This window comes from Lichenostomus cassidix, chromosome 26 (genome assembly GCF_008360975.1).
Source record: "Lichenostomus cassidix isolate B80296 chromosome 26, HeHo_3.0, whole genome shotgun sequence".
Classification (NCBI taxonomy): Eukaryota; Metazoa; Chordata; class Aves; order Passeriformes; family Meliphagidae; genus Lichenostomus; species Lichenostomus cassidix.
Window position 1 is genome coordinate 1,583,208 of NC_139506.1, and position 269,412 is coordinate 1,852,619.

Here is a 269,412-nt window from a genome sequence, read left to right on the forward strand (position 1 = left end):
CATTTCTGATGGGGTATCCAACAAAATATGCTTATACATGCACCACAGTCTTACACAACTGAAAAAAGGACCAAAAAGCCAGGTGGAAACCCAAGTCCTTGGCCTTAAGTGGGTAAGAGTTGTCACTTCTGCCTATCTGCTTAGTAACTCCAGCTTCTGCTTGGAAAACAGTCATGTGCTGACACTGAATTTTGTTATTAGAAGAAAACTCTCCTGCCTATTGAAAAAACCAAGTTTCAAATATAGGAACATAACAGTGACAGAGAGAAATGGCAACTGAGGCCCCAAGGCAGTTTTATAAATATTGCTGCTGTGCCTCTTATGGATGGAAGACTCGTAATGAGTCTTCACTTGACCCTCCGCTGTATTTTGGGTCAGGCTGACTATGGAGCAACAGGCTCCATGCCCTGTGGATCTGTGAGCTGGAAAGTTCCTGGCTGAGGTACAGGGGAGTGAATATGATCACACCATGTGCTGGACCTGTGAGCTGGAAAGCACCTGGCTCGTGTACAAGGAAGTGAAGGTGCCTTGGAAAAATATTTTGAAAGGTGGTTTCAAAACCCAAAAATGCAAGATAATTAAAGTACAGAACAAGATAAGTGAGCTACAACAAAGACATTTATCTTCTCTATACTATTGACTAGCAGGCAACTACTTCACTCTGTAAATATTGCCACCAGGATAAGCCAAATTTGAGCTGCCCCTGAGTGGCAGCTGGACTATATACCAGTGACTCTCCCCTTGAACTGGGGCACCATTCAAGGTTTGAGATCCCTCACTTGAAACTGAGAGGTCCTTCCATGCCCAAGGCAGAGAGATCTCTTAGTTGCAACAGATCCTCAGTAACTGCCTGATAGCATGCTGAATTAATTAAAACAAAAATCTAACTGTTCAGTATTAACTATTATAAACTTTGTATAGATAATTCCATTAAACATAAACCATTGTCAAAGTCTAAGATTAAACCAAGGTGAATCTAGGCTTTGTAAGGAGGTTAGAAAGCAAGGGGACTCCACTCTGAACCTCATTGCAAGGGTCTTCCTTAGCCTCACAAAGCCTCTTTAGGGAGCTGGTCTCTTGTGCTTCCCTTTCTTCTTCCCCTTCCTCAGCTTTGGCCAGCTGAAGAACACACACTAGAACCCCAGAATGGTTTGAGTTGGAAGATACCTGGTCGATCATCCAGTTCCACCCCTGCCATGGCAGGGACACCTTCCACTATCCCAGGCTGCTCCAAGTCCTGTCCAGCCTGGCCTTGGACACTTCCAGCAATGGGGCAGCCACAGCTTCTCTGGGAAACCTGTGCCAGGGCTTACCACCCTCACAGGGAGGAATTTCTTACTAATATCCCATCTAAATCTACCATCTTTCAGCTTAAAGCTATTTCCCTTTGTCCAATCACTCCAGGTCCTTGTCCAAAGTCCATCTCCAGCTCTCTTCCAGGCCTCCTTCTCCTAACAATTTTCTTGGTCACCTCAACTTTCTGCCTTTCAAGTAGCTTGTGTTAACAGGATAAGCACAGCACCGCTTCTACCTCAAGTAAGCAAACATTTAAACTGTAATTTTAAAGATAAGAATTAAGAGAGAGGAAAATGACAGCTCAATGGAAAGTAAAGCTTTAATTTAGTGCTTAAACAACTAGAGTCATGCTGCAGCTGTAGCAGAGGGCTGACACACATACCTGATCATGATAAACCCAAAAATCCTTCCACTGAGCCTTGAAATCTGAAGGAAGACAAAATCTATATGTGCAAACATAGCCATATGTTTATATCACATTCTCAGCATGAAGTTTCTTTCTCCTAATATTCTCTATCTTGACTGCTAGGTTCTTGAGCTGCCAGCATTTAATATTGTCTGTATTTCTAGGTCTTGATTGCAGCCGTTCTGCTAATTGTGGATATCAGTGAGAGATTATCTGACTTCCTCCAGGCCAGGTGCTCCACCTACACTTAGGCACAGATTTGTTTTGCTTTTTTTTTTTAATGTTTCAAAGGTTAGAATCCACCCCTCCAAGGTATAATGGGCTAAAGAGCACATTTTAAGTTAAATTGAATCACGCTTCTCTCAATTTAAATACAAAAAGTTAGCTCCACTGGTACATTCCTCTACAAGAATGTGAGCACCTGCAACTTCATAGACATCCATAAAATATTTTTGTAAATATCAAATTGCCAAACATAGTACAACATCCATCAACATTTTCCTCTTTTATTAAAAAAATTACATCTCGTAAACCTGAGCTAATAATCAATCAAATCTGGAGCCCAGATGGTGGTCCCAGGGCAGTGGTCACAGCCCCAAGGTTGCCAGGGCTCAGGGAGCATTTGGACAATGTTTTCAGACACAGGGTGGGATAGTTGGGGGTGTCCTGTGCAGGGCCAGGAGTTACACTCGATGATCCTTGTGGCTCTCTTCCAGCTCAGGAGATTCTATGATTTTATTATTTCCTTCTCAAGCTATCAGCTGGCACTTGCCACCTAGCATGAATAAGAACAATTCTATTCACAAGAAGCACAGCACTGTGTGAATCTTCTCTGTGAAGTCCTGTATTCATAGAAACAGCTGTAGATAATAAAAATCTGCAGGGCCTGCTGCCCTACAGATGTGCTGTTTTCTGCACAGGGCTTATGGATGAAATCTGCAAACTAAGGACTGCAACTCCTTTCTTGCCCCTGTTCCCTTTCCCTCAGTTTGCTGTAGCAGCTCGTTTCACCAGAAAAGGTGAACTACAAAAGTAGCCTCACACTAGAAAAGGCAGAGGAGAGGATAAGGGAAGAGGTGAAAAGCAAACAAAAAGAGCAGCAGCTTTGCCTTCAATTGTGAAAGCTGCAACCCACTTGAAAATCACATTTCCAGCCTTCAGAGTGAAAGCACAGAATCACCAGCAGTAAATCACAGAATCACAGACTGATTGGGGTTGGAAGGCACCACAAACATCATCTCATTCCATCCCCTGCCATGAGCAGGGACCCACTATCCCAGGTTGCTCCAAGCCCTGTCCAACCCACCATTTGACACTTCCAGAGATCCAGGAGCAGCCACAACTCTGGGCAACCTCTGCCAGTACCTCACCACTCTCCTGGGGAAGAATTCCTTCCCAATATCCCATCTAACCCTGCCCTCTCTCAGTGGGAAGCCAATCTCCCCTTGTCCTGTCACTCCAAACCTTTATCCAAAGTCTCTCTCCAGCTTTCTTGTCAGCTCCCTTTAGACACTGGAAGGGCCTCTAAGGTCTCTCCAGAGCTTTTTCTTCTCCAGGCTGAACAGCCCCATCTCTCTCAGCCCAACTCCAGAGCAGAGGGGTTTCAGCCCTGTGATCATTCCAACAGTTCAACGTCCTTTGTGTGTTGGGGGCCCCAGAGCTGGACACAGAATCCCAGGTGGGAAGTATGCCAGCTCTTCATACCAGCATCACTGCTTTGGGTAAATTTGGGTTCTAGAGAGTAATTTGACAAACCAACAGGCTGCCAATGCAACAAGAACCAGATGGCCACTTGCAAGACCATGCAGCAGGAAGCTTTTCATTGGTTTCCAACAAGTGCAGTGCAAGTCTGGTGGTGCGTTAATGAAATTTCTCCTATGTAAAGACAAGAAGTAAACATTAACCATTCCCCACCAAGGAGGGAGTAAACTGAGGGAGGACAACCCATTGGCCTCTTTCAGGGTCTCAACACTCAAGATTAATGCATGGGAGGGAAATGAAGTAAATTTAAACAGTGGCCAGAGGCAGTTTTAAAAAATGCATATAGAGCCCTGAGCCAAACCTCAAAAATACTTTCAATATTGATATTCATATCAATCGGTGCATTTCGTTCATTTGCAAGTGGACAGCGGCATCATGTGGTTGTTTCCATGAGCCCTGAGAGTGCCCAGGGAAAAGCCAAGTGCTTTTCTGGCCCTGCCCCATTCGTGTGGGAGCAGTTAGTGTAAGAGTTCCTCTGTGATCCTGGCTCTGGAGACAGAATTTGATTGTGCACGTAGTTGGAAAGGAAGATGAATGGTTTCATTGTTGGCTGTCCAGCTTATAGCTGCAAAAGAACAGTGAATTCCAGGATTGTCCCTTTCTTCTCAAATCTTTTCTTTGGACAAGCTGTTGAACAATCTTAAGTTTGTAATTGGGCTTTTTAAGCCTGAAAGTGCATGTGGGTACATAGAGCTGAGCACACAGACCTCTGTGCAATGCACTTTACATGCTGTAAGGGGAAAGTGAAGGTCAGCACTTATGGTCACTTTTATGTTCTAGGACCTTTTGATTGGGAGTAATTGCTGGATGTGTTCAGATTTGAAGCTGGACTCTGGGAGACTGAAAGAATATGATGTACATTTAGTTTGAAAACAGATGCACATAACGCCAGGGGGTGTGTTGCTTTTCACAGGATACTAGTTAAAATGGGGAGAGAGAAATAGCTTGCTGAATGGGTACCTTTGTGACCAATATTTACAGTTAAAACAGTTAGTTTAGGTTCAGGAGCTCTGTGACTGAAAGAATGTGAAAGTACATTTAGTTCTAAAAGAAAGCTCATAACCCCAGTTTGTATGGTGTTGATATCCTTTGAAGTGAATATCAAACATATTTTCTCCTTTTTGTTTCCAGATTAAAATTATGGAGCAGGACTCAGTGAGAGGCTGAAAATGTAGAAGTGCATGCAACTGAAATAAAAAAGCATAATACCCATATGAGTTTAAAGCTGCATAAGAAAAGTGATGCCCTGCACTGCCTCTTTTATTCTAGGGCCTTTTTTTACTGCAGTGGATCTTGAGGGTCTCTGTGAGAGACTGAAAGAGAGGATTCAACATGCAACTTCGGCTTTCATTTGAAACTCTTAATTTGCACCACAGTGAAGAGGCATGATGAATTCATGTGCCAGGAAAGAAACACTTGCTGGATTACTCCTTGTCCTTTCAGCTTGTCAACTAAGCACCACAGCATCAGCCTATGCACATTCATTCTCAGCTGTTTGTACAATCACATTCAAAACCCAGGGACAGAACTGCAACAGTCCAGCAAAAAGCTCATTCACAATCAGTGTCTGCTGAGAACACTCTTGCTGTCTCAACACATAACTTGCATCTGTTGAACTGCATCAAACTTTCTGGAGCTATGCACCTTCCCTCAAACTCTATTGTACCATCCTAGTCTTTTACTCTTGCAGATTCCAAACACTTTCAAAACATCCAGCAGTTTCTCCTACATGAAAAGTCACAGAACAAAAAGACAGTGCTGGACTTCACTTCTACTTACAGACTATAAACTAGTTTAAACACAATGGGGATTCACAATTTCTTTCCCAACTCTAAAAAGCATCATGTAAGCTGCCATTATATAAAGTAGCAGAATCCATTGCTAAAGCAAAGAGTTTCCAGCTGCACTTTCATCTGGTAAATGTACTGGGAATGCATTTGCTGACCTTCCCACTTACCTGTGAAACTGGTATTTGTAGAGCAAACTCTTTCACACACCTTCAGTGTGGCAGAGTCCAACTTGTCTACACCTATATGTGACAGAAGAGTAAATCTCAGGACAGAAGGCTTTCCTTAATTACTTCCTTCTCCTAGCAGCCATTGAACTGCCCACAACACACTTTGGCTTTGCATCTTCCTTCCACATGTATCTTCCATCACATTTTTCCACTGTCACAGGTCTCTCTCAAATGTCCAGCAGCTGCTCCCATAAAAAAGGCTCTAGAAGAAAAGCCAGTGCTGTTCTGCACCTTCCCCTAGCTGCATGTAAGCCACATCAAATTCACCAGTGCATTCTGTACTTTCCCTGTCAGCTACATGGACCATGAAGTTCTCTGAATCCCAGAGTCTAAACAGAATTGTTTCCACACAGGGCTTGTATAGGAAAATGCACCAGAGCAGGTAGCTTTCTCTGACTCTCCCTGTTGCCATTGATACCTTGGATTCAGAAGGCATTCAAGTGGCTGTCACACTTCTCCTGCAGTCTGTGCACTGTACACTCAACCACAGTGCTCTGCAGGTGCATTCTGAACCTTATGCAGCATCACACCCTCTCATTCTCTCAGATCCAACATGTACATGTATTTCTCCCACAGAACACTGTTGCCACCACAGCAGCAGTCTGTGCTTTGGTCAGAACACACCAGTGCCATGCACTGTCCTTCTCAGCTCTGAGCACCATCACATTCTGTCACTCTTGTAGTGTAAAAAAGTTCCCAGCTGCCTCTCACACAGATAACTCTGCCAGGACAAGAAGCCTTCTCAGACCTTGCCCCTTACACGTGGAAATTTGTATTTGCACCACAATCAAGTAGCAATCCTCTTTCCTTTGCAGCCAATGAATCACTTTCCCATTATGGTGCTTTGCACACTCCTCAGCTATGAGCATCACCACACACCATACAGCTTTGCAGTGACCAACGATCCTGACACTTCATTGTTGGAGCAGAGCATCCCACTCCCCACAAGAGCTTAACTATTTGTTAACCAGTCAGATCACCCAAACAGGACCAGCTGTCTTGTAGGGAGTAATTCTGGAGCCATGGGGTTAACACTGGGCTGGCATCTCCCAAATGCCAACAAAAAATCTCACTGTCAAAGTGAGATCTGGCAAGATAAACTGGATTTATCTGACAGACACTCACTTTACAACTGTGAAATCCACAGCAAACTTTCACGAAGCAGAAATCTTCTATACATTTTCCCAGAAATGTGTGGAGTTGCTCCCGTGAGTGGGCTTGTCAATTCACAGTTACTCCGCAGGGATTAAGAGAAAAAAATCTGTGTGCTTTATTGTCATTTTGGTGGTAAATTACATTCATCTCCTAATCAATCCTATTCCTTTTGCCAGCTTTAGTACAGGTACCTCGATACAGTGCCCTGTTTATGTTGTGCTGTAATCTACTTGTAGTTCATTAGTTTTATACTGTGTAGTAATTCTGATTAAGATCTTTCATCTGTTATCTTTGCCCATTTAATAAATTATTCATTTTTATAAATCTGATTTGCCATCAGTAGAACTTGTGGATCAACTTCACTGTTGCCAAAATTTGAGGCTAAGGCAGGGCTTGTCTGAAGCTTTCACTCTTCTGTGACAACACCCCTAAACTGTCTCATAAAGTCCCCAAACCCCAGCTTGGGGCGGGAAGTCACCAACATGAGTCCCCCAGACTGGAGAAGCTGAACTCGATGGTCCTTATGGATCCTTCCCAATTCAGGATATTCTGTGATTCCAAGTAATTTAGAAGTGCCTGGGCATTCCGTGCCTGCTTGGAACACAATGCTGCCTGTGATTTGCCTTTATTTTAGGAGAGTGGTGCCAGAAAAGTCCAGAGACGTCCGTCTGTCCGTCCGTACTAGGAGATGCAGGGGAGGATGTCCGTCTGTCTGTCCATCCATCTCAGGGGATGCAGAGGGGATGTCTGTCTGTCTGTGTGTCCGTTCCGGGGAATGCAGGGAGGGGTATCTGTCTGTCTGTCCGTCCCACAGGATGCAAGTAGGGATGTCTTTCTGTCCGTCCGTCCGTCCGTCCGCCTCCACCTGCTGGCGCCGGGCACTGGGAGGGCAGGTGGCGGGGACCTACCTGTCGATCTGTCTATCGCGTTTTCTGTCCGTCCGTCCATCTGTTTATCGTTCTGTTTATGGGCCTGTCCGTCTGTCCATCCCGCTACCCCTCTGTCCGTCTGTCGGTCGGACCGTGCCGCAGTGGCGATTGGCTGTAGGAGATGTCACTCAAAATTCAGCCACGCCTCCCCACTGGCACAGCCTCGCCAGCTCTGATTAGGTCATTCCTCTGTCAATCATCTCCCACCTCCTCCCGTGATTGGCCAGCAGTGCTTGCACTGCGGGCGTGAGCCCTCCCCCTCCCCACTGCCCGGTGTCTAATCTGCCCAGCGACAGCCCCTGATTGGTGGGGAGCGCCGGAGCGATTTTTTGATTGGCCGAAGCCATAGGCAGCCCCCATTCCCCCAGGCGGGCGGGGCGCGGGAGGAGCCGGGAGGGATGTGAGTCCCGGGGAGGGACGGGACGGGATGAGCACGGCCGGGGGACACCGAGGGGCTGCACGGGGAGGGGACAGCGGCGTGTCCCCCCGGGAGTGGCCCCGTGACAGAACAGGGCACGAGGGGCTGTTTCTGCGCAAGTGCCATCGTGGGAAGAAGCAGGTTTTGTTGTTCCCTGCGACACAAAGCCATGCGGAGCATTCCATCCTGGAGCCACCGCCGGGACAGCCCTGGGGAAAGGAACATGGCTGAGTTCAATTGGGATGAAGGGTGAGAGGTCCGAGCCCCAGTTTGCCTTGGGCCAATGTCCTGCTGCTCGTTCCTGGTGTGTCATTATGCCAGGTGCCATTCCAGAGCCACCCCAGACTGGCTGTGGGACAAGGAGTGGCACAGCACTCCACAGAGCCACAGCCAGGCTGACTCACCACAGCCAGGCTCGAAGGAATGTCTTCCCAAAGGGGAAAAGTCCATCCACTAATAATTGGATCTACCTGCAGGGACAGATGTTGGATCCAACCCCTTCCAGGGCCCCAGGCAGGAGCACCTGATGATCCAATCTGCTCCCTTTAAAGTGCCCTGGAAGAGGAGACACTCAGGAATTCCAGGAGGAGGGCACTGGGCTATGCTGAAACTTAGGTTATCTAAGGACTCATTTTCCAGACTTTGCTTCCCTTCCTGAATCCATCTGGCAATGGCAAGAGAGGGGAAAACTAACAGGATTGGCATTTTTCCTTCTGGAAAAGGCAGAAGCTGGAGGTGAGGGGAAATTTGGATTTGCCAGCTGATGAAACATGAGGAAAATTCCTCATTTCCAGCATTATGTTGGGCTTATACCTTATTTCCCAGGATAACCCCCATGCCTGCTATATCCAGCTCTTCCCACACCAGCCAACACTGTTTGGTTCAAGGTGAAATCATCATTTACCCTGAAATTATAATTTAAAATTGTAATTTATCCTGGAATTTGATTTCCAGGCCTCTGCCCTTCCAAGGGCAGCACAGAGCCAGCTGCCAAGATTGAGGCAGAGTTGGCTTTCCCCACAACCATGATTTTATAGGAAAATACTTTTTTTGTTTATTCCTCTATCAGACCCATCTTCAATTCCCAGACACTGTTTTGAGGACATGGAGATTTTCACTGGAGAACAAAAACAAGTGGGATAAGCAGGATCTTCTGGTGAAAAATAGGGTTAACTGTCAATATTCAGTAGTACCTGCAGGATTTTAGAGGTGAGGAGCTGTCCCAGCCCATTATCCTCGTTTCTGCTTGGTGGGCTCTGATCTATCAGGTTTTATTTATTTTTTTTTCAAGCCTTACTAGAAGGAAACACAAACTCCCCAAGGCTAATGGTAGATTTCTTCACAGGGAAAGAGATGGAGCTCCAGGGATGCTTTTACAGATAAAAAACACTGGAGAAGGAGGGAGGAATGCACTAAACACATTAAAAAAATCTCATTTTTTAAAAGGAAGCGTGGAATGACACCTGGATTTCCCAAAGGACAGCACCACGAGAGGGAGACTCGCTGCTACAGCAGACCTGGCAGTGCCCTTGGCACCCAATCCACCCCCAATTTTAGCTCCAAATCCCCACCCCTTCCCACCTTTTCCCCCCGTGCTGAGGGGCCCAAAGAGAGTAACAAAATGATTTATTTCATTCCCTCCTCAGGCAAAGCTCAGTTCTGTCCAGAAACGGTAAAAAACCTGTGGAGTTGGCTGGAGCAGCAGATAGAGGTGCTGTGGGAGGGGAAGTCCCAGGAACTGGTTGAACTGGACCAGTTCCTTTGGTCAGGGGAGAGGTTTGAGCTTTTGGGGGTCTCTCCCTCTTTTTCAAATATCCTTGATGACCTCCTCGAGCTCCTCTTTCGTGTACATGTGGAATTTCATCCCAGGCTCCACCGTGGCAAGCTGGAAGAGAAGGAACAAGGGGTTAAGTGTGGCTGAGGAAAGCAGGGAGCAGCTGTTCCTTCTTCTGATCTGCCAGCCCAGCAGGATCATTCCAGCCCGGAATATGCTCTGTGATTCCCTAAAATAGCTGCCTGCTGCACAAATAGCTTTGAATTGACTCAGTCTCCTCAGAGGAGCAGCAGCAGGGAATTTTAGTGGGAACAGGCAGGCACTGCTCCCACTTGATGGGGGAAAAGCCATCAAAAACTCCCAGGAGAGAATTCCTGCCTCTCTAAAGGCTTCTTGTCCCCCAGGAATTGACCAAGGGGACAAATCCTGGCTTGTCTGGGAGCTGAGGAGACTCAGGGTTGGCTCAGGGAAACTGAGGCAGAGATCTCTAAGGAAAACAGGGACAGGGACAGTGTCAGGGCAGACAGCCTAAACATTCCAGAGACATGTGATGACTGACAAGCCTGGAATAGAAATGTAAGCAGAAATGTTCACACCTGGCTCAGGGATGAGAGCCCAAAACAGGGACAGCTGTGTCAGTGGAAACGACAAGGGCTCCAGAGAAAGCTGGGATGCCCTGGAATGAGCTGGGGTATCCCATAACAAGCTGGGATGGGGCAAAATGAGCCAGGATGCTCCTGAACTCACAGGCACTGAGCACGTGGTTTGACTCTTCAGGGATCAAAGTGTATGGATGCAACCAATAAGCTGAAGGAAGCTCTGGAGCATCCCAGTAGATCCCAGAGCTCTCCCGAGGTGACTGCTCACAAACCCCCTTCACCAGCACAGGGGGAGGGACCAGATCTGGGGGTGGGAAGGTAGCATGAGGTGTTGCCAAGTAGAAATGTCCCAATGCTCAGCCTGAAAGCTCCTGCCAGCCCAGGTTTTACCTGGAATTCTCAGATAAGGCAGAGAGACCTGGAGAGGCCACTTTAGGCCCCTCAAACCATGAAACAGTTTGGGTTGGAAGGGATCTTAAAGCTCATCCAGTCCCACTTCCACTTCCCAACCTTCCACTATCCCAGGTTGCTCCAAGCCCTGTCCAGCCTGGTGTTGGACACTTCCAGGGATCCAGGGGCAGCCACAGCTTCTCTGGGCACCAAACCACCTGTGCAGGGACTGGACTGATCCTGGACCCAACCAGACTCAACAAGATACAGATTTATGCACCAAAACCACCTCTAGTTACAAAAAAACCCTTTATGTACACCCAAAACCAGCCCTCAGAGACACCAATTCCTTTGCTTTTCCACACCTTCTCCCTCCAAAAGCTTCACTCCACCATTCCTTCACAGGTTTCACAGGGAAGTCATTAATCTAAAAGCGTGAAGTCCTTTCAGGGTCCTGACCTTAACCATCAATGGATTTAACTCTTCCACAACCACACTTTCCCTCTTCCCTTTGTTCCTAGATGGAAAATGCCACAGGAGAGTGGCTGGAGCCACGAAATGGGAGAGGCACATACTTCTAGGAAGCAAAGAGCTCTTCAGGTGGCAGATTTTCAGCCGTGGGGTGACTTGAGTCAATAGAAACCTTTTAATCCTCAGCACATTCCTGCCGTCCTTCCCCCCAGCACGATTCCACCCCACTCCAGGGCCGTGCCAAGCACAGTTAAGCCCTGTTAAACAGGGACATGACATCAGGATACTGTACACATTCCTCTGCCTGCACTGTACCAGGAAAAAATGTATGGCTACGGGCTGGAAGAGCATCTGGGAAGGAGATCCCAGCCGCATGGCATGGTTTTGGGACAGAGTATCCAAGTTTTCATGTGCTGTTGGCCTTCCCCTCCAAAGGAAGTTGGTTAATCCCACCAGGAATGATCTCCCCACAGCAAGATTTAATACAAAAATGGGGTGAATACCTCGAGGCTGTCTGGGGAGAGGTTTCCCAGCACTCAGAGAGAAGGAATGGGAGGAGAGAGCAGCTTGGGAGCTGGAATGCCACACTTTGGAAAGGTCTGGTGTCTCATAACCCACCCGAAATAGAAGCAAACTCTATACACCAGCCTGGCTTCTCATCTCCCAGTTACCCCACCCAATCCAGAGGGTTTGTTCCTTTCCCACCCAAAAAGGAGCCTATGGAGCAGGTTTGGGGGGCTCAGCATCTCCAGGTCTGTGGGTACTGCCTGCTCCCAGGGCTCCAGGGGCACAGCCATTCCTGGAGGATCCTCCTTGCTCCCACCATCCAAGGGATTTTTGGCACTGCCCCAGGACTGATATAGCAGCCCAGGAGCTGGGTAATTTTCATTCCTTCTAATATTACAAGCAGCAAGGCAAAAAAGAATGGCTAGATCCAGGGGAAGAACAAGCAATCTGGGTGGTGTGTTGGGTTCTGCTGACTGGAGAAGGTCAGGGAATTCCTTCTGCTCATTATGGATTAGCCATGAAAACAGACCAAGCTCTGTACCTCTGGAAGGGAAAAGCTTCAACTTTTCCAAAATGCCCCACAGGATATGATGAAAAGGGCAGGAACATCTGCAGCAGTTGGCTCAGGAAGCCCTGAGCTGCCCCATTCCTCGCTCCAGGGGCAATCCTGACTCCAGGAGGACTTACCTCAATGTTGGTGGCATTTAGTTTCTCCTCCATGACTTGTTTCAGGATGACCAGGGAAGATTTGATGGCTTCCTTTAGCGTCATGGACTGGAAAACAAATGGCTCATGGATTAGATGGTGGAGGATCAGGTCATGGCCTCTCTCCCTCCCCTCTCCCAAATCCCTTGAGCCAGGCAGCCAACGGAGCAGCTTATCAAGGGATCTGCAGCATCCCTGGGAGACTGGAACAGGCAGGGCAGGGATATCCACAGGACACTGAAATCCTGCCTTTCTGAGATTTAAAATGGTTAATTTGGGCACATAAATCTGATGGGATTGGGACAGGCTGTTTCTCTTCAGCAATTTCCTCCCAAAAAGCCAGATTCCCTCTTGGCAGAAGCCTCCATGCTGCATTTAATCCGATAAATCCCATCCGTCCCTAGAGCCAGAGGGATGTGCAGCACAGCTGTGCTTCACTAACTTGGCACTTGAAAAAGGGTTGACAACCCAGGGAGTCCAGAATTTGGGTACTTTGGAGAATTCTAGTGAACAAATGAGTCTTCCCAGCCTCCACCACTAACTGTACTTTTCATTAATTGTGCTTTTCATTAGGGTTTGGTTTCTCACCACCCAAACCAAGCAACTCCCTCCTTGTGGGGGAAAAAAATCCTATTTAACATCAAACATGACCAGAACTTCCAGCACAAAAGCTGTTCCCTTCCCTGGTGAGGTGAAGGTGCTGGTGTGAGCTCACAACACTTCCAGCTGCATCTACAGAGCCTGATGCTGACAGCAGCACTCGGAGCTCAGTTTTTATTTATAGAGAACTTCCTGACATGGCCTTAATTATCTCACAGGCAGAGCAGCCTGTCAGGGAGCAGCTGCTGGGAGTTGCTCTACTCCTCATTGGAGAGATCCTCAGCACTTACTCACAGGATCCACTGCTAAGGAGTGATCCTGCCCTGAGCAGCTCAGGCACCTCCTCTTCCAGCCCAGTCCTAAATCCTCACTGGGAAGGCAATGAGGGGATCCTGGGAGGTGGTGAAGTACCCCAGATCCATGAGATGTGACCCCCAGTCCCAAATCCAGCCCTTACCTTGTGGTAAACCTCTTGCAGGGAGCTCTGGGCTCCCTCTGAGGCGGAGCCGATGGCTCTGGCATCACACTGCACGAACGTTCCTGAGGGATCCATGTGGAACCTGCGGGGACAGGGGGTGACTAGCTGCACCCCAGCTCACCCCAGGGCATCCCAAGGACTCTCTCCCCAGCCCCTCAGAGCTCCCTGCACAGCTGGAGCTCAGATTCATCCCCAGGAGCTCCTGGGCTGGCAGCTTCCACACTCTGACACTGCCCTACTTCCTCAGAAAACCATTTTCCTTTGGATTTCCCAGCTTATCCTATTTTTTTTTTAATAAATCCAGCAAGTTTTCCCTGCTGAAAGGCAGACCTGACTGGGCTGGCTCTGCCAAGCCTTTCCCACTACCAGTGGGGCCATTTGAAGCCCAGAGTTCAGGTTACAGCTGCCCCAACACCTCCCCAAGGAATGTCACATGGATTATGTTACTGGTGGCTCTGCTGGTCCTTTAGGGAAAGGTAAGAACACACTCAGGACGAGGAGAGCTTTAACACTTCCCTCCTCCCCAGGAAACCACTTTTTTAATAAAGAAAAGCAAGGGTTTGGGGAAGATAGGATGTTTCTTCCATGCCAACCAGGCAGGCAGGGCTCTGGAAAGGGTTTAACAGGATTAACAAATATATCAGGGACATAATGGGATAAACCCCAAGGGTTTGGCTTAAGGAAAACCCCAGAATCGAGTCGTTAAAACAGCCTGGGAATTTTGCAGTGGAGGTTTGGGCTTTTCCCTGGATTAAGAGAGCAGAACTCACAGCTGGGGTCCCTTCTCATCCACTCCTCCGAAGAGCAGAGCAACACCGAACGGGCGAGACTGCGGGAGAAAGGAGGGAATGGGTTGGACAAGGCCAAGGAATTGGATTGGATTCCCCAGCACCCCCAGATCCCCCCCAGATTCCCACCATGGCTCCTGGATCGGCATCTTCCTCCCCAAACTGCAGGGCCAGGTTGGACACAGCCTGTGTCACACTCTCCACCGTCATCGTCTCGTTGTAGGTGAACCAGTGATTCTGCGGGAAAATCCAAATCAAGATTCCCATTATCGCCACATTCCCAAAATCTGACACTCCTGCATGGCTGAGGTGGAGTTACCCTGTGTGGACACAAGGATAACTTCCCTGTGGAACTCAGGGCACAGCCAATTCTCTCTTGGAAGCATCAGGGAGAGTGGGATGTACAAAAATCCTCAGAAAATTTTGGGATACTAAGGCCTTGGGATGCCAAAAGGGAAATGCAAGGCTGAAGGGCTTTATCCCAGTATCTGTTTTGGAAGTAATGGGCTATCCAGCTCTCCAGAAGGTGAAAAAGTGCTGATATGCAGGAGAAAACCCCAGGAAAATCCTTTGCTGCAGCACAGATTTGTACCTGGGACCTCCAAACACCTGAGCATCCAGAAAATTTAAGGGGATAAAAATAAAACCAATATATCCAGTACAGTCAGACAGCTACACTTCCAGCAAGCCTCCCGCGTCCCACCAGCTTCTTTGATGGAATGATCTTCCCTTTCCCAGGACTTTCAAGGAGTTCTTGGGATTTGTGCTGCTAATTTAAGAACAGAAATGTCAGATCTTACCTGAGTCTCCACTCTGGCCTTGTCAATTAAAGTCTTTGCATCAGCTATTAGGCCACTCATGGCACACCCTGGAATGGGAAAGGGGAAACAGGAGTCATTCCACCCATTATTTGGGATGTGCTTTCCCCCAGACTGCCCAAAGCCCACATAAAACAAACAGCTGCAGGGAGAAGTTGGTCCCTGAGTGGGAACATGGGAAAGAGATTTGTCCCACTGTGCTGGGCACTGCTGAGGCCACACCTGGAGTCCTGGGAATAGTTTTGGGTTTCTCACAAGGACAGTGAGGAGCTGGAACATGTCCAGAGAGGGGAACAGAGCTGAGGAAGGGTCTGGAGTGCTAGGAGTGGTTGAGGGGCTCAGCATAGAGTAAAGGAGGCTCAGGGGGACCTTGTGGCTCTGCACAACTCCTGACAGGGTGGGACAGATAGGGTGGGGTCAGGCTCTGCTCTCAAGGAACAAAGGACAGAAGAAATGTCCTCAAGCTGTGCCAGGGGAGGTTTAGGTCAGGTATTAGGTAAATTTTTGTTTCATGGAAAGCATGGTCAGGCACTGGCACAGCTGCCCAGCACAGTGGTGAAGTCCCCATCCCTGGGGACACAAAAAATGTGTGGATGTGGCACTTGGGGACATGGATTAGTGGTGAATTTGGTATGGTTGGACTGGATGATCTTAGAGAGCTTTTCCAACCTCCAACCTCAAGGACTCCATGGGATTGAAACAGATTTGCTCCAGAAAAACCTGCTGGGAAGGGGCCCTGGCTGCCCCACAGCACAGATTCTGCTCTGGGAAGAGGGGGCTGCATCACAAGCCCCTGGGAGGAGGAAATCAGACTCCTGGAGTTCTTCCCATGCCAATGGAGCAGCAACACAGGAATTCTGGAGGTTTCCTGCCTTTCAGGGTGATATATTTGGTCATGAGCCCACTGTGGGTCCCTCAGGGCATGGATGGCTCCAGGCTGGCATCAGTGATCCTGGAGAAGCTGGCCCAGAACCAAGCCCACCATCATTCCCTGCCCTCCCAGAGCTAAATTTGGGATAAGCTTTCACAAGGGAGGTCGCTGAGGCAGGAGCAGTGCTTCAGCTGCCTCTTCCTGGTTCCTGGAGCTATGCTCTGCTGGCTTGGAGCCTGGAAAACCAGGGACCAGGAGCTGGTGTGCACTGGGAGGGAAGAGCATTCCTGCTCCAGGCAGAGCTGCCTGCAGGGAGGCTCATCCCAAAACACAACTTCTCCAATTCCCAGGGGACAGCCTCTTATTATAAAGAATTCCCAATTTTAGGGGTGCTCCCAGAGCTGATCCAGAGGGACCCCTAAGGCCCAATCCCTTCTCCATACCAATGTGGGAGTCGATCTCAACAATCTTCTCAATGCTGCTGGGCTCCATGAGGGGAGATGTGATCCTCTTTTCCACAGCCAGGCAAACTCCCTCTGAGGTTTGGATCCCAATGGCTGTGGAGCCAAGCTGGAAAACACCAACACAAGGTCCAGCTCACATAAATATCCAGCTCAATGCTAATTCTGACTTATTTGCAGCTGTGTTGGTTTGGATTCAGTTGCATCACCCACTCAGACCCACTCTGGCTTTGCACGGTGGGTTTTAAAGCTTATTCCCTGAAGTAGGAAATGGGAAAGGTGAAATCCATGTGATTCCCATGAGAACCCAGTGGGGCTGCTGCACATCCTTCATCTTTCATGCAACAGCAGCTTGTGGAGCCTGGTGAGTGTAAAAGGCCCTGGGAATTCTCCTCTGCCAGAGGGGAAAAAATGTTTAAAGGGTGAGAGGATTTCCCACATCAGTACAAATCCTGCTGCAGCTGCACCCCTGGCTTGGGCACTTTGCTTTCTGTAAGCTCCTGTTCTCCTCAGAGTCCCAGGCAGCCAGTTCCACCCTGGCATTGCAGGACACCTCAGTGTCACCACGGCCACCAGCACAGGGACAGATCTCAGGGGCTGCTGGCAGCCCTTGTCTGGATCCCACTGTGATCCCACCAATGCTTATCTGGATCTCACCAGCCCTTAACCTTGATCCCATCAGCCCCTGCCTGGATCCATCTCAATCACAGCTCTCACCTTGATTCTGCCTTGAGCCCACAAATCCCTGCCTTGATCCCAACAGCTCCTACTTTGATCCTGTCTTGGTCACACCAACACCTGCCTTGATCCCACCTTCATCCCACCAGCCCCTGCCTTGGTCACACCCCAAGCCTGCTTTGGTCCCCCCAACCCTTACCTTGAGCCTATTTCATCCCACCAACCCCCACACTGGTCCTACCTTAATCCCACCAACTCCTGAACTCTCCAGCCTTGATCCCACCACCAATTACCTTCATCCCACCTTGCTCCCACCTTGCTCCCAGCACTCACAGCTTTTCCACACCATGGAATTTCCTGGCCTGTCTCACTGCAGTGTGGAATGCTAACTCCCAACATCCACATCAGGACATGGGATTTAATTTAACCCCAAAATTCCCTGGAAAGCTGCACCTACTGGCACAGGTATGGCAGGAAATCTCCCTGCTCCAGGAGATCTGTTTTAATTTATGAAGTCAGCATGGTCACCAACATCCTCCTGGGAGCTTTAATTCCCCATTCCTTGATAATTTTATTACTTGTTCTGTTGCATTATTACTTTTTTATGGGGCTCCAAGGAGCTAAAGCAGCCCAGGGAAGATGAAGCCAGACCCATCTCCCCAGTTCAAACACCTCAGAGCTTTTTCCCTTCATTACTTCACCTGTTTCTTCCAAATTTAAACTTATTTCCAATCAAATCCCACATTCTACAAATATAATAAAGAAGAATATTTATCAAATGAGGACATTTATCAGTTCAGGATATTTAATCCTCAAAGGCCATTTGGCCCTGCAAAGGTGGGTTTGCTTGTAACAACCTTCACCTTCACATTTTAAACCCACCCAAGAAGCCTTTTAGGTTTGATTTGGGAATAAACAGCTTCAGATTTGGTTTGGTTTGGAGATAAATCACTTGGTAGGACAGGAGAGGGGACAATTCCCCTGAATTTCAGGGAAAATTGATGTGCTTTGGTTCTTAATGAGCCATAAAAGAGCAGAGCTGTGGGATGTTTGGCTGGAGCAAACAGACACAGCCTGGATCAGTCCTGACCAACCCATATTTGGGGTCTGAAGGAACCCCAAATGTCACAGTTTGGAAACTTTTTGAAGTACCTTTATGGCCTCGATGGCATATTCCACCTGGAAGAGCCTCCCCTCTGGAGAGAACGTGTTCACACCCCTGCAAGGACAACACAGACACAGTGAGAAGGGCAGGAAACCAAAGGAATGCATGGCCTTGCTCAAGGGGGAAGCCACCTGGGCCCAGGTGACACAGCTGGGGCAGCAGGGACGTGTCCCCCTTGGCACAGAACACCCACAGGGTCTGGATTCAGGATGCTCACAGAAGGGAACACAGGGAAAGCTGGCAGGTCGAGGGGCAGGTGAGGAGCAGGTGGGATGTCATGGCACACTGAGTGCTGGAAGCCTGTGGAATCCAAAGGGTGCACCAGCAGGGTTTTGTTCACCATGGAATCATGGGATCCTGGAGGTTGGGAAAGTCCTCTGAGATCATGGAGTCCAACTGCTCCCCCAGCACTGCCAAGGCCACCACCAACCCATGTCCCCAAGTGCCACACCCACGTGGTTTTTGAGCCCTTCCAGGGATAAGGACTCCACCACTGCCCTGGGCAGCCTGTGTCAGGGCTGGATAGCCCTTTCCACGAAAAAAAACCTCCCAATATCCAAACTAAACCTCTGTGGCTCAGCTTGAGGCCGTTTCCTCTCACGCTGTTCCTTGTTCCCTGGGAGCAGAGCCTGACCCCAGCTGGCTGCACCGCCAGGGAGTTGTGCAGAGCCAGAAGGTGCCCTCTGAGCCTCCTGTTCTCCAGGCTGGGCTCCCTCAGCTGCTCCTGGTGATCCAGACTCACCCTTCACAGCTCCGCTGCTCCTCACTGGACACACTCTTTTCTCTGGATACCCAATCCCATTATCCCATCCCATTATCCCATTATCCCATCCCATTATCCCATCTCATCCCATCCCCACACACCAACCAAGGGCTCACGAGCTCCCCTCGCCCTCAGCTCAGTCCCATCCCGGCAGCCCCCGGTCCCGTGGCAGGGCACAGCACCGCTGCGGGCTCCTGGCAGCTCCCGGTGCCATCCCAGCGCGGGAGGCGCCCCGGGCCGGTCGGGCCGCGCCGGGCGCAGGCCCGTGACTCAGCCGCGGGCGCGGGCGGGCACTCACCGGTCGTACTCGGAGCGCGTGAGGAACATGGCGGCGGCGGGGCCGTGCGGCTGCGGGGATCCCGGGGGCTCGGGAGGCGCCGGGGGGCGGCAGCGGTTCAGGGGCACCGGCAGCGCCGCGGCCTCACCGGGGGTGCAACGCCGCTTCCGGCCCCGAGCACCACTTCCGCCCGCGCCGCCCGCCCATTGGCCAGCGGCCCTGCGAGCCGACCAATGAGAGGGAGGGGAAGGCGGGAACAGCGCAGAGGAGAGGGGCGGGGCGGAAGTTGGGGAGAGGGCGGTGGGCGTGGTCTGGGGTTGGGGCGGGGCTATGTCGAGGGGGCGTGGCTGTAGAGTAGGGGACGTGGCTATAGAGTAGGGGGCGTGGTCAGAACTCGATACTCTGGGCGATGGGGCGGGGCATAGCCCTGGGGGCGGGGCATGGCGATAGGGCGGTGCACAGCGCTGGGGGCGGGGCAGAAAGGGATGGGAGGGCGCGCTGAGGGGCGTGGCTAGCCATGGGGCGTGACTAGAGCGCCGGGGGCGGTACCAAAGCTGTGGGGCGGAGCCTGCGGGCGGGCACGGCGTGGGGCAGGGAGGGTTCCCAGGAATGGGGTCTCCGGAGGGGTACCGGGAAGAGGGTGTCGGGCAGGCGGTACCGGGGAGGGGATACCGGGAAGGAGCTACGGGAGGCGGCGTCGGGAAGGGGCTACGGGACGGGGTGCAGAGAAGGGAGTACGGGGAGGAGATACCTGGAGGGGTTACATGCCCCTGGGTCTCCCGGGGCAATAACGGCACCCCAACGCCCGGCACACGGTGCGACGCCGTCAGCCCCTTGCCGGCCCGGTTACCGGCCCCCGGAGGGCTTCCCGCCCCATCCGGCGCTCCCGACTAACGGGGGATCGCAGGAGCCGATGGACAGACGGATCCCCCCCGGGGGGCGCTGCGCACCCCGCGCCGGCCGGAGAGCCTGGGGGCGGACCGGGGCGGGGAGCTGTCCCGGGGGGCTCGGGGCCGGCCCAGGGGCGCTGTCGGGGGCGGGGCAGTGCTGCCCGCCCCGGGGGCGGTGGGGTGCCTGGTGGCGGCTCCGCCAGCGGAGCCGTCCCAGCGGGCGGCGGAGGCAGCACCGACCGCCCCCGGCCCGGCCATGTCGGAGCCCGGCGCCCCCGCGGCCGGTGACAAAGCGCCCCGGCTCCAGGTAGGGCTCCGGTGCGTCCCCCTCCCGCTTATCGGGGCAGGCTCCCGGCGCAGCCCCTTGGTGTCCCGGCACAGTTGCACGGAGCACCCCCCGGTGTTCCCCCGGTGTCCCGGTGCCGATCCCCGGAACAGTCCATGCTGTTCCAGTGCCGACCTCCGGAGTAGCCCACAGTGTCCCGTTGTAGCCGCCCGGTGCGACCTCCGGTGCAGCCTCGCGGCGCAGCCCTCCGCTGTTCTGGTGCCGCGGCCGATGCCGTTCCCCGGTTCCCCGGGGCAGCCCCTTGCCCGGGGCAACCCCGTTGCAGCCCCCACATTTCCCCGGGGCAGCCCCCCGGTCCCCCCTGCGGCCCCTCCGGTTCTCCGTGCAGTCCCGGCAGTTTCCCGGAGTAGACCCCTCTCCACCGAGGTAACCCCCAGCCCGGAGCAGGCCCCATTGCAGCCCCCCGATCCCCCTTTGCAGCCCCCTCCCCGGAGCAATCCCGTTGAGGCAACCCGGGGTAGCCCACGGTGCAGCGCCCCCGACCCCCGGGTAGCCCACCGCTCCACCCCCACAGCCCCCCGCTCCCCCGGTGCAGCCCCCCGGTTCCCTGAAGTGGTCCCCCCGTCCCCCCGTGCAAGTCCCGGTGCCGCCCCGGTGCTCTCTGGCTCCCGCCACTCTCTCCCGCAGGACCGTATCCTTGGCGGGCTGCGCTGGGTTCGCCTCCAGGAGCCTCTGGGCTTCATCAAGGTGCTGGAATGGGTGAGTGACCCCCGGAGTGTCCCCCTGTGCCGGGCCTGATCTCGGGACCGGGACCCCCCGTCACAGCCCCTTCCCCAGCACTGCTCCCCAAGGACTTGGTGGCCCCAGATTTGGGGTTTTCCATTGCTTTCCTGAAGCCCCCCCAGAACGAAGGAATTCCAGAGCCCTCCGTCCCTCCGGAGCTTCCTGCACCCCATCAGCACTGGGAGTGGAGACCTCATTTTGGGGGCTCCAGGGGGCCAGCAGGGCCACATGGACGCCTCGGTTCAGGCCACGAGCCCCCACCCCCCCACCCCTCCCCGGTGACCTTGAGCAGGTGGCTCTGCCCGGCCATGCCAAAGGGGACAGTGACATCAGGGTGTCAGGTCCCCACCATTCCCACGGGCTCAGGGGGCACTGGGTGGGTGGGTGGGGAGAGGGATTGAGGGTCAGTGAGCCCCAGGAAGGGGGACCCTGAGGACAGGGAGAGGGGAGCCAAGCGCCCGCGGCTCTGTCCTGTCCTGGCCATGCCATGAATGGCTCCCTGTCAGATTGGATTTCAGGGTGGCATTTCTGCAGCTCAGCCTTGCTAGGGCCAGGGGGCTCCCAGGGGAAACTGAGGCACTGGGGGGATTCAGCCTTCTTTAAGCATTTCCCACCCAGAGGAGCCAGATTGAGGGGCTTTCCTCCAATCCTACAGTTCTTTGGTCTGCATAATCCAACCCATGGAGGCCCTGGGCTTCCCCTGCCATTGAGGCCACCATGTGGGATCAGACCCCATGTGCCAAGACCCCCCAAAAACAAAAACGAGGGGAAAATCCCTGGAGGATCCACCAACACTCCTGCTTAAACCCTTAGTGCCACACATGGCACACATGCCCATCCCTCCAGCATCAGGCCTGGCAGCTTAGATTCCCCATTTCGCCCGGGAAGCTGGGAGCTCAGCCAGGAGGAGTTGCAGGAAAACACTTTGAGAATGGTGTTTTCCCAGCATCCTCATCCAAGAGATGAGGGCAGTGTGGCTCCAAGGGCAAGGGAGGGCAGTGCTGCCTCCCAAGGAGGGGACAACCCCAAGGGTCCCACCATCAGGATGCTCCCAGCTGTCTAGAAACCCACACTGGTGCTCAGTACCCTGCCCAAAATTAAGGGGGGGTTGGGGTGGGTTTGACCTTGGTGTCCCCACCCCAAACATGACCCCCATCCTCAAATCCCAGGGCCAGTAGAGCCCCACTGTTGGAGAGAGGCACCCGAGGCCAACAGCTGGGGGTTGGCAGCTTGCCCATGACTCAGCACCAGGGGATGCAATTTGCCCCCCAAGGATGAAAGGGGTCCCCCCAGGGCCTCAACCCCCCCAGACCTGTTGCTCCTCTCCTGTAGCTGTTTGCCATCTTCGCCTTCGGCTCCTGCGGCTCCTTCAGCGGCGAGACTGGAGCCACAGTGAAATGTGACAGCGGAGCGATGACAGCCATCACCATCCAGTTCGGGTATCCCTTCAGGTGAGGGGGTGCTGAGCCCTGACACCCCCCCAGCACTGCCCCCACACAAGCTGGGGGGTGCTGGGTTGGGGTTAGGCTCCCTTCCTGCTGCCAGGACCTCCATGGGACCACAGGCATGGTCTCTGCAGTGCCATGTTTGGCTGGGGACCATCCACACCCTGACACCATGGGACATCCCCTGGCTTCAGTTCCTGATAGCATCCAGGGGGATTCTTGTTAATCAGGGAAGACCGGTGGGGAAGGAGGGGAATTCTCATTAACCAGGGAAAACCAGGGGAATCCTGATGTATCTGGAAAGGGGATGATGGAGTTGGTCCAGATGAGAGCCACGGTTCTAACCCCTTTCCTCTGCCACCAGCCCCATGCCAGGGCACCAGACCTTGGAAAAGAATCCAGATTCAGGCAGGACAGCCACACCCTCCATCCCAGGGGACCACCACAGCCTGGTTATTCTAACCATCCCCATCAAACCTTCCATTCCCAGGGGACCATCCCAGCACTCACTCCATCCATCCCCGGAGACCACCCCAACCTGGTTATTCTAGCCATCCCTGTCATCACCTCCATTCCCAGGGGACCATTCCAGCGTGATTATTCCACCTACCCCCACCACCCTCTCCATTCCCGGCCCCCTGACACCCCCCTCCCTCTATCCCAGGTTATACCAGATTCCCTTTGGGATGCCGAATTGCGAGGATGAGTCAGAAGCCCGCACCCTGTACCTTGTCGGTGATTTCTCCGCTCCTGCCGAGTTTTTCGTGACCCTGGGGGTCTTCTGCTTCCTCTACTCCATGGCTGCTCTGGTGCTCTACCTCCGCTTCCATTCCCTGTACACTGAAAACACGAAGCTCCCCTTCGCAGTAAGGCAGGCTCATCCCTCGGGATGCATGGATGCAGCACCATGCCAGGATGGCAGCTGATCCCAGTCTCTCATCCTGGCAGGATTTCTGTGTCACCGTCTGCTTTGCCTTCTTCTGGCTGGTGGCAGCGGCGGCCTGGGGCAAGGGGCTGAGCGATGTGAAGGCAGCCACACGCCCCAGCACCCTCATCTCTGCCATGGTGGTCTGCCAGGGCGATGGGGTGGTCTGCAGCACCGGCACCACGCCGGCCATGGGGCTGGCCAACATCTCTGTGGTGAGGGCCACACACGTGGGCACACATGGCCACATATGTGTAATTGTTTCCTTGGGAGGAGAGTTTATGGGGTTCATGCAGAGCTGAGCAGCACACGTGCACACACATGCACATCCACAGGCTGCAGACCTGTGCATGTGAAGGCACACCAGTGTACACACGTGTTCATGGACAGCACATGTGGACACATGAACATGCCACATGTGCACAGTGCACATGTGTATGCTCGCACACACATCCTTGTGTGTGCACACATGTGCCAGATTCCTCAGCTCAGCCAGGAGAGGGAAGTGGGAATGTGGGCACACTCATGGAAATGTGGGTGACGACATTCCACGGCCACCTGCCTCGGTCCCAAGGGACACAGGATCCACCCTGCAACCCCCCCAGCCATCAGGGACTCCCAGGATAGGGTGGGTGGGAGTGATGCAGTCCCTGGCATTGGTGTTTGGGATGGGTGGGGTGTAGGATGTGCCCAGGAGCATAGGGCATGTGGGGTGTAGGAGGCATATGGAGCATGTGGGGTGAATTGGGGTGCATGAGGTGCATCTGGCATGGGGGTTGCATGGTGTACATGAGGTGCACGAGGCACATGGTGCACACAGGGTCCACGGGGTGCACAGATTGCATGGCATACGTGGGGCACATAGGGTGCATAAGGTGCCTGGGGTGCGTGGAGTATATGGGGAGTATGGGGTGCATGGGGCACATGGGGCATTTGGATTAGATGAGGCACACAGGGTGCACGGGGTGCCTGGAGTGTGGTGGAGTGCATGGAGCGCAGAGTGGTGCATGGGATATATGGGGTGTATGGGATATATGAGATGCATAGGACACACACGATGCACAGGGTGCATGGAGTGTACGGAATGTATGGGAAGTATGGGGTGCATGGGGTGTGTGGGGTGTATGGGGTGCTTGGAGCTCTTGGGGTGCACAGGGTGTGTGTGGTGCTGGTGCTGTGCTCCCCCAAGGATACCTCGTGGGACCCTCTCCCTTCTTGTCTGTCCTCTCCCTTCTCTCCTTTCCTCTCCTGCAGCTCTTTGGGTTCCTCAACTTCCTGCTGTGGGCCGGGAACTGCTGGTTCGTGCTGCGGGAGACTCCGTGGCTGCGGACACCCGCGCCCCGCGACAGCGCGGCCGAGCAAGGCGCCATCGACAAGCAGTAGCCCTCGGGGGTCACCCAGCCCGGGGGTCCCACCCGGCCCCTGCGACCTCGCGCCAGCCGCCAGCCCGGGGACGGGGAGTCTCTGGCCCCGGGGATGGAGCCGCCGAGGGTTCAGACACGGAAAGGGGAACACGGAACGCCGGGGGTCCCCCTTGTTGTTGGGGGTTCTGTGTGTCACCCCAGGGGGGTCCATGTCTGTATGGGGGCGCATAAAGTCCTGGGTACCAGCTCTGGATTAGGGGTCCTGCTGTCTGCCTCACTATGGGGGTGCACAGACCCCTGGGTGGGGTACACACGCCCCTGGGCATCCTGGTCCCTATAAGGATCAACTGGTCCCCATCTCTGGTGTAGGGATAACTGTGGACCTCAGATCAGTACTGGGCTAATGCGGGGTCCCAGACAGGTAACAGGGGACCCCAGACCAGTAAAAGGATAAGCAGGAACCGCAGTGCGGCATTGGGATAACAGGGAACGCCACTCCAGTGCAGGGATCACCTGGGACCCCAGCCGGGAACGGGAATAATGGTGGGAAGTCCCAGGTCCATATAGGGATAATAGGGAACCCCAGACCACTATAAGGATAATGGGGAGCCCCAGGCTGGTACTGGCATAACGGGGGGCCCCAGCCCCGTATAGGAATAACCTGGGATCTCAACCTTTTATGGCAACACCCTGGGACCACAGCCCAGTATAGGAATAACTATACCAGACCCCAGCCCGGTATGGGGATAACTGGGGTTCCGGGTCCGGTATAGGGATAACAGGGAACCCCAATCGAGTATAGGATACCGAGTGCCCCTAACCTGTTGTATGGATCCCGAGTAGCCCCATCCCAGTCCAGGAATAACAGGAGACCCCAGCCTGGTGTAGGGATCACTTGGGACCCCCAGCCCAGTGCGAGATAACGAGTGCCCCCGGCTCAGCATGGGGCTATCGGGTGCCCCATCCCGCTCCAGGGCCAGCCGGTACCGATGCGGTGCGGGGTGCCCGGGTCGGCCGGGCGGGGGTCGCGCCGGGACTACCGTGCCCGTGGTGCCGCGGGGCGGGCGGGGCGCGCGGCGCATGCGCGGGGCGGGGGCGGCGCGGGGGGGCGGCGGTGCCGCGGCGGCGGCGGCGGCGATGGCGGCGGAGCGGCGGCCGGTGCCCGGCCTGGACGAGTTCGCGGGGCAGAGCTGGAGCGCCTGGGTGGAGCGGGCCGGGCCGCCCGCCGACACCGGTGAGGGCGGAGGCGGCGGGGGGGCTTGGCGAGCGGGGCCGCGCCCGCCGACCCCCGGTCCGAGCGCCGCCGCGCGGCGGGCGGGCAGCGGCACCGGGAGAGGGGAGTCCGGCACCGGGAACCGGCAGCGGGGCATCCTGCACCGGGCGCTGGGAACGGGGCATCCTGCGCTGGGAACAGGGAACGGAGCATCCTGCAGCGGCCACTGGGAACCGGGAACTGGGGATCCTCCACCGGCTGCTGGGAACCGAGAGCAGGGCGTTCTGCACCGGGCAGCAGGAACGGTTGATCCTGCCCTGGGAACTGGGCACCGGGAACGGGGCATCCTGCACTGGGCACTGGGAAACAGGGCACTGGGAGCCCTGTGCTGGGCATCCTGACCTGGCATCCAGCAGTGGGACCTGGGCAGCCAGCAGTGGGTGCCGACTCTGGATGCCCAGTGCAAGGTTCCCAGTGCCCAGTTTCTGGTGCCAGGTGCCCGGAGCAGGATGTCCTAGCATGTCCTAGGATGTTCCCTGGCACTGGGAACTGGACACCAGGAATGAAGCATTCTGTACTAGCACCTGGCACTGGGAACAGGGCAGCCAGAGCTGGCACCATGCACTGGGAACCAGACATTGGGAATGGGGCATCCTGCAGTGGGCACCTGGTACTGGGAATGAGGCATCCTGCACCGGGAACCAGACACTGGGAAAGGGGCATCCTGCAGTGGGCACTTGGAATCTGGCCCTGGGCATCCAAATCTGGCAACCAGTACTGGGAATTGGGCACTCAGTTCCAGTGACATGCACTAGGAATGTGGCATCCTGCACTGGAACATCTGGAAACAGGAATGGGGCACCAGACAATGGAAATAGGACACCCTGCAGTGGGTACCTGGCACCAGGAACTGGGCACTGGGAACCTTACACTGGGCATCCAGACCTGGCTCTCAGTACTGAGAACTGGGCACCCGGCACTGAGCACTGGGAAGCAGGAATGGGCACTTCCTGCACTGGGAATGTGGCATCCAGCACTGGAATCAGGACTGGGAACCTGGCACTGGGCACCCAGCACTGGGCATTTGGCAATGGGAACAGGGCATCCTGTACTGGACACCTGGCACTGGGAACTGGGAATGGAGCATCCTGCAAAAGGTGCCCAATACCAGGAACCAAACACCAGGAATCCTGCACTGGACACTGGGCACCAGGAACTGGGCACCTGGAACCAGCCACCCTGTGCTTGCACTGGGAGCTGGGCACTAGGCAGCCAGACTGGGCACTGGAACCAGGAACTGGGCAGCAGGATCTCTGCTCTAGGAATTGGGCACTCACTGCTGGGCACTGATTTGGCACCAGGCACCCAGTCTGCCCACTGGAAACCCTGTGCCTGTTACTGGGAGCCAGTTACTGTGTGCCCCATCCCAGATTCCAGATATCCCGGGTGCAGTGGGCACTGGTGGGAACAGAGCAGTAACTGGGGAGCCTGGACTGGGAACTGGTTGCCACCATCACCCCAGACCTGGCAGTGGGTATTGGGTGGGGGACCGGGCACTGGGATACCCTGCACTGGGAACTGGGCAGGGTGAACTGGGAGCCAGGTGCCCCTTACTGGGAGCTTGGCAGTGTCCCAGTGGGCTGTCAGCACTGGGACTGGCTACCCCAGACTGGGCACCAGTGCCCTGTGATGCATCTGAATAGGTCTGAGTGCCCAGTGTGGCACAGCTAGATGGCACTGGGCACCCAGTATGGCATGGCCAGGCAGGACTAGGAGTGGATGCCCAATATGGCACAGCTGGGTGGCACTGGTTGCCCAGTATAGCACAGATGTGACTAAGTGCTCAGTATGGCATGGCCAGGCAGGTAGGACTCGTTGCCCAGTATAGCACAGCTGGACAGAACTGGGTGCCCAGTATGGCATGGCCAGGCAGGACCAGGGATGGACTGGGCACCCAGTATGGCACAGTTGGCCAGGTCACCATCACCACTGGCTCAGTGGCCACCAGCCCCCCACAACAGAGCCCAGGACACCAGCCAGGCATGGCCAGCGGAGCCACGACTGCATCCCGGGACCAGGATGTTCCCAGGGGTGTCATGTGCCAAGACTGGGGTGTCCCAGGGGTGTCTCATCCCGTGATCAGGGTGTCCTCAGGGCTGTGTACATCACAGCCAGGACGGGGCTGTCCCCAGGGGTGTCCCATCCCAGGACCAGGGTATTCTCAGGGATGTTCCATCCCAGGGCAAATATGTCCATGGGGTGTCACATCCCAGGAATAGGGTTTTCCCAGGGGTGTTACATCCCATACTGGGGTGTCCCTGTCCCCAGGAACATCCTGCTGGCACTGGGCCATCAGGATGGGAGTCCTGGAGGTGGTGACACACCACAGGGTGACCCTACTCACAGAATGGATCTGTCTCTCTGGTCTAATTTGGTCTGGTTTAATTGTTCCAGGAGCAGGAATGCTGGGACCATCCCTGTGTGGGAGCACCGGGACCATCCCTGTGCCAGCCACTGACAGGATTTTGTCTCTGCCAGGATCAGGGTCAGAGCTGGAGGAGAATGGGAAGAGTGGCAGCAAGAAACTGGACACCATGACCCTGATTAAGGAAGGTGAGCTCCTCTCTGGGGTGAAACCCAGCGTTTTGGGGCTGTGGGAGCCTTCAAGCTGGGGTTGTTGTCTGCAGTGCTCCCAGTGGCACCAGGTCTGTGCCACCTTACTGAGCTCTCCCCACAGACATGGACATCTTCGGCCACTGCCCTGCGCACGACGAGTTCTACCTGGTGGTCTGCAACCACTGCAGCCAGGTGGTGAAGCCCCAGGCCTTCCAAAAGCACTGTGGTGAGCCAGGGAATTCTGGGAATGGCTATTCCACCCCGCGGTGCTGGGAACAGCACCGGGAATGCCAGCGGGGCTGGCTGTGGGGGCACAGCCTGCGGGGTTTGGGGGGCTCACAGTGGTGGGAGCCCTGTTGAGGGCTAACAGTGGGCTTATCCCATCCCGTCCTGTCCCTTCCCATCCTATCCCATCCCAACCCTGCTGGCAGAACGCCGGCATGGCCCGCTCAGCAAGCTCTACACCCGTGCCACCACGTGCCACGTCGCTGTGAATGGGCAGCTGGTGCCAGGCGGGACCCCCGGAGCGGCCAAAGCGCTGCAGGAGAAGCATCCTGGTGCCCGCGGGAGAGCCCAGCCCCTTCCCGAGCACACGGACAAGGATAACAACCTCTGGTGAGCGCTGGGATAGGTGACACTGATGCTGTTGTGGAGTCACTTCCATCCCACCCATCCTCCCCAAAATTCTCTTCGCAGCTTGTTTGTGCCCGTGGTGAACCTGGAGAAGATTCCCAGCATACCCAAACCGGACGGGCACGGGATCAAGGTGCCCCCCAAAGCCGTCCCCACCAACTCCAAGGAATCCCTGGGGAAACCCGCGGCTGCCGCGGTGCCCAAAGAGCCCCCGGTGCCGGCCGGGGTCGGGGGGGATTCGGCCATGCCGGAGAGCATCCCCGCTCCGGGGGACAAGGATGTGGGGGCCCCCAAAGCGCCCCCCAGGTCCCACAGGAAGCTGGCGCGTGAGTCCCCCCTTTCCTTGCCGGCCATGGGGGGGGGCGGATGATCCCAGCGGGACATCCTGGTGCTGGAATTCCGGTGGCCAGGTCTAGCAGTGGGGTAGGTACCAGGGGAGTGGCTCCCCCCTCTCCTCTGGCGGGTTGGGGGGTCCCTGCCCTCCCCCCAGTTCTGGGCACCCTGCAGGTTTAGGGTCTCCACTTGGCTGCTCCCGAGGAACGGCCACAGCAGGAGCTGAGTATGGATCCCCAAATTCATGTGTTCCTCCAAAAATGGGGGTCAAACATGTCCCCCATAAAAATATGGAGGTAGAATATGTGTCCCCCCACAATAAGGGGGTTGAACATGTGCCTCCAAAAAAATATGGGAACTGGATATGTGACCCCCCAATAATATGGAGATCAAACGTTCATCCCCCAAAATATGGGGGTTGAATACGTATCTCCCAAAAGAGAGGGGTTGAACATATGTCCCACCCAAAAATATGGGGTTTGGATGTGTATCCCTCCAAAATAAGGGGGTCAAACTTGTCACCCCAAAATATGGGTGTTGAATGCATGGTCCCCCAAGATATGGGGGTTGAATACATGTCCCTCCCAAAATACGAGGGTGAAACATGTGTCCCCCCAAAATACAGGAGTCAAATACATATCCTCTGAAAATGGTGGGGTTGAACATGTATCACTCCAAAAATAAGGGGGTTGGACATGTGTCACCCCAAAATATGGAGGCTGGACACATCCCCCTAAAATATGGGGACCAAATGTGTTGTCCCTCCTAAAATATGGGGGTATAACACGTGTCCCCCCAAAATATGGGGATCAAACATGTATCACCACAAAATATGGGATTTGAACATATAACCCCAAAATATATGTGTCACCCCAAAATATGGAGTTTGGATGCATGCCCTCCAAAATACAGCATTTGGACATATGTCACCCCAAAACATGGGTGTTGGACATGTATTCCACAAAATATGGGAGTCAAATGTGTGCCCCCCTGCCCCCAAAATATGGGAGCCAAATGCTGCTGTGCCCACAGCCACTCCCAGGTGATAGCAATGCCATTAGCAGGACCCAGACAAAAGTGGGGGGGTCACACCAAGGAAGGTGCGAAAAAGGGGGGGCTCACCATGTAGAGGGGCAAAAAGGGGAGGGAGCAGCACATGGTGATCCCCCCACCCCCTGGAAGCTTCTCAGGGCTGTGTCCCCCCTCAGAGCTGCTCCGAGGAGTGGGTGCTCCATGCCCAGCCCTAGTGGGGGGTGTTGGGGTGCCCCCCCACCCCCCCCAGCACCTGCTGCCTCCCTGTCCCCCCAGGTAAGGAGTGTGACCTGAACCGGCAGTGTGGGGTGCGGAACCCCGACACCAACAAGCTCTGCACCCGCCTGCTGACCTGCAAGGTAGTGGCAAACGGGGAGGGGATACCCCAATATCCCACCCTGGGTGTTTTGGGGGGTCCTGAGCCCCTCCCTGCTGTTGCCCAGATCCACTCGGTTCACCAGCGCCGGGAGGTGCAGGGTCGGGCCAAGGACTTTGATGTGCTGGTGGCCGAGCTCAAGGCCAGCACCCGCCGAGGGGACCCCCCGAAAGACAGGAGCCCCCCCGAGAAGGAGCCACTGCACCCTGCCCTGCAGGACACCCCCTCACTGCTGCAGCCCCCCAATACCTCTCCCTGCCGAGCCAGGCTGCCCCACTGCCTGCAACCCCCCAGGTGAGCACCCCACACATCTGGGGGGTCTCCTCTCACCTTTCCCCACCTGAACTGGGGGGGATGCACTGAGAGGGTAGGGATGGGAGCGGGGATTTGGGGAGGGTCCATCTAACCCCCTCCCCAGCTGAAATCAGGGGGGATGTGGTTTGGAGCAGGGATTTGGGGGGGTCACATCTCACCTTTTCCCACCTGACCTGGGGGGTGTGGCAGGGCAGCAGGAATGTGACTGGGGAATTGTGGGGTTCTGTCTCAGCCCCTCTGCACCTGCATTGGGAGGGGAAGTGGATGGAAGCTGGGGTTTGGGGGCAGTCCCATCTCACCTTTCCCCCCTGAATTGCGGGGGCACATTGTAGGGATTAGGAGTGGGGATTTGGGGGGTCTTGTCTCACAGGTGCCCCCTGGTATCGAGCACCCCAAAACTGCCTCTCCGATGCAGGGCCCAACTTTCCTCTGACAGTGACCCTGAGGATGCTCCAGCCACCTCAGGGGAGGGGGGCACAGGAAGCTTCCCCCTCCCCCTGCCCAAGGGGGGCAGCCGTGTGTCCAGCGAGGAGAGTGAAGAAGAGGGGGGCGAGGAGCCCCCCAGGACCCCAGTGCGCCCACCACGGCCCCAGGCGGTGAGTGAGGGGAGTCCAGGGTGGGGCAGCGACCCCCACCCAACCATGGGTCCTTTTCCCGGCTCCATGCCAGATGGGTGGTTGAGGTAGGGTTTTGGGGGGGCTGCAGTGACCCTGGCATGGTGTCCCCCCAGTTCTGCACCTTCGGGAGCCGCCTGGTCACCCCGGGCTGTTACGTGTTCGACCGGCGGCTGGACAGGTTCTGCGCCGCGCTGGGCTCCATGCTGGAGAGGCACCTCAGCGCACACAGGTGGAGGTGAGGGGCGGCCAGGGGTGCTGAGGGGTGGCCAGGGGACAAAGCCACCTGGACACAGAGGGTTTGTGCTCTGCCAGGTCCCAGTGTGGTGCTGGGATTGGGGAGAAGGAAGGGACTGGGGATTTGGGGTTTCTTGTTGCATCCTTTCCCCATTCAGACTGGGTGGATAAGGTGAGGATGCAGGGATGGGAGTGTGAAATTGGAGAGGGTCTCATTTCACCTCGTTCTGACCCCTGAGGATAAGGTGGGGATGGATGGATGGAAGTGGGGATTTGGGACCTCTCCCTACCTGAATCAGGAAGGATTGGGGGTACAAAGATGGGAGTGGGGGTTTGAGTGGTCCCATTTTACCCCCTCCCCACCCAAATTGGGATGGACAAGGTGGGGATGCAGGACTGAGAGCAGAGATTTGGAGGGGAGCAGGAGGGGGAGCTGTTTCACCTGAATTGGGGTGGAACAAGGCAGGGTGTGAATGGGGGATTCAAGGGGATGTCCTGTGTCACTTCCCATCCAGACTGGGGGGACAAGGTGGAGATGCAGGGCTGGGAGTGAGGATTTTTGGGGGCTCCCATCTCACCTTTCCCCCCCTGATCTGGGGAATGGAGTTGAGAGCAGGCGTTTTGGGAGTTCCCCATCTCACCCGCCCCCTCCCTTCCCACAGGAAGATCCCTCCAGCCGTCGTTCCCCCTCTTCACCTCCCCGCAGCCCCCCCCAGCCCCGCCGCCCCCCTTTACGGCCCTGCAACCCCTTCCCCACCCCTGCGGACCCTCTCGGCGGCGGGGGGCTGCCGGGTGCCCACCAGCCTCACCTGCACCGTGGGCTCTCCCCCCGCGGCGGCCGCCTGCAGCCAGCCCGAGTGCGGGGGAGGAGGCACCCAGTCCATCACCTCTCCCCTCCCCGCCAACACCCCCTCGCCCTCCTTCAGCAAACTGCCCCCCACCAAGGGCAGCAAATCCCCCCGGGCGCGGGAGGCGTCCGGCGGGATGGACACGGAGCCCCGGCCCTGGCAGCCCCCCCTCACCGCCGGCAGCCCCCCTTACAAACGGACCTGTCTGGGGGACAGCGCCAAGGGCAAAAATCAGGGCTTGGCTCCCCCTGGCAAGACGAAACTCACCCCGCCGGCTTCACCCTCCATCGCCATCCTCAACGGGACGCCGCGGGTGCGACGGCTGCCCCCCGCCCAAACCTGCCGCGGCCCCCCCGCCGCCCTGGACCCCCAAACGTCGCCGCTGCACGGGCTGGGGGGTCCCCCCCGGGGGCTGTCTGAGGATGAGGTGAAGAAGCGCAAGAACGCGGCTACGTATTGCCGACCCCTCAAGCCCAAAGCCGCGCCACCCCTGCCCGGCCCGCCGGCCCCTCCCGGCTCCGGCAGCTCCGGCTCGGGGGGCTCTGTCCGCAGGAAGAAGCCGGGGACACCCCTGGGTTTCGAGGAGAAGAGGAGCGTTCTGAAGGTAGGGCTTGGGGTGGGGGTTCCTGAGGAGGTGGGGGGATGGTGAAGTAGGGGGACACCCCTCAGGGTCACTGGGACCAGCAGGAGATGGGGTGGAACACTGCGATTGGGGTCACTGTGCCCTGGGAGATACCCTGTCCTGGGTGGGACACCATGGTCCAGAGGGAATACCACGGGGACACTACACGGACACCCTGGTGGGGAACTCCGTGAAGACCTTCCCAACCCTGGGGACACCCTGGGGCTCCCATAATCTGTGGGGAGTGCCCGGGGGTCCCCACCACGCCCTGCTCCCTGTGTCCCCCCTAGGCTTGACTCATCCCCTCTCCCCCCTGCAGTCCAAAGCCCATTAACAGAGGGGTCACCGGGGGCCCCCCTGTGTCCTCCCAACCAGGAAACGCCAGAAAACCGATGAAGGGGAAAAAAATCCCAAGGAAACATGAAGGAAAATCCCAAACTTCCAGAAAATACCTCAAAACTCTCAGTTCTGTTCTCTTGCTGCTAAACCAGCCCCGGGAGTGGGGGCGGCACTGGGGACCCACCCGGACCTCCCGGGGCCCCGTCGGCCGCGGATATTTATAAGAAACGGTTGTTGCTGTTTTTGTTCTTTTTGTAAAAAAAACAAAGAGGAAAAAAAAAAAAGAGTTGCGTGGTGGGGGATGGGGGAAAAAGGGGTGCTGGGCGTCCGTGGGTTTGGGGGATGTGGCAGAGGGGGGTGAGAGAGGGGCCAGGGGGTCTTTGGGGTCACTGGGAGACTGGGGAGCATGTGGAATTTTTAGGGTGCTGCGGGAGTGTCATTGGGGAACTGGAAGGGGGTCAGTGGAGTTGTCAGAATGTTGTGGGGCAGTGGGGTACTGGGGGGCTTGTTGGGGGGCTGTGGAGAGTTACTGGGGGTTACTGGAGACCAGAGGGGGTCTTTGGGGTGCTGGGGGGGATGTTGGGCTGGGCAGGGGTTCATAAAGGTCTTTGGGATGCCGAGGGGTCATTGGGGTGCTGGGGGGCTTACTGGAGGGTACTGGGGACTATAGGAGATCTGGGTGCTGCAGGGTGGGCAGGACCCCATAAGGGTCTTTGGAGGGCTGGTCAATGGGGTCATTGAGATTCTGCAAGTTCACTGGGGTGCTGGGTGGTGGTAAATAAGGTTTTTGGAGTGATGGGGAGGCTCTGAAGTCATTGGAGGAGGGGATGCTGGGGACCATAGGAGGTTTTTGGGGTGCACAGGTGGGGGCCTGTAAGGGTGAGTGAGGTCATTGGGGTGGTGGCAGGGGGTCAGTGGGGCTTTGGTGTGGTGGAGGGTTTAGTAGGGTGCTGGGGAGGGTTAGTGGGGAGTACTGGGAACCATAGGGGGTCATTGGGGTGCTAGTAGGGTACAGGGAACCATGGAGGGTCTTAGGAGACTGGGGGGGTGTTAGTGGGGTCATTAAGGTGCTGGGGAGGATCACTGAGTTTCTTGGGGGGCCTCAGTAGAGTGGGGAGTTCTTGGGACCGTGGGCTGTTATTAGGGTGCTGGGGGGGCCTATGGGGAAGGCAGGGGACTGTAAGGGTCATTGGGGTACTGGGGGGGTCAGAGGGGTACTGGGGGGGTCAGTGGAGTCTTTGGGTTGCTGTGGGTAGAGTTCAGTGGAATGGGGAGGTCCTGGGGACCCTAGGGAGTTACTGACTTGGTGCTGGGGGGGTTAATGGGGAGGTGCTGGGGACCATTGGGGGTCTTTGGGGTGCTGGGGGTGTCAGTCGGGTCATTGGGGTGCTGGGGGGGGTCGTTGGGGTGGGGGTGAGCACAGGGCTGGCCACAGGGGGGCTGCCCAGAACCCCTCTCCCAGCACGGCTCATCGGGGTCAGATGGACCCTTGGATGGACGCACTGGGGTGACCAGGGTGCCTCCCCCTCCTCCCCCCTCCTTGCACCCCAGATGGGGGCCAGGGAGGGCAGCAGGGCCCCCCACTCACCCCGGGGGGTCCCACAGCAATGCCACCCTGTCCCCACGCCACCCCCACCGCAGCAAGGGGTCCCATCTTGGGGACACCCCTTTGAGTCCCCCTAAACCGGGTGAGGGTTGCACAGGCATGAAGGAAAACACCTTTATTTTGGCCAAGGCATCAGTGGGCATTGCCCAGTGCACGGGAGAATGTCCGGGGGGGGCACAGGAGTCACAGGCTGGGCTGGCATGGGGGCTGGGGGGGACACCTTTTTGGAGTGCTGGAGCCCCGGGGTACCACCCCCTGCGGGGGAGGAGGCTCTGCTTGCAGCTGTGGGTTGCAGGGGAGGCAGGAGGGTGTTGGGGGCTCCCCAAGGGGTTGACACACCCCCGGTGTCCCCCTAGGGGTGGCACATGCTCCCCGGGGGACTCATGCTTGGCCATGCACATGCCAAGGGGGAAGGGGGTGGCAGGGCTGGACCACAGGGTGGGGTCTGCCTGGTGCTGCCATCCCTGGGGGCTCATGGCTGCCACTGTCACTGTTCCTCAGTCCTCCAGTGCCTGGTAGGGCTGATGCCCTGCAGCCAGTGGCCCCGTTGTCCCCATGGAGACTTGCCCCTGTGGTCCTGTGGTAACGTCAGCAGGGACCAGAGGCAATGCTCTGTCCTGAGGGGCGATGGTGGGACCCCCAAAAACTGGTGGGACTCCAATCATCCCTCCTGCCCAGGGACAGGTCACAGCAGGAGACTGTCCCCATGGTGTGTCCCCTCACACCCTTGTCCACTGCAGTCCCACAGTGACTTTGGCAGGGGCCAGGGATGATGCTCAGTCCTGAGGGGTGATGGTGGGATCCCCAAAAGCTGGGGACATCGTGGTTGGGGTCTAGCCACCCCTCCTGCCTGGGGACAGCTCACAGTAGCAGTGGGGACACAGGATGTCCCTGGAGGACCCCCTATGGTGTGTCCCCTCACACCCTTGTCCCTTGCAGTCCCTCAGTGATCTCAACAGGGGCCAGGCATGATGCTCAGTCCTGGGGGGTGATGGTGGGACCCCCAAAAGCTGCAGACATGGTGGTGGGGGTCTGGCCACCCTTCCTGCGTGGTGACAGGTCACAGTGAGGCCCATGGCGTGTCCCTTCACATCCTTGTCCCTTGTGGTTGCGCAGTGATGTTGGTGGGGGTCAGCAGTGATGCTCTGTCCTGGGGGTCAGTGGTGCTGCCCCCCAAGCTGGGGACATGGCAGTAGGGGTCCAGCCACCCCTTCTGCCCACAGCATGTCCATGGGGAACAGGTCACAGCAGCAGTAGGAACACACAGTGTCCCAGGGACTGTCCCCACGGTGTGTCCCTTCACACCTTTGTCCCTTACTGTCCCTCTGCGATCTCAGTGGGGGACAGGGACAATGCTCAGTCCTGGGGGGTGATGGTGGGACCTCCAAAAGCTGGGGACATGGTGGTGGGGGTCCGGCCACCTCTCCTGCCCAGGAACAATCACAGTAGGGGACTGTCCCCAAAGCGTGTGTCCCTTCACATCTTTGTCCCTCACTGTCCCATGGTGACAGTGACCTCGGTGGGGGTCAGCGGCAATGCTCAGTCCTGGGGTGTGATGGTGTGACCCTCAAGCTGGGGACACGACAGTGGGTGTCTGGCCACCTCTCCTGCCTAGGGACAGCTTGCAGTGATGATGGGGACATGGGGTGGTCTTGGGGACCGTCCCCACAGTGTCCCGTCCCCACAGTGTCCCGTCACACCACGATGGGTGTGTCGGAGAAGACGGAACTCACCGAGTCTGGATCCGACACCTTCCTCTGTGCCTTGGGGCCCTGCCGGGGGGGCACTGGGGGGGTCCCCCCACCCTTGAACCTGCCGTTCTGCCCTGCACCAGCACCAGAGGCGACGCGGGATCCACCGGGCTCCCCAGTGCCCGTGGCGTGGTTCGGGGTGGTGCTGAGAACCGAGGAGTTGATGCTGTCGTCGCGCGGCGCCGGTGGCTTCTCGGTGCCGCGGCAGCAGCAGCAGCGGCACGGGGTGAGGTACAGGTAGATGAGCACCAGCACCACACTCAGGATGCAGCCCACCAGCGTGGTGTAGGCTGTGTTCAGGGTGTCGTGGGGGCCATGCAGGGTGAAGTTGTGCACCAGCAGCTCCACGTAGAGGGTCTCGTTGAGGAGGGGTCCAGACACCCAGCAGGCGTAAGTGCCGGTGTCCTCGGGGCGCAGCGCGCGCAGCTGGAGGCTGCCATTGGCCAGCAGGACCACGCTGTCATTGCCCCCGACCCCCATTACCCGCTCCCCGCGTGGTGTCTCCCAGTGCCGGCTGCGCACACCCTGCCACCGGCTGTCACAGCCCAGCGTCACGCTGTCCCCGAGGTACGCCTCCAGCACGGCCTCCTGTGCCTCGCTGCAGTTGAGAGGCTGCCGGCCCGCCAGCATCAGGATCTTGATGGGAGTGGGAGTTCCGGGCAGGACGCAGTGTAGCTCATCCTGGAAATCCACCACGGCGCTGAGGTGGCGGCGGTGGCCGCGGGCCAGCAGCTGGAAGAGCGGGCAGTCGCAGGCCAGCGGGTTGTTGTGCAGGTAGAGGCGGTCGCGCAGCCAGGCAGGCAGCGCCTGCAGCTCACCCGCGGGCACGGCCCGCAGCCGGTTGGCCGACAGGTCCAGCAGCGCCAGCTGCGGCAGCCGGGTGCCCTCCCGGAGCAGCTCCAGCGGGAAGCGGGCGATGCGGTTCTGCCCCAGGTAGAGCTTGCGCAGCCGGCCCAGGTTCTCGAAGGCCGTGCGATCCACCGTGGTGATCTCGTTGTTGTACAGCAGCAGCACCTCCAGCTCGCCCAGGTCGCTGAACAGGTTCTCGTCCAGCGTCCGCAGGCGGTTGGAGGACAGGTCGAGGTGGCGCAGCCGCGGTACATTGGTGAAGGCCTCGGTGGACACGAAGGTCAGCCCGTTGTGGCTCAGCAGCAGCGCGTGCAGGTGTGGCAGCCGCGCCGGTGTCCAGTCTGCGCGCAGCCGCGTCACGTTGTTGTGACTCAAGTCCAGCACGGCGGTGAAGCGCGGCAGTGGCGTGGGCACCGCGCTCAGGTTGGCCTGTGAGCAGCTCAGCAGGTTGGAGGCGCAGACGCAGCGTGGGGGACAGCTTGCTCCCACAGACCCCTGTGGGGACACCAGGAACAGTGCCAGCAGCAGGGACAGCGGCCCCACGGGGACACGCATGGCCATGCACGGGTGACAGGATGGTGGCATGACTGGGACACGCGTAGGGGGCACAAAGAGGCTTCAGTCACACGGTGGAGTGGCTTGGTCACCCAATGTCACAACACAGGGTGGCTTCAGTCCCACAGTGTCACAGCAGGTGCAGGGCCCAGGGCTCACCCAGTGTTACAGTCCAAGGTGGCTTGGGTCACCCAGTATCACAGCGCATGCCAGGCTGATTGATCACAGTCAGGTGTCACAGTCCAGGGTGGCTTCAGTCACACGGTGTCATGGCAGGCACCAGGTTCAGGGCTCACCAGGTGTCATGGTGCAAAGTGGCTTGGTCACTTGGTATCACAGTCTGAGGTGGCTTTGGTCACCCAGTGGCAGGTGCCAGGCTGGTTGATCACTTGGTGTCACAGTCCAGGGTGGCTTTGGTCTGCAGGTATCGCAGCATGTGCCAGGCTCAGGGCTCACACAATGTCACACTCCAGGGTGGCTTCAGTCACATGGCGTCACCGTAGGTGCCGGGCTCCAGGCTCACCCAGTGTCATGGTGTGGGGTGGCTTTGGTCACTTGGTGTCACAGTCCTGGATGGCAGTGGTGCAGAAGGGGGTGGCTCTGTCACCCAGTATCACAGCATGTGCCAATCTGGCTGCTCACCTGGTGTCATGGTGCGAGGTGCTTGGTGATGGGTGTCACAGCGTTGAGGAGGGCTGTCCCCAAGTCACGTGGTGTGCACCCAGAGTCATTGCTTGGGATAGCTGAGCTCCTCCGGTGTCACGACACAGAGTGGCTTTGTGCCCCGATGGTCCCTCGGTGTCACGGCTTGCGGCGGTTCGGTCCCCTGGTGTCACAGCGTGTCCCTGGGTCACTGCCCACCCAGGTCACGGTGTGGGGCGGCTCTGTCCCCGCTGTCACGACATGTCCTCACTGTCACAGCCCACGGGGCACGTCTGGTCCGAGGGCTCCTGCCTGCTCCCCTCAGGCCCGGATTCCGCCGCCCCCCCGCTCCCGGCCGTGCTGCGGACGGAGCGGCGGAGGATGCTCCCCAACCCACCCCGCTTTCCTCCCGGGGCGTTACCGGGGCTGGGCTCGGGCCTGGACCGGGGATGGGGCCCGAGCGTTACCGGGCCCGGTGCGGCGGCGACCGGGCAGGGCCGGGCCCAGACGGACCGAACCGAACAGAGCCAAGCGGAGCCGGAACGAGAGGATCCCAGCGGAGCCGAACCGAGGCGAGCGAAGCCGAGCCGAGACGAAGGAAGCCGAATCGAGTCGAGCTGAACCGAGAGAAGCCGAAGGAAGCCGAGCGGGCTGAGCCGGGCCGGGCCGGGCCGAACCTCCTTGAGCCTCCCCAGCTCAGGCGAGCGGAGCCGAACCCAGCCGAACGCAGCCGAACGTAGCCGAATGGGTCCGACCCGGCCCGAATGCAGCCGAGCAGAGCCGAGCCCAGCCGAACGCAACCGAACGGTTCCGACCCGGCCCGAACAGAGCCGAACCTCCCCGATCCGCCCCGGGATGGGGTCTGGGGGCGGGCCCGGCGCGCACGGCCCGTTCTCATTGGCTGTCGCCGCGCCGCCCTCCGCCAATGGCGGCCGCGCGCGGCTTAACCCGCCGAGCGCCGCGGGCGCACCGAGCCCGGCCCTGTCCTCATCCCCCAGCCCAGCCCCAGCCCGTCCCTGCTCCCCTCTCCATCCCCATCCTCCTTCCTGTCCCCATCCCATCCTTATCCCCGTCTTCCTCTCCACCCCCATCCTCATGCCCCTCTTTATTCCCTTCCCTATCCTATACACCCATCCTCATCCTTATCCTCATCCCTATCCCCATCCCCATCTCCATCATCTCAACCCCATCCGCGCCCCTATCCCCCATCCCTGTCCTCACTTATGTTTCCCCTTTCCCCATCGTCGTTCCCATCTTTGTCCCCTGTCCCCATCATCCCCATTCCATCCCTGTCCTCATCCTTGTCCCCATCTCCCATTCCCATCCTCTCCCTATCCTCATTCTCATTCCTGTCCTCTGTTCCCATCTCCATCGTCCCCATCATCCCTATCATCCCCATCCCATCCCATCCCATCCCATCCCATCCCATCCCATCCCATCCCATCCCCTCCCAGTCAGCCCCAGCTTCACCTACATTCCCATCCCCACACCCAACGGCACAGCCCCACACTCCCCATTCCACCCAGAATTCCTGACCCCATCCCACATCCCCACCCACTACCCCTTGGACAGAGGGGACCCCCTGCCCTGGGTCCCCCCCCAAGCAGGGAGCCCCGCACAGCGGGAGCCCTGCACCCCCCACTGGAGGCTCTACTTCCCGAGAGTATTTTTAGATCCAAACATTCGTGCCGGATTTTGGGTCCAAAATTAGAGGGAAAAGAGCTGGAACAAACCAGGCTGGGATGATGCAGCTTTTTATTGCAAAGGGGGGCAGGGATTAAAAGGAACGCCTGGAACAGAGAACAGGGTGTCCTCAGCGTGCCCTCACCCTGCTCCCTCCTAACACCCCCCCGCCCCGGCTGGGTGCCCCCCTTGATCAGACAGGAAATTTTGTCCTTGGATCGTCCTCCTCTTCCCAGTTTTAATCCAGGAGTTAATCCCTGGCCAGCACCCCTCCCCAGCACCCGGCCCCTCCCACACCCCGACATCCCCAGCCCCACGTTGGGCGGCCCTGGGTGTGCCAGGGAGCAGCAGGATTGGTCCCGGGTGCATGTGATACATGGGAGCACACGTGTGTCAACGCACACACACACAGACACACACAAACACACACACACACACACACGTCTGTACAACCCACGTACGTGTGTGTCCCCCCTCACACATGTGCACACACAGATGTACCTGCCACATATGTGCCACCCCCAAGGCAGCCACACATGACACAAGCGTGTACCCAGGTGTGCAAACACACACACATGTGAACATGCTTAACCTGCGTGTCTGGCAAAGGCCCTGCAGACATGCCAGGGACAGGGGTACTGGGGTGCCAGGGGCTGGGGTATTGGGACACTAGTACCATGGCGAATTGGGGTACTAAGGTGTCTTGGTGATGGCATTTTAAGATATTGTGTACTGGGGTGCCAGGCTCCTGAAGTATTTGGGTACTGAGGTACTGGGGTTCTGTGGTACAGGGGGATGGCTAGCCTGGGGTATTGGGGTACTGGGGTGCCTGAATATTGAGGTACAGGGGAACTAGAGTACTGGGCTATTGGAGTGCCAGGATGCTGGGGTAGGGGGTGCTTGGGGACTGGGGCACTGGGGTAGCAGAATTTTAGGGTGTCAGTAGTCTTAGGGTGCCAGGGTGCTGATATCCTGGAATGCCAGGACACTGGGGTATTAGGGTGACAGGACACTGAGGTACTGGTTTCCACTGCCCTGGGGCTCTGGGATGTTGGGTTGTTGGGGTGCCAAGGTGCTGGTATGGGGGTACCAGGGTGATGGGGTGTGGGGCACTGGGATGCCAGGGTGCTGAGGCATTGAGGTACTGGGTTATTGGGGTACCAAGGTATTGGGTATACTGGGAAGCCAGGATGCTGAGGTATTGGGGTCCCAAGGTGCCAGGATAGGGAGGTGCTTGGGGACTAGGGTGCCAAGGTAATGGGTACTGGAATGCCAGGGACTGGGATAGTGGAGAACTTGGGAACTGGGGTGCTGGGGTGCCAGCAGTGCCAAGGATCTGGGGTACCAGAGCGGGATGTCCACCATGGCAGGGTGTGCTCAGGTGTTTGCTGCCCACACGAGCTCCCAGGAAAAGGGGAGTTCCGTGTGTTCCCCCACTCTGTGAACCCGGACCCACTCCCTTGCTCTGCTTCTGGCACAGGGGCTGAACCCCGGGCAGGATGGATCCCCGTGGATCCGCCGTATTCCTGCTCACCGGGAGCCCCCATGCCGCTATTCCCAGCGTTCCCGGTGCCCGGGATCCCACCGGGAGCCGCCCGCGGGCCCCGGAATGCCGGGGCTGGTTCATCCGAGGTCCCGCGTTTCTAATCTGGTTTGGGTGGATTTATTTTTGGGAGCCCGTAGCCTGGCAGTGGACATGTGACGCCCAGGGACACACGTCACCCGCGGACCACTTGTCACCCCCCCAGCCCGGGAATGGGATCTGGTGGCCACGCATCCCACCCGGGCACCCTTGGGATGGGGGCCAGGGCACTGCGGGGGGAAAGTTCGCAGCCCGAGCAGGATTTTGGAGGGATGGAAAAGATGGGCACCCCTTCCTGGAAGGGAATGGCTATATCCTGGGGAAACTGAGGCACGGGGCCTGGCGGGGGGGTGGAAGGGGACACTGACCCCCATCCCCTTTGCTTCATTGCTGAACTGGGAGCAAGGGAAGGGGCACTGGGGTGGGGATGGGCAGAGCTGGGGGGGCTCTGAGGCTCCTCTGAGCGCCTCCCCCCGCCACCGTCCGCACCCCATCTCCACCCTGTGCCTCCTCCGTGAATCTGTACCCCATCCTCCCTTCCCACCGCTCCCCACCTGAGAGCACGTCCGCGCTACACCCCCCGAACTCCCCTTTTCCCTTCCCCGAGGGGTTTCTCCCCCCCAGCGACAGCCCCATGCCCTCCCCATCGCTTTTGGGAGGGAAATGGGGAAACTGAGGCACGAAGCAATATGCGGGGCAGCACCGGGGGGCATCCCACCCTCCGTCCTCCACTCGGGGGAGCAAAGCCAGGCTTCAGGCGGCAGCGATCACCCCGTTGCGGAGTGCCCGCAGCTCCGGGGGCCCGAAGGGGCCGTTCCCGGGGTACCGTGGCGAGGCGGGCGGCACTAGGACCCAGCAGCCGGGCGGTGCGGAGCAACCTTCGCCGCAGTGGCTCCGGCCCCGAGCATCCCCCGCCACCCCGGGGACACCCCCCAGCCCCGACCCCTCCCCCAGCCGGACCGGGGACCCACGCCCTCAGGCCGGCTCCATGCACACCCCCAGGGTAGGTGCCGCGGCCGAGCAGCCCCGCCGGGCAATGGCCTGGGAAGATGGGGAGATGCTGGGGAGGTGGGGGAGACTCCCCCGGGGGTGGGAGGGGGGTCCCCAACCGGTGACATCGCTCCGGGGCGCTGGGCGAGGGAAGCGGGCAGTGAGAAGGGGAGGGGGGACCCGCGGCTGCACCCCCATTCCATCAGCATCCCTCCCTCGGGGTGCAGCAGGTGCAGGGGTGGGGACCCCCGCCCCGGTGGGGAACACCCGGGGGGTCCGGGGTAGCCCCCACATCCCCCTCATGGCCTCCCCATGTCCCCATGGAGAGGGGTGAGCTCGGAATGGGGGGGTCACACAAGGCCCTCAAAGCACAAGGGGTGAACCCAGGACTTGGGGGTGCTGGGCCCTTCCCTGCCTCATTCTCAGGACCCCCAACCCATCCCGGCTCCCCAGTGTGGTCCCCACACTCTGGGCAAAGGGCTCTACTGGGGTGGTTTGGATTGAAACATTGGAATTTGGGGGCTTTACCCCAGAATTGCTCATTTTGGGGGAACAAGGTTTTGGTTGCAGAAGTGGTTTGATGCAGGGGGTTGCGAAGATGGATACGGGGTGATGGGGACTGTGTGTGGGGGTCACAGCTGTGCTGTGTCACAGATGTGCACAGGTGTCCCTCAGAGCTCTTCGTCCCCTCTGGTGGCTCTACCTTCCCCCCAGGTGCCTGGGGGCTGTGGATGGGTGTCACAACTGAGCTGAGGGTCTCTCAGGGGTCCCCTCAGGGTCTCCCCCCTGTTCTGACAGCTCCACCTGTGGGATGCAGGTGGGGGTCCAGCTCAGCTCTCAGGGGTCTCCCCAGGGTTGTGCCCCTCCATGACAGCTCCACCTTCCCCCCAGCACAGCTGTGACCCCTGCCATGGCTATCAGAGGTCACCTGGGAGCCCCCCTGGGCCCTCAGGGTTCCTCCCAGGGTCTCCCCTCCATTACAGCTCCACCGTCTCTCCAGGTACTGGGGGGGCTGCAATTAGGGGTCCATCTTAGCTCTCAGGGGCCCCTTCAGAGTCTCCCCCCTTTTCTGACAGCTCCACCTCCCACCAGGTACCTGGGGGCTGCAATTGGGGGTCCATTTCAGCACTCAGGAATCCCCCAGCGTCCTGCTCCCCCCGGTGACAGCTCCACCTCCCCCAGGTACCCCCTCGCCGAGCAGCGGGGAGATGAGTGGGGCTGGGGGGCACCTTTGGGTACTCTGAGTGCCACCCCCACAGCAGCCCCCAGCCACCCTCGGACCACCAAGGATGTGACCCTCTGGCGATGCCCGGCTGTGCCGTACTCGCCGCCAGGCCGGCGGCACAGGATGGAGCCCTTCCTGCCCTCCCCGTGGGGCTGGAATGGCTCTAGAGGGGGGTCCCGGCCCCCCAACAGCACTGCCGAGGCCAAACCTAAGGACACGGCCTCCAAGTCTGTGGGGCTGTTCTTCATGGTGCTGCTGGACCTCACGGCCATTGTGGGCAACGCTGCCGTCATGACGGTCATCGCAAAGACGCCGGCGCTCCGCAAGTTTGTCTTCGTGTTCCACCTGTGCCTGGTGGATTTCCTGGCTGCCCTCACGCTGATGCCGCTGGAGATGCTGTCGGGCTCGGCTGTGTTTGAGAGCCCAGGGCTGGGCGAGGCCGTGTGCCGCGTGTACCTGTTCCTCAGCGTGTGCCTCACCTCCATGTGCATCCTCTCCATCTCAACCGTCAACGTGGAGCGCTACTACTACGTGGTGCACCCGCTGCGCTATGAGGTGCGCATGACCGCAGGGCTGGTGGCCGGAGTGCTGGCTGGCGTGTGGCTCAAGGCTGTGGCCACCTCGCTGGTGCCCGTGCTGGGCTGGTTGTCCCCCGACCGCCCACCGGCACCCGGCGCTCACGGCTGCTCCTTGCAGTGGAGCCGTGGGCCATCCTGCAAGGTCTTCGTGGTCTTCTTCGCCGCCTTCTACTTCGTCCTGCCCCTCCTCATCATCGTCGTGGTCTACTGCGGCATGTTCAAGGTGGCACGGGTGGCGGCCATGCACCACGGCCCGCCGCCCACCTGGATGGAGACGCCGCGCCGGCGCTCGGCCTCGCTCAGCAGCCGCTCCACCATGGTCACCACCTCGGGGGCTCCTCGGACCACCCCGCAGAGGATGTTTGGTGGGGGCAAGGCGGCCGCCGTGCTGCTGGCCGTGGGCGGCCAGTTCCTCTTCTGCTGGTTGCCCTACTTCTCCTTCCAGCTGTACACAGCGCTGAGCACTCGGCCCTTGGCTGGGCCGGCAGCCGAGACTGTGGTCACCTGGCTGGGGTTCTGCTGCTTCACCTCCAACCCCTTCTTCTATGGCTGCCTCAACCGTCAGATCCGCGGGGAGCTTGGCCGGCTCCTCACCTGCTTCTTCAAGCAGCCCCCCGAGGAGGACCTGCGGCTGCCCAGCCGTGAGGGCTCCATCGAGGAGAACTTTCTACAGTTCCTCCAGAGCACCGGGCACCCGCCAGAGCCGCCCAGCCCCGTGAGGGACATGCCCCCCGTGGATTTTCGCATCCCGGGGCAGATCGAGGAGGAGGCGGCGGAGGGGACGGAGTGGGGTGGGGGGAACGGGGGGTTCATGCCCACGGCGGGCTCTGCCAAAGCGGGGCTGTAGCGTTTGAGGGGGGTTGGGGTAAATGTGGCTGTAAGGGGAGAGATGGTCATGGTGACTTGTTGAGGGGGGATTTCGTTACCACCGTGGAGGGTTGGAGGTCCCACAGTACTAACTGGGCTAGGGGTGATGGGGGTACCACATCGCCATGGAGGGTTGGGGGTCCCACAACGCTCGTTGGGGTGTGGGGTGTCCTCACTGCAGCCACAGGGAATTGGGGGTCCCACGATGCCCACTGGGGTGATGGGGTGGGGGCTCCTCGCTGCAGCCATGGAGAGTTGGGGGTCTCCTGGTGCTGCCTGGAGTGGCAGTGATTGTCGCTGCTGTGGGGGATTGGGGGTCCCACAGCACTCACTGGGGTGTGGGAGGTCTCTGTCACCACAGCAGGAGATTGGGGGTCCCACGACTCTTGCTGATGTGTGGGGGGGTCCTTATTGCCGTGGGGGACTGCGGGTCCCATGACGCTCATCGGGGTGTGCGAGGGTCCTCACTGCTGCCATCACTGGTGACTGGGGGAGGTCCCGCCGCCCTCCGTGGGGTGATGCGGTGGGGGTCGCACTGCGGGGATCGGGGGTGCCGTGGCACCACCGGGGTTGGGGAGCAGCAGCTGGGGAGCACAAACCCACTGATGGGCCAGGGATAAGAGTGGGGGGGGTCATGTTTGGGGTCTCCCCAGGAGCGGTGTCTCCCCAGGATGGTGTCTCCGTGCCCACCACCCCTGTGTGGCCCAGGGAGGGGCAGGGAGGGATGGATCGCCTGAGGAGCAGGATTCCCTCCATCACCCCATCACCCTGAGACCCCTCCTCAGCCCCGGAGACCAGCTCCCATTCCCCCGAGGCCTAGTCCTCTGCGAGGTGCGGAGCCTGGACCCCCACCATGAGTGCGGGCTGGGGAGGGCAAGCGGGGCCCTGGGGGTCTGGGGAGGCCACGAACTCCACCGACCCCCGCGGAGACTACAACTCCCGTCATGCCCGCCAAACCGAGCCGGAAGTCGAGTATTTCCCATCATGCCTCGCTCTAACGAGGCAGAAGAAGATTTCTCCCATCATGCCTCACTATAGCGAGGCGGAAGTAAAGCGCTGTTTTTCCCATCATGCCCCGCTCTAACGTGGCGAAAGGTGATGTTTTTTCCCATCATGCCCCGCTTTACCGAGGCGGAAGTACCGCCCGCCTCACACGCTCGGCCCTCGGGACTTCATTTCCCGGCGTGCCCTGCGGCGCAGGACCGGAAATCCGGCGCCGCCTCAGGAGCCGCCCGGGCCGAGGCAGCTCCGGCCCCGATCCCAATCCCGATCCCGGTCCCGATCCCCGTCCCGGCTCCCCCGCCCCCGGCCGCCCGGCCGCCCCCGCCGCCGCCATGGGGTGCACGCTGAGCGCCGAGGATAAGGCGGCGGTGGAGAGGAGTAAAATGATCGACCGCAACCTGCGGGAAGACGGCGAGAAGGCGGCCAAGGAGGTGAAGCTGCTGCTGCTCGGTGAGGAGGGGCCGGGGGGGAGAGGGGAATGAGGGTTTCCGGTCTCAGGAGGGGTTTTGGGGGGGCAAAGGGGGGCCTCGGCCCTCAGGGAAGAGTTTGTGAATGGGGAAGTGAGGGTCCCTGGAGGGGAGGGATCCCTGTGAGGGCTGAGGAGAGCCCTGAGGGATCCCTGTGAGGGCTGAGGAGAGTCCTGAGGGATCCCTGGGAGGGCTGAGGAGAGCCCTGAGGGATCCCTGGGAGGGCTGAGGAGAGTCCTGAGGGATCCCTGGGAGGGCTGAGGAGAGCCCTGAGGGATCCCTGGGAGGGCTGAGGAGAGCCCTGAGGGATCCCTGGTCCCTTTGGAGGGGGAGGGCATGGCTTGTCCCATCCTTGCGGGGGGCTCGGGTGTTCTGAGCTGCCCTGGGATGCGGCTCTCGGCCTTTTCGCGATGGAATGCCTTCTCCGTGTCCCGGTGGATGTTCCCCGTGCTCCCTCCTGGCTGCTCCTGGGAGGGATTGGGCCGAGGCTGGGAGCGGCACGGCTCGTCCCGCGGGTCCGGGCAGGGAAAGGAGGGAATGCTGGGGCTGGAATGGAATTCCCAGTCAGGGAGTTGTGGGGAAAACAGCTCCGTGTGTCCGTGCAATTGGAACCAGCGGAGGTGGGGGATCCTGGGGGGATTCAGTGCATGGGAACAGGAGGTGTCAATTCTCTGCCTTTTTGGCTTTTTCTCAGGGTTTGGGAAGAGCGGGCTGGAGGATTTCCCTTTAGGAAGAGCAGCAGATTCCCTTTAGCAGAGTTTTGCTGTGTTTGATCTGTGTTTTGGAGTTCTTAAGTGATGACGAGAGCTCAGAGGCACAAATTGCCCTCCCTGAAGGCTGGGGGAGCAGATTGAGATAGGATACTGGGAAGAAATTGGATACTGGGGAGAAATCCTTCCCTGTGAGGGTGCTGAGGCCCAGGCCCAGGTTGCCAGAGAAACTGTGGCTGCCCCATCCCTGGAAGCATCCAAGGCCAGGCTGGACAGGACGTGGAGCAACCTGGTCTGGTGGAAGGTGTCCCTGCCTGTGGCAGGGGTGGAGCAAGATGAATTTTCAAGTCCCTTCTCCCCCAAACCATTCTGGGATTTTGTGATTCTGGAGCCCTCTGTTCTGGAGCCAGTCTGGGAGAGCTGGGAATCTTCAGCCTGGGGAGGAGAGGGCTCCAGGGGGATCTTACAGCCCTTTCTAGTGCATAAAGGGAGATCTGGAGAGGGACTTGGGGTAAGAGCCTGGAGTGCTAGGATGAGGGTGAATGGCTTCCCACTGCCAGAAATACAGGGTCAGATGGGATAATTGGCAGGAATTCCTCCCTGTGAGGGTGGGCAGGCCCTGGCACAGGGTGCCCAGAGAAGCTGTGGCTGCCCCTGGATCCCTGGAAATGTGTAAAGCCAGGTTGGATGGGGCTTGGAGCAACCTGGGATAGTGGGAGGTGTCTCTGCACATGACATGGGATGGAATGGGATAAGCTTCCAACCCAAACCACACTGGGATTCTGGAATTCTGTTCAAATCCTCACATTTTATAAGCACAACTCGGGGCTGATGAACCGTCTGCTCATGCTGGTCTCTCTTATCGAGGTCTTGGTGTATATTTTTGGTTATCCTGATTTTTCTGTCTCGGAGGAGACAGATGGAGTCTGTGAGGATCTGAACAGCAGCACTGAGTGGGTCCTGTTAGAGCAGGATGTGTTAAGGAGCCATCCTGCTCCAGGAATCCTTTTTTTTCCCATTTAACCCGTTTTCTTCACTCCCTGCTGGAGCTGCTCCAAGCTTTGTGCTTGCTGTGTCCGTGGCAAAGCTCTTGGCTGTGTGTCAGGAGAATCCTTTGTTCTCCAGGTGTTTGTTTTGGTGTTAATGAGCAGCACTTGCACATTCCCTGCCTGGAATAATTCTTTCCTCATATTTTTGTATGACATTTTTTCCAAGGCACTGAGGGCTTTGAGGCTGAGATTGGTTTTATCAGCAAACATGGAATGGGGGGAGTATCCCAGAAATCGTACAGTAATCAGTTGGAATGTGTTAAAAACCAGGTGAGGCTTTAAAATTCAGAGCAGCAGTTGATTTTGGGTTGGGTTTGGGATGGCAGGAAAATTCCTGCATTTCCTGGCCTGTGTTCAGGTGAGGAGCTTTTTAGGAGTAATTGGAATGTTGATCTGGACTTACCTCTGGATCTACCTGATCCCAGGCCAGGTTTGCACCTGGCTGTTACTTGCAAGTCTCTCTCAGATATTTCCTGATTTTGACACTGAGTATGGTGGTTCCTGGGAATACCAGGGAATGCTGGAATCTCCCCACACACATCCTTCTTGATGTGCAGGTAAAGCAGAACAGGGAATTCCAGGGTAAATTATCTGCAGTGGGAACATCCTTTCAATGAGGCGCTAGAAGCTGACAGAAAAGTCCATGAGGATTTTTCCACAGTTTGAGGAAGGGTTTTTTATCTCATATAAAATTGTCTGGATCTGCAGGGTCTTGTATCATTCCCTGAGTGGTTTCTGCCCCTGTGAGAGGGTTGGTGGGGGGAAAAAAAAAAAGGATTTTTCCTGAAGTTTGGAATCCACCCATCCTTCCCAGCTCTGTTAAAAGAGCTGCCCCAGTTTGAGATCTGCAGAGTTGTGAAGAGTGAGGAAAGGGAGAGGGAGCTGGATCCTTCCCAGCTGGGGTGTGAGGAGGCTGGGGAGGCAGGGATGGACCCAGAATCTGGAGGGTTGGGAGAGGAGAGGAGAGGAGAGGAGAGGAGAGGGAGAAGAAGGCAAATACAGTGAAATTTGGGAGAGGAGAAGTGAAATACAGCCCAAATAAGGAGATTTTGGAGAGGAATCAAATACACATTAAAATCAGGAGATATGTGGGAGAGGAAAGAAAGAGGAAGTAAAATATACCTGAAATCAGGAGGTTTAGGAAGAGAAGAGAGAGAGGAAGGTAAAAACATTGAAAATTGGGAGATTTGGGAAGAAAAGAGGAAGTAAAATACAGCTAAAATGAGAAGATCTGGGAGAGGAGAGCAAGAGTAAGGCAAATATACCCAAAATCATGAGATTAGGTAGAAGAGAGGAAAGCAAATACAGCTAAATTTGGGAGATTCAGGAGAAGAGAGGAAAAGGAAGTAAAATATACCTGAAATCAGGAGATTTGGGAAGAGAAGAGGAAGTCAAATACAGCCAAAATTGGAATATCTTAGGAGAGAAAAGGAAGTCAAATACCCCCAAAATCAGGATATTTGGGAAAGAACAGGAAGTCAGAAATTTCCAAATCAGGGTTTGGGTTTGTTTTCCTTTCTTTCCTCCATAACCCTGATCTTCTCTTGAGCAGGGGAGCCAGAAGAGAGAATTCCAGTTGTGTTCTCTTCTCCCAGGAGCTTTGGCTTGATTTTTTTCAGCACCTTCCACCCAGGATGCTGGAAAAAGTGGCCCCAGCATTGGGGTAACCACAGGATTGCTGGGATAATGTCAGTCCTGGAGCTGTTCCTGGCAGCTCCTCCACAGGGATTTAAAGTCCCTCTCTTCTGTTTCCCTTTCACAACTCCAAAGTTTGTTGAGCAATTCCAAGTTTTGGGGATATATTATCAAACAGATGAAGCCCGATTATTGAATAATGACTGCTCCTGGTTGTTACAACCCTGTGGGATGTAATTATTGTTCCAGGTGTGAATGCCACTGGCAGCTCTGCTGGCATCTGCAGTGGCACGGTTGGAGTGATGGCAACCATGGGTTTTCTCTCTGGAACAACACCTGAAGCTCCTGGGAGGCTGGGAATGGCTCAGGAGGCTGGGAACAAGCTGGGAATGGCCCAGAAACCCTCACTGCCATTTCTCTCCTCCCGTTTGCCCCCAGGAGAAGGCTCCTCAGCAGGCACATGCATGGTTCTGCTGACGTAGAGCCCTGGCAGATTTTTCCAGTTGGGATGAGCAGCCAAATGGAGGAGGGTGCTGGAGCTCTTCCTGGTTGGGTTGGGAGCTAACCCAGATCCTTCACTCCACTTCCAGTGCCTTTGCAAGGGTCTGGCATGGCGTTTTGGGCTGTGTCTCAGGGGTTTGTGTGACCCCAAGTGGTAAAGCTGGATTCCAGAGCTGTCCCATTCCTTGTGTAAATGACATTTTTGTGGCTCTGGCTCTGTAGATGCACCAACATTGGTCTGTTTATGCCCAAAACACCCTGTTATCCGGCCTGGACAGCATTCCTGGGTTTGGATACTCTGTGTAATTATGTTGAAGCGGTGCTGCTAATTAATGCAAAAATAATTAAAAGCATAAATTTCTTTTAAAATAACCTTAATTTGCATAATTCACCCTCCTCCACTGCTCCAGGAGCACTTGGCTTTTTCCCGACACTGATTTTTCCAACCTTTTTTCTTTCCTGAGTTCCCCAAAGCTTCCTCAGCACTGTTTTGGTTGAGTTTTGGTTTAAGGTAGGAAAGTGTTTTCTGGGGATGCAAATCAGGGCAGAGCTGGCGCTGCAGTTAATAATATTGTTAATTAAAGTGGTTTTTCTTGGAGCACAGCAGCTGTGCTGTGGATCCCTGTTCCAAAGGATCCCTCTGGGGGTTAGACCTGGCTGCTCCTCAGCTCTGGAGGTACTGAATACCCTGGGAATACTGATACGAAGATCTTTAGTGGGGTGTTGGTCTCCAGGTGTTGTCCCAGCAGTGGCTGCTGTTCCTTGTGGGATCTGATGTAGGAATCCTGCTGGGGAAGCTGCAGGGAGCTGTTGTTTCTCTGATCTTGTAGGTATCTGGGTCTCCTGGAGGTTCCTGGTGACTCATGGCCATGGGAAGATTCTTCTCACACAGCTCAGAAGGACCTGGCTCAGGTCAAATTGCACCAGGGAAGGTTTAGGTTGGATAGCAGGGAAAATGTCTTCATGGCAAAGGTTGTCCAGCCCTGGCACAAGCTGCCCAGGGCAGTGGTGGAGTCTCCATCCTGGAAATGTTAAAAAAACAAGTGGATGTGGCCCTTGGGACATAGATTAGGGGTAGACATGGCAGTGCTGGCATGCAGTTGGACTTGATGGTCTCAGAGGGCTTTTCCAACCATAACAATTCCATTATGATAATTAATTTGATAGCAGGTCAGATCTCTTTGAAGACACAGCTCTTCTCTGGGCTTTGAGCTCCATGGAGGTCTTCCTGCAGCTGCGCTGGAGACTGGAATTTTCCTGTCCTCAGGTGTTGGAGCTGCAGCTTCCACCCGTGTTTTTCCACCTTTCCATTGAGTCTCTGGGTACTTTCCCCTTGGTTTTCTGTTCTGCCCTTTTCCCACCAAAATCAGGTGCAGGGCAGGCAAAATGCTCCATATCTTCAGAATGAGCATTGTCCAGAGTGCCTGAACCCCTTGAGTTTTTCAGGAATCAGCCATGATTTATTTAATCTCATGGAAAAGAGATTTTGTTCCGCCAGGGTGAAGTACCCTTTTTTCCTCACAATGCCTTTGTCCAGCTGTGGGATGGGAATTCTTCTGTCTCCTGTGTTGTGTGTACACTTGCTTGTGTCAGGACACATGGGTGAGTGTCCATGTCCAGCACTGGGATTTGGGGTGGACAATTTCCAGCAGACAGCTCGGTTGAGGAATTGTGATTCCATCTATCCTCTAAGAGCCCTCTGGATATGGTTCAAGTTTCATTAAATTCTGAAGCAGAGCATTGAAATAACTTTTCTCAGAAGAGCAGAGGGAGTTGTAAAGAGGAATTTTTTAATTAGATCATGGATCTAATCTTCTGGAAGTCTGGAGTGAGCAGAAGTGTGCCCACACCTCCTGGGATGCATCGGGCACTTGTTCCCTGCAGAAGTGGGATTGCAAAAATGCTCTTTTAATGACTAAAATGGGGTCTGGAGCTGAAATGAGGGACAGATGCCGATTATTTTTCCAGCACGCTCTCTGTGGTGATCCCTGTGCTGTCTCTTTTGTTCCTGGGGATCCGATGCCCGGCTCTTGTTTCATGTTTTCCCAGTTGGTGTTTGGTCACTTCAGTGCCTCCTTTAACCTTCTCCGGTTACCGGGGTGGTACTGCCTGGGTCAGCTTTAGAAACAAACCCTGGGAATGCTGGGACACAAGGTTGGCCTCCTGGAGCTCGGTGGTTTGGGGTCTCCATCCCCCGCAAGCTCCTGGAGTTAGGGGAATGAGCTTTTCCCTCAGCAGGAGCTGCCAGGCAGGGAGAGCCCGGCTGCATATTTGGAACAGCTCAGGATTGTTGTCCCTGCGGGAAATTCAGTGGATGTTTGACTCTTAAAAACGGGCCCAGCACAAGATGACACTTGATAATCAGGAGAACTGACGAGTGTCAGGCTCGTCTCACTGTTCCCTCCCTTTCCAAGTTATCTGTTGCATTGTCATCTAACTCCCATTTTACAGGCCTTGCTTGGCTGTTTCTCTGCTGTCACCACCCAGACATGGATCCAAAGACACAGACTTGGCCTTTTTATCCCATATCTCCAAGCACATCCATTTATCATTAATGGTTTGAGTTGGAGCTTATCTCATTCCGTGGGCAGGGATACCTTCCACTATCCCAGGCTGCTCCAAGCCCCATCCAGCGTGGCCTTGATGCTTCCAGGGATCCAGGGGCAGCCACAGCTTCTCTGGGCACCCTGTGCCAGGGCCTGCCCACCCTCACAGGGAACAATTCCCTCCCAATATCCCATCTATCCCTTCTCTCTGGCAGTGGGAAGCCATTCCCTGTGTCCTGTCACTCCAACCCATGTTCAAAGTCCCTCTCCAGCTCTCCTGGAGCCCCTTTAGGCTCTCCATCCCTGGAAGTGTTCCAGGCCAGGATGGATGAAGTTTGGAGCAACCTGGTCTAGTGGAAGGTGTCCCTGCCCATGGCAGGGGGTGGAATGGGAAGAGCTTTACAGCCTCTCCCAACCCATTCCATGATTCTGTAATCCCCTAAGCATGGGGTGAGGAGCTGTGAGGATCAGGAGGTGCCCAGGAGGCCAGAGATGTTGGTTTGATGTTCAGCCAAGAGCCACACAAGGCCTCTCCATGGGGGTCTCCAGCCATGCTGCTTGACAACAGCCACAATTCCTTCAAAACACTCCTGGAGGAGATTAAAGAGCTGGAAAAACAAATGCAAATCTGAGGTCTGGGCTGGATCTGTGCTCATAGAATCCCAGGATGATTTGAGCTGGGAGGGATTTTAAAGCTTATCCCATTCCATCCCCTGCCATAGGCAGAGACACCTTCCACCTGACCAGGTTGCTCCAAGCCCCATCCTGAAACACTTTCAGGGACGCAGCAGAGGGGTGTTTGCTGCTGATTTGTGACTTTTTCAGCAACTCCTTGAGGGATTTCTGAGAGGTGTCAGTGGTCACTCAGGTCTGGGTGTAGGGGACAGGCACAGATTACCCCAGCCTGACATTTCCCAGGAATGGTGCAGAATTCCTGGAGGTATTTCAGCCTTCTGAATGGTCATAGGATGTTTCTAAGCTTTAAAGTAATTGTTACATGGTCAAAGCCTTTGATTAAAACAGAGTCAAGGCTCCAAGAGTTTCAAGACAAAAATGAAAATCCCTCTGTTGTGGAGCCAGTCTGGGGGAGATGGGAATGCTCAGCCTGGAGAAGGCTGCAGGGAGATCTTAAAGCTCCTTATTGTGCCTAAAGGGGCTCCAAGAGAGCTGGAGATGGACTTTGAACAAGGGTTGGAGTGCCAGGATGAGGGGGAATGGCTCCCCACTGCCAGAGGGCAGGGTTAGATGGGATATTAGGGAGGAATTCTTCCCTGTGAGGGTGGGGAGGCCCTGGCACAGGTTTTCCAGAGAAGCTGTGGCTGCCCCGTGATCCATGGAACTGTTCAAGGCCACGTTGGACACACTTGGAGCAGCCTGGGATAGTAGAAGGTGTCCCTGCCCAGGGCAGGTTGTGGAATGGGATGGGATTTAAGGTCTCTTCCAACCTAAACCATTCCAGGATTCTTTCTATGATTCTAAATCTTCCATCAGGGCTGCTGCTCTTCCTGTGCATCTTCCAGGTACCTTTTGGTGGGAAAAGCCATGTTGGCTTCAGCCCTTGTGCTCCAGCAGGCCCAGCAGTGCTTGGAATTTCACTGAAGTGATCCCAGGGCTGGTGTTGCTTCTGTTTTCAATATGCCATTCCTTACCCAAACCTCCATGTTTATGTCCTTCAGAGGCAGTGCCAGCCTCTAAAGGAAACATCTGTTTAACTATAGGAAACATCTGTTTAACAGGGAGATATCCATCAAAATTTAGAGTGATTTGAACAGCTCCAGCTCCACACTTCTAGTGGCTCTAAAGCCACTGGATATTTTTGGATCTGGATTCCTCCCAGCTTGGTTGTGCTGTTGTTTTGGCCCCTTTTAGCCTGTCTGAGGGGAGCTGGTTCCATTTGGGATTTGGGAGCTGTAACCACAGCCAGCTGATCCAGCTGTGCTTCCAACCTACTCCTCATATGGAGGGTCCTGTCACATTCCCAGGTCTGTAACTCACCCCTGGAGCTTCGAGTGAATACCTGGGGTGATTCCTGAGCTGTTTAACAGGGGATGTTGGAAGTGCTGAGAAATACCCCTGGATTTGGGAGCTCACCAAGAGTTGCAGCACCTCAGGAATGGGGTGGTGGAGTTCCTGCCAAATCCCTGCAGAGTTTCTGAGCTCGTTGTTGCTGGACATCCAAGCCACACACCCATGTCAGGCCTACAGTTTTATCTTCCTCATTTGTACTTTAATGGATTTTCCGGGTGCATCCCTGGAAGGATTTGTTTCAGCAGTGACCTGGTTTCTCTTCAGAAACTTGCAGATGTTCCAGGGCTTTTTCCCTTAATTGTGTGTGTGGAACTCCTTTCCTGAAGTGCAGTTTAATGCAGTTTTGATACAACTTCAGGAAAAAAAGCACTGAAAATAGGATTTTTAGGACCCTCTGGAGCAGGAATCTGGTTGCTTGTGTCTGGAAGATGTGTGGAGTCAGACCTACCTCCTTGGAGAATTTTAAAGCAGAAATGTAGGGTTGTGTGGAATTCCTTCCTTGGAATTCCCAGTCCAAACTGTGTTTTGTTGCTCTCTTCCCTGCAATCTCCAGTGCATGGCCATGCCAAGTTGCTTGGCTTTTCATCTCCTGCTCCAGGAAATCCTCCAACTTTCTTGGGGGAAGTGGTTGGATAATAATTTCCCCTCTTTGTATCCTTTGCTTTCCCAGGGCCAGTACTGATACAGCTGGAAAGTTGCTCCAATTCCCTCCTGCTCCAGATGGAGAAGGGATCTGGCTCTAGAAGCTTGTACAGGGATTGCCACCCCTGGAGATGGAATTCTAGCATTTATGTGCTGAGCTTTTCCCTAAGCACTTGGGATGTTACTGGGATGGTTTGGGATGTTATTGGGATGGTCTGTGGTGTTTCTGGGATGCCTTGGATGAGGTGTGGGGGTTTTCAGGAGCTGTTTTCAGAGGGCTTCCAGAGGGAATAGTTGAATGCTTGTGGAAGGATGCATTGAGGACAGGGACAGTGTGGAATTCTTGCCCAGTGTGTTCATTGAGTGGGACAATCTCTGCAACAGATGAGCTGCTCTTTGTGTCCAGGGTGGGATAAAGAGGTTCCTTGCTGCTATTTTGGGAAAAGAGAAGTTAAGGCTTCTGAAGCAGTTTTTCCATGGAGTTACGACATTCACACTGAGGTCAGCCCTGGTTTCTTGTGGCAGAATGTGATCCCTGTCTGGCTGTGCTAATGGGAGCAGAAGAAAAAGGTTTGCTTTTCCTTTGACAGGCAGAAATGTCCCAGGAACACACTGACTTCCATGGGTTTGAATCCAGTCCCACATCTCATGATCTTTGAGGTCTTCCTGGCTCCCCATCTAGTCCCTGCCTGAGATCCCAGAGTTGGAGGCTTTTCCTGAGGGATCTGTAAGAATTCCAGTGTAACTCTATCCATTCTTGGTTCGAATTTCTAGTGTGGAGCGTCAGTTTGCTGTAGGTTGAAACAGTGTTTCAGTAGCATTTAAATTCCTATTTTTTTATTCCCCTACTGAAGGATTCAGCCACACTGGCTGTAAACACTTCTCATCAGAGGCCCCAGAGGTGTGAACAAAGGGTGCAGGATAAAAGCTGTTTGCTGAGTTGATCCAATATGGATGTCTTCATGCAAACCTTTCCAGTGGGTTGGAAAAAGGGCAGTAGCAGCTTGTCCAGTGTGAACATCTGCAGGTGTTTGTAGAAGCATCTAAGGATAGAAGTGAGAGCTAGAGATGTTGAAATTGGGTCCGGAAAGGAAGAATAAAATGGGAATGATTGGCTGGAGTGGAGTTAGAGGACTTTCCACTCATCCCATTCCACATCCCTTGTCATGGGCAGGGATACCTTCCACTATCCCAGGTTTCTCCAAGCCCTGTCCAACCTGGGCTTGAACATTTCCAGGGATCCAGGGGCAGCCACAGCTTCTCTGGGCAATCTGTGTCAGGGCCTCCCCACCCTCACAGGGAACAATTTCTTCCCCATATCCCATCTATCCCAGCCCTCTGGCAGTGGGAAGCCATTCCCCCTTGTCCTGGCACTTCAGGCCCTTGTTCAAAGTCCCTCTCTAGCTCTCCTGGATCTCCTCTAGGCACGGTAAGGGACTCTAAGATATCCCTAGAGCCTTCTCCTCCCCAGGCTGAGCATTCCCATCTCTCCCAGCCTGGCTCCAGAGCAGAGAGGCTCCAGAATCACAAAATCCCAGAATGGTTTGGGTGAGAAGGGATCTTAAAGCTCATCTCATTCTACCCCCTGCCATGAGCAGAGACACCTTCCACTAAACTAGGTTGCTTCCAGAGATGGGGCAGCCACAGCTTCTCTGGGAAACCTGTGTCAGGGTCTCACCACCCTTATGGAATTTCTCCCCAATATCCCATCTAATCCTCCTTTTGTCAGTGGGAAGCTGTTCCTCTGTGTCAGACTAGACATGAGCATGCAAAGCAATGCATGCTTTCCCTGGCATTTCCCATCTCCTGGGCCATCCCAGCAGGAGCTCCAGCCTTCCATTCTGGAGCTGGAGCTGGAGGGCAGATGTTTTCAGTGAGTGTTAATGAGGTACCTTGTCTGGGTGGCTTTTGCCTGAGAGAGAAAGCGAGAATGTGGAACAACAGGAAAAACTTCTTTAGGAATAACAACTCACTGCTTGACCCGTGGCTGAGGAGCCAGTTTGGGGTTGTGTGTTGGTGAGGAGACAGTTTGGAGGATGTGGTTCCTACTTTCTCCCTCTGCTCATCCTTTTGAAGTAAGGTGTGAGTAACCTTGGAGAGGGGAATTTCTGCTCTAGCAAGCAGTGTTTGGGGTTGAGAGGGGAAGGGAAGGGGTTAAAGGAATCTTGTTGGAATTAGTGTTGTATTGGCAGGGTTGGATCTGCTGGCGTTGGTGACAGGTAGAACAGCTTGGCTGCAGCAGGAGATTATTTTGGGATAATCTAAGGGGGAAATGACAGTGAATATGATGCTGAGAAGGCAAAACCAGAGAGGTCATGTCAAAAGCCCCTTCTCAGTCTGGATTTGGGACTGTTTGGGGACACCGGAGATTTGAAATCACAGCACTTGGATCCTGGGAACGTGGAGGGTGGCCGTGGGAAATAAAAATGAGGATTTGTGTTCTCCCAGGGTGGAAGTGCTGAGTCCACAGAATGTTAATGTTTTCACACCTGACCACAAACACTGAGTTGCTCTGGGAGAGCTGGGAATGTTCAGCCTGGAGAAGGGAAGGATCCAGGGAGACCTGAGATCTAAAGGGGCTTCAGAAATGCTGGAGAGGAACTTTGGACAAGGGCCTGGAGTGACAGGACAAAAGGGAATATCTTCCCACTGCCAGAGGGCAGGGTTAGATGAGATGTAGGGAAGAAATTCTTGGCTGTGAGGGTGGGCAGGCCCTGGCACAGGCTGCCCAGAGCAGCTGTGGCTGCCCCTGCATCCCTGGAAATGTCCAAGGTCAGGTTGGACAGGGCTTGGAGCAATCTGGGATAGTGGGAGGTGTCCCTGCCTGTGGCAGAGGGTGGAACAGGATAGGAGTTAAGGTCCCTCCTAGCCCTAGCCAGCCTGGAATTCTATGGGTGTTTTAGTCCACCTGGGCTCACCTGAGTCATCTGTCCAAATCCAAGCAGGTCCAACATCATTCCTTGCCTACAGCCTGCCCAGTTGTGCAGCCTGGGGAGTCTTGAGGCTGAGGAGCCCCAAGGCAGTGGCCAAGCCATCTCCTTGGCGCTGAGTTCCTGTTGCCACATGAGGTGAAGTCCTGGAGTTCTGCTGACTTCAGGAACACTGTGCCTGCCTTTGGCCTGCTGCCAGCTAGGACAGGCATGTGGGCAGCTCATCTTAGCTCCATAAACCAGGATAACTGATGGTTTGGAATCCCAGGGCAGGCATCCACTGCCCTGAGCCATACAGGAGGACTTGGTTTGGGAGTGCTCTGGGATCTGGGACAAAACACTGGGAAAAACAGGGACCTTGCTCTTTTTTTGCAGATAGGAATAACTGACCCTCCTTCAAGGATAACTGGCCCTTCTTCAAGGGATAACTGACCCCCTCCAGGGGTAACTGACTTCCCTCTAGGGATAAGTGACCCCTCCCCCAGGGATAACTGGACCCCCCCAGAGGTAACTGGGCCCCTCAGCTCTGCAGAGGTTTGGAAGCCAGCTATTCTTGCCATTCCTTGAAGGAAGGCTGTTGGGATGCAGATGTGCCTTCAGCTCTGAGATTTCACCTGGAAATCATCCTGTGCCAGAGGGTCACTTCCCACCTGGTTGTCTAAGGCCTTTCCTGTCCAGCTCACTAACAGAGGGAGCATCTGGTGATGCTGATGCACTTTGGCTGTCTTGGCCTGGAGTGAGGGATGGGAGCTGCTCTGTTGGATAAATCCTCATCCCAGTTCTTCAGGCCTGCCTCCCAGTTGGCTGCCCTTGCTGACCTCTGGAAATTGAGAAATTCCAGGGTTTTTTAGCAGATGAGCTCATGGTGACTGTTGGCATCTGTAAATAAAATCCAGGAAGGATGTGCCAGGACAGTACGGTGGAACTCTACCACCAGCAGCAATGCACAAGGAATATCCTACTCCAGACCTCATCAACTTCCCTGTGGGAACTAGAAAAAGCACATCCCACTTTTCCTTTAGGTTTCATATAGTTAACTGAATGTTTTTTGTGCTTTTCAGGTGCTGGAGAGTCTGGGAAAAGCACCATTGTAAAGCAGATGAAGTAAGTGAGCGCAGGCTGGAGCTTTTGTTTTTGTGTGGATGGGATAAGAAATGTGTGGTGCCCTCCTGGTTTGGCTTGGAAATAATAGCCTGGTTTCCTTGCAGGATTATCCATGAGGATGGCTACTCAGAGGAGGAATGCAAACAGTATAAAGTGGTTGTGTACAGCAACACCATTCAATCCATCATCGCCATCATCAGAGCCATGGGGAGGCTAAAGATAGATTTTGGGGAAGTTGCCAGAGCAGTAAGTATTCCATTTATTTCCTTAGTCTGAATTGTGTTAATGAATCCTGGAATTTCAGTCTGAGGCAGAAGACATCTGTAACAAGATAAAATAGCAAAAAAACTTGTCATAACTTTAATGTATTGTCAGTACAAAACACCAGTATTTTACTTAGGTTCTGGGTAAGAAACTGTAGTCGTTTGAATGCTCAAAAAAAACAATTACCAAAATCTTTCTCTAATTTATTTGAATTTTTGGGAATTTTGAGTTAGAAATTTTGGGTGGTTTGAGGCCCTGCTTTTCCCCTCCCCTCTAACTCTGCTCATTCCCTGGCCTGTTTCTTGCATTTATGACCAGCACATTGAGCTGGAAGTCAGGAAGCCTTGATCCTTGTGGTGGTGGGAAAGGCACAGAGTGGGAACTAAGGGTTCCTGGAAATGTGCAGGAGAAAGGAATTGTGTCAGCAAAGGGCTGCATTGTGACTGTTCTGCCTTGTGCTACAGTTGATCCAGCCCTGGAGAGTTTGAATTTATGGTATTTATTTTGGATTTATGATACCAACTCCTGGCCAAAGGGCACATCTTCACTCACGTGTTCACCCAAGCTGTTGTTCAGCTGCTGCTCCAAACCCTCCTGGAGTTCTCTTCCACCTTTCCTGGTGCTTGTTGAAGCCAAGTTGGGATCTTGGAGCTGGAGCAGGGAAGATGCTGAATCCAAGTCCTTTCTCAGTTACCTGCACATGCTCAGGTGGCTTCACAAGAGCTGAATGCCGTGGATTTTCACCATCCTGAAGGGCAAAATCCTTGCCACGCTTTCCCAGGAAAAGGCCAAGGATGACCAAATGCATTACACCTACAGAGATCCAGAACTGGGGTCCCTCTGCGTTTTGGCTGTTGACACCTCAATAAAGTGGATTGGTGTTCAGCACCCTGAGCTTGGCACATGTCCAGAGGGGTTTGGGGCTCAGGGGAGAGGAGAATCCTAGGATAGTGGAAGGTCTCTCACAGCTCCCAGAAGGACCTGACAGGTCTGATCAGGGTAGGAATAAAAGCAGAGGGGACTGTAGGACAGTTTGGGGTTCCCTACCGTACTCCACTGGATAACTTGGACAAGAGTGAGGTCCTGCTTTGGCTTCTGAGAGGTATTTTTCATACTCAGATCCTGATCAGTCCATCCCACCTCCTGATGAAATGTTTTATTAAGGAATCAGTCTCCCTCACTTCTGACAGCTCTAGCAGCAAAAGGCCAATCCTCAAAGCTCCCACAACTTATTTTTTTTCCCTTTTCCCTCTGCTGTGCCATACCAACAGAGGTTTTCCAGTTCTCTTCATAGGTGTGTAGTAGCACATCAGCATTCCCACCTTTTCTCTGAAACATTGCACCAAATTACTGAAATCCCATGGTCTTGACGGGAGTGGTGCCTTTGGAGCTGTGATCCCCATTGAAGCACTGTGGCCATCCCTGATCAGGGCTTCTCGCCCCACAGCCTAGAGCTTCTTCCCCAAAATTTCCCTTTCTGGCTTCAGGAGGGAAAACAATTTATGACTTTTGGGAGAAAACAGGATGGACTGGACAGTGATTAATTAGAGCAGTGATTAATTAGATCCCAAGATGCTGAACCTTGCTGTTGGTTGGGAGGGTCTCCATGGACAGACATCCCCCATGATGTGTTTGCTGTCCTGCAGGACGATGCCCGGCAGCTGTTCGTGCTGGCAGGGAGCGCGGAGGAGGGAATGATGACGGCTGAGCTGGCTGGAGTCATCAAACGGCTCTGGAGAGACCCTGGAGTCCAGGCCTGCTTCAGCAGATCCAGGGAATACCAGCTGAACGACTCTGCATCCTAGTAAGAAACCATTCCCACCTCCTGGGCTCTTCCCAGCTGCCAGAATGGTCCAGAAGGAGCTGGTGTGACTGGAGTGGGGTGGGATGGGGTGGGAGGGTCCTGTCTGACACTGGTGTGACTGGGTGATACTGGGCTGGACTCACAGGGGGATGTAGATCTTCCTTCTACGGAGCATTGGGGAAAACCCCACATTCCATGCTTCGTGTCTTGGTGAATTTAATCCTGGAGTGGTTTGGGTTGGAAGGGACCTTAGAGATCTCATTCCACCCCTTGCCATGGGCAGGGACACCTTCCTCTATCCCAGGTTGCTCCAAGCCCCATCCAGCCTGGCCCTAAACACTTCCAGGGATGGGAAAGCCACAGCTTCTCTGGGCAACCTGTGCCAGGGCCTTACCACCCTCACAGGGAGAGATTTCATCTAATTTTGAAAAATGTGATTTTTGACAAATTTGCTGGTTTCATTGAAGAAACTTGGCATCTTGTGTTAAGGTGAACATGAGCCCAGGTGTGCCCAGGTGGGCATCAAGGCCAAGGGCACCTGGCTTGGATGAGGAGCAGTGAGTCCAGCAGGACCATCCAGTGCCCATCCCTGTACTGGGCACTGCTGAGGCCACACCTCCAGTCCTGGGGGCAGTTTTGAGTTTCTCATGACAAGAAGGACATTGAGGGGCTGGAGAGTGTCCAGGGAAGGGAACAGAGCTGGGGAAGGATCTGGAGCACCAGGAGAGGCTGAGGGAGCTGGGAAAGGAGCTCAGCCTGGAGCAAAGGAGGCTCAGGGGGACCTTGTGGCTCTGCACAGCTCCTGACAGGAGGGGACAGCCAGGGGGTCAGGCTGTGCTCCAGGGAACAGGGACAGGAGGAGAGGGAACAGCCTCAGGCTGTGCCAAGGGAAGCTCAGGTTGGAGACCAGGAGGAATTTCTTCATGGGAAATGCTGTCAGGCATTGGAATGGGCTACCAAGGGAGGTGGTGGAGTCCCCATCCCTAGAGGTGTCCAGGGAATGACTGGATGTGGCACTCAGTGCTCTGTTCTGGTCACAAGGTCAGTGGTTGGACTCGATGATCCTGGAGGTCTCTTCCAAGCTCACTGATTCTAGGATTCCGTGGAAGTGGCAGGTGCTCAGCTGAGTTACCTCCATTGTCACTGCAAAGGAGAGCAACACTTTAAACTGCCACTTTCCTGACATTCAGCAATTTCCAAAATGGAATCTCCTCACCTGGCAGGTCAATATTCCCAGTTTTCTCCTTACAGCTTTCCCTTTCCTCCTGTCCCTGTGCCTAGCACCTCACAGGCAATGCTGCCTCTGAACTGTTCTGATTCTAAAATCTTCTTGTCCTGGTCCTAAAATCAGTGCAGCTGCTGAACAACTGGAAGGTTCTGAGTAGATAAACAGGTTGCTAATGGAATTTTTGATGAAATGCCTCATTATTGTCCAAGGGCAGGTTAGTGCAGGAAGGGGAAACTGTTCCTTTAATGAACAAAACAGTTGTTGGGGTTTTTTACCTCTTTTTTTTTTTTTTAACTCACATTCTTGGTCTCTCTACAACAAATACTTGACACTCTGAAAGGTGATTTTGGGGTTCAGCATTTCCAGCTGAAAACTCATCTCAATTTAAGCTTTAAACCTTGGAAAACTGAGTTGGGAAGAGCTTTGTGGAGAAGCTTTAGCTGTGCCACAGCTCACTGCCTGCAGGGTTTTGCTGTTCCAAGCATATTTGAGCTTGAAAATAAGGCAGAATCCTTCTAAATTTGCAGCACCTTGGCAGGGGTTTGGATCAAAGGAAGGGCTGAGAGGAGTTTTCTTGGATTTGTGCATGCCTTTGCAGCAGGAAAGGAGGAAATTCAGGTTCCAAGGGAGGAAATAGATGGCTGAGGAGGGGAAAAGGAAGGAAAAATTTAATGGAAAGATGTGACGAACAGGAGGAAAGCTTAAGGACTTGGGCAGAGAGCAGGAATGGAACTGAAGGAGGAACCTTGGTGTGTGTCTGTATGGCTTTGGAAGAGGAGGAGGATGAAGGCAGCTGGAGAAATGGAGCAAACTGGGAGAAGGTGTTATCCTGCTTTTGTAGGTGCCTGCTTGCCCCAGCTGCCTTCCAGAGGTGGAATTTTGGAGGGTTCTTCCCCTTTGTGGATATTTGCCACCCACCCATGGCCAGGTCCAACTGCAGGTCTGGCTGCTGCGAGAAGCTGGCGTGGCCTGGGACAGGGACATTGCGCCCAGGGTGAGCCACCCGGGCATTTCCTGAGAAATACCCCAGAAAATTCTGCTTCCTGGCTCAAACCCACAGGAAGTTGCACCAAACCAGCATTGTTATGTATCTGTAGCTTGGCAACTCCGTGGTTGGGAAACACTGCCAGTGGGTTCATTTTTTCATGGCAAATTCGTGCTGTTAAAGGGCTGCTTGTTCCACAGGACTTGCAGAATTCCCAGGATTTTTCTCTCCATCAACACATGGCTCCTGACCTGCCTTATCTCTGGTGTTCCCCAATTAATTCCCTTGTCTATGCATAGAATCATGGAATAATCCTAAACTGCAAGGGACCCAGAGGGATTATCAAGTCCAACTCCTGGCCTTGCACTGGACATCCCAAAGTCCCACCCTGTGCTTGGGGGGATTTTTTTTCCTCAGATGAGAGCACTGTCCAAATGCTCCTTGAGCTCTGGCATCCTCAGGGCCATGGCCATTCCCTGGGAAGCTGTTCCAGTGCCTGACCACCAATTCCCAGTTCTCCTGGGAATTTCACTTCCCTGTTCCTTTCATTATCTCCTACAAACAGCACTGAAACTTCAGGGTGAGCAGCCATTAAATCTGTGCCCCATTTGCTGGTTTTGCAGCTGAAATCCAGTTTTGTGCTGTTTCTGGACCTGTTCTGGCTCCATGTCAGATTCTGGGGCTGAGACACAGTGGAATGGAGGAAGAGAGAAACAGACAAGTAACTGCTTGTGAAAATGAGGTGGCATCAAGAGCAAGGGTGCTGTGGCAGAGAGCCGAGGATTTCAGCATGGAATTGTTCCAGAAACTCCCCATGCTGCTGTTTTCTGTCTCATTGGACACTTTCCCTTGTGCAGGCAGAGATCCTGCCTGTCAGAGCACTGCCATGGCAGGCTGGAGATGGTGTGGGAGGAGAAGAGGTGGAGGATAACACTAATCCAGACAATCTCTCCTGGAATCGTAGTGTTTTCCGTGTTTCCTTCCTTTTTCTTTTTAAAGAACACTTGAGCAACCCCTGGTCCAAGCTGTTGATGTGGAAATGCTCAGTGCCTTTCCCAGCACCATCTGATAAAGCCCCCTGGAGCCATCCTGGGTTTTGTGGAATGCTGCAATCATTTATTTTTTTGCATCTTCCCATTTGTCTTTCCCTGTGGCGTGAGCAATGGCTCTGTGGCTCCCAGCTCCTGCCTCCAGCCTGTGCCATGGAGAAGCATTTGGGACCTCTGTGCATAACTGGGGAAGGGAACTTAAATCCCATCTCATTCCATTGGGCAGGGACATCTTCCACTATCCCAGGTTGCTCCAAACTCTGTCCAACCTGGCCTTGGACACTTCCAGGGATCCAGAGGCAGCCACAGCTTCTCTGGGCATTCCATTCCAGGGCTTCACCACACTCACAGGGAGGAATTCCTTCCCAATATCCCATCTAAACCCCTGTTTGGGGTGCAGCAGGGTGAATGTGATAGATATTCCCATCTCACACATCTCCAGATTTTCAACATACTTGGAAATATCACCAAGCACATACTGCTTTAAAGTGTTCTCGTTCCCGGTTTTGATACTTTTCCCAGATTTCAGGCAGATCCCAGCCTGTGGAAGCTCTAGGTTATAATTATCTGCAGTCTCATGGGCAATTAGCACAGTTCCTGATCAACCTTTCTCTAGTCCTGCAGGTCTCCTCGTGTTCCCAAATTCCAGTTCTGGCCTGAATTCCCTGACATGATGCTGGATAAAACCTAGATTATTTCTAAGTGGGGTTTTTCCTTCCCCTCCTTTTCCCCTCCTCCTCTTTTTCACCCTTCTCTTTTATCCCTCCCCTCATATTCCACCCCTTTTTTCCTCTCCCCTTTTTCCCTCCCCTCCCTTTTTCCTCCCCTCTTTTTCTCTCTCCTCGTTTTCCCACCTCCTCTTTTATCCCTCCCATCCTCTTCCACCCCATTTTTTCCTCTCCTCTTTTCCTCCTTTCCTCTTTTTCTCCTCCTCCTCTTCCTCCCTCTCTCTTAACGACTTTCAGAGCCATTTGTGGCCTTGAATTCCTTCTTCCCAGCACCAAAAGGAGTGAATTGTAAGGGAAATCACCATTTCAAGTTTGCTGTGAGCAGGACGAGGAGGGGAGCTCTGTTACCTTTCTTGTCCACTTCCCAGCATCCCTGTCCTGCCGTTGGTGCTTCCTGGAGCTGTCTGGGTGTGGGATGAGACAGCACTGGAGCTGGCACGTTTCCTGATCAGACTGGAATTCCCAATTCAGTGTGATCAGAGAGCTGGGAATGTACAGCCTGGAGAAGAGAAGGCTCCAGGGAGACCTTAGAGCCCCTTCCAGTACCTAAAGCTGCAGAGGGACTTTGGACCAGGACCTGGAGTGACAGGACAAGGGGGAATGGCTTCCCACTGCCAGGGGCAGGGTTAGATGGGATATTGGGAAGAAGCTCTTCCCTGTGAGGGTGGGGAGGCCCTGGCACAGGGTGCCCAGAGAAGCTGTGGCTGCCCCTGGATCCCTGGAAGTGTCCAAGGCCAGGTTGGACAGGGCTTGGAGCAATCTGGGATAGAGGAAGGTGTCCCTGCCCAGGGCAGGTTGTGAAACTGGATGAACTTTAAGGTCTCTTCCCACCCAAATCATCCTGGAATTCTGGGATTCTATGATCTTTGCACTCGCAGGCATTGTGCCAGCCTGGAATGCTTGGAGAGTCAGCGAGACAAACGAGTAACACTGTAGGTTTGATCAGCATTTTTTTGTACTCAGGGCCTCATTTTAAGCATGAAAAAAAGAAGGAAAACAAACCCAAACTAGCTTTTTGGAAGCTTTTGGTGTTGAAGGATGAGGAATAGCTGTCTCTGTAAACACAGGGATCCAAGGTGGGGAAGGAGGGTTGCAGCCTCAGCGTATGGAGAGAAGGACGTGGTGAGAAGGGATTGGAAGTGCGTGGGATGAGGAGAGACACAGCAAGGTCTGTGTTTGTTCTCAAAGCTGTTTGTGAGGAGCATCTCTGACTGGGAGCCAGACTGGCAGCTGGGGGCCAGGAGTCACTGGGAGCCAGCAGATTCAGACTCTGCTTTTCCAGCTTTTTGGGGTGTCTTTTTCAAGTTCTGCTTAATCTAGAATACAAGTGGCACTAGCTGGGCTCTGCAGCCTAGATTTTTGGGAGGGCACAGCTGCTTCCTCTGCCCACACTTGGCAGGGCTTCCAGGTTTTCCCAGAAATCCCCTTTGCTGGATTTTCCAACTGCTTGTATTTCCATGGGATTTGCCCTTTAGGTCTCCCTGGAATTAGTCTGGCAAAGTTTATTGTTTCAGGCAGCACCACTCAATTTGATATGTCTTATTCCCTGATCGAGTTTTGTGGGAGTTTGCCAGCTCCATTCCCTCCTCCCTGGCTGCTCTAAGAGCCTTAATCAGGAATTATACCACTTTCAATGCCCAAACTTCCAACTGGCTGTTGGGATAAGGTGCTTTATAGCTTCAGCTTCAGCTTGGCAGTGCTGGGAAAAGAGCTGGAATCTATCTTAAATGTCTTTTCCTACCCAGAGGATTCCATGATTTATCACATCAGTGGTGTGACCTGTATCAAAGCCAAGCTTTGAGGAGCTGCTGGGTCAGTTCTTAGCATTCCCATTGGCCTTTGATTCATCGTGTCTCAGCTAAGCTCATGCTGGTAGGAGAGAGAGGGGAGAAAAATCCAGGCATGTTACTTCCTCAGCAGAAATATTCCTTGGTAGAAGCTGAGGAAGGTAAATACCTTCCAAATCATGTTTTACTAAACTGGAACTAAAGCCAGGTCCAATCCTGGTCACAGAGCAGCTCACAAACTTGCCATCCCTCTGGAGTCGAGGGAGGGATAAGAGGACTGGCTCTTCTTGGGCTAAATCTACTCTTAGATCCTGGCTCTATGGGAAAAGCCCTGTGGCACTGGGCAGGTCCTGGCAGATCATTGGGATCTGGGGTTTGGAAACAGGGCAGGGCTCTGCAAATCCTGGCAGTCCTGGCCAGGGGGATGCTGGAGCTGTTGGAGGAGGGATATGTTGCTGGGGTTCCTAGCACAGCTTCCAGGCACATGGGAAGAAGCGATTCCTGGCTGACAATGGATCTGTGATAATAATGTGTGATTTGGGAGGGTTTATTACACCCATCAGAGCCCTCATGCTACTGAATCCTTCCAGTGACACAGGGCTGTGCTGATTAAAACCTACTCCTGATAAAGAATAAGGCCTGTCCCATCCCAGCAGAGCTGTAGGATCAGTGTCATCTTTGTGAAATCAGCAGGCTGAGCCTGGAGGGAAGATGAGTTCAGAGGTGTTGCTGGCTGGAGTGAGATTTCTCATCCTGCTGGGAATCATCTATACCTCATGCCGGTGTGCCTGAGAGCTGAACTCCAGAAGGAATGTGCTGTGGCTGGAATTCGTTGGGGTCTTGATAGGAAAATTGCTGCGAGGATGCAGCTTCCTTCAGGGCTGTATCCTCAGAGTGTTGTGTCAGCTTGTTGGGAAAGAAGGGATTGGATCTGCCCAGTTTGGGATGGTTTTTAAGGCTTCATCCCTTCCTGCCTGCTCCTTTGACGCATCCCTGGCCTTTAACAGCAAACCCTTGGATTTATTACCTTGTGCTTTGAAGCGAGAGACCTTGACTGTGGATTGCCCTGGGAGATCCAGCCCTGGCATGGCTCTGCATTCCCCCCCTCCCCTCCCCAGCCAGCTCAGCTCCACCAGCACCACCTGCAAGGTCATCCAGGGAGGGGTTAAAATCCCAAAACTCCCAAAACATCCCTCAGGACAGCCCCAGGCAGTTGTTTGCTTCAAGGGCTGTGCTATGTGGGGGAGATAAATAAATTCTGCGCTTTGTTCTGCAGTTTATAAAAGATTCATGGTGAGGCAGCCGACTAAAAAAAGCCTCTTGTGTTGTCTCTTCTGGTTTAGTTACCTAAATGACTTGGATAGAATATCCCAGCCGACCTACATTCCGACTCAGCAGGATGTGCTGCGGACCAGAGTGAAAACCACAGGAATCGTGGAGACTCACTTCACCTTCAAGGACCTGTATTTCAAGTGAGTGAAGGGCTCTGCCCATGCCCTGCACTGGGGGCACATCCCACACTTGCTCCTGGTTTAACTGTCCTCCTTCCCTCCGTTATCCCTCTCCGCTGGCATCGCTCACTGGAGAGACCGGTTTGACTTTGATTTGCCTTCTGTTCTTTTCAGCTGCTTTTATATTGGAATCGCAGACACAGGTACTGACTGCTCGTTTCCAGGATCCAATCCCAAAAACAATACTAAAAGGACACTGACTGGAGTTTGAGTTTGAGTTTAACCCTTTCCTCGGAGCAGAGGAACTGATCCGTGTCCGCAGCCAGGCTGATGCATGGTGTGCTCCATGTGTTCCTCTGGGAATTGCCAGCCTGTGCCTGGCACTGCAGGGGCTGCGACTTTCCTGTCCCCTCTGCTGATCCAGTCCCTGCCAGGCTGTGGATGCAGCCTGCTCCTGGCAGTGTCCCTTTACATGTCACTAACGAGCTCCCTCTAACCTCAGTGCAGCTCCCGCCACCTCCATACGCTGAGGCTGCATCCCTTGTTCCTCACCTTGGATCCCTGTAGCTCCTCTTCCTGCTGCTTAGGAATTCCTTGCTTCAGATCCCACGTGTGCTCCTGACAAACAGCTGGAGCCCCACGGCATTCCTGTGCCGCAGGGTGGGTGTAGGACAGTGCACTGCCTGTGGCTCAGCCCCATTCCCTCTGTCTGTGCCAATGGTTTGGAGTCTTTCCTGCTCACATTCCTGAAAAGCATTTGTTGGCTTATTTATAAATTGAGTGTGAAACATGTTGATGGAGTTGCAGCAAAATCCGAGTGGTGCTTCTAAAATCTGAGAATCCCAGACTGGTTTAGATTGGAAGGGACCTTAAATCCCATTCAGTCCCACCCCTCTGCCATGAGCAGGGACACCTTGCACTATCCCAAGCTGCTTCAGGCCCTATCCAGCCTGGACACTTGGACAGCCTTGGACACTTCCAGGGATCCAGGGGCAGCCACAGCTTCTCTGGGCACCCTGTGCCAGGGCCTCCCCACCCTCACAGGGAACAATTCCTTCCCAGTATCCCATCTATCCCTGCCCTCTGGAAGTGGGAAGCCACTGCCCATTGTCCTGTCACTCCAGATCCTTGTCCAAAGTCCCTCTCCAGCTCTCCTGGAGCCCCTTTAGGCCCTAGAAAGGATTCTTAGGTCTCCCTGGTGCCTTCTCTTTCCCAGTTCTTCCAGCCTGGCTCCAGAGCAGAGAGGCTCCAGCCCTTGGAGCATCTCTGTGGTCTCCTTTGGAGAAGGAAACTTCTGCAGTTTTTGGGAGAACAGCATTTTGGCTTCTGAACTGTGCAACTTAAGAACATTTTTAACAAAAATGCCAAAATACTCCGTATCACTGAGTTATTTATGCAGCTTCTGGTCCATCCAGGGAATAACTTGTCTTCCCATGATGATGGATCAGGGTTAGCATCTCCAGTGTGTTCCTTTAATCATCTCCACCCTCCTTCCCAATCCCGCCCAGAGCCATTGATCATGTGCAGAGCCCCAGACACACGAGGTGCTGTCCTGGAGGGATTTGCTCCACAAAGGGAAGCATTAATCCATTGGAAACCCTGGTGCTGCCAGCTCTGCCTTCATATTCCATCTCAGACATTAATAACGGGCCGGGAAAGCCTCAGTGACTGGAATTGGGATGAGCTGAGTTGTCAGGGATGCTCTTCCTTCATCGATCTCTCTGTGCTAATGGCAAATGATTCAAGCCATGTAAATATCCCACATCCTCACAGAGATTTCGATCTTTCTTTCTAGACCTCTATTCTTAAATAGAGGATAGGAGTTAGTTTGGCATCATTAAGTCCTCCCTGGACAGCTCCTTGTCTGCTCTGGGAACAAATCAATATCTATGACTTAATAACTCAGATATTAACTTGATTTAATTAAATCCCAGTCCTGGGCTCTCATCAAAATATTTGGATGAGCAGGGGGCTGGAACTACCTGTGACACAAATTTCTATTTAATTAGAAATTAATTTGATTTATACAGAAATTCCATAAGCAACTGCACAGCCTTTAACCTCCAGTACCTCAGATTATTTTTTAATACATGAAATTATTTCTTAACCCCAATAATTTCTTCCTGGGTCCCAGCAGGAGCTTGCAGGCAGCGTGTTCCCAATAATCCATTTCCCTGGAAGCACTGTGAGGAGGTGTTTGGAGTCCAGTCAAGCAAATGGGTTGTTGCTAAGGAAATAGGAGAGAGAGCAAAATCAGCAGAGCTCTGGATGGTGACTTTGAGTTCTTCCTGCTGAAAACCAGAATCATGGAATGGTTTGGCTCGGAAGGGATATTAAAGCTCAGCCAGGGACACCTGGAACCAGACAGGCAGGGACACATTCCACTAGCCCAGGTTGCTGCAAGCTCTATCCACCCTGGCTTGAAAGATAATAGACAATTCTGATTTAAAATCCCCTCTCCCAAGAAGGGAATTTTAAAAACCCCTCTCCCGAGGGAAGCTCCCAAAACCCTGCGTGTTCCTAACTCACTGCTGAGCCTCCCCCATCCTTGGGAACACCACGGGGGCCAGGCAGGAGGGGTGTGCACAGCTCCTGAACCATTTCTCCCTCCTCTCCCAGGATGTTCGACGTGGGAGGGCAGCGCTCAGAGCGGAAGAAGTGGATCCACTGCTTCGAGGGGGTGACAGCCATCATTTTCTGCGTGGCCCTGAGTGACTACGACCTCGTGTTGGCTGAGGACGAGGAGATGGTGCGTGATGTGGGATTTGTGGCTGCATGGAAGGCAGCTGGGAGCATCCCAGCTCCATCCTGCACCAGGCTGGAGTGTTCCTTCTGGTTAATTGTCTGAGAGCTGCAAGGACAAGCACTCCTTGGATCAGCTGGTGGAATCTTGCCCCACAAAGTGATAAATGCAACTCATCAATGAGGTTTTCCACCTTCCTGGTTGCTGGGAGGTGCCTGGAGTTGTTCTCATGGCTTGTTCCCTGCATGTGAGTCACTCCAGGAAGGAAAAGGAGGAGGTGACGTGTCCCCCTGTGCTCCTCCTGGGGCAGTGGCAGTGAGGATGTGGTGGTGACACCCCGGTTTTTGAGTCTGGCCTGTGCAGCAGAGCCTCTGTCCCCCATCCCACCCTTCCCTAACGTCTCTTCCATTGGATTTCTTTTTCCAGAACCGGATGCATGAGAGTATGAAACTCTTTGACAGTATCTGTAACAACAAATGGTTCACAGACACCTCCATCATCCTCTTCCTGAACAAGAAAGACCTGTTTGAGGAGAAGATTAAGAAGAGCCCACTAACGATCTGCTACCCAGAGTACACAGGTAGGCTGGGATCACTGGGATCATGGGATCATCTGTGTCACTGAGCCAGGAATGAATGAATCAGAGCCCAGAATCAGTTAAAAACTCGTTTCCCCCAGTTCCTTCCCTGTGTCTCCTGGACAGCATCTCTGACCCGTGCAGTTGGCTGGTAGCTTGATTTCTTGGAAGAGCTGTGGTTGGGAACAACCTTTGTCATTCTCTGGAACAGGAACCTGTTCTATTCCAGCAAATCAAGGTCACTCCTCCTTTTCCACACCTTACTAGGACAATAATTCCATTTAAATTCAATTTTAGAGGCTGTGGAACTTAACCACATCCTGCTCTGGTTCCTGTCCACCCTGGAGTGTCTGTGTTTGGTATGGATTGTTCCAGAGCCCATTCCTGCTGTGGTCCTACACAGGTGGAAAGCTTTACCTGAGCACTGCTTGAGGCAATTACATGTTTAAAAAATCCTTCAAATTTTTTTAAACCTGTTGATCTCTGATTCCCAGAGAAGCTGTGCATTCCCCATCCCTGGAAGTGCTTAAGGCTAGGCTGGACAGGGCTTGGAGCAACCTGGTGTAGTGCAAGGTGTGCACCCCTATTCATGGCAGGGGGTGGAATGAGATGTGATTGAAGGTTCCTTCCAGCCCACGATTCCCATGATTTGTCACTCTTCTGTGGAGCATGGCTGTCCCAGCACACAGCAATCCCTGGATCCCATGTCCAAGGTCACTGCCCAGGAGCTGGGAATAGACTTCAGGTCTCCCAGAAGGAGTTAATGGTGGATTTGGATTTGTAGCTGGATAAGGCAGATGGTTGCAAGCAGCTTAATATGCACTTAAAAGCTCCCGTGAGCCAGTGAGCAAAGCCAGGGATCTTCTCCTTTCCAGGCTCCAACACGTACGAGGAGGCAGCCGCCTACATCCAGTGCCAGTTCGAGGATCTGAACCGGAGGAAGGACACCAAGGAAATCTACACCCACTTCACCTGCGCCACCGACACCAAGAACGTGCAGTTCGTCTTCGACGCCGTCACCGACGTCATCATCAAAAACAACCTCAAGGAATGTGGGCTCTACTGAGAGGTAAATCCAGCTCCGGGTGTCCTGCTGGGAACAGCTCTCTCTGCTCCCTTCTACATTCCTGGTTTCCTTCCCAGTGTTTCTGCCTGGTGAGCCCCAGCCTCTTGCTGCCTCGTGGGGACAGCGACGAGCATGACCCAGGAGCGGGGAACACGTGGAATCCTGGAATTCTTTAGCACAATCTTCTGTCTTAGGGACCTTTTATTGCTGTGGGATGTGGAATTAGGGCACAGTGAAGCCACGTAGTGGGAGTAGATCCTCCTGGCATCGTTGGACGGCGCGATCTCCGGGCTGTGCGGTGGATTCCAGCTGGATTCCAGACCTTGGATATGTAGCTTTCTCTCTTCCTTTGGTTAACAAGCCACCACTAGTCTGTTTTTAAGGTTATTTTTTTTTTCCATTGAGAAAACTATAACTTTACTAAACTTTATTTCTTTATTTGCAAACCTTGTTTTAAAAATAATAATAATTTTAAAAAAGCAACAAAAAAAAATCACTTAACTATGCACATGTGAGCAGATCCTGCAGAAAATATTCCTCTTAGCAGGAATTCCTTGTTTTTAACACTTGCTATGGTCAGGATTTAATATTTCTGCAGCTTCTAAGGGATCCTTAGAGCTTCGGCTTTTTTTCCATGCGTGATTTGTTACCATCCTGCTCCCCCCAGGCTTTGGGAAAGGCTCCTGCAGCAGATGGAGGATATAGGTTCTGTTTGGGGGTTTGAGCCCAGTTTTATGCCAATATTGGAAGGGATTTGTGCTCAGCATAATCCTAGCTCGGTGGGGAGAGGAGCTGAGCCCACGCTGAGGGGGGAAACTGCTGCTTCCAAGCTCCCAAACCACTGATTCCTGTGCATTTTTTGGGATGAAAACGGTGGATTATTCTGTGCTGCCTTTCCCGTGGCCCTCCCTGCCCAGCCCTGTCCTGAGCATGCCTTTACTTTGTCTGTGTGGTGCCAAATCCCTGTTTTCCTATAGTGCCACCCCTAACCAGTCCTACATTCCTTTGCTGATCCATGATTGCATCCAGACTCTTCCCAGTTTGTCATGTGTACAGTTGGATCTGTTAGACTTGTTGGCAGTATTAAAATGGTGAGTAAAGATTGTAGCCTTTTCTCCACTTTATTCTTCCCTTTTCCAGGAGTGTTCCCAGCTTTTGTGCTTTGCTGGAGAAGGAAGGGAAGAGCTTTGATGGGAATTGGGTGGAATTACCTGGACAGGGAGGTTCCTTGTTCTTTATCAGCCACCACTGCTGGTGTTGTGTTCCTCCCAGAGACTTGAGTTGTGCTGGCACAATTGGAATGCCAGGAATCCCATTCCCTACGGGATTATTGGCAGATGGATAGTTACTGCTTATTTATAGCCCAAATCTCAGTGGCTGCATGAACCTGATGGGAATTCTGCTCTGGGTGCTTCTGCAGGATGGAGGTGGGACTGTTCTGAGAACACTTGTTTAGAAATCCTGGGTGAATTCCTCCAGGAGGCTGGTGGGTGCTGGCACGGGGAGCCCTGATGGAGATTCCCTGTTCTGGAATCTTTTCCAAGCTCTTGAGCTGTGTCTGCCTGACAATTCCCTTCCAGCCATCCTACATGGGATAACTCATCCTTTAAACTCATCCAGGAACTTCATCTCATCCAGGGGCTCTGGCCAGGAAGTTTTTTGGGATGATGACCCCCATCCCACCCACCAGGAGCACAGCAGTGGCCATGGGGTGATCCAGGTGGGATCCAGAGATCCATATACCCCGGAAAGGACACAAAGCATGTGGAATATCCCTTGATCCAAGTTCTGGGACATAGGAATGGAACGAAGTGAGAGAAAGGAAGAACATCCACGTCATGCGTATTCCTTTATTGTGTTTTCCTACAGTTAAATGAAGCTGAATGGGAGATGTCTGCAGGAAACAGGGAGAGGATTAATACAGGGCTCATCTATGGATTATTTACAAACAGAGAGAGCAAATGCAGCTCTAAGTAGCAGAACGAAAACCTTTCAAGTAACCATTTCCTCTTTATCCAGCCCATTCCTGGGCTGGACTTGGGATTCCCTCCCCCAGCCCCTCCTGACTGAGAAATTCCCTCCAGTTAGGGCCCAAAACAACCCCACAAACCCCTGATTTCTCCTGCCCAAGGGCCGAGGTTGGTTCCCAGGAGCGACTCAGAGGTAACTCAGCCTCCACCTTCCCCAGAAATTCCAGCCTGGATTAATCCAGCTTCAGTCCAAGGGCAGGGATGGGCAAGGGGGCAACGTCTATCCTACCTCCCAAATTCCCTCAATATTCCTATGCCTGGCTGTGCTCTCGAGTGTCAAACCTCCTGTAAAACGCTGAGAACAGGGGTTCTTCCTTGGAAAAGAAAGAGGAAATGGCCATGAAAGGGAGCAGGAAGTTGAGCTTCAGCCCCTTCCTAGTTTGGGTTTGGAAGGAGGCGGATTTGGGCAGGTCATAGAAAAAGTGGGAGCGAGTGACGTGTGGTGGGGGTTGATTCTTCCTTTGGCTCTGCGCAGCAGAACGGTGAGACGGGAATGTTTTCCTCTTCTGGGAGGGAGGGAGAGAGAACAGGGAATTAAACACAACCAGGGAAGGGCTTCGAGGAGTGATTTTATGGAAACAAGGGAAAAACTCAGCATGGGATACAGGGACATGTGGCACCTCATCCCTTTGCCTTCCTCTGTGGAGATGAGGATGGAGCATCTCCCCCCTTTCCAGGTGTCACCTCCTGGTGCCTCCTGCCTGCAGGGAACCTGCTTGAGGATTTTTTTTTTTTAGCTTTTTCCGGCTTTTCTGTTAATATTCAAGGATAAGGGAAGCACCAGATGTTCCCTGGAAAGCAAAGTGTCAGAGCCAGTGGCTGAGAAGTGCTTGGAAAGGGGGGGAGAGGGGATGGAATTCCTGCTGATGCTCAAACTAGTACAATAATTAGGATGATAAACCCTAATTAAGGTTTTAGGATGAGCTAAAAGGCTGGGAGCAGCAGAGTGTGCCTCAGGATATTCCCATCTGCTGGGCAGGTGGAATTGCAACAAGAGAGAAATCAAATGGTTCCCTTTAGCTCAGGTGGAGGATTTGGGCTGGAATTTCATCACTCCATGTGCAAGGGTGGAAATTGTCCTGCTGAGCCCACCCCAGTGTGGGATGGGACTGAATCCCATGGGAGCTCAGCACAGGGATGTGACCCTGAGCTAATGGGACCCCAAACTTCCCCCTCCTCACAGCTTCCAGTCCATCCTCCCTTCCCCTACTCCTAGGATTTCCAGGATTTAATGGCAGAATCAGGGGGGCCTACATCCCACCACCCCACAGAGCTGGATGAAGCAAGCTCTGATCATCCTCATCCCCATCCCTCTCCTCATCCCCAGATCTTCTTGTGATGGAGCTGACTCTGCTCATCCTTATCTCCAGCCCCTTCCCCAGTGTTTTTCTTTGGGGGGGGGGGATGGAGCTGGCTCTGCTCTTCTTCATTCCCTTCTCCCTTCCCGGCCCTTTTTTTGGGGATGGACCTGGTTCTGATTATCCTTATCCCCTACCCCAGCCCTTGATGGGATAGAGCTGGTTCTGATAATCCCCCTCCTCCTCCTTGTTCCCCAACCCTTTTTTTGGGGATGGAGCCAACTCTGCTCTTCCTCATCCCTGTCCCCCTTTCCCAGCCCTTTATGTGAGAAATCCAGCTCTGATCATCTTCATATCCCTCCCCTTCCCCAGCCCTTTTTTTGGAATGGAGCTGACTCTGCTTATCCTCATCCCCCTTCCCCAGCCCAATTTGGGATGGATGTGACTCTACTCATCCTAATTCCCCTCCCCTTCCCCAGCCCTTTATGGGATGGAGCCAAGTCTGTTCTTCCTTACCCCTTCCCCAGCCCCTTTTCTGGGATGGAGCTGGCTCTGCTCTTCCTCGTCTTCTTCTCCTTCCCCAGCCCTTTATGGGAAGGATCCAGCTCTAATCATCTTTATCCTCCTCTTTCCCAGCCCTTTTTGGGATGGACCTGATACCGATCATCCTCCTCTTCATCCCCCTCCCCCAGCCCTTTTTGGGATGGAGCCAGCTCTGACCATCCCTCCTCCCCTCTCCTGTCCCTATTTCCTGGCTCCTCTCTCCCGTACCTGCTGGTGTTCAGAAGAGGCCGCAGTCCTTGAGGTTCTCTTTGATGATCACGTCTGTGACGGCGTCGAACACGAACTTGACGTTCTGGGTGTCTGTGGCACAGGTCATGTGGCTGTAGATCTCCTTCACGTCCTTCCGCATGTTGAGATCCAGGAATTGGGTCTTGATGTAATTCCCTGCGTCCTCGAACGTGTTGGGACCTGTGGAGGGAGGGGATGCTGCCAAGCCGCTCCCAAGGGGGTGAGTGTTAGAGGAAGAGGCGGAGAAGGGTTGAGAGCCAACCATGCGTAGCACAAAACTCCTTTTCACCCCATTTCTATTCTTCCAAACACCTTCCTGAGGCCACATCTGTCCTCTCCTCAGCTCCAGCTTCCAATGATTTGACTCACCACTCCACAGAGCAGGATGGAGCTGGTTCTGCTCATCCCCTTCCCTTCCCCAGCCTTTTTTTTGGGATGGAGCCAGCTCTGATCCTCCTCATCCTCATCCTCATCCCATTCCCCAGCCCTATTTGGAATGGAGCTGACTCTGGTCATCCTCATCCCCTTCTCCTTCCTGTTTTTTGGATAAAACCAGCTCTGATCCTCCTCATTCTCACCCTCTTTCCCAGCCTTTTTTTATGATAGAGCCAATTCTCATCATCTCTCTCCCCTTCCTCTCTTCCCTGACTTTTTTTACGATAGAGGCAATTCTCATCATGCTCATCTCCCCTTCCCCAGCCCTATCACAACATATCCCAAAACCAAGTGACCACATCCACACTGGGACCACACAGCTCCACAGCCCCTGGTTGGGGGGTCTTGAGGAGGAGGGATAAGGCTGGGAAAGATCCAGACTCACCGTCGTACTCCGGAAAGCAGATGCTGAGATGGACTTTCTTGATCTTTTCCTCGAAAAGGTCCTTCTTGTTGAGGAAGAGGATGATGGAGGTGGCCGCAAAGAATTTGTGGTTGCATATACTGTTGAATAGGTGGAGGGATTCGTGCATCCGGTTCTGTGGGGAAGTGGATCGTCATGGATTGTCACCCCCTTTGGGGCCACTGCAGCCCACCAAGCCCCCATTCCCAAGAAAAGAGCTTTTCCCTGTTTGCTGCAGCAGCAGCTAGTCCTGTTGCCTGCCCAGACCCTCCTGCCCACCCAAAATCACAGATAAATCCAGGTGATGCTCAGGGTAGGGAGTGCCTCCAGTCCTTGAGATTGTCAGAAATGAGGGATTGTGATGATTTCACTGGGAAAATTATCCATGGAAACCTTGCAGCTTGTGAGGAATGTGCTCAGTGAGCACCATTCCAGTCACCAAGGGGATTCTCTGTGGTCAGCGCCACATCCTTGTTGGACTGTAGCATCTAGCCATTATCCACTGCTTTGGATAGGTGCTGGGAAAAGGAAAAACTCATTTTAGACCAGATGTTGAGTTCTTAGTTTGCTGCTGGGTCATCCTGAGGGGATGAGAATCCATCTAGGCAGAGCCAAATCCAGTGGGGCTTTTTTCCTGATGCAAGGGGGATCCCTCTGTCTTTGTGGGCAGCATGTGGGTTCTCCAGGGATGGTTTTTCCTCATCCAGCTTCCCATCGCAGCAGCTTTTCTGTATGCAGAGCACCACCTCTGCCCAAATCATGCCCTGTCCTGCACTGGGGGAGCATTCCAGCTTCTCCCAAGGGCTCCCATGGGAAGGATGCTCTTCGCACGTGGCTGAGGAAGGACTGCAAGCTCCTGCCGGGCCATGGCAGGGCCCAGGAATGGCAGATCCCAACCCTGACCCAGCTCCAGGAGAAGGTATTTGGATCCCAAGGAGCATACATAGGACCTGGAGGAGATGCCAGCGAAGAAGCTGCTCCTGCTCTCCTCATCTTCACCCCTTATCTCTTATTTCTTCAAAGAAAATCCCATTATGGAGCTTACGTGTTCCTCCTCTCCGGATCTGTGCCGTCCAAGATCTTTCCCAGGGCTCTGCTGGTGCATATCTCAGCGGACACACTTTGGATCTTGTCCTTGTGTCCCCACACTGGGAGGGTGGGAGCTGCCCCTCCTTACCCCCTCTGCTCACCTCGGAGAGCACAGTGAGGCACAAGGTACTGCAGGACCAGACTTGCCTTCATCCCAGCTAGTTCCTGGCTCTTCCTGCCTTTCCCTTTGGCTTTGCTCCAGTTGACTGGCTGTGTGGCCATTCTCTGGTGGCTCTCAGGATCTGCTCAGGAGCACTTGGGGGTTTCCTCATGGGCAGACCCATGGATTCGTGACCCAGGGAAAGTGCAAACACCTTTACTGGGCACAACTGGGTGTGAATCAGCACACACCTTTCCTGGATCACCCAGAGCACCTGACAGTACAGGGTGTTGTTTCTCCCTCCTCAGAGCCCCCTCAGCACTCCCTGTTCCTCTCCCCCTTAACTTCCAGCACCTCCAGGACCCCAACCCACCACTTCGTCATCCTCCACCAGCACCATGTCATAGGCGCTCAGGGCCCCACAGAAGATGATGCAGGTCACCCCCTCGAAGCAGTGGATCCACTTTTTCCGCTCTGAGCGCTGCCCTCCCACGTCGAACATCCTGGGGAGGGGACAAGGATGAGTGGGACATACTCACCTGGTCCTGACACCCTCCGGTCCCAGTGCCACATGCTCAGGAGGGGCAGGAATCACCATTGGAAGGAAGGCATTGGTGGTCCCTCGAGTGTCAAGGTCATCCCAAAATCCCTCCCTGCCATCAGGGCTGGGGGGAATCACAGAGGGGTGGTCAGGGAGGTGGGGGAGGCTCCCACTCACCTGAAATTCAGGTCTTTGACAGAGAACTTGGTCTCGATGATCCCTGTGGTCTTCACTCGGGATCGCAGCACATCCTGCTCATTGGGGAGGTAGTTGGGGGCCGTGATCCTGTCCAGTTGGTTCAGGTAACTGGGAGGACAGGAAGGGGCGTGACCTGCTGCCAAGGGGCTGCCCATGTCTCTGCCTTCCCCCGGATTTTTGGGGATGGTTGTGGGGCTGAGGTCTGCCAAACACTGGGACTCCAGGGCAGTGACATCCCTGGGGGAGCTGGGGGACACCAGCAGGCCAGCAGCACTTTTGGGATGAGGTGGTGAGATGGATGATGACACCAGTGGGATGGAGGATGTAGGACAGCACTGATGGAATGGAGGATGGTAGCTGTGGGATGGGGGATGATACTGCTGGCATGGAGGATGACACTGGTGGGATGAAGGATGGCAGGCTCAGGGTATTCCCAGGAGCAAGGAGGAGATGGATTTTGCCAGGCTGGGTTGGAACTGGCCATGAGCTGGCGGGGAGTTCCCAGCCTGTTGTCCCTGTTGTCCCTGCCATGTCCCCACTCACTATGCAGCTGAGTCGTTGAGCTGATACTCGGCAGCGCGGTCAAAACACGCCTGAACCCCTCCATCCTTCCACAGCTTCTTGATGCAGGCGACCAGCTCGGGGGGCATCGTGCCCTCCTCGATGGAGTCAGCCAGATTGAAGAGCAGCCGGCCTTCATCCTGTGAGAGGGACCTTCATCATCAACCCTCCCACTGTCCCCCCAAAGGGCCACTGTCCCCCAAAGTGCCCTCAGGACTGGGGGGACAACATGGGGCTCCTGTGCACCCTCATTCCAGGGGCTGTCCTGGCCCCATGTGATGGGGTTTGGGGGGATGGGGACACCACCCCGACTGACCGCACAGGCGGACTCGGCATAGTCGATGCCCAGCGTAGACATGGCGCGGATGATGGCCAGGATGGACTGCAGAATGTTCCCATAGATGATGGACTTGAACTCCATGCACTCCTCCTCCGTGTAACCGTCCTGGTGGATGATCCTGGCAGGCACAGTGGCCTCAGCCCCAAGCCAGGACATCCCCTCTGGGGTGGGAATCACCACCCCACACTGGGAACCACAGGTGCCACCACCAGGGTGACATGGAGTATTGCCACCCCGTGTCCAAGAGCTGGTGGCTCATCCTGGTGGCCTCCCCCTCCCCAGTGTGACTCAGGCCATACTCACTTCATCTGCTTCACGATGGTGCTCTTTCCTGACTCTCCAGCCCCTGGAAAAGGGTGGGAGGGACACCTTAGTGCCCATCAGGGCACTGATGCCACAGTGATGATGGGCACTCCACGGGACAAAAGCCACCGTTCCCCACCCATCCCCTGTCCAGACACCCAGCTTGCCCTCCTCTCACCACTGCCATTGTCCCCACACTCTTGTCACCCCTTGCACCCTGTGTGGGACAAAAGCTTGGGATCCCCCAGGGTGGTGGGGGACCTCCCAGGTGCAGGTCCCCAAGGTCCTACACCTCCCGCCCACCGTGGGCAGTGCTGGCGATGCCTTTGGGGCTGTAAGCGGCTTAGGACAGCACAGGAAGCCGCTTAGAATTAGGGTGTTAATCGCCTTGACCCCAGCCCCCCCACCTGGATAAGGCCCCACTGCTGGCCCCTGCCCCGTGGAGCCACCCCCCTGCCCCACAGAGTCACCCCCGTGCCCCATGGGGCACAGAGGGACCCCCAAGGGACTGTCCCCTCCTGCCTAGCATTCAGCAGCAGGTTTCAGGGTGCTGGTCACAGGAGCTCCCCAGGCTCTTGCTGATGCCCCTGAGATGTGGCGCATCCCCAGTGGGACCCACTGTCTTGGTCCCTTCCTCTGTCCCCACACTGTCCCCTTCATGCGTGCCATCCCCAAGAGTCAATGTCACCTCCAGCCCTTCCCAGGGATAACCCGGGGGATGTCCAGGTGGTGGGACAACCTCTCCAGGCTGATGGCAGCTTGTCCAAGGGGTAGTGGGGACAAGGCAGGAGGAGCCCAGGGGGTTATGGGCTCCCTGTCCCCTATCCCCATCCCCACATCCCCTCAGCCTCCACAGGGTGGAAACCCAGGGACATCTCCTGGGGACAGCCCCTCCAGCCTTACCAAGCAGCAGCAACTTGACCGTCTTGGCCTCCTTATCCGCATCCTCCTGGAGCTTCTTCTCCAGCTCCTTGGACCTCTTGGCCATCTCCTTGTCCTCGGCACTGGCCCCGCTCCCCATGGCTTCCTCCTTCTCCTTCTCCTCCTCCTCCAATAACGCCACAACCTCCTCTAGGTCCCCAGGCTTTTCCAGCTCTTCAAGGAGACAATACGCACACCCCGAGGACGAGGTGGGCGCTAGGGGGTGATGCAGAAATTCCAAAAATTCCAAGCCAGGTACCCCACACCCTGATGTTGGGGTGCCCCAAGCCGGCAGCACTCCTCGGTGGGTCCTCGCTGCTGGCTGCCCCCTGCTCTCTCCCTTAATTCCCCATGGATAACCTGTTTTTTTTTGACCGTGGGATTTGGGGACTTTTTATCTCGCCATGTGACCCAGGAAATCCAATTAGCCCAAGATGGCAAAGATTAGGGCTCAGGGTGAAAAAAAAGACGGAGCATCTCAGGGAGGTGGGCAGGGGGCTTTACATAAGGGGGGGCCCCAGTGTGACAACCCCTGCCTGTGGGGACAGGTCCCCTGGGGTGATTCAGGAAGCGGGAATAATTTTGGGGCTCTCTCATGTCTGTGGGCTGTGATCCCACATTTGGGGAGCATTGAGGATGGGATCAGCCCCCGGTTGTGTGTGTTCCCCACCCCTGGCTGCTCTGGAGCGGTGGCAGGGGACTGGGTGGTGACAAGGGGACAAGGTGCTGGCAGGGGGTGATGGCAGGGGGACGGTGGCACTGGGGGATTCCTCCTGCAGGGAAAAGGGAGCTAATTACCCCCAGGGGGGTAACGAGGCCCCCTAATCCTGCCCGCGCTGGGTGCCGCCCTCCCGCTGCCTAAGCTCTTTAATGGGATCGTGGCTCAGCCTTCCTCCTCCTCCTCCTCTTCCCAGGCTCAGCACCCCCCGTCGCAGCCCATCCCCCAGCCCAGCAGCCCCCCCAAACCCCCGGGGACGGGTGGGTGCTCCCCCCTTTCTCCTACGAGGCTGCTTTCGGGTGGGCACCGCAGGGGGAGCCCCCCGCCCCGGGGCGGGGTTTGGAACCCCCAAAAGTCCTGCAGGTCCCCGATGTTTGTGTCTAAGGTGCCCTAAATCCCTGCGCTTCACAGGGCCACTGGGGGCTCCACGTCCCCGCACCGCTGTCCCCACGTCTCACCGGGTGCATATCCCCTGCCAGCGCCGTGGCTTGGGGACACTCTGTTCCCGCTGTCCCCGTGGACACAAAGCCCCTTCTGAGCCTCTAATGAACTCGGCGCTAATGAAGGGGGTCCAATTAAAATACCAGACGCCACCCCCCCCCCTCCCCGCCTACCCCGTGGTGTGCGGACAGTGCTCGGGAGGGGACATGACTCAGGCTGAGGGTCCCCACTGTCCCCCATGGCTGTTCTGCCCTCCCAGCCCGGCACAGCGGTGGCCCTTGTGGGTGGTGTCACCTCACTGTCCCTTCACCCCCTCGACAAGGGGTGGGGGGCACAGACGGAGGGTGGGCGACATTCCCTCCGCACTGACAGCGGCTAAAAATACACCCCCGCGCCGCTGGCAGCTTAGGGGACACTCGGGGCGCTCGGAGGGGACACAGCCCGACAGCCAGCCAGAGCCACCCCGGCACCGGGACCCCCGGCCCAGGTAGGGACACGCGAGAAAGTGGTGAGAGCAAAGGTGACACCCCCGGCATCCCCACAGCCAGGCTCTGCTTCTGAGGTGTCCCCCAGTTTGGCTGGAGGGTGAGTTGGGGGACTTGGGGGGGCAGGGCCTCCATGGGGACATTCCCGGGGGGGGCTCAGGGCAACCCCCCCCAGCCCGGGTCTGAGCCGGGGGAGCGCTGGTGACAGAGTGAGAGTCCCTTCTTTTGGGGTCCGGTACCATAGCTGGAGGGGGGGAATCATCGTGGAGGAGACGATGCCCCATTTTGTGGGGTACTCGGTGATTTTGGGGGTACTTGGTGTTTTGGGGATACAGTGTTTAATGGGGGGAGTGACCGTGTGTTTGGGGGCACAGGGGAGGAAATGCCCATCCTGGGGATGACGCTGCCTGCTGGGTGGGCACACGGATTCCCACTGGGATGGCGCCAGTCTGGATGGGGAAGAATGACACCCTGTATTTTTGGGGAGCAATGCCTGTCTGATAGGGAAAAAATGCATGTTCTGGGGGGGGCAAAATGTCCACCTCAGGGGGGTTACCCCGTTTTGGAAGCGTCGCTGTCACTTTGGGGAGCTCCAATACCACCTCTCTTGGGGGTATGATGGAGGGTACCCGACTGTCTGTGGGATCACGGCTGACCCCATAGAGGTATAGAGAGGTCCGCCGGGGGGGTGTCGCGTTTGTCCGGGGGGGTACAGGGCTGTCCCCATGGGATATACAACTGTCCCTTCGGGGGAATTAGGGCTGTCTCGGAGGGGTCATGGCTGTCCTGGGGGGGAACAGGGCTGTCCGGAGGGGGTGTGGGCGTGTCACAGCTGTCCTGGGGGTGTACAGGACTGTCGCGGGGAGGGTACAGGGCTGTCCGGAGGGGGGACACGGCTGTCGGTGGGGGGCATCACGTCTGGCCTGGGGGGAACAGGGCTGTCCGTGCGGGGGGTCACGGCTGTCCCGGGAGTGTCTCAGCGCCGCACCCCCGCAGCTCACAGCCCCATCCCGGGTCTCGCCCCCCCACCCTCCAGCGCCGCAGCCACCTCCTTCCTCCTCCTTCCTCCTCCTCCTCCTCCTCGCCACATCCTCCGCCCGCCCCATCCTCTTCCTCGTCCCGGTTTCCGGCCGGGCCCCGCCGGGGACTTTGGTCCATTCCCGGGTTCCTGCATCAATCATCAACCAGGGGAGGGAGCGGCCGCTGCGGCCCCGCCGCCGTAAGAGTCCCCCGGGCCCCCCACCGCCCCCCGCCCCCATCACCATCATCACCATCACCATCATCATCAACCCCTCCGCCCCTCCCCGGCCCCCCCGGAGCCGCCATGTCCTCTGTCCCCCCGGCCAAGTTTCCCTTCAAGAAGCGGGGTAGCCTGCAGACCCCCAACCCCGCAGGTGAGACCTCCCCCCAAATACCTCACATCCCCCCGGCAGCCCACGGGGACACCCAGGTCACGCCCAGCGCGGGGGAAACACGATGCTGCGAGTAGGGGGGGGTCAGTTTGGGGGGGAAGTGCCGGCTTACTGCTTAGAGGGTTTTTTGGGGGGGAAGCCCACCACCATGTCCCGACACCGGGAGGGGTGGCAGCAGGGCTGGGGGTCCTGCTTGTGTCACCTCCCGGCAGCGCCTCGGTGGCGCAGAGTGGAGGAAGAGGAGGAGAGGGAGGAAGGAGGGGGAGCGCTGGGGGATGCGGGGGGGGGCGGACCCTGCAGGGGGAGCGGGACTGGTTTGGAGGGGGGGTGGCTTCATGTGACACCGCGGGGGTGGTCTCGGGTGGCACATGGGGGGCTGCTGGCACGGGGTGGTGGTGGCACGGGGTGGACGACGTGGCACTCTGGGGTTCGCACCCGGCTGGCACCACTGCTGGGGCTTCTCAGGATGTCACCGGGGCTGTTCCCGGACGTGAATGTTCTGGGTGGGTGGGAAAAGGTGATGGTGGCACAGGGTGATGGTGGTGGCACGGGGTGATTGTGACACAGAGTGGGCGAGGTAACACTTACGGGTTTCACCTGGCTGGCACTGGTGTGGGGGATGGTCTCTGGGTGTCACCGGGGCTGCTTCCAGCTCTGGGTGACCCTCATGTGTCCCGGGTGGGTGGCACAGGGTGATGATGGTGACGCAGGGTGATGGTGGCACAGGGTGGGCAAGGTGGCACTTTGGGGTTGGCACCTGGCGCTGTTGAGAGAGGGTCTCGGGGTGTCACTGGGGCATACGCATGTTCTGGGTGTTGTCACCTGTCTGGCACCCGTGCTGTGGGGGCTCTCAGAGTGCCACCAGGGCTGCCACCTGGTACACATGTGGGTGGCACAGGACATGTCCCAGCAGCACAGGGCACCCTGGGTGTCACCATGCCCCAGGTGAGGCACTGCCAGTGCATCCCGATGGCACCAGTGCCATCCCTGCCCTGGGTGACAGCAGTCCAGCTCCCCCATTCCCACAGGGGTGATGCAGGGAGCAGGTGGGGTGCAGGCTCCTTTTTGGGGGTCAGGAGACCTGGACCTTACCCCTGCGATGGAAAGGATGGGATGAGGGGGACAGGGAGGCAGCAGTGGTGGGGGGAGTGGAGCCCAGTGTTGTGCCTCCCATGCCAGGGGTGTCCTGCCCCCCAGCCCTGAGCCCCTCATTCACCGTTGGCTCCTTTCACCTCCCCACTGGAGCCAACAGCCCTCCCAGTGCCCCAGGGGGGTTACAGGGGGGGTCCCTCTTGCCCTTGAACTGCCTCAGTTTCCCCATCACCCCCATTGGGAAGAGCATCCCAGTTCCATGGTGGGGAGGGGGAGCTGTGGAGGGACTGATTAACCCCTTCCTGCCCGGGTGGGGGTCCAGACCCCCCTAGCTGACATTGTCCCACTCCCTGCAGAGCTGCGGGGGGGGCTAGGGGCCCGACCCCTGCAGTCGGCCCGGTCCCTGCCTGGGACCCCCCATTGCCTGAAGCATTTCCCGGTGGATCTGCGCACTTCCATGGATGGCAAATACAAGGAGATTGCTGAGGTGGGTGCTGGGCCAGGTTTGTCAGGTCTGGGAGGGTGAGTGAATGTTGGGTGGGGGTCTCCCCTCCATCCTTCCCACTCCTATCCTCCCCAAATCCTCCCCAAGCCTTCGTGCTTTTCCAGCTCTGAGTGTGGGAATCCCTGTGAGCCTTTCTCTCCCAGCCCAGCAGGCTGAGGCAAAGCAGAGGTCATAGCAGGACTGCTCTGGGCACAGCTCATGGCAGGGATGCTCCAGGCACAGCTCATGGCAGGGCTGAGGCCAGGCACAGCTCATGGCAGGGCTGAGGCCAGGCACAGCTCATGGCAGGGATGCTCCAGGCACAGCTCATGGCAGGGCTGAGGCCGGGCCCAGCTCGTGACAGGGATGCTCCGGACAGGAGCTGTTCTGCCGCTCGCTGGCTGAGAACGAGATGCGGACGGCTCCGTACGAATTCCCAGAGGAGAGCCCTATCGAGCAGCTGGAGGAGCGGCGCCAGCGCCTGGAGCGCCAGATCAGCCAGGATGTCAAGTAAGCCCAGAGGGGTCCCCTGTATCCCCCCAAATCGCTGGAAGGAAGCCCCACATGGGGCCAGGCCACCTCCCTACCCAGGAGGCTGTCGGTCCTCTGTGCCAGCTCTGTGTACCCTCTCCCGTGGGTGTCGCACTTGGTGTCCCCTTTGCAGTGAGTTTTTGGCTGGTTTCTGTCTGGTTTCTGTTGTTCTGGCATTAATAGGGTGTTTTCTCTCCCCGGCCCCCCCATTTCTCTCCCCCTCGTCCCCCCGGCTGTCCCCCCCCTCCACCGCCGCCTCCTTGTCCCCAGACTTGAGCCCGACATTTTGCTCAGAGCCAAACAGGACTTCCTGAAAATTGACAGTGCCGCGGACTTACAGTGAGTGTCCGGCTCGGTGTCACCGGCCGGGGACACGGGAGGGATCGGGGACCCACCCGGCCCTGCTCTGACCCAGCACCCCCAAGCATGGAGCCAAGAGGTCCCTCCCGGCCACTCTCGCTGGCACTGAAGGAGTCAACGCACCCAGGGAGGGGGGTTGGGGTGAGCTGGGGGTCCCAGCTCTGCTGGTGGCACAGGACCCCCGTCCTGGCCCTGTCTTTCCCTGGATGGGGGTTCAGATGCTGTGTGTCCCCCTCCCTCCTGTCTCCGCTTGGGAGTTGTCTCTGTCATGAGTTTTTTTGTTCTTTGTGCACCCCCCCCACTCCCCCCTTTTCACTGTGCTCATTTGGGCTGGGGGATGTTTTGGGAAGGGGGACAATGCCACCGCTGAAGGGGGTGGCACAGCTGCCACAACCTGGTGGTGGCATCCCTGGGGACAGTGTTACCCTCCTGCCACCCTGGGGCTGGACACAGTCCCTGGGGTGGGGCTCGTGCTGTTGGGGGGCACGGGGATGGGGACAGACCTGTCATTGTCCCACTGGTCACATCTGTCCCCACAGGCTCTTCAAGGAGCAGAATGATGACCTGGTGGACCATGTCCCCAAGGAGCGGGAGGCGCTGCTGGAGCGGGAATTCCAGCGGGTCACCATCTCCGGGGAGGAGAAGTGCGGGGTGAGCCTCCCCCTGATCCCCCTGGAACTTGGGTGAGGGTCTCCAGGCTGCCAACTCCAGCCTGGGGGGTGTTTTTTTGTTTGGTGTCCCCTCTCCAGGTGCCCTTCACCGACCTGCTGGATGCAGCCAAGAGCGTGGTGAAGGCGCTGTTTGTGCGGGAGAAGTACATGGGGCTGTCGCTCCAGAGCTTCTGCAAGACCACGGCTCGGTACCTGCAGGAGCTCTCCGAGAAGCCCCTGGAGACCCGCGGCTATGAAGAGGTGCCCGAGACCCCCGTGGCTGCTGGTGAGCACAGCGTGGGGGAGTCTCTGTGCTGGGCTGGGGTGCTGGAGGAACTTTTGGGGTGATGTTGGGTGTCTCCTGGCTGCAGATGCCCCCGTGCACCCCCCATTTGCTGAGCAGCACCCCTATGAGATGTGGGACCCCCAGAAAATGCCGGCAGATCTGGGCTTTGGGCTGAAGATGGTGGGCGGTGTTGTGCATGTCTACACCAAGCAGGATGTCACTGACAAGTGAGTTTTGTGAGGGGGAAGGTCCTGTTCACTAGGGTGATGAGTTTTTTGGGGGGGCTGTGTGACCTCCACATGTGTGCCTCCCCAGGAGCACGGAGCTGGACCTGCCATACCCCGACCTGCAGGAGTTTATTGCCGATATGAATTTCCTCATGGCTTTGATCATCAATGGACCCATGTAAGGGGAAGGGTCCCACCCTGGGGGGGATCCCATGATGGGGTGTGACACAACCCTGGGGACAGCCCTGAGGACACGGCAGTGGCTCTGACACGTGGTGCTATTGCAGCTCCCATGTCCACCCTTGACCGTGTCCAAGAGTCCACATTCCCATACCCCTGTGGGCACCAGCCTTTCAGGGCTGGATGTTCTCCCTCCTCACCCCCAAACTGAGCCCTCCTTCCCCGTTTTTGGCAGCAAATCCTTCTGCTACCGCCGGCTGCAGTACCTGAGCAACAAGTTCCAGATGCATGTGCTGCTCAACGAGATGAAGGAGTTGGCAGCCCAGAAGAAGGTGCCTCACCGCGACTTCTACAACATCCGCAAGGTACCTGTGGATCCTGGGCTAGTCCTGGATCTTGGAGGGATTGCTGGCTTGTCTGGGGAGCTCTTGGAGGGATTCAGGGCTGAGCATCACCTCACTGGTGCAGGTGGACACCCACATCCATGCCTCGTCCTGCATGAACCAGAAGCATCTCTTACGCTTCATCAAGCGGGCAATGAAGAAGCACCTGGATGAAATTGTCCACGTGGAGAAGGGGAAGGAGCAGACGCTCAAGGAGGTGTTTGAGACAATGAACCTCACAGCCTATGACCTGAGTGTGGACACTCTGGATGTCCATGCGGTACGGGAGGCATCCCAAACCCTGGGGATGAGTGGAGCCCCCAGCCTGTCCTTGGTTGGGGTGTGGGATCTTCTCCAGGGGTTCTCCCAGGGCAGGGGGTGTTGCTGGGGGCTGTTGATGGGGGTGTGGTGGGCGATGAGGAGTCTCAGCTCACACCTGTCCCACGCTCAGGACCGCAACACCTTCCACCGCTTCGACAAGTTCAACGCCAAGTACAACCCCATCGGGGAGTCCATCCTGCGGGAGATCTTCATCAAGACCGACAACCGCGTCTCGGGGAAGTACTTTGCCCACATCATCAAGGTGAGTCACCTCCCCTCCTCGTGGTGGCAGTGTGACCCACGGCCCCTTCCTGGTGGCTAAGCAGTGACAGTTGTCACTTGTTCCTTTCCATCAGGAGGTGATGGCAGACCTAGAGGAGAGCAAGTACCAGAATGCAGAGCTGCGTCTGTCCATCTATGGCCGCTCCAGGGACGAGTGGGACAAGCTGGCCCGCTGGGCTGTCAACCATCGCGTCCACTCCAACAACGTCCGCTGGCTCGTGCAGGTGCCCCGGCTCTTGTGAGTAAAGCGGGGACAGGAACCCTCAGCTGCCTTGGGGAGACCTAGGACACCCCACTGCTGGCTGGGGTGGGGTGGGGAGTGGGGAAAGCTGGCTCTGAGTGTGGTCCATTCCCTGCAGCGATGTCTACCGGACAAAGAAGCAGTTGGCCAACTTCCAGGAGATGCTGGAGAACATCTTTCTGCCGCTCTTTGAGGCCACAGTCCACCCTGCCCAGCACCCGGAGCTGCACCTCTTCCTCGAGCATGTGAGTGCTGCGTCCTGCTCCTGGGACACCCCAGCCTGAACCCAGCTGGAACAAGAGGTGACATCCCACCTGGGGATGTCTCTCCTCTAGGTGGATGGCTTTGACAGCGTGGATGATGAATCCAAACCGGAGCATCACATCTTCAACCTGGATAGCCCTTTGCCGGGCAACTGGGTGGAGGAGGACAACCCACCCTACTCCTACTACTTGTACTACATGTATGCCAACATGACAGTGCTCAACCACCTCCGGCGGTAAGGACAGCCCTGGCCCGGAGCCTACACCCCTCAGGGGGGTCTGGGAGGGTCAGAGGGTGATGGTGACAGTCAACTCCCCATTGCAGGAAGAGGGGCTTCCACACCTTCGTCCTGCGCCCACACTGTGGCGAGGCCGGTCCCATCCACCACCTCGTCTCAGGCTTCATGGTGTCAGAGAACATCTCTCATGGGTTGTTGCTGCGCAAAGTGAGTGGGGAGGGGGTGTCTGGGGGTGCTTGGGGGTGTGGTGGGACCCTCCTCACCCCGCTGTGCCCCTCAGGCCCCTGTCCTGCAGTACCTGTACTACCTGGCACAGATCGGCATTGCCATGTCCCCGCTGAGCAACAACAGCCTCTTCCTGAGCTACCACCGCAACCCTCTGCCCGAGTACCTCTCGCGGGGGCTCATGGTCTCCCTCTCCACTGATGACCCCCTCCAGTTCCACTTCACCAAGGTGAGCATTTGGGGGGGCACCAGCCAGTGAACCCGCAGGAACGGCTGTGGGGTGGGGATGGGCTTGGTGATGGGATGGGGTCGGTGGTGGGGTGGGATTGGTGGTGAGATGAGGCTGATGACAGCACCATGGACTCCAGAGGCTGCTGATGGTGTGGAGGGGATGGGAGGAGGTGGGGATCCATCCAGCCTGGGGGGGGGTGTCTATGGGGGCACTGAGGGGTCTCTGTCCCCAGGAGCCGCTGATGGAGGAATACAGCATCGCCACCCAGGTGTGGAAGCTCAGCTCCTGCGACATGTGTGAGCTGGCCCGGAACAGTGTCCTCATGAGCGGCTTCTCCCACAAGGTGAGGTGCATTCCCTCATTCCCAGTTCTGCAGTTTGCCCATTCTTACTTCATACTTGCCTCCATTTGCCCATTCCCATTCCCATCCCGAAGGCACACATTTGCCCTTCACCCCTTCACCAATTCAACCCTATTTGCCCATTCCCATTCTCATTCCCAGTTCCCTCATTCCCATTTGCCCATTCCCATTCCCCAGTTCCCCTATTCCCAATTCCCATTCACCCCTATTTGCCCATTCCCATTCCCATGCCCCCTCCCTGGGCACTGGCAGCACTTGGGAGTGCCAGGCAGCCCCAGGACTCTCTCCCAACTCGCACAGGTGAAGAGCTACTGGCTGGGTCCCAACTACCTGAAGGAAGGTCCGGAGGGGAACGACATCCGCCGGACCAACGTTCCCGACATCCGTGTGAGCTATCGCTTCGAGACGCTGTGCCAGGAGCTGACGCTCATCACGCAGGCGGTGCAGAGCGCCGAGCTGGAGCCCATCCAGGAGGAGGACGTGCTCACCATCACCCTGGGCACCCACTGACCGCCCGGATCCCCCCAGAGCCCCCCAGGGCTGTGCCGCCGTCCTCCCGCCCACTACCTCCTGCCCCAGGAAGGGGTGGCTCCTGCTGCTGTCCTGGTGCCACCAGTGCCACTGCAGGGGACGGAGTTTATTGGGTCCTCTCCGTTTCATCTTGTTTTGATCATTTTATGGGTGTTTTTTTGGTCTTTTTCTGTTGTTTTTAACTGGTGTCTCCTTGCGGGTTGAGCCCTGCTGGGCTTCATGGCAGTAGGAGGTGACGCGGGGGAAGCACAGCCAGGGGATCCTGAATTTACCTCCCAAGCTGGGGACATGGTGACAGGTTGGGGGTCCTGGATGCTGGGGTGGTGACAGTGTGGGAGTCCCAGCTGAGCCCCAGCCGGGGGCTGATGCTCTTTAACCCTCTCTCAGTCTGCTCTTCCACCCTGTGGGGACAATCCGAGGGACACAGAGCTGAGCTGAGGTCTCTGGTGTTGGGGGGGACACGGTGGGCCAGAGGACAGGGGGGATGGTGCCTGGTGGGGGATTCTCCATCCTCATCAGCACAGGGAGGAAGGCAAGGGGTGGGATGGGCAATGTGTCATCCTCACCAGCACAGGGATGAAGGGAAAGGGGAGCAGGTGACATGTGTCCCTGTCCCCAACACTCCCAGGAGATGTTTGTGGCCCAGAGCAGGCTGGACCAGGCTCCTCCCATCCCGGTGGGGCATTATCACCTCTATCCCTGCAGCTCCCCATCCCAGTCCTGTTCACCTGCATCCGGAGCCAGCATTCCCAGGAAAACCTGATGGCGATTATAAAAACAACAAACAAAAACGTTCTAAAAAAAACCACCTAACCGAGCATGAGAAATAAAAGTATTTAAGTAAAACACTGAAATTGGAATGGTGGGAGGGAGGGAGCGCGGCTCCTGAGGGAAACCGAGGCACAGAGGGGGTTGTATGTCCCTCATGGCTTGGGAGTCCCCAGGGGTGATATGGGAGCGTCGGGGACGGACTGCAATCGGTGGTGGCAGCAACAGCGCTGGCCAGACGCCCTGCCACTCTGCCCGCCAACTACTGACGCCAGGGGGAGGGGACAGGAGAGGGGAGGGTGCTGTCACAGTCCGTCCCAGTCTGTCCCAGTCCGTGTTCACGCAGAGCTTGAGCCGCGTCTCAGCATGGTGGTCATCCTGGGGTACTGGGACATCCGTGGGGTGAGTGGGATCGAGGGGTGGCAGTGGCTCGCTGGGGATGGGCGGGGGGGGGAGGAGGGCACGGGTGAGGGGGTGCTGGAGGTCTCAGGGTGGTGGTGAGGGGCTAGGGGTCCCGGCGTGTGGGGGAGAGGTCCGGGGGGGCTTTGGGGTGCCAAATGCGAGTGCTGTACCCCCAGCTGGCCCACGCTATCCGCCTGCTGCTGGAGTACACCGAGACACCTTACCAGGAGCGCGAGTACCGCCCTGGCCCAGGTGAGGGGGGGCACGTGGGGTGTGACCCCCAAACCCCTCTATCCCCTCCCCACGGTCCCCTCGTTCCTGCTGAGTCACAAACCGTGGGGAAGGGGGGGAGGATCGCCCCATTTACGCAGCCTGTTCCGCTCCCACCACCCCCACCCCTCCTGCCAGCTCTGGGGGGTCACTTTTGCCCCCACCACACGCTGGCATAAAAGGACCTTGACCCCTCTCTGGGCCAACGTCCTCTGCTATCTGCCAGGGTGTCTCGGGAAGTTTCACCGGGTGCCCCGGGGCGGAGCGGGGACCCCCCCAGTCCCCACACCCCCCATTGCTGTGGGTGCCAGCAGTGGGGCAGAGGGTCTGGAGGAGTCTCCCCTCATTCTCTCTGCCCTCCCCAGCCCCTGACTATGACCCGAGCGACTGGACCAACGAGAAGGAGAAACTGGGGCTCGACTTCCCCAATGTAGGTGATGGGCGGAGGGGAGGAGGGTGTGGGAAGAGGGTGTGGGCTCATCCCGGCTGACTGTCACCCCCATGTCCCCCTCGCCAGCTCCCGTATCTCATCGATGGCTCCACCAAGCTGACGCAGAGCAATGCCATCCTGCGCTACATCGCCCGCAAGCACAACATGTGTGAGTCAGGGTGGTCCCAACACCCGGGGCATCCTCGGGCTTTTGTTCATGGAGGGTTTGACACCTCCCCACCCCGCAGGCGGTGAGACAGAGGAGGAGAAGCAGCGTGTGGATCTGCTGGAAAACCAGCTCATGGATCTCAGGATGGACTTTGCCCGGATGTGCTACAGCCCTGACTTTGTGAGTGCCCTTTGGGGGCTATGGGGGATGGATCCCCTCCAGACCCTGGCATTATCCCTCCACATGGGACAAGGGGGCCAAGCCACCAGCAGCACAGGGGTGTGCGTTGGGGCACATGCCTTGCCTGGCTGCATTCAGGGGGTGATGCCCCTGTGTTCTGGGGGGAGCAGCCCCCCGACCTGTGCCCTCTTGCCATGTAGGAGAAGCTGAAGCCGGCGTACCTGGAGCAGCTGCCCAAGAAGCTGAAGGAGCTGTCCCGATTCCTGGGCTCCCGGCCCTGGTTTGCAGGGCAGAAGGTAGGTGGGGAATGCTGGGGAGTTGTGGGGAGTCCCTGAGGTCACTGACCCCCTGTGCCTCCCCCAGATCACCTTCGTGGACTTCCTGGCCTACGATGTGCTGGACCAGCAGCGAATGTTTGTGCCAAACTGTCCGGAGCTGCAGGGAAACCTGGCCCAGTTCCTGCAGCGCTTCGAGGTGAGCAGGGGCATGGGGCAGCCTGGGGCCATCCTGGTGTTCCCAGCAGCATCTCCATCCCTGACACCCTGGTGTCCCCATCCCCTGGCAGCCCAATGTGCCACTGCCATCCCTGACACCCCAGTGTTTGTGTCCTTGTCCCATCCCAATCCTCATTTTCGATTCCCCCAGTGTTTCCATCTCCATTCCCATTCCTGTCACCCTGTGACCCCATCCCTGACCCTCTTGTGTCCAAGTGCCTGTCTCTAACACCCTGGTGTCCCCATCATGGACATCCCAATATCCCCATCCCATCCCATTCCTGACACTCCAGTGTCCCTGTCCCAATTCCTGACACGCCAGGGTCGACCTCTCTGTCCCCACCCCTGATTCCTTCTGTTCCCATCCTTGTCCCAAACACCACGGTGTCCCTGTCCCCATCCCAGACATCCCTGTGTCCACATCCCTGACCCTGTGATATCTCAATCCATGTTCCCCCATGTCCCTGTTCCCCCAGGCTCTGGACAAGGTTGCTGCCTACATGCGCTCAGGACGCTTCATGAAAACTCCCATTTTCTGGCGCACAGCAAAGTGGTGCAACACCAAGGAATGAGGGGGTGGTGATCCCCCGTGCCCCCCAACTCACCCCCAGACCTCCCCAATAAATTTATGGTGGCTCCCCATTGTCTTGACGTGCATTGAGCTGCCAAGGGACTGTGGTGGGAGCTGTGGGAAGCCCTCATTTGTGGGGTAACCCCTGGGCGGTATGTTGGACCCTCCTGGATCCCGAGATGGGGGACGCCATTCCCTCCTGCATCCCCAGGATAAGGGGGACCCCCTATGGAGACTGTGGGGGCCAAGGTGGGGTTTGAATCCCCACCCAGGATAATGAGAACACCTCTGCAGCTTAGGGGGCTGAAAGGGGAGACCCTGATGCAGCACGGCTCAGGGTCACAGAGGGACCCATGGCCCCCAGGATAAGGGGACTTTCATGGAGGATGGGGGAGTCACAGAGCCTCCTGTTAAGGGGGACCTCAAGGAGTTTGGAGGCTCCCCGGAAAAAGGGGAACCCATGGAATTTAAGGGGCTGCAGAGCCCCAGAATAAGGGGGCCCCATGGATTTTGTGGGGTGTCAGTGTCTCCAGGATAAGGGGGTCCTGTGGGGATGGATGTGGTGTGTCATAGAACCCCCAGGATAAGTGGGATCCCATGGAACATAGGGGGTTGCAGAGCCACAGGGATGGGGAGGATCACAGAGCCCCCTGTTAAGGGTGACCCCAAGGATTTTGGGGTGGCCACAGAGCCCTCAAGACAAGGGGGATCCCATGGGGGTGGGAGGGTTGCAGGACCCCCGGGATATAGGGAACCCCATGGAGTTTGGGGGGGTCCCAGGGACTTTCAGGAGGGGGGGTTGCAGAAGCCCAAGATTGTGGGGTTCCCTGCAGTCGGCCCGATCCCTGCATGGGACCCCCCATTGCCTGAAGCATTTCCCGGTGGATCTGCACTCTTCCATGGATGGAAAATACAAGGAGATCGCTGAGGAGGGTGCTGGGCCAGGTTTGTCAGGTCTGGGAGGGTGAGTGTATGTCGGGTCGGATCTTCCATCCATCCTTGCCATTCCTATCCTCCCCAAATCCTCCCCATCCCTTCCCACTTTTCCAGCTCTGAGTGTGGGAATCCCTCTGAGCCTTTCTCTCCCAGCCCAGCAGGCTGAGGAAAAGCACAGCTTATGGCAGGACTGCTCTGGGCACAGCTCATGTTGATGTTGCAGGCAGGAGCTATTCTGGCACTGGCATGGCTGACGCTGGGCATAGCTCATGGTAGGGATGCTCTAGGCACAGCTAGTGAATGGGCTGAGGACAGGCACAGCTCACGTGCATTAGTTTGAAAACCAACCAGTGGGAGATGCAAGTCAGGATTAAAATTTAATAGGAAAATTGAAAAATAAGTGCAACAATAGAAGGAAAAGAATGACAAAGTCAGATACAACCTGACACCCTGTTTGGGTCATGGTAGCAGTCTAAAAGAAGTAGTTCAGTTCAAGCGGTGATCCTGTGGAAGGCCTGGTCTCCATCTGAAGGTCCAGTGGCAGCTCTTGTCCTCTGGGAACATAGTAGACAGGGCTGACTTGTGCAGTTCCAAGGCCAGGTTATATCCAGGTGGGAATGCTTGGCTCCTCCCTCCTGGGTGGAGCACCTCACAATAGGATGAGATAGGTCCATGAGTCATGTGGTGGTTTTTTGATGGCCCATTGTCTGTTACCTGGGGTGAGTCACAGCAGGAGGTAACAGCTAATACCCTACAGCTGGTGGTAATAGAATACTAAATACATCTATAGGACATTATCCACCCATTATTCTATTACCATCTACATCATTGCCTAATTTTTTACACAGTTCTCACTTAAGATTAGGTCTCTTTGTGGTACACAATGGGTACCACAGTCTCCATCTGCCTGCATCACCCCCCAAGTGTAACCAGGTCCTTGAGCAAAAACAACCCCACGGGTGGGTTTGCCTTTACCTGAAGTGGGACTAGTCCAAACACTCTTTCTTAAAATACCTGTCATGTGTACCACAGAGAGGTATTTATCTCCGTCCACTGTGTGCAAAGGTTCGGACTGGGCAGGACCAGCTCGATTGATGGAGCCTCTTGTGTTGACCATCCAGGTGGCCTTTGCTAAGTTCAGTTCCCAATTTTTGAAGGTCCCCTCACCAAATGCCTTCAAAGTTGTCTTAAGTAGTTCATTGCACCGTTCAACTTTCCCAGCAGCTGGTGCATGATAGGGGATATGGTATATCCATTCAATTCCATGTTCTCTAGCCCAGGTGCTTATGAGGCCATTCTTGAAATGGGTTCCATTGTCAGACTCGATTCTCTCTGGGGTACCATGTCTCCACAGGACTTGCTTCTCCAGACCCAAGATGGTGTTCCGGGCAGTAGCATGAGGCACAGGGTAGGTCTCTAACCATCCTGTGGTTGCTTCCACCATGGTCAACACGTAGCGCTCTCCTTGGCAGGTTTGGGGAAGTGTGATGTAGTCAACTTGCCATACTTCCCCATACCTGTACTTTGACCATCGTCCACCATACCACAGAGGCTTCACCCGCTTGGCCTGTTTGATTGCAGCGCAGGTCTCACAGCTGTGGATGACCTGTGAGATGTTGTCCATGGTCAAGTCCACCCCTCGGTCACGAGCCCACCTGTATGTCGCATCTCTCCCTTGATGACCAGAGGCATCATGGGCCCAACGAGCTAGAAATAACTCTCCTTTGTGCTGCCAGTCCAGATCCACCTGTGACACTTCCACCTTGGCAGCTCGGTCCACCTGCTCGTTGTTACGATGCTCTTCATTAGCCCGACTCTTGGGTACATGTGCATCCACGTGTCGAACTTTCACGGTCAGCTTTTCTGCCCGGGCGGCGATGTCCTGCCAAATCTCAGCAGCCCAGATGGGTTTTCCTCTGCTCTGCCAGTTGGCCTTTCTCCACCCATCTAACCGTCTTCATGGCACGTTGGCTACCATCCAGGAGTCAGTGTAGAGATAGAGCCTTGGCCATTTCTCACGTTTGGCAATATCCAAAGCCAGCTGGACGGCTTTAAGCTGTGCGACCGGACTCGATCCACCTTGTCCCTCGGTAGCCTGTACAGCTTGTCGTGTGGGGCTCCATACTGCAGCTTTCCATCTCCGATCTGCGCCTACAATTCGGCAGGACCCATCGGTGAAGAGGGCATAGCGTCTTTCACTCTCCGGCAGCTCGTTATACGGGGGTGCTTCCTCGGCACGTGCTACTTGCTCCTCTGAGACCTCTGAAGATCATTCCAAAGTCTCACCTTCAGACCAGTTTGTTATAATTTCCAGAATCCCAGGGCGATTCGGGTTTCCAATAGGGCACGATGTGTGATGAGGGTAATCCATTTGCTCCAGTTGGGCGCCAAAATATATATTAGCTGGAAAACAAAGCAGTGGGAGATCTCAAGTCAGGATTAAAATTTAATAGGAAAAATAAAAAGAAGTGCAATAATAGAAGGAAAAGCACTGACAAACCTGACACCCTGTTAGGGTCATGGTAGCAGTCCAAATGAAATAATTCAGTTGAAGCGGTGATCCTGAGGAAGGTGTGGTCTCCTCCCAAAGGTCCAGTGGTAACTCTTGTCCTCTGGGAACCCAGTAGACAGGGCTGACTTATGCAGTTCCAAGGCCAGGTTATATCCAGGTGGGAATGCTTGGCTCCTCCCTCCTGGGTGGAGCATCTCACTATAGGATGAGAGAAGTCCATGAGTCACGAGGTGGTTTTTTGATGGCCATTGTCTGTTATCCCGGGTGAGTCACAGCAGGAGGTAACAGCTAATGCCCTACAGCTTGTGGTAATGGAATACTAAATACATCTATATTGTAACCAAGGACAGTCCTCTCTCTTTCATCTTGTTTCAGTCATTTCATGGGTGTTTTTTTGGTCTTTTTTCTGTTGTTTTTAACTGGTGTCTCCTTGATGGGTTGGGCCCTGCTGGGCTTGAGGGCACTAGAAGATGACAGGGGGAGGGCATGGCCAGGGGATCCTGGATTTACCTCCCAAGCTGAGGACACGGTGACAGGTTGGGGGTCCTAGCCCAGCCCCAGCCAGGGGCTGATGCTCTTTAACCACCTCTCGGTCTGCTCTTCCACCCTGTGGGGACAATCTGAGGGACACAGAGCTGAGCTGAGGTCTCTAGTGTTGGGGGGGACATGGTGGCCCAGAGGACAGGGGGGATGGTGCCTGGTGGGGGATTCTCCATCCTCATCAGCACAGGGAGGAAGGCAAGGGGTGGGATGGGCAATGTGTCATCCTCACCAGCACAGGGATGAAGGGAAAGGGGAGCAGGTGACATGTGTCCCTGTCCCCAACACTCCCAGGAGATGTTTGTGGCCCAGAGCAGGCTGGACCAGGCTCCTCCCATCCCGGTGGGGCATTACCACCTCTATCCCTGCAGCTCCCCATCCCAGTCCTGTTCACCTGCATCCGGAGCCAGCATTCCCAGGAAAACCTGATGGCGATTATAAAAACGACAAACAAAAACGTTCTAAAAAAAACCACCTAACCGAGCATGAGAAATAAAAGTATTTAAGTAAAACACTGAAATTGGAATGGTGGGAGGGATGGAGCACGGCCCCAGAGGGAAACTGAGGCACAGAGGGAGTTGTGTGTCTCCTCATGGCTTGGGTGTCCCCAGGATGATGTGAGAGCGTCAGGGGACGGACTGCCAGCGGTGGTAGCAGCAACAGCGCTGGCCAGACGCCCTGCCACTCTGCCCGCCAACTACTGACGCCAGGGGGAGGGGAGAGGAGAGAGGAGGGTCCTGTCCCAGTCCATCCCAGTCCATCCCAGTCCATCCCAGTCCATCCCGGTCCGTCCCAGTCCGTGTTCGCGCAGAGCCTGAGCCGCGTCTCAGCATGGTGGTCATCCTGGGGTACTGGGACATCCGTGGGGTGAGTGGGATCGAGGGGTGGCAGTGGCTCGCTGGGGATGGGCGGGGGGGGGAGGGCACGGGTGAGGGGGTGCTGGAGGTCCCAGGGTGGTGGTGAGGGGCTAGGGGTCCCGGCGTGTGGGGGAGAGGTCCGGGGGGGCTCTGGGGTGCCAAATGCGAGTGCTGTCCCCCCAGCTGGCCCACGCTATCCGCCTGCTGCTGGAGTACACCGAGACACCTTACCAGGAGCGCGAGTACCGCCCTGGCCCAGGTGAGGGGTGGGCATGTGGGGTGTGACCCCCAAAACCCTCTATCCCCTCCCCGCGGTACCCTCGTTCCTGCTGAGTCACAAACCGGCAGGAACGGTGGGGGAATCGCCTTCATTCCACAACCTGTCCCACTCCCGCCACCCCCCCTCTCCTGCCACCTCGGGGGGCCACCTTTGCCCCTCCCGACCCTGATTAAAAGGACTTTAACCCCTCACAGGGGCAACGACCTCACTTATCTGCCAGTGGGAGTCACCGGGTTCCCCTGGGCGGAGCGGGGACCCCCCCAGTGCCCACACCCCCCATTGCTGTGGGTGCCAGCAGTGGGGCAGAGGGTCTGGAGGAGTCTCCCCTCATTCTCTCTGCCCTCCCCAGCCCCTAACTATGACCAGAGCGACTGGACCAACGAGAAGGAGAAACTGGGGCTCGACTTCCCCAATGTAGGTGATGGGCGGAGGGGAGGAGGATGTGGGAAGAGGGTGTGGGCTCACCCCGGCTGACTGTCACCCCCATGTCCCCCTCGCCAGCTCCCGTATCTCATCGATGGCTCCACCAAGCTGACGCAGAGCAATGCCATCCTGCGCTACATCGCCCGCAAGCGCAACATGTGTGAGTCAGGGTGGTCCCAACACCCGGGGCATCCTCGGGCTTTTGTTCATGGAGGGTTTGACACCTCCCCACCCCGCAGGCGGTGAGACAGAGGAGGAGAAGCAGCGTGTGGATCTGCTGGAAAACCAGCTCATGGATCTCAGGATGGACTTTGCCCGGATGTGCTACAGCCCTGACTTTGTGAGTGCCCTTTGGGGGCTATGGGGGATGGATCCCCTCCAGACCCTGGCATTATCCCTCCACATGGGACAAAGGGGCCAAGCCACCAGCAGCACAGGGGTGTGCGTTGGGGCACATGCCTTGCCTGGCTGCATTCAGGGGGTGATGCCCCTGTGTTCTGGGGGGAGCAGCCCCCCGACCTGTGCCCTCTTGCCATGTAGGAGAAGCTGAAGCCGGCGTACCTGGAGCAGCTGCCCAAGAAGCTGAAGGAGCTGTCCCGATTCCTGGGCTCCCGGCCCTGGTTTGCAGGGCAGAAGGTAGGTGGGGAATGCTGGGGAGTTGTGGGGAGTCCCTGAGGTCACTGACCCCCTGTGCCTCCCCCAGATCACCTTCGTGGACTTCCTGGCTTATGACGTGCTGGACACGCAGCGCTTGTTTGTGCCAAACTGTCCGGAGCTGCAGGGAAACCTGGCCCAGTTCCTGCAGCGCTTCGAGGTGAGCAGGGACATGGGGCAGCCTGGGGCCATCCTGGTGTTCCCAGCGGCATCTCCATCCCTGACACCCTGGTGTCCCCATCCCCTGACACCCCAATGTGCCATCGCCATCCCTGACACCCCAGTGTTTGTGTCCTTGTCCCATCCCAAGCCTCATTCACAGTTCCCCCAGTGTTTCCATCTCCATCCCCATTCCTGTCACCCCTGTGACCCCATCCCTGACCCTCTTGTGTCCAAGTGCCTGTCTCTAACACCCCGGGGTCCCCATCATGGACATCCCAATGTCCCCATCCCATCCCGTTCCTGACACTCCAATGTCCATATCTCAGTTCCTGACACCCCAGGTCGACCTCTCTGTCCCCATCCCTGACCCCCTGGTGTTCCCATCCTTGTCCCAAACACTCAAGTGTCCCTGTCCCCATCCCAGACAGCCTTGTGTCCCCATCCCTGACCCTCAATCCATGTGCCCACCGTGTCCCTGTTCCCCCAGGCTCTGGACAAGGTCGCTGCCTACATGCGCTCAGGACGCTTCATGAAAACTCCCGTTTTCTTTCGCTCGGCAAAGTGGAGCAGCACCAAGGAGTGAGAGGGTGGTGACCTCCTGTGCCCCCCAACTCACCCCCAGACCTTCCCAATAAATCGTGGGTTGCTCCCCATTGTCCTGCCGTGGTGTGGGTTCCACTGAGCTGCTGAGGGACTGTGGTGGGAGCTGTGGGAAGCCCTCATTTGTGGGGTAACACCTGGGGGGGATGTTGGACCCTCCTGGATCCCGAGATGGGGGAAGCCATTCCCTCCTGCATCCCCAGGATAAGGGGGACCCCCTATGGAGACTGTGAGGACCCCTGAGGATAATGAGAACACCCCTGCAGCTTATGGGGCTGAAAGGGAGGACCCTAATGCAGCACGGGTGGGTGTCACAGAGGGACCCATGGCCCCCGGGATAAGGGGGTTCCCATGAAGTGTGGGGGAGTCACAGGGTCTCCTGTTACAGGGGATCTCATGGGGTTTGGGGGCTCACAGGGCTCCCAGGAAAAAGGGGAACCCATGGAATTTAAGGGGCTGCAGAGCCCCAGAATAAGGGGGCCCCATGGATTTTGTGGGGTTGCAGTGCCCCCAGGATAAAGGGCTCCCGTGGGGATGGATGGGGTGTGTTGCAGAGCCTCTAGGATAAGGGGGACCCCATGGAATTTAGGGGGTCGCAGAGCCACAGGGGTGTGGATGGTCACAGAACCCCCCGTTAAGGGTGACCCCATGGAGTTTGGGGTGGCCACAGAGCCCTCAAGAGAATGGGGATCCCATGGAGGTGGGAGGGTCGCAGAACCCCGGGGTATGGGGAACCCCATGGAGTTTTGGAGGGTTTGCGGGGCCTTCGGGAGGGGGGGTTGCAGAGCCCCAAGTTTGTGGGGCTCCATGGGGACATGGGGGGGTCACAAAGTCCTCTTCTAAGAGTGACCGCACGGAGCTTGGGGGGTCGCAGAGCCCCAGCATAAAGAGAACCCCCAGGGGTGGGCGTGGCCGCCCACCCGCGAGCTCAGGGTACTTTAAGCCCCTCCCCCGCCAAGCCCCGCCCCCGAGCAGGGCGTGGCGCTGACGTCACGCGGGGAGGGGCGGGCAGCGGATCGCGCGCCATGGCTGTGTTGGGCTATTGGGACATCCGCGGCGTGAGTGGGGCGACCCGCGACCCCCGTGGGGCACCCGTGCGGGGAGAGGGGCTGCGGGCACCCCCGGGATTCCTGAAGCGATCCCCCTGCGCTTCTTGGGGGGACTTAGGGGGCTTTTGGGGTTTCCCCGGTCGTTTGAGGGGCTGCGAGGGGTCTTCGGGAGTCCCTTTGGTCTTTCGGGGGCTGCAGGGGATCTTCGGGGCTTTTGCGGGGTCCCTCCTGCGCTTTGTGCGTGACGTGGGGGCCCTTCTGGTTTCGGGGGTGTGGCTGGGGCGGTCCCGCTGCACTTTGGGGGGGCTGCAGGGGCTTTTGGGGGTTCCTTTTGTCTTGGGGGGGCTGTGGGGATCCCCCTGAACTTTCGGGGGCAGCGCGGGGTCATCGGAGCTCCAATTGATGTGGGGGGGCTGCGGAAGGTCGCTTTGGGGTTGTGGGAGGGCTGTGGGGCTTCATCGGAGATCCCCCTTGTCTTCTGGGGGCTTGTGGGGTGTCTCCGGGGGTCCTCTATGTCTTTTGGGCATGTTGTGGGAGTCCCTCTGGTCTTCTGGGAGGTCCAGGGGTGTCTTCCTACTCTTGGGAGGAGCTTCGGGAATCCCTCTGATCTCTTGGGTGGTCTGCAGGGACCTTCAGATCTTTTGGGGAAACTGTTGGAGGTCTCCTTGATCTTTTGGGGTAGTCTGGGATGTCTTGGGGGGCTATGTGGGGGTCCCGCTGCACTCGGGGGTGGGAGGATGATACTTTTGAGGGTAGCCAGTGTGTTGTGGGGTCCCCCCGTGCAGGAGGTACTGGGAGGGGGTTGCGGTTTGCCCTTCCCGTGCCTCAGTTTCCCCTGGTGTGTGCGGGGGATATTTTGGGGGTCTCACCAATCCCACCCCCCAGCTCGCCCACGCCATCCGCCTGCTCCTGGAGTACACTGAGACTCCCTACGAGGACAAGCTGTATAGCTGTGGGGAAGGTGAGGGGGTCGGGGGGTCCCCATAGCACCCTCAACCTCTCTGGCTTTTAGAGGGGGACGCACAGAACATCACCCAACTGCCCCTTCCCTTCCAGCTCCCGACTACGACAAGAGCCAATGGATCAACGAGAAGGAGAAGCTGGGCCTTGACTTCCCCAATGTAGGTGGTCTGGAGCTGGGGGGGGGTTATGACTGGGGGTGTCCTGATGTCCCAATGTCCCCATGCCTGGCTGTCCCCTCCCCAGCTCCCGTATTTCATCGATGGCTCCACCAAGCTGACGCAGAGCAATGCAATCCTGCGCTACATCGCCCGCAAGCACAACATGTGTGAGTGAGGGGACTGGGAGGGCGTGCTGGGAGTGGGGCTGGAATTAGATTGGAGTTAGGGTTGGAGTAGGGTTGGAATTGGATTGGGGTTCAGTTGGGTTGGGGTTGGGGTTGGATTAAAGTTGCGGTTGGAATAGGGTTGGAATTGGGTTGAGGTTGGAGTGGGGTTTGTCTTAGGCTTGGGTTGGGAGTTGGAGCTGGAGTAGGGTTGGAGTTGGATTGGGGTTGGGGCTGGAGTAGGGTTGGAAATTGATTGGGATTCAGTTGGGCTTGCTTTGGGGTTGGGGTTGGAGTAGGGGTGGAGTTGGATTGCGGTACAGGTTGGTGTAGGGTTGAGCATGGGGTTGGAGCTGCAGTTAAATGGACCTACAACTGGTAGTAGATCTGGGGTCAGGGAGGATTTTGGGCCCCAGCACTGAGCTCGCCCCGTGCAGGTGGTGAGACGGAGGAGGAGATCCTGCGAGTGGACATGCTGGAGAACCAGATCATGGATTTCCGCATGAGCCTCGTCATGGTCTGCTACAACCCTGACTTCGTGAGTGTCCTGCAGGCTGGGGGACCCTGTGCCAGCATTGGGGACCCCATATGGGGAAGGTGCTCCCCAGGGTAGCAGCATGGGGTGCCCATCCTTTCCTATACCTTCCTCCCTCAGGAGAAGCTCAAGCCAGGCTACCTGGAGCAGCTCCCGGGGAAGCTGAAGCTCTTCTCCAACTTCTTGGGGGACAGAAAGTGGTTTGCGGGGGAGAAGGTACTGCCGGGACCCCCGAGGGGACGAGGGGCTGGGGAGGGGGTTTGTCCTCACTGTGTCCCCCCGATGTCCCCAGCTGACCTTCGTAGACTTCCTCATGTTCGACGTGCTGGAGCAGAACCGCATCTTTGAGCCCAAGTGCCTGGAGCCCTTCAAGAACCTCAAGGACTTCATGGACCGCTTTGGGGTGAGCTGGGACACCCCGAGGTCACCCCTGGGTGGGGGCTGGCGCAGTGGGGGTGTCCCTGACGCTCTGTGTGTGTCCCCAGGCACTGGAGAAGGTGGCTGCCTACATGAAGTCCAGCCGCTTCCAGAAGATGCCCATCAACAACAAGATGGCCAAGTGGGGCAACAAGAAGTTGTAGGAGCTCAGCAGAGGGCAGGGCTGATCCTGCCCCAGCCCCCCTAGCATCCTCCATCCCTGGGGGGAGATGTCACCACTGCCATGTGAAGCCCCCCAAGATAATAAAGTGCTTTAGATGTGGCACCCTGAGCCCCCCAGAGGCGTTGTGGTGTTGGGGGGCACTGAGGTGGCCCCCAACCGTGGTTGGGGTTGGTGGGTGTGGGGTGAGGGGTGTTCCTGCCTCACAGGGCTGAGATCCCCCCGTGGCTGGTTTGGGGGTACCAGCTCAGCGCTGTGCTGTCCCAGAACCTTCCCTCGTCGCCCTGGGAAAGGAAAGGCCTCCCCCTGCCCGCCCCCTCTCCTCATTAGCACATTCCTCAAGAGCGCTAATGAGGCAGCCCTGACAAAGCCTGGGGGGAGGGAGGGTTGGTGCCTTGCCACCCACCCAGGGTGCTGAGTGGGGTGGGCTGGGGACAGCCCTGTCCCCTGGGGCCCCTGGCTGCCATCTGCTCCCAAAGATGGGGACCAGGAATGTGCCCTGGGTGCCGCGGGGTAGTGAAATGCTGTGTCCCCCACCCTGCCCTTGTCTCTCTCCCTGCCCTGTCCCTGTTTCCCCCCACCCACCCCCATCCCTCTCCCTGCCCCCGGGGTGCCCCCAGACTCTGCACACCCCACCGCTGTCACTTTTATTTTCCACATCAATAGCTACATTTTGGGGGTGCAAACTCATTTCACAGCGGCTGACCCCGCCGAGGGGGGTGCCTGCCCCCCTGCTTCCTTTGGGCGGGGGTCCCCATGAGCCCTCCAGTGCGTCGGGGGAAGTCCCAAAGCCTTGTGGCACTGGTGGCTTTTGTGGGGGACATCTCTGGTTTCAAGGAGTGGTTCTCTGTCGTGGGGGGGCCAGGCGGGATGTTGGGTGGGTTCCCCTCCCAAGTCCAGCCGTTCCCAGGGGGCTCCATCCTGAGTGGGATGTGGCAGGGACATCTTGAGGACATCGGCGTGGCCTCGGTGGCTCAATCCCTCGGACCGATCTACAGAGACGGGGATGGGAGATTGGGGAGTGGGGGCGAGCGCGGGGATGAGGGTCCCTCCCGCCCCCGGCCGGCCCGGGCTGGGGAGAGGTTTCGGAGAGGGAGGTCGCTCACGCCCAGGGACTGCCCCGGGGTGGGGTTGGGGAGCGGGGAGCCCCGGGACGGGGAGAGGCTCCAGGGCCGGGGTTCCCTCACCCACAGGGTCAGTCCGGGAGCGAGGAGGGGGCGCGGGCGTGGGGCCCCCTGACAGCCCCCAGGAACAGCCCGGGCATCAGGAGTGCGGGACCGGGGGTCCCCTGCCCCGAGGGCCACCCCGGGCTGGAGAGGGGGCGCGGGGGTGGAGGTCCCTCACCCCCAAAGCCAGCCCCGGGGATGGGGAGGGGCAGTGGGGCCGGGAATCCCAAAGTGCCGAGATGGGTTGGAGTCCGGGCGGGGGGATTCCTCACCCCTAGGGATGTCCTGATGGGGGACAGCTTGAAGAGGACCTTCCGCCACTCCTCGGGACAGACCCCTCGCAGGTCAGCCGGGCTCATCTGCAGCAGCTCTTGTCCCCGCAGCGCCCCCAAGGTCCGCACCGTGCTGCGGGCGGGCGGACAGGGGTAAGCCGGGCTCGCCCCCACCCCAAATGGGCCCCACGCGGGGTTTCGGGGGGCTTAAGGGACCACCTACATCCGCGAGAAGCCCTTGTCCGTCAGCCAGGCTGTCACCTCCGCCGGCGAGGAGTTGGGATGCAGTGTGGGGGGACTGTCCTGGAGCGGGGACAAAGGGAGGGGACAGCAGGGTAGCCACCGGCCACCCTCTCCTGGTGGAGGGCGCGGGGAAGGAGGGGAGAGAGGACACCCACCTGTGTGGCGCTGTGCCCCGCCTCCGGGAGGGGCTCCAGGATGTTGCCAGGGACGTGTCCCCTGTCCCCCCGCTCGTCCTGCACCAGCCACCACTTCCTCTGCTGGTCCAGGACCTAAGGGAGGTGGCAAGAGGGGCAGCGTGGGGAGCGAGGACCCCGGGGTGCCATCTTCGCCCTCCTCACGAGAATCAATAGAGGGGACACCCCGTTTTTACCTGCAGCGTGTCCCCCTTCCTGACGCTCAGCTCCTGCACATTCCTAGCCTGGAAGTCGTACAGGGCTCGGGCCAGCCCCTGGGTAGGGAGGGGGGATCTGCAAGTGGGGAGAGGGTGGATCAGTACCCAGCAGGGACCGGAATCTTGCCCCGACCCTCGGTATATCCATAGGGAAAGGACACTTACTCTTGTCTGCGATTGTCCCTCCAGCCGGTGCCTGATGGCTGCGCGGGGGGCACGGGCAGGGAAGGGTGTCGCGAGCGAGGTGGGGAAACTGAGGCAGGCGCTGGGGTGTCCTGGAGCTCCCCGTGGCGTTCCTGCTCCATCACTGGGGGCAGCCACCCGTCCGAAAAAACCGGGATGTACGCGGGTACCTGGGCGCTGTTGGGGTACTCGGCCCTGCAAGCAGCGGGGGGGCAGCGGGGTGGGTGCTGTGACCTCCCTCCAAACCCAGACCCCCCTTTCTCGGTGTCGGAGGGCTGCACCCCACCTGGACTTGTTCCAGGCAGTGCCGAGGCTCTTCCAGGTGCCGTAGTCGTCATCGCCCAGGGTCGCCTCAAGGAATTCCAGTGCCTCGGGCAGCAGCAGTGGAGCCTCCACGGCCGGGGCCAGGCCGGGGCTGGGGCAGTGGGCAAGGACCTGGGGGGGACGGGGATGGAGCAGCAGCCCAAGCGCACCCCCAGCACGGCGGGAGCGAGGGGTGGTCCCCACCTGTCTCGCACATTTACGGGGTGGGATCGCTTTTGGGGACACTCACGAAGGACAGCGCTGAGAAGATGAGGCGCAGCAGCTCGGCGGGGTCGGGGTTCTGCAGGTGCCGGTGGGTCCGTCCCTGTGTGCGGGGGGGAGGTGTCCCTACACAGCCCCCATCCCCACGGAGCACCCCGATCCCCACACGAGCCCCCTGTCCACACCCACTCAGCCCCCCCAGCACTACAGAGTCCCCCAGTCCACCTACAGCCTCCCATCCCTACATACCCCTTGTCCCTCATGGCCCCTCCATCCCCACAGAGCCCCTCGATTCACCCCCAGCTCCCTCATCCCATGCAGCCTCTCCACCCCACACAGTCCCCCATTCCTACACACCTGCCCTGAGCCCATAGCCCCCCCACTCCCACAGGGCCCCAAAACACAGCCCCCCATCCCCATGGCCCCCCAACCCCACACAACACCACTCCCTGCATTTTCATGAAATCCTCTATCCCCACACATCTTCCCCATCCCAACAGACCTCCTTTTCCCCCACAGTTCCCCTGTTGTCCACAGCCCCTAACCCCACAGCCTTCCATCCCCACACAGCCCCCCCATGCCCATTTAGCCCACTTCCCCCCACCCTCACAGCCACCTCCATCCAGCCCAACAGTTCCTACCATGAGGTTGAGGGCGTATTTCACCTTCTGGAAGAAATCCCTGTACTCATCCTTTGAGGGCAGTGCTGGAGGGCAGAGCTGGGGGTTGGCACCACAATGGCCACACCAGAACCCCCAACAGCCCCCCAAGGACACTCCCCTCCCTTCCCACCTGAGTTCTTCTTCTGCTTCTTTCTCTTGCTGATCGAGTTCAGAGTCATCTTCAGCTGGGCCATGAAGAGCTCCAGGTCCCCCAGGACGTGGTTGAGAACCTCCTGTGGATGCAGGGGGGATGCTGTGTGCTGGGTGGGAGATGGGGTGTCCCATCCATGTGGGGTGGGGGTGGCTTGGGACTTACAGCATCTCGGTCCACCTCGGACATGGGGGGTTTGGTCTGTGGCATCTGTGGCCTGCCCGGTGCATCTGGTGACACCACAGGGTCCCCAGCATCACCCCCTGCTCGTGGGGAAACTGAGGCACGACGCGGCCCCTCCTTCCCCCTCCCCGAGACTCACCGTAGTCCGAGGAGAGCTGCCCACTCTGGGGGGGCAACACACGCTTGGGGGGCAACACAGGCTGGGGGGGCAACACCCGCTGGGGGGGCAACATCCTCTGGGGGGGCAACATCCTCTGGGGGGGCATCCCAGGCTGGTAGTCGGGCTCGGGGGGCTCTGCCCAGCGCTCCGGGGCTGCGTACGCTGGGGGCGGCGGCACCTCCGGGCTGCTCCGGGGCGAGACGGACGGAGGTTGAGGGGGGAAGGAGAGGAGGTCCAAACCCAGTGATGGGAAATCGGGTGGGGAACACATTGTGCCCATGGGGATGAGGGGAGAGCAATCTCATGGATGGGGTGTGAGGGGTCTGTGCTGTGGGGATGAGGGAGAGGGGGTGGGAGGGGGAATGGAGCCTGTGGGTGGGGTGGGGGGGTCTGGGCCCATGGGGATGGAGCAGGAGGGGTAGGAGGGAGGCTGAGCCCGAGGATGGGGTGAGGGGCTTGTATTCATGGGGATGGGGGGGCGATGGTGGGGCTGAGCCAGGAGTGGGGGTACTGGGGCAGAAGGACCCCCATCGCCCCTCAGGAAGGGTCTGTGCCCGCAGGCAGGGACCCTTTGGGGGACACTGGGGCAGTGTGGGACCAGAGAGAGACTCCACTGCCAGAGCCATCGCAATTTTGGGGGTCCAGATTTGGGGGCTCAGTCTAGCTGTCCCCAGGGAGGGTCGCAGAGCCACATCCCCCCCTACCTGTGCCTGTAGGGATTCCTCTGTTCCTCCTTCTGCTGCTTCAACACCTTCTCCAGGCTGCTCCTCAGCGTCTCTGCCTGACAAGGACCCCCTGCCATCAGCCCCCCATTCCGGGGGGCTTCCCCCCATTCCCCCTCTCCCCCAGGGCTCACCCCCAGCCGCTCGCACTGGAAGAGCAGGACGCTGCTCCCCGGCGGGTTCCACTCCTGGACACTGACGGCCAACACCGTGTTGTCCAGCCCGGCGGAGCATCCCTGCACACTTCCCAGTGGGAAAGCCTCCAGCTCCTCCTGGAAGGGGGAAAACGGGGTGCTCAGCTCCCCCACCCGAATGGCTAGGAAAGGGTTAAAGGGGTGCAGGTGGGATCGGGCTTGCGGGGTGTGGGGTGGAATAGGAGGCCGATGGCAGAGTTTGGTGGGGCTGAGTCTGGGGGTGGGCAGGGTTGTGGGTGCCAGACTGGGGGGTGCCCAGATTGAGGGGTGCCAGGGTTGGGGGGCAGTGGGGTTATAGGAGGTGCCTTGTCCGTGGGGTTCTGAGGTTTGGGGTACCTGGACCAGAGGGAACGGGATTTGGGGGCTCCCATAGCTTGGGGATCCCAGGGTTATGGGGATGCTCTGGCCAGGGAGTACCGGGGTTTGGGGATGCCTTGGCCGGCGGGTGCTGAGATTCAAGGAGTGCCCTGGCTGAGGAGTGCCTTGCTCGGGGGACACCAGGATTGAGGTGTTCCCTGGCCGCAGGGGGTACCAGGCTTTGTGGGGTCACACAGCCGAAGGGTACCCGGCTTTGGGGGTGCCCTGCCCGGGGGTACCTTGCTCTCCACATCGCTCAGCACCAGCTGCTGGTCCTTGACTTCCAGGATGACATCCTGTCCCCAGATCCGTCCCTGCTCCTCCAGACCCTTCAGGCGCCGCAGACAGTCCTCGGCACTGCGGAGCTCCCGCTCCAGGCGCATGGTGACCAGGTGCTGGGGGGACACGGCACCCGCTGTCACAGGGACACCCTGGCACTGCTGGGGGGCGCGGGGAGGTTTGAGGGGGCTTCTACCTCGACGTGGTGCTGGAAATCACTCTGGAGCTTGAGCAGGGCCTGCCCATAGTCCTTGCGCTGGTCTGAAGGGACAAGCAGGGTGAGGTGACAGGGACAAGCTGGGGAGGGTAGCCGTGGGGATTAGAGGGGCTTTTGGGGTGCAGCCCTCACTCACTGTAGATGCTTTTCCCGGTGGGGCGGACGAAGCTGTTGGACTGTCGGAGAGGGGAGCTGTCGTCGTATTCACCCCTGGATGGACAGAGGGACCTTCACACCCCCTGTCCCCTCTCCCAGGGGGTGACCCGCCCACCCCTCTGGCTGCTCACCGTGCCGGGGTGCTGCTCCAGCGGCCGAAGGGATCTCCCATCTTGCCGGGGAGCAGCGTCTCGATCCTGCTGTGCGATCCTGGGCATGGTGCCTGTGTCACCCCCAATGTGTCCCCAACCACCTGAGGGACGTGCCGCCCCTCCCCCCACCCCAGACGGCCACCAGGACCCCCCTGACCCTCCATCCCCAGTCACCCTGCTCCATCCCAGCCCCGCGGGGGTCACCCAGAGGCCGAACACCAACCCCCATGTCCCTCGATGGGGTCCCTGTCCCGGGGTGTCCCCGCTCACCCCGATCGCTGGCTCCGCCGCTCGGGCTGTGACTGCCGAGGGTGACACGGGCGGGGGACAGGGCTTGTCGTCGTCACCGCACCCAGCTGCTCTTTGCCCTCTCGTTACGCTGAGGCGGGGGAGGGACGTGGGGGACACGACGGCCTGGCACAGTCACCACCTCTCCAATCACCCCGGGCCCCCCACCCCGCGGCAGGGCGTGTGGCCCCGGGACATCCAGCGGGCAGTGCAGCCCACGGTGTCCCCACCCCCAGGTGCCCCACCCGGGGCTGGGTGGCGGTGACGTCCCGCCTGGCAGGACCCAACCCTGTGACCCACAGGACTCTGTGCCCTTGCCCGCGGGGTAACTCCAGGCTCACTCCGAAACTGTCACCGGCAGGAAAATCCTCCCAGGCTGGTTTGTGCCGAGGAAGGAGCAGGATCCGGGATTTGGGTGAAGGATGGATGCCGAGAGTCATCATCCCCGGAGCCGTGGGGTCAGCTTGACTGGGGGGACACTGGAAGGCCGGGGGTCGTGTCTGTGGGATCGGGGTGACCCGCTGAACGCCCTCTCCCAGCACAGAGTTGTGGGGTTTGGGTTCATTTTAAGCCTTTTGACTTCTCCGGTGCAACGTTGGAGGTGGGAGGTCAGCTGGGCAGTGTCCGTGTGTCCCCGAGGGTCCTCTCTGTGCCCCCCAGTCCCACAAGCTGTCACATCCTGGCTGACCTTCTCTCTCCTTTTTTTCCTCCAGGTTTTTGGACCAAACTGACCCCACCCCGGAGGGACCCTGGCATCCTGCAGCCCCCAAGTACCACACGAAACAGGCGACCCTCTTTGGGAGCGTTCGGGGACCGTCAGCAGACACGCGCGAGCAGGGCCGGCGGGACCAGGCTTTGGGCAGCTGTGAATTCCTCCCAAAAGGAGAGGGGAGGGGGAGCCGGAGTTGGTGTTGTGCCTCAGTTTCCCCATGGGGGCGAGGGTGCAGTTCCCACCTGCAGCCACGAGGGGGAAGCACGTCCCCGTGTCGCCCCAGTCCCGCGATGAGTAACCCCCCCCGCCAGATGTGTGACCCCAGATGTGTGACCCCAGATGTGTGACCCGAGATGTGTGACCCCCCCAGATGTGCAGCCACCACCCCCGGATGGAGAACCACAGGTGTGCAGCCCTCTGCTGTGTAGCTCCCCTGGATGTGTGACCCCCCCCCAGACATGTGACCCTTCAGATGTGCGACCCCCCAGATGTGTGACTCCCCCAGATGTGTGATCCCCAGATGTGTGACCCCCCCAGATGTGTTACCCCCCAGATGTGTGACCCCACAGATATGTGACCCCCCAGATGTGGAGCCCCAGATGTGCAGGGTCCCAGGTCCTGCTAGCACCTCTGACACCACTGGGGTCCCTGGCGCTGGGGACATTTGGGTGACACCTCTTGGGCCAGATTGACACAAGGGGCCACCTGCAGTCCCCGTGGGACATTTCGGGTTACATCCCCTCAAAAATCCAGCCCCCCACCCACCCTTCCCCCCCATTTACTGCTGTGGGAGGAAACTGGGGAGGAGGACCCTATCAGACTCTCCCCTCCTCCCTTCTCCTTAGGAGCTCCTGCCTGGTGGGCGGTGAGGCTGGGGGATGAATTTGGGGAGTAAAGGGGAGCTTTCCTGGGATAGGGATGAATTTTCCCCCTTAGCTCACCCCCTCCGAGCTGCTGTGCTGCTTTAAAGGGGATTTAAATGCTATTTGGTTTCCATACAGGATGGCGGGGTTCGTCCCTGTGCTGCTCCCAGATCACCCAGTATCACCACTGGGTCACGCTGGGCTGCAGAGGCACCACAGCACCCCAGGGGAAACCAGTTCACCCAGTACACCTACTGGGGGCTACAGGGACAGGGAACTGGGGTGTCACAGCATTCCCAGTCCTGCTGGCTCCCACACGAGTGGGTCCCTCTCGGTGTGTCCCCAGCACCCATGGGGTGGGCGGGCTGGATTCGCCCCTCGGCAGCACCCACGGCACGGCAGGACCGCGACACACCCATTCGCACCCCTGGCAGGGACAGAGTGCTAGCCCCGCCCCGTCCCAGCTCCTCCCAGTCACCCCACTGGGCAAGCTGGGAACGGCACCGGCTGCAGATACACTATAAACCCCCTTTCTTGTTGTTTTTCTCCTCAATTCCCAGCCCGAGGTGACACTTCCCTGCAGACCCCAACCCGGCTGCGTCCCCCTCGCCCTTCCCCAGGCTCGGGAAGTCCCCAGGGGACACCAACCCCCTTGGGAAGAGCCAGGAGGGGCTCGGAGGCTTCTGGAGACACAAACGTCTTTTCCCATTTTAGGGTTTGAAACTTCCAGCATCAAAATGTGCAAAATCTGTGAATTGACCCCAAAGTGCAGCCGCTTTGGGGAGGGAAATGGTCTCATCGTGCCCCCCCTGTTCTGCTCCTGGGGAGGGGACTCCACACCCACCAAGGGGACACTTCTGGGGACATCACCCTGTCCCCCCTGGGCACACCCGATCACACCCTACCCCAGAGACAACTCGGGATTGGGGCATTTTGGGGCTCACCAGGCAGAGCGGGACCACAGAGCCACCAGTGTCTGGAATTCCCGGTGACACATCGCTCCCGGCCAGGTGCCACGGGGCGGCGGGGCGGGAAGCAGCTGTGGCTGCGGGGCTGGGTGCCAGCCAGAGACAAACCACCAGCCAGCCTGGATCCATCCTCACGTCACCGGCCGGCCTGCGGTGTACCCGGGTCTGTCGCCTAATTGCTGGGGACAGCGGCTTTTCGTCATTTTGGGGATGGCTGGGGACGTTTAACCCCTCCGGGGCTGGGAAACGTGATGGATTGGTCTCCCTGGGTCAGAGCAGCGGCACGGCTCGACACAGATGTCACGACACGGCACGACACAAGGCACAGCCCCGGGGCTGGCACGTGCCTCTCAGCGATGCCCAAGTCCACTGGGTCTCATTGCTGGTGACAGTGACAGGGCAATGTCCCTACTGTCACAGCTGCTGGGCTCAGATGCTGCTTTGGGGTGACTCAGGAAAAGACAGAGGGATGCTTGGTGACACCTCGCTGTCATCCTGCCTCCACATCTTGCTTGGTCTGCCCTTGGTCACCCTGGCACAATCCCCTGATGGTCCCTGTCACCCCGCTGGTCCCATGTCACTCTACCAGTCCCTGTCACCCTGCCAGCCTCCATCACCCTGCTGGTCCCTGTCACCCTGCTGAATCCCCAACACCCTCCTGGTGCCTGCCACCCTGTTGGGTCCTTGTCTTCCTGCTGGTTCCTGTCACCTTGGTCCCCATTGCCATACTGGGTCCCCATCAACCTTTTGGGTCCTCATCACCTGACCAACGCCCATCGCCCTGCTGGTGCCATGTCACTCTACTGCTCCCCAACACCCTGCCAGCCTCCATCACCCTGCTGGTCCCTGTCACACTGCTGGTCCCTGCCACCCTGCTGGGTCCCCAACACCCTCCAGGTTCCTGTCACCCTGATGGTCCCTTTGTGTTGGGTGTCACTGGGTGCTGCACCTCCTCGTCCATTGCTGAAGGTCCTGTTTCAGTGCTGCCACTAAACCCCTCCCTTCCCTGGGAATGTCCTCAGGGTCACCCCAAGAGAGTCCCTTGAAGCCCCAGCCCTGAGCCTGGTGCCATGGAGCAGCCTGGGGGGCATTCTGGCCCAAATTGCTCTGCCTTATCCTGGTTTTCCCAGCTTGCTGCTGCTCCCATCTCTTCAGAGGAACAGGACAAAATCCCTGGGGCTTTTTTAGCCCTTGGCTTCCCAAAATCTCCCTGGTGATATCCTCGGAGGCTGATTTGTTTCCCTCTCCCGTTCCCAAAGGGTGATGGAGGTGGTGAGTGGGTGACACCTGGGGGACACCGGGAGTGCTGTGCCTGTGTCTGGCTCAGCCAGGGGTGTCCACAGCTGGTGGCTCCCAGCTGGAGCCCTGGGACCTTCACACCATCAGTTTTCTGCTTTGAGGAGGCTGAAATAGAATTTTTTTCATTTCTGTGGGGGAGCTGCATAAGCTGCAGAGTGTTGGGCACTCACCACTGGGGTGATCCTGAGCTGTGATCCCAGCCCAGGGGCAGGCCAGGAGCTGATGGCCACAAAAAGAGCTGCTTTTCCTCCACAGCCTCATGGCTTTGGCCACAAACCTGCGACAACCATCTTATTTTTAGGGTGAAGAGGGAAAAACCAGCATGTCCGTGGCCACTCCTGTGTGTGGGACCCATCCTGTTTTCTTCCCACCATCCCAGCAGCACAGCCCGGGGATTTCCAAGGATAGTGGGGGCTGAAAGCAATGTGGCACCACACAGATTTAATTAGAGGTGATGAGGGCATGCAAATGAGCAGGTTAAATCCTGCTAGGGGATGGCCAAGCTCCTGAGAATGCCCAGAGGGTTTGGAGGTGTTTCCCATATTTCCCATGCTCCGGGTGCCGAGGGAAGGCTGGGTGTTGGGGTAAGCACTGCCTGGGAGTCGTGGCTGGGTGGAGAGGGCAGGGAGGTCACAGTTACCCCTGTGTTCCTCTCCAGGATGGGGAATGGATCCCTGGTGTGATGGGAAGCCTGAATCCCTCAGGGATCCCAGTGAGCCCAAGGAAAGCTGGAAATGGGCTTGTTCTCCTCCAATCTTGTCATTTGGGGTGAATTCCCTCGTGGAAGAGCTGGGATCTTCTTTATCACTCCATCCTGCTTCTCACCCCTTCCCTCCTCCTCATTGTTTCCACAAACAGGGGTGAAGCTAATCCAAAAGGTTAGGATTCAGAGCAGAACCTCTCTAGTAGCAGGGTCTGGCCTTTGGAATGTTCCTCCACCCCTAAATCCCCACAAATTTAGGGATGAACAGAACTCAGCCACCAAATCGCCCATGGAGTGACCCAATGGAATGGCAGCAAAAGGTGCTCAGGAAAACCCAGGAATCCCAGCTCCTCCCTGGAAGAAAACCAGGTGAGCTTCTTGGCTGGATGGAGCAGCTGGAGCTGGACAGAGTCCCAAACCCATCCCCATGGATGCACTTGGGGACACTGGATTAAATAAACTAACTAAATAACATAAAATTAACTAAATAAAACAGAATAAATAAACATAGTGAAATCGAGCCTGTGGTCACAGGGAGGAGAAAGGGATCAAGGGTGCAACTGATGGTTTTTCCAGGGAAAACACGTTTCCACGGCATCTCTCCAGGGAGGATGATGAAGGCTCATGACAGTGGTTGGGGTGTGGAGGCTGCAGCCAGGATGGCATGGGGGGAAGGAATGAGAGGGTTCCCTTCCCATGGGAATGCTGAGCCAATATTCCTGCAGACCCCCTGGGCAATGGGACTGGGTTGGGAGCCCCCTGAGGTCCCTGGGAAGAAGGGTGGGTGCAGAACGTGACACCCAGCACGGGTTTGGGGTGTTGACCTCGATGGAGAAGCTCTGCAGGAAGTTGTGAAAGGGGGAGCAGATGGCGTCAGTGGGGTGTGGGGTGGGGAGAACCCACAGCACGAGCTTCCTAGGGAACCCGGTGGGAGTTTCCTCAGAATTGCCAGTGGGTCCTTCCTCCCTCGGGGGGGGTGCAGAAGGGCACAGAGCTCCCACGAGGGGGTTTGGGAGCAGTTTGGAGCAGGATTAGGAGCACTGGGATGTGGTTTAAGCAGAATTCCAGCTGCTGCTCCTGCCATCCCATGGCATCTCTCTCACTTGCCCATGGACACCCCAAGGAAGTCACAGGACAGAAGTCCAGGTGCTCCAGGCTCCCAGCATTGCTTCCAACATGGTCTGTCCTTACTGTGACACAAACAGCTGGTTTTTCCCCCAAAAGCAACTGTTTCCTGCCAGAAAACCTAATTCCACGGATAAATATTAGGAATGGAAAGTGTTTGACCTTCCCTGTGGTTTGGCTCCTGTGGGAAGCTGAGCAGGAGGAGGAATTCATCCTTTTCCTTCTGCTGGACACCAGGAGGGATGTGGCCTTGGATGACACAAATATCCAGGACCATTTTCTGTCTGGCAACAGATTGACCATAAAATTTATTGATTCATTGATTTATTAACAGATTAATCATAATCAGGTCTTGATATTGGTCCAAAATGTGAATTGTTGAGGAAGAGTATCCAACCTCTGGAGTCACGGATACTCACTCTGGCTTTGTCTATGGTTTGCCAGCCCCAGGCAGCATCTCCAGCCTCAATCCAACCCCAACTGTGTGACTTTTCACCCTGGTTGGGAAGATGCTGGATGTCCATTCCACCAACAGACATGGTAAAAGGCAAAGGAAGAGCAAACCCGAGTGATTCATGGATGGTTTGAGAAATAACTCATCCTGGGGAGGAATTTGTCCCCTGGGCATCCCCCAGACTTTGGCTCAGCCTCCAAAGAGGCTTTTAAGGGACAGGGAGAAGGAAGGCCAAGATCCACGGAGCTGGGATGTGTCTGATGCCTCCTGAGCATCAGAGAGACCCCAGCCCTGTAAAAGGGAATTTCTGGGTCTAGCTGCCAAAATTGAGCAATTGCTGCCATTTAAGTAAAATAAAATAAGGGAAAATAAAATAAATGAAATGAAGAAAGATAAAAGGAAGTACATGAAATGAGAAAGAAATTAAATAAATAAGATAAAATGAACTAAATAAAATAAAAGAAATAAATACAACAAAATTAAATTTAATAAATAAAATAAATTAAAGGAAATAAAATAAAAGAAATGAAATTAAATGAAATAAAATAAAATAAATGAAAGGAAATAAAAGAAATGAAATGAAAGAAAACTCAGAGCTAAATAGACTAGACTAGAATAAAATAAAGTAAAATAAAATAAAATAAAAAGCAACCTGTTTCTAGCTTCCAGGGTGGTGGAAGCTACCTCAGAGAGCTACTCTGCTCTCCCCCTTAGATCTGTTTTGTTGTGCTTTGCCATTTTGTCTATTTTCCCCCTCTTTTGTTTTTAATTCTCGAGCAGCATCCCATCGCTCCAGGGAGGACCAGGATCCACCCTGCTCCGGAATTAGGCACGGGGATCGCAGCCCAGGAGCCCCCAGCCCCCCGGGGAACCCCGAGCCGAGGGCAAAGGCTTGGCAAGGATGGATTGGAGCCGCAGCCCGGCCGGCCGGAGGGGCGAGAGCTCTGCCCCGGGAAGAGCCGGCTCCGTTCCAGCCTGACTAAACCCCCGCTCCTGCCAAAGTCCAGCGCCGGCGGGAATTTTGGGGCTGCGAGGAGCGTCACTGGAGGTGCCGCAGTGCCGCCGAGCCGCCAGTGCCCCGAGCGGGAGGTGTTGGAATGAATTCCGCCGGTGGGAAGCTGCAAGAGGCGCTGCCCAGATGTTGGCCGGCGATCCAGCTGTGCGGGCAGCCCGGAGTCACTCAGCAGAGCCCCTCGGGGACCCTGGGGTTTGTGGTGGCGGTGAGGATGAGGAGCAGCGCCGGGCAGTGTGTCTGGCCAAGCCATGCTGGCTGTTCCCAAATCCCTGCCCGGACCACCCGCCCGGGGCGTTTTTGGGGCATGGAAGTGTCCGGTTGTGCTGTGCCGAGCGGGAATGTGGCGCAGGCAGCCCGGGATGGGCACGGCCAGCGGACACGGAGGGGTTAAATCTCGCCGGATCCAGGGAAGATCAGCTCCTTTCCAGCCTGAGTAAGCCCAGCACCCTGCCAAAATCCCGCTCCAGGATCCAAACTCCTGCTCCAGCACCCAAAATCCTGGATTATTAACCATAATCCAGGCAGGGTATTGCTCTTGAGGAGCAGCACTCCATGCCTGACCCATGGCCATGGAGCAGGGAGTGCATCCCAGCACAGCCTGGCCTTGAGCTGGTCCTGCCAGCGCCCCAAAATCCCCCCGGAGTTGTCCCGGGACACCACCCAGCACTCGGGGTTCCTGCTCTGGCTCCAGCCCCTGCAGCTCCATCCAGCAGCTCCGGCGTTTATTTACAAGAGGGGTGGGAGTTTTGCCTTTGCTTCCCTTTATTTTTAAACTTATTTATCTTTATTTTGGATTTCTGACTCATCCCCACCCGTTGCCGGGAGGAAACCGGAATCAAAAAGCCCCAGATATCATTTGTATCAGCTGAACAAAATCCTCCCCCAAACAACCAGAGAGGAAAGTCCAGCAGCAGCTCCAGGACCCAGAGCCACTTCTCCTTCCCCCAGTTCATTCCTACACAGGAGGAAAACTCAATTTTTCCGCTTTATTTCTAAAGCGCAGCTGTTTTCCGGCTCTGCAAGCACAGAGCCAGGCTGGAGCTCCGAGAATGGGGGGCAGGGAGGTGATGGGTGCCCCCCACCCCTGCGGGCTCAGTCTGCTTTTGGGGTGCCCAGCCCCATTCCCATGGGATGCTCCGTGGGGATGCAGCACTCCCCGGGCTGCCAAAGAGGGAAGGATGCTGAGGAAGGGGTGGATGTCCTAAAAAGTGTCACATAATCGGGCTGCCCTATTAATAGGGGTGCCTAGGTAATCCGGGTGCCCAGAGATGAGGGTGCCCCATTAATAAGAGTGTCTTGGAGACAAGGGGACACCCCGGCAGTGAGGGACCTCAATTAACGTGGCTGCATGGTTAATGAGAGTGTCCCAGAAAGGCTGGTGCCCTAATCACGGCAGTGGCCCATTTCCAAGGGTGCCATGGAGGTGGGGGTGCCCCAGAGGTCAGGGTGCCCCCCAGACAAGGGTACCCCATTAATGGGGGTGCCTTGGAAACGAGGACATCCCCGAGGTGAGGTGCCTCATTAACGTGGCTGTCCCACTAATGAGGGTGCCCTGGAGATGAGAGAACCCCATTAATAAGGACACCTTAAAGACCAAGGTACCCCAGAAGTGAGGGTCCCCAATTAATGTGGCTGTCCCGTTAATGAGGGTGCCCTGGAGATGGGGGTGCCCTGTTGCTAAGGGTGTCATGGAGGTGGGATTGCCCTAGAGACAAGGGTGCCCCTTTAATGGGGGTGCCTTGAAGGTGAGGGCACCCCAAAAATGAGGTGTCTTATTAATGTGGATGCCCCATTAATGAGGATTGGGGTGTCCCATTAATGAGGGTGCCCCCTTAACAAAGGTGCTTTGGGATTGGGGTACCTAGTGCTGCTCCTCCCAGAGGTGGCTCTATGGGTGTCCCCCCATCGTGGGGGGCAGGAGGCCAGAAGGTCCCCTGACCCCTGGCAGGTCCTACATCCCTCCTTCAGCCAACCATTCCCAGCCCAGCTGGAATATGTGAATATCGGGCAAAAACAACCCCCAAGCAGCATCCTGGGGCTGTGAGGGTGGGCTGTGACTCTGGCACACCAATCACCCATCTGGACACCTCCAAACCCAGCCCCTTCCAGGGGAAAGCTAAATCCATCCCCCTGGATCTGCTTTTCCCTTCCCAAGGGAGAAGTTCTTTGGCAATGCCCAGCCACCCTGCCCTGCTGATCCCTGGGAGCTGAGAGGATCCAGCAGCCATGTGACAGTCCTGATACCAGGGAGGACAAAATCGCCCCCCTGGCTCAGCAGAGAGGTTTTGGAGGCATGGAGGGAGGATGTTGTGTTCTTATCCCGTTCCTAATCCCAATCCTAATCCACTTCTCTATTGCAATGAGCTCCTGTCCGGCTTGCTCCCTGCTCATGGAGGGCACATCAGCTCATTTTCACACTCCTGGGTAGGGATTAAATTTATTCTTTTTGAATTTGTGTCCTGGGGTGGATCCTGCTGCCAATATCTCCAGCTTTCCTGGGATTTGGCTTGTTTATCCTCACTTGAAAGTGAAGGTGCTGGTTGGGGATCAGGTGCCTCACAGTGACACAGAAAGGCTGCCAGGGACGGGCTGACGTGAAGCCAAACCACCCTGGGACCTCCTGGCCGGGAGAGCTGGCACTGGGCAGGAGGAACTCGTAGCTCTGAGTGGTTTGGGCTTTTCCCAGGGAGCAGATCCCAACTTGTGTCCTGCTTTTCCACAGCGTTTCCAGCTGCTCAGGATAACCAAGGTGTCCCTGCTCCAAATCCCATCCTGGTCTCTGCTGCAGCCAGGTGGAACTTTAGCATCCTGGGGTTGGAGATGGGATCCACTTGGGATCCAGCCCTGGAGCTGGGGCTGGGCTGTATCTCTGGGGTGAAATAAAAATTTTCATTATTTTTAGTTCACATTTCCCTTCCTGCATCCTGGTGGCTCCAGCCCTGGGGAGGGCAGGGGATCCTGCCAGAGGCTCTGACCCCTGGGGACACCACCCAGGGGTGGGAGAAGGAGGATGTGACCCATGTGGAAACCACAGACAGTTCCGATGTGTTTATGAGCCTGGGCACAACTTCCTCTGCCCGAGGTTCCCAACAGAGGGCTCAAGCTCTCTCTAGGCACCCAGGATGTGTGATGGGTGGGGGTGCAGCACCCATGGGTGACAACCCCGGCCATGACAAGGGTGGCTGTGCTGCTGGGACAAGGCAGAGGGGCATTTGGGGAGGTGGATTGCAGCTCCTCCTGTCCATCCCCGCATCCTGGGATGTGCGTGGGCTGGGAGGCTCGGCTGTCACCCCCGAGTGATGCTCTCGTGGAAAGGCTGAGTGGTGCCGGCCATGGGTCACACTCTCTCCCCCAGGAAAAGCCCGGGCAAAAGTTATTCTTGAAAAAAAAAAAAAAAGTTGCGTTTCCTCTTTTCCTTCTCCGTCGGAGGCACGTGGTGGTGAGGTCATGGAGCACTGGGCTCGCCGCAGGACATGCCTCCGGCTCGGCGTAATCCTGTCCCCAGGGCCACAGCCGGTTCTGGCCAGTGGCGGTGGGGGGGAGGTTTCGGGGCCCCCACTGCCCCTCCAGCCCCACTTTCCTCCTGGTCAAGCCACCACATCCTGAGGCAGCCCTCGGGCTGCTGCCTTCCCTGCTGCCGGCTTTCCCAGCGCGGTTTCAGTATCCCAGCGGCGAATGTGGCTTTGCATCGAAAATCAGCCCCAGATGTGGAGCTGCTGCTGCTGCTGCAGTGCCAGGAGCGGGGATGGGGCCTGGGCAGGGCTTGGGGACACGGGGACAGCAGAAGGGACCTGTTGGATGGCCAGGACTTGAGAGTCAGCGGCTCCTGGGGGGTTTATCCCACCTGTCGGGTGGCAGTGTCCCCTCTGCTCCCAGGGAAGGGTGACAGAGACACCCAGGGGCTCCCCAGTCCTGTGGATCAGTGCCATCAGCCCTGGTATTTGGAGCTGCCTCAGAGGATGTGGGGCAATTCCTGCTGCCGAGCCCCATCCTGGGGCTGTTTTTTTGGAAGCAGGATCGCTTGCTGTGCCACCACCCTCCGCCAGGAGCCGAGCTGTCCCCAGGGGGTGGCACAGCCCTGCCAGGGGGCCCATGAATTTTAACACCCCACGATTGCTTGGGGAGCTCTCAGGATATCGTGCCCGAGGTTCCTGGCTGAGTGTGGGGCTGCTGGCCCTGCCTGGGGCTCTGGGGCGGGAACCACACGCTAATCAAAAGAGGATGGAAAACTCTTGCGGTTCCTCGGAAATGCAGCGCAGCTACAAGCAGTCCGCAGCAGCTTCCAGATGTGGCAGCAGCAGCCATGGGATGAAATTCTGACGGATTATTCTGAATTACGAGTGCTGGAGCTGGGGTGGCAGCAGCAGATGGACTCTGTGGCACGGCTGGGTGGGCAGTGCTGCAGAGCCCCTTCCCCATGGCTGGAAATGGGTTTGGAATGGCATGGCTCTGTCTCACGCCCTCCTTCTTGAGCTGGGACTTGTCTGGCTCATCTCAGGCCCCTAAATTTGACCCTTTCCAAGATCCTTGGGGATCCTTGGCTCGTTACATTCCTCTGGGTGTGAGGAATTGTGCTGGGAGCTGCTGACGCTCCGTGGCTTGGATGCACTCAGTGCCCTGACCCCAATCCTACATCCCAGCCCCAAATCCTCATCCTGCCCCCAGTCCTGCATCCTCCCCCTACAAGCACATAGAGGATGACCCAAACTCAGGCTCCAGGTGAGGGGTCCCCTGAGCATCACCCACCCTCTGGGGCCACAAGAGCCCAGGCAGGCTTTTTTATCATGTTTTCATGTTCTTCAGCCCCTCTGGGCGCCGTTTCCACCCCCGCTGTTGGGATTGTGCGTCGCTCCGAGGATTCCGAGGGGCTGAGGAGCCGCTTTGCTGGCGATCCCGGGGGCCGCGGGGCTGCCGGGCGGGATGATGGGCGGAGGCGCAGCAGCACACGCCAAGATGCATCAGCCTGTGTTTTTCTGGTGGTGCCTGAAGGTTGTTTGTGCTGGTTGTCCCGGGGATGATCCAATACTCTTGGCGTAGGTGCACCAGTGAGCCTCTGGGCACATGCACTGCTACGGGCCGGGAGCAGGGTGATCCTGGTTATCCCCAGACATCTGCCCTAAGCACCACTGCAGCCCCCCTAACTGCTGTGGGACTCTATTCCTGACCACTTTTGCACCAGCAGAAGTTCCCAGCAATCCTGAAACCACCCCCTTGCACCCACAGCACCGATACTGCCCAGAGTGGGATGGAGATTTTGATCCCTGGATGAGCAGGGAAGCAGCTCACCTGCTAGAAGAACCATTAGTTTTCTTGGAGAAAGCAGCAAATACGTCAAAATTGGAGTCTCCAATCACATCCAAGCAGCTGGAGGCGTTTCACTCCATCCCTGCGAGCTGCTCAGCTCAGCTCCATTCTGGGATGGAATGGAATTGCGATGAGTGGGGGGAAGAGGACGGGGAATGTCCCCTGGGAGTGAAGATGAGGCCACCGAGATGGAGACAGGAGCTCCTCGTCCAGCTGTGAGGGAGATGGGAAAGGCCGGATTTAGCATCAGCGCTGGCTGGGAGCGTGGGAGCGGCGGGAGAGGGATGCTGCTGGTGGATTTCCACCAGGAGATGCTGGCACAGTTGTGTCCATGCTCCATCCTGATGTGTCCCTTCCCATGATGCCAGACCTGAGCTGCCTGGAAGCAGGGGGTTGGAGTTGATGTTTGCATTACATTTATTTGACTTTTCAGAGCTCAAAAGATGCTTTTAATAAACCTGAGTGATTTCCAGACCTTTCCCAAGTGCAGTGTTTAGCTGGGGAAGTGCGAGACTGGAGAGCACTTCGTGAACCCCCAAACTCCTCTTCACTCCCTTATCATCACCCTCTCCCCACCAGCCTTTGCAACACTCAAAACCTCCTGTCTTCAGCCCAAAATTAGCCACTTGGCCCCAGCCAGGGCTACCAGCATAGCAGTGGGGACAGCATGTCCTGTGGAACCAGCAGCTCCCCCAGGAGCTCCATCCCTAAAAAAAACAGCCTGAACTTCATCCTGGTGCAGGGAAAGGGCTGGATTGAGGTGTGGAGCCACTGGCAGCTTTCCTACGAGCTCCATCCCTCCAAAAACCAACCTGAACTTCATCCCTGTGCTGGGAAAGGGCTGGATTCAGGTGAGGAGCCACAACCAGCTTCCTCAGAACCACCAGTCCTCCAAAAACCAACCTGAATTTCATCCCTGCCATGGGAAAGGGCTGGATTCAGGTGAGCCACCAACAGTTCCCATGGCCAAGGCTTATCAGGGACACACCACTCCTGGCATCCCTTGAGCTTCCATCACCTCCTGCCCGCCAGGTAGGGCTCCAGCTCTCCTAGGCCATCCCAGAGCTGTTGGCAGGAGGGAGGAGGCAGCTTTACGGTGCTAAAATCACTGCTGCTAATGAAAAACAGGCTCCGAGCAACCAAACAGCTGATCCATGGCCGCGAGCTGAGTAATGCCTCGAATTCCTGGCAGGAGCTGCTTCCTTTTGGGAGGCGAGAACTCCTTCCCCGACAAGCAAGGCACTGCATGTCCTCCCCTCTCCCCATGAGCCCCCGGCTGCCCCTCAGGGATCAGGGAATGAAATGATGGAGATTACACACTGTCTGTCCAATCCTGTGTTTGTCTGTCTGTCCATCTTTGTTCCTCTCCACCCGCAGTGAGGAAGATGATGGGCATAAACCACACTGTGCCCTGCAAGAGCACTTCTTGTCCCCCAGGCACATCCTTTGGCTGGCAAGGATGTCCTTTAGGGGTTTGGGGTCCTCCCGGTTCCAAGAATGGGTGCAAGCAGGGAAAGGAGCTCAGCAGCTCCCGGGGCCAGATCCTGCTGCCGGGTGTGGAGCAGGACGAGGCCGTGAGTCAGCCTCATCCCTCATCGCTGCTTCCCCTCCTTCCCAGCAAAGCCCCGCCGGCACCTGGGGACCGGGGGATGCAGCGGGGCTGGGGCCACGTCTGGGTGTCGGTGGCGGAGATCGGGGCCAGTGGCTGATGTAAACAGCTCCGGCTGCCGATAAACAAGTGGCCCCGGCGGGAGCACAAACGGCTCCTCTGTTCTGGCTCGGGACTCTCCCTGCGACGCCCCGGCAGCTCCATGGCCAGGGCTTGGTGCTCCAAACACCAACTCCAGCCCCAGGCTGGTGGGTGGCACAGGGCTGTCACCTCGTTAGCCTGCAGCTGGACATGTGTGGGGATCACATTCCCAGTTTGAGGGGTGAAAGTGGGATTTAGTCCCTTGAACATGTGCTGAGGTCAGGGACAGTGTTGACTCTGTCCATCACACAGTCTGAGGACTGTGGCATCCCAGTAAGGGCTTGGCACATTGGGATGTCACCTTGTTCCTGGCCCTGGTGACAAACAGGGACACCCCTGGTGGATGCTGCCACTTCCCCCAGCACAGCACAGAGGCCTGGCTTCCCTGGAGTGCTCCCAACTGGTTTCCTAAGTTGCTCCACTTGTGCCCAGCTGCTCCTGGCACAGCCCCTGGACCCCCAGCATGGATCAGGACCCTCTTGGCTCCAGCCGGGCTGAGCCAGAGGATGCCAGGGCTGCATTCACACTGTGTCATGAGCTCTGCGGGATGCCAAGTAGGGAATGGGGCACACATGGCCCCGTGGCCCCCCAGCACCCTTGTTCAGGTGTACTGGGGATGCTGGGGAGTCCCCGGAGCATGGGCATTTGCCACAGGGTGGGCATCGTCCTGTTGCCACCCTGACAGCGCTGCTGGTGGCACCTCCTGCCCCCCCACCCAATATCTCCCCCAGGCTCTGTGGGTGCCCATGGGCAGCTGCCGGGGAAGGCTTTTGGCTCTGGCTCTGACTGCATTCCTCGGCGGAGGGAGGAGTGGAGCTGGAGCCTGACGTGACTCAGCGCCAGCCACGAGCGCTGGGGACAAGCTGGTGACCCACGTGGGGCTATCACCCACCTTTGGTGCCCCTCCCCACCCGGCACCCACCCAGCGACCCTCCCCGACCCCAGGGCTGGGCTTTATCTGTGCCCGAGGACCCCCCAGCACGTGCCAGGGGGTGGTGGCATGTCCCCCGAGAGCCTCTGTGGTTGAGGACAGCCGGACCCCGGGTTATGATAACTCTGAAAAGGGACTTTCTCCGCAGGCGCTGGACACAGCCTGACCCTGCGGTTCCCTCGCTCCCAGCCTGGCCGAATTCCCTGTGCCTGGATCCAGCCAGCCTCTGCTCCCGTGGGTGCTGCCCCTGTGGGAAGGGGGCTGCTGCCGGGGGGACTCTGTGATCCCCCCCGTGATCACTGGGGCTGGGTGGGATGTTCCAGGGTGTCCCAGCGTGGAGAGGGCAGCCTGAGAGGGATGGGGAGGAGGAAGCTCGGGATCTGCTGTGGGATGAAGGCTCCAGCCTCATCATGACATCCTGAGTCCCCCCCAGCGGCGGCGGGCTGGGGGGAAGTGCCTTCCAACCCACATTCCTCCACTCCTGAAGGAACTGGCTCGGGACCTTCCCATGGGGATTTCCAGCCTGGGCACACACCGCTCCGGCTCGGATCGTGCCGGGGAGGTCCTGGCTCAGCTGCAGCACCCAGGAGACTGCGGGAGAGCATCCTGGCCCCTCGGTGAATCACCAGGAAGGAACTGATTAAGACCTCGCAACATTTTCCTGCTGGAAATAACTTTCTCCAAAGAGGCAGCCCGAGGCTGGTTTTAGGATGCAGCTGGGGAAATTGGTTATGCTACAGGTTTTATCTCTGCTTCAGGGCTTGCTGGCTGGGAAAAGCTTCCCAAAATGAGGAATTGGTTGGGATGTTCTCCCACTCCCACGGGGGATGGGAAGAGAGGGAATCACTGAAGCAGGAGAATTGAGGTCCAGGGATGCTCTGACCTTGGGCATGTGGAGATGTGGCTGCATGGGGATGGTGCTGGCGTCTGCTCCAGGCCCTTTGGAACTGGGAGCATCCTGCATTGCCTTGTCTTCATCCCTCCATCCCTCTGCTCTGCGGCCAGCAGACATGGGGACCCCCGGGATGCCCAGGAACCCCACAGCCTCATCCCACCTTTCCCCCTTGGCTGGCAGGGGCTGTGGGGGGAGAGGGGTAGCCCTTGCACAGCACCAGCGTGGTGACAGTGACACCGGTCCCAGTTTGCAACTGGCAGAGGGACAGCCACCCTAAATTTTGCCTCCCCTAGTTCTTCCGGCTGCAGTGTGGGCACGGAGCTGCTGCCACCTCTGTCACCCGCAGCCAGCTCCATTTCTGCCCCGTGACTCAGGGATTTCGGCAGGTTTGGGAGGGGAGGAGGGGCAAAAGCCACTTCCCTGCCAAAAAAAAAAGAGGCGGATGCTGCTCATGCATGAGACGGATTAATATTAACCCGTCCCTCCATCCTGCCGTCCCTCTGTCCTGCTCTCCCTCTGTCCCTCTGTCCCTCTGCCCCATAGCTTGTCCTATGACCCAGCATATGACACTTTTCCTGTCCCTTCAAATCAGAGGGGGATGAGTGTGCGGGAGATGAGCAGCCCATGGCCTCAGCCGGTGTGAAAGGGCCTCACGCGCTGGCACGGGGTCCCCGTGAGTCACCCCCGCTGCTGGCGTCACCCGCCGTGTCCCTTGGTGTCCACCCTGCTGTCCTCCCACCGTGGGGGCTGTGAGGCTCCCAGAACAGCTCATGGTGAAAGATGCAGATCATGTCTCAGCGTTTTGGGGAGAAAGGGGTTATTTTGGGAGGACGGCTGGTTTGTAACCCAGCGCCCTCCCTCCCTGGCCCCGTCACCCTCAGCACCCTCAGATGTTTATCTTTTATCTGCAGCTGTTGCTACGGGACACTGTGGGTGACAAGACCCGTGGCACCCACGCGCTGGTGCAAGTCTGATACTATCTTGGGGCTGTCACTGCTGTCCCCAACTCCAGCTGGCTCCCAGCTCTTCCCCAACTCCTCCTGATCCCAGCCCTCCACTATTGGGATCAGCTCTTAGCTCCAAGAAAACCCCTCAGCAGCATCTGCAACGCCGGCATAATTTCCTCAAAGGTCGGATGTGGTGGCTGTCACCCCCACGTGGCCCCGCTGTCACCATCCCCTGTTGCAGCCACATCCCACTGTGTTTGTGGAGCAGTTAGCTTTCTGCTTCCCTTCAGAGTGCCGAGTGCTTGGCACTGCCATGGATCACCTCGTGGCCACTAATCACTTCCAGTCGCCTGGAAAACAAACAGGCAGCGAAGAGGAAAATCCCAAAACTGGGAATGGGGCTTGTTGCATGGCTTTGCTGGTCCTGGATCCAGCCTCTTATGGATCTGTGCTGCACTTGCCTGTGCACGGATCCATCCGTGCACTCACAGATCCCTTCTGCACACACGTGCTAATGGATCTGCTTGTGCACATGTGGATCCACCTGTGCACACATGGATCCTTCCATACACATGTGGGCCCATCCATGTACACATGGATCTGTCCATGCAAATGCAGACCCATCCATGTACACATGGATCTGTCCATGCAAATGCAGACCCATCCATGTACACATGGATCTATCCATGCAAATGCAGGCTCATCCATGTACACGTGGATCTGTCCATGCAAATGCAGGCCTGTCCATGCACACAGATCTGTCTGTGCTCATGTGGATCCATCCATGCACATGGATTTGTCCATGGCCATGTGGATCTGTCCATGCCCATGTGTGCAATCTGTCCATGCTCATCCATACAAATGCCTCTGTTTGTGCACATGTGGATCCATCCATGCACGGGGATCTGTCCATGCACACACTGACTGATCAATGCACATGTATCCATCCCTGCATGTCCCGATGGGTGTCCATCCCTGCCATGTGCACGTATGTGTATGTGTGCACATACAGGGATGAGCAAGCACATGCCCACATGTGCAAGGCCCAGGGCTCTGTGTGTGTGTGTGTGTATGTGTGTGTACACAGACATGTTCTGAGGAGTGTCCATGCATGTCCAGGGGAGCTGCATGTGTGTTCACATGTGTACAAGTGCCCAGGGGTGACCATACACCTACACGGGTGTTTGTGTCCATGTGTACATGTTCCGAGGGGTCCCTGGGGTGTGCACATGTGCATATCCGTGTGTGTATGTGTGCCCAGAAGTGATCATGCGTGTACACGCGTGTGCCAGGCTCAGGGCTGTGTGTGCACATGGATACCAGTGCCCGGGGTGCCCATGAACACCCAGGGGTGCTGTGTGTCCCTGGCATGTGCACATACATGCAGATGTGTGTGTATGTGCCCAGGCGTGAGCACACACGTGTGCATGGGATGGGGGAGGTTCACACACACAGCGCCCCGGGCCAAGCCGTGCCGATCCGATCCGATCCCATTCCAGCGAGCCGAGCCAATCCGATCGGAACCGAGCGGCTCCAGCCCGACCCGCACGGTGCCCATCCGACCCCAGCGGGGGCGAGCCGAACCCATTGAACGACCCGAGCCATTCCGATCGAACCCGAGCTGCTCCAGCCCGAGCCGAGCCGTTCCGATCGGACCCGAGCTGCTCCAGGCCGACCCGAGCGGTTCCGATCGAACCCGAGTGGTTCACACGGGACCCACCGGTGCCGCCCGGTGCCCGCCCGGTGCCCGCCCGGTGCCGGCCCGGCCCGGGCCCCGCGGGGCCTGGCCGCCCGCCAGCGCTTTCTCATAAACCACATGCTGCCGCGGCGCCTATAAAGGGGAGCGCGGCCGCGGCGGCGGCTCAGCCCGGCCCCGCTCGGCCCCGCCGCTGCTGCCGTCTCGCCCGCTCCGCCCGGCCCCGGCCCTACTGCAGCCCCCATGCCCCGCCTCGGAGCCAAGGTACGGCGGCCCCTCCTGCTACCCACGGCCGCGGAGACCCCCCTCAGCCCGGCGCCCGCTGCCACCTGTGCGGGGTTCCCGCGGGAGCGGCAGCCCGGGTTGTCCCCGTGTCCCCGTGCTGGATCCCCTCCTCGGGGGGTCCCGGCTCCCGGCGGGGGATGCTCCAGCCCCGTCTCGCTTGGCGGTTCCAGCCCCGGAGCCCCGCCGGAGGAAGCCGCGGCTCCAGCTCCGGTTCCCGGCTCCAGCCCCGTCACGATTCCCGGACCCAGCGTGGGGAGGCCCCGGCTTCAGCCCCGGCCGATCCCCGGCCCCAGCCCGTCCCCAGCGGGGAGATGCTGCAGCCCCGGCTCCATTCCCGGACCTGCGCCGTGTGGCTCCAACCCCGTCCCGGTGCTCGGTTCGAGCCCCGGCCCCGCGGCGTGAAGCCCCGTCCCAGTCCCGGTCCCCGGCTCCAGCCCCCTTCCCGGCTCCAGCCTGGGCTCCAGCCCCGTCCCCAGCCCATTCCAGGCGGGGTGAGGCTCCGTTCAGCCGTGGCCACATCTCGGCGGTGGCCCGGGCGGCATCTTGGAGTTTCACAAGAGGGGAGGATTCCTGGACACCATCCAAGGGAAATTCCCCCCCACCCATCACCCAGGCACCCTCTCCCTGCCGGCGCCCCGGGAGAGGGGGATGCACACCCACCCGAGGGTCCCCCCGACCTCCACCTCGGGAGTCTCGGCTCTGGGACAAGCCCCGTTGCCCACCGGGGTCCCGCCACGGATCGGGGCCTCTCCGCTTCTTTGCATGGGGATTGGGAGGGAAATTTGGGACGAGGCCAGAGCTGCTGCATGGAAAGAGCCCGGCGGGTGCAGCTGGGGGGGTCTGGAGGGTGGGAAGAGGATTTTTGGGGATGGGTGGGTCAGTGTGTCAGATCGGCTCTGGAGAGCCAGGGCGGAGGAAGAGATTTGCAGGAGAGACGGAGAAATGGTGTGGGAGAGGGGAGAGGGGCTGGACGGGGAATGTGTAGGTGGCCAAGAGCCACATCCAGGCTTGTGTCACCGGGCCTTGGGAAATTCCCTGCTGACCTGGTGCTCCTAAAAATAGCAGGATGGGGATAGGCACGGGGTTGGAGGACCACAGTGGGATTATCCTGCTGGACCGTGGCCAAGTCCCGGCCACCACAGAGATGGTCGCGCTGCGGGGTGGTGGAGAAGGGCAGGGGGCTTGGTGTGTGTGTGGGTTATCCCTGCTTCAAGCTGTTCCTGTGTTGTGCTCAGGTGTGCCTGCTCCGCTGCACCCTGCTGTCGTCCCTCCTCCTCCTCCTGCTCTGCAGCATCCATGAGACGGAGCAGAACAGCTACTGCCAGCAGATCATCACGGAGAGGCACCTGGCCGAGCTGGAGGAGCTGGTGAGTGTCCTCTCCGGGCTGTGCTGTGGGATGAAGGCTCGTTTTGGGGCAGACAGGTACAAACCAGCTCTTATTTAGGGCTGAAAGAAGGAAACTGGGTGATTTTCAGCTCCCCTGCTGAAGTGATGGTACCCAGAGCTGAGCATCCCTGGGCACAAGGGACAAGCGGGCACCGGGGGGTGACAGCTGTTGTGCCTTTATCAAGGGTGGCCACGGAAAACTGACAACAGGAGGAACGAGAGAACACGGAAGCAGGAGTGAGGCCGGGAAGGGGCCAGGAGTGAGGCTGGATGGGTGCAGGGGCGCTGGGGCAGCAGTGGAGGGGCCGGCGCTGCGGGCTGTGGTGTTTTCCGGGCGGTTGCGCAGGGGTTAAGCGGAGGAATCCGGCTGCATTCCTGAGTCCAGCTGCTTGCCTGGAAGCTGGGCTGGCAACGGGGCTGTGGGTGGGTGGCAGGCAGCGAGGGGGGCCCGGCCGGGCGATGGAGCCGATCGGGCTGGGCGATGGGGCAGACATCCCGTGTGGCCCGTGGGCAGCTCTGGGTGCTGGCACCGCCCCGGAGCACGGCCAGCCCTGGCCCCATCGGATACAGCTGCTGGGGCCGTATCTCTCTCTCCGTGGCCCTTGGCTCACCTCCGAGCGGGGAATCACGCGGATGTTCCGGGGAGAAGCTGGAATCGGGGACACACGGGGATTTGCAGGGTTGTCGCAGATTAAATTCCGCCGGCAGCAAGCGGGGTGTGCGGGCCAGAGACGGGAATGGCGCCTCGGAGTCCCCGAGAGCTGCGCTCCGAGCTCCGTGAAACCGCCGTGTCCGGGCTCGCTTCACCTCTTCCTCTTTAACCACCGAGCTGCGGGGCCAGGAGCCGCTCTGGGCGAGCTCGGCTTCCTCTGCCCGAGCCCTGTCAGCACACCACATCCCTGGAGCCTTTGCTCTGCCGCCCGGGGATTAAAATTGGGTGCGCGGCCGTGGGAGGAAGGGGATGGAGCAGGTTTGAATGGAAGATGTGGTTTTCCTGCTGGGGATTTGTAGCCCTCTCCTCGCTGATGGAGGAGCTGGCCCTCGATCCAGCGCCTGCAGGATAATGGAGCAATTGTTTCCGGGCCGGCATCCCAGGCTAGGAGGAGAATTGCCGGCCGGCAATTTTGCCAGCTCTCGCCCTCCCAGCCTGGGATGCCAGCTCGGAGGGCGAGGGTTTTGGTTAGGGTGGGTTTTTACTCCCGTTGCAAAGGGTCGTGGCACGGGGGGCCGGCAGCGCTGCGTGTGGGACCCCGGCGTTGTGTGATCCCGGGGAATGTGTGACCCTGGTGTCACGGCCACCTCCTGCACAGCGGGATGCTCTTTTGCAGCCTGGATTTAGCAGAGAGAGTGGTGTGGGGGAGACCCGAGGAGAATCAAGTGGGGCTGGGCTCTGCTGTGGCGCTGGCAGGAAGAGGAGGAGGAGGAGGAGGAGGAAGAGGGGGTGGGAGCAGGCAGGGAGAGGCAGGAGAAGGTCTGTGATTCGGGGAGTACAACATCCTGATGGGAGCAGAAATCTTGAGCTCACTCCTGCCAGTGCATCGACCTTAGGGATGTGCCTGTGTGAGGAGGAAGAGTGTGGTATGGGATGAAGCAGGAATGGCAGTCAAATCCCCCAAGCCCTGTGGATTTGGGGGTTTCAGGCACCCCTTTGTGCCCAGAGCATGGTGTATCCCTTTGTGCCCAGAGCATGGTGTATCTGGGGCTGCTCGGCCCCTCTGCTGTCCCTCGGGATTTGGGGTGACATCCTGCTTTGTCCTTCCAGGCTGACACCCAGATGCAGCACCCGGGCAGGGTCTCCTTCAAGTTCATTGACAAGACACAGTTGGTGAGTGGTTTCTTGCTGGGGACAGAAGGGGACAGGGAACAGGGCTGGCTGATGCATGGTGGGAAGTCCTCAGATCCCCAGTGTCCCCTCTTGTCTCCCTTAGCAGGAGACAGCCCAGGAGGGACCCATCCTGCTTGGCCAGGTGGTTTCCAAGTCCCAGTTTGGGCATCCTGTGGGATTGTAAAAAGGCATTTTGTGGCTCCATGCTTCAGTTTCCCCCAGGCAGGCAAAGTGGGATGCTCATCCAGTAACCACTGCTACTTTTTGGGGGGGGGTCTGTATCCTTGCAGAATGACTCCATCTGCTACGTGAAAGCTGCCTTTCCCCTGCTGGGCAAGATCCTGGAGAGAACAGAGTTCAAGGAGAACTCGTCCAATGCCCGGAAGATGCAGATGGTGCGCAGGATGTACAACCGCATCGACGAGAACGTGGACCCCTGCATCAGGGAGGAGGATGATGAGGAGAGAATGGTACCGTGTCTCCAGCCTCATGGGGGTCTGGGCTCCTCATCCTGGGGTGAAATTGGATGTCCAGAGCATCCTGGGGTGTGTGTGTGGGCAGGACTGTGAAGTAGAGCAGAGGTGGGGTGTGCATGGACACAGGGAGCCATGAGGAGCTACCAAATCCTGCTCTGGGAGCACTTTGGTACCTGTGGCAGTGACAGCAGGTCAGTTGTGGAGCTGATGCTGAGCCTGGTGCTTTTTCCAGCTCTCACAGATGTGCTTCAAGGAGTTCACCACCTCCCCCTACGAGATGCTGGTGCTGGTGAAGGATTTCTTCCAGGACATCAATCATCTACTGCAGAACCAGGAGACTTTTGAGAAAGATTGCAGCCGAGTTTACAGCAGAGCCTGCCTGGGACCCAAAAAGGCTGGATCCTCACCAGGTGAGATGCCAAGGCTTGGTCTCTGTCCAGTAAACCTGTGCTGGGCTGGGGGGCTTTGGCTCACCTGCATGGAGCAGCTTGAGAGCCATGTGTCCGTGGGTGCAGCACGTGTCCACCTTGGTCCCTGTCTCTGTGTCAGCGAGCTCTGCATCAGTGTCGGGGAGAAGGGGCTGGCTGCTCTGAAAGTGGGATTTGGGCTAAATCCTACTGGAAGCAAGGCGAGGGAGAGATGCTGCTGGGGAATAAGGAGGCATCAGGCTCGGCTGTCTCAAAGCCCCGGTGCCGGGTGGAAGAAACACGGAGAAATGGAGGGACCGCTGCGCCACCAACACGCTGCATGACCTTGGCTGTGTCACTTCAGCTGCCTCGTGCCTCAGTTTCCCCTGGCCAAGCCTTCAGGGAGAGCGTTGCTGCTGGGGTGGAAGAGCCCTGTGTTGCCATCCGCGCTTCCGCGAGCGCCCGTGCTGTGTTTGCATGGAGGAGATGTCTCGCTGTCATCCTCATGTCGGAGCTGTGCCATGTCCTTTGTGCCATGAGGGACGTTAAACGTGGCTGTCTGGCTCCTGCAAGTTGTGAATAACCCATTGCCATCGGCTCAGGGGACCCGGTGACTCGGGTTTGCTTCATCCCACCCGCTGCTTGTCACCCCTGTGCTGCCCTGCCTCCTCCTGCCTGTTCCCTGCCTCTCCCTTGCTCTCCCATTTTTTGAGGGGCTGCTTGACCCGCTTGCCCGGGGCTGTGGGGAGGGATGGTGCCAGTGCCCCCCGACCTCGGATCTGCTGGCTGTGCCCCTCTTGGAGGCTGGTGACCCCACGGCCGTCTCTTCTCTCTGCTTCTTTCAGGTGTGGGGACAGATCCTGACTGCAATTGCCTGTCCCCTGCCCTCCCTTCTGCCACCCAGCCCTCCCTCTCTGCTGCCACTGGCAGGGACATGGCACCTGCTAGCACCCAGGTCCCTTCCAGCCTCCTCCATGCCACTCTCGCTGACTTAGAGGCCCCGTCTCAGCCCCCCAGTAGCACGGATGGGGGCTCAGGGACCGAGGAGGTCCCGGGCGCCGGGGTAGGTGACACGGCGCTGGCCCCCAGGATGCAGCAGACAGCTCCAGCCAGCAGTGCCGAAGCCGTCCAGGATCCGGCCGGGACGCTGAGCCTGGCACCGGGTGACATTCCCGTCCTCCGCGGGGACGGAGAGCTGGTGGAGAGGGGCACCGGCCGCCTGCCGCAGGATCCAGGCCAGCAGTGGGGAGGCTCCATCCTCCCGGATCAGCCCGGCAGGCTCAGGACCACCACTCCGGCAGCATCGCCCAGCGCCGACTCGGCAGGCGGCGGAGCCAAGATCCGTCCCGCTGAGCCTGTCACACAGCTGCGCTTCTCCAGGATGGCCCCAGAGCTGCGAGCCCCGGGCGGCCCCAGGGACAGGGCGAGGGCGTGGGGCGGCGGGCTGAGCCGGCTGCGGGGCCCTGAGGATGGCGGCGGGGCCGGGCCGAGCTTTGACTCTGGCTTTGTTCTGGGCGCAGAGCAGCGCAGGAAGGAGCCGCCTGCCAGGGAGGGCCACCAGGAGCCCCTCATCTACATTACGGTGGCCAGTGTGGTGGCCGTCCTGCTGGCCGTGGGAGGGCTGCTGTTCTACAAGTATAAATCCAGGGTAAGACCCTTGCCTCATCTCCCCAGGCACCAACATCCTCTCCTGCCTCAGTTTCCCCACTTGTGTCTTGGCCAATGTGGTTGAACCCCATTTTCCCCATCATTTTGAGACTGTAGGACAAGAGGTGATGCTGAGTGTGGTGGGAGGATATTATTCAGGAGATTTGCCCCCTCTGCTGCAGCCCCCTCCCCATCCCCAGGGCTCATCTCCCCATTTCCCTCTCTCCACACAGGTCCTGGAGCGGCCTCTGGAAGATGGAGGCTGTGACCCCGAGGAGCCGGAGAGGAGGTGGGTGTGATCCCATCCTGCATGGGGGGGCTTTGGGGATCTCCATTCTGCTCTAAAACCCCCTTCTTTCTGTCACAGGGCGCTGCAGGGAGCAAGGGAATGTTCAGAGCTGGAGACTCAGGATCTCTGAGGTGATCAGGGGCTGGGTGGGACCTCGCAGGGCTCCGGTCCAAGCTGTGAGAATGATGTTGTGTCCCTGGATTGTCCCCATTAGTGCTGACCTTGGCCACGGGCAGGGAAGTTCTGGGTGGGAAGACACGGACAGGAGCAGGTCTGCGCCCCAGCGCTGCCAGCATGTGGTTTCGCAGCTCGTTAATCCATTACTGCTACTTTCTTAATATACATAGTGTTTTTTCCTGTGGTTTTCGTGTGTTTCTCCCCACACTGCCCTCCCTGGCAGAGCCTCGGCTCCTGCTCATCTTTCTCCTCCTTTTCCCAGGGCCCCAGGCAGGATGTGAAGCTGCTCGGGGGACAGATCCGGATGGAAGGAGGGTTGGCACGCGCCAGCCTTGCCGTGGCCCCACCGTGATGCTGACACTCCCTCTTCCCTTGCCCCACGCCAGAAGCCAGAGACTGCAAAAAACTCCCTGTCAGGGACAAAAGGATGGGGGGATGTGCCCTGAGTGGGACCCCCAGGCACTGGGAAGCGAAGGGCTGGAAGGCATTGGGACCATAGCTGCAGGGCTTTGCTGGGACAGCCGTGGCTGACGTGACTGCAGAGCTGAGCAGGACGATGGAGATGCTGGATGTGGGATGGTGGATCCTGCTTGGACATGGCTGGCGCTGGATGAAGATGGAGGGGACCAGCTCCCCAAATCTCTGGCTCTTCTCCCATCCCAGCACACTGAGTTTGGAGCAGCACCCATCGCCCCCTTCACCCTGCCTTTCCTGAGGCTTCGACTGGAGCATCCTGAATTTCAGGGGGACAAGTCCTGAGACACCCAGCCCTGACTTGCAACCCAAACCCTCACACTGTGAATATTTAAAGCCCACCTGTGCCCGTGTCCCTGCGTGGGGCTGGCTTTGGGGTGACGCTTGGCACCGTCCCAGTCCCTCCCCATCCTCCTGTCGTTAGGGCTTATTTTTAACAGGGAGGATGAAAGTTTTTATCCTGCACAAGAGTTTTGGGGGGGCTGTGTGCCCCTTGCAGGGTCATCGCCGCGAGCTGGCCTCGCTGGGATTCCATTTCCTTGGTGACTGCGCTTTGGAGAAGGGAATGGGGCTGGGAAGGATGGGATCCACGTGGGTGTGAGAGTTGGAACAGCCCCAGCTGGGCACCCAGGGGCTTCTTGGCTTTGGGAAGAGCCTGGTTTGGGATGCACCAGCCCTGGAGATGCCCCGAAATCCAACGGCTCCCTCCGGCCCTGGATGAAGTGTGGCCCGCGCTGCTCTGGGAGTTTTAAGTATTATTTTTATATGAAGGATGAGAATATGGACAAACCCAACTGTTTTTAAAGAAAGCATCACTATTAATTTGGGGTTTATATATATATATCTATATGTGCGTGTGTGTGTATTTATGACTGGCAGAAGGAGGGGTTCCCAGGCGAGGGACTGGTGTAAATCAGGATGAAAGCCCTGATGCAGCAGGAAGTCTGGGGCCAAACTCCTGGTGGTGTAAGTCACTAGTTTACACTGTGGAGGAGCTGCTCCTGTGGGAGAAAACTTGCCTTTACCCATGTCGGATTCATTTTGCCTTTTTTTGCTGTTGTTGTTTGGTTGGGGTTTTTTGTTTGTTTTGGGGTGGGTTTTTTTGAGTTTTTTATACAATGAAATGTTGAAATATTTTATACAAAGGCATTTAAAAGTCTATTTAAAGAAAATAATGGAAAACAACTTGTATATTTAATATTATTAATAAACAGAGAGGCATAGTTTGGTGTAAGTCTGGCGGGCAACGGGGGAGACTGGAGCTTGTGACTCCTGCTGGTGATATCCTGACCTGCTTCCCTGTGGATGCACCGGGGAGTTCATGGCCGCTGGAATGAGGGCAGAGGGATGGATCCGACCTTCCTGCCCCCCCAAATCCTGCCGGCATCGTTGAGAACTCCAGGCACCAGCTCTGATGCTGAGGCCCCCCAAAATCTGTGTGAACGGTTAGGAAGCAGCTGTTTAAAGCAAACACACTTGAGGCAAAGTTTCCTGGAGCACTTTGCTTAGACAGACAGCACAGGAAGAGGCATTTCCTTCCACCCCACAACCCCCCCTGCTCGCCTTCCTTCTTTCCAGGAGCGGGGCAGCCCCACATCCCGCTCCCCCTGCACGGATCCAGTATCTCCGGGGGGATACTGGGGGGCTTCGACAGCATCCTGCATCCCTACCAGCCGCTGGGGTGTGCAGGGTGAGCACCCCCATCGCTCATCCCAGGGGTTGGGGAGACCAGGATGGGATCTGGCAGCGTTTTGCGAGTGCCAGGGCTGAGCTGCTCCTGTGTTTGCTGACAAACAGGATTCCTCGAGGGGAGCTGACTCAGCCCAGCCCTTCCTCTCCCCAGCAGCAGCCGGGGGTTTCCCAGGTCCACATCCCCTTCCCAGGGAAGTGGGACCTATATATATCCTGCTGGATCCGTGCCATGATCATTATGGTCGGACTGGGGGAGTGTTTGAGGCCAGAGGCTGCTCTTAGGGGTGGCACCATGCCCGGGTTTGGGGATGCTGGGGGCAGCGAGTCCTTGCTCTGCTCCAGGATGCTCCAGGATGCTCCAGGCAGCTCCACAGCTGCACGGGAAAGGCTGACTGGAGATGGATGAGGCAGCCTGAAGCTATTGCAGTTTGGGGAGCAGAGTGGGAGCACCTCGGGCTGCTGGGGGGATGTGAGGAGCACCAGTACCCACTCTCTCTGTATTTGCACCCCACAATCCTTCATCCCTGACTCTTCCTGCCTGCTCCATGGGCTGTAAAAGCACATGGAAAACGCTGGAAAAGTGCCAAACTCTGTCTCCCTGCTCTTAGGTTTGGGTCAGGAGGGTCCCTCTGCTCCTCATGTTCCCAACTGGTGGCCTCTTCCCCACCCTGTTACTGGTCTGTGTGGAGCAGGGATGTGATTCCCTGCCCCAGGCAGCCTCCACCCCCAGCCCCCTGCAATTTGGGGGGGAAAACCTGCTCTCAGCCCACTACTCAGGAATCCCACAGCTGGGAAGCACACGGAGCTGTATCCCTGTCCCTCAGTGCTTGTAGGGGAGGGTGGGAAAGAACCCCCTGCCCCGGGATCGAGTGGGGTATGATGGGTGGTGACACCCTGGGGTCCCTCCTGAGGTCCCAAATGGGTGTTTGTACTGCAAAAAGCTGCTTTGATGGGATGAGAAAAAGGGGGAAAAGATGGATGGTGGGAGGGGAAGGCACCAGTGAGAAGCTCCTGGGACCTGAAGCGTGGGCTGGCATGGAGTGGCACAGACTGTGGTCACCAGCACCCACCCCGGGGGTCCTGGGGGTCCCCACATCCCTGCTGCTTGTGGCACTGGCAGTGCTGAGACATCTCAGGCTCATCCCGTTGCCCCAAAACCTCCCAAGTGCTCTGAGACTCCCCCAGCTGCCCTGAGACCCCCCCAAGAGCCCCCAGAGGGCTCTGCCCACCCTGGGAACCCTCCCCAGTGCAGCCGCGGGCACCGCAGAGCTGCTGACAGGGCAGAAGAGCCCGGAAAGGCCCCGAGGCTGTGGTTCCTGGGGCACAGCGGGTACAGGACAGGGTTTTGGCCAAGGAACTGCTGCAGGATTTAGGTGGCCAGAGGAGGTTTTGTGGCCAGACAAAGTGATTTTGGTTAAAAACCATTATCTGTGCTTTTTCCCTGGGGTTTTAACCCAAATGCTGATGTTTTCCTAGCTTGTATTTTAAGGGAATGCCCCTGGGAAAGTAAAGGCAGAAGAGGGCTCAGACTCTTCCCTGCTGCCCGTGGGGCATTTGGGGTTGGGGTCGGGCATGGGGTTGGGGTCAGGGTGCCCAGGATCAGAGATCTGCCTTTCTGCCTGTCCTGGAATGGTCCCTAGAGCCCATGTGGGGACCCTATGGAGCCAGGGACCCGGTCTGGGGTGCAGGATGGTGTAGTGTCCCTGGCCCTGGGGACAGCTTGTTTGTCACCCTCCCTGGAATGAAGGAGCCAGCAGAGACCCCACTGCAGAGTGAGGAGGAAGCAGGGGGGAGTAAGCCTTGCACAGGCTCAGCACCCCCAAAAATGTTCAGCACTGGAATGTGGCTGAGTGATTCCGGGGACCTGGTGGCTCCGCTCAGCTCGTTAATGGGTAATGAGGGCCGGGAGGTCACTGACCTGACCCGGAGCTGGCGCTGGGCTGGGGCTGTGGTGCCAGCGGGGCTGAGCCTGCCCGGCGCCCCGGGAGCTGGCACCCGGCTGGGGCTGGACACATGGCCAGGGCTGGACACACAGCTGGGCTGGACACACGGCTAGGGCTGGACACACAGCTGGGCTGGACACACACCCGGGGCTAGACACACAGCAGGGCTGGACACACACCCGGGGCTGGACACACGGCCAGGGCTGGACACACAGCCGGGCTGGACATACAGCCATACAGAGCTGGACACACAGCCGGGCTGGACATACAGCCATATAGAGCTGGACACACGGCCAGGGCTGGACATACAGCCATACAGAGCTGGCACCCAGCTGGGGCTGGACATTCACCCATTCCCAGTGGGGTCTGGATGGCACTAGCTCCCCCTGCCCACTCTGCCCCCACCCTATCCCTGCTGCCATCCTGCCTCAAGTGATTTTCTCTGTGATTTTTCCACTTCCTTGACGTTTTATTTAAATTATTTTCTTGGTTAATCGAGGTTTTTCCTCCTGCTTTACTTCTTCCCCTGAACAAACACCAATGTTTTTTACCCTGAAAACCCTTGTGCTTTAGTTTCAGCTTTTAATTCCCCATTAACTAATCAGGTAAATTAATATAAATTTATATAATTTTTAGTTTCTATATTTAAATAGAAAAGTAATATTTAGATTTATGTAATTAATTTATTACATTTATAGAATTCATTTATTCAACATATAAATTTGTACACGTAATTTATACAGAAATGTAAAAATTAACTTATATAACTAATATTTTTATATCCCTTATAAATGTGAATGTATATAACTAGTTTGCTTTATTTACACGTTTATATATAATTAATATTTAATATCTATTATTGTTATTTAGCGTGTAGGATTAATCTTCATAATTATTTAATTTCGCTCATGTAATTGATGTAATTACTTTTAATATTTATATGTAATGCCTATATAAGATGTAACTAATAATTACTTTAATTAATATAATTATTTTAGTCAATTGCGATTCTGCCCGCGCTTGGGTTCCTGGCCACGCCCCGTTCTTGGCCACGCCCCGTTCTTGGCCACGCCCCGTTCTTGGCCACGCCCCGGCCTTGGCCGCGCCCCAACGCTGACCACGCCCCTCAGCTCCATCCCTGCCCCCGTCCGCCAGGGGGCGCTGTTCCCTCCCCCCGCCCCTCTCGCGGCGCCGCGCGGCCTCAGCTGCCCGGCGGGTGCGCAGTGACGTCAGGGCGCAGTGACGTCAGGAAGCCCCGCCCCTGGCGCGGCGGCCGCAGTCCCGCCGCAGCCAGCGCGCCGGCGGTGCTATAGCGAGCGTGAGGGAGCGGCGGGGCCGAACCGCGCCGGGCCCAGCCAGACCCCCCGGAGCGCTCCCCCCTGTCCGCCCCGCCGTACCCTGTCCCGCTCCTTCCCTCCGGCGGCGGCGGCCCGCGTCGCGTCCCCCGCCGCATCAGGATGTCGGTGCCGGAGCCCGCCGGCGGCGAGGAGAAGCAGGCCAAGGAGGTTGAGGACGCCGAGAAATATTCATTCATGGCCACCGTCACCAAGGCCCCCAAGAAGGTAGCGGGGCCGGCGGGGACCGGCTCGGCGCGGGGGATCAGACCCCGGTTCGGGGGAGCAGCCCCCGGTGGTGGCGGGGGAGGACTCCCGGCTAGGGGGAGGCAGCCCCGGTGCGGGGTGGCAGCTCTCTGCTGCAGGGCACAGCCTCCGAGTGGGGCGGAGGGAGAAACCTGCCGGTGCTGGGGCGAACAGCCCCTGGCTCAGGGGGAGCAGCCCGCGGTGTGGGGGCGGGAGGAGCCCGTGGTTGGGATGGGGAGTGCAGCCCCCGGTTTGGGGCGGGGAGCAGCCCCCGGTTTGGGGGAGAAGCTCCCGCTTGTGGAAGGGGGGGACTGTGACCCGTGTCTGGGAAGAGCAGTCCCACAGGTGGGGGTTTGTGCTGGGAAAGCTGGAAATGATCCAGTTTGGGGGTAACTGGGAAGCAGGGCTGACCCCATTCAGTAAAGGAGAGGGAGATTGGTGCTGGTGAGGGGGCTGCTCCGGTCTGGGGGTGGCAGGGATGAGTCAGGGGGCTGCTGGCTCGGTTTGGGACGGGAAGGGGTGGGTTGGGGACCGGGCAGAGAGGGTTCTGTGCTGGGGTAGAGCCCTGGCCCGCTTGGGGGTGAGGGGAGGACCGGTACCGGCAGGGCAAGGTCTGGGGGGCTGGGGGCAGGCTGGGTCCAACTCCGGGGGCTAGAGCAGGGGCCTTGGCTGTGGCACAGGGGTGCAGGGGGACAGGGTGACCGCGGGAAGGGGTCAGGCAGGGTGGGGACACAAGGGGCCCTTGTGTGGACTGTGGGGTGACAGTGCTTTGTGGTGGGGACAAAGCAGGGAGGACTTATTATATAGGAGGAGCCAGAAGCAGCAATGTGGAATCCAGCTGTGGGTCAATCAGAAGGGTGCCCAGGAGATTTCAGTGTTGAACTTTTTTTGGGATGGGGTTCTGCTGGAGGTGTGAGTGGGAGCACATTTGGGCTCAAGAAGAGGCTCCCGAGTCACCTCAGTACCCCTCCATCCTTGAAGACCTCACAGGAGCTCTGAGATCTCCCAGTGCTGCTCCCACAAGCCTGCAAGTGCTCAGATGGCACCGAGGGTGGGCGAGCACTGGTCTTTCCACTGTAGCAGGTTGCAGGACCCCAGTGACCTGGGGAACTGGCCCTGTGCTCCGGGCTCAGTGCTGAAATTCCAGTCCTGTCAGGGATCCATGTTCCAAGCAGCACACAGATCTGTGCAGCTGAACATTGTGTTCCCCTCGGGGCTGCAGCCGCCTGGAAGCAGTGGACACAAAGGCACAGCAGTCACAGGGAATGGGAACATCCTGATTCTCCAGGGGAATCTTTCCTGCCTGCTCTGGCCACGGGTGGGACTGGGGAGCCTCTGAACCTTGGGGAAGGTCAGCTGGATTTGAGGCATTTTCTCACTTAGGGAGCAGGTTTGGAGACTAGGCCCTGTTTATCTGGGCTGTGGACATAGCCTGGAGGAAGGAGCAGAGGAATGTGGGGCTGGGATCTGCCTCTTCCAGCAGTGGCTCAGCACAGCTCCAACTCGAGGACTGTTTTTATCTTTTCATAACCATTGTCTCTGTCAGAGTGAACAGCGTGAGGCTGCAGCTGACTGCTCTGAGGGGACAGCAAACCGCTAATCCCAGAGCATCCTGTGGAACCAAAATCCATGTGGTAAAAATGAATCGATCCAGCATCCTCAGAGGCAAGTTTGCCAGTGTCTCAGGGGAACGAGATATTGTGTCCCCAGAATTTTCTGCTGCAGACATGGCTGGTTGTGCAATGTGAGGAGCCTTGGTTGGGCTCAGTGGCTGCTGCAGCTTTTCCTGGCTGGGTGAGGATACTGAAGGTGCCCAGAGCGACACACGACATTTGAGGCTGGTAACATCAGCTGATAACATCAGAGATGGGGAGCACGCTGGGCTGAGCTCAGGGAACAAATCGCTCCGGGCTCCTGTTTTCCTTGCCTGGCTAGTTCCTGCAAATAGTGCTGGAGAATGGCAGAGGCCCTGGCAGGAGGATGAAAGGCTGAGGAAGGGAGAATTGCCCCCGTGAGATAAGCTGTTGAGTGCCCCCAGCTCTGATGCCTCAGAGCAGGATTGAAATTAAACCATTAAAACTCTCTTCTGATTCCCTGCAAGTCGAAGTGACTTTTGTGCCAGCTGCCCTGGATCTCCTGGCATGGTCAGAGGCCAGCGGAGATGGTGGAGAGAGATGATTTCCCAGCATGGAAATGGGCAAGATCATGCTGTGCTGCTGAAGCAGCTCCCTCCTGGGTGTTGGGGCTCCTTGAACTTTGCCAATGCAGTTTGCGTGAGGCGTTTGGAGATGGGGAGGGTGGGAATGTGGCCAAGCTCAGCGCAGGCTCCATCTCTTGTGTGAATGGCTTTTCAGAGGAGCCTTAACTTGTGCTGACACTTGGGGAAAGTGCCAGTGTGAGTCCAGCACCATCCAGCCCAGGACCTGCAGGAGTATCTTGGCTGCAGCTGGAAGCACATTAGCCCCTGGCTGCTATGGAGAAGTTGGTGTTTCCTTCTTGGGGACACCTGGAGCTGGGAGCCAGCCCTGGGCATTGCTGACGTCGCTGTTTCCTCTTGTCAGGGACTTCTTTAAGGTGAAAAAGTGAAACAGCAGGAGGTAAGAGATTAAGAGATTAAATACGATCAGCTCTGGGCTGAAGTAGGAGCTGACTCAGTGGAGGTGAAAGGAGGAATGGGGTGGTTTTCCCCCAAGAGATGGGATTTCCTGGCTCTGCAGGAGCTCTCTTTTCACTGTAGTTCATGGGAATTTGGCTGTCAGAAGAATAGTGAGGTGGTTATTTGGCCAGGAGTGGTTTGCAGGCAGAGGTCAGCAATGCCGAGCTTTCCACCTTCTCCAGCCACTGATGTGGTGTTGCTGGGGGGAAGGCTGGGAATGCTGAGGCTTGTGGCTTACCCGGGTTAAGTGAACATGGATGTGGAGATGGTGATGGGAGAGCTCAAGGGCAGGTTGTGCTCTTCCAGATCTTTGTGTGCCATCACTGCTGCGTCTGGGCATCTGCTCTCCTGCCTCCCTGGAGACTGCAGGTGCCCTTGGCAGCAGTTGCTTTCCCAATCCACGTCAGCCTGTCGGTGGAGCCTTAAACTCCCAGCCGAGCCAAGCTGTGGGTGCCCTGGAGTGGGAAGGATGCGGTGAGCAGCACTGTGCTTGCGGCAGGGCAGGGGGCTTGGCACGTGCTGTCCCTGGCTGTCACCTCACCCTGCTGTGTCCTTGTCTCGCTGGCATCACTGTCTGTCGGGCTCCTCCACACCTGGGTGCTGGCAGACAGACGGGCACTGCAGACAGATCTTTCTCCTGGAGCATTCCTGGGCTCTGAGATGGGCTGAAGCCTCCGGGTTGGTTCTGGGGAGGTGAGTTGGGTGGCAGCTCCGTGCCCCACGGAGCTGTGGTGGGTGTTTTTGGGTGGTGCTGTGCCCCTGCGGATGCTGGCTCTGGCGGGATCCCGTGCAGGCTGTGGCAGGGAATGCTAATGCACAGCGCTGCAGCTTTGCAGTGGCAGCAAGCCGGGAGCTGGCTGGTGTGGGGGTGGCAGAGATAGAGCAGGGAAAGGCTGGGGAGAGGGGGATGGAGCCTGTGGGGAGCTGCTGGCTCCGGGGAGGGCTGGGTGTCCTCTCCAGAGCATCATTCCTGCCGTTGCTGTCTGCAGTGGCCTGCAGACCGCTGACCTTGCTGCGGCCGTCTGCGTCCCTTCCCTGCACAGCCCATTCCCAAAGACATGTTCCTGCCCCACTTTGCTCTGTCCTGACTCATCCCAGGTCCCTGCAGCTCTCCAGGCCGGATGATAATAAACCACCTTCCCCTTCAGGCTGTCGGGGGGATGAGACTGCCCTTGTTTGTTCTGACAGAGCTCCTTTAGCCATTCCTTTTTCCTCTCCTTTTAATTCAATTCCTTAGAGTGGCTGCTCATAAATCCTCTGTGCTTTTGTGAGCCTGTCTGGGGCCATGACCACCACCTCCTGTCCTGCTGTTCCGCAGGCACTGCGCACCTGGCTCTCCTCATTCCTTTACCCAGATCTTTATTTCTTTGGCTTCCTTGCTCTGTCACGGCAGTTTTTCCTTTCTCCTAATGAGATGCCTGGGCTGGGATGAGTTGAACAGCTCATTGTCCTCTGTATGGATGTCCTGAGATGAGTCTGGCTTTCCCTGGGGGGCAGGAAAACCCTAATAAGTGGGGAAAAAACCCCACAGGGGAGTTTAGAGTGGAGATGAAGTACTGGGGCTTGGAGCGGCCTGGTCACTCCTGCTGCTGTGTTAAATGATAGAATCCTAACTTCTGTTGAAAGTTGCTCTTGGGTCCTTCCCATTGTTCTGGTGTTTTGGTGTTTCTGCTGTCCAGAGGGGAGGCTTGTCCTGGTTTCCCCTGCGCTGCTGCAAGGCCGGAAGACACTTAATTGAATTACTGAACTAGACAGTGGCAATAAAGGAGGTTTTGGGGGTCTGATGGGCACAAACCATGTTCAAAATGATGTGCCAGAGCCTGTGGCTTTTGCTTGTCCCTTCCCCTCCTGCATCCCTGAAGGAGGCTGAGTTTCCACTCTTATGTTGCTACTTTGAAGTTGAGAGAAGGGCTGGATGTTCATTCTTCCCGGTCTTCAGAAGCATCTCTTGTCATCTTTTGATGGTGTGGGAGTGGAGACCACCCATCCTGGGAGCTCCCTTCCCATGTCAGCAGCCAGGTTTGGAGTGTGGGAAGAGTGCTGGAGGCAGGAGCACAGTGTTTGCTTTTGACCTTCCCCAAAATGCCAGGTTATCTTCTGCTGGGGAACGGCCTACCACAATACTTTCTTTGGGAACAGTTTTCTCCATGCTTTCCAGCCTGTGCAAATGTTGGAGTGAATTCCTGTGCTCCCTGCTAGATGTTGAGGCTGAGGTATTTTGCTCTGGAAATCAGCTTTTCAAGGTCGGGTTGGAGCTGATCCTTTGCAGGTGAGGATCCTGACTGTTCCTCCTCTAAAGGGCTTGGTGAGTGTCTCATCCCAGATTTTGAAGAAGGAAAGGTGTGGGACTTCAGCACTCAGCCTGAAGTCTTGTGCTTGACTGTATTTTTATCACCGGCAGTTTCCTGCGGGTGATGGTCGCGTTTGCAGAGGGCTCGTTATGTTTCCTGCTGAGCCCTTTGATCAGAGCTGCTTATCTGGGGCCTCTGGCTCACCTTCACTCAGCACATGATGGTGACGTTCCAGGTGACTGTCCCGGGACCTGCTGGTGGCCCTGAGGGCTCGCAGTGCAAAGGACTTGTGCCAGAACAAGTGCCCAGAGTGCGACTCTCTGTGAAACCATGGGTTGGATCCATAAGGGGCTAGGACAATGGTCAGGGAGTCCCACCAAGGAGGACCATCATGGTGCCATCTCAGTAGGGTGTGTGGAGCCCCTTCCCAAGGAACTTGATAATTCCAGGGGCTTGGGCACCCTGGGCAGTGCCAGAATCCACTCTGCACCATCCTCCTTTGCCCACATCATCCCTGCACCTTCCCTGGCATGGTTAGCCCTTGGGAATGGGTGCTCTGGGATGTCTTGGTTGATGGCCCAAAGGTCTAAAGATAAAGCTGCCATAGTTTGGGAATGGTTTGGTTGGAAGGGACCTTAAACCAAACCAGTTCCACCCCTCTGCCACAGTCAGAGACACCTTTTGCTATCCCAGGTTGCTCCAAGCCCTGTCCAACCTGGCCTTGGACTCTTCCAGGGATCCAGGGGCAGCCACAGCTTCCCTGGGCATCCTGTGTCCTCCCCACCCTCACAGGGAAGAATTTGGGCAGTTTTTTGGGCAGCTGATCTCACCCCATGGGTTCTGTGCCTCTGAGAAAGCAGGATGAGGAAGCTGAGGCTAGTCCTGCCTTTCGGAAGCTGCCCCTGTTGCCCTGTTGAGTTGGGCTGCTTGAACTGTGAATTTTAATTACACTTTGGGATCAATACGGTGGCCTTGGTAACGAGCTTATTGCTGCTGCAGAATCTGTTTACTTCAGGTTGGTGACAGCCAAAGGCCTGAGGTGGCCGAGGACATGATGTTCCAGCTCCTTGAACAGGCTGCATTGTAATTCGGGTGAGGCTCCTGCGGCCCTCGGACTTGGGTGCAGCTTCCCCTTGGCTGCCCCCATGGACCTGGAGCTGGCTGGCAGCACCCATTCCTGCCTGACCAAGGAGCTGCCTGGATTCAGGAGCCTGGATTAGGGTGGGGGCTGCTGGAGCCTGATTTATCTATGTGCTGTGGGTGGAGGGGATCACTCTTTCCAGCCTTTTGCAGTGAGAAGGAGTGGGCAGCCTAGAAAAGGGAGGGTCCTTGGGGCTTTGCCTTCCTGAAATCCATGTTTTGGTGTCCTTCTTCCAGATGAGGGTGAGGTTCAGCCTGTGTCTGCTGTTTTCTGCCTCTCCTCCCTTCACCTCCCTACAGGGAGCCCCAGATTTCACACATTCCTGTACTGTCAGGAGAGTTTTGCATCCAACCTGGGCATGTTTTGGAGCGAGAACATCTGGCTGATCCCTGTTGACCTTGGAGCTGTCAGCATTTTGCAGGCAGCCCAGTGTCTCCTACATTTACTAACCCATTGTCCAAATACTCTGCGAACCTGTCACCCCCACAAGGAAATCACTTTTATCCCTCCTGCCTCCTTTAAAAGAAAGGGACGTCATGGAATTTGCCCTGTTTGCAGGAAAAGGTTGGCTTTGCTCTGACACAAGTCAGTATCCTGGAGGGTGATGTTTGTCCATCCTGGTGGTGATTCCTCAGACTCCTGAGCAGGGAAAAGCCCATGCTGAAACCTGAGGTTTCTCCTGATTTGCCTCTCGCCAGAGGCATCAAAATCCAAGTAATTTCCAGGGCTGGAAATAGTCTATTGGTAAATGAGGAATGGGCAGCTCTAGTGGAAATGCCACTGTGAGAGGCCTTTGGGAGTCAGGGCAGGGGGAGGATGGATTTCCAGTTCTACAGAACAAGCTGCTCCTGTTTCCATGCTGATCCTGTGAGGTGTTTTCCCTTAAAGCTGTGACACAGTGATGCAGAATCAGCTGAGAGCAGCTGGAGCCTCTCCTGAGTGGGATTTGCTGTTTTGGTTTCTGGGAAGACCAATAGAAGTCTTGGAATGCTGAGATTCTCCAAGGCAGTCTGGGGGGAGAAAAGGAGGAGGCAGGTGGAGCGCCCTGAGTGCCAAGTGCAGTGATTCCTCCCCCAAAACACAGGGGCTGCTTTGGGATTATGGAGCAGAAGTTTGTGCTTCTTGATTTGGGCTTTTTTTGTGGCGAACCCTCCCTTCAGAGCATGAGGTGTGGCTGAACGAGCCGTTTGACAGTGCTTCCAAGTGTTCCCTTGGTCTCATACAGCTGTGCTTGGAGAGGCATTTTCTAATTAGTTTAAAAACTGATGCTAATTAAAGCTGATTCCCTCTCAGCTCTGACACACAAACACATTTCCATGGGCTTCCAGCTCTGCCAGCTGGCCCGTTGGAGGCTGTCAGTCCTCAGATTGCCCCATAAGCTGCTGGAAGTAATTTAACCCACAGTCATGGAATAGTGGAATGGTTTGTGTTGGAAGGGTCCTTAAAGCTCACTCAGTCCATGGCTCCCAAGCCCTGTCCAGCCTGGCCTTGGGCACTTCCAGGGATCCAGTGGCAGCCACAGCTTCTCTGGGCACCCTGTGCCAGGGCCTCCCCACTCTCACAGGGAGGAATTCCTTCCCAATATCCCATCTAACCCTGCCCTCTGGGAGTGGGAAGCCATTCCCCCTTGTCCTTGAAAGGATATGGCCTTGTCTTGTCTGTGCAGTTCTCCCAGTGTGGTAGCTCCAGTTAATACTAATTATCCTACTGCCCAAACACGTGCTGTGCCATAGGCACTGGGAATGAGAAGTTTGGGATATCTTTAAACCAGTTGCTGTTTGCCCATTTATGGGATTAACCTGTGAGACTCAACCAGAGTTCACTGCCCTTAGGGATCCCAGACATTGGACTTTTGCTGTTCTTGCTGGGAAGGAGATATCCCTCTGTGTTTCAGGAGATACCCTGCTCCATTAAAGCTGGACCCAAGCCTTTGCCTCGATTCCTGCAGTCCAAGGACTACATGCCTCCTTATCTGCTGGTGGGGAGCTTTCCCTCTGCTCCTGCTGGAGCACACCTTTGACCTCTGGGTGTTTATGAGGCAGGATTTATCCCCAGTTACTATTTAACACTCAAAATCACATTTCTTTTGTTGAATCCCTCCTTCTGTTTATTTTTCCTTTAACTGGCATTTACAGTGATTCCTGTCATGACTGAAATCTTGTGGTGATTTCCAGCCTATTAGTGTTTGGATTTGGTCTGTTTCTTTCCTGGTGTTTTTTTTTTCTCTGCCGAGTTTTGGGATTCATGTGCAAGTCCTTAATTCTCCTCTTGGTCTCACAGAAACTTGGTTTGGTTTTTTTTTTTTCCTCAGTGCTTTACCTAACCAGCCCTTCCCTGGTGGTGGAGCATGGAGGTTGGAATCAGGGCTTGGCTGGTTTGCTTTGCCAGAACCTTCGTGCCCTTTTATTTCCTCGTTGGGAGCAGTGTAAAGGTTTCCAGGCAGAGATTTGGCTGTGATTCCTGCTTGGGGAGTCGGCGGGGAGAGTGCCAGGCAGGTCTGTGCCTCTAGGGAGAACAGCCTGCCCTGTGAACCCTCTGGGAGGTACAGATTCAGGAGCACCAAGTTCCTCATGGCTGTGCTGTTCACAGAGCAGCACCCTCAGGAAGCTCTTCCAGCTGCACTGTCTGAATGGAGCCCTTGGGGTTTCTTCTAGAAGTTGGGGGAGCCACCAGGAGAAAGTTCTCCTGTTGCAAAGGCCACACCTGGAGCAGAAGCAAGTCCTTTTTCCTGAGGCTTGTTCCACTTCCAGCTCTCCCAGAGCCCTTAGTGCTGGGGCTGTGGAGGATCAGGAGATCCTCCCCTGCTCTTCCAGCATCCCTGTAGAATGGTGGGGCTGAGGCAGTGGGCACTGCCAGGGAAAATCCCCCACCTTCACCTGGCCATGGGCTCTCGCTTGGGGCGTGTTTGCTGCTGAGCTGATTTGACCTGGGAATCTGGTGGTCCTTCTGAGAGCTTGGCCATAGCCTCATGAATTTGTGCAGCTCTTTGCCATCCAAGTTAGTGCTGGCATGTGTGACCAGAGCTTGGAGGTGGGAAAATGGGATGGTCTGAGTCACAGAGCCAAATCTGCCTCCAAACCCTGCCTTTGCCAGTGGCTTGGGGATGAGGATGGGGAGTAGTCGGGTGGGAGTCTTGCTGATCCTGATCCTCCATCCCTCTGCTCTGAGTACCTTGTTTTTCCTTTCCTTCCATCCTTAAGGAATCCTGTGATCCAGAAATACCTTTCCAGGCTGGATAACCTCACAGGAGAAGAACCCTAAAACCATCCTCGTCTGCCTTGCTGATTCCCACCCCAAAAATCCTTGTCCTGTTGGATCATGGAGCAGAATCTGTGTTCCCTTGTGTGTCCCCTGTTTCCAGCCTCACATCTAGACACTGTCCTGTGGGAACAGGGGCTGGCTCTTCCAGCCTGGAAACAGAGCAGAGGGGGCCTGAGGACAGGGCAGCCAAGTCTCTAAACAAACCCAGTGCCCTGGCACGGCCACAGCGGGAATGGGGCCAGCTCCGGGGGCCAGCACAGGGAACACACTGGGAGCACTGGGAACCTGCAGCCAGTGGGTTTGGGAGCACAGGGAACACGCTGGGAGCACTGGGAACCTGCAGCCAGCGGGTTTGGGAGCACAGGAACACACACTGGGAGCACTGGGAACCTGCAGCCAGCGGGTTTGGGAGCACAGGAACACACTGGGAGCACTGGGAACCTGCAGCCAGTGGGTTTGGGATGGCCTCGGTCCCTTGTCTGAGGAGGACAAATGTGGCAATAGCTCTTTTCTCCTGGTTGGAAAGCCTGGCCCTATGGGATCTGGGTGGCTGTGAAAACAGCATAGAAGACTTCCCTCCCTTCCCAGAGGAGGTGGTTTAAGCAAAGCTTCTCTCTACTTTTTGACCTGGAATGAAGGAAAATGCTGGTTATCTGACTTCTTTTCCCCTCTGCTGATGAGGACGAAGAGCCTCATTCCCCGGGGTGCCTCTGCCCTCCCTGGATGCTGCGATGAGTTACTTCTGCAAATAAGTGGATTAAAACAACTTGTCCTTTAGAAATGCCTGATCCAGCTCCTTCTTGGGAAAAACCAGCAGCACTCCAGGCAGGAACAGTCCTTTTGCAGATAAGGAATCCTTGGAGACTGAAACCTGAAGGTGCCCATCTCCAGGTGGGCAAAACCCAGCCCTGCTTTGAGCTGCTGCTCCTGTATCATGTGGGAGTGGGGTGGTGAGGAGGAGGATGCTCATTTGAGCTGTAAAACATTGCTAGTCCTGGCAATTCATGCCAGGAATGACAAAGAAATGATGAACTTAAAAGACAGGTCACGTCAGGGCTGCCTTGGCAGCATGGGCATCCAGCAGTGCCCTCCCAGCCTCTGCCAGTGAGTTTTTGTTTAGGAGAAGAGATTAAATAAGGGGAACTGCCTGCTCTGAATAGTCCTGATCCCTGCTGCTGGTTTCCTGCAGCCAAAGGAAAGGTCCCAGGACTCTGGATCCTTCCAGGCTTTCTCCTGGCAGGGCTGAAGTGGGTTGCAGAGACTCTTCTGCTTTACAGGTGGCTGTGTGGCTGTAGGAACATGCTGTGCTCCCATTTTGCTGCTTCTCCCTGGGCAACTGTGCTGTGTCCTCACATGCACGGATGTGAAACTCGGAAGTCTGGAGGGTTTTAGATGGTTCAGTGCTTCCTGCTTATCTTGGGTGATGTGCAGAACCTGCTTCTGCCCCCCTCCACTTATCCAGGACAAAAGTGGCTGTGAGGGCACTTTTCCCATGGCTGCGTATGTGCTAATGCTCATGTTGTCCCTAATAAAAAATAATAAAGGATTGCTGAGGCAAACCTGGGGCTGGTAGGATAGAGCCTGGAGCTGCTTCCCAGCACGTGTCCTTTCCCCTGTGGAGCCTGTGCCTTGATGAGCTGGGTCAGCTGTGAGTTGGTGGATGCTTTCCAAGATCTCTTTCCCTTCCACAACCTGCTCCTGCTCTCCCCCAAGGCTGCATGGGATGCAACCAGGGATGTGTAGCACAACAAAGGAGCTTAAGCGTCCTTTCTGGAGCCATTCTGGAATGAAAGAAGTGTTAAGATGAAAAGTGGGATTGTCCTGTGCAAGAAGGACATGCTGGGCTCATCTGTGCCTGGGTTAAATCCAGCTGCATTTATAAATCCCTCTCCTTGGAGCCAGGGAGTGGAATATTCTTACTCTGTCAGCTCCAAAAACTGCTCTCCTAGCTGACCGCTGAGAATGTCCTTGGGTTCAGCCATGGAGGATGGCACACCCTGCAGTCATGAGCTTCCAGTTTGGTGAGATGGTACCAATCCAGACCTGGAATTTGTTTGCCCTGCCTGTGTTGTAATAATTAAACAAACGAGGCTGTGTGTGCTGGGGACACTTGTGCTACCACACTGCCCTGCCAGTGTTCTCACTGGATTTATCCTTATAACCTGGGGCAAAGCTTGTTCAAGCTGGTCTTTCAGCTTCCTGGTGGTTTGGGATTCTCTGGGCAGTGTGGCCAAATAAGGTGGATAAGGACAATGCTCCCTCAGCTCCAGTTCCAGCTCTGGAAAGGGTGGTTTGAGCTGAAAATGAGCGGCTGTTGTTGGGAAGTGTCAGATCTGCCTGGAAATGGGCATAGTGGCAGTGGATTTCCCAAAGGGAGAAAATGTCCTCCTGGCTTGGCTGGTGTGACTGGGAGCAGGCAGTGCCCAGTGATGCTCTGGGAGAATGTGGTAGGAGATGGTGGATCCTGCTGTATTCCTGCAGAACATATCCCAAAATCCCTGCTGTTCCAAGTGAGGAGTTGCTCATTTGCCCCCTTAGATTTCCAGCCCCATCTCCTCCTTTTCCGGGATTGTGATGCTGGAGAAACCCCTGGTTTCGTTCCTATGCAGGGAAGTGGGTGCTGTCTTGTTTTCCCTCCTTGACCATGAATTTCTGGGATGAAAAAATATTTTCCTTGCTCTCAAACCCTTGCACTCCACCCGGTTGGAAAAGCCGCTTCCAGCAGGATGAAGTTTGGGATGCAATCCGTGCTCTTTGGAGCTGGACAGCCCCAGTCCTGCTCAGCCACAGCCCCGGGAATGCCGTTCATTCCAATTCCCATGACGAGCAGAGGGATTAGGAGATTTTCTCTGTCTCCTTAATGCAGCTCGGCACGTGGAGGGCACTGGTCACGCACCTCTGCTCCAGTGCCTTGTCCGACCTCCCTGCGCTCTCTCCCCGCGCTGCTGGACACAGCGGTAATTTCCCGGGCTCAGAGGGGTTGGATGTGCGGATGGTTTGTTGGATTTGGGAACTGTTCGCGGTGTTTGATGATAATTTTAGCCAGGGCAGATTTTGCTAAGCTGGGGAGTTCAGCTGAGCCCTGGTAAAGCCACGGCGGGGATTACTGGAGGTAATTCAGCACTTGGTTTGTTTAGCATTTGTTTTTTCTTTCCCCTTGGGTTCAATCCCCTCATCCCCATGTTTCTAGAACTGCTGTTTCTCTTGTGGGGTGGGGTTTTGCCTCAGAGCTGGCTCAGCAGCCCCAGCTGGAGCCCTGAAGGGGAGATGGGTTGTGGTGTGGGATGTTGTGGGTCTGGGGAGTGCAGCATCCCTCCATCCCATCCTCTCCTTTCCACTGCATCCCAAACGAGCTTTGCTCCATGAGACCATCCAGGCAGCACGTTTTACTGCAGGGAATTGCCTGTCCCGGGGGTCACACATCCTGGATGCTGTGAGCCAGGACAGACCTGCACCCTGGGCTGGAGCACTGTGCCTTAGGTTTTTTCCCTCATGGGTCATCACCTCTTCCCTGGAAACCTTTCCCTGAGATAGAGAAAATTCCTCAGCTAACACTTTAAGCTGTTTTAATGCCAGCAGCTGTTTTATGGGGCATGTTTTTTATACCCTCTGGTTTGATGAGCTGCCAGAGGAAGAGCTTGGTTTGGAGGGATGGAAATCCTGTGTCCTGAAATTGCTGATGCATTTCCTCCTTGGAAGTGCCCATGAGCAATACACCTGCACAGCAGTGGCACAAACCTATCCCAGGCTGTCTGGGGAAGATTGATCCAAGCATTGGACTTCAAACAAATTCCAGCAACATCATTCGTTGTTGGGAAACCTGCTAGCTCCAGCCACACACCCTGAGGAAAATGTTGGTACCTGCCTGGAAGTGCTACTGCCCCTCTTATGTCTGGAACCAGCTGTCCTGTGGGGTTGAGGGTTGTGGTGCCCTCTGGATCCTCTCCTGCTCTCCCAGAGGAATGGGGGTTGTGGTCTCCTCTGCATCCTTCCTCTGCTCTCCTGTGGGGATGGAGGTTGTGGTGCCCTCTGGATCCTTCCTCTGCACCAAATGACCTCAAGCAATTGCAAAACCAAACCTACAATCTCCGTTTATCGTTCCCGTTCCTTCCACTAATACAAACTGAAATAGTTTGCATCAGAATCCAGCTGGAGTCTGCTGGGAAATCTGGTCAGGGAAGCAGATACTGGGCTGTAATCTGTCCAGGATGGAGGAGCTGGCTGGAAACCTTTCAGAAGCAGCACCCACAGGAATGCCTGGGATGCTTGGCTGGGTGCGGTGATGGATCTGATCTGTACCAATCAGTTCCTGGAAGGGATGCTGGAGTCCCACATCATCCCTCCTGCCCTCCCTTGGAGCAAGCCATAGGTTTCATGCTCCTGTGTTCCTTCCCGAGTGAAATACCGTGCTGCTTTTGGCCCATCTGCTGAGATTCTCCAGAATTGTGGCTACTTTTTCCAGCCCAAAAAGCCTTAGTGGTGCTGCAGCCACCCCAGCTCCAGCCTGTGCAGATTCCTTCTTTCTGGAATGGATCATTTCAACTAAATAGTTCCATTCTTTTCCCCTTGAAGGCTGTTTGCCGCATCAAAGCTTTTAGGGAGCTTTTGGGATGGCTGTGGTGTGGAAAACCCCTCCTTGAAGCACTCTGAGCTGTCTCTTTCCATCATCTTGATTTCTCCAGGACTCCTCTCTAGGTCTCCTGGGTCGTGGGGATGCTTTGTTAATCCCACTCCCTGCCATGACATCTCGTCCCTGTTAAATGGCAAAATTAGATCCTGCAGTGATGCAATTCAAGGGAAGGGGCTGTGCTGGGGTTCTTTGTCAGGGCAGTGGGGAGGGGGCTGCAAGCTGGATTTACTGGTGCTTTCCCTAATTCCCTTTCATCTCTGTCATCTTTCTCTGGCAGGAGCAGCAATAAGGCCCTTTGCTGGCTGCTCACCCGGAGCAAGTACAGCAGCTGAGCAATTTTGGGTTATTTTTCCTCTCTTTTTGGCCCAACACAGTTTTAATTTGATGATCTGGTAGAAGGTGCTGGAACCTTGAGTTGCCTCTGACTGAGAGAGGTGGCTGTTTTGGGGGGTCTCTTCCAATGGAAACATCTTGTCCTGCAGAGGAGGCTGAAAGCCAATGCAGTATCAACTTCTTTTTGTTGAAATGTTCTCTCTTGCTGAGGTTTTTTCCTGTGCTTTTAGTGTCAGTTTTGGAAGGATGTGCGTGTTTTTAACCTGCGGGATACTCTGCTCCTGGGGCAGAGCTTGGAAGCACCAGGGCTTTGTTGGGACCACCCCAGCTTTCTTGCTGCTGCATTTTTTGGGCAGAAATCCGCCCAAAAATGATCAGGATCGGTTGAGGCACGGGCTGTGGGATGTGGGTTGTTCAAGGAGTGTGATTCCTGAAGGAGCTTTAGGGAGCTGGGAATGGGTTAAAGGGGATGTTTCAGAGTGCTCTTTTTATCTTCAGGTGTTGTGTCAAATCTGCTTTAACCTTCTGGTGACAGTTGTTCAGGCAGAGGAAGTGGGTTAATTTTTGGCATCTGTAGCCTTGTGTTTGGTGATGTTAGTTTTTGTGGACTGAAGGGATCTGTGGGTCCCTGTCGTTTGGGAAGGTGTCATACCTTAAGGATCACCACTGATTAACCTCTTCTTTCCTTTGCTCCCAGCAAATCCAGTTTGCAGATGACATGCAGGAGTTCACCAAATTCCCGACCAAGACGGGCCGTCGGTCCCTGTCCCGCTCCATCTCCCAGTCTTCCACCGACAGCTACAGCTCTGGTAGGTGCCAGGTCCTTGTCCTTGATCCTGTCCCAAATCCAGCGTCAGTGCTGCAGTGAATGTGCTGCTCACACCCTGTGGCAGGATTTGTGCTGCTCTTTGTGCTTGAACGCTGAGGGGATGATTCCCAAAGCTCAGGCATTGATTGCCAGTTGATAATCCTGTTACCTCTGGGTTGTTTTAGACAAAAAGAGTGAAGAATTCCTTCAGGGCGTTGGCTTTCCTTAGGAGTTTGGTAGTTAGAGCCATGAGTGAAAGCTAGGAAAGGAAACACAGCAGAAACCTGAAGGGTGGGAGGTTCCTGGATTCGTAAGGCCTGGCATAACATTCATTCCTCCTTCGCTTTAGCTGCCTCGTACACAGACAGCTCTGATGATGAGGTGTCCCCCCGAGAGAAACAACAAACCAACTCCAAAGGCAGCAGCAATTTCTGTGTGAAGAACATCAAACAGGCAGAGTTCGGGCGTCGGGAGATTGAGATCGCCGAGCAAGGTACCAAGTGGAGTGTGGGGCTCTGGGGCTTGGGACAGGTTCTGGAGACCAGGAGCTGAGGAGTGGCAATTCCCACTCCTGCTGCAGCCTTGGATATCCTGTTTTCCCCCCCAAATCAGTTAGGGAAGAGCGAGGTGTGCCAGCAAATGTTGATGCTGTGTCCCATCTGTTTTCTAGCAGGAGCAGAGCTCTTGCAGGGTTTGATGTTTTGTTGGCTTTGGATGGACGAAGATTTTGCAACACCTTCAGAGCCATGAAAGCTGAAAACCCCAACCCTTCCCCGGGGGCTTGTGGGAAGCTGAGTTACCATTTCCAGTGGGTGATTGGGTAACTCTCCTTTCCTTTTAGAAGGGGAACATAATCCAGGCACATTTAGAGCAGCTCTTCTGAGACGTGGCTCTGTTTTCAAGTTTAGGTGCTTCTCCTGCTGCCACAGGGCTGGTGGCTGTCCTTAGGTGCCTTCCCTGGGCAGTGACAGCCTCAGAACCCTCTTTACTTCTCTCCTTGTGCCTCGGTCCAGTGGCATGGACACTGGTGACACAAATGACACTGGTGTTTTGGTCCCATTTTGCACAGATCTGCAAGGCCAGGGATGAGGAGTTCTCTCCATGCCTGTGTAACAGCTACAGCACAAATTTTGGGGCTGGAAGTATCCTGGGAGACCTCAAAAGGAGAGGAGCTGTGGCAGAGAGGGGACCCTCTGGACCAAACCAGCATTAAAACCTCTCTTTCTTTTGCAGACATGTCTGCTCTGATTTCACTCAGGAAACGAGCCCAGGGAGAGAAGCCTTTGGCTGGAGCTAAAATTGTGGGCTGTACCCACATCACAGCACAGACTGCGGTGAGTGGCTGCTTATTTGGGGGGTCTGGCGTGGGACATCAGCTTTTTCTTGGGGAAGAAAGTCCTTGGGGAACTTCATAAAGTCCTTCTGAATGGGAGAAGGCACCTTCAGTAGTCCGGAAGCATTTTGGAAAGGTGGCATTTCCCTAGGGCAGTGTTTGGTTCCTGTGCCCTGATCCCTGGGGCACCCCTGATCCCTGGGGCACCCCTGATCCCTGGGGCACCCCTGATCCCTGGGGCACCCCTGATCCCTGGGGCACCCCTGATCCCTGGGGCACCCCTGATCCCGGGGCCATCCCTGCTGTCCTGCAGGTGCTGATCGAGACGCTGTGTGCCCTGGGAGCTCAGTGCCGCTGGTCTGCCTGCAACATTTACTCCACCCAGAACGAAGTGGCCGCGGCCCTGGCAGAGGCTGGTGAGTGCAGCCAGGCCAGAGCCCTCAGGCCAGAGCCCTCGCTGCCCCTCCTGCCTCCATGGCCTGATCCCTGGGGAAATCTTCTAGGGAACTTGGCATTTCTCTTTATTTTATTTGTATGTGTTTCATTTTAGATTTATGTATGTTTTAGTCTGTATTTATACTTTATGCCTAGAAATATTTTATAATGGGCATGTATAAATATGTAAACGTTTACATAAAAGATGCAATATAAATGCACAAATATATTTATTAAAATGCTTACAGAGATAGTTTATCTAAAATATAAATAAAAAAATATAAAATAGAAACAAATAAAATAAGTAAATATAAATGAATACAATTATAAAAGCAGAACATTTATTCTAATTTTAGATTTAGTAATAATTGAATTCTATTTTATTTATTTTTATACTATTTATTATTAATAGTATTATTTACTTATTTACTTATTATTTACTTATTATTATTATTATTTACTTATTATTTCTTTGGGTTTTATTATTTATTATTTGTTTGTATTTTATTTTTAAAAATTTTCTATTTCTGTTTTAGGGAATTAAATTTTTGGGGAATATCTTCTAGGGGAGGGAGGGAGGGCCAGGTCTGATCCTGGTGTGGGCTGTGATGTGATCTCTGCATGGCCCCTTGGCTCTTGTGTCCATGTGTTTCTGGAGCTGGCCAAGCAGGAGAGATCTCTGCCAAGCCCAGCAAGCTCCAAGGATGCTCCTGTTCTTCCAGGTGTTGCCGTGTTTGCCTGGAAAGGGGAGTCGGAGGATGATTTCTGGTGGTGCATTGACCGCTGTGTTAACGTAGATGGCTGGCAGGCCAACATGGTAAGGAGCCTTCTCCAGTCTTTGCTCTTCCTCTGCTGAGTGCCCATGGGGTTCCTCACCCTTCCACCCTGGGGCTGTTCCTGGGCCCTTGCAAGGGCCTCTGAGCCCCATTAAAGGGGTGTTTCTGGAGAACATGGGTTGGGAACAGCCATGGGAATGTCAGGAGCTGCAGAGATGATGTCCTGAGTTGACACATCCCAATGGCAAGGGAGTGGCTCCTGGTGGAGCTGCCACGAGCCAAGAAATGGGACTTCTTTCCCCCTACAGGAGCTGCCCCAGCTGCTTCTCTCTCAGCACAGATCCCATCTGCCCTCTCTCTCCCAAAGTTGGGATCACAGTGGGGATCTTTCCTTTGCCAAAGCCGATGTCCCCCATTGGTGCATGGTCTGTGGTCACCAGTGATGTGTCCATGGGCTGTGCCACCTCCCACAACCTCTCCTCTCCCGTTTGCTTTCAGGGCATGAATGTTGTGGCGTCCTGAGCTCAGCCTAGTTAGTTAGTGCTGCCTGTGGTCACCTTTCCAGGCTGCAGAGCAATAGCAGAGGCAGGAAATCCTATTAGGATCCAGCAGCTCCACACAGGGGTAAGGAATCTCAGTGTATTGGAAGAGAACCCAGGAGTCCTGGTCCCCAGGCCTCTGCTTGAACAGCTTTCCAACGGTGCCTGAAGATGCTTCTCCAAATAATTTTCCCTATCCTGTCCTCAGCCAGTGCATTTCCTAGTGGGAGGCCTGACTGCTCTGTGTTTTTCCTTGCCTGTTCTCTAGATCCTGGATGATGGGGGTGATCTGACCCATTGGGTTTATAAGAAATACCCCAGTGTGTTCAAGAAGATCCGAGGGATTGTGGAGGAGAGTGTGACTGGCGTGCACAGGTGGGAGCTTTGGGAAGGCAGATCCAGAGATCCCAGGGAGTTGCTACTGCCTGCTCTGACCTGCCTCTGCCCTCTCCCAGGCTGTACCAGCTCTCCAAGGCTGGGAAGCTCTGTGTCCCAGCAATGAACGTGAATGACTCTGTCACCAAGCAGAAGTTTGATAACCTGTATTGCTGCCGGGAATCCATCCTGGATGGGTGAGTCCAGCCCTTTTCCCCACTGGTGCTTCCACATGGGTGGGTTTGGCTCTGGCTGCTCCTAAGCAGAGATCAGGCTCTGCTGCTTTGACCTGGTTTTGGGGTTGACTGATCCCAACACAGGTCTCTCTCTGTCCCCCAGCCTGAAGAGGACCACGGATGTGATGTTTGGAGGGAAGCAAGTGGTGGTTTGTGGTTATGGGGAGGTGAGTTCCATGAGCTATGCTGGCCTCCCCTGGGCTCAGCATCCAGCACTTCCCTGTGCAAAGGCCACTCACCCTTGCTATAAGGAGTAGATCCAGCCTGGTGAGCGATAACCAGGGAAATCTTGCTGGAATCTGCTGGGAGGATGGAGATCAAGGATCAGATTTCCCAGTTTGCTGCAGATTAACTGGACTGCACAGCCAACAGTTGCTGGGAACACTGGCCTGAATTATAACTACCCACGGGTACTGCCATCTGCTGTCCCTGGCCCAGGTTCAGCATCCAGCCTGGCTGTCACTGAGTGGGGCAGGCAGCTTCTCCCTGGGAATAATACTCTGGCAGAGGCGAATTGTATAATGAACTTGTAACTGATTCTACCCTGGAAGAGCTGGGAGCTGCCACCTTCCCTCCATCTGTGCATGTCCCTCTGGGTGTTTATCTTCCTGTGCTGTGCAGGTCCTGGCAGGAACTGCAGAGGCTCTTCCCAGCAGGAACTCGCTCCCTAATTTGTTTAGGCACCAGTGGAGCCCAGCTTTGCTCAACCAAGAGACTGTGCTGGCTCTCTCCCAGGGCTCTGGGCTGGTGCCTGGTTCTCCAGCCAGGAGCTGTGCTGGGCGTTGTTGTCTCCAGGGCCTGTCCCAAGTTTTACTGGACTTCAAAACAGGAGTCACAGAATCATAGAACCCCAGACTTCCAACTTGTATTTGGGTTGGAAGGGAACTTAAAGCTCATCCAGTCCCACCCCCTGCCATGGACAGGGACACCTTCAATTAGATGTGGTTGCTTCAGGCCCCATCCAGCCTTGAGCACTTCCAGGGATGGGGCAGCCACAGCTTTTCTGAGAATTCCATTCCAGTGCTTCCCCACCCTCACAGGGAACAATTCCTTCCCACTATCCCATCTATCCCTGCCCCACCAGCAGTGGGAAGCCATTCCCCCTTGACCTGTCCCTCTATCCCTTGTCCAAAGTCCCCTTTCAGCTCTCCTGGAGCCCCTTCAGGCACTGAAAGGGGCTCTAAGATCTCCCTGAAGCCTGCCCTCCTCCAGGCTGAGCACCTTCAGCTCTCCCAGCCTGTTTGCCCTGAATGGTTTCCCCTTTGGATGTGGGTTGGAGTCCCAGTTTGCCTTGCCGGGGTGTGTTCAGTAGACCCAAGGTCAGAGCTGGGTGATAAGTGGGGATCCTGGAGGCATTTTTGGTCCAGCACCTTGCTGATCAGAAAACGGGGCTGAGCAGAGTTGGTGCAGCTCAGCCAGGTGTTGGTGTGGGTTGTGGTGTGGAGAGCTGGACTTTGCTTTAATTTTCGACTGAGGAGAGGGAGCAAGTCTGAAATGCTGTTGCAGCAGCCCTATGCTCCCTATGCTGGTGTGGGCAGCATGGGATGGAGGATCTGCCCCTTGAGGAGTGCAGGACAGCTCTGAAATGTTTTACCTTAAAGGCAGGGGAGGAGTGTGTGCCTCCTCCAGGCTGTCTTTAATTCCTGCTTGGAGAAAGGCTCCTGCAATGCTGGGGCTGCACAAGCTGTTGGGTTGGGAAAGCTCCTGGCCTTGAATGCTTCCAGAGATGGGGCAGCGACAGCTTCTCTGGGCAACCTGTGCCAGGGCCCCAGCACCCCTGCAGGGGAGAATTCCTTCCCACTATCCTGTCTAATCCTACCCTCTGGCAGTGGGAAGCTAGTGGCCTTGGAAGGGAGCTGAGCTTGTGGCAGTTGTGCCACTCACCAGGTACATCCTGAGCTGCTCCTGGCATTGGGCAGGTGGCTGGGGTGAGGATCTTCCAGCCTGGGATGGGCTTGGGCTGTTTAGGGAAGGGACTGTGGCAGTAGCATGTCCATATTCCCACCTCACTGTGATCCTTTTGCCTCGGCAGGTCGGGAAGGGATGCTGTGCTGCCCTGAAAGCCCTGGGAGCCATCGTGTACGTCACGGAGATCGACCCCATTTGTGCTCTCCAAGCCTGGTAAGGTTCCCATCTGCATGGGAGCATCTCTCTGTCTGCTCTCTGGCCTCTTCCAAACCCTGCCAGAGGCTGGAGTGGAGCCAGGGGGATCTGGGGTTCATTTCGGAGAACATGCACCTTGTTGGGGTGTGATGGGGAAGAGCTGGGGCAGCTTTCAGGGATGGGGTACCAAGCAGAAGGTGTTCACTGACTGGTTTGGGGAGGCTGCTCAAGCCTCTTGCACACATTCCTGGCTTCTTGGACATTTCTAAGGGTGGGTTGGACGCCCCATCTGTTGCACAGCCCTCCCTTGTGCCACCGGTGTCCCTGGAGGGGTAGAGGAGAGCCTGGGCTGCTGCCAGAGCAGTTGGGAGCTGCTGAGGTCCCTCGTGTCCTGGGATGGAGAAGGAACAGGTCCAGAAGGAGCAGAACCCTTTTTCTCATCGTGGTCCCTCTTCCCCTTATTTTGCCAGCATGGATGGATTTCGGGTGGTGAAGCTGAGTGAAGTAATCCGTCAGGTGGATGTCGTCATCACCTGCACAGGTAGGGATAGACAAGGTTGGAACAGGTTGAGGAGCATCATTCCCAAGTGGGGTCACAAGGGAACTGGGAATGGAGGATGCTTCACTGCTGTGCTCCTAATTTTCCATAGTAGCTGGGCTCTGCCAGGAGCTTTTCCCTGATTTGCTATTTGACCACAGTCCTGGCTCAGAGCAGAGGGACATCTCAGCCACATGTTCCCTGGGTATTTTGGGATCTCCTGGAGCCTGGTTAATTCGTGGGAGCAAGGATCAAAGATTTGGGCACTGAAACAGGCTCCCCAGGGATGGTCACAGTCCCAGTCCTGCTCAAGGAGGATTTGGACAATGCTCTCAGGCACAGGGTGGGATTGTTGGGAATGTCCTATGCAGGGCTAGGAGTTGGACTTGGTGACCCTTGTGGATCCCTTCCAGCTCAGGGTATTTCATGACAGCACTTGGCCCACGCATTCTCTGCTGTCACAGCCAGAAGGGCTCACGTCCCAGTGGAAGTTCATCTGATGTTGCCCCAAGCTGAGCTTCTCTGCCTCGAATTCAGGGAAGGAGAAACCAGGTGGTTTATGTTCCCAGTGCTCTGCGATCAGCTGTGCCCTCTGTGCCTGCAGGGAACAAGAACGTGGTGACCAGGGAGCACCTGGACCGGATGAAGAACAGCTGCATCGTGTGCAACATGGGTCACTCCAACACCGAGATCGACGTGGTGAGTGCCGGCGCCTCCGGCCGTGCCCACCCGCCGGCTCCTGCCGTGACTCCAGCCTCTTCCTCCTCCTCTTCCAGACCAGCCTGCGGACCCCAGAGCTGACCTGGGAGCGTGTCCGCTCCCAAGTGGACCATGTCATCTGGCCGGACGGGAAGCGGGTGGTGCTGCTGGCCGAGGTGTGTTGAGAGCTAGGCTGTGATGCTTTGGGCCTCCGCCAGGAAATCACGGATTTAGCCAGGTGGAAAAGTGATGGGAGGAGCTTCAAGGCTCAAAAAAATGGTTTCTTGATTTATTTTATTCATTTTTTATTTCCTCTTCTTGAGGGGCCTATGTCATGTCCCACATGCAGCCACAGAGGTGCCATCTGGCTCTGTTCTTCCGAGCTGGGGTTTGTCCCACTCAGCCAAACCCCATCTGTGCAGGGTGTTCCGGGTGTTGGGTGGCTCCTCTTCCCACAGGAGCTGTGCTGGCAGGAGGAGGGGCTAGCTTTTCTAGGGACCACAACATTTTCCTGCCTCAAAGCAAAGGGTTAAGGTGGAAGCTGGAGCAGAGTTGGAATGCTCTGCTCACCACGCTCTGGTTCCGTGTGCCCCAGGGAGGGGGTGGGGGTGAATCCCATCTGGAAACTCGATTTGGTTTGGATTTGGGAGCATGTCCAGCTCTGTTCTGACTCACTCCTCCTGCTTTCTCCCAGGGCCGTCTGCTCAACCTGAGCTGCTCCACGGTTCCCACCTTCGTTCTCTCCATCACAGCCACCACACAGGTCTGTATGCAGGTGGAGGATGCTCTGGGTGGGGCCCTGCACGAGTCTCAGGGTGGGGATGGTTTGGAAGGAGCTGGGAACATGCTGGGATTGGTCCTTGGGATGGCACCACTGCCAGAAATACCATTTTCTCTGGGCTGGAGTTATTGCTGGCATGGACTCAGTGTTTTGGGTACAGCATGTTTTGGGAGAGCTTCTAAATGAGTGGTTTCATGGCACAGATCCTGCTGGGCTGGAACACAGGTTTGAGCTCCCCTAGCATGGGTTTAACCTTCCCCAGCACAGGTTTAAGCCCCTCTAGCAGAGATTTAAACTCCCCCAGCATGGTTTTGAACCCACCTAGCACAGGTTTGAGCTTAAAGCAAGGTTAGCCCAAAGCAAGGCTTTGGGCTGGGAACACAAAGGGGGTTGATGGGACTGGGAGCACAGAGGATCTGTGGCACTGGTGCTCATGGGGAAGGACAGCCAGGCTGACAGTGGGGAATTCCCTTATCCTCACTCCTGTCAATCCAAACAGGGGACAGGGAACAGGCCTTTGTTTTGGACTTGGCTCCCAGAAGTGGGAACCAGCACTTGGGGGATGCAGTTTTATTTCTGCTGGTGGAATGACCCTGCTTTTTGGATGCTGCCATTTTCTGAGGAGCAATCCCTCCTTTTCCATGTGCCACAGCAGCTAAGGTCTAAGAGGAGCAGAGCTGCTAACCCTAAACCATCCTCATGTTTTTCCCTGGGGTGTTGAGCCCAGGTGCTGTGAACAAGCTGGATGGCATCTCATCCTTGCTCTCCAGTGGGGTTATGGAGACCCAGAGAGGGATGTAGCCATGGTGGAAGCCTTTCCCTCGAGGCATGTTGGAAATGCTTGCTCTGTCCCTCCAGCTCCCAAATCCTTCTCTGCTTTTGCGAGCTCTGTGCTGCCCAGGTTGGTGGCCATTCCTGACTGTTCCTGGGTTATCCCTGTGCTCTCCACAGGCTCTGGCTCTGATTGAGCTCTACAATGCTCCCGAGGGTCGGTACAAGCAGGACGTTTACCTGCTGCCGAAGAAGATGGGTGAGTGAAGGAAATGACTTTTCCCTAGGGAATCTCTGTGCCAGCAGTGTCAAGAGAACTCAAACCTGGGCTGGGAAACACTTCCAGAGGGACAGTGAGTTCAAGGAAGCCACCAAAGCATTGACCTTAAAATATGTGGAGGTTATTTGATTTATTTTCCATAGTGCTCTCCAGCATGGGAGGCATCCCATATCCTGCAGTCTCCCTTCTCTGGGATTTTCCATGCCCTCCTTAAGCCTTTAGAGGCACATCCAGCCCAGGCTTGGGCTCAGCTCTGCCCTAGGCTTTGGGTGATGGTGAATCTGGGGTTCTGACCCAGCCAGACCTTCCAGTCATCACCTTCCCAGTGTGTGGTGGGGAATGTAGACCCCCTGATCCCCTTTTCCCTGTTCCCATTCCCAGACGAGTACGTGGCCAGTTTGCATCTGCCATCGTTCGACGCCCACCTGACAGAGCTGACGGACGACCAGGCCAAATACCTGGGACTCAACAAAAATGGGCCTTTCAAACCCAACTACTACAGGTGAGAGCTGTTGGGCCAGCAGCTCCCAACTCCCCGTCCACACGTTTGGAGTTCTGCCTCCAGCTCTGGGGTCTCCAACAGCAGGAGGATGTGGAGCTGCTGGAGTGAGTCCAAAGGAAACCACAGATGTTTTGAGGTCTTCAGCCCCTCTGGGAGAGCTGGGAAGTCTCAGCCTGGAGAAAACTCCCAGGAGAGCTCAGAGCTCCTTCCAGTGCCTAAAGGGGCTCCAGAAGAGCTGGAGAGGGACTTGGGACAAGGGATGGAGTGACAGGACAGGGGGGAATGGCTTCCCACTGCCAGAGGGCAGGGATAGATGGGATAGTGGGAAGAAATCCTTCACTGTGAGGGTGGGGAGGCCTTGGCACAGGGTGCCCAGAGAAGCTGTGGCTGCCCCATCCCTAGAATTGTTCAGGGCCAGGTTGGATGGGGCTTGGAGCAACCTGGTTTGATGGAAGGTGTCCCTGCCTGTGGAATGAGATGGGATTCAAGGTCCCTTCCAACCCAAACCAGTCTGGAATCCCATGCCTGGGGGATCCCCTTGCCCTGGCACAGCAGCTCCCATGTCCCTCACTGTCCCTTCCTTCTCTCCTAGATACTGACGGGACCATATCCATGAAGGACCAGACCACACAAGGCAACATTCGAGAGATTATTTTGAAAAATAATTTTTATTTTGGTTTACCATTCTTTTTTCTTAACTCCCACCAGAACCTGTTTTTACATTTTATCTGTGATTTTAAGGTCAGGTTTTCTTTTCTCCCCCTTTTCCATGATCACATCCTTGTCTGATCTTGCCAGACAACCTTCGATTTGCTTCTTGCTTTCATGTGGCTGAAGCCGCTGATTCCCAGCCCTGGCTCCAGGAGGGGCTTTCCCTTCCTGCTGTACCAAGGGCCCTTCATTCCTTCAGCAATGGTTTCTTTTGGCTTTTATTTTGTATTTTTTCCCACCTTTCCAGCCCACATCGGTCTCAGCCGGGCTCCCTGCGGATCCGGAGATGCTCTTCTACCTTATCTTCTATTTCTTTGTGTGGATTATCTGCAACTTCTAAATTGCCTTAAAGAGCCCAGTTTTAGCTGCTAGATCCCTGCTCCAGGCGCTTCCTGGGAGCAGAGTGGGGCCTGCAGGACACCTGGCAAAGGGGGTGACTGTGCCCAAGCCCAGCCCAGGTCCCTGCGCTGAGGTGGCCCAAGGTTGGTGGCCACTGGTCTGGGTTTGCTGGCCACCTGGGTCCAGGGGAGTTCAGTGTTTCAGGGTGCTAATCTGAATCCGGATGGGGGTCGCTTTCCCAGCATTATCCTCATCTCTCCTAGGTTTTTTGTTTTTCTTTTTTTTTTTTTAGCCAAACTGCACCTTAATTGAGTTTTAAACATTCTTTTTCTGTTTATTTGGTTTTTTTTCTTCCTCTTTTCCTTTTCGATCCTTCCAGAGATGTTTTAGAGGGCGGGGAGGTTTAAAGATGTTTTAAAGAGGAAGCACCGGGGGCGTGGTCGCCTTCCCATCTCCCACCGGAAGCGCCGGGTGATGTTGAGGGTGTCTGGGGTGGGTTTTGGGGCTGTTTCACTATTTTCTTTCTGAGCTGGATGCAGAGATGAGCCTTCCCCATACCCTAGCCTGGCCCCTCTGCTCCCTGTCGCTGTTTTCCTCACCCTCTCTCGGTGTGACCCGGCTGCTCCCATCCCCTCCCTGCTGACATTTCTCTTTCCCAACTTCTCCTGGGAAGCTCCTTCCAGCCCACTGAGGTTCCTCTTGGCTTTTTTCATCCTCCCCAAATCTGTTCCTTCCCCCACTGAAGGGAGGGAAGGAGCTGGTGGCACCTCCCGGATCACGGAGCTGCTCCTTCCCCAGTTTGCAGAGATACACCTGGACAGGTCCTTCCCGGGAATATGCTGGTCTCGGGGTGCAAAACTCCTTGGGGTGCCAGGAGACGGGAGAGTGGCCGAGATCATCCCCTCCTCCATGTCCTCTGCCTGTTCCTCTTTCCCACCCTGCCTGGTCTCCTCCTGGACGGTCGCTCTGTAGATTTTGGGGATCACCTGCCTCGCTCCCCCCCAGATCCCAGGGATCACCTGGATCCCCTCCACCATCCCCCCAACCTCACTGGGGATGGCTTAGCGAGCTGGGCTGGGCATTTGTGGGAAGGATTGGGAGCATCCCCCCTTCCCTGTGAGCCCCCCAGGCTCGGGGGTCCCGATCCCCCCGTTCCCACCCATCCCGGGTGGAATCTCGGCGCAAGGGCTCCGTGTCTGGATAAGCCATGCTGGGGCAGCCTGCGGGTGATGGCGGCGGCAGCGTCGGGCCGGGAGGGAGAGGTTTATTTTGTATATGAATGATTTTTAATGAATGCAATATTAATCCTTGCAGATGAGCAATAAATCATTAAAGTCTAATTAAACTATTAGGAAAAATGAAGCGCTTTTGGCTGTGGGCAGTTTTTTTAGTTCCTTGGGGGTCCTTGAATTGTGTCCGAGCTCAAGGACAGGGCTGGAATCTCCATTTGGCCACCTCGGGGCAGGGATTGAGTCCCACCAGAATTCTCGGAGTCTGGAGAAATGCCAGAAATCTGGAATTTGGGCTCTAACCCTCTTTTAAACCCAACGGGGCATCTTAACTTGTGGTTTGGTTTAAACTTACCAGGTTCCTCTGTCGGGGTCTAACTCCCCTCTGACCCCCACCAGGCCCCCCCACCCCCCTGGGGTCTGAGCCCCACCTGTCACTTCACTGAGGATCCCTTTGTTCCGAATGCCTTCAATTTGGGATCTGCCTGTTCCTGCCACTCCCAACATGGCGGCGCCCAGCGCCCGGGCCACACCCCGGGGCGAGTGAGGGCGGAAGTGTCACACCCAGCATGGCGGTGCCCAGGGCCGCGCCTCACCCAAGATGGCAGCGCGGGGGCGGGGCACACCGCCCGGCCGTGTGTCGCGCCGGCCGTGGCCGCCGGGGGCGGGCAGCTCTGGGCCGTGACGCGGCCGCCGCGGCGGAGCGGCAGGAGCGGCGGGCGGAGCTGCATCGCACCCACCGGAGAAACCGGAGCTCCCCGAGCTGCCACTCCCAACATGGCGGCGGCGCTGCCCCGGCTCTCCCTGCCGCTCCCGCGAGAGGAGGGGGTGAGTCCTCGCGAGAGCTCGGCGCGGCGGAGCGGCCGACATGGAGCCGAGCGGCGGCCCCGGGCCGGGTCCTGTCCCGGTCCCGGGGAACAACAAGGGCCGCGGCGGGGCGGCCGCGCCCGGGAGGGGCCGCGACTTGGCCCGGCCGCCGCGCAAGGACTCCGAGGTCAGCGCCCGCCGCCGCCGGGAGCGGGGCGGCCTTCCCGGGCGGGGCGGGCCGCGCCGGGCCTCGTCCGGGGCCTGCCGGTGATGCCGGTGCCCAGGGGCGGTGCTGGTGTCCGGCCGCTGCCCGGCGGTGCCGGTGCCCGTGGGTCCCGGTGGGTGCCGGTGTCAGGGGTGCCAGTACCCGCAGTGCCGGTGCCGGGGGGTGTCCGGCTCTTCCAGCACTGCTTGGGCACCGCCTTCCCCCGGAGCAGCTCCGGACCAGCCGGTCCCCTGGCCCCGGTGCTCCCGTGCTGCTCTCAGGGCGGCTCCTGGAGCGGCAGCTCCCGCGGTACAGGTGCTCTGGCGCAGTGGCCCCGGGCTGTGGAGCCGAGAGGCCTCTCCCTGCCCGGCCTGCTCGGACCCGGGGCTGCGCTGAGCCTGCCTGGTCTCGCTCGGTGCCGGTTTCCCGTTCGTCCATCCCTTCCCCAGGTCCGGCTCGGTGTGACCGGGCTGGGGCGCGAGGGTGGCTCGGTCCGCCGGTCCCGAACGGGGGTGACACGGGCGGCCCGGGGGTCTCACAGCCCATCCCGGGGTGTTCCCGGTGTTCCCCGTCGGTACCAGCCCGGGGTCAGGTGTCGGGTCCCGCTGCCGTGCTCGGACCAGGGATGGGTCCAGCAAGAGGTGACCGAATCCTCCGAGGATACCCCGCGGTGCTGGGGTCACCCTGAGCCTTGGGGTCAGGAAGGTTGTGTGGAGCTGAGATATCCAAAGTGGTTAGTTCCTGGGGTGGCCCCAGAACCGTTCACTCCCACGGGTTCCTCAGAAAGGTCCCTGGAAAGCCAGGGCAGGGATATGAGGGGGAATCTGGGAGAGCCTGAGGCGGTGGAGGGCCCAGCAGGTCAGAACCAGCACAAGCCAGGGGGTTGGAGCTGCCCCTTCCTCAGACTCCTGAAATTCGGGATGGTTCTGAGGTGGATCTGCCCCTCCGTCAGAAGTGGGAGCCCCCAAATTTGGGAGAGTTCTGCTGTGGATCTGCACCTCGTTCAGGGCTGGGTGCCCCAAAATTTGTGTGGATTTGTTTCTGGGTTTGTCCCTTCCTCAGGGGTGTGTGCCCCAAAACTTGGGATGGTTCTGCTGTGGCTCTGCTCCTCGCTCAGGGGTGGGTGTTCCAGGAGTGTGTGGTGTTGTGGATCTGCCACTCAGGAATGGGAATCCCATAATTCAAGGCAGTTCTGCTGTGTGTCTGCCCCTCGTTCAGGAGAGGGTGCCCTCACTTTGGGATGGTTCTGGTATAGGTCTGTCCCCTTCTCAGGCACGGGTGCCCCCAGAATTTGGGAGACTTTCTTATGTCTTCCCCTCACTCGAGTGGGTTCCCCCAAGTTTGTGAGGATTCTGTTCTGGGTCCTCCCCGTGCTCAGGAGAGTTCTGGTGTGGATTTGCCCTGTGCTCAGGATCCCGAAATTTGTGAGGGTCTTGCTGTGCATATGTGCCACTCAGGGCTGGGTGCCCTGGAACGCTGTGGGTCCATGTTTGTTACTACTGTAAAGGGAGCTGATGTTTTGTGCTCTAAAGCTTCTGGATATTTTTCCAGCCTCTCCAAAGCTGTTTGGAGTTGTTTCATCCTCACTGATCCCGTTTGCCGGGATGGCAGAGGGGTATAGCCCGTATGTTCCCAATTTTGTGCGAAATGGGTGAGCTGTGAGAGCTCCCTGATCTCACAGAGCCCTCTCCCTGTCTCCTGCCATGTTTGTTGTGCTTTGGGGGTGTTCTGGGGGTGCTGCAGTGGCTCCATGCGGCACCAGCTGATGGAGACGCAGGAGGTGGGTTGGAGTTGCCTCGGTAACGTTTGTGCTGCAGGAATGTTTTCGGTCTCTAAACCAGGAAAACCAGCCCTGGATTTGCAGGAGGATGAGGTGAATTGTTAGTGTTTTCAGGGATTTTGGTTTTTCTGAAATATGCTGTAATGGAACTGATTTTTTCCCCGTGTTTTCAGGGCTATTCGGAGTCGCCAGACCTGGAGTTTGAATATGCAGACACGGATAAATGGGCAGCAGAGCTGTCGGGTAAGGAATTCTTCCTTGATGGATCAATTAATCAACTGTGATTTCCTCTCCTGGTAGAATTAAAGGAGCTCTGTCAGTTCCAATATTGCTCTATTATTATATTTAAATGCCTTATTGATGTTAAAAGGGACAGGATACGTGTAATTAATATTTTTGGCCTTACACTGTGTGGGGTTTTTTTAGCATTTTGATATTTTGGCTAAAACTGCAGTTCCTGGGGCTGAGTTGCAGCTCAGTGCAGGTTTTTGGAGCTTCTCCTCTTTTGGCAGAGCTCTACAGCTACACAGAGGGGCCAGAGTTCCTGCTCAACCGAAAATGCTTTGAGGAGGACTTCAGGATCCACAGTAAGAGCCTTTTCTGGATTCCTCTTCCCCTGGGGAGGGATGGACATTTCTCTTCCCGGAGGAGAGGAGCCTGACGCCAGAGCTCACCAGGGTGTGCAGCTTCTCCCGAGGGACAGCTCTGATCTCTGCTCTCTGTGACAGTGACAGGACCTGAGGGAAGGGCTGGAGCTGTGTCAGGGCAGGGTTAGGTTGGATATCAGGAAAAGGCTCTTCCGTCAGAGGGTGCTGGGCACTGAACAGGGAATGGGCAAAGCCCCGAGGCTGCCAGAGATCTGGGAGCGTTTGGACAATACCCCCAGGGTCCTAGTGAGATTTTGGGGTGTTCTGTGCAGGGCCAGGAGTTGGCCTTGATGATTCTGGTGGGTCCCATCCAGCTCAGGATATTCCATGATTCCATAACTGATCTAATCACCTGCTGGGTGGCAGGAAGCATCCCTCAGCCATCACCCTCTCTGTCCCCACCTCTCTGTCCCGCCTCGCCGTTCCTGCGCCCGGACTCGATGGACCTCGAGTCATCAGGTTCCTCAGCCATCACCCATCCCTGGCAGTCCTTCCTCCCAGCAGCACCGTGTTCCCTGCTTTTGTCACTCTGAGTCCCTCTGGGTGTGTCTGGGAGCGAGGCTGTGCCCAAATGGCAGGTGCTTTGGTTTGCAGTGCGGGACAAGAAGTGGTCGGAGCTGGAGCGGACGCAGCATCGCACCCACGCCATGCGCCTGCTGGATGGGCTGGAGGTCACCGCGCGCGAGAAGAGGCTCCGTGTGGCCCGAGCCATCCTCTATGTGGCCCAAGGTGACACTGGCCTCTGTTTGCCCCACTGCTGAGTCCATCAAATGGCTTCTATTGGAATATAGTTATTATACTATAGTATATAGTATAGTAATGTAAAGTATATATTATATAGTATACATTATATTATATATATTACATAGTACAAATATATAGAATAGAAATAGATATTATATGTAGTATGTATTACACATAGTAGATACTATGTAGTATAAATATATATAATAGGAATAGGTATTATATATAGTACAATATAATTATACAGTTAGAGATACAGTACAATTGTATGGTTTATATTTTATATGTTATACTATATATAATATAGGATGTATATTTAAATATTTAACATGGAACTCCTTTATGGGCATAAGGTTTTTATGTATGTATTTGTGTGTCTTGTATATATTTAATACATTATATATATGATATACAATATGTAATATATAGCATATATATATTATATTGTATATATAGCTTTATATTGTATACTATATACTATATATTATATATGTATTGTAGATTTTATAGTACTATATAGATTATATAGTACTATATACTATTATATAGTACTATATATAGAATATATATAAAACGTAGTGTATATTATATATTATGTATATTACATGCTAAATTTTATATATAATATATTTTATGCATTATATACATTATATATTAAATGCTTTATATTTCCTATATTAGATGCATTAAATATAGTCTATATTAATATTATATATTAAACATTATACACAAAAATATATATACATTATATATTACATGATATATCAATATATAATATAATGCATATATAGTATTACTATGACATGATAATTACTAATCATTTTAATATATAATATTTTGAATAATTTTCATTCCTTGTGGATTTCATTCCACCTGGGATATCTGGAACGAAGCTGAATCTCATGGGACCAGATAGTTTAGAGCAGTTTGGCCTGAAATTTTTCTGATTTGCCAATGTTTGCCATGGTTCTGCCTGACCTGGGATGTATTACCCAAAGGGAGCAGTTCCATCCTGTGCATCCCAGTTTTCCCCTCGGTTTGAAGGATGTGTTTTCCATTCCCTGCGAGGCACTGTGGGGTTGTGGATCCCCGTGGCAGTGGGATCAGCAGGCTCTCCTTGCAGGCACCTTCGGGGAGTGCAGCTCCGAGGCCGAGGTCCAGGCTTGGATGAGGTACAACATCTTCCTCCTGCTGGAAGTGGGAACCTTCAACGCATTGGTGGAGCTGCTGAACATGGAGATTGAGTGAGTACTGCGGGGAAACACTTCAGGAATGGCTCTGGAGCTCCTTGGGAAGAGTTTTTCTGGTTTATGGCAAAAAGCTTATCTATCCATCTATCCCTAATCTGATTCCTGCATCCACCAGAGTGACTCCGGTTATCTTGGGTATATATGTAATATAGGGTTATATCTGATTTCTCCCGAAATTCCTGATGAGTCAAAGTACCTGGCAGCAAATATAAAATATTTTACCCAAATATAAAATATTTTTTGTTCTGGTGGGGTCCCCAGGCAGGTCTGCTCCTCCTCCTGTGGCTGTGCTGGGAGCAGGGAATTCATGGCAGCAGTGTGTGTCCCAGGGTTTGGCACTGGCATATGGAATGCCCGTGGCAGAGTTTGAATTCCCCCAAATTCCCTCTGAGCTGTTCTCCTGTCACCTTTTGGGTCATCTTAGAATTATGAGACAGACATGGTTAAAGGGGATCCATATTTTAATAGGATCTTAGGTGCACAGCTCTGCAAAGGTGGAACACACCGAGATGTACACACTGTATAATGGGTATACAATTTTTATGGACTTTGCAGAGTAGCATATTTGTCTAGAATTTCCCAATAAGAAACTTAATAAATGAAGTAATGTTCCCTCTATTTTAACAGTCCCTCCCCAATGATGCTAGAGCCCAGTTTATAAAATATGTTTTAGAGAGAAGGTTGAAACCTCGAGTTTTTTGATAGTATAGGGCTTTCTGGCTTCTTACTGTGAATGTTTGGTCTTTCTGCCTTGCAGAACCCCAAAACTAAGCTAGAATATCAGACTGCAAAAATTACAGGCATGTAGGTTAAGGGTATAGAGGATCCAGAGGATATATAAAAGGTATAAAAAATGTATAAAAGGGTATTTAAAAAGAAAAGGCAAAAATCATCAGGCATCGCTCCCTCCACAGCAACAGCGCGGCCTGTTCCAGTGCAGTGAGGAAACCGGCCATTTCCCTGGCTGACAGCACTGATCTCAGGTATGGAGTGGGGATGGGTTGACAAAGAGGGGGACCAGGCTCTTCTGGGAGCTTTGGGAGGCTGAGACTGCCACTGGAAGGTGTCCCAGAGCTGTTGCAGCTCTGAGAGCATCCGCAGATGTCTGTCGTGCTCAGTCTGCACAGCAGGAATGGGACAGACTGGGAATATGAAAGCAGTAAAATTTGGGAAATTGTATTTTTTTCCTGTTTGGACTTGCAGAGACCTTCTCCCCCAGTGCCTGTGTGCTGGTGTGGAGCAGGTACCAGGATTCTGGATGTGGTCTGGGTTGCTCCAGCCTCTCCCCTAGCCCTGGGTGCTGGCAGTGCTTCCATAACTTATCCCAGTCTCTGGGATTCAGCTGGCCTGGTTTTCGCAGGGTGCTGCTGAACATCATGTACCTGATCGTGGAGACTGTGCGCCAGGAGGCCGAGGGAGACAAACCCGAGTGGAAGAGCATGAGGCAAACCTTCCGAGCAGAGCTGGGTGAGGATCAGGAGCCAGGATAGAGCTGCCAGGGCTGGAGAGAGTGACATGGGGTTTGGCTCTAGGTCTTGCATCACAGGGACTGGCACCACTGGGTTGGTTTCTCCTCAACTTGTGGAGCAAAGGAAAGGGAGCAGAAGAAGCCATTCAGCCTTTTCTGCTGCTGGGTGCTCTCAGCCTGGGAAAAAAATGGAGTATTGGGGCTGTCATTTCAACACAGAGATAAGAAATTAGGGAGTTTATGAGGCCTTGGAAAGGGACAGGGAGCTGTCTGGGGTGAGATGAGGATCTTGAAGCTGGTGGGGATGAGGGTGGTGATGCTGGTGATTGGGGTGAGGCTGGTGATTGGGTGAGGCTGGCGATGAGGAATTGCTGGCTCATGGTGCTGTGTGGTTCCAGGAGCCCCCCTGTACAACAACGAGCCCTTCTCTGTCATGCTCTTTGGGATGGTGACCAAGTTCTGCAGCGGCCATGCTCCACACTTCCCCATGAAGAAGGTGCTGCTTCTGCTCTGGAAGACTGTGCTGGTAAGGAGAGGCCATGGGATGTTGGATGTGTGGTTTGATACTTGGCAGAGGAGGGAATTCTGCTCTCAGAGTTGCCTGTAATTTCTCCATCCTCTTGTTCTGGTGTTCATTTGTCTTTTAACCCAGTCCCAGGTTTTGCCCCATAGGGGAGCATTGGATATTGGTGTGGAGCATTGGATATTGTGTCTGTTGAAGGATAGACCCAAAGTAAGGTCCTGGCTGGGGAAGGAAAAGCTCTGGGCACTGCAGTTGTGGATGCCTGGACATCCTCCTGGCCCTCCTGCCTCTCAATGACCAGGGGAGTGCAGGACAGGCAGCTCCTGTTTGAAACCGTGGGGAAGGATTTGGGCCCCTCAGGACAAGAGAGACTTAGAGGGGCTGGAGTGTGTCCAGAGAGGGGAGCAGAGCTGGGGAAGGGTCTGGAGCAGCTGAGGGAGCCGGGGCTCAGCCTGGAGAAAAGGAGGCTCAGGGGGACCCTGTGGCTCTGCACAACTCCCTGACAAGAGGGGATAGCCAGGTGCAGGTCAGCCTCTGGTCCCAGGGAACAAAGGACAGGACAAGAAAAAACTGCCTCAAGCTGTGCCAGGCTAGGTTTAGGTTGGATATTGGGAGAAAGAGTGGTCAGGCATTGGCACAGGCTGCCCAACAAGGTTTTGAAGTCACCATCTCTGAGGGAATTTAAAGGATATGTAGGTGTGTCACTTGGGGACATGGATTAGTGGTGGCCTTGGCAGTGCTGGGTGAACAGTTGGACTCGATGATCTCAGAGGGCTTTTCCAACCTGAATGATTCTGTGATCCTGGAAAGTGCCTTTGGGAAGGGCAGGTATGGATGCCCCTGGAGCTCCCCATGCTCAGCATGCTGTGCTCTCCCTTGCAGTGCACCCTGGGAGGGTTTGAGGAGCTGCAGAGCATGAAGGCAGAGAAGAGGGAGATCCTGGGGCTGCCACCACTGCCCGAGGACAGCATCCAGGTGATCCGCAACATGCGGGCAGCCTCCCCGCCCGCCTCCGCCTCCGACCTCATCGAGCAGCAGCAGAAGCGCGGCAGGAGGGAGCACAAGGTGGGGATGGGGACATCGAGGAGGGCACTGCCAGCATCTGGGCTTGGTTTTGGGATATTCCCTTCCCGCTCTCCCTTCTCCAGGCCCTCATTAAGCAGGATAACCTCGATGCCTTCAATGAGCGAGATCCGTACAAAGCTGATGACTCCCGCGAGGAAGAAGAGGAAAACGATGATGACAACAGCCTGGAGGGAGAGACCTTCCCCCTGGAACGGGATGAAGTGATGCCCCCTCCCACCCAGCACCCCCCTAGTGACCGCATCACCTGCCCCAAAGGGCTGCCCTGGGCTCCCAAGGTCCGGTGAGTCTGGGGGACTCCCTGTTGGGAGAGCTGGAGCAGGGCTAGGGAAATGGAGGCTGTTAAATATTAGGAATCTCAGCAGGGATGTAGGGAAGGTGTTTGGGATGGGGTGGTCACTTTGATGGCTGTTTTCTTGCGGGGTTGGCTGGGCACACTTTACCTGACCATGAGGCTTTTCCCTGTGCCTGGGGCTGTGGTGTTCTGGATGGGCAGGAAGATGTGACTCTTCCCTTCTTTGCTGCAGGGAGAAGGACATTGAGATGTTCCTGGAATCCAGCCGCAGCAAATTCATCGGCTACACGCTGGGCAGGTGGGTTCAGAGCTAGCCCAGGGCTGCCATTATGGGGGGGCTGTGGGAGAGGCTAGTTTGGGTGCTGCTCTTGTCTCCACATGGCAGCAGGGAAGGCCTGGGCTGGCTGGTCCATGGCTTCATCCCTGGGTGGCCTCTGCCCCATCCCTGGGTGCTCAGCCCTGCTCCTTCCTGCTCCCAGCCTGGCTCTTTCCCTCCTCCAGTGACACCAACACTGTGGTGGGCTTGCCCAGGCCCATCCATGAGAGCATCCGTACCCTGAAGCTGGTGAGTCCATTAAGGAATTCCTCCTGACCCTGCTGCTGCATGGGTGCCCCTTGCCCATCTCCCTGCTCCCATCACAGCTCAGGGTGAATTTTCCACTTTCCCCTTCCTCCACCCTGTGATGGGAGAGAAGCCTTAAGGTTTCATCTCAATCCCTGGACTCAAAGGTTTTCTGAGCCCCTTTCTTAGGGGGCTCCATCCTTTTCTTCATGTCTTCATCCTTTCCTGCTGGGCTTCTCCCAGACCTGAGCCCAGCAGCTCCCATCCTGCGCATCTACAGGGGTCACCCCTGGGCCAGGGATCTGGGAGGGGTGTGACAGGGTGGTGGGAGCAGGCTGGGGCTGAAGGCAGCACTGGGGGGCTGTGGTGACCCTCCCTGTCCCCCTGTCCCCCTGCAGCACAAGTACACATCCATTGCTGAGGTGCAGGTGCACATGGAAGAGGAGTACCTGCGCTCCCCGCTCTCTGGAGTGAGTGTGAAGGGATGGGATGAAGATCCTGGGCTGGGAGTTGAGGGCATTTGGTCCTGCTGGGTTTACTGGCAGGGCCGAGGGGTTTGTTTTGCTGGGGAGGGGTTTCTCTGGGGCAGGAGTTGGGGGTGTGCTGCCCTCGGGTTCATGCACCATGGTGCTGGTGGCAGCTCGTGGTGGGATGAGGGTTTCTGGTCTCTCCTGGCACCAGGGGGAAGAGGAAGTGGAGCAAGTCCCTGCAGAGATCCTGTACCAGGGCCTGCTGCCCAGCCTGCCCCAGTACATGGTGAGCTGGGGAGCACTGGATCCCCTGGATCAGTCCATTTCCAGTGATGCATCCCAGATTTTTCACCCTCTGCCCATGCCCTGTTCCTCCCTCCTGCAGTGGGGAAAGGGCCTGTGGCCAATCCTCTGCAGCTCCCATTCCCCCTCCATCTCTCCCTTCTCCCCAGATTGCTCTGCTGAAGATCCTCCTGGCTGCAGCCCCCACCTCCAAAGCCAAGACAGACTCCATCAACATCCTGGCAGATGTGCTGCCAGAGGAGATGCCGTGAGTGGCTGTGGAGCAGAGGGGCTGGCTGGGGGTGGGAAGGGAAGGACATGGGGGTGACATGGTGTGGCTGGGTGACAGGGGGTGACATGGTGTGGCTGGGGCTCCTTAGGGGATGTGACCTGCTGTGCCCTGGATGGTGCACTGCAGGAACTGGGAGGGCAGGCCCTGCCCCAGCCCAAGGATTATGGAATCATGGAATATTTTGGGTGGGAAGGGACCTTAAAGCTCATCCAGTTCCACCCCCTGCCATTGGCAGGGACACCTTCCACTAGATCAGGTTGGGCTTGGACATTTCCAGGGATTGGGCAGCCACAGCTTCTCTGGACAACTTGTCCCAGGGCCTCACAATCCTCACAGGGCAGAATTCCTGCTGATACAATCCCTCTGTGTTCCCCAGGACCACCGTGCTGCAGAGCATGAAGCTGGGGGTGGATGTCAATCGGCACAAGGAGATCATCGTCAAGGCCATCTCTGCTGTGCTGCTTCTCCTGCTCAAGCACTTCAAGCTCAACCACATCTACCAGGTGAGGTCCAGCCAGGGTCCAGCTGTGCCTGGGGGTCCTTGGGCATGGCAGGACCCCAAATGGGTCCCCATTCACCCACCTTTTTCCTCCCCAGTTTGAGTACATGGCCCAGCACCTGGTCTTTGCCAACTGCATCCCACTCATCCTTAAGTTCTTCAACCAGAACATCATGTCCTATATCACTGCCAAGAACAGGTAAGGGAGGAGGCTGCCCATGTGCATTCCTGGGATGTGGGGAGAGGTCCCTGTTTCCTTGGCAGTGGCTCAGCCTCAGACAGACCTGGGAAGTTCCCAGCACAGCCCATCTCCAGGGAGTGAGAAGTGGGGGTTGCATTGCCCCCAGGCCAGGGGGGATCTGGGGGAACAGCACAACCTCTCCTCTCCTTCCTGCAGCATCTCCGTGCTGGACTATCCATACTGTGTGGTGCATGAGCTGCCAGAGCTGACGGCGGAGAGCCTGGTGAGTCCTCCTGCTGTGACACTCCTGGCACCTGGGCTGCTTCCCAGGGGAATTTGGGATGCAGGGAGCCAGCAGGGCTCCAGCACCCAGCCCTGGCACCCTCAGCACTCCTGTGCTCAGCCCCTGGTGCCGCTGGGATTTTGGGGAGGGGGATGGGGGTGGCAAGTGTCTGCTGGGGGGGAGATTGTCCAGGGAAGGAAACCGAGCTGGGGAAGGGACTGGAGCACCAGGAGCAGCTGAGGGAGCTGGTGGGGCTCAGCCTGGAGAAAAGGAGGCACAGGGAGAATCTTCTGGCTCTCCACAACTCCCTGGCAGGAGAGTGGAGCTGGGGGGTGTCAGGCTCTGCTCCGAGGGAACAGGGCAAGAGGAAATGGCCTCAAGCTGTGCCAGGGGAGGCTCAGGTTGGATATTGGGAAAAATTTCTTCGTGAAAAGGATAGTCAGGCGCTGGTACAGGCTGGCCAGGGCAGTGATAGATAGAGTCACCATCCCTGGAAGTGTTCAAAAAATATGTGAATGTGGCACTTGGAGACATGGATTACTGGTGCTCTTGATAATGCTGGGGGACCCTTTTACTTGATGATCTCAGAGGGCTTTTCCAGTCTTACTAATTCCATGATTGGATGATTCCATGCTCACATGCTGTGCTGTCCCCTTTGGACATGGCTCCTCAGACCACCACAGCCTCTCCCCATCCCCACTCCAATCCCTTGCCTGACCCTGCATCTCCTTCCCCACAGGAAGCTGGAGACAACAACCAGTTCTGCTGGCGGAACCTCTTCTCCTGCATCAACCTCCTGCGCATCCTCAACAAGCTGACCAAGTGGAAGCATTCCCGCACCATGGTGAGGGCTGGCAGTGGGAGGGCTGGGAGTGTTCTGGAGCTCAGACTAGCACCTCACTGGGAGCCTGGGGATACCCTGGGACAACCCAGCGCTTGGTGGGTAGTGAGGAGCGAGCAGGGGGAGCAGAGGAGGGGGTTGGCACAGGAATCCATCCCAGCTGGGATCTGGGGCTGTTCCTGGCAGATGCTGGTGGTGTTCAAGTCAGCGCCCATCCTGAAGCGAGCCCTGAAGGTGAAGCAGGCCATGATGCAGCTCTACGTGCTGAAGCTGCTCAAGGTGCAGACCAAGTACCTGGGCCGGCAGTGGAGGAAGAGCAACATGAAAACCATGTCTGCCATTTACCAGAAAGTGCGACATCGCCTCAACGACGACTGGGCCTACGGCAACGGTACCTCCTGGCATCCCTGGTGTTCCCACTCCAGGCTCTGTGCCCCTTGGCTGCCCCTTGGCTGCCCCTTTGCTGCCCCTTTGCTGCCTGTGGCTCAGGCAGGTGCAGTAGGTTGACCTTGGCTGGTTGAGCTTGACCAGGTGCCCACCAAGCTGCTCTATCTCTCCCTTTCCCAGCTGAACAGGGGAGAGAAAAGATGGGAAATGACTTGTAGGTTGAGATGAGGCAGTTTAGTACAGCAAGAGAAGAAAAAAATAGGTTTATTCTCTAGTTGCCATTAGCAAGTGATGTTCAGCCAGCTCTCAGGAAGCTGGGCTCCAGCACATGGAGTGGCTGCTTTGGAAGGCATATGTTTTACTTAACAAATGCCCCTTCATTCCTCTTCCTTTTTTTAGCTTTTATATCTGAGCTGACATCACAGAGTCTGGAATATTCCATTGTCTAATTTGGGTCAGCAGGCCTGGCTGTGTCCCCTCCCAGAGTCTTGCCCACTTCCATCCACTTGATGGGGTGGGAATGTTGGGAGACAGCACTGGTGCTGTGCCATCTCTGTCCAGCAAAGCCAAAATACTGCTGGGTTCTCAAAACCTTCTCAACTCCCACTGCAAAGCTCAGCACTGGGAGGGCTCCTATGGGAAAATGAATCCCAGGAGGGATTTGGTGTGGTGACATCGCAGGGATCAGGGCTCTGCCAGGGGTGCTAAGTCTTGGCTGAAAACCTTCTTTTTTAATCTAAATTGGGCTGGAACAGGAGGTTTGGTACCTCCCCGAGGGGGTCCAGGTGCCCCACTGGGGTGTCCCACTCCCACCATCAGGATGTGAAGGTGGTATTGCAGTTTTGGGCTTTTTTTTTTGGCCCAAGAGCGTCCTTTTGGGTGTACCAGCATTTCCTGGTGCTGGGGCCAGTGGGACCAAGGGGAACCCCCATTTCTGGCTTCATTGTGGTTGTTTCCCTGTGGTGGGGATGCTGGAAGTGGTGGTGGAGCTGTTGGTGGCTGCTGGCTCTGCACTTTGTTGGAATTACCTACAAAGACAAGTGGGAGTGGGCTGGGGGTATATGGGTTGTTGGGAGGAAACAGAACCAAAGGATATTCCAGACCCTTGGATATCGTGCTCAGAATATAAAGTGGGGGGAAGAAGGAGGAATTTGGTAATTTTGGGAGTGATGGTGTTTGTCTTCCCAAGTAATCATTCCCCAGGATGAGGCCCTGCTCTCCTGAAGATGCTGAACACCTGCCTGCCCTTGGGAAGCTGGGAATTAATTCCTTGTTTTTATTTCCTTGTGCATGACTTCTACTTTATTTATTAAGTTTACTTTATCCTAACCTACCAATTTTCCAGCTTTTTACCCTCCCCATTCTCCCCTGGCCTGGCTGGTGGGGAAATGAGCAAGCAGCTGAATGGTGCTCAGTCTGGCTGGGGTTAAACCCAAACACCGAGGGATTTGGGTTTGCTGAAGGCTCCCCAGCTCCACTCTGAGCACTCTCCTCCCTGTTCCCAGACCTGGACGCCCGTCCGTGGGATTTCCAGGCGGAGGAGTGTGCCCTCCGTGCCAGCATCGAGCGCTTCAACTCGCGGCGCTACGACCGCGCCCACGGCAACCCCGACTTCCTGCCCGTGGATAACTGCCTGCAGAGCGTGCTGGGCCAGCGGGTGGAGCTGCCCGAGGATTTCCAGGTCAACTACGACCTGTGGCTGGAGCGGGAGGTGTTCTCCCGGCCCATCTCCTGGGAGGAGCTGCTGCAGTGATGGACACGGCGAGGCAGGATGGGCTGCTTGGAGAGCTCGAGGCTGAGCGGCTGCCATGGGGCAGGGGAGCGAGGTTTGGGGGGTGTGGGTGACTGCAGCACTCTGGTGGGCTTGGGAAGAGGATGGAGAGCACATCCTGCCCCTCAGCCTCCTTCCAGGCTCATCCCGGAGCTGAGGGTGCCCTGGGGGTTTCCTGTCGGGTGGGGGATCTCTGCCCACCCCGTGTGATGCTTTGGGAGGCACACCCACCCTCCTCGTGCCCCCGCAGCCGAGAAGGGGAGCAGGTGGCAGTGTGGGAGTGGGGAGTGTCCCTTGGCTGGGACAACAGGCTGGCCCTGCCCAGCCCCTCAAGGGTCAGGGGGGCTGGGGGGCTCGAGGGGCCGGGGTGGGCTCCCCTCACCCTGCGAGGGGTGCAGGAGCTGTACATATATTATATATATTTGGTGATATCTCTGCTCTGAGCATGGCTGGGCTCTGTCCATGTCCCCTGTCCCTGCTGCCTGGAGTTGAGCTGGGATGAGGGTTCCTCATCTCGTGTCCTTGTCCCCACTCACCCCTCAAATCCCAGGGGGTACATGGCCCCTCACCAGAAGGTTTAGCATTACCTTGCACCCCGGTCTGCTGGTTTGGGGGGGCAGGTGGCCTCGGGGGGAGCAAGTTCTGGCAGGCATTTGTCTGTGCTGTTCACTGAACCCTCCCCCAGCTCTGTCCTGGGGTGTCTGACACCAGTGTGGTGTTGCCACCATGATTTTCTCTGCTCTCTGCTCCCAGCAGAGGATCCTGACACCAAGTCAGCCTTGCACATCGCCTGGCCTCAGTTTCCCTGGCAGAGGGGCAGCAGCAGCCTTGGGCAATGAAATCCTGGGGGATTCACCCTGATTTGAGGCAGGGATTTGCAGAGATGGCTGTGGGCAGAGGGAGCTTGGGACAGTCCCAATTCCCACCCCATCACCTGCTGGGATGCTGAGCCTGTGCAGCTCCAGGAGCAAATCCAAGTGTGTGGGATCCCATCCTGCCCTCCTCCCCTCTGCCTCAGGTGACATCTAGCTGGAGCCCTGAATCTGTGTGGAGCCCCAGTGGTCAGCTGTGGTCAGCACAGAGCTGGGGTCTGGATGTGCCCCCCAACATCCTGCCAGGGCTGCACCCACCACTGGCACCCCCTGGGTGCTTCCAGCACCATCCTGCACCCCAAACCCATTCCCAGCACCGGAACTGGCCTGAGTAGTCTGGTGGGACTCTCCATCCCCAGCTCCCCCTGGCTTTATAGGGCTGCCAGAGCCATAATTAACTTATGAAAAATGTGGTTTATTGTTCAGAAATGAATAACAAAATCCCCACCGGTGGGAGGGGGTGTGAGATGTCCGGGGTGAGGGTGGGCACCCCTGGGCTGCCTCCTGGGGATACCCACTGTGGTCAGGCTGTGCCCAGGGTGCCAGGGCTTGCCTGAAAACCTTGGGGTTTGGCCCAAATCGGGCTGGAGCAGCAGGTTTGGTGCCTCCCCGAGGGGTGCAGGTGCCCCACGGGGGTGTCCCCACCCGTCAGGATGGGGGAGCTGGGGCAGGGTGGCACTGCAGATTTTGCAGGGAAGGGGTTTGGCCCCAGAGTGTCCTTGGGGGTGCTCCAGCATCTCCTGGTTCTGGGGCGAGCAGGGCCGAGAGGAGCCCCCATTCCTGGCTTCATTTTGTGGGGTTTCCCTGGGGTGGAGGAGGGCACGGTGGGTGGAGGAGGGGACAGAACATGCTGGCACTTGGGGGCACTCAGGATGCCCCTCTGGGGACCCCCAGAGCAGGTGAAACACCTTGGATACAATGAGGTGCTTCTGTCCCCCCAAGACTGGCCATGCAGGTACCCCAGTAATGCACCCCCCCGAATGCAGAACCCCCACCCCAAACTGACCAGCTGTGCCCCCAACAGCCCAGCTGGAACACCTCTCAGGGGTCCAACCTGCTGGGATTAAAACACCTTCCTGACGCCCCCAGGGAAACAGCCTTTAATTTGGGATCCTTTATCCCTGTTGCCCCCACCCCATGGATCTACTGCCCATCCCAGGGGCTTCTGTAGCCTCCAGGAGCTGTGCTGTGTTGTTTCCCCTCCACGAGGGAGCAGAACGAGCTGTGATGCTTTGGGGAGGGCTTTGGGGGCTCCTTGGTAACCCCAGTAACGCCGGAGCACCAGCAGCTTTCCCAGTATGGAACTGGGAGAGGAAAAGCCCAATTTCTGCCATCGCTGGTTGCACTGGGCAGGGGGTGAGCGGCCAAATTTCAGAAACTGCCCCCGAAATCCCCGTGCCCTGGTGCTCCCCCGACCCCCCAGCACAATCCCCTCCTCAGCCACGGCTGGTACTCCCCGGGTCGGGCAGGGGGGACACAGGAGGGGGTGGGGAAGCCACTGGAATCTCCATCAAACCCCATTCACTGAAGGTGCTGGGAGGGCTCATGTATTTTGGGGAGCCGTTGTGGGGTCCCGAGCTGCCTGTGCCAGCCCCGCTGGGGCAGCCTGGGTTTGGGGTGCCTCTTTTTCCTCCCCCAGCCCTGCTCTGACCCCCCTCAGCGGGGTGAGGGGACAACAGCATCGTGATGGATGTGGGAAAGCTCGGGTGTGCAGAGAGGGGTGAAGGTGACCCCACCACCCTGACCCCACTCTCTGCTGCCGGGGGGTGGGGAACACTCCGGGGGGATGAAGGCTCCGTGTCCATCCCGCTGGGGGATCATGTGGCCCAGTTCAGGAGGCTCCCGGCACCCTCTTTGCCCTTCATCCTCAGTGGCATCAGGGTGGGCGCCTTGTAGTCGTGTTGGGGGGGCGGCTCGAAGGGGTGGGGGGCCAGGGCCGGGGGGGGCAGGCCGTGCAGGGAGTAGAGGCTGTTGATGCCGGGATGGGAGCTCGGGGAGCCGGGAATGCCCACGAAGCTGTTGCTGGGGGTCGGGGGATATGGGGACATGCAGGGGGATGGGATGCTCTCGGGGGGCAGCAGCCCCGGGGGGCTCCCAGGGCTCGGCCACAGGTTGTTCTGCAGCTGAAATGACAAAAAAAAAGCCTCAAATGAGGGTGGGGACATCACTGCCCGCTCAGTTTCCCTCTGTTCCCCCTTAGATCCCACTCCTGCCCTTCAGATTCCTCTCATCCCCCCCTCAGATCCCACTCATCCCCCCCACCCGCAGGGTGCAAAGGGAGCAATTCCTTTGCTCTATTTTAATGGCTTTGGGGGTGTTGAATCCTGGTTGAAATATTCCCCCCAGGAGAGTTTGGCTTCAGGGATGTACATGAAGCTGAGTTTTAAATTATTTTTATGCTTTTCGATATTGGCAAGTGTTAGGGATTTTTTTTAGGGGGGGGGGCTAAGAAATTTTGCAGAAAAGGGGGGCAGGAAGCACTGATGGATGGCGGAGAGCTAAAGGGGGTCTTGAAGGAGGAACACCCCAAAGCGTGGGAAATGGGAAATGGAGTGGGACATAAAGCAGCATCTTCCTGCATGTGGCCAAATGTGGTTCTCCCTCTTTTCCATCCAGGACTGCACTTTGCCCAAGGGTGGGTGGGACTATAGGGGAGGAGGGGCAGGAATGGGCCATGTGGGGCACCCGCAGGTGCAGTGGGACAGGACCCCTCCGGGAGTGGGGCACACAGGGCTGCAGCAGCTCCCGCGGCATCTCTCACCTCCTGGATTTTCCCGTACCGTTCCCGTTTCCGCCACTTGGCCCGTCGGTTCTGGAACCACACCTGGGGGATGGAGGAGGAGGCTGAGGTGTGGGGATCCTTCCCCTGCCCACTGCAGCCTCCTGCCGAGCTCCGCACTCCTCCCCAGCGGGAAAAGGGCCTGGACAGAGTGCCACAGCATTCCCAGAGCCGGGGCTGGGCGAAGGAAGCTGCGCTGTGCTCAGCGTCGGAGCTCACCGACAGCAACAGCAGGAATATCTCTCATCCCGCATGGAAAATCCACCCTGCTCCATGCATGATTCTTTTCCTGCCCTGATGCTTCTGGGACTTGTTTATCCCAAATTTTGCTGCAGAATGAGGCTTTTGGGGTGCTGATGTCCCATTTGCATGTCCCCTCCGTGCTGGGTTGGGGACGGGCGCTCGCTGGGGCGGGGACAGCTCCCGCAGCATCTCCCGGAGAGGAGGATGCACTACCTGGATCCTTGGCTTGGGGCTCCCGTGGCTACAGAGATTTCTCCTCAATCCACCCCAAATGAGGCTTGGGAGGCTCTGGTGGGCGCTGGGTGGGTGTAGCCTCCGGGGACACTTCCCTGCCCTGTCCCCATTCCTGCTCCTGGGGATAGCAGCTCCCAGCGGCTGCTCCCTGCTCCCTTCCTTACCCCTCCACCTTCATTTCCTCCCTGCCGGCTGCACCTCTCAGCTGCTCTTCCCACTGGGAGCCTCAAAGCGCATGGAGACACCACTGGAAGCAACTCACGAATCAGGGAGTGAGGATCTCATCGAGTCCCATGTCCCGGGATGTGCCACTCCCAGCCGCATCCACACTGAGCTCCCGGGGATTCCTGTCCTGGGCTGGCAGCTGGAGGAGCTGAGCTGGGGAGGGTGGCTGGGAATGATGGATGCACGGAGGGATCACGATTAGGAGGCTCTGAGGTGGGGTGGTTGGCACTGAGCTCCCGAATTTTGGCTCTTTCCACCCTTTGGGTGCTTGTCCAGGGGGAAAATGCAAAGGCAACCAAAATCCACACCACAGCAGTGGGTGCAGTGGGCACATGGCCTGAGATTATCCATCTGGGATTTAGCATATTCATGGGAAAACCAGCTTTTATCTCAGCACCACCTCGCAGAGAGGGGAAAACCCCCCTCCTGGCAGCCCCCAGGGTGTCCATGCCACTCCCTCCGGCCCCAGGGCTCTGTGCCCATACCTGCACCCTGGCTTCCGTCAGGTCTGTCCGCAGCGCCAGCTGCTCCCGGGCGTAGACATCGGGATAATGAGTCTTTTGGAAAACCTTCTCCAGCTCCTCCAGCTGGAACGTGCTGAAGGTTGTCCTGTTCCTCCGCTTCTTGCTCTTGCTCTTGCCCAGAGGCTCGGGGAGCTCGGCAATCCTGTGCTCCCGGAGGCTGCCCAGGGGTGCTGCCAGTGGGCACCCCAAGTCCCCCGGGGCTTTCGGGGGGACCCTGCAGGCTGTGGGAACTGCCTGGAATCCACCTTTGCAGCCCTTCTCACCTGGCGGGGGAGAGACACAGGACAGGGGGTGTTAACAGTGCTAGGGGAGCCCAGAAGGCTCCGTGCCAAAGCCCCATCCCATCCCATCCCATCCCATCCCATCCCATCCCATCCCATCCCATCCCATCCCATCCCATCCCATCCCATCCCTCATCCCGAGGTACTGCCCCAGAAGAAAGGGCTCAGTGAGGACACAGAGCAGGGAAAATCCATCCCTGAGCACGGAAAATCTGTCCTCACTGCAGGAGCTGTGGGCAGGAAAAGCTCCTTGAGGGTGGGGAAAGACCGGCTGTCCCAGGGGGTGCTCAGGGTCCCACTGGGATGCTGTGGCTGGCTGGGGAGGGGCAGAGGGGTGAGCACAGGGAATTTTTGCAGACAGTTTTGCTCCACTCTCCTCATCCCTCTCCTTCCACTCCCTTCCCGCTCAGGCTGGTGCCTTCACCCGGCTCAGTGCCCAGGGCAGAGCCACAGCACCCACCAGTGACCCCAACCCCACCCCGGCTCAGGGCCATATCCAGCCCCCCACACTCCCCGCAGTTCAGAGGGAGCTCTGTGCCCCCGAGCCAGCACTTTCCTGGAGCTGCAGCTTCTGGGAGAACACTTGGAAAGGAGTAAAAAATAACTCCCTGCTACTTTTGCTGAAGAAGAGCTCCCCTTCCTCCACCTCCTCTGGGACCAGAGCAAGAAATCTGGGGGCTCCCCCTTTCCCTCGGTGCTGCTGCATCACTGGGGTGGCTGATGGAATGGGATCGAGGAGAGAAATCCCTGCCACACGCTTTGGAGGCCACATCTGTACCCCAGGAGGGCTGTTTGTCCCCACATGGGGACACAGATTTTGGCAGCTCCCGAAGATTCTGGGTGCTGGTGGGACCCCGATAGGCTGAGCCAGGGAAGGGAGAACTGAGCAGGGAATTAGCAGATGGGGAGGGGTGGCTTGGGGTTCCCCATCTGCTGAGGGGGCACAGAGGTGTCACCTGGGAAGGGGACAACCTAAAACCACTGCGTTTGCCCTGATCCCACCCCAGTCGGCAGCTCCAGAGCTTTGGGGTTTCTGCAGGTGGGCACCACTGGCTCCCTCGGAGGGGCAGATCAGGCCTGCAGCCAGAGAGGAGAAACGCCTCTTTTGGGATGGATTCTCCTTCCCAGCCCGTTAATCCCCACATCCCAATGGGGTAATGGGGTCCCCATCCCTGCAGACCCACCCGGGGCTCTGCACCCCCCAAACCAGCCCCTGCCACAGCCTTTTCCGGTCTTTCGGTTTTGATTTTTGGTTGTTTTCTAATTATGGCAATTTGGGGGCTATGGAGCAGCCGAGCCCAGCTCCAGCTGCTTTGAATTAATGAGAAATTGTAATTTGGGGGAGGTTTGGGGGGTGTCTGCTCCTTGTCCCTCTCGGTACCGACCTGTCTATGTGTCTGGTCATGGATAATGGCAAAGGAATGAGGCCAAATTGCCGTTTCCTCCCTGCTTTGGCCTCCAAAAAGCTCGGCCGCCAGGCTGGAGGGTTTTAATGATAAAAACCAAGTCCCACCAAAGAGCAGACCCAAACAGAACCAAAATTAAGGGGGGGAAAAATGACCAAAGTAAAGTCCTGCTGCACAAAGCATGGAGTCTGGAATTTTTTCCCACTTTTTTCAAAGGCAACACGGCGCATTTCCGAGTGACCCGCGGGTTTTGGCATTGGAGACAAATAAATAAATAGTCAGAAAGAAGGAAAAGGCAGGAAGGAGCAGGATACAAGGACGTAGCTAAATAAACACAGCGGCACAGGGGGACAAAGGGAAGATACAGATATTTTTCTCCCACTCCTTCCTAAACTGACACCCCCTGAAAGATTCGGCGGCGCTGGGGAAGGCGGCAGCTGGGAAACAGCTGTACAATTCCTGGAATAATGGGGAGGGGAAGGAACTCAAAAGGATCATTAGTGGAGGGATGGGGGCAAGGAAAGGACTCCCAGGAACTGGGGAAACACCCGTGGAACGGCAGCATCCCCCCGCCGGAGCGGGAGCAGGTAAGCTCCGTGACAGTGACCCTCCCGTATTCCCGGACAATTCCCCGGCAGTTCACGGGTCCTTTTCTACCTGTTCCCCGAGGCGGCTTTGCTGGGTCCCACCTGGTTCCCATCGCCCCCGCGGCGCTGCCTTTTGCTTCTTAGATTAAAGCGAAAGTGGGGGAATAATATCAGAGCGAAAGTGGGAATTGCCGAGCAGCCCCCGACGGGCCCGGCTGGGGAAGTGCGAAGGAACGGCGAGTGTGGGGGATGAGCCTCGTCCTGTCCGAGCCTGGAGAGGGTGCGGAGCCCCGGGACATGCGGGCCGAGGGCAGCCGGGTGCTCTGGAGCTGCGGAGATGGTTTGGGGAGACCCGAAGGGCCGGGAGCGCTGGAGCCCGGAGCTCGGTACCGGGGAGCGAGAGCGTCACTGTCCCGGAGCGAGGCACCGGGGAGTGCCAGGGAACGGGGAGCGCTGGAGCTCGGGAGCCGGGCACGGGGAGCCGGGTGAGCTGGCAGCCCCGCAGCCTGGCCTCCCGCAGCCCCCGCAGCCCCGGGCCCGTCCGTGCGGCCGCACCGCGCTGGCTGCCGCCGCTCCTGCCCGGTGGGCTCCGGGGACAGCAGTCGGACGCGACTTTCCAGCCTCCTCCGGGGAACGGGGCCGCTCTCCATCCCCAAGAACGGGGATCTGCCGTTCCCCACCCCAGGCCGGTCCCCGCCGTCGCGGCAGCGGGGCTGGGTCTCTCCCTCCGCCTTTTCTCCCTCTTCCCCCCCTCGTTTCTGGAGAGCGGAACGGTCCCGGAGAGTCCTGTCTGTGTCGCGACACAGTCCCGGCCGCCGACGCTGTGCAGCATCAGCCCTTGCCGGCTCCGGCTGCCGTCGGGGGATGTCCCGCTGGTCCCCGACGGGGCCATATCGCGACATCGGCCCCCTCGGAGAAGCCCGAGAGAGCGTATCGGAGAAATGACTCTCCTGAGGGGGTCAGTGCTGGGGCTCCCGGCAGATCCCGGGGGCAGAGAGGGGGAAGAGAAGCAGAAGGCGCCGGGAGCGGCTCTGCAGCCCCGGCACCCCATCCACCCGCCGCTCCCCGGTACCTGCAGCCCCGGCCGGGTACAGGGGCTTCCCATGGACGGCCACGGCGGGGGGGCCCGGGCTGGCGACCCCCAGGTAGCGGGGCTCTGCCCGGGCCGGCGGACAGCGGCCGGGGCGGGGGCTGAGCGGCGGCGGCCGCCGGTGGGGCCCCGGTGGGCCGAGGGCGAAGGCGGTGGGAGGCCGGGGGAGCCCCGGGGGACCCCCGGCCCGGCGAGGCGGGGGAAAGGCCGGGCAGCCCGGTGTCTCCATGGCGCAGGTTGGAGGGGACGGGGATGGTCCGCGGGAGCGGATTTTGTGCGGGGGACAGGAGGAGGGGGACGGGGGGGCGATGGGGAGGGAGGGATCGTCCGCAGCCCCCCCACCCCGCACACCCCCACTCCACAGCCTGTCACGTGCGTCCTGCCAGCCACTTCGTTAACCCTCTAATCCCAAACCCTCCCCCGCCGGGGACACTTTCCCGAGTGGGTCACATCCCTTCACCCTCGAGGCAGGGGCCGCAGGGGGAGCCACGCTCCCCCCTCCCAGCGCTCCCAGTGTCTCCCAGCTACAGGAAATGCCCAGGGCCCTTCTTGGATTTAAAACTTCATCCCTGGCTGCCGACAACAGCAAGAAATACCAGGCAGGGGAGAAACTTCCATTTTCCTGACACTCGCTTGGTTTACTTTCCCCTTCACAAGCTCTACAGAACTCATTTGTATCCTTTCCTTTGCCAAAGGCAGGGCTGAGGCCTGGGACAAGTTGGTTCAGGGATGATGGTGACCCGGGATCCCACAGTGTCCCTGCAGCAGGCACTGCTGTGGGTGATGTTTGCTCCCAGCACCCAGGAGATCCTATCCTGCTCCCCTTGTGTCCCTCTTGATGCTTCCACACCCCAGGATGTGAATCCCCTCATCCCAGCATCCGGAGTTTGGCTTTGGCATCAGGCACTGGTGTGGAACAGAGTGGATCAGAGCTTGCCTGGACTTCTTTATTCCCCTTTTTCCCTGCATTTTGCTCCCCAGGGCTGGAGATTTGGCTTGGCTGGGGGAGGATACAGTTTTGGGGGTGTTTGTGTGCAAAACGAGGGGAAAGATTTGGAATTCAAAGGCTTGGAGAAGGAATTAAATACTAAATAATTAAATAAATAAGGGCCCTGGAGAGCTAAGTGGCAATCGGGCTGGGGGGTGAAGTTTCACCCCTCCATTTGCTGTTTTTCCCCATGCACAACACTTCGAGTTCATTCTTGGGGATCACTCCTTGCTCCAGGTCTACAAAACAAATAACCTGCAGGTGTGGGGGTTGTAGGGCAGGAGATGAACTGCATCTGAGCAGCAAAAAGAGGTGCAGAAGGAGCTGGCAGATCCCAGCTGTGTGATGTTAAATAGCGGAACAAGGGGATAACACCGACTATAAATAACATTATCGCTTTTATTGGTGCTGCCGGGGCACGACTTTGTTATCCAGGCCCAGTGAAAATCTGCAATCACAAGACAATCTCGTTTCAAAGGGTTTGTGATATAAATATGTCACCTCTGAGTCTTGGCAGGGGTTGAGGATTGATGCGTTGTTTGCTCATTGGAAAAATGGGTGTTGCTGCAGGAGCGATGGACTTGTGGTGTAAATCACGGCTGGATTTTCTCCCTGCGCAGGGAAACTGCGTTTGCAAGGAAATGCTGGCTTGTGATCCTGGGCTCAAAATGATTCTTTCAGAGCCCTGTGAGGAGCTGGCTCTGCTCAGAGGGGTCTGAGAGTGCTGTGCCCCCTCCTCACCCACCCTTTCAATGCCCACGATGCTCCCTGTGCATCCCCACATTCCCTGATTCTTTCCCTTTGCAGCAGCTGGAGCTGCCGGGATTTTCCCTGTTCGACTGTCCACAGCTCGCTGAGGGCTGTAAATTACAGCTAAATAGGGACTGGGAGGCCTCTGGCCCACAGCAGCTCATTAAATATTATTAAACATAGCATAACTCCTGGAAAGGTTGATTAGTTTTAAGGTTGCTCTCTGGTTTTACTGCTGGCATTTAAAGGAATTTAATAGCAGAGGGATGAGTCTATCCTCATGTGCTGGGGTGGACAGGCTGGTTTAGGATGTGCTGGTTTTCCAGGCTGGAGAGATTGCTTGGAGCCTCCTGGGCAAGTGGAGAGGTCTTGGGCAGGTGGGATTTGGGGTGTTTGGAGCTGAAGGCAGCAGGAGGTTTGTGAGGTTTTGGGGGTTTGTGTTGGTTCCTGGAGCTGCCAAGGAATTTGGTCCTTCCAGTGGGCAGGGATGAGGACCAGGACCCCTGGGATCTCCCTCTGAACTTGCCACCAACCCTCTGTCCTGTTTTTCCTGAGCTAGACCAGGGTGCTTCATCCTCCTGGATTTGGGAATGGATGTGCTGGGATCAGGGAAAAGGCTGAAAAGTGGCTCCCCGTTCCTAGGGCACCATGGGTGGGTGCCAGTGTGGGACTGACTGGAGCAGGGAAGTCCCTGTGGTGCTCCTGACGCTCACTGGGGTTCATTTTCCACGGATCAGCTTATTTTTGCACAAAGAATGATTCCACCAATTTCTCAGTTGAAAAGCTTCCAGGAGAAGCTTTTCTCAACGTCACAGTGTCCAACTGCATCTCCGTAAGGGGAAGAGCTGCTGGGTCAGCTCCTGGCTTGAAATGACCTTTTGTGGCCCAGTTTGAGGTGGATGTTCCACCAAATGAGCCTCACCAGAGAGGCAGGAGGACTCTGATGGGATCCTCTGTGGGAAAAGGCTGTTTTTAGTTTGTCTCTTTCTTGCTGGGAGGATTTTTTTCCCTTCCTCTTTGCGTCCCATTTGCTTTCCCGAGTGTCTCCAACCATCCCAGCGAGCTGCCTCTCCTCCCCTGGGATGGTGGGATGTCGCAGAAGAGCTCTGCAGGGGGCCGGGAGGGTTTGCAGAGCTCTGTGGTTTGTAGGAACATCCCTTCACAGCCAAGAGCTCGCAGCGTTACCCAGAGCCTGGGGAATGCTGGCTGGGCTGCAGCACTGGGAATGCCTTTCTCCTTGCCCAAGGACACATTTTCCCTCCCAGCCCGAGGGTCGGGCGGTGATGAGGATCAGCAGCCCGACATCCAGGTCCAGCTTTTCCTCAAGGGCAGTTGGGTTTTGTAATTTGTGACAGTTTGGGAGGAAAGCCCATTCCTGGGAGCCTGCGGAGGAGAAGCCATGGATTCCTCTGGAGAGCAGGGAGGCAGCTCAGCTCAGCTCAGTGGCACATGAGCTTCAGGGTCATGGCAGAAGGGACAGTTTGGGGACAGCTGTCCTGAGGGTGATCAGGCACTGAGGTCCCCTTCTCCTGCAGCACTCCCAGCTCTGTTGGGTGTTTGCTGACCAAACTTGGAGCAGGGGCTGGAGGATGTTCTCCAGCTCTGCTGCTCCTCTCAATCCCAGGCAAAAAATTCCTGTCTCTCCTCAGTCTGGGGAAGCACCATGTGTGGGCAAAAGGAGTTGGAACAGCAAAACAAAGGCCATTCCCTCTGTCCTTTAAGGGATGAGCATTTCGGGGATGCCCATGGGGTCCTGCCCTTGCCCGAAGAAGATGTGGGATCCAAGCAGGATTCAGGCAGGATTCAGGCAGGATTCAGGCAGGATTCAGGCAAGATTTAGGAAGGATTCAGGCAGGATTCAGTCAGGATTTAGGAAGGATTCAGGCAGGATTCAGGCAGGATTCAGGCAGGATTTAGGAAGGATCCAGGCAGGATCCAGGCAGGATTCAGGGAGGATTCAGTCAGGATTCAGTCAGGATTTAGGAAGGATTCAGGCAGGATTCAGGCAGGATTCAGGCAGGATTTAGGAAGGATCCAGGCAGGATTCAGGCAGGATTCAGGCAGGATTTAGGAAGGATCCAGGCAGGATTCAGGCAGGATTCAGCCTGGCCAGGCTGCTGCTCTGCTGTTGTTCCAAACCTGGGCTCCTCCAGGACCTTCCCCTGCTCCCCAGGGAGATCCATCCCAGAGGAATTCACCCCTTGTGGGTCAGTGGGATCCTCTGGGGTGTCCAGGCACATCCCTGTCACAGGACAGCCATCCCAGCCTGGGCTCCCTAGGGAATCTCTGCTCTTAATTTGATTTTCCCTAAACCTGCGGTTTCACCCCCAGTCTTTGTCCATCTGCACATGCCTCTCCACCTCCCAAATATCCCCCAAACCCTCTGGTTCCTAACGCCCAACTCTCTGCAGAGATTCCGTTTGATTTCGTTCAGGAATGCACAGACTGATGGCAGGAAAAATGACTTAATTCCCCCGGGGAAATAATCAAGTGATTTTTATATATATTTTATATGGAGAGAAATAAAATCCCTCGCTGGTCACAGCCCTGTTTTGGGTTAGGGAATGGAAACCGATTGGGATCACGGAGCTGGGAATGGATTTGTTATTTTATGGGGCTGGCGATGTAGGGAATGATCCTGATCCAAAATCTTACAAAAGCCAAAGTACAAACAAAAATATCCACCCACGTGGAGTCACAGTGCCCCTGGGTCACACACGTGTTTTACAGGCGTGTGAATAAATTTAGAGATGCAATTTAGGTATAAATTAGATATTCATATTATATCATATAATACCTTAATACAATATATTAATATTAGCTATACTGGTATATATTTTATATTATATTTTATATAATCTATGTAGATTGCATCGCTTTATACATAGTATAAAAATAGTATATAAAAATACTAGTTGATATTCCATGACTTATATAATATTAATGATGTAATATTTTTATATTCTATATTTTTTACATATATATTCAGTGGAAACATTCAAGGCCAGGTTGGACAGGGCTTGGAGCAGTTGGGATAGTGGAAGATTTCCCTGCCATGGCATGGGGTAGAAAGAGATGAGCTTTAAATCATTCCATGATTCTGTAATTCCATATTAATACGTGCATATTTATATAAAATAATCTTTAAACATTTATTAATATTTATAGAAATATATATATGTATAGTTATTCTATATATTCCCTAAGAATTTAATTCCATGCAAATATAATTATAATTTTACCCACAAACAGTGTATTTACATGTTAGCTCACATTATCACGGACAGTAAAATAATGGAATATTTTCTCTGGATGACAGGAAGATGAGGACGAGCATGTGGAAATCACATGCAAATAACTGCATAAATCCCTCAATTTGTATAAATCCATTCTGATTGTGGAATTTCTGCGTACAAAGCATGTGGCTGCAGCAAGGAGGGATAACAGATGGACACCCTCAGCGCTGGCAAGGAGGGAATTTTCCCCGGAAAATTGCGAATTTCTTCAAAATTCCATTTTTAGCAATTTTCCCTTGGTTGTTTTTTACATTTTTGAAACCTCGACGTTGCCGTTTCCACCCGATGCTGACTCCGGAGCAGCGTTTGGCGTCAAACCGTCAATTAGCGATCGAGGAATCGAATCCCGTGAAAACAAACGGCAGGGAATTTATCCCGGCGGGAACGCCGAGCTCGCCGCTTTTGTTTTCTGCTGCATTTCAAGGAGTTTTCCTTTGAATTTCAAGCACTTCTCCTTTGCATTTCAAGGGGAAAGATTAGGAGGAAAGAAAAGAAAATACGATGAAAATTAACATTATTTCGGCTCGGTTCAAACCGCTATCAAAACTACCTTGGTTTTTTTGGCCGCTGCTGGATGAAATTCCGAGTTTTTTAGAAATTAATGTCGTGGCCTTTTGAGGAGCTGCAGGAAAAAAAAGAGTTTAAATCCCTTGGGCTGCTTTAAAAGAGGATTCTGCTCCCTCCTTGCAGTCAGAGAATTCCAGCACAGGGAAATTTGGGCTCATAAACTCAATTTTCCACCGGGAGGCAGAGGGAACTCCGCGGATCCCTTCTCCCGATGCCGCGCTGGATTCCTTTTTGCTTGAAAAAGGAAAAATTTGTGCTTCAGCCGTGCGGGGGATTTTCAGGCTGCTTTGGGAAGTGTTTCAGGATGGCAAGTTCGGGCTTGTTTTCCTTCCAGCTGCTCCAAAAATATATATTATATTTTTTAAAAATGAGAAAAAAGGTGGGAATGACGCCTGAAAGTGGCAGCGAGCAGGCAGCGGGTGGGATTGGGGAGAGATGTTGGGTTGGCTGTGTGTTTGTGCTGTTAATTCCAGTAAAAATTGTGTAACTGGGAGCAAAATGGGTTCTTTTGACTCCTAAAAACCCGATGGTGCCTGGAAAATCAGGAAAACATCTAGGGATGGAAGGGAATTTATTCCATCTATGATTTAGGGGAATTTATGGCCACGTTTGCTTTGCTGTGAAGTGGTAGGATTCGAATCGATTTGAGTTTTTAATTTCACCCTGTTAGGAGTTTTAAGTCTCAGATATTGGCTTTAAATGAGTGGGAACACTTTGGATTTAAGATCTACAGAGCCAGGAGCAGGATTAACACGGCAGCAGGAGAAATGGGTGTAAATCAGAGGGATTTGGGTGTTGCTGCAGATTTACACTTCCCATAGGATGTGCAACAGCCTGGCTCGGGGGAATTAATTCTCAGGGAGTGGGGGGAATTTTTTCCCTGAGGGGAATAAATTAATTTATTCCCATCATTGGTGCAGGGCTGGGCTGAGCCTCTTGTTTTGGGCTCCATTATTCTGGGTTTTCATGGGATTACCCTGGGCAGAGTTTGGGTTTTATCTGGAAAATGGCTGGAAAATGGTGGAAATGGGGGAAAAAAGCAAAGGGGAGGTGATGATTTGGGAGGGCTGGGGGAAGTTTAGCTCCTGGCTGTGCAGTGGGAAAGGACTGAAAGAACTCTCTGGTCCCGGGAGGGATCGGGAATAAATCCGAGGCATTCCAGAAATCATCTTTGCAGGAGCGAATGCGTCTGGCTCCAGCTTCCCCTGCTTGTTTGGGATCCGTGCAGTTGGGGGGCTCAGCACCCCCTGATTCCCACAAATAGGGGAGCAGGACCCTCACTGTGCCTGGGGACATTCTGGGATGATTTCCCCACCCTGAGGGTTCATTTCCCCCCGAGCTGTGCTGGGAATGCCGAATCTCCCCAGCGAGGGCCCCGATCCCAACCCAGCCAGCCGCACCAAGGAAAACCCCAATTCCCCCTGAGATTTGCAAGCAGAGCTGGACAAAGCCTTTCCCCTCCCCGGGGGATTGATGGATTTATTCATCCCATCCCCTAATGAGCCACTTCCAGATCCCAGTAAATTATACGCACCGGGACGGATGAAATCTTGCTCCATAAATCAGATCTGAGGCTGACAAGCTCTGCCTGCATCATTATCCTGGCGAGTTTCGAAGATCCCAGGTATCGCTGCCTCCTTTGCAAATCCCAATAAATCTGGGAGTAATCATTCCCGACAGAGAGGCAGCAAAAGCACCGGAAAACATTTTCTTCCCTTAAAATGTAAGTGGAAAATTTATTGCAGGGGAAAGAAAAAGTTTTCTCCGGAAAGTCTGTGGCGAACGGCGATGTGAGGAACTCCCTGGGGCCAAGCCGGTGGGATGGCATCGCCTCGGGATTTCTGGGATAAATTCCTAGCAGCCCCGAAAAAATTATGGAAGATTTTGTCTTCGGGTGAAACAAGAGGAAAAAAAAAAAAAAATAAAGCCGAGTGTCTCCAAGTGTGTCCCGAAAGGACAGTGGAGCCAATGTGCTGGAGTCTGCTGCCTTCTGGTTTGTGTTTAGCCTTTGGAAAAAAAAAAACCTCCCCCCCTGCACACCTCCTTTTTCCTAGAGGGAAGATTGATTTTATTAACCGGCCGACACCTGAAAGTAATCGGGATGTTTTTGGTGGCTGGTGGCGGGGGAAGGAGCAGTCCAAGGGCTCTGCAGGGCAGAGCTGTGCTTTCCCACTGCTCTTGCTCCCAGACTGAAGCAGAACGGAGCTCACACGGATTCTCCAGCATTTCAGGCTGCTTGCTGGGGGTGCTGGATGAGTCCTGATCCTTGTGGTCCCATCATGGAGGGGACAAAATGCTCCTCTTTCCAAGGGGAAACTGAGGCACGTGGCCATGGCATGCAGCACGAGGGTGTTAGGGGTTGCAAATACACCAGCAGCTCTCCCTTGGCTGGTTTCTCTGTGGATTGGGAATGCTGGGCTGGCTTTACACCCAGAGGAAACCAGGTTGGGGAGGTTAACCCCAAGGAACCTCTTCAGGCATCCCAGGGAGTGTTTCCCCCCTCACCATGTGCTTCCCACTCCTCCCAGCTCTGCAGAGGGTTTTGCTTTCCCCACAGGCACATCAGCAGGAGCTCTTGTTTTCCCATAACAGGATTGTCCATGTCAGGACTTCAAGGGATCAGGCTGGTGGTGATGTCTGTACCTGTCAGGATGAATGAGAGGTGACAGCGCCGAGAGCACCTCGGGAGCTGTGCAGAAACCAGATGGGCAAAAACCAGATGGGCAAAAACCAGATGGGCAAAAACCAGATGGGCTGCCAGGGATTCTGCCTTCTTCCCGACTGGTTCCATCAGGGATGGGTCGGCTCTGCCAAGGTGTGTGAGGAGCAGGGAGGAGTGGGATGGAGCAGGGAAAGGGGAGATTGAAGTGTCCAACAATGGGGAGCAGTGGATGGATGGATGGATGGATGGATGGATGGATGGATGATGGATGGATGGATGGATGAGCAGACACCCTGGTTCTGTGGTTGGGGATGGATGGATGGATGGAAAGAGGGGAATGAAAGCTGTGAACAAGACAGGGTTGGGCAAGAGCTGAGCCCAGAAGCATTTCAGCTTTGCTGGCTTGGAGGACATTTCTACTCTGAGTTATTTGGGTTGAAGGCCAAGGTGGTCCCATGGGACACACACCGGGTGGAGAATTTGTCCCTCAGGACTGGTCAGGCTCAGGAGGCCTCAGTCCTTCAGAGCAAACAAACAGCCCTTCTGGCCTTCTCAGGGGATAATCCTGCCCAGCCACCTCTCTGTTCCTGCAGAGCCCTGGAGGAGCCCCAAATCCAGCACGGATCCTCATCCATGTCAAGGGATGAGCCAAACCAGACCCAGCAGTGCTGGGAGGGACACTGAACAGGTCCAGCAAGCTGAGTGGCCCTGGGGACAACTCCAGGATTGCAGTGGCCAAATCCACTTAGGGCCTTGGTGTCCCCAAACCATCTCATCCCACCATCCCCACTACAGATGGGTCTGTGGGATGCCTTCCCCTCCATGGCCTGGCTGGAGGCAGAGGGTCACAATTCCTGCCTCCTGGGTTTCTCCACACCTTCTGCCATCGGCGTCTCGTCTGCAGCTCCCCGGTGCCCCCTGCTCTGTCCCCGCTGTGACCTCCCTGACCCGACCCAGGGGTTTCCTTCGTTTCCTTCGTGCTCAGCCAAGGCTGATAAGGGGAACCAGAAACAGCTTTGACCTTTCAACCGCAAATCCCCCTGCGAGGAGCCCAGGCTGCTCCGCATCTCAAAGGCTCCTTGATGGGAAACAAAACCCCCGTGCAGTTGAACTTTTAAGGAATTTCGCCCCAAAAAAACTCTAAGGCACCCAGAGTGGTGGAGCACAGGGTGGGTTTAACCCTGCTGAGGAGCGAGGCCAGCAGTGTGACGTGTGAGAAGTGCCATGGGCTGAGCAGTTGTCTGGAGAGTTGGCCTTGTGTTTCCTTCCCTTTTCTCTCCCATCTCTCCTTCCCTCTGGGCTGCTGTGCTCACCCCTGGACACCCATGGGGCAAAGGTTTTTGGGACACTGGACACCACCTCTGAGAGCGAGAGGCCCCGATGATGCTGAGGCCAGGCCTGGGGACAGACAGACAGACCCCTCGGTGTCCCTGTCCAAGGCATGGAGGTGAAACCAGATGATCTTTAATGTCCCTTCCAACCCAAACCATTCTGTGATTCTGTCATTTCATTTTCCATTTGTCTATGGAAACGAACCTCCATCCTTGCATTCCTTCCCATCCCATCCAGCTCCATGACATTCCCTGTTTGCTGCTCACACCCTCTGGGTCCCGTTGTGACAGGAAGGTGATGGCTGGAGGTGTTGGAGCTCCTTAATTGCTCTGAGCAAGTTAATTGGTAGAAACACAACAGCAGGAGACGTGGTGGCTCAGCAAAGGGATTTGTGCTCTGCTCCGAGGGGATTGGGCAGCATTCCCATGTCCCAGTGGATATTTGGCCTCTGGTAAGTGGATAAGGGCTCTTGGGAGCACATTCCCCTCCCTTGGTGTGGACGTGGGCTGTGTGAGGAGGAGAATGTGCCCTGATGCTTTTCCCAAACACATCCCGTTTGGTTTCCATGACTTGAGCTTTTCCAGTGTTTTCCCCTGCATTGGGTGTTTATCAAGAACAACTCCATGGGGCTGTCGCAGGTGATGGAAACCTGAATCCCACAGGATCAGGCCCTAAACACCAGCAGGTTCCCTATATTGCCTCTGTTACTAACTCAGTGTTTCCCCTGCTGTTGCTTAACCCCATTAATGGGATCTGAGTTGGTTCAAAGCCTCAGCAGCAGCAGGGGGGAAAGCTCAGAGCAATAAGTGGAGCCAACCTCTGCCAAATTGGAGCAGGAGATGCCTTCCTCCCGCTGCCCAAACAGCCCACAGCATTTTCCCATTAAACCTCGGTGCCCAGAGTTATTGGGGAAGAAGAAAGAGGCAGGAGAAGCCCTTCCTGCATGGAGCCAGGGTGGAAAACCTCCTGGATCTGGGGGTGAGGACTCAGCAGCCAGCCTGGAGAGGGTGCTCCTGGAGGGATCACTCCGAGAGCCCAGATCCCAGGACACCAAGCCTGTTGGAAAGTCATCAACTCCAGGTAATTTGGGGGAAAATGAGTGTTTTAGAGAGGTGGGTCTAGGAAAAAATTATGCTGTGGTTTGGGCACCACCTTCCTCATGGGAAATGGGCAGAATGGGCCTTTCTGGGAGAAAAGCGTTGATTTGTGATTTTCTTTTTTGATGCCGCTCCTTCTGAGCATCTTCAGTGGGAGTTCCCCACCCCAGCTCGGCTGGGCAGAGCCCGAAAGCCGCAGGGAGGAGCTGAAACAGGGACTCACATGGTGGAGGGAGCTGGGGATGGAACCCCTGGTGCTGGGCACTTGGGAGGGTCACAGGTCTCTAGGTTTGGGGTCTGGGGGGATCCTGTGGGGTGGGGGGCTGTGGATGAGGTGTTTTCATTGGGGCAGAGGCTCTCAGAGCACAGAGACTGAATTTCATCCTTGAGGGATTGCTGTGTTTGGGTCTGACCCTGCTGATTTGGGTGACACAGATCCCAACCCATCCACTCTCCGGCTGACGGAATCAGAGTCTGATTCACACCAACAAGCCTCCTTCACACCTCTGCCTGGCTCTCCATCCTCCCCTGCTCCTGGGGTTTTCCTCCTGCCCCTTTTTTTGGGAGGACATTGCTCGGGAAAGAGGAAACGGAGCCCCCCTGCTCCCAGGGCCGCTGGGATGGGGTTTAATGGGTCCCAGGTGTGGCTCCCGCTGCCCCTTCCCTCCAGCTAAACTAAATCCAATAACCTCAGCCCGGGCATGAGCTCAGCGAGGCTTCCCCGGCACTGACCCTCCTTCCTCCGCCGCACGGGGAGTCACGGCTGTTAGCCCAGCAGATCTCCTTCCCCGTGCCGTGGCTCCCCCAGGAGCTGGGCAGGCTATCCTGGCAAGGGTTAGCCCACCCTGCGGGGACTGGGAAGGGGATAGAGTTGCACGAGGAAGGTTAATCGGCAGCAGGAGCGGGGAGGTTGCTGCAGTATCTTTCTTTTTTTTGGCTCTCCATCCCTCTGGCTCTGCCTGTCTGAGCAGCAGGCAGGGGACTGAGAGTGGGTGCTCAGGAGGGGATTGTGGAGCTTCCCCCTGGGAATGCTTTCCTGAGGAGGAAGGTGCAAAGATGGCTCTGTGTCCCTCCAGCTCACAGCAATTTCATTCACTCCTTTAATTTGAGGAGGTCAGACCCCGGGATTCACTGACCCTGTGGAGGCTGTATGGCATTCCAGGCTGAGATCATCCATGGATTCCTGCAGGCCCAGCTCCCAGCCCAGCCAGCTCCCTGCATTCATCCCCCCCACATGAACACAACCACGTCTGGGCAAGGGCACAACAGCTCAGGGCTGGTTGGGCTGTTCCTAGGGAGGAGTGAGGGTTGTATCCAGCCCCAAAATGGGGATATGCCCTCCCTGGTGGGAGCAAGAACATTTGCTATGGGAAGAAAAATTCATCAGGAATCAGGTGCAGGAGCTGTGCACTGCTGTGAGATCCATCCTCCCATTCCCTGTGCTTCCTGCTGGGATAACCTCACCTTGATGGGGCTCCATGTGCTACCTGCCCCCATCCCATGGAAATCCCCCATCCCAAAAGGGGTTTCCCATCACCCAACAGCTACCTTTGGGGTGATGCTTTGTTCCAAGGCTTCTGCTGGCCCCAAAGAAATGCAGGAGGGCACCCGGAGGCAGAGCCCCAGTTTGTTGTTTTAATAAATCTGAGGCAGACAGATCCGGTGTGGAGCAGCTCTCTTTGTGGAGCTGGATAGGTTGGAGATACTCCGACAGAGAGGCTCAGCCCCACCCTGAGCTGCTGCCAGTTCCTGGCTCCTGGAAAAAGCTGTTCCTGCTGTTTGGGTCTTAGTTTAGAACAGAAACAAAGCTTGAGAAGAACAGAACAGAGGTTGAGGGATAACAGGACAGGGGGTTGTGACTTTGGAGGTTCTTTTCTTGGAGGCTCTTAAAACACCTTTCTTCCTGTGTCCTGTCAAAGCAGCCTGGGGATGAGGAAGGGGATGGGGATGGGGATGAGGATGAGGATGAGGATGAGGATGAGGATGGCTCCCTGCCATGGCTCCAGAGCCCAGCACAGGATCACATTCTCCCCACTGCCCTACTCCCTGTACCCACCCCAGGACCTGTGTGGTGAAGCCAGAAGGCAGGAGGTGAGTGCTGTGCCCTCCCCAGACAAACAAGCAATCCCTAGGATAACCCCCAAAATCCCCCCCTGGAGTGCACCCCGATATGTTCTACCAGGCAGGTGACATCAAAGGGACCTGGGCTCTGTCCCTGTCCTGGCAGCTGCTGATCCAAAGGCACCAACCTCCCCACCCCATCCTGGCTCCCAGGGCCTCCCATCAGCCCCAATTTCCTGCAAACCCTGCTGATAAGAGACTGATCCTCAGCCATGGAAATCCGATGCCCTGGCGTCAGGGAACACAGGTCCTGGGGGATTGTGGAAATCCGGCTGAGAATGAGCAGATCTTGCTGCTTTCCCTCCTTCCCACTGCAAAAAAATCCTTTTGGAGGATGGATGTGGTCTTAGTGCCTCTCCCCGGGATTGTCCTGGGTTTTGTCCCCCTGATCTGTGCTGGCACTGCTGCATTCTGTGGGTTAGAAGCCTCCAGGCACACCTGCACCCATTGAAGCACCCCAAAAATAACTGGGTGCTCATTGTGAATTTACAACATCTCTTTTTTTCAGGCTTTGCTGAGTTTGCTGAACCCCAGGGACTCGTGGATCCCACCTGCTCTCTGGGAAGGTGAGAGTCAGGGATGTTCCCTTCTCTCTTCTCCCTCCATTTGGGATCTGTCCTGGCCGTGTCCAAAAGGAGGAAGTAAACCCTAAAATCTCTCTCCCAGGCTGGTCTGGGGGCAGGTATTGGGCAGGATTTGGGTGCTGTGGGTTTGCCTGGTGAAGGGACTGGTGGGATATTGGGTTTACTGGAATGGAGATGTCTCATATCACACCCACCCTGCAGCAATGCTCTCTGCCCAGCAAGCACCTGAGTCATTCCAGCTTACTTATTGCCTTGTTCTCTCAGCCTGGCTGTCCCCTGCCTGTGCTGTGACATCCCTCTGCTCTGCTGGCCCTGGGGACTTTGTCCTCCCAGCCAGTCTTGAATTTGGGGTGGATTTCTCCCTTTACAGGTATCCCTGTGCAGTCAGACCAGGTGTTTCAGCCTGGAGCTGCACATCCTGACCATATTGGGGTGAAACCATCTCCAGGTTCGGCTGTCTCTTTGCCAAGCAGGAATCGATTCAGCTCCAGAACTGCTGGTCCTGAAGGGCAGAGGGAAAGTGCTGAGGTAGGGAAACCAGACATCTCCAAAAATCCACTCAGCTGAACACAGTGCCCTGCTTGGAGGTCTGTAAATCCAGAGCTGATCCACACCCAGAAATTACACTAATTTAATGGAGCTGGTTTCTAGATTGGTTCATCCCTGTGCCAACCACTGCAGCGATTGAACTAAACTGATTTTCTTGAGGAATTCCTTGTTTGGGAGTGCTGGAATCCACTGCTCTGCTGCCAGTCCACTGGGGCAGTTAAACTGCCCTAGGGTGGTCGTTCTCATGGGGTTTGGCCTGGGTTAAAGAGCTGCTTTTTATCCCAGGGGAGCTCCAGGGTTTGTCTTGCCTCTCCCCTTTACAGCTTGGTGAACATGGGGTCCCTGCACTCGGCCCTGTCCCCATTCCGAGGGGATAGCCCGGGTCTGCAGGGGTCTGGAGGGATATTTGCAGCACCGGGATGGAGAGGAGAATTTGGGATCTGCATCGCTCTCACGCTTCTGCCCGCCAGAGCCCAGACGTGGGCAGGGCACGTGAGTCCAGAACCGAGCCTGCTGCAGCAGAAATCCTGCCTCAGCAGCCAAAATCCTCAGTTTTTCCACCCAAATAAAGTCTCAGCCAGAAAACGGGCTGTATCCAGGGCAACGGCGATGCCTGGCAGCTGGGGTGCGCTGGGATGGAGTTTGGGATCCCTCCGGAGCAGCCCTGGGCTGGGATGGCTGCGAGCATCGCTGCGGGCTCTGCGCGGCGGGATGGCAGAGCTCGGGGGTCTCCCGGGGCTGTGGATTCCCCCCGAGCCTCACCGAGATGCTCCACTGCCATCTAGTGACGGCGGGACAGGGACAGGGCGGGCGGTGGCACCGGGTGGGCAGCAGATCCCGGCTGAGCCCCCCGGGAGCTCCCCGCTGCTCCCGGGATGTGCAGCTGTAGGGCTGGAGCGGAGAGCAGAACTGTCTTTTTCCTCTGGGAGAAGAGGTCTCTCCATGGGGGACGATTCATTCCCTCCAAGGACAGAGCGCCCTCCCTGCTGCTCTTGCCTGGGTCAGGTTGGCCTCGGCGGAGGGCGCGGGGTTTGTCCAGCTCCGAGTGTCCAAACACAACCGAAACACCTCCAAACCGGGCTGTTCAGGGTTAAAAACTCTCCTTTTGCAAAGGAGATGATGGGAGCGAGGTGTCTGCGCAGTTTTTGTTAGGTACCCAACTCCAGCACCTCGGGCACCCCAGAGCATCCCTCCTCCCTCCCTCATCAACACACTTAAATTATTTAATGCCTTTAACATAATTAACACGTTGCAATCCTAAACTGCGAGCAGCTGCCCAGCCCTGCAATTTCTCCTTCCAGCTGCCCATTAATGCCTCCCTCCGGGCGATTCTGTAGCAGGAAAACGCCACAAATCCCCGCCCTGCGCTGGAGGAGAAGGAAGGAGCGGGGCAGAGGATCCGTGTGCATTAACATAATTCACCCACCGCAATCCCAGATTGCTTGGAGGCTGCCTGAATCCCGAATTTATCCTGCTAATGCGCCCGCAGCGGCTGGTAGTGCAAAGGTGTGTGTGAGGCTGGAGCGTTGCCCCGATCCCTGATTTTCGGAGATGATTTATTTCCTGCTCTGCCTCACTCCTCAGATTTCCACCGACATCACCGCAGTTGCGTGAGGCTGATATTGATACGCCTCTGGTCTGTAATTACCTTTGCACATGCTAATTGTGTAATTCGGAGAGGCAATTACCGGGGGAAAGGAGCTGGGAAGTGGGGCTGGGTTGCTGTCCCGGGTTGGCTGCTCCCGAGATCCATCCGGAATAGGCGCCTGCTGAAGGCACCCCTTTCCCATCACCCTTTAAATGATTGTCTGATCCTCGGGTTTTACCCCAGCTCTGGTGGATCCCAAGGAAATACCACTCTGTTTCCAGCCCCACGTGTGCCAGATGCCACCCTACCGGCAGGATTCCCTGTGCCGGGGTCAGACACGTCTCCCGTGGGCTCTGTTTTTGTGGATGGATGTTCCCAGTGCTTGGCTCATCCCCAGCCTGACCCTGCTCCCCACCATCCACACGGATAAACCTTCCTGGGATGCTGGAAGAAGAAGAAGCATGAAGTTCTGGAGGATGGATGAGGCAGGGAGGGGAGGGCTGGGAGCAGAATTTGGTCCAAGATGAATGATCCAACTTCTTTCACCCACAGCTTTTTCCTGTTGGTGCTCTCAGCTGTTGGCTGAGCCGCTCAGTGAGTGATCTGTGAGTGATCTTTTTTGATATATTTTCCCAGTTTTGCCCTGGAATCTTTCCGGGTTTTTATTTGGGTGCAACCTGCTGGCTCCCCCTCAACACAGGACATTTATTCATCTCCATCTCCTCCTCACTGCCTCCAGACTCTCACCTCCACCGATGCCTCCAGGTTCATCCCAACCTTTGGGCTTTCCTGGGATAATTTCCCCCACTGGGATTGACAAGCAGCTCAGAGGCTGAGCACTAACAGCTCCTCACCCCTGACACCCAGCGCCTGGTCAGTGCAGCTCCCTGTGCCTTTGGATTTCAGCATCAGCCTTCCCTAAGGAAGGAATTGAAGCCCCAGGCACGGCTCACTATGGTGTGCTGGCAGCACTGATCCTGTTTGTAAACACTCGGGTGAGAGATGTGCAGCTCTGGCTCTTGTCTGAACCCCTGGGCTTCCCGGCTGGATCCTTCCAGCCAAATCACACCTCTGACACAGGGAGATCAGCTGCCCTTTCCTCTCTGAATCCCAGCCCCAGAGGTTTGGCAGGACATCCCCTGTGATGGGACAGCACAGAGAGCTCAGCATTCCCAGTGGGGAGCGCTGGAATCCCCCATGGGGTCACAGTGCAAACCCCCATGGAGCCAGGAGCTGCAGCCCCACAGCTCCTGCTGCTTTTTCCTGGTGTGCATGGAAACCTTTGGGTGCAGCATTGTCTCTGCTTTGCCCTGCCAGGATTGTCCCTGCCGTGTACAGCAATTAACAGGCTCGGTTAATGGGATCCATGATGGTTGTTGGCAGATCCAGCCCAGCCCAGCGAGGGTTGGGGGTGTTGGGGAGCCTGAGGACCCCCCAAGGGCAGGTGGTGCTCAGCCATAAATCCACACCAGCCCGTGGGGGAGTGGAGGCTCCATGGTGTGAGTCCATCCAGGCTGAGCAACCGATGGCTTTTTGCATGTGGAATAATTAACACCTGGGTTTTCCTCTCCCCTGACCTCCAGCAATGCACAGAAGGGCTGTGGGGAGCACGGTGGCTCGTTTTTATTGTTTGTGTTATGGTAGGGCCTACACAAACACCTCATGGGCTGCAGCCCTTGTGATGGTGGAGATCCCCAAATCCACCCAGAGGGGTGCAGCCTGGCAGGGGATGATGCTGGTCCTGGCCCAGTGAGAGATCCCATGCTGAGGAAGGCAGGGGATGCCCAAATTTTTATTTCAGATTTCGGCTTCCATTCCTGCTACTGCTCATTGGCACTTGTGATTTTGAGGTGTGGGTGAAGCAATGCTGGGGGAATGGGGACCCTGGGTGGGGGTTTTGGGGTGTCACAGGCACGAGGGCAGCACTGGGGACCACAAGGGTGATGTTGGAGATGCAGACGGATCAGAAGGAGCTGCTGGAGGGAGCAGAGGGATAATTTTAGCCTGGAGCAGAGCTCAGCAGCCCCAGGTGCACATCAAGCGCTCGAACTGAGGCATCCTTTAAAAGCTGCGAGGGCTGGGGCATCTGCCTGCTTGTGGGAAGCATCTGCGGCTGCTCCAAGCAGCTTTTCCTTCCCCTGCTCCAGCGTGGCTCTGCCCCAGTCGCTTGCCGGAGGTCGCTGGCCCCAGGGCTGGTTTGGTGCTGCAGCCACCCCGGCAGACACTGCCTTTCCAGCTGTGCCCTGCAAACGCAGCTCTGCCATCACCCCTGGGCTGCTCAGGGGTTTGGGCTCATCCTGCCCCATTCCCGGGTGTTCCCCTGAGCCCAGGTTGGTGCCGAGCACCGCTTCCCTTCAGCGGAGCTCCTGCAGCGGAGCTGAAACCAGCCCGAGCAATTAAAAGCACCCGCAGCAGATGGTCGCTGCCGTCTGTCTCCTCGCCGCCGCCTCCTCGCTCTTCCTCTCCTCATCCTCTCTCCCGACTCCTCTTATTCTTCTCTTTTGCTGACTTATCCCCTCCAGGACTTCCTTAGCCGAGCAGGACCCCCGCATTCTCCCGCACCCCCAGCCCCTATTTCCACCCGGAGCAAACACAAAGCTGAGCTCAGGAACTGAGGTGAGGACAAAGCTCCACACGAGGGGAAACTGAGGGACGAGGGAGGCTGGGACCTGCTGGCTCCACCCGACCTTCCCCTCCCAGCTGCAGAGATGCTGCCGCTTGTTTTGTGTCCTTGGCTCCAGCTTTGAGCATCTTTTTGAAGGAGCTGTGAGTTCTAGAAAACAAACAGAATGGGAGGTTAAAACACCCATGAAATCAGCCTGGTTGGATGTTTTCTCCCGGCTCCCTCTGCACACCCGAACTCTTCCCTGGACTCACAGGCACCTCCCCACATCCTGCACTGGGGAGGGCTGGAATTTCCAGGTGGTGCAGCAAACCCGGAGCTGCCCCAAATCTCTGAGAAGGCCACGGGCTCGGCAATCCCCTGTCCCAAACACGAACTCCCCCTGTGCCCGAGGGACTCCCGCGGGGCCGCATTCCTCCGCGGTCCCTTTCTCAGCGGCGGTGGCAGTGTCACCGAGCCCGAGCCCTGCAGCGGGACCATCCCGGCTCCATCCCGGCCTCAGCAAGCCGCATTGTTTTTTTCGGGGGGTTGATTTCTCCTGCTGTTTGTCTCTTCGCCTCCTCCGGGGTCTCTTTGGCGCTGCCAGTTTTGTTGGATGCCCAGAGCTCCTCCCGGGTGGCAGCGGCTGATCCCTGCCCGGACAATGGAGCTGCTGCTGTCTTGGCAGCATCTCTGTGCTGCCGGCCGTGGGGATGCTGAGCGGGGGGAGAGATGGAGATCGACGGGCGGTTGGTGTTTGGATGATTTCTCACGTCAGGGCTGAGCCGGGTGGGTGTTTCCACGGGAAGGTTCCCCGGGAGGTCCCTGAAGGTTTGGTTTTGGGGGATGAGCTGGGTCTCAGCAGGGATCGTGAATCTCTGAGGGGTTTTGGATAGGGAGTAAAGTCCTGTTTGCTGAGTAAATCCCTCCCTGATCCCATCAAGTGCTGCTCAGCCCCAGGTGGTGCTGGAGCTGCAGGGGAAGGGATGGGCATGGCAGAGGAACCCCCACTTGAACCCAGCTCAGAAAGCTCTGGGAGAAAGGAGGAGAGACCAGAAACAAGGGGGCATTCAGCAGGTACAAACCAGACCCCAAACCACAGCCAGCCCTGCTCCTCCCGGTGGGAAGCTCTGGCCAGGAACACCTCCCATCCCATCTCCCCTCACCCCCGGCCAGGAAAGGAGCCTTAGGGATGAAAATCCCCCTCTCAGCTCCCTGCAAAGCTGCAGGAAATCTTGCCAGGCCCGAAAAATCCCCCTGCCCTGACATCTTGCAAAAGCTGCCCCTGTGCAGGGTGCTCCAGGCATGACCCTGCATCCCTGTGAGAGTCGGGAGGGACACTGTGGCTCTGTGGGACACACAGAGCTCATCCCAGGAGATGCTGCCCAGGCAGGAATGCTCCTCAAAGCTCTCCCGAGCCTGACGCTTTCTCCTGGCCGTGCTGCAGTTGGGCTGTGGGATGGGAGAGAGGAATCAGCCCCGGGGGCTAACGAGGGGAGCTGCCTTGGCCCGTGCCAGCTGTGGTGGGGAGGCTGTCTGTCCCGATGGATGGAGCACAGCACGGAGTGTGAGGAGGGATGGCATCCAGGCTCTTCTCTCCAGCAGCGTTTCACATTCCTTGGGGCTTTTTCTGTCTTTAAAGCTCGTTGAGGACCTCGGAGGGCTGAGGAGCACCAGGCAGGGAGGGGAGGGGAGGGCAGGGCAGCTCATCCCATCCCAGCCTAGCCCAACCCGCCTGTCTTCACGTGGATGATCGTTTCCAGCTGAATTGCTGCGATGGGATTTTTTTTTTTTTATCAGCTCCTTTAGTCCTCCCAGTGACCTCTCCCAGCCCTGAGCCCTCCTGGGTTTTCCCACTCTGCCTGTACAGCTAGAGAAGGGCTGGATCACAGTCTGTAGCAGGACAGGCTGTGGAAACACCTGGCTGGCTGCTGGGATCCAAAGATAAAATCCCAGGCTGTGCTCAGGGTCAGGGATGAGGAGACACAGTGCCTTGGCCTGATGCTTTGGGTTTGTTTCAGACCAGGGCTGCTCTCGGGGCACTGTTGGGTGGGTTTGTGCCATGGGAGAGTCAGTGGGCATTCCTGCAGCAGCTCCTGGCTTTGGGGACACCTGAGGAAGGACGAGGAGTGCAGCACTAGTGTGCTGGTGTTGGCACTGAGCTCCGGTGGGATGTGCTGAGACAGAGCTGAGAATTCTCAGGAGGAGGGAAAAGCCAGGCTGGATCATTGCCCTCTGCTGCTCTCCATCAGTCATAGCTCAGCCCAAACAGCTGGGTTGGAGGTGCTGGGAGGCTCAGGTGGTCTCAGGGAGCACAGCAGGTGTTTCTGGGCTGAGCCCTGCGAGCTCCAAGCTCAGTTTGTGCTGTGCCACAGCACTGCCAAGCCCTGCCCAGCCACTGCCACCAGCACAGAGGGTGTGCTGCTCCATCCCTGCCCATGTCCTTCACCCCAGGTGGTTGTATCCTGCTCTTGGAGGGGCTCCTGGAGGGGTGTGAGGGATTTGGAGGTTTGATCCTGGTCTAGGGAAGGATGCAGCACTTCATTTGATCCAGGAGAGCAGCTGGGATGGAGAGGATGGGACAGGCTCTGGCTCCTGGTTGAATGGGGCTTTGCAAGGTGATCCACTGGGACACAGGAAGGATTTTTCACTTGTGCCAAGCTCTGCAAGGAAGGAGGGAGCAGGATGAACCAACCATCCTGTGTGGATCCATCCCTTTTCCCTTGCTGCCACATCCACCCTGTGGGGCTGATGGACCAATCCTGCCCCAGCCTGACTGCTGGGTGAGCTGGGCACCTCACAGCCTGTGATTTTCCCACTTTTCCCTTGTTCTCTCTAATGGGATCATTAATCTCACCTCCCATCTCCTCAGCTCTGCTCAGCCGCCCAGAGGTGACCTGGCTGTGGGGAGGCAACACCTCGGGGAATGGGGACATTGAGGCCAGGGGAGCTCAAAGCCCGGTGGGAGGAAGCTGAAGGGGAGATTTGGGAACCGTTTTGCCTGGAAACTTATAGAAAGCAGCATCCTGGGGAAGGAGGCGTGACGTCAAAGGCAGCGCTTAAAATATACCCAGGGCAAAATCACATGGCAGCTGGTGAAACAGGAGCTGCCGGGCTCGAGCACGAGTCCCGCGGGAGCCTCGGGGATCCGGTGGGAAGCTGAAGCTGCTTCCCAGCCCCTGCCATGGCCGGGGAGCTGCTCTGCCAGGCTGGGGACAGCGGGGAGGTCTGGGGACCGCAGGTGGCCGCCTGGTTGCCATCTGCTGCCGGCAGCCGGGGCTGTGGCTGAGCGGCCCCGGGGCGGTTTTAGATGACTTCTGTTGGGAGCAGCTACTGCTGGATGATGTTTGGCTGCATCTCGTTAGCTGGGTAGAAAATCGCGCCGGGTGCCAAGCTGCTGAGGGTCACCTCCCCAGAGGGGCGGGGATGATGAGCAGCTCGGAGGGGTTGGCTCAGCAGCCCAGGATGTGCTTTTCCCACACGGAAGATGCAGTTTGGGGTGAAAATCCTCTGCGTTTGGCACTCTGAGCCCCGCGGAGCTCACCGGGCAGGTTTGCACAGTCAGGGTGAGCATTGCAGGAACAAACCAAGCGCTGCTCTGGGCAGCAGCAGAGAAAACTGCAGCAAGCTCCCTCCCTGCAGGGCTGTGTCTGCCCTGGGGACCTGGGCAGGGGACACGTCCCACTCGGAGGAACTGGCCTGCAGTCAGTCTGAGATCTCTCCTCACTCCTCCAGGAACAAGCAGCACAGTCGGCAGTGCCTGTGCAAGGAGACCTGAGGCTGAGCTGCCCTTTGAAGGGGTTTATTTTCGTTTCCAAGGACCACGCAGCTCCCCAGAGTGGGTCCAGGCAGCCCCAGATCCCAACTCAGGCCTCTGTGCTGGGCTGTGAGGGAGGGATTTGGGGGTCTGTCCCTCTGGAAACCCTCCAGGGAGGTGGATGTGGCTCAGATGGGCCATGCAGGCAGCGGGGGGCAGGACAGGAGGTCTGGTGTGGGGAAAAATATCATCCAAGCTATGGGCAAAGCCTTAAAAAAACCTGAGATCACCCAAATCCCTTCCAAAAATCCATCCAGGCCATCAAAACCACCTGGAAATGCTGTGACAGCCTGAGCTGGAGTGGTGCCACCCAGCCCTGGTGCTCCTGAGCTCACCCTGTTGCACAATGTGGCCTCCACTGCATCTGCCCTGCCAGCAGCTTGGCATGTGAAGAAAATTAAGAGCAGAACTCAGGAGCAGCAGCTCTTTAAAGCATGTCCCGCTGCTTGGAGCCCTTCCCAGGGGCCGTGGGACGTGGTTCTCATTCCTCTGCCCGGGCTGGGGTTTATTATTTTTGCCTCTATTGTGCAGAGTCCCCTTTATTCCCTGCATGTCTGTCCCCGGGGGCTGAGAGAAGCAGTGTGGTTTTCTTGTGCTCAGACATGGCTTGCTGCCTCCTCCCAGCCACCCTTTTGTCTTTCAGACATGATCTGGAGGCCAAAAATAGATGATCTCTGCTCCTTCCAGCCCGGGAGACAAACAGCCAACAGGTGAGTGCATGGAGGGGCACTGGGCTGCATTAATTAGGATCACTAGTAAAGGGAGATGTTGCTTTTAAAGGTGATTTTCTCCGCAATTCCTGATGTTTCCAGCTGGGGCTGTCTGGCATCAACCCCGTTTTTGGGGACACACTGCCCTGTGGGGTTGTCATCCCGCTCTTGAGTGACCCAGGAGGTTTGGGAACACTTGGAAGTGCCACCAGATCTGTGTGGGCTTGATGGTCACAGCTGTCCCTGAGGAAGTGGCACCTCTGCGATGGCAAATCCAAGGGGAATGCCCTGGTTGGGATCCCAGCCCTGCTGCTGCCTCTCCCACCCTTGGGCACATCCCTCTGCCTCATGGGATGAGGGAAACATCCTGGCAGAGAGAGCTGGAAATCCTGGGTGGAAAATGCTCCGTAAGAGCCAGAAATTCCTCTGCTCTGAGTCAGGCTGGGCTCTCCTTTCCCTGGGTCTGCTCCTTTCCCTCCTTGTTTGCAGCTCTGGCCCCGAATGAGCCACGGCAGGCCCTGGCTTTGCAGGCAAATACGTATTTAGAAACCGGAGGGCTTTATCCCCTGCAATTATGATCACTTGAATGTAGGTCGGCTTGACAGCTTAGGTGGAAAATCATCTTCGGAGCGTTCTGGCAGCTCTGCACTCTCTGTCCTGCTAATCCCCACCCTGTTCCCGCTCTGTTTTGGGGCAGCAAGCTGGGTTTTGGAGCTGTTTCACTAGCACAGGAGGCACTAAGGGGGATTATTGAGGCAGCTGTCTCCTCCCAAAGGCACAGGAGGGAGTTTGGGGTCGATGGGATGGGAAGTGCAGCTCCCTCCTGATGCTCCAAGCTGCCCGGGGAGATGTTCATTCATCCCCGTGCTCCCTGAAGGTGTCCATTCATCCCTGCTTTCCGTCCATCCCGGTTTCCTGTCTGTCCCTCCCTCCCCACAGCCCTGCAGAGTGCTTGGAAGCTCAGGCTCTGCCGCATCCCTCCCGGGAGGCACCGCTCCGTCCTCGCCTGCTCCATCCTCGCTCCCTCCAAACCTCCCCGCTGTATTTTTCCTCCCGAAATCACAACTTTCATCCTCTCAAAATCCTCCCCCACGCCGGGCCCCCTCCCCTGGCCCGGTCCTATGAATGAATGGCTGGTGGCCCTGTGATGCCATTTCCATGGTGACAGATGGCAGCGGAAAATGCGGGGATCAGGGTCACATGAGAGCAGCGGTAAATTCAGGCAGTTATTTATAGGCTGCTGCTCCAGCGTTTATGGAAATGCGTCTGCCTTCCACCGTGGTATCAGCGCAGCGCCGGCTCTCCGGGGCACTGCTCTTCCAGGAGAGACATTACTCATGCTCTGCTTTAATCCAGACTGTTCCCGCTGCTCTCAGGCTGGTGTTGGAAAAGTACCGGGCAGAGGGGCTGGGGTATTTTTATTTTTTTTCTGAGCTTGAATCTCTCTGAATCAGCCTCAGCCGAATGCAGCTGTAACCTTCTTGCATCTGCCCGTGGCATCTCCTGGGCTGGTCGCTGCAGTGTGACGACCTGGGCCGTAATCTGAATTTTTGGTCCTGAAAATGTTCGTGGCAGAGCACAAATCCAGCTTTGTCTCACCTGGTTTGAGTTCTGATACAGCTGGGAATCATTCTGTGCCTCAGTTTACCAACGCACAACACGCTTGGGTGGTGCATGGTGAACCAAAGGGAGGTTTCAAATCCACAGGGGAGGATTTGTGACACCTCAAGGTGCCATTGAGCCAGCCCTTCCCATCTCCAGCAGGCTCATCCCTGCTCCCTGCTGAGATGTGTGGGAGCAGGGAGCTGAATGGCTGCTTCAGCCCCTCCTTAATCAGCATCCTTGATTTCTCTTTGCTTAAGGCTCCCTTAATCAGGTTGCTCAATCATCTCTTGGTTAATGTGAGTGTGCAGAGAGTTTGCTGCTGCTGGTGCTTGCAGCCCACAGGATCTGCTGCTCCCCTTCCCCAGCCCTCCTGTGGACACAGTGCCTGGATGCAACAAAAATCCCCATCTTTGGAAATCCATGAGTGGTTTTTGCAAATCACAGAGTGGTTTGGGTTGGAAGGGACCTTAAAAGTCATCCAGTCCACAGGCAGGGACACCTTCCACTATCCCAGATTGTTCCCAGCCCTGTCCAGCCTGGCCTTGGACACTGCCAGGGATCCAGGGGCAGCCAAACTTCTCTGGGCAGCCTGTGCCAGGGCCTGCCCACCCTGTCCCTTTGATGTCCTGGCTGTCTGTCCTGTCCAAGTCTCCCTTTCCCAGTCTGGGCATCTCATCCTTGGCTCCTCTGTTTGCTCCCCATCCTCCAAGGAGAATTTCCCATGGGAAAGGCTCTGACAAGACGCCTCATTGAGAACACAGACATCTTTGAAGAGGTCACAAGAACTGACCACAGCCCAGAGCAGCCCCTGGCAGGCTTTGATCCACATCCCACCTCTTCCAGGCTGGTCTTCATCACCCATCACATCCTGGATTGTGCAGAGATGTTGCCACAAGCCCAGCAGACACCGTGCATTTTGCACTGGGTGGGTATTTTGATTTTTAAATCATGACTGTGATGGCTCTATTCCCTTTCCAAAGCTGCCTTCCCCATGGCCAGGCTGGGTGAGGCACAGGGGTAATGGAGTGTGGAGCTCTTTCCTTCCCGGGGGAAGAGGGAGAGTTATGGCCATCGGAGCTGGCTGAGCTCCCAAGTACCTGGGAGAATTGATCGTTTTGTGCCTAATAGGCTGGAAAGGGAAACAGCTCCAAAGGCCAGGAATGTGCAGATCCAGGAGCTGGAAGGAGCGTGGTTTGGGGCTGGAGGTTTGAATCCTCTGGAGTTTGTCTCTTCCAAATGTGTTTTTCCTCCTCTCAGGGTTTCTCACTGGGTATTGATACCAGTATCCCCAGCACCAGAAATGTACTGGTGGGGAAAATGCATCCAGGCTCCACTGCTGGGGTTTGGATGAGCTGAATTTGTGTTTTCAGGACCAGGAGACTTTTCCATGAGGTATTGAACCATCAGTGAACTCCTCTGAAAACTCCTTTTCCCTGCAGTGAACCAACCTGTGCTTTTCCTGATTAACCCAGTCTGAGGTTTTCTGAGGGCAGCACTGAATAGCTGGGCAGGGCTGAGCCCTGCAGCTGTCCTGAGCTCTGCTCCCCACACTGAGCACCCTGAGAGGCTGTAGGAAATTGGGCCTGAAAAGCTGGATTTGGGGTTTGCTTGCCCTCAAGAGCCGTTTGTGAGTGTATTTCTGCCTCCCTCCAGACTGAGTGTGCTGCTATATCCCACCAGGAAGGAGAGTGGATCCTTTTAGCTGAAGAATTTTATCATCTGAGTTAAAGGTGGGTTAGAGGTGGAGACCTCAGAGCCCCTTGCAGGAGCTGAAGGAACCTACAGGGAAGCCAGAGAGGGACTGTTCATCAGGAACTGGAGGGACAGGACAAGGGGGATAGGTTTGTGTTGAAAGAAGGGGAATTTGGGTTAGATATTAGGAAAAAATTCTACCCTGTAAGGTGGGTGAGGCTCTGGCAGAGGGTGCCCAGAGAAGCTGTGGTTAACCCTGGATCCCTGGAAGTGTCCCAGGCCAGGCTGGACACTGGGACTTGGAGCAACCTGGGATAGTGGAAGGAGTCCCCTATGATAGGGAGTGACATGAGATGGGCTTGAAGGTCCCTTCCAACCCAAACCATTCTATAATAAATGCAAATATCTCATGTATCATATCTCAAATATCTCAAAGCTGGCGGACATCCCAGCTCAGCCCTGCTCTGGTCACTGCTGCTCCTGGGCTGATCTGGCAGAGAGAACTGGTGTGGCCAGAGATGTGGTGACTTCTGAGCCCCTGGGTGTCACAGGGCTCAGGACCAGCATTGAGCATCACCACTCTCAAGGGGCAGGTTATGGATTCACACCTGAGTGAGAGGGAGCAGAATTTGGGGCCTGGCCACTCCTCCTGCCTCCCTGCTGTGTGGTCTGAGCCAAAGAAACTCCTCTGAAATACCAAATAATAAGAGATACAAAATACCTCTTTCAAATAATGAAATACAGTAGGTTGGAATTAGATATTAGGAAAGAATTCTTCCCTGTGAGGGTGGGCAGGCCCTGGCACAGGGTGCCCAGAGAAGCTGTGGCTGCCCCTGGATCCCTGGCAGTGTCCAAGGCCAGGCTGGACAGGGCTTGGAGCAACCTGGGATAGTGGAAGGTGTCTCTGCCATGGCAGGGGTGGAACGAGGTGGCATCAAAGTCCCTCCCAGTCCAAACCATTCTCCAAGTCTCTGCTAATACATCAGGGGAAAGGGGTGGCCAAACCCCCCAAACACTCCCTTCCCAGGGGAACCCACAGCCCTGGAGCACCTCTTTCAGAGCACTATAAGGGGGTTTTATTTTCCCCATAGCAAAACCAAGCCCACCCCTCGTGTCAGGACTCGCTGCTACTTTTCCTTGAACGCAAGAGCCTCCCTCGGAGCAGGGGGGGTGGCCCGGCACCCCAGCTTTGACGCGCAGTCCTGGTGACTCAAGCCTGCGTCAGGCGCTGCGTGTCCCTTCGCGTTGAATTTTTTTTTTTAATTTTATTTTTTAAAATCTCTTTCCCTTTCTTTCTTTATTTCCCGGGAGCCGAGCGGAGTTGCCTCCCTCCGGCGAAGGCGAGCGGGGCCGGGCGAGCCCAGCGCGCATCCACCGGGCGGCGGCGGGGCGGGGGAGACACGGAGCGGAGCCGCCGCTACCTCGGAGCTTCCAGCCGTGCCGAGCCGAGCCGTGCCGAGGCGCTCCCGGGCACTGCTCGCCTCTCCCGGTCCCGTTCTCCCGGCAGCCCCCGGCCGGCCCCGCCGCCTCCCCGCCACAGCAGCGGGGAGAACCTGGGTGATTCCTAGCGGGAATTCGCGCCGTTTCTTCCGGGAGCGGGCCGGTTTCTCCGGGAATCCGCTCGGTTGCATCCTCCGCGGAGCCCCCGCAGCGCCGAGGTAAGGATGCTCGCCTGGGGTGTCTCTGCCGGGGGTGTCCACCTTCGGCTCGGGGTGTCCCCTCCCCAGCGGGGTCTTTTGGGGGGGAAGATGCTCAGGGCCAGGCTGAGGAGGTTAGCGGAGGGGACACCGCCTTGAGGCGTCAGGCGTGGCCCTAAGGGTGGTGGCATCCAGGGCTGGGGGGGCATTTAGAGACGGCAGGCGGCTTCAGGCGCTCCGGGGGGCTGGCGGTCACCGCCGGGGGTGACACTGGGTGCCTGGCCGGCTCGTGCTGCTGGGGGGCTCATCCCCTCTGAGGATGGGTGGAAGTGCAGCCTCCAGGTTGACCTTGACAATAACATTGGGAGAGGAGAAAGCGTTCGGCTGCAATGAATATTTCAGCCGTGGCCCCTGGAATGGTGGGGGTTGTTGCCCCTTGTTTTATTTTGATGCTGCTCCCTGAGTGTGCATGGTTGGGTTTGAGGTAGAAAAATGGGGTTTGGGGTCCTGGCTTTGTGAAATTCCCAGAACTGGGTGTGGGGAGATCTTGTCCCTCTCTGTGCATTTATTGCACTGCTGGATACACCCAAAGGTGTGTTTTTTGGGCTGGCAGCTCGGCCAGGTCCAGATTTCCATCCCTCCGGGCATGTGGGGCTCAGACCAGCTGAGAAATTTGCTCCCAGCTCTTTGTAGAGGACCCAGAAGGTGAAATCCTTCTTCCCGGATCACGCCTTGTGTCTGAAGCACCTGAGGTTTGAATCCATCAGGAGCTGATGCAACTATTTCTGGTCTTGGTAGGAAAAAAACCTGGAGCGCCACGGCAGCTGAGCTATTCTCGGCAGGGCGGAGAGTTCCTTGTGAATATTTCTCCAGAGGTGTCAGGACTAGGTCAAGGAACCTGGCTGGGGGTGTGAGTGCTCCAAGGGAAATAAAATGTGGGTCTGAGCTCTCCGCAGGGGTGAGTTGGAGGAGCCTCTGCTCAAATCAATAGGAATAAAAGGGTTCAGTTGAAATCTGGAGTGACTCCACTGCTACTTCAGGCTTGCACAGAGCAGGCAATCTGGAGTTACACCAGAGCTGGAGTCACGAGGATCAAATTTACCCCAAATCAGATGCTGACCTGCGCACATCCAGGCGAAAGCATCGCCTTGGGAGGAGAGGTCCTGATTTTACCCCATCCCGGGCTGTGTTTGGACTTGTTTACAAACCTAGCAGCAGCTCCATGAACTACAACAGGGCAAAGCATCGCTTAGGGCAGGATTTGGATGCTGCCCGTTGGTTGCTTTTTAGGATAAATCTTGGCTGGTTTGGGGTTCAGTCCGTAACCTTTGGCTCGAACGGGTGAGTTACAACAGATCACCGAGATCTAAGTGGAAAAAGATCATCTGGTGAATCAAACCGAGCCCTGAAGGAATCATATGATGGTTGGCTTTGCTCTGGTGTCACGTTATTGCAGCTGTGTGTGTTTTCATGCTACTAAGTGAGACATGAGAGGAGCCCAAAGCCGATGAATCAACGAGCTCATACGCTTCGTGACAAACTCAAGTGCCAGGGCTTCTCCTCCTCCCCTGTCCGGCTCGTGACCCAGCGGGAAAAAGGCTCTTTCCGGAGCTTCCTTGGCACCTATTGAAGAGAAGAGTGGCTGGGTGAAAACCTCTGAGGTGGGACAGGCACCCTCCTGGGCTGGGAAGAGCACCCAGGTGGGATGATCTTGGATTTTTGCTCATCCAAACATCCAAATCCGGGCTGGAGCGGGGGGCTGGGGCAGCTCTGCTTTCCCCGAGAGGAGCTGGGGGTTATTTAAAACCTCTGGGCGCTGGGAAAGGCAGCGGGGTGGGTGTAAGACAGAAGCGGGGGCAGCTCTGATTCATCGGCTCTCCTGTCATGATGCTAAAGCGGGACAGGCTGTTCGCACGGGAAGGACATGGAGCGGCTCCAGCCAACCCGGGGGGGAATGCTGGCCTCGTGTCACCGAGCTGCTCTCAGCCCCCACCCATCCCAAAGAGCAGCTTTGCCCCAAAGGATGCTTTGGGGGTTGATGGGAGCCTCTGGGCAGGGATTGAGCAAAGCAGGAGCTTCTCCATCCCTGCGCTTTCCCTGGTGGGTTCAATCCAGTTTGTCCCATGGCAAACCAGTTCCACGAGCCTTGGATCCACTGCAGGGGTGGATCTCACACCACTGAAGCTTCTCAGAGGTGTCCCCGTGCTCTCCCATCTTGTCACACTGACCCCAGCTGAAGTTTGTGGGTTGGCCGTGAGGAGGGGACAGACCTGGTGGCACGGAGTCACCCCGTGTCCTTTCCGCAGGGTGATGGGAGCTGGGTGCTAATTAGCAGGGCTCATTATAACGAGGGGAGAATGGGAGCAGCCGTAATGAGCCCAGATGGTAAAACGCTTCCCTGTGGAGCCAGAGGCCGAGCAGGGAGGAGCAAACCCCAGCAGGGAACAGATTTAAGATGGAGGGGTCTTGGCCTAGCCTTGGCTGGTGGAAAAGGGAGGTTTGTGTGATGAAGGTCCTCAGAGAAGGACAGGGTGAGGGTCAGAGCTGCAAAAACTCTGCCTTGGGCAAAAATCTCTCCTTGGGGCTTTGAAGAGAAGTTTGGGTGCTGTTGGGAGGGTCCTGCCCTTGGTTTCTTGTGGCTTGGAAGAGCAGGATGCTTCCCGAAGGAGCAGCTCTGCCAGGGCAATCCCTGTCCCACCACAGAGGCTCTCCTGACCTCGGGAAGCAGCAGGGAGGGCCTGGAGCTGATTTCCTCACGACCTGGGCACCAAGTGGGATGTGCATGCAGAGCTCCTTCCCCTGGCTCTGGGCTGTGCAGTGCAGAGGGACGACGGGAGGGCTGCGTGTTCCTTCCCTCCTCCTCTGCTTCCCAGGCTCGCTGCTTTCCTGGGTGACCTTGGATCTGTCCCTTCTCCTCCCCGTTCCACTCTCCCCATCTGCACCGAGCAGCCTGGCCCTGGGTGTGGGATTTCCCTGGCTCTGTGCGTGTCAGGGAGGATAAGGAGCTGCAAACTGATGCTCAGGTCTCTGAGCCCGAAGCTGAGAGTAGATTTCCACCTCCTGAAATCCCTCAGTTCCTCTGTCCCCTCTCGTCCCTCCCTTCCCTGCTCTGTGACCTTGGTGGGGTGAGCTGGACCTTCCCAGCCTGGAGAGCTGGATGCTTCACCAGGAGCATCTTTCCCCTCTCCTTTAGGAGCTACATGGAAACTGAAAGGGAAGAAATGGTGGGGCAGGAGGGACTAGCAGAGAGTCCCCAGGGGTTTAAATGCTAGTTTTGAACTCACCAATCTCAGCTTGTGGCTTTTCCTGCCTCTGTCTCCTCGTTCTGGACCCAAACAGGGGATAAATGTAGAATTTGGACAGAGGAGAGGAGAAACTCCCTCAGCCCATCTTTTGGACCCAGAGCACATTTGCTGCCGGTGGCTGCTCTCCTTGGATTCTGCTGTAAATCCCCATCTCCTCCCTGCCTTCCTCTGTGCTCCCAGGCCCAGCTGAAAGCTTTGCTGACACATTTCCAGCCTGTTTATTGCTTCCCAAGAAAGCAAGGATGGGCTGAGGCAGGACACGTGGCTCAGAGCCTCCCTCCTCCCCTGACCCCTTCGTGGTGCTGCTGGCAGGGTGGGGGATGTGGGGAGCTCCTCACTCATCCCAAATTGCAGCTTTTCCCCAGTGGGTGCTTTTGGGGTTGATGGGAGTCTCTGGGAATGGATTGAACCCCCTGAGTGTAGCAAAGCAGAAGCTTCTCCAACCCTGCTCTTTCCCTGGTGGGTTGAATCCAGTTTGTCCCACAACAAACCAGTTCTGTGTGCCTTGGATCCATGGCAGTCCAGGCTCCCACACCAGTCCAAAGGGATGCAGTGCTTGAGGCCACCCTGTGTCACCTGGCCAGGAGGACATGGAGGGGACAGGAGCCCTGGACTCAGCCCTGGGCTCAGGATTGCTTTGGGAGGAGTTAGATGTGAAGGTATGTCGCTGTTGAGCCGCTAGCAGAGAAAAAGACCCGAGTTCTCAGTGTGGTAAGAAAGAGGAAATTTATTATTTTGATTTTAATATATATAGACTTTTCAGAGGTTGCCCAGATTGGTCAGCCAGAAACCTCCCCCTAGGCCTAACTGGCCAGGCCTGAACTGTCCAAATCTCGAGACACTGTTCAAAAAACATCCAAACTTTATCTTTGTTTATAAAACACAACGGAATGTTCTCATGAGAAAGACCTGTGCTAGCCACAAAGGTATCTACTGGGACCATGGGAATGGGAATCCTGTTCAAGGACACACCCAGGGACAAGGAGCAGGAGGTGAGTTTTCCCCAGTGATGCTTCCCCAGTGTCTCCCCTGATCACACCTCTCCAGTACTGACCACACAAACAGGTCCTTGCCCTGGTCCTGCTGTGGGGAAAGCCATGTTCCCTCTCTGGCTGGGTGGCACCACTGATTTCACCTGGGCAAAGCTTTGCTGCAAAGGCAGCTCTGGTCTGGCAGCACCAGTGAGGTTCTTGCAAGCCGTGGGCTCTGAAAGACCCTAATCTGTCTTCTAAAGAGAAAGGAAAAATGCACATTTAAGAAAATTAAGGTCATAGGGACTAAGTAAACAAGCTGAATCTCCATCTGTCAGTGACAAGGGTTTTCTATCTCTCTCCAGCCCGGAAAGCTCCTGGTTGTCAGCTGATCTGCCTCGTCTTTCTCACGGGGTGGTTGTTATTTTTGGCAGATGAATTTTTGATTAAATTCCCTTTTCAATCAAAGAAGTGCATGGAAATACCTTTCTCAGATGGATTTGGACTCTGCTTTTCCATCTGAGGGTGCAGACCTTCGGGCTGATGCAAAAGGCTGGGGAAATGAATCGGAAGAGCCCTGCTGACCTGGCTTTCCCTGGATCGTGTTCCTGTGCCGTGTGGGTTGGTGGCTTCGTGCAGCTTCTGGCTGGGCTGCTCTGCCAGTTCCGGCAGGGATGGGGATGGCAAGGGCTGGGTGTGCTCATGGCATCTCTGCTGGGAATGATCCTCTCTCCTTCGAGCCTGGAGCTCCTCCAGGTGACACCACCATCCCCAGGCTGGGGCTGAGCCACGGGGAGACAGCAGGTGATGCCTTGGGGCTTAGCTAAAACAGAGGCTGGGCAAAGTTAAGAGAATAAAAAGAAGATATATTTATATTTATATAATTTATATAATTTATATTTATATCATTTATATTTATATTTATAGGAGGGCTTCAGGTTCTTTTAGGGCACTCACAGCCCACCCAAGGGCTACACCCAGAATGGATGATGGGTCACAGGTTTTTCATACTTTTTAAGTTTTGTCAGTTTGCATATTGGGGTTTAATCCTCTAATTACAGCTTCGGGTAATGATGTCAATTACTCCAAGTTTGCTCCCCCAATTCACTGTTATTTACATATCTTGGGGCCTGAGACAGTAAGGTGTCCTTGAGGTTTGAGCTTAGAGAGGAATTGTTTTGTCTAAAAATGAGAGAACAGCAGCTCAGCACCCTAATGGACTCCAGAGTAATACACTAAAGAATTACAGGATTACAGATACATGAAAAATATAGAATCTAAAATCCGAAGGAGCTCCCCCAACAAGCCGAAGGGACACCTTGCCAGAGCCATTCCAGGAGCAAGATTTGGATCTCTACCATGTTTCCCCTCTAGTTTAGTTTGGGTGCCTCTCCCATGGGCAGGAGGATTTGTACCTCAGTCCTTCCCCCCCATGCCAATGTGAGAGAGCATGAGAGATTATCCCCACCCCAGTAAAGCAGCCAAGCAGCCCTGCTGATTCCCCAGACCCTTTGGGAATGTTGCTGTCCAGAGTGTCCTCCAGGCCCTGAGAGCCCCTGGGGCTCTGTAGGTGCTGCAGGACTCTTCTCCTCCAGGACTGTGTCCTGCTGCCTCTCAGCTCCTCACAATAACTCGGGAGCACCTACACTGAGGAGAGGAAGAGGCTGAGATCCCGAGGATGCTGTGGGGTCTGTCCTGAGCCCATGGTGCTGGCCTGGAGCTGGACAGCTCCAAGGGGTTGAGTTGTCCCAGGAGAGCCATTTGGGTGCCCTCACTGTGTGCCACTGAGCTCTGGGGGCTTGGCCAGCACACCCTGGACTTTCCTGGCTCTATCCCTCATCCCAAGAGACACTTTAGCCCCAAGGCTGAGTCCTCCTGGCGCTCCGAGTCGCCCTCACTGCGAAGGAGCAGACAGGGAGCAGCCAACAACCCGCGGGTGATCCACCCAGCTCTGCACAAATCCACACAGAGCCTGAGCCAAGCCTGCTGAAAATCCTGTGCTTTCCTGGCCGCTGGATGAGGCCCTTTTCCATGCTCTGTGCTCATCCCATCCCGGCTGAGGATGCTCCAGCCCCGGGCAGCCACGTGCCGGTAATTGCCGCGATTGAGCGGCGAGCGGTTTATGTGAATGAGCTCTCGTTAGGAAATTAAACATCGCTGGCCTGGGCTGGAAGGAATAACTCAAACGGCTTCTCCGGAGGAGCTGGATCCGGGAAAGATGTGGAGCCGAGATGGTTGCCTGGCAACAGATGCAGCCGACAGTTGAAAATAGATTTTTTTCTTATAGGAACAGGGCCTGGCAAAGGAGGAACTTTCTTCAGAGGGGAAAATCACCGAGGTGAGGGTGGGTGAGGGGGAGGTTTCCTGCTCCCGATGCTTTGCTCCCGGGCTGGGACTCTCTGTGTGGGATGGGGATGAGCTTTGCTGCCTGGGCTGAACCCACTGCCCTGAAAAGGGTTGGGATTGTGGCCTGAATTGGATCCCAAATGTTTGTCCACAGGAAAGAAGAGCTGGGGATGGCTCTGGAGAAGCCCCCAGGGTGGGGGAACATGGTGCTGCTGCCCAGCTGGGTGGCACAGGTCCCTGAGCACAGCAGCATTGCTCTGCCAAGGCTCAGCCCCAGCCTGGTGTCCCTTGGGATGCAGAGATGCAGAGAACAGGGAACAAGGAAGTGCAGCTCCTCAGGAGAGTCACTTTGCTGAGATGAGGGATTTATTATGGGGTTTCTGTCTTTTCCCCCCAGCTGATGTAGCACCATGGTCCAGTCTAGGGTGGGAGCTGCCTTTCTGAGCCCAGTTCTCCCAGTATGGAGAGGAGAGACTTGGTGCTTTCCCAGCTTCCCCAGCAGAGCAGACTTCCACGACGTCCCCAAGATTTTGGAGGCAGAGGTGAAATCTGAGGGCTGGGCTGGGTTGTGAGCTCCTCCTGGGGTACTTCCATGCAGGATTACTCCTCCTAACCCACGCTGAAGGCTGGGAAAGCAGAGGGACCAGGATTGATGGCTTTGGCTTGGCTGCTGCTCTCTTGCAGCCCTTATCTGTTGTAAAGCTGCCTGGGGAGATTTAGCATCAAGCTCCAAGGCTTTTAAGTCACTCCTGGTAACTTCCCAGATGCAGAGATAGCTTGGGCATTTGTCACTGTGCCCTGAGTGCTTCCAAGCTGTCCTGGAGTGAAGCCTGGGCTGTGCTGATGGTCAGGAGGGGACAGAGAGGGCAGAGCCTCGGGCAGGGCTGAATTTGGTGTCAGCCCTTGTGAGGGTCAGCTGCTGGGCCAGAGGAGTTGGAGGGGAGGTTTCACAGCAATGTGTCACTGAGGTGTCACTGTCCCCTGGAGCCCAGGGAAGCTCCTCTCTGGGACCCACAGGCTCTTCTCCATGAAGGAGAGAATGTGGCTGCCCCATCAATGTGGCTGGAAATGTTCAAGGCCAGGCTGGGTTGGGTTGGAGCAATGTGGTCCATGGAAGATGTCCCTTCCCACTCAAACCATTCTGGGATTCTGTCATTCTCAACCAGAACCTTGCTCCTGCTCCATCATTCCTGGAGAAGGGATTTCAGATGAAGGTCCCCAGGCCATGGGGGGATGGAGACTCTTCTCCCCTGGTGCTGCCAGTCCCACCAGGACACCTGGGGATGAAACAAACCCAGCTGACCCCAGCTGTCCCCTTCCCCACACAGGCCCTGCTGATGACGAGGAGGTGAAGCCCGAGCTGTAGCTCACCCCCGTGCTGTTCCCTGCGGGAATCCACCCTCTCCCCTCAGCCCATCCCAGCCCCGGGGCCGCCCGGAGCCATCCCGATGCCGAAGAACAGCAAGGTGACGCAGCGGGAGCACAGCAGCGAGCATGTCACCGAGTCGGTGGCCGACCTGCTGGCCCACCAGGAGCCCGTGGACTACAAACGCAGCGTCCTCAACGTGACGGGGGAGACGTGGGACAAGCAGAAGGAGGGAGATGAGGACCTGGATGCGGAGAACAGGCCGGCGTGGAACAGCAAGCTGCAGTACATCCTGGCACAGATCGGCTACTCCGTGGGGCTGGGAAACGTCTGGCGCTTCCCCTACCTGTGCCAGAAGAATGGAGGAGGTGAGAGATGGGGCAGGGGTGGGATCAGCCCTCGGAGAAGGGCGTGTGACCCAATCCTGCCTCACTGTGTGCTGGGGTGTGGATCCTGGGACAGGACAGGGGTAATTTGGGCTCTAAAATGGGTTATTTGGGCTCTAAAGTGTGTTGTTTGGGCTCTAAAGCGGGACAGGGCTGCCAGAAGCTGTGCTGAGATATGGGAATCTCCAGGACAGCCTCTTCCTAAAGCTTGTACACCTGCCCCCTCCAAAGTCAGGGTGAACCCCAGGTTGGGAGCCAGGATTTCTTTCTGCCACCCCTGACTCCTGTTGGGACAATTTGGAAATTAGGGCAGTAAAGGGAAGAGAGAGTCCCTCCATTTCCCTGGGTCCTGAAGCCACATTTTGTGGTTCCACCCCCTTCCCCAATCCTCCTTCCAGCCAGCCCATTCTCTCATCCCACCCCATGCCTCCTACTTGGGCTTCCAAGAGCAGCCCAGAGGGCTGAAACTCTCCACCCTTCATGACACTGATGATGGAGTGAATTCCACTTCATTAATCCAAACTCAGCCCTTTCCCAGCCCTGTTTAGGGATCCAGGAGCAGCCCAGTGCCCCCTGAGCTCTCTGTGCTCCCAGTGCTGCATGCTCTGCTGTCTCCCCAGCCCCGCAGCTGCCGAACCTGCAGCGCTCTCAATAATTCAAACATCTCCGGTGTCATCGTCAGCATGAGTCATTCTGCCAAACTCAGACCTGTGCAGTCAGCACTCCCCTCCCGGGGCTGCTCACCCCCATTCCCTGCCCTGCCCTTCCCGGCTGGGATGGATCCTGGATCCTGCAGCCCAGCACCTCCCAGGGCCTGCTTTGGCTCCAGGCTGGGCTGGGTTTTGGCACAGCACAGCTCTGCACGGTGTGTTCACCCCAAATTCAGGGCTGGGATAGGTGGGGACAGCCTGCTGGTGTTGTCACACAGCTGTCCACATCTGGCCTCTGATTTTCAGGAGAGTTTTCCCCATTAAAGGAGATTTAGAACCAGCTCAGGCCCAGAGGTTGGAGAACCAGCGTCCTTCTTCTCTATAAGGATTTAACACAGCTATGCCTCAGTTTCCCCATGGGCACAGCAGTCTGTAATTAACCATAATTAGTGCAATCAATGAAAATTCCTCAGCCTATGCTGAGCTCTCTGCTGCCCTGAGTATCTGGGGAGCTTTGGCCTCAGCTGTGCAGGTGTTGGGTGACAAGAGGTGCCTCTGGTATTCCCAGGCTGGGATTCATCCTGGTGTATTCCTCAGATCTGGGGCTGAACTTGCTGTCTGCATGTGGGGAGCATTAAAAACGTGTTTTTAGGCCCAAAAGCAGATGGGATGAGGTATGGGGATGGGAAATGACACAGCACAGCCCTGACACTGCTGGGGATCCACAGAGGGGATGAAGGGTGACTTTGAACCATCCCAGGGTGAGATCCAGGGGCACTGAGCCACCAGGGATTGAGACAAGCAGCTGCTTTTAGGAGCTCCTTGCTGTGATGGAACATATTCCTGCAGCAGGACTTCAAATAAAAGGCTTTACAAGGTGCCCCAACCATTGCCACTCTTCCACGGCTGGGGAAACTGAGGCACAGAGCTGGGAACTGGCTTGAGCAGCAGATTCCTGAGCTTTGCTGTGGTTTTTCTTTTGCATCATCTGTCTGTCCCATGGGACTGTCTCTCCCTTTTTCTCCAGCCATGTCCAACCCTCTTGGCTGGCATTCCAGGCAGGGGGTAGGGAGGGATGGACAGACCATTGCTGGTCGTGCTGCACAGCCCCAGGATGTGGTGGCGGCGGCTGCTTTCTCTCCTGCTCCCCGAGCAGGTGTCTGCGGGGGAGAACGGCAGCGTGCTGGCAGCAGGATGGGCTGCAGCCAAATTCCCAGGACTCGGAGTGCTGGGAGCCAGAACAAGCTGGCAGCACTGCCCCGGTGCTGCACAGGAATGAGCTGCTGCCCACCTTTCCAGACATCGCAGGAAGAAAAGCTCCAATATCGGGCAAATTTGCATCTGAATCTGTCCACGTGTCTCATCTCCACCCGTCTGTAGGTTGAGATGCCCAAGAGAGTTCTGCAGAGATGGGATACTCCTGGTCCTTCCCGACTGTCCCTGAGCTCCAGCTCAGCTCTCTGCCTCTCCTTTTACCCTCCCAATCACCCTGGGCTGCTGCACCTCAATTTCTTTCCCCACCCGCATTTCCAACACCTCATCCCCACCCACCGCCGGGGCTGATCCCCTTTGCAGAGCCCCTGCTCGGAGCGGCACCACCCACCGCAGCTCCTGCCCGGGGTGTCAATCCAGCCGGGAATTTGGGTTGTCTTCAGACCGTCTGGTACCCTGCGGGAGCCAGGCACGTGTTCCCGAGCCCATTCCTCAGCTGCTGGCAGGAGGCTGGAGCCATTCATCAGCCGGGCGCTGCAGCGTGAGTCATCGCATCCTTTACGGTCATCGGTTCTGCTCCGGGAACCACCCGTGCCTCTATAGCCTCAGCAATTAGACAGAGATTAATCGAGTTTTTAATCGGAGCTGTTTCCACCCCTCGGTCCGTGCCGGGTGGCACGTGGTGTGGGGATGCTGCTGGGAATGAGGGATGTCCAGGGGATGTGTTGGGACAGGGCTTTGGCTGTGCTGGGCAGCAGGAGGAACGTGGCTGTGTCCCCACGGGTTGGCGTGTGGAGGTGTCTCCTTGCCCGTGGAGATTTGTCTGTGTGGATTCAGGGAGTCCCTGGGGTTTGTCCCACACCATCCACACTGGCAGGGGATGCTGCAGCCTTTCCTTCCACACACATCTGTTTGTTCTCCACAGCTTATCCTCTGGCCAAGCTCTGATCTGTATTCCCAGATCACAAAATCATGGGAACATTTAGGTTATAAAAGCCATCTGAGGTCATCGAGTCCAACCACTGCCCCAGCACAAGGCCACCACTCACCCGTGTCCCCAGGTGGCACATCCACACAGCTTTTAAATCCTTGCAGGGATGGAGATTCTACTGCTGTGCCAGTGCCTGACCATCCTTTCCATGAAGGAATTTTTCCTAATATTCAGTCTAAGCCTCCCCTGGTGCAAATGAACTGATGGACCAGCCTGTCCCAGCTCTGCCCTGCCTGTCCATGTCCATCTGTCCTTGGCTGTGCTGTAGCAGGGAGATCCATGACGACCTTTCTCTCCCCTTCCAGGTGCCTACCTGGTCCCATACCTGGTCCTGCTCATCATCATCGGGCTGCCCCTGTTCTTCCTGGAGCTGGCAGTGGGGCAGAGGATCCGCCGGGGCAGCATTGGTGTCTGGAATTACATCTGTCCCCGCCTGGGAGGCATCGGCTATGCCAGCTGCCTCGTGAGTGCACCAGGGGACCCCTCGGGGTGTGTGGGGGGAGGCAAACCTCGAGGAGCCCCACAGGGAGGTTGGAGAGGTCAAGGGGTGTTTTTGCAGCTCCATTCATGGCTCTGGGATGGTTTGGGAATGGGAAATCATCAGGGAATCATCCCCGATCCCTGCAGCCCCTCTTCCCTCAGCTCCCTGCACAGCAGGAGGGTCACTGGGGACAGTGTCACTGCCCTGATGATGCCATGTCCTCCTTCCTCCCACCCAGGTCTGTTTTTTTGTTGGCCTCTATTACAACGTCATCATTGGCTGGAGCATCTTTTACTTCTTCAAGTCCTTCCAGTACCCTCTGCCCTGGAGCGAGTGTCCCATCGTGAAGAACGGCTCGGTGGCTGGTGAGGGACAGGGAAACTCGGCTGGGAGGGTGCAGTTCCCAGGGAAGGGGGGCTGTGGGACACTGGGGGACACTGTGGACCTCCAGCATCATCAGGAGGTGGGGACACAGGAGGTAGAGGTGTCTCCTGGGGCACAAGGTCCTCTCTGGCCCTGCTGCCCTGACCATATGGAGAGCTTTCCGTTGGGTTGGATGAGTGTCTGCCATGCTCTCTCTGCCCACTGATGGGATTTGATGCCAGTTTGGGAATACAGAGTCCCCACTGATGGGATTTTCAGGCTGCCCCAGTGCCTGAGGCCAGGATCTGACCCAGGGAGGCAGCTAGAGCCAGGCAGGTGCTACTCCATGGCTGTCCAGCTGAGACATGGATGGAGCTAATGGTGTTTAATAACATCTGAGCATCAACTTGGGACTCTCTGAGACGTTTTACAGCAAATGAAAATGCCTCTCCCTGTATTTAACATCTCCTTTTCACCTGGCAGTTGTTTTATGGCCTGTCTCTTCTTTCCCCTGCTAAGAATGGTTTGATGATTACCCATTAATTCCAGCCCCTGAGTTTCCAGACTTCCCTGGCTGGCTCCAGTGGGTCTTTGACATTTAATCAACCCAAGAGGCAGCGGATAACTCTCCTCCTCACGCTCTCCTGCCTCTGCTGTGTTGCAGTTGTGGAGACTGAATGCGAGAGGAGCTCAGCCACCACCTACTTCTGGTACCGGGAGACCCTGGACATCTCCAACTCCATCTCGGAGAGCGGGGGGCTCAACTGGAAGATGACCCTCTGTCTGCTGGTGGCCTGGAGCCTTGTTGGCTTGGCCATGATCAAAGGCATCCAGTCCTCAGGAAAGGTGGGTGCTGGTGGCTGCCTGGGCCTGGCTGAGCTCTGTCCTGGAGCCAGGAACCTGCCTGGACCACAGTCTGCTTCCCTGCTCTGGAGTGCCAGTGGAATGCTGTGTCCCCTGGGATGGTCACACCCACTGCACAGTTGGGGTCACCTCTGGAGGGGTCCAGAATAAGATTGGAAGTGGTTTAGTTCAACTGGCACACAGAGCCAGGGCTCAGACACACCAGGGCAGAGAATCCACCTGAGCTCCAGCACTCCACAGAGTCACAGAATCCATTAGATTGGAAAAGACCTTTGAGGTCACTGAGTCCAACCTGTGACCAAACGCCACCTCCTCAGCCAGACCATGGCACTGAGTGCCACATCCAGGCCTTTCTTTAACACCTCCAGGGACACTGAGTCCACCACCTCCCTGGGCAGCTCATTCCAACTCCCAATCACTCTTTCTGTGAAGAAATTCTTCCTAATGTCCAGCCCAAACTTTCCCTGGTGCAGCTGAAGGCTGTGTCCTCTTGTCCTATTGCTGGGAGCAGAGCCCAACCCCCACCTGGCTGCCCTGTCCTGTCAGGGGGTTGTAGAGAGTGAGAAGGTTCCCCTGAGCCTCCTTTTCTCCAGGCTGAGCCTCCCCAGCTCCCTCAGCCTCTCCTCACAGGACTTGTGTTCCAGACCCTCCACCAGCCCTGTTGCTCTTCTCTGGACACTCCCCAGCACCTCAATATCTTTCCTAAATTGAGGCCCCAGAACTGGACACAGCACTTGAGGTCCTGCTGGCCACACTATTGCTGATCCAGGCCAGGTGCCATTGGTCTCTGGGCCATGTGGGCACTGCTGGCTCACATTCAGCCTGCTGTCAGTCAGGACCCCCAGGTCCCTTTCTGCCTGGCCATGTGTAATGTCCCACAGCTTATCCCTGAGGAGCCAACCTCATCCTGGGGAGGGAAACACTCCCTTCTCCCCACTGTGAGCTGTCCGTGGTTTGCATGGGGTCAGGAATTGAGGCTGTGCTCATCCCTCTTGCTCCAGGTGATGTACTTCAGCTCTCTCTTCCCGTACGTGGTGCTCGTGTGCTTCTTGGTGAGAGGACTTCTGCTGCGTGGGGCAGTGGATGGGATCATGCACATGTTCACACCCAAGGTGAGAGTTCCCAGCCCAGCAGAATCCAAGCAGCTTCCCCACCTGGCTGGTCACACCCTATTTTCTCTTATTCACTTATTATTCCCTTTGTTTTCCTCGCCACCCCAAAAATCAGAGCTCCAGGAATCCTGATGGATCATCAGGATGTGGAGTGGCTCCCAAAATTCAGGGTGTGGCCAGGACAGCCAAGATCCTCACAAACTCACCATGCTCAGCATCCTCAGGGTGGGGGGCACAGAGGTGCCCAAGGGAATATATAAATACAAAGATTAAATGGGAAGATGCTGGCTGGCAGCAAAACCGCTGCTGGTGGTATGTGCCTATTAATTAACCAGCTAATTAATTAATTAAGCAGAGATGTAGATGAATCAGCTCAGCCTGTTCTGACATTAATTATGGTCTCTTGACAAATGATGCTGGGAGGCTCCAGGCTGCAGCTCTGGCTCCCAGGGGAGGGAGAATGTGGCTGGGGGGATCAGGAGTTAAAACAATCCCCCCAGCAAGGATGTTTGATTCCAGTGCTCCAGGTGCTCTGGAAGCTGGAGATGGCCAGGGGAGGATGGAGACTCATGGCTGGGCATGGCATGGTTCCCTGGGCAGGGGGAACAGGGACTGAGAGAGGTGGAACTCCCAGTTTGGGCTCTGGGACAGGTGGAGCAGACAGAGGTGTGGTCAGATCAAACCTTGTCCTGACCTCTCCATGCCTTGGTTTCCCCCTCTGTGGGAATGAGGAGAAGGAGCTGTGAGTGCTGGGAAAAAACAGACCTGATCATGGCAGATCAAGGAAAGGTTTGGGCTGGAAGGAGCCCTAGAGATCACCTCCTTCCACACCTCCATCAAAGCAGCTCCAAAACCAGCTCAGCCCAGAGGCACAGCAGCCTTCTGACGTAGCTCTGGGATGAGCTGTTGGGCCACCAGGCCACCTAACTTCTTCTCCTGTCTTCCTTCCCAGCTGGACAAGATGCTGGACCCCCAGGTGTGGCGTGAGGCAGCCACGCAGGTTTTCTTCGCCTTGGGCCTGGGCTTTGGGGGGGTCATTGCTTTCTCCAGCTACAACAAGCAGGACAACAACTGCCACTTCGATGCCACCCTCGTCTCCTTCATCAACTTCTTCACGTCAGTGCTGGCCACCCTGGTTGTGTTTGCTGTGCTGGGCTTCAAGGCCAACATCATGAACGAGAAATGCGTGGTGGAGTAAGATTTGCTTTTCTCTCTTTTGGGGTGGGTGGATCTTTGCTGCTGCCCGTTTTGGTGGGTCTGGAGGCACCAAAGTGCTCTGGAGCTGGGTGATCCTGGCTTTTGGTGGACACAAGCTCCTGATGGTCAGGAGCTGGGTTTCCAGAGATGTCCCACTGTAGCTGAGGGAGTTGGGTATTTGTCGCTGTTGAGCCGCTAGCAGAGAGAAGAATCCAGTTCTCAGTGGCAAGAAGGAAAAAGCCTTTATTGTTTTGATTTCATTGTATATATAGAGTTTTCAAAGGTCACCCAGATTGGCCAGTCAGAAACCTCCCCCTAGGCCTGATTGGCCAGGTCTGCACCGTCCAAGTCTTGGGACAGTTTTTAAAAACATCCAAACCTTATCTTTATTTATAAAACACAAAAGGAATTCTCATGGGAAAGACCTGTGCTAGCCACAGGTATTCAACTCCTCCAGCCTAAAATCCAGCACCAAGATGGACTTATAGTCTGCAGACTGAGTGTGAATCCAACGTGTCTCAGGCGCCTCGATCACCTGAGAGGTTCTGCTCTCCCTTAGGAATGCTGAGAAGATCTTGGGCTACCTGAACACCAACGTGCTGAGCCATGACCTCATCCCACCCCACGTGAACTTCTCCCACCTCACTGCCAAGGACTACAACGAGATGTACAGGGTGATCATGACGGTGAAGGAGGGACACTTCAAAGAGCTGGGCCTGGACGCCTGCCTGTTGGAGGATGAACTCAACAAGGTACCTGGTGGCACCCCTGGTAGGACCAGCAGGTCACCTGCCCCATTGCCTCTCCCTGGGTCAATCCCAGGCACGTGGATCTAGAAAACAACTTTTAGACACCCTTCAGGGATGGGGAATCCATGTGCCTGTGGTTTTACCCAGCACACAGGGGTCCTCCTGGGGTGGGAGAAGCTCTGCCCAGTACAAGTCTAGCAGGGTCATCACCAGTTCTGGGATTTCCTTTCCTTGAAGAGGGTTTGGTGAGGGAGACCTGAGACATCAGGGACTCAAAGTCTGTGTCCCTGACAAGTTTCTTCTCATCTTTTGTTCCTCTCCCCACCTCAACAGTCAGTGCAAGGGACTGGCCTGGCCTTCATTGCCTTCACAGAAGCCATGACCCACTTCCCAGCCTCACCCTTTTGGTCTGTCATGTTCTTCCTGATGCTGATCAACCTGGGCTTGGGCAGCATGATCGGGACCATGTCAGGCATCACCACACCCATCATCGACACCTTCAAGGTGCGGAAGGAAATGTTCACAGGTGAGGTCTCTTCTCCTGCTACCTCCTCAGGAAGGGCTGGGAGGTCCTCATTGCCTTCAAGGGTCACTCCAGGAGAGTGTGGACATAGTGGGGGTGAACTGGGTCCTGCTAATGCAGGGGGTGGAACTTGTGGAGGTCTTGGTGTCCCTCAGGGGGCTCTGCTGACCATGCCCATGGAGGGAGTGGACCTTGTGGAGGTCTTGATGTTCCTCAGGGGGCTCTGCTGACCACGTCAGTGCAGGGAGTGGACCTTGTGGAGGTCTTGGTGTCCCTCAGGGGGCTCTGCTGACCAGGCCCATTTGCTCCCCACAGTCGGTTGCTGCATCTTCGCCTTCCTGGTGGGGCTGATCTTTGTGCAGCGTTCTGGGAACTACTTTGTCACCATGTTTGACGATTACTCAGCCACGCTGCCGCTCACCGTCGTGGTCATCCTGGAGAACATCGCTGTGGCTTGGATTTATGGCACCAAGAAGTAAGGAATTTCTGGAGCAAAAGGAATAACTGTGCTGTAACTCCTGACCAAAAACCCTCATTCCAGCTCTTTCCCATGTGGTTTTTCTCCAGGAGAAAATGCTCCAAGGGCAGTTATAGAGGCAGGAATTTGGTTCACTTTGATCCTCCTGCCCTGCCCTGGTGTAACCCTGCCCCAGGAGCTGGTCCTTCTCGTGGTTATCTCCTGTGGGTTGTAGTGTTTTGTTACTTGTGATGGTCCTTTTTTCTGAGGTTTTCAGGTCCTTCTGGAAGGGGAGGCTGTTCCCCCCAGTGCTTCTTGTTCATAAGCTGTCTGGAGCGAAGGAGGCTCTGGATGATGCTCAAATGGTCTTTTCCTGAGGAGTTTTCCACAAGTTCTTCAGGCTTGAGGGATGCTGAGATGCTCAGCCGGGTTCTTCTTCAGACTATACCTCAGTGGGGTTCCTGGGAGGTTGCTTCTCATTCAAAGGTGGGAGAAACCACAATTCCATGTCCTTCCTTGGCAGGTTCATGCAGGAGCTGACAGAAATGCTGGGTTTCCGGCCCTACCAGTTCTACTACTACACCTGGAAGTACGTGTCTCCCATCTGCATGGCCGTGCTCATGACTGCCAGCATCATCCAGCTGGGGGTCAGCCCGCCGGGATACAGCGCGTGGATCAGAGAGGAGGTGAGCACAGCTCCTCCCCTTCCCCACCCACATCTCAGAGCCTCAGACCAACCTGTCCATCCCAGCTCTGCTCATTTCTCCTTCCTCTCCTGCTGGGTGACATTCCCACCCTGCTCATCCTCTGGGAGCAGTCAGGTTGTCCACACAGCCCAGATGTCTCCAGCCAGCTCTGCCCATGGGCTGCAGTTTGTGGTGGTTGTGTTCCCACAGCTCCAGGCTGTGCTCAACATCCTGTCTGAGGATCCTTTCCCTCGACCTGAGCTCACCTTCATGTGATGTTGATGCCTTAAGGATTTTTAGTTTCTGTTTTTCATGGATCTGTAGTTTTGGTGTGCAGCTCTGGACTCCATATAAAGTGCTAAAACCTCTGTTCCCAGCATTTTAGACAAAATGATTCCTCTCTGTTGGAAAATCCAAAGAAACTTTGCTGCCTCAGAGTCCCAAAATATGTAACCAACAGTGAACTGGGGGGAGCAAGCTTGGGGTGGTTGACATCATCCCTTGAATCTGTAATTGGAGAATTGAGGCCTGACACGTTAATAGACAGAAGTTATAAAATGTGAAGAACTCGTGACTCATCATCCACTTTAGGTGTAGCCTTTTGAGTAGGCTTTGTTTGCCCTGAATGCACCTGAAGGCCTTCAATAAATTTATCTGCTTTTTATTCTGCTAGCTTTGTCTAGCCTCTGTTTCAGGTAAGCCTGTCAGGTATCAATGTCCCTGAGGATGGAGTCTGGCAGGAGGCAGCAGAGCAGTCTGGTGCTTCAGGGATGTTGTACCTGCTGGGCATCACCTCTGCTCCTCCAGCCCTGTGACACGAATATCTATCCATTCCAGGCTGCTGAAAAGTTCCTGTTCTACCCAACCTGGGCCATGGCGATCCTCATCTCCCTGATCCTCCTGGCCTCCCTCCCTCTGCCTCTGGTCTTCATCCTGCGGCAGTTCCACCTGGTGTCGGACGGCTCCAACGCCCTCTCGGTCACCTACAAGAAGGGCCGGATGATGAAGGACATCTCCAACCTGGAAGACAACGACGAGACGCGCTTCATCCTGAGCAAAGTGCCCAGCGAGACCCCGTCCCCCATGCCCACGCACCGCTCCTACCTGGGCCCCGGCAGCAACTCCCCCATGGAGATGAGCAGTGCTCCCAACGGACGGTACGGGAGTGGCTACCTCCTGGCCAGCACCCCTGAGTCCGAGCTGTGATGCTTGCCTGCCCACCACCCCCGCCGGGAGAGCAGGGCACTGGGGAGTGGATCCTGGCTGTCCAGGCAACGGGAAAATTAATTACTAAGGAAGACAAAGAAGAAGAAACCCCTCTTAAAATCGTAAGCAAAGCAGCCATTTCTGAGATGACAGCGGGAAGAAGGGATTGCAGGAGGGGCAGGACTCCTCCGACAACCCTCGGCGGAAAGGCAGGACCCCTGGACTCCTGTCTGGGGAAGGGAGGAGGAGCAAGAGACGCTGCAATACCTTTCCAAGAGCTGTTCTCACGCAGCTCAAATCTGAAGCAAAGAATCTCACTTTTCTAAGCAGCTGATGGTTGGAACAAGGACCTGGTAGCAGGTGGGAAGCCAATCATACTTCCTCCTGTCACCCAGCACTCTTCCCTCCTCGTCTGTTGTCATTTAGCCGGGAGGAGTCATGGCCTTATTCCAACGAGCACAATTAATCATCGATGTTCATAGCACAAAAAGGTGCTGTTGTTGTCACCATCGTTGTTGTTGTTGTATCTCCTGTAGGTTTTTATAGCTGTGGACACACCCAAATAACCCCCCAAATTCTGACCAGGGTTGGCAGGGAGCAGGCTGAGATATTGGGGTGTGTGAGACAGGGCACGGTGCATCCCTGGAATCTTTGTTGCCACCAGCATAGGGACAGTGGCTGGGAGTTGTGTGGAGGCACAGATGTCACAGCCATGGGATGGAGTGGCTGGGATGCTCTGTGGGTTGGTGGTGATTGTGCTGAGTGGCAGGAGGACCCCTGAGGTGACAGTGTTTTGGATGTGTGAGCTGTGTGGGGTCTGGATGGGGTTAGCATGATGGGGGTCAGGAGTGCTCTCCTGGAATTACTCCTGCCGTGTGGGATGCTCTGCCGAGCCAAAATCCCTGGCATGGTGATTGTCTCCTCTCACTCCTCTCTTTAGATGTCCCAGAAGGACAAGCAGAGGAGCTGTGGGACATCCAGTCCTACCACACTCCTGGTTTAGCTCTCAGGAAATCACCCCCTGACTTCCCTCCCTCGCCCCCTGCCGAGGTGAGCTGGGCAGTGATTCTCTCTGGATGTGCCTCCTCATTTCTCCTCATGTCCCCTCTGAGCCAGGGTGGGCACTGCCTGCTGTCACACCCCACAGGAGCTCAGCAGCCTTTGGATGGGGGTGACCAGCTCTTGGGGACCACAGGCATCTGAGGAGCAGCAGCTCTTGGGAGCCAGTGCCAGGTCCCAGGTCCTCATTTGCTCTTGATCGAGGCTGGGGAGCCCTTGTGAGAGTCCAGGGGCCTCTGTTGTGCCCATGGATGTTTTTGGGGGATCAGATAGATGTGATCTTATGTTGTTTCTCCCCAGGCTGTTTAGGAAAGGGTGGGATCTCCCAGCTCTGAGTCTCTCCCACTGGGACTGAGGGTCATTTCCCTGAATCCTACATGTAACCAAGCACTTCTGCCACTCATATAACCTGGCATCATCCCCCTTTTCCCTTTGAGGACATGGAAGCAGCAGCCTCATTTCACCCTCTCTCCCCTCTGCTGCCTCCAAAGGCTGGGGGAGCACCTCATCCTGGGTCCTGCTGGGCTTAGGTTGTGCATGAAGGTCTTTCAGGCCACTCAAGGCTGTGTTTGTGGGTGTTGGTTCATGAGCCCTTCTCTGCTTTCCTGCCGATTGCTTTCCTTTCACCTTGGTTCTCCTTTCAGCTGGAGGTGAAGGCAGAAAGCAAGTGCTCCATTCGCCACATCCCTGACTTCTCAGCATCCCTGGGGCCAGGAGGTTCCCACAGTGACATCTCTTGTGGCATTTGTGATGGTTTGTTCACAGTTTTTTCCCTGGGCTTGGCTGGTGACCTGGAGATTTTTCCTGGACAGTTAGCTCAAGCCCTTCATCAATTTTTCTGTGGGGAAAACGCAGGAATGGCCTGAACCAAAGCAGCTCAGTGATGGTTCTGAGAGGCACAAGATCCATGAGTCAGGATCCTGCAGCTCCCCCTTCCTCATCCACTCCCAAGCCTTTCTCCTTCCTCAGCCCATGCAAGAGGGACACAGAAATGTCCCCATGGCATCATCTCTGAAAGGGAGAAGCCCAAATCCGGTGGCATTTCCCTATCATTAGGAAACACCCCCTCCCATCTCTTATATGGGATCTATCCTCACCTGACCAGCAAAACAGAGGACGAGTCAAATCATTGCCCAGCATCACCTCCCTGAGCCCAGGGCCGGATTCCCACCATAGCTCCCATGGAGTTAATGGAGCAGGACACCTCCCATAGCCAAAATTCTCAGTCCCATCTTCTCCCATGCCGTGATGCTCCTTGAACCCTGGGGAGAAGGATCTGGCCCTCTGTCTCTCCCACCCCCATTCCCAAACCAGCCAGGGAGGCACTCGCTTTCCTCCCTTCTTCTTGCAGCACCAATAAGAGGCAAAGTCAATGAGAAGGTAAACACAGAAGCTATATTATATATATATATATAAAATATATACAGAGAGAGGAGATGGAATAATAACCTAGAGATTCTCTATTTCTATTGTATATTTATTCTGTAAATGTCACTGTAAATGCTGTTAAATGACAAATCGTATTCCAAAGTGGCCCGTGACCTATTTTCATTCCCAGTGCTGTACAGATCAATTCTCATTCGATAGCAGGGCATATTTTTACCTTTTTATTTCTCGTGCGTGGCGGGTGGACATCCTCTTCTCCCCCAAACCTCAGGGTGTCCAGAGAGGAGGAGGAGGAGGAGGAGGGACGCCACCTTTCCTTTTATCCGTGGAAATACTGTATCTTGTCGTGGCATTTGCTCGGTGTTAGACACGGGGTGCCGGGGGAGTGTGTGTGTGTTAGGTTTTAGGAGCTCCGTGTTGTCGCCGTGGGAGAAGTGCGCGTGTTCCGTCCGTAGCTGCCGTGCGTGGGCTGTGCGCGTGTCCGTGTGCGTGGGTGGCTTTAGGACTCACTGCTGGCTCCACTCGCTCACTTTCCGAGCCTGCTTGGGGGTTTCTCCCGCTCGCCGGAGCAGGTTCTCCCTCCACACACCTTCCTGGGGTCCCAGGCTGCAGCTTGGGCAGACCCCCGGTGGCTTTTAGCCCTAGAAACCACTTCTTTCCCTCTTTTTCTGCACAGAGGCACAGGGAATAGCTGCTAGTTGTGAGCACAGGCACTTTTCAGTTTTCCTTCAGGCAGTGGGACAAAGAGGGGGGAATCGCTGCCGATATCCCTGTCCCCCCACATCAGCTCCTTGATGGGTTGCCAGCCCAGATCCTGCTGCTCGGAGCAGGGTGGTGTCCCTGGCTGGGGGATGAGGAGGTGCTGGGTAGGACAGGAGAGCTCCAAACCCTGTCCCCTCTTTGGGGAAGGGCGTTCAGTGGCTCTGGAGAGGGCAAAAAGGAGGTTGCAGGAGGGGCACAGCCTATGGTGCTGCAGGTCCAGTAGGGCTGCAGTTGGGATGATTTGGGATGTTCCATCCCCCAGCATCGGACTCTTCTGCAGGGGCTGCACCTCGACCCCGGTGCAGGGCAGAGGGGAGGGCTGGAGCCAGCTCCCCAGGTGTCCCACAGCTCCTTCCCCTCAGCCCCTCCAAAACAGCCCCTTCCTCACCTCTCAGCTCCCCCCAGACCCTGACAGGTCGCATTAAGCCCCAGCACCTCCCCGGAGCAGCTCCCACTGCCTTCTGCTGACCCCCACCCTTCCCGAGCGTGGGTGTCACTGGCAGGAGCGGGGAGCAGAGCTGGGAGGGACATGGCACAGCCGTGGGGACACCCAGGATGCGGCTGCTTCCCCTGGGACAAGCACAACGCGGGCGAAACCCTCCCGTCCAGGTAAAAGCACAGAGCTCGTAGTGCCCCTCGTAGCCGGAGTAGTTCCCACGTGTGCCGGGCGGGGCGGCCGGGCTCCTCGGCCAGCGAGAGAAACCCTGTAAGAGCTGTATCGGAGTCTGATTAAAAGTCTCTTCTTACCAAATCTCTCCTCACCGAGTCTCTTCTGTGCCTCTGTTTCCTTTCTTGGGTGGGCTTTGGGGTCTCTCTGGGGGTTAGGGTGGCAGAGATATAAAGTGAAGGGCACTGTTGGCACTCGACGTCTGTCCTTCCTTGTCCTGTCCCCACTGTTGTCCTTCTGTCTGCCCCCATCCCTTCCTCCACCCGGCAGCAGCCCCTGCAAGGGCCTTGCTCAGGGCAAGCTGTCTCTAGGTGCTTCAGGAGTTTCCCTGGTGGTTTTCCATCCTGGACCAGTTTAACCAGAACCCACTGGCTTTCCAGGACACAGGGACTGGTAAGATACAGCTCTGCTCCTCTGCACAATGCCCTGCCAACAGTGCTGGTGGGTTAGCCAGAGTGCTGGGCATGCTGGGAATCTGGAGACCTTTCCTGGAGAAGGACTAAGGATTTCCAGCAATTCCAGATGATTTAAACTGCTGGGAATTAGCTTAGGGTAGCTGGGAAGTGGGGCTGCCTCTTCCCTCCTACCTCTGCTAGCTTGTTTGGCTTCTCCAGGAAGGATGAGGAAGGGGGGAAGAAATGGGGATGGATGGATGCAGAGGAGATCCCTGGCACTGGGGATGCCATGGGGACACTGCCATGGCCAGGAACTGACCTTGTCCCCTCGTGGTGGCAGCTGTGGGGGAGCAGGGAAGGTCTTTTGGGCACCATCTGGGGAGCAGCAGTGCCCAGGGAGGGGACAGGAGGTGACATCTGACATCCAGGACCCAGATCTGGGGGAGAACATCCCCCAGGAGTGGTGACCAGGACAACAGGACATGCAGGACAGCTCTGACCCCAGCACAGCCCCGTTCTGTGGCAGCAGGGATGGAGATCCCAGCTCAGGGTAATGCCAAGTGCTCAGCTGGATCCAGATGTGCCACTGCTGAGCTGAACCAGCCCAACTCAGCCCATCCTGAGCTCCCAGGGGCTGAGAGAGGGTCAGGAGGGGCCAGGAAATCCCAGTGCTGGCAGCTTCCTGGAAAAGGTGAAAGAAACAAACTGGAAAGGGCGATTGTGGCCCTTGGGAGCTAGAAAAAAAGACACAGAAATGGGTCCAAATGTGGAATTTAAGCCAAATACAGTCTATTTTTAAAACGCCATAAATACTGAATTTCCTGTGACAGCGAGGGAGGGAGGTTTCAGAGCCTGGTGGGAGGTGAAGGATGCTGCTGCCGCAGGTGGGGGTGGGTTTTGGGTGTCCCATCTCCAACCAGCTCCGGACCAGGCCACGGGCACGAGGTGGAGCTGCTGCAGCAACATCTGCCGCGATTCCCTGAGCGCCTCGGGCAGGAAAAGGACATCCTGGTGCTGAAAGCCAGGGAAACCGAGGCACGGCAGCAGCTCCCCAATCGCTCCTGCTCATTCCAGAGCCAGACAATCCCCACCACTGTCCGCACTCCACTCCTAAATCGCTTTTATGGGGCGAAATCGCATCAGCGTTGCCGTGGATGGAGGAAGATTCTCCCCAGAGCCCGCCGCCCGTGTTTTCCCCTCCTGGGCTCCAGCCGGTGCGCAGGACACAAGGTGGCACTGTGTGACAGAACACGGCGACACGCCGCCTCGCCGGGGATTTGGGGAGCATTCCCTACCTGGGAATTCGGGGGATGTGCGAGCTCCCCTCCCAGGCTGAGGTGGTGGTGGGATGGGGCTGCAAATTGTCTGTGTAACCTGCGCGGATAAAATGAATGATTTCAGCTAAAAAATTCACCTGGCAGAGGCCGAGAGCAGAGACAGACCTTGTCCATGGCTTGTGACAGCTTTTTGGGGAAGATCCACCTCCAAGAGCGTGTCTAGAAAGGCTTCTTGGGGCTCCCAGCCTGGGGACAGAGGTGCCACCCCACACGGGTCAGAGATGGATCTGTCCCACCAAAAACAGATGGGAAGAGGGCAGAGACCTTGTTTGGAGCATCCAGGGGTTCCTGAGGACAATGTACCATTCATGAACAGACTTCTGGGCTGGAAGGACCTGCAGAGGTTGGTTTGCCCATTTCTACACCAAAATAAGATTGTCTCTCCCTAAACTGACGCAGTGCAGCCTCCTCCTCTATCCCACCATAGACAGAGACCTTGAGGGACCTCAGCATGTCCCCAGCCTCTCTGTGAGGCCACCCAGCCCTCTGAGCACCCTCGGGGCTGTAGTGCAGTCCCTCCCCACCTCTGGGGACGTGTCTGATGTGCTGGACATGGGCCAGGCTCAGGGGGCTGTGCTGCGTCGGGGGAAAAGACCATCGGGGGGACCCAGAGACCCCTAACTGTGTCCTCAGGACCCACCCAAGGGCTGTGGCTCTCCAGGCTGGAGCTAATCCTCCTCGAGATCCTCCAGGTCCTGCTCTTCATTCCATCCTTCGCCTGGATGTTATCTGAGATGCCTCGAGCCTTGCAGGAGCTCCCTGCAGAACTGATTCCTTTTTGCTCCAAACAGGCCCTTATTCATCCAGCTCTTTCCATTTTCTCTCTTTCCTTTTTTTTTTTTTTTCCCCTTCCCATGGACATTAAAAATCCAAAGGCATATTTAGAGAGCAGACAGCTTTGGGCGGGTGTTGCTGGCTAAAAGATCTCTTCCTTCCCCAGAAACAACTCATTTGTCTGCTTGGCCACCTCCTCCCACCCCAGGAACGGCCGCGCTTGGGTGCACGAAGCTCTTCCTGGCGGGATGAAAGTCGACAGATAAAATATTAGCATCAGGTCGCAGCTTTCCTTCCTCCTGGCCAAACTCGCATTACGACGATGAGGAGCTGAGCTGCGATGCCTGGCCGGTGATGCAAGGCTCGATTTTTCCAGCACGGTTTTCCCTCGGGCTCCAGGCTCTCCCGCTGGTGCAGCTCCGGGTGGTTTGGGTGTGGAGCCACGGCAGCCTGCACCCGCTCAGGATCCGGCCCTGGCAGCTGCGGAGTTGCAGCCACACTTGGAGCAGGGCTTTCTTGGTGGTAAGATTCGAGCGTGGCTCTCGTGCCTCGTGGGTTTTTTGGGGTGGAGTGTTTCCCCCCCGCCACCCCGAATGCCTCCTGGATTTTGGGGGTGCATCACTGCGGGGACCAACCTGGGTAGGGGGTGCGGAGGAGATCGGCTGGGGGGAGAGTGCACCACACAGCCCAGGGAGGTGCAGAGAGGGGTGCTGAGGCAGCATCCCCCACTCCATGTCCCCTTGCCCTGCACCAAGAACTCCCTTATCCAAGCGCTGACCCTCCTGGATGAGCCCTCACCCCAATAACAGGCCTGTGCTGGGCTGGGATCCCTTCTGTGACCCCAGAACACCCCCAACCCCCCCAGTGCAGCAGCACCAGCAGTGCCAGCGCAGAAGTAAACAGTGCTGGCAGGATGAGTCCCTGGGCTCTTCACCTGGGTGACAGCCTCGGCCCTGGGGCACCGCAGGTCTTCACCTCCTCCCCAGCCCCAAGAGACGAGGCTGAGCACCATCAGCACCCCGGTGTAGGGGGTCCAGGAGCTCGCCAGGGAGGGGGGCTTGGGGGAAAGGGCCAGAGGGTTGGGGTGGTGGGTACCCCGAGCCCCGGCGGCCGCTGCGGGAAAGGGGCATCTCTCACGCAGGAGCCGAAACAGGGCGGAGAGATGCTCGGGGAGGGTGGTGGGAGGGAAGGGGGGTCAGCGCTGAGCGCAGCCTCCCAGCTCCCCACCGGCCCGGGGGTCGGTCTCTCCTGACCTCTCGGTGAGCGAGGGATTGCGAGCCAGGGAGGGATGGGATCTGCGGGAGCCTCTGCCAAGAGCTGGCTCCAGATCCGCAGGCAGCTCTGGGCTGCATTTCCCCTCCGGCGCGAAGCGGAGCTGGGGTGTCCGGGGTTCACTCCTCGCTGACACCGAGCCCCCGAGACCCTCACCGGCGCGTCGGGCTCCGCGGGGAGGTGAGCCGGTGCGGGGGGCGCGGGGGACCCGGGGGTAGGCGGAGGGCTGGGCTGGGGGTGGAGGGGATGGAGGGATGGATGGAGGGATGGGAGGATGGAGGGAAGGAGGGAGGGATGGATGCGGGGATGAGAGGGAGGGCAGCGGCGGGGGAGCGCCGGGGGGAATGTGGGGCTGGGTGCAGGGGCGGGGGGTCCCCTGCCCCCCGGCGGGGCGGCGCCGCTTCCCGTAACCCCACCGCTCGCTCTCAGCCCTATAAAAGCCCCGCCGAGCCCCGCGGCCGCTCCCGCCGCCTCCCCCGCGCCGAGCCCCGCGGGGAGGCACCACCGGGGCGCAACAGGCCCCCCCGGCCCGGGCCCGCGTGAACGGGGCCCCCCCGGGGAGGGGGAGCGGGAGGGGAGGCGGAGAGGGCGCATCCATCCCCCCTTCTCCCCGCCGGGAAGCGGGGAAGAGCCCCCCGGCCGCCGCCGCCTCCCCGAGCCCGGCCCGGGGGGGGCGGAGGGAGCGCGGAGCCGCCGGAGCGGGAGGGGCGGGCGGCGGGGCCCCCCCGCGCCTGGCTGCAGGTACCGGGAGGGGGGGACACAGCGCCCGGCGGGGCTCAGCCTCCCCCCATCCCTCCGCCAGCATCCTCCCGGCCGGGCCCGCATCCCCCCCGGCCGCAGCACCCCCCCGCCCGCTGCTGGCCCCTCCATCCCGCACTTGTTGCTGCCCGGCGGGGCTGGGCTGGCTCCCGGTTTAGGGCGGTTTTATTTTGGGGGGGGTTGGCTTTGGAGGGGGTGGAGGTTGCAGCCTCCCCTACTGTCCCCCGGCAGCCAGCGGTGTCCGGCGCGGCTCCAGTGTGCTCCCCCCGAGGCCAGAGCCGAGCCTGAGCCCCCCTTTTCCCCTCCCCAGTCCCATCTCCGTCCCCTTCTCCCGCCTCCGCCGAACCCCAGCTCCTCGCCCGGAGGAAGGGTGCGTGCAGCGGGCATCTCCCATCCACCGAAATCTATGATCAGCTCGGTGTGTGTCTCCTCCTACCGTGGACGCAAGTCTGGGAACAAACCACCCTCCAAAACATGCCTGAAGGAAGAGATGGGCAAAGGGGAAGAGTCGGACAAGATCACCATCAACGTAGGGGGCACCCGGCATGAGACCTACAAGAGCACCCTGCGGACTTTGCCGGGCACCCGCCTGGCCTGGCTGGCCGACCCCGACGCCCAGAGCAACTTTGACTTTGACGGCAAAAGCAACGAGTTCTTCTTCGACCGCCACCCCGGGATCTTCTCCTACGTGCTCAACTACTACCGCACGGGCAAGCTGCACTGCCCCGCGGACATCTGCGGGCCGCTCTTCGAGGAGGAGCTGACCTACTGGGGCATCGACGAGACGGACGTGGAGCCCTGCTGCTGGATGACCTACCGCCAGCACCGCGACGCCGAAGAGGCCCTGGACATCTTCGAGAGCCCCGAGCCTGGCGGAGGGGCAGGTGGAGAGGAGCCCGAGGAGGAGGGGGGCAGGGAGATGGCCCTTCAGCGGCTGGGCATGGATGACAGGCCCCCAGGGGCGGCGGGGGCTGCTGGAGGGGGTGGCTGCTGCAGGAATTGGCAGCCCAAGATGTGGGCGCTCTTTGAGGATCCCTACTCGTCCAAGGCGGCAAGGGTAAGCTCCCGGGACGTGCCGGTGGGGAGGTGGGATGGGGCTGTGATGGGGTTGTGTTTTCACCTCTCCATCCCTGTGGGCAAGACTGACTTTCCTGGTGGGTTCCATGAGCTGTCCACCATAACTGTCCCACTCCTACTGTGGGGCATGTTGGCCATCTCCCATCCTCTTCCATTGGCTCACAATCCCCTCCCAACTCATCACACCCAGGGACAAACCCAGTCCCTGTCCCCTTTGTGCCCTCGAGTGCTCCCTGGGCACCTCCTGGGCACACAGAGATGAGGGATTGCCCTTGGCAGGGCTGGCTCCTGGCAGAGTTTCAGGATGCTCTAGGATAGGATGTTTGGGTTCCTCTTGCTGGGCTGCACGATGCCAAAACCCACATTTAACAGCTCGAGTGTGGAGTGCGAGTCAGGGCTGGGGGTCAGGTCCTAATGCAAATGGGATCCTCATGGTTGTCCCCAAGCAGCTCACACTCCATATCTGCAGGAGCTGCAGCCCCAAAGTGTCCCTCCTGTCCCCGTGTCCCCACCGGGTGCCGGTGCCACCCCCATAACACAGCACGTGGAGTCCATCAGCAGGTCCAGGATCACCCACAGCCCCCCAGGGCCCCAGGACTGGCTGTGTGCCCACGTGAGCACAGCCACATACCGAGTGACCCCACACGAGGGACCTCGGTGCCACCCTCCCTGGGCATTCCAGCAGTCCCTACCCACGGGCACCTGGGATGTATCCCCCAAACCAGGCGCATCTCCAGGCTCCCAGCCCCGCGCTCAGGCACCACTCTGCGCATGTTCCTCCTCTCCCAGCTCCTCGTAGATCATCCCCAAAGCTCTGCCCACCGACCCCCCGACACCCACCGTGCCCACCCAGCCCCTGGCACGCCCAGCTTATAAATGTGCTGCACACACACAGACAGGCAGTTGGGACCGAGATGAATTCTGGATGCATTTAGAGGTGTAAAAAAAAACCCCATCAATGGTAAGAAATTCTGCAGGCATTTCACACCCACGAGCAGGGCAGGGGTCAGTTTGGCAAGGAGGTGTTTTTGCAGCAAAGCTTAGAGCAGCACACATGCAGAGGATGCTCGGGCAGCAAGAGCTGAACTGATTTTAAAAGGGTACCTGCTCCTTTGCCCATCTCTGAGGGCTCTTTACCTTGGAGAGAAGCTCTGAGTGGTGCAAAGCTCCAAATAAAAAATTAAACAATATTAAAAATAAACCCAAGCACAATAATTCAACTCATTTTTTCCCCTGGTGTTATTTAGTTCTGCTTTTCCTGTGTGCTGAGCTGCTCCTGGAAAGGCTTTAGCAGGAGGAATGTATTGGAGGGAGCAGAGATGGTTGTGACTGAGGCCTGACTGGGGCTGGAGTGAGACCAGTTTGTACTGGGAGCTCCTTGCCTCCTTCTCACTGCTCCAGATAAATGTTCAGCTCAGCAGTGCTATGGGAACCATCAACTTCCAGAGGTAACAGGAGAAAATACCAGTGTACTTTTGCCATAGCTTAGGAGAACTGCTCTGGCAGAAGGGGAAACTGAGGCACAGAGGAAGGCAACAAACTCCAGTGAGCCACCCAGCTCGTGGCTGCAGTCACCATCCAGCACTAGGATGCTGCAGGATTCATGAGCATCTCCGTCAGTATGACATTCCTGGTGCTGCCCTGGCCTTTTGGGGTGGTTGAGGTTTGCAGTGGTTGGGATTTCTTCAATATTGTCGCATTTTGGGGTCTCTCCCTTCCTTTGCAGAGCCCAGGGGGTGCTGCTGGCTGCAGGGAATGTGCCAAACCTTGGGAAGCAGCAGTCCCAGGCTGTCCATGCACTCTCTGTGTGGCAGCAGTGACTAAGAGTCTCGAGAGCTGAATTTCTCTGGTCCTCTCTCCTCCTCTCCACAGAGCAGCCCCTCAGGCCCTGACTCAGTTGGCTCCTGGTTATTTCCGTCTTTCCCTCCCTCCAGCACTTCTCCTCCTGAGCTGGCAGCCGTGTGAGCGCGTGGTTGGAAATCTCACCCTTGTTTTTAGCCCATTTTCCATGTACCATCGATGCCCATGGCATCCCTGGCTCCTCAGTCTAGTCCACTCAGGGAATATTTGCTCCCTGCTGCAACTGCTGTCCCAGCTGGAGTTTAACACTTTTCCTCCACTTTTCCTCCCTGGCTGTGATTTTATCTCTACTTCCAAACTCTTCTTACTTGCAGCTCCTCATTATTTTTCCCCTTTGCAGACCAACTTGGAGAGTCCTGACCTCACTTCCATGGGGACTTTCAGGCTAGTGACCCCAGTAGGGTGATGGAATTTTTGGAAGCACCTGTCTCAAGCTGTTGAGTGCAGGTCAAGATTGTGTAGAACGTCAACAGGTTCTGAAGGATTTGTTTGGTGGGAGTTCTGGTGTGTATTGGTAGTGCTGGGTTTAAACTTAGATTTTATTTTATTTTAAAATAGATTTTATTTTATTTTATTTTATTTTTGGAAAAGAACTCGAGTTTGGAGCAGAGACTGCAGCTGAGGTGACACATCTTGGGTCAGACACAGAACTGGAGCAGCACTCTGGAGGGGACACGATGGTTGGCACTGGCTGTGAACCTGACTCTTCTATTTTTAGAGGCTGATTTTGCTCCTTGGGCTAAATCAGGCCTCACCTCACACTCAGCAGCAGGGCTGCTTCATTACCCGAGTGTTCTCACGGTCTCACTCCCTTCCTGGCTGATTCTTTTCTTCCTGCTTTGCTTTAAGTCTAAATTTTTACTCTTCAGGTTTTTCCCAAGATTCCCCACCCAGGGAAGCTCAGGAACGTGACTCAGCCCTCAGCTGAAAAGCGGATTATTTTGGCTGTGCCACCCCTGTGCAGAGACACTTGTCTGGTTAAGCTGGCCTTGCTGTAAGATCCCACTTTTTGTTGGATTTGCTTCCCAAATTGCACAAAGCTGATCCGCCTTTGGAGCCACATCTGGTGTGTGGTTCAGAGGGATCTGACTGAGGGGTGAGGAGCATCTCATCCCATCCCAAGGATTTGGGGCAGGCAAATCCTCTTCCAGAGGTTTCTCCATCAATTCATGCCTGATTTACACTTCACACCAAACTCTGGGAAGGCTGATGCTCGCTGTACCAAACCCACACGGGGCTGCCCTTGGGGACACCCCTGAGGGGTGCTCCTGGCAGGCTCAGGGCTGCCAGCACAGGTCCAGGGCTGGGTGTTTCTCCAGCGTGACTCAGGCTGTCTCTGCTGCTGATTCACTCCAGCCAGGATCGGGGCTGCCGCCTGGAGCAGCATCACGGAGCGGCTCTGCCGAGCGCAGCTGCCTGGGTGGCTTTGACAGCAAAAGGTCACATCCTGCTCGGTGGCTGCAGCTCCTGGGAAGCTCCTGGGAAGCTCCTGAGAAGCCAAAGCCACTGTGCTTTTGTGCTGGAGGAAGGCAGAATAGGAGTTTTTCTGCTCAGAGGCTTTTTTTGGGGGGGTGGCTCTTGGAAATGGATGCTCCAGGTAATGGGGGAGGGAGGGAGCTGAGCAGGATGGGTGGGAGCACACCAAGGTGGTCCTCTGGGACACAGCCTGTGACTTCTTAGCAGCACGTCCTGCTGCTGGCCCCTCCTCACTCATATCAGGTGAGCACAAGGGAGGAGGAGGAGGTGACATGGAGGGGACAGAGGTCTCACTGCTCGGGCAGAGCGGAGAAATGGGAACATCCCAGTGTCACCAGGTCCAGGCATCAGCAGGAGGCAGAGCTCTGCATGCTCCTCTCCTTGCCCTGCCCTCTGAGTCCTGAACCTTCTGTCCATCACCCACCACATCACCCAGCACTGACCCTCAGGGAGGGGGTGGAAGGACATCTCTGACACATCCACACCCCAAAGCTCACGGCTGGGAACAGTGTGAACCAGGCATATGGAGGGGTTTCTGATGAATGGGGGGAAAGCTCTTTGAATTGTCCTGTCAAAATTCCCTTTTCATGTCTGTTCCCAGTGGAAGATTGCTCCAGTCCCAGGCTGTCCCAGTTCCCCTTCATCCCCACCACTGCCATTCCTGGCATGTCTCCAGGCCCAGCTGGAGCTCAGCACACTTCTCCTGTGCAGATCATAGCACCTGGAGAAAGGTTCTGGACTGATGGCCCCAGGCACTGAGGTTTGCTGTTAACTCACTGGATTGGTCCAGGGACTCCTTCCCATTCTCCACCCGGCTTTGTCATGCTGTTTACAGTACTTATTTAAATAATAAATATCTAAAGCTCCAATAATTTTTAAAACCTTAGCCACCTGTTGGGTGTATTCTACCTTTTTAATCTGGCAAGGTCTCCTCTGTTCAGTTCTGCAACTTTCTCCCTGCCTCTGAAGCAGAAAATATGACTATTATCTATGGTGAGATAAAATGGAAAGTCCCACCAAGGAATTATTTGTCATGTGAATAACTTTACAGATAGGTAAGAGAGATTCCTTCTCTCTTAAGAACTGTGAACTATCTGAGGCCAAGGCTGCCTGACTGACTTGCTAGTCATTACAAGAAATCAGACGTGGGTGAAGGGTGGAGACTTGGTCTTGGGGCAGAGGATGGCAGCATCTGGGGTGTTCTGAGCTCCTCCAAACAGCAGAGGTTGCCCCACATCAGCTCACAGCCTGTATAATTTCGACTTTTGCAGGTGGTCGCTTTCGCCTCGCTTTTCTTCATCCTGGTCTCCATCACAACCTTCTGCCTGGAGACGCACGAGGCCTTCAACATCGACGTCAACGTGACGGAGACCCTGGTGGTTGGCAACACCACGACGGTGCTGCTGACCCACAAGGTGGAGACGGAGCCCATCCTCACCTACATCGAAGGGGTCTGCGTGCTCTGGTTCACCCTCGAGTTCCTGGTCCGCATCATCTGCTGCCCAGATAAGCTCCTCTTCATTAAAAACCTGCTCAACATCATTGACTTCGTGGCCATCTTGCCCTTCTACCTGGAGGTGGGTCTCAGTGGCTTGTCCTCCAAAGCCGCCCGGGACGTGCTGGGCTTCCTGCGGGTGGTGCGCTTCGTCCGGATCCTGCGGATCTTCAAGCTGACGCGGCACTTCGTGGGTCTCCGGGTGTTGGGCCACACCCTCCGGGCCAGCACAAACGAATTCCTGCTCCTCATCATCTTCCTCGCCTTGGGGGTCTTGATTTTCGCCACCATGATCTACTACGCCGAGCGGATCGGAGCCAAAACGTCCGACCCCACCGGCAGCGACCACACTCACTTTAAGAACATCCCCATCGGCTTCTGGTGGGCTGTGGTCACCATGACGACCCTGGGCTACGGTGACATGTACCCCAAGACCTGGTCTGGGATGGTGGTGGGCGCCCTGTGCGCCCTGGCCGGAGTGCTGACCATCGCCATGCCCGTGCCGGTCATCGTCAATAACTTTGGGATGTACTATTCGTTGGCCATGGCCAAGCAGAAGCTGCCAAAGAAGAAGAAAAAGCATATACCCCGTCCGGCCCCGCTGGACTCCCCTACCTACGGCAAATCCGAGGAAAACTCTCCCAGGAATAGCACCCAGAGCGACACCTGCCCGTTGGCGGTAGAGGAGGGGGCGACTGAGCGGAAACGGTCAGGTGAGACCCCAAATGTGGGGCTGAGGGAGGGGGAGACCTCTGGGAAGGGTTTTGGTCCCCCAGAGTCCCTGGGGATGGTGCAGGATGTGGCCTCCAGCTCTGGGTGGGTGAGAGCAGGGCATGGCAGGGCAAATCCCCCTCCTGGCAGGGTGGAAGGCCACATGCTGCTCTTCCAAGGGCCACATCCTTCCCTCCTAATGGACAGAACAACTCACCACGCTGGGTTTCAAGGTGCCCCTGCCTAGCCCTCCTCTCCCTCACAGTGACAGAGGCAAGGTCACTTGCCTGACTCCCATATTAGCCTGGTCATGCCCTTGGGAGAGATTTTTCCTTTGCTTCCTCCTAACACAAATCAGGGCAGCCTTCACCAAAATTGATAAATCCACTGACATTCCCTGGGGTTTGACCCCACCTCCTCATTCGTCTTCCAGCAGACAGAATCCCTGCGCTGCTGCTCCAAATCCTGAGCAAAACCACTCCCTGGACATCTCTTTTTTCCTCTCATGCACTGAGCTGAGGTTTGGGGATTGGCCAGTCTTTCCTTTGGAGGAATCAGGAGAAGGCACAGCCCCAGCTGTGGGCACCATCCCTTGGGCTAACTTTGAGGGTCTGCACTGACCTGCCCCACTATCAGTGCTGGCCATGGTGGCTGCTCTGCCCCTTTTGTCCTGGTTTGCTGCCTGTGGCACCTCTGGAGTGTCTGGAACAGGAGGCACCATGGTGGGGTTGTGTTCTGCACCAGCACTGAGGTCAGCAGCTGCACATCTGGCCACATGTGTTTAACAGTGATGGTCCTTCCCCTGCGGGGGAAACTGGGAGCTCGGGGTGCCCCAGACAGCTCTTTTCCTTGATAAATCTCCTTTTTCCGCATGCCTACAAACCCCATCTGCCCCAGGAGCCCTGGCAGTGGGGAGCAGTGAGAGCCAGGAGCTCAGGCCAGGCCTTCAAGTGGCAGAACATCTTCTACCAGCAACCCAGGGAGCCAGGGGACAGAAATTAGCACTTCCCACTGCCCTGAGCAGTGCATTCCTCAGCAGTGTGAATTTTGGAGAGCTGATTCCTTCCAATTAGGTGGGTGGATCTCAAAAACCTGGGGTGTTTCATCCCCAGCTTTGACTTCACACAGATTTTATAACCCTGAGCAGGACTAGAGCTGCTTGGGATGATATCTGTCTTTGTCCTGCTCCCCTGGCTGCTCTAATGAGTGCATCCAGGCTGGGCTCAGCACCTGAATTGGTGGCATTGCTCTGGACCACCTGCAACCTGCTCTTCTGCTTCCTTGCACCGTCTGACCAACCCCTTCTGGCCACCCTGGGCGCCTTCTCCTGGGGGACTGTCACCTGCTGATGGCTCTCTGCCACCTCCCTGCAGACTCCAAGCAGAACGGCGAGGCCAACGTGGTGCTGTCGGACGAGGAGCAGCCGCTGTCGCCGGCGGACGAGGAGAAGCGGCCGATGCGGCGCTCCAGCACCCGGGACAAGAACAAGAAATCCTCCACGTGCTTCCTGCTGGCCACGGGGGACTTCTCCTGTGCAGCAGATGGAGGCATCCAGAAAGGTATGGCTGGAGGTGTGAGCTGGGCCTGGCGGGGAGGGGGAGGTGGAGGTGAGTGGAGTTTGTGGGTCAGTCCAGGACAGTGGCGCAGTGTTCATCTCCATCACCTGCCAGGCTCTTCTCTGCTCCCCAAACCCACATCTTCCTGCCTCTCCATCTGCTTCACCTCCATCCACCACATCTCTGGCTCCACATTTTGTTTTCTCCTCGCCAGTCACCCCCATTTGGGGTCTGTGACCCCAAGCTGGCTGCACTGCCCTCCCTGGGGACAGAGTGCTCCACCCTCTGCCCCTCCACCTCTTCTCCCTGGGTTTCAACCACTCATCTCCAGGTGGTGTGAGTGGGGTATCACTCCTGGGGACATGGTGAGATTGTGATGAAGGTGACCAAAGGTTTTCAGTAGGAAAAAAGATCCGGAGTCTTTTCCTCTCCCCTCCCCTCCGGTGGCTTTCAGTGGGTTCGAGCGTGGGGAGCTGCGATGTGTCAAGTGCTGCCTTGCCAGCAGCTCCGGGCTGCCAGAAAGGCTCCTCTGGGTTTGGAATGGGAGCTGTGCTAAGTGTTGAGGTTTTCCATGAGAAACAGAGGGGGAGATGAGTCAGGAAAACACAAAACTCTTCTTCCCATGACAAAACAAAATCTTCTTCAGCTTGGTCCCAGCCTTCTCTGCTCCTCTGCCCATCTCGCAGCACTGCAGCCCCAGAGAGGGTAAATCCAGTGCCACAAAATCCAGCTGCAGCCTCGGTTGCTGGGATAATTCTTAGGGCACAGCTCAGTTTTCCAGCTGTTCAGTGTTTTGTGTGTCCAGGGTGGTGTGGGATGCTGTGGCTGCAGAGCTGACCTATTTCTACCTCCCTGGTACCAAGTGATGCCCATTGCTCCCGGGGAATGGTGCCTGGGGGCTTTGGCCAGGCAGGAGATGTGCTGCATCTCCCAGCTGCTCCCCAAGACCTGTTGGTGCTTTGGAGAGCCTCAAGGGTTTGTTACTTTTGGAAGTTTTTGGTACAAACTGGATGGGAAGCAGGGAGGTGTTTGGGGGCAATCAGATTTATCTGTAGGAGAAGTGAATTGGTTGTTTCCTCCTGGGAAATCAAGGATTCCCTTTGGCATTGCTGCTCAGCCTTGGAAAGAGAACAAATGGGAAAAGCTTTGCTCATCCTTGGGGTACCATCAAATACCTGCTTGAAATGCTTCATGTTTTTTCCTGGAAGTGCCTTTTCCTGTGAAGTTGGTCTCTTTTCTTAATGCCTGTTAATGTGGAGAGGAGAGAGGGCTTTAGTCCAGCTCCAGACTGGGAGGGGAGATGCTGAACTGGAAGGGATGGAGGAGAGAGATGAAAGCCTGTGCTGATCTTCCTCCTTAGAAAATGCTGAAGTCAAAATGCTTCAGCTGAAGCATTTGAGTCTGGTCCCACTGAAGCCAGGAGAAGTGGAGCAGCCCTAAGAGCTGGGAACCCAGAGCTGCTTTCCCTCACTCCCAAATCCCATCACTGCATTGCAGGAGACCAGGAGGTTTCTGTCCTTGCAGCTCTTGGAAAGAGCACTTTGGTGATTGCTCTTGGGGTGTCCTGGTGTCTTCCCTGCAAATGTCAGAGTGCTTTTTACACTTTAAAATAGAAGGTGTGCACAGGTCATTCACTCCCACGGGGCTGGAATGATGTTGCACCTGGAGAAAGCTGGATCTGGTGTCTAGAGGGGCTCCAGAGGTGCTTGAGACCTTCTGGGAAGAGGAAACCTCAGGATCTGTGTCCTTCTTGGGCTTTGGTGGGAGGCTGTCCTGGGAGGTCAGGGGTGACCAGAGATGACCAGAGATGACCAGAGATGACCAGGGGGCAAAGCAGCCTCCAGCCAGGAGCCATTGGGAGCCGCAGAGGCGCCTCTTGCCTCAGTCCTGATTTATCTCCTGCTGAGGCTGTTTGTTCTGCTACTGGGATGTTGGCAGCTCTGCAAATTGAGATGAGCTTGGTTCTGAGCCCGACTCTCTGATGGCCATCTGTCAGATCCTGGGACAGGTACTGGTGTCTGTACAAGCTGTGGAATCAGGAGATGGAGCTGGGTTGGGAATAAGCAGCAGATCTTGGCATCCACTGGGGTTTAACCCCAACTCCAGGGGTTGGGGAAGCTCAAAGAGAAGAGTTGCCCCTGCCCAGCACCCCTTGGACCTGAGCCTGGAGAAGACTGAGCTGGATTGCTGTGGATTCCCATGTGGAATGTGTTTCTTGTTCCCGTGGCTGCTTCCAGCAGCATTGCTTTGCTCCCTGGCTGCCAGGGATGGCTTCAGAGCCCTTATCTCCCCTCAGCAGCTCCCAAAAATGTGTCCTGCTGGGTGCAGGAACCTTGGCATGGCACTGGCTTAGGACAAGTCCTGTCCTCTTCTCAGATGGAGGGAGATGGAGGCAGGATGAGTCCAGCCAGTGAGATTGGTTCAGATGGAACCACAGAATCACTGGGGTTGGGAAAGAGTTCTGCGAGTCCAACCTTCCCCCACTGACCCATGTCCCCAAGTGCCACATGTAGGTGTTTCTTAAAAACTCCACCTCCTTTATCAGCCCATTAACACGGCACAGCAGGGATTTTTGGCTCCGCAGAGCATTGTGCAGCTGATTTTCCCTGTTTCTCACTGCCAGTGCAGGGCCATGACTCTCACACGGCCTGAGCTCTCAGGGTCCAGCTGGGAATGCCCACGTGAGCTTCCCCTGGAGGTGCTGGCTGGGGGCAGTGAGGACTATGGGGACACAATGCCACACGAGCTGAGTGCCAGGCCTCTGTCCCCAACACCAGGACATTCCTGGGCTTTGCTGCCTCCCTGCTTTCCCCCATCCCAGCTGAGCTCCTGCGGGGAGCAGGCAGAGCCACCCTGGGGTCACACAGTGCACTTTTACTGGCAGCAAACCCCTTCCTAAAGCAATCCCAGTGACTCTGGGTAGCCCCAGGGCGAGTTACTGGGACACCAGCTCAGTTAATCAACTGTGGCAATTAGCAGAGCACAATCCCCTTGTTCATTGTGGGTTCACTCTGAGGTGGCACCTGGGCCTGGGTGTAGTGGGACACAATGACAGGCTCGAGGGACAGAGTTTGAGCTCCTTCCCAGGTGCTCCTGCCAGTGTGCCTTGGGATAAATTGATGGAGAGAATGAAGTGTTGGGCTTGGGGCAGATTTGCCTTGGTGTCCCATTGCTGAGCTCCCTGGGGAAATCAACCATCTTCATGAAGTTCTGCCCCAAAATGAGGCTTGAAACTTAATGCAAGTGAGCAGTGTGATTCTGACCCTGATTCTGGTAAGAATTTGGAGCGAGAGGCAAACAGCCTCCCCACAAACCGCCCCAGCAGTCTGCACTGCTGGCATCTCCCAGCAAACCCCAACCCCATAACACTTCCTGCCCCACTGGTGCTGTTTGGGTGCTGAATTCAGGGTTACCCCAAGTCTTCAGGGACTGCTTGGATCTCAGCACGGCTCTTCCCACACACGGCCCAGGGTGGCAGAGAAAAGCTCCTCAAAGAGCCTCAGCACTCACAGGGAAAAGAGCAAGGGGAAGGAAGGATGAGCCTGATGCAGTTTTTTGGGTGTTGTGGGGAGCAGGAGGGTCTTTGCCTCAGCTGCTGTGGGTGGAGAACTCTCCCATCTCCCCCCAGCTCAGGACTGTGCTCCTCGCTCGCTGTGTGGATCTGTGCCAAGAAGTAAATAAGGAAATTGCTCTTCTCCTCAGGCCTGCTGTTCCTACTTCCACTGCAGGCACGGGCAAAGCTTTGCTGGAGCCAGCAGCAGGTTCAGGCAGATGTCCCTCTGTCCCCTGGAGCCAGCTGGGTCTCCTCGGGGGGCTGAGAGGTGAGAAGGGGTTGAACAATCCCTGCTGGGGCTGGGAAAAAATATAAAAAGGGGATAACAGCCAGATTTGAAGAGGGAGTGGTCTGCAGCTTGTTCCAGGTGATGCTCCTGCCTCAGCACGCCCTGGGGTGGGGATGGTGATGCTGTGAGTGCTCTGCTGTGATCCAAGCCCCAGGCAGCCCAGCCAGGCCAGCAGCAGCACAGCAGAACCCAAAGATGCTCCACGAGCTCCCGGGGCAGGACAGGGAGGGATTCCAGCCTGGCACTGCCAGAGGGCTCATCCATCACCTTGTTTTTCTGCTGTCAGGAGCCTCCTCCCCCCTCTCTCCCCACACACTCACTTCCATGGCTTCACTTTCCCTGGAACTCGCTGGTGCCTCGGGAAACCTCAGGCTTGGCTGGCTTTGCTCACCCTGGTGCTCTCAGGGAAGATCCAGGCGCTGGGACTTTGGGCTCATCGCGGCTGGAGCATCATTAGTTTTCCATATTTTGGCAGCAGATGCAGGGAACAGACTCATCCTTGACAGCGGTGCTTTGTGGACCTAAAAATCCAATTTTCAGTGCAAATACTTCGTGTCTTTGCAGCAAGAAAAGTGGGGTTTTGACCTGTGAGGACATTTCTTCCGGCTGTTGCTTTTTCAAGAAAAGCTGGAGAAATTCCTGGCTTTTGGGGGGAGTGTGAAGAGTCCCTGTGCTTAAAGAAATAGAAATATTTGCTCTTTAATGCAATTTCTTTTGGGAAATAGTGAGCACTTCTACCTGCTCCTTTCCACACAGAAAGGTGTCAGCAGCAGCTTGCAGCTACAGGGGTGTAAAAAACCAGAGCTGGGGGAATCACTCCTTCCCAATCCCATATTTGTTTGAGTTCTGCTGCTTTTCCCCATCTGCTTCAGCCCACAAAATCCCCAGACTCATTCCTCATTCAGAGCAATTTGGGAAACAAAACCCCACACCCTACAGGAGCAGTTTGGTCTCCTCACTGATGTCTCTCGAGTCCTGGATTTGGCCGGCGCTGCTCGGCGGAGGGAGTGGGAAGGTCTGGAGGATCCAGGGGAGCCTGGCTGTCCTCAGAAAGCCCTTCCTGAATTTTTGCAGGGGTTTTTTGGGGTGTGGGGCTGGGAAATGCTCAGCCTGGTGCTCCCAGCTTCCCCAGCCTTGGGTGATGCCTAAAGCAGAGGCCAAGATAAAATTAGGAGGATAAAAAGCAGAGAAATTTATTAAAGGCCTTGGGTACATTGAGGGCAAATAAAGCCTACTCGGGAGGCCGCACACAAAAATTGACCCTCAAAGAGTCATGAGGTCTTCACATTTTAAAGATTCTGTCTATTTAGCATATTGGGCCTTAATTCTCCAATTACAGCTTCAGGTGATTACGTCAACCACCCCAAGCCTGCTGCCCCCAATTCACTGTTGTTTACATATTTTGGGGCTCTGAGGCAGAGAAAGTATCCTTGGATTTCCACTCAGAGGGGATTGTTTTGGCTAAAGGTGCCAGAACTGCACCAAAGCAACAAACACACGGAGAACAAAAGCTAAACATGCTTCAGGCATCATGGGCAGGAGGCTGCTGGGCTCTAACCTGTCTGTTTTTCCCCCGAGGCTGTGGAAAATCGCGGAGCCTGGGCAGCATAGCAGGATCTGCTGGGGGCTTGGCGTCCCGCTGCAGCTCCCCCTGCTCCCTGCAGCAGCCCTGCTCTCCTGTCCCCTCCATCCTCTAAAGGACCTCGCTGTGCCCTGGGTGTCCCTCCAGCCCACAGGAGGTGGGACATCTCCATCCCAGCTGGTTCTGATCCTCTCCAGCTCGCCCTGCCCTGGCTGCAGGATCTGTCACATCTCCACTGACCTTGCCTGCTGTCCATGTGTATGGACAGCCCCTGGAGTAGGTGTTGGGGTGCTTCTCCTCTCCTTCAAACCTCATTCATCCTAAATAAACCAGGCCAACCCCTGCAATTCCCTCTGGTGTCGAGCCCTCCCTCCCGTGGGCAGTGTGCCTTGGGCTGAAGGGTGGTGGAAACACCAGGAGGACAAGTTGACTCATGAAATTATATCTCATTGTGCTGGAAATGGCTGAGTTCATATAATTTTAGGTTTTATTTTGGTTTTGGTTTTTTTTTAAATTCAGCCTCAAGTTTCTGGAGGCAACAGATGAATAAACCTCTATTCCCTGCCCAGCAGTGGTTCCCCTCTTGTTTTGTGCCTTTTTCTGCCTGAATCTGACTTGTTCTTTCCCAGATTTTGTCTGCTTCTCCATCACACCTCAGGGATGGGCCTGAGGGCCTTGGAAACCAGCCTTGGGATGCTGTGGAGGCTGAAGGGCCTTGGGAGAGGGTAGGATAATAGATAGGGATGAAGAAGAGCTGGCAAGTGGTGGGAAGAGGAATAAGAGTCCCTGGGAAAGCTGCTGCTGGTGTTGAATAGCAGGAAAGTGAGAAATCTGAGGCAAAACAACGCTGAAATGGATGGGGGATGAATCCTTGGGGCAGAACATTCCCCGTGGGAAGGAGCTGGGTTTGAACCAGGCCCTCCCCATCCCTGCAAGGGTGAGGCTGGAGAGTCCAACTCCCTGGTGCACTGCTGGTGTTTGCTCACAGGGATTGGTTTTTGGGATGATTTGGAACTATCTCAGGTGTCTTCCTGAGCTAGAACAACCCCTTCCGTCCCTGAGCTCTGGTTCATTTCTGGTTCTGTCCAGCTCAGTGTCCCCTTTTGGATCTGGGGTGACTTCTGGATCTTGGGTGGCTGCAAGGAGCTGGTTTGGGGGTCCAGCCTTGAATCCCCTTGGTGCTCTCTCGGCCTCTGTCCTCACTCTGAGCAAGCTAGGGCTGAAGCCCAGGGACTTTCTGGGGAGCAGAACTTAGATTTGGGTGTGTTTAAAGAAAAAAGAACCCCAAGAGCTTTTCTGGGGTCCAAGGCCCTCAGAGCTTTCCCTCCATCATGGCCAAATGGGGACAGGGAATGCTGTGGAGGGAGGAGTGCTGTGGGGAAAGGCTGCTCACAGGCTGGATTTGATGATCTCGGGAAGTCTTTCCCAACTTTAAGGATTCTGTGATTGCATGGTTCCTGCACCTGAAAGAAGCTGGGATGGATTTTGGCAGATCCCACAGCCAGGACCCTCCTGCTCCACTCCAGGCTCCCCCTGCCTCAGTTTCCCTTGGTGTGGAGAAGGAGCTGCCAGGAGGAGCAGTCAGCACATGTCCAAACCAACCTACCTTCCTTCCTTCCTTCCTTCCTTCCTTCCTTCCTTCCTTCCTTCCTTCCTTCCTTCCTTCCTTCCTTCCTTCCTTCCTTCCTTCCTTCCTTCCTTCCTTCCTTCCTTCCTTCCTTCCTTCCTTCCTTCCTTCCTTCCTTCCTTCCCTCCTTCCCTCCTTCCCTCCTTCCCTCCTTCCCTCCTTCCCTCCTTCCCTCCTTCCCTCCTTCCTTCCTTCCTTCCTTCCTTCCTCCCCTCACCAGCAGCACCTGGGGCAGTGTGTTGGTGGTGCAGCTGCATTTCCTGGATTTCCATAGTTCACTCTGTTCCCACAGCAAACGGATGGGGTGACAGGGCAGGTTCACGAATCACCCAAAATTCCATGAACTGGGCAAAGGGGAACAGCAGCTGGTGCTTTTCTGGCTCATCCTTCCCTCGGGAAGCAGGAGGAGCTGGAATATCCCCAGCCCCTGCCAGAGGGAAGGTCACCCTCCAGGATTTCAGTGGTCTCTGGATCATAAATGATTTATCCAAGGTCATGTGCTGACTGTGGGGACGATCCAGCTATGAAACTCTGTCCCTTGCAGAAAAACCAGCTGAAGATGCTCAGCCTTTGGAGTTTGAGTCTCTTGGAGGCAGAGGATCAAACCCAGAGCAGCCACAATCTCAGCAGATCCCATCCTTGCCTTTCCCTGCTCAGAGACATCCCAACACCAGGGTGGAAAACCTTTGGTGGACCCCAAAATCTCATCCCCTCCAGAGCAGGGAGTGCTGGGCAGAGCTGCCACAGAGCCGGCAGGATGCAATTTTTAGCTGGGGCGTTATGCAACCAGAGAAGGGATGACTAATATGCAAAAAGCTCCTCTAAAACAACCCAGCCCCGAAAGGGAGACGGAGGGATTTCAGTGGGAGGCACCAAACTGCTGAAAAACCCAGAGCATCTTCTGCCTCTTCCTCCCTGCCTGCTTCTGAACGGCGATTTGGGGGATGCAGGAGGGAGAAAACAGCTTGTTGTTATTTTTAGGTGGGGTCTGGGTTGGTTTTGGGGGTGACTTAGCAGGGGTTAATCGCTGGGTAAGATTAGAAGAGGAGCTGTAGTGGGTCAGAGCAGACCTCTAAATATCTCTGGAGCCCAGGTTTTATCTCAAACAGTGGCCAAAATTGGCTGCCTGGAGAATAGGATAAGAATAGATCAGGAATATACGATACTTCCCCCGAATATCTGTGTTTAGGGATCTGGGAGGAGTTCACATTCCAGCCCAGGCAAAAGGTACTGGGAGAAAGTTGTTGGATTTATTCCCAAAAAATGGAATAAATCCGCAGGAGTCCGGCTGCCCCTGTCCAAGCCCTGAAATGGCATTTATGAAAAATAACACCAAGGGCTGTGCAGTGACTGTCCACATCCCAGAGGGGATAGGAGAGGCTCCTGGTGGGCTGTTGGGTCACATTCCCGGTGAATTGCTGGGATTGAGCAGGAATACAGGGATGAGCACTGTGTGTTAGGTGTGTCCCTCACCTGTGGACAGCAGGGTGCCCAGCAGGGTGAGGCCACACAGAGCTTCAGTGCCCCAGTCCCCTGTCCCCACTGTGGGGCCAGGGATGCCTTCCATGGGATGCTCAGCAGCGGGAATGGGACCAGGGATCATGGAGTCATGGAATGGTTTGGGTTGGAAGGACCTTAAAGCCACCAGTGTCACCCCTGGCATGGGCAGGGCCACCTTCCACTGTCCCAGGGTGTCCAACCTCTGTCCAGCCTGGCCTGGAACGCTGCTGGGTGACATCAGGCTGCCCTGGTGGAATCCTTGCATCCCTTTGTCTGTGTGTCTGTCCACTGTGGAGCACAGATCAGCGCTCTGGGACAAGGACAGAACCTCTGTGACCTTTGGGACAGAACCCCTGTGACCTTTGGGATAGAACCCCTGTGACCTTTGGGATAGAACCCCTGTGACCTTTGGATAGAACCCCTGTGACCTTTGGGATAGAACCTCTGTGACCTTTGGGATAGAACCCCTGTGACCAGCCAGCCCTGCTGCACAAAGCCACCGAGCAAGGAACCAAACCAGCCCAGCCTTTGGATTGGTGTGGATTTGGGAGCATTTCCCCTCTCCAGCATCAGCTCCTTCCTTCTCCTGTCCTCCTGGAAGCCTCGGAGTCCAGCTCTGCGAGGAGGCTGCCCCACGATCCAGCGTTGCTTGCAAAGTATTAATTTTTATTGTTGCAACAACTGCTCTGTTTCTCAGGAGATGCCTGCGAGAGCTGAGAAAATAGAAAGGCCTGTCAGGCAGCCGGGCAGGAGGTGAAGATGTCAAGAGAGTAATTGCTCTACCCAGAAGGAGCCTGTTCCTGGCTTCCCCAGCTCTGCCAGGAAAAATCCTCGCTGCTTATTTGATGACAATAAAGAAAAACAGAAAATAAATAGCAACCCCATGGTTTGCCCGTGCTGACAAGGAACAGGGAGAGCAGAGGCAGATGCAAAATAGGATGCAGTTGAGCTTATAAATAGGAGCCTCCCAGCTCCCAGTCTGTTACTTCCTTACCTCCGCCCGGGCAATCGATCCTCAGGCTTTTCCCGCAGAAAAGGTAAATGGAGGCTCGGAGAGGATTGGGTGAACTCCTGGGGAGAAGGTCACACTTCCTCCTGTGTGGGACAGGCGTGGGCAGGGAATGTGTCCTGGTGGCTGTGAAAAAGCAATCGCAGAGTCAGGGAGTGGTTTGGGTTGGGAAGGAACCTTAAATTCCATCCCATTTCACCCCCTGCCATGGGCAGGGACACCTCCCACCATCCCAGGCTGCTCCAAGCCCTGTCCAGCCTGGCCTTGGACACTGCCAGGGATCCAGGGGCAGCCACAGCTTCTCTGGGCACCCTGTGCCAGGGCCTGCCCACCCTCACAGGGAGGAATTCCTTCCCAATATCCCATCTAACCCTGCCCCACCAGCAGTGGGAAGCCAATCCCCCTTCTCCAAAGTCCCTCTCCAGCTCTCCTGGATCCTCTTTAGGCCCTGGAAGGGCTCTGAGGTCTCCCCAAAGCCTTCTCTTCTCCAGATGAACATCCCCAGCTCTCCCAGCCTGGCTCCAGAGGGGCTCCACATCCTCCTGATGCTGTTCCTGGGGCAGCTCTGCAGGTTGGCTCTCACCTGAGGAGGCAGAGGGGCAGAATTTCCCCTTTCCTGCTGCCCACCTTGCAGGATCAGCCCAGGGCTTGGGGAATTCTGGGTCCAGTGCATGTGGCTGAGGAATGCTGAGCTGCTCATCCCCCAACAGCCCCAAATCCTCCTCCTCAGGGCTGCTCAGAGCAGAGCAGAGTTAGGGTAGGACCTACCCAAACACTGTGCTGGCACAGCTGGGGGCTGGCAGCCCCTGCAGGCAGCACTTTGTGGCTTTGAGGAAGTTCTCATAGCAGGAGGGCGGCACTGGGTGAGCTCCCCATGCAGGGAAATTTGGGGTGATTTCCACAGCAAACCCTGGGGGGATTTGGAGCTGGGCTGTGCCAGGCTGTGCCAAACCTCCTGCCCTGCCCAGGGCAGCACCCTAGGGACGTTGGTGGCAGATCTGCACCCAAAAATAGGCTTGAGGAAGGAGCTGGAACCAATAAACCAAGGCAGGTGGGCTGTTTTCTCGTGGTGGCTTTGTCCGAGGGACAAAAACAATTAAAAATCTGGGCTGTTGTTATTTATTTTTAGTCGTGCTAATTTTTTTCCCGAGGCTGGGAAGCTGCTTTCCAAGGCAGGTCCCTGGGGGCTGCGGGCAGCAGGTCTCGAGCTAACACACCAAATGGCTTTGAATGGGGAGGAGGAGATGGGAGTTAAAAGCCAAGTCGTGCCCCTGGTAAATCAATCGACCTGATGGGGAGTGTTTCTAGCAGGACACGAGCTCTGCCAAGGGCTTTTAGCTGCTCGCAGGAGTGATTGAAGCAGGAGCTGAGATCGTTTTTAGCAGCTGCTTCATGCATGGGCACTGCTGGTCCCCAAATCGCTGCAGGGGGATGATGTTGAGTCCCCAAATTATTTTGTCTGGGGAGGTGGGGAGCTCTCCTGCCATTTAATCCCAAGGGTTTTTATGGGATGTGAGGTCTGAAAATCCTCCACGCTTGGGCATTGCTCACCCGGGCTGTGCGGTGATGCTCGGCAGAGAATGAGACCTTTATTTGGTGGGAAAGGAGGAATTTTGGGAGCTGTGTTGGGTCTGCAGGGGAGGCAGCTGGGTCAGACTGATGAGCAGGAGCTGGGGGTGAGATTTGAAGCAAAATTCCGTGGTTTCTCGGGTGGATCAGGCGCTGTCTCCCCTCGCCTGCAAACAGGGCCCTGGCACATGGGGAGAGGCGTGGGGTGACTCAGAGCTCCAATCAATGATAATTAATTCAATGGTAACAAACGGGAGGGAGAGAGGGAGAAGAAAAAACACTGTGGGATTAATGCACCAGGCTTGGCTTTGGGACATCTGGCTTGGGGTTGGCTCGGGGAGTTTTGGGCAAGAGCAGCTTTCTGGGAGGAGAAGGTTGAGAGGGATATGGTGAGGATGACGTTTTCCCCCTGCTTTTCATTTTTACCTCTAAATCGCCCTGACTCCACACCTGCTTTCTCTTGGAGAATCATTTCCCAAATCTCCATCGCTGGCACCATTCTGGAGCTTTTTAAAACCATTTTCCCCTGACTTACTGATGCAACATCAGCATTTTATCCCTCTGGAAGAGGCCATTTCACTTTGTGGTTACTCTGCCTTCTGCATCCTACAAAGTCAGGGTCCCCTGGAAGCTCTTTACCTCCCCTCTTCCTCCCCAAACAGTTCATGGCAGCAGCATCAAATACCACATTTAATATTTCTGTTTTCAATTGCAGATTCCTGCCAGGACACCCTCGCTTCCAGTTACCCCCAGGGTGAGGTGGTCACCTTCTCCTGAGCCCCGGCTGGATGCAGGCAGAGCCCTGGTGAGGGATGCTCTCCCCGAGGGACAGGGATGCTCTTCCTGAGGCTAAACCATGCATTCCCCCAGGGATGCTCTCCCCAAAGCCCAGGGATGCTTTCCCTAAGGCTGGGACATGCATTCCTCCAGGGATGCTCTCCCTGGGGCCGAGGGATGCTCTTCCCATGGGAAATGCTCTTCCTGGGGCCAAGGGATGCTCTTGCCACGGGAGATGCTCTCCCCAGGGCTGAGGGATGCTGTCCCCAAGGCTGGGACATGCACTCCTCCAGGATGCTGTCCCCAGGGCCAAGGGATGCTCTTCCCGAGGAGCTTTCCTTCCCAAAGCTCCTCTTCCCAAGGAGCTTTCCTTCCAGCTCCATCCCCAGGGTGTTGGATCTGGGTCCCCCCGAGAGGAGCCGCAGAGCAGCAGGGCCGGCAGG

General features: G+C 56.2%; 18 protein-coding genes and 1 long non-coding RNA gene across 37 annotated transcripts in view; 14 read left to right on the forward strand and 5 right to left on the reverse strand.

Annotated features, from left to right (window-relative positions):
- Positions 1–9,591: 9,591 nt before the first annotated feature.
- On the reverse strand, positions 9,592–19,526 carry PSMA5 (proteasome 20S subunit alpha 5). Its single transcript, XM_085082849.1, has 9 exons — positions 19,349–19,526; positions 18,275–18,341; positions 16,427–16,553; positions 15,095–15,162; positions 14,424–14,531; positions 14,277–14,335; positions 13,486–13,588; positions 12,411–12,497; positions 9,592–9,867 (listed from the first exon to the last, which is right to left on the reverse strand). Exons 1-9 carry the CDS (start codon positions 19,375–19,377, stop codon positions 9,790–9,792), a joined length of 726 nt encoding a protein of 241 aa, XP_084938975.1. The 5' UTR covers positions 19,378–19,526; the 3' UTR covers positions 9,592–9,789.
- An 835-nt stretch (positions 19,527–20,361) lies between these two features.
- Positions 20,362–25,273, forward strand: SYPL2 (synaptophysin like 2). Its single transcript, XM_085082798.1, has 6 exons — positions 20,362–20,524; positions 21,191–21,262; positions 22,619–22,737; positions 23,396–23,597; positions 23,680–23,871; positions 24,911–25,273. Exons 1-6 carry the CDS (start codon positions 20,474–20,476, stop codon positions 25,037–25,039), a joined length of 765 nt encoding a protein of 254 aa, XP_084938924.1. The 5' UTR covers positions 20,362–20,473; the 3' UTR covers positions 25,040–25,273.
- Positions 25,274–26,128: 855 nt separating this feature from the next.
- ATXN7L2 (ataxin 7 like 2) lies at positions 26,129–34,489 on the forward strand. 5 transcript variants are annotated; one of them, XM_085082786.1, is made up of 11 exons: positions 26,129–26,254; positions 28,688–28,846; positions 28,971–29,075; positions 29,281–29,464; positions 29,546–29,808; positions 31,124–31,206; positions 31,291–31,517; positions 31,954–32,134; positions 32,269–32,390; positions 33,052–33,841; positions 34,235–34,488. In XM_085082786.1, the coding sequence occupies exons 1-11, from the start codon at positions 26,158–26,160 to the stop codon at positions 34,253–34,255; spliced, it is 2,232 nt and encodes a 743-aa protein (XP_084938912.1). In that variant the 5' UTR covers positions 26,129–26,157; the 3' UTR covers positions 34,256–34,488. The 5 variants fall into 5 exon arrangements, with proteins under 5 accessions (XP_084938912.1, XP_084938916.1, XP_084938913.1 ...); XM_085082790.1 differs by having other exon boundaries at positions 28,772–28,846; XM_085082787.1 differs by lacking the exon at positions 26,129–26,254 and having other exon boundaries at positions 28,304–28,846; positions 34,179–34,489.
- A 1,415-nt stretch (positions 34,490–35,904) lies between these two features.
- AMIGO1 (adhesion molecule with Ig like domain 1) lies at positions 35,905–40,469 on the reverse strand. Its single transcript, XM_085082792.1, has one exon. It carries the CDS (start codon positions 38,987–38,989, stop codon positions 37,499–37,501), a length of 1,491 nt encoding a protein of 496 aa, XP_084938918.1. The 5' UTR covers positions 38,990–40,469; the 3' UTR covers positions 35,905–37,498.
- Positions 40,470–43,000: 2,531 nt separating this feature from the next.
- GPR61 (G protein-coupled receptor 61) lies at positions 43,001–46,529 on the forward strand. The gene is made up of 2 exons (XM_085082791.1): positions 43,001–43,869; positions 45,039–46,529. Exons 1-2 carry the CDS (start codon positions 43,556–43,558, stop codon positions 46,504–46,506), a joined length of 1,782 nt encoding a protein of 593 aa, XP_084938917.1. The 5' UTR covers positions 43,001–43,555; the 3' UTR covers positions 46,507–46,529.
- A 1,190-nt stretch (positions 46,530–47,719) lies between these two features.
- GNAI3 (G protein subunit alpha i3) lies at positions 47,720–75,922 on the forward strand. 3 transcript variants are annotated; one of them, XM_085082795.1, is made up of 9 exons: positions 47,720–47,978; positions 61,098–61,140; positions 61,245–61,386; positions 63,051–63,208; positions 70,329–70,457; positions 73,056–73,185; positions 73,606–73,759; positions 74,632–74,825; positions 75,017–75,922. In XM_085082795.1, the coding sequence occupies exons 1-8, from the start codon at positions 47,861–47,863 to the stop codon at positions 74,820–74,822; spliced, it is 1,065 nt and encodes a 354-aa protein (XP_084938921.1). In that variant the 5' UTR covers positions 47,720–47,860; the 3' UTR covers positions 74,823–74,825; positions 75,017–75,922. The 3 variants fall into 3 exon arrangements, with proteins under 3 accessions (XP_084938921.1, XP_084938920.1, XP_084938919.1); XM_085082793.1 differs by having other exon boundaries at positions 47,721–47,978; positions 74,900–75,922; XM_085082794.1 differs by having other exon boundaries at positions 74,632–75,922.
- Positions 75,923–76,648: 726 nt separating this feature from the next.
- Positions 76,649–86,635, reverse strand: GNAT2 (G protein subunit alpha transducin 2). Of its 2 annotated transcripts, XM_085082797.1 has the most exons (10): positions 86,541–86,635; positions 83,816–84,051; positions 82,913–82,955; positions 82,586–82,727; positions 82,252–82,409; positions 81,688–81,816; positions 81,343–81,472; positions 79,763–79,916; positions 78,922–79,122; positions 76,649–77,358 (listed from the first exon to the last, which is right to left on the reverse strand). In XM_085082797.1, the coding sequence occupies exons 1-9, from the start codon at positions 86,633–86,635 to the stop codon at positions 78,932–78,934; spliced, it is 1,278 nt and encodes a 425-aa protein (XP_084938923.1). In that variant the 3' UTR covers positions 76,649–77,358; positions 78,922–78,931. The 2 variants fall into 2 exon arrangements, with proteins under 2 accessions (XP_084938923.1, XP_084938922.1); XM_085082796.1 differs by lacking the exon at positions 86,541–86,635 and having other exon boundaries at positions 83,816–84,077.
- On the forward strand, positions 85,251–93,924 carry AMPD2 (adenosine monophosphate deaminase 2). 4 transcript variants are annotated; one of them, XM_085082783.1, is made up of 18 exons: positions 85,251–85,479; positions 88,338–88,468; positions 88,845–88,975; positions 89,267–89,335; positions 89,896–90,007; positions 90,106–90,292; positions 90,378–90,519; positions 90,608–90,697; positions 90,935–91,064; positions 91,168–91,362; positions 91,534–91,665; positions 91,760–91,923; positions 92,045–92,171; positions 92,262–92,425; positions 92,515–92,635; positions 92,709–92,882; positions 93,118–93,228; positions 93,547–93,924. In XM_085082783.1, the coding sequence occupies exons 2-18, from the start codon at positions 88,439–88,441 to the stop codon at positions 93,754–93,756; spliced, it is 2,289 nt and encodes a 762-aa protein (XP_084938909.1). In that variant the 5' UTR covers positions 85,251–85,479; positions 88,338–88,438; the 3' UTR covers positions 93,757–93,924. The 4 variants fall into 4 exon arrangements, with proteins under 4 accessions (XP_084938909.1, XP_084938910.1, XP_084938908.1 ...); XM_085082784.1 differs by lacking the exon at positions 85,251–85,479 and adding an exon at positions 86,592–86,696; XM_085082782.1 differs by lacking the exon at positions 85,251–85,479 and adding an exon at positions 86,738–86,871.
- A 931-nt stretch (positions 93,925–94,855) lies between these two features.
- On the forward strand, positions 94,856–97,141 carry LOC146426889 (glutathione S-transferase 2). The gene is made up of 8 exons (XM_085082749.1): positions 94,856–94,947; positions 95,124–95,199; positions 95,583–95,647; positions 95,735–95,816; positions 95,896–95,996; positions 96,197–96,292; positions 96,360–96,470; positions 96,967–97,141. Exons 1-8 carry the CDS (start codon positions 94,912–94,914, stop codon positions 97,060–97,062), a joined length of 663 nt encoding a protein of 220 aa, XP_084938875.1. The 5' UTR covers positions 94,856–94,911; the 3' UTR covers positions 97,063–97,141.
- Positions 97,142–101,759: 4,618 nt separating this feature from the next.
- On the forward strand, positions 101,760–104,086 carry LOC146426890 (glutathione S-transferase 2-like). Its single transcript, XM_085082750.1, has 8 exons — positions 101,760–101,916; positions 102,090–102,165; positions 102,536–102,600; positions 102,688–102,769; positions 102,849–102,949; positions 103,150–103,245; positions 103,313–103,423; positions 103,913–104,086. Exons 1-8 carry the CDS (start codon positions 101,881–101,883, stop codon positions 104,006–104,008), a joined length of 663 nt encoding a protein of 220 aa, XP_084938876.1. The 5' UTR covers positions 101,760–101,880; the 3' UTR covers positions 104,009–104,086.
- Positions 104,087–104,977: 891 nt separating this feature from the next.
- Positions 104,978–107,597, forward strand: LOC146426891 (glutathione S-transferase Mu 3-like). The gene is made up of 8 exons (XM_085082751.1): positions 104,978–105,083; positions 105,960–106,035; positions 106,131–106,195; positions 106,281–106,362; positions 106,797–106,897; positions 107,015–107,110; positions 107,187–107,297; positions 107,380–107,597. Exons 1-8 carry the CDS (start codon positions 105,051–105,053, stop codon positions 107,473–107,475), a joined length of 660 nt encoding a protein of 219 aa, XP_084938877.1. The 5' UTR covers positions 104,978–105,050; the 3' UTR covers positions 107,476–107,597.
- Positions 107,598–108,123: 526 nt separating this feature from the next.
- EPS8L3 (EPS8 signaling adaptor L3) lies at positions 108,124–113,637 on the reverse strand. The gene is made up of 18 exons (XM_085082748.1): positions 113,485–113,637; positions 113,334–113,407; positions 113,177–113,241; positions 112,941–113,096; positions 112,285–112,422; positions 112,133–112,209; positions 111,408–111,613; positions 111,251–111,315; positions 111,065–111,167; positions 110,914–110,978; positions 110,301–110,375; positions 110,034–110,182; positions 109,730–109,942; positions 109,544–109,640; positions 109,329–109,442; positions 109,154–109,233; positions 108,931–109,063; positions 108,124–108,484 (listed from the first exon to the last, which is right to left on the reverse strand). Exons 1-18 carry the CDS (start codon positions 113,523–113,525, stop codon positions 108,467–108,469), a joined length of 1,869 nt encoding a protein of 622 aa, XP_084938874.1. The 5' UTR covers positions 113,526–113,637; the 3' UTR covers positions 108,124–108,466.
- Positions 113,638–132,603: 18,966 nt separating this feature from the next.
- Positions 132,604–140,645, forward strand: CSF1 (colony stimulating factor 1). Of its 2 annotated transcripts, none has more exons than XM_085082851.1 (9): positions 132,604–132,719; positions 133,976–134,107; positions 135,890–135,952; positions 136,243–136,422; positions 136,661–136,838; positions 137,681–138,483; positions 138,716–138,771; positions 138,850–138,902; positions 139,211–140,645. In XM_085082851.1, exons 1-8 carry the CDS (start codon positions 132,699–132,701, stop codon positions 138,899–138,901), a joined length of 1,485 nt encoding a protein of 494 aa, XP_084938977.1. In that variant the 5' UTR covers positions 132,604–132,698; the 3' UTR covers position 138,902; positions 139,211–140,645. The 2 variants fall into 2 exon arrangements, with proteins under 2 accessions (XP_084938977.1, XP_084938978.1); XM_085082852.1 differs by having other exon boundaries at positions 138,356–138,483.
- A 3,668-nt stretch (positions 140,646–144,313) lies between these two features.
- AHCYL1 (adenosylhomocysteinase like 1) lies at positions 144,314–171,537 on the forward strand. Of its 3 annotated transcripts, none has more exons than XM_085082981.1 (17): positions 144,314–144,619; positions 159,647–159,758; positions 160,107–160,250; positions 160,991–161,091; positions 161,404–161,506; positions 162,248–162,342; positions 163,109–163,215; positions 163,296–163,412; positions 163,555–163,618; positions 165,484–165,572; positions 166,025–166,095; positions 166,697–166,791; positions 166,869–166,967; positions 167,486–167,554; positions 168,524–168,602; positions 169,005–169,125; positions 169,718–171,537. In XM_085082981.1, the coding sequence occupies exons 1-17, from the start codon at positions 144,515–144,517 to the stop codon at positions 169,722–169,724; spliced, it is 1,578 nt and encodes a 525-aa protein (XP_084939107.1). In that variant the 5' UTR covers positions 144,314–144,514; the 3' UTR covers positions 169,725–171,537. The 3 variants fall into 3 exon arrangements, with proteins under 3 accessions (XP_084939107.1, XP_084939108.1, XP_084939109.1); XM_085082982.1 differs by lacking the exon at positions 144,314–144,619 and adding an exon at positions 147,029–147,234; XM_085082983.1 differs by lacking the exon at positions 144,314–144,619 and adding an exon at positions 147,769–147,986.
- Positions 171,538–172,083: 546 nt separating this feature from the next.
- Positions 172,084–186,205, forward strand: STRIP1 (striatin interacting protein 1). Of its 3 annotated transcripts, none has more exons than XM_085082980.1 (21): positions 172,084–172,232; positions 174,370–174,439; positions 174,709–174,783; positions 175,438–175,572; positions 176,711–176,831; positions 177,752–177,820; positions 178,198–178,304; positions 178,704–178,831; positions 179,711–179,893; positions 179,977–180,194; positions 180,439–180,504; positions 180,708–180,771; positions 181,167–181,238; positions 181,450–181,524; positions 181,691–181,788; positions 182,189–182,315; positions 182,410–182,510; positions 182,709–182,775; positions 183,515–183,619; positions 183,803–184,007; positions 185,509–186,205. In XM_085082980.1, the coding sequence occupies exons 1-21, from the start codon at positions 172,182–172,184 to the stop codon at positions 185,754–185,756; spliced, it is 2,385 nt and encodes a 794-aa protein (XP_084939106.1). In that variant the 5' UTR covers positions 172,084–172,181; the 3' UTR covers positions 185,757–186,205. The 3 variants fall into 3 exon arrangements, with proteins under 3 accessions (XP_084939106.1, XP_084939104.1, XP_084939105.1); XM_085082978.1 differs by lacking the exon at positions 172,084–172,232 and adding an exon at positions 172,243–172,398; XM_085082979.1 differs by lacking the exon at positions 172,084–172,232 and adding an exon at positions 172,539–174,289.
- Positions 186,206–187,641: 1,436 nt separating this feature from the next.
- On the reverse strand, positions 187,642–194,244 carry ALX3 (ALX homeobox 3). Its single transcript, XM_085082984.1, has 5 exons — positions 193,998–194,244; positions 191,538–191,540; positions 190,613–190,914; positions 189,408–189,470; positions 187,642–188,769 (listed from the first exon to the last, which is right to left on the reverse strand). The coding sequence occupies exons 1-5, from the start codon at positions 194,242–194,244 to the stop codon at positions 188,464–188,466; spliced, it is 921 nt and encodes a 306-aa protein (XP_084939110.1). The 3' UTR covers positions 187,642–188,463.
- Positions 194,245–204,938: 10,694 nt separating this feature from the next.
- On the forward strand, positions 204,939–219,650 carry LOC146426897 (uncharacterized). Its single transcript, XR_014856583.1, has 4 exons — positions 204,939–206,798; positions 207,337–207,999; positions 216,612–216,678; positions 218,994–219,650. It is a non-coding gene; the product is annotated as an uncharacterized LOC146426897 (long non-coding RNA).
- Positions 219,651–220,974: 1,324 nt separating this feature from the next.
- On the forward strand, positions 220,975–244,435 carry SLC6A17 (solute carrier family 6 member 17). Of its 2 annotated transcripts, none has more exons than XM_085082729.1 (12): positions 220,975–221,633; positions 229,563–229,968; positions 233,145–233,302; positions 233,559–233,685; positions 234,348–234,529; positions 235,549–235,659; positions 236,612–236,853; positions 237,416–237,608; positions 237,939–238,131; positions 238,444–238,603; positions 239,109–239,271; positions 240,109–244,435. In XM_085082729.1, the coding sequence occupies exons 2-12, from the start codon at positions 229,683–229,685 to the stop codon at positions 240,475–240,477; spliced, it is 2,184 nt and encodes a 727-aa protein (XP_084938855.1). In that variant the 5' UTR covers positions 220,975–221,633; positions 229,563–229,682; the 3' UTR covers positions 240,478–244,435. The 2 variants fall into 2 exon arrangements, with proteins under 2 accessions (XP_084938855.1, XP_084938856.1); XM_085082730.1 differs by lacking the exon at positions 220,975–221,633 and adding an exon at positions 222,784–223,312.
- A 2,635-nt stretch (positions 244,436–247,070) lies between these two features.
- KCNC4 (potassium voltage-gated channel subfamily C member 4) overlaps positions 247,071–269,412 on the forward strand; it is a 22,817-nt gene continuing 475 nt past the window's right edge. Inside the window, exons 1-5 of one of the 3 annotated variants that reach the window (XM_085082836.1) lie at positions 247,071–247,379; positions 249,199–249,945; positions 254,573–255,509; positions 256,881–257,066; positions 262,484–263,052. In XM_085082836.1, coding sequence (XP_084938962.1) covers positions 247,212–247,379; positions 249,199–249,945; positions 254,573–255,509; positions 256,881–257,066; positions 262,484–262,602 — 2,157 coding nt within the window. In that variant the 5' untranslated portion in view covers positions 247,071–247,211 and the 3' untranslated portion in view covers positions 262,603–263,052. Of the gene's footprint in view, positions 247,380–248,069; positions 248,310–249,198; positions 249,946–254,572; positions 255,510–256,880; positions 257,067–262,483; positions 263,053–268,907 lie in introns of those variants that run through there. The other 2 variants (XM_085082837.1, XM_085082838.1) reach the window with 2 other exon arrangements.

What these genes read in the sequence shown, in the direction of transcription:
- PSMA5 (XM_085082849.1), bottom strand. Translation starts at nt 19,377, where the DNA reads ATGTTCCTCACGCGCTCCGAGTACGACCG. An exon ending in TGAGATCGACTCCCACATTG is followed by an intron (nt 15,163 to 16,426) that starts GTATGGAGAAGG and finishes TTCCCATTCCAG; the next exon opens with GGTGTGCCATGAGTGGCCTA. An exon ending in TGCAAGAGGTTTACCACAAG is followed by an intron (nt 12,498 to 13,485) that starts GTAAGGGCTGGA and finishes TTTGTTTTCCAG; the next exon opens with TCCATGACGCTAAAGGAAGC.
- ALX3 (XM_085082984.1), bottom strand. Translation starts at nt 194,244, where the DNA reads ATGGAGACACCGGGCTGCCCGGCCTTTCCCCCGCCTCGCCGGGCCGGG. An exon ending in TGACGGAAGCCAGGGTGCAG is followed by an intron (nt 189,471 to 190,612) that starts GTATGGGCACAG and finishes TCCATCCCCCAG; the next exon opens with GTGTGGTTCCAGAACCGACG. An exon ending in GGTACGGGAAAATCCAGGAG is followed by an intron (nt 188,770 to 189,407) that starts GTGAGAGATGCC and finishes TTGTCATTTCAG; the next exon opens with CTGCAGAACAACCTGTGGCC.
- GNAI3 (XM_085082794.1), top strand. Translation starts at nt 47,861, where the DNA reads ATGGGGTGCACGCTGAGCGCCGAGGATAAGGCGGCGGTGGAGAGGAGT. An exon ending in TTGGGGAAGTTGCCAGAGCA is followed by an intron (nt 61,387 to 63,050) that starts GTAAGTATTCCA and finishes GCTGTCCTGCAG; the next exon opens with GACGATGCCCGGCAGCTGTT. An exon ending in CTGCTACCCAGAGTACACAG is followed by an intron (nt 73,760 to 74,631) that starts GTAGGCTGGGAT and finishes TCTCCTTTCCAG; the next exon opens with GCTCCAACACGTACGAGGAG.
- LOC146426890 (XM_085082750.1), top strand. Translation starts at nt 101,881, where the DNA reads ATGGTGGTCATCCTGGGGTACTGGGACATCCGTGGG. An exon ending in CGAGTACCGCCCTGGCCCAG is followed by an intron (nt 102,166 to 102,535) that starts GTGAGGGGTGGG and finishes TGCCCTCCCCAG; the next exon opens with CCCCTAACTATGACCAGAGC. An exon ending in CGCCCGCAAGCGCAACATGT is followed by an intron (nt 102,770 to 102,848) that starts GTGAGTCAGGGT and finishes CCCACCCCGCAG; the next exon opens with GCGGTGAGACAGAGGAGGAG.
- LOC146426889 (XM_085082749.1), top strand. Translation starts at nt 94,912, where the DNA reads ATGGTGGTCATCCTGGGGTACTGGGACATCCGTGGG. An exon ending in TGTGCTACAGCCCTGACTTT is followed by an intron (nt 95,997 to 96,196) that starts GTGAGTGCCCTT and finishes CTTGCCATGTAG; the next exon opens with GAGAAGCTGAAGCCGGCGTA. An exon ending in AGTTCCTGCAGCGCTTCGAG is followed by an intron (nt 96,471 to 96,966) that starts GTGAGCAGGGGC and finishes CTGTTCCCCCAG; the next exon opens with GCTCTGGACAAGGTTGCTGC.
- SYPL2 (XM_085082798.1), top strand. Translation starts at nt 20,474, where the DNA reads ATGTCGGAGCCCGGCGCCCCCGCGGCCGGTGACAAAGCGCCCCGGCTC. An exon ending in ACAAAGCGCCCCGGCTCCAG is followed by an intron (nt 20,525 to 21,190) that starts GTAGGGCTCCGG and finishes TCTCTCCCGCAG; the next exon opens with GACCGTATCCTTGGCGGGCT. An exon ending in TCATCAAGGTGCTGGAATGG is followed by an intron (nt 21,263 to 22,618) that starts GTGAGTGACCCC and finishes CCTCTCCTGTAG; the next exon opens with CTGTTTGCCATCTTCGCCTT.
- ATXN7L2 (XM_085082786.1), top strand. Translation starts at nt 26,158, where the DNA reads ATGGCGGCGGAGCGGCGGCCGGTGCCCGGCCTGGACGAGTTCGCGGGG. An exon ending in CTCAGCGCACACAGGTGGAG is followed by an intron (nt 32,391 to 33,051) that starts GTGAGGGGCGGC and finishes CCCTTCCCACAG; the next exon opens with GAAGATCCCTCCAGCCGTCG. An exon ending in AGAAGAGGAGCGTTCTGAAG is followed by an intron (nt 33,842 to 34,234) that starts GTAGGGCTTGGG and finishes CCTCCCAACCAG; the next exon opens with GAAACGCCAGAAAACCGATG.
- AMPD2 (XM_085082781.1), top strand. Translation starts at nt 87,693, where the DNA reads ATGTTCTGGGTGTTGTCACCTGTCTGGCACCCGTGCTGTGGGGGCTCT. An exon ending in CAGATCAGCCAGGATGTCAA is followed by an intron (nt 88,976 to 89,895) that starts GTAAGCCCAGAG and finishes CTGTCCCCACAG; the next exon opens with GCTCTTCAAGGAGCAGAATG. An exon ending in CCGGGGAGGAGAAGTGCGGG is followed by an intron (nt 90,008 to 90,105) that starts GTGAGCCTCCCC and finishes TCCCCTCTCCAG; the next exon opens with GTGCCCTTCACCGACCTGCT.
- AHCYL1 (XM_085082981.1), top strand. Translation starts at nt 144,515, where the DNA reads ATGTCGGTGCCGGAGCCCGCCGGCGGCGAGGAGAAGCAGGCCAAGGAG. An exon ending in CACCGACAGCTACAGCTCTG is followed by an intron (nt 159,759 to 160,106) that starts GTAGGTGCCAGG and finishes CCTTCGCTTTAG; the next exon opens with CTGCCTCGTACACAGACAGC. An exon ending in CCTGCTGCCGAAGAAGATGG is followed by an intron (nt 168,603 to 169,004) that starts GTGAGTGAAGGA and finishes TCCCATTCCCAG; the next exon opens with ACGAGTACGTGGCCAGTTTG.
- GNAT2 (XM_085082797.1), bottom strand. Translation starts at nt 86,635, where the DNA reads ATGGACCAAAGTCCCCGGCGGGGCCCGGCCGGAAACCGGGACGAGGAA. An exon ending in GTCAAAGACCTGAATTTCAG is followed by an intron (nt 81,473 to 81,687) that starts GTGAGTGGGAGC and finishes TCCCCTCCCCAG; the next exon opens with GATGTTCGACGTGGGAGGGC. An exon ending in CTGCTTTCCGGAGTACGACG is followed by an intron (nt 79,123 to 79,762) that starts GTGAGTCTGGAT and finishes CTCCCTCCACAG; the next exon opens with GTCCCAACACGTTCGAGGAC.
- STRIP1 (XM_085082978.1), top strand. Translation starts at nt 172,273, where the DNA reads ATGGAGCCGAGCGGCGGCCCCGGGCCGGGTCCTGTCCCGGTCCCGGGG. An exon ending in CATCCTCTATGTGGCCCAAG is followed by an intron (nt 175,573 to 176,710) that starts GTGACACTGGCC and finishes CTCTCCTTGCAG; the next exon opens with GCACCTTCGGGGAGTGCAGC. An exon ending in TGCTCTGGAAGACTGTGCTG is followed by an intron (nt 178,832 to 179,710) that starts GTAAGGAGAGGC and finishes TCTCCCTTGCAG; the next exon opens with TGCACCCTGGGAGGGTTTGA.
- AMIGO1 (XM_085082792.1), bottom strand. Translation starts at nt 38,989, where the DNA reads ATGCCACCATCCTGTCACCCGTGCATGGCCATGCGTGTCCCCGTGGGG.
- LOC146426891 (XM_085082751.1), top strand. Translation starts at nt 105,051, where the DNA reads ATGGCTGTGTTGGGCTATTGGGACATCCGCGGC. An exon ending in GCTATTGGGACATCCGCGGC is followed by an intron (nt 105,084 to 105,959) that starts GTGAGTGGGGCG and finishes CCCACCCCCCAG; the next exon opens with CTCGCCCACGCCATCCGCCT. An exon ending in CGCCCGCAAGCACAACATGT is followed by an intron (nt 106,363 to 106,796) that starts GTGAGTGAGGGG and finishes CGCCCCGTGCAG; the next exon opens with GTGGTGAGACGGAGGAGGAG.
- SLC6A17 (XM_085082729.1), top strand. Translation starts at nt 229,683, where the DNA reads ATGCCGAAGAACAGCAAGGTGACGCAGCGGGAGCACAGCAGCGAGCAT. An exon ending in GAAGAACGGCTCGGTGGCTG is followed by an intron (nt 233,686 to 234,347) that starts GTGAGGGACAGG and finishes GCTGTGTTGCAG; the next exon opens with TTGTGGAGACTGAATGCGAG. An exon ending in GCGGAAGGAAATGTTCACAG is followed by an intron (nt 238,132 to 238,443) that starts GTGAGGTCTCTT and finishes TGCTCCCCACAG; the next exon opens with TCGGTTGCTGCATCTTCGCC.
- GPR61 (XM_085082791.1), top strand. Translation starts at nt 43,556, where the DNA reads ATGCGGGGCAGCACCGGGGGGCATCCCACCCTCCGTCCTCCACTCGGG. An exon ending in GCTCCATGCACACCCCCAGG is followed by an intron (nt 43,870 to 45,038) that starts GTAGGTGCCGCG and finishes CACCTCCCCCAG; the next exon opens with GTACCCCCTCGCCGAGCAGC.
- EPS8L3 (XM_085082748.1), bottom strand. Translation starts at nt 113,525, where the DNA reads ATGGGAGATCCCTTCGGCCGCTGGAGCAGCACCCCGGCACG. An exon ending in TCCAGTGCGAGCGGCTGGGG is followed by an intron (nt 112,210 to 112,284) that starts GTGAGCCCTGGG and finishes GGTCCTTGTCAG; the next exon opens with GCAGAGACGCTGAGGAGCAG. An exon ending in CGGGGCACAGCGCCACACAG is followed by an intron (nt 109,234 to 109,328) that starts GTGGGTGTCCTC and finishes TCCCCGCTCCAG; the next exon opens with GACAGTCCCCCCACACTGCA.
- CSF1 (XM_085082851.1), top strand. Translation starts at nt 132,699, where the DNA reads ATGCCCCGCCTCGGAGCCAAG. An exon ending in TGCCCCGCCTCGGAGCCAAG is followed by an intron (nt 132,720 to 133,975) that starts GTACGGCGGCCC and finishes TGTTGTGCTCAG; the next exon opens with GTGTGCCTGCTCCGCTGCAC. An exon ending in TGGCCGAGCTGGAGGAGCTG is followed by an intron (nt 134,108 to 135,889) that starts GTGAGTGTCCTC and finishes TTGTCCTTCCAG; the next exon opens with GCTGACACCCAGATGCAGCA.